At 45.6% G+C, this 288,358-nt stretch overlaps 1 protein-coding gene across 1 annotated transcript; it reads left to right on the forward strand.

The window, feature by feature from the left end:
- The first annotated feature begins 40,720 nt into the window (after positions 1-40,720).
- On the forward strand, positions 40,721-190,749 carry Lmx1a (LIM homeobox transcription factor 1 alpha). Its single transcript, XM_042258534.2, has 10 exons — positions 40,721-41,112; positions 41,249-41,403; positions 41,799-41,968; positions 44,176-44,362; positions 143,704-143,936; positions 179,941-180,113; positions 182,780-182,857; positions 184,509-184,578; positions 187,037-187,207; positions 188,704-190,749. The coding sequence occupies exons 3-10, from the start codon at positions 41,893-41,895 to the stop codon at positions 188,862-188,864; spliced, it is 1,149 nt and encodes a 382-aa protein (XP_042114468.1). The 5' UTR covers positions 40,721-41,112; positions 41,249-41,403; positions 41,799-41,892; the 3' UTR covers positions 188,865-190,749.
- Positions 190,750-288,358: the final 97,609 nt, after the last annotated feature.

The following is a 288,358-nucleotide window of genomic DNA, read 5'->3' on the forward strand; positions in this document are numbered from 1 at the left end:
CTGAGCTGTCGGCTAAGGTCCTAGAGACCCAGAGAACAGAGGTCTTCAAAGCTGCCAGCAGGTGAGAGGTGAGGACTCGGTGCTTTCTCAGCATGCCCTGATTTTCTGCTTCAGAGTGGAACTCTGAGCTGGTGTTTGGAAAGGAGCTGTACGGGTCGGCAGAGACGCATCCCTAAGGGCGCAAGCCAAAAAGGGAACACACCGCCTTATAAAACCACCAAGTTCAAAGCCAGGTCCACGCCAGAGTGAGCACCCTTAGTTTTACCACTTCTTGGGTCCGCTTTGTCTCTGTTGGAAACAGTCCTGCCAACTACCGCGAGCTCTGAGCTGACATCGTGGGGCCGGTCACCATCTCCGGAAAAAAGGAGAGGTGCCCGAGTTCTGGCAGGAACCCACTGGCCGCGATCACAGCTCAAGTTGCTTGGAATTAGATCCCAGCTACACCTGTGGGGAGGGAACACTTAATCCCAAGGCTGAGGTGGAGAGAGACTGGTTTCCTGAAAGTGAATCAGAAGTGTGGTCACCAGTACAGACAGGACCGATGTGGAAGACAAAGCGCCAAGATGGCTGGCACAGTGGACAATGCTGCTGTACCTCTCACCCACACCGAGACTAGTGTTCTGTATGCACCTCCCACTTTAACCCCAAAACCCTTCTGGGAGGTGGGGACTGTCACTATTCCCATTTCAATGATGCGGACATCTGAGTTCAAAATTATTATTTAACTCAGTTAGCTATTCAGGATCACGTAGCTAGTCATAGGCAAACCCCACAGTCAGACTTGGAAATGCCTCTTGTTACTCACTGACTTTTAACCACAGCACACTGTTACAGATCCGATGGCTAGTGCTGGAAGGGAACTTTATTCCAATGTGAGTCCCTCCGCCCCCTCTGACATCTCAGGACCGCCAATGCTACCATTGCCTCTGGCTTAGTCCTTGAACCCAGTTTCCACACTCAGCACTGATACCTTCTTCCCCGGATGAAGCTGACCACCCACATGTATGTGTGTGTGTGGAGGGGGGCAGATACAATAAGGGGGCATCTATTTTGGGGTGTCCACAGACAGAAATGCATCTTATTTGTTTTTCAGCCGAAGAAGGATATTCTCCCCCAAGCTGCTTGATTTCAAGCTGGCTCAACCACTTTTGTTCAAACTTTCCAAGCAATTTCATCCCTGGGGTGGAAACAGAGCATGGAATGATTTGGAGCAAAAGGACAATTTTTGGACAATTATAAGTGAGTGAAAACAGGAGGCTATAATGGAAGTTGTCTCTCAGCCCTTAACTTTTAGCATTTTGTAACCAAGAATTCCGTCTCTCAGGTTTTGGTGGTGGGAACACAACGCTAAGCAGCTGTCTGGAACGGCTTCTAGAAGTGCAATAATTAGAAACAGCTACGCTGACTCAGGAGCCCATCCGTTGCATTGTAGAGCATTGCTGTATATAAGGGAAAACAGGAGGAAAATGCTGGAAATGTGCAAAAATAAAAACCCAACAAAACATGTCAGGTGTGTTTTTAAAGCGACTGTATTTCTCTTTCCAAACTTTCATTGTCTAATGTCTAATATTAATAATTCTTGTGTGAGGAAGGAGCTGGAAGAAAAGTCAAACTCTTTATAATAAATGGTGAGCAGGCCCGATCTGTTCTTGGACAGTACACAGTCAATAGAAGGAGACAGTGTGGTTTAGGAGTCAGTCAGGTGACATAATTAGGAAGTTCATTTTGTCTGAAAAACAAAGCAAAACAAAAACCAAAAAAAAAAAAAAAAGAAAAGAAAAGAAAAAAAATGTTTTGAAACTTGGTGCAAAAGGAAACCTGTCATCTTCCAATTTCCTCAAACAGATTTAAGAGCTGGAAAATAGCCAGCTATTGCCCAGGCCCGAGACATGGGCTTCCTGGAGACAGATACCAAGCTTTTTGGGTGTCCCTGTCTACTCAGTGGTTTCTCGGGGCTTTTGTCTTTGGTCTTACAATGGGTGAGATAACATGGACCATATGGAGAGGCTGTGTTCGCACATATGGAGAGTGTGGGATTTTGGAGGCAAAGAGGCTGCTGGGATACGGCAGAAGCAAGAAGAGGGGGCAAAGGTGGAAACAGGATTTCTCACAGCATGGGAAGAGAGGAAATCTCCACCAAGGCATCCATCCACCAAGGCAGCCTAGGACATCACAGTGTGTCCAGGGCAGGTAAAGCCAGATGGTGGGTGGGAGCCAGACTCTTGGTTTTTATTCCACCCTTGGAAGTAGTCTGGTGGTGGACCTGGCTGGGACATGGCTTTCTGTCTGGCATGTGAGTCTACTCTTATGTCCCACGAGGGGCTAAAACTCCCTTTCAGATGAGGGATAAGGAACAGAGCTTGAGACTGTCTCAGATCTTGAACAAATCTTCAATACATACATGCTCTGGGCACTAAGGAGCTGTGTGCCTCTCTAAAGAGGAGGAGGTGATAAAATGCAAGAGCTGGGGATAAAGACTGTCACCTACACATTGGATACCCAGTACCCTGGGGAAGGCGACACTCACAATGGCACATTGCTGGCAAACAGGGCTTTTTTTTTTTAGACCTCTTTTCTGTACCTGGAGTGCACCAAAGCACCCCAGCATTAACTGAGAGAGCCAGAGAGTGTGCCCCCCCACCCCCTACTCCCCTCCCCTGCCCCTGTCCTGGGGCTCAGCATGAGGTGGGCTTTGTAGGAAAGCCTAGAAACTCAACAGTTACCAAGCATTTACTGCGCATGCAAAACAGATATTACGCTGAGAGTCTATGCGGAGTCACAGGTCAATGGACACATGAAGTATGACTTTATTTCTGCAAAAAAAAAAAAAAATGCTGCTGGGGTATTTACATATATACATAAACACCTAGGAAAGTATATGAGGACATACATTATTAGTGATGGTTATCTCTGTGAGGGCAGTGGAATTCAGGCTGGTGCTCTAATGTACTTTCACTTGTTACTTATCGGTCTTTTAAAATTTTAAACCAAGACTTATTTACTTATTTTATGTGTCTAAGGGTCTCGTTGGCATGTCTGTGCACTCTGTGTGTGCCTGGTGCCCTCAGAGGCCAGAAGTGAGCACTGGATTCCTTGGAACCGGAGTTGTGAGTGCTTGTGAACAGCCATGTGGGTGCTGGGAACTGAACCTAGGTCCTCTGCAAGAGCAGGTGCTCTTAATTGATGAACCAGTTCTCCAGCATCTTCTCTTTGTCTTCTTAAAGTGACTGTGTCCTAATCTGATCTCTGTTGTTGTGATAAAGCACTTGACCAGAAGCAATTTGGAGAGGATAGGGTGTGTTGCCTTAACATGTCCCAGGTCATAGTTCATCACTGATTGAGTCTGGGAAGGAACTCAAGCAGGATCGTGAAGCAGAAACCATGGAGGGCTACTGTTTGCTGGCTCATTCACAGACTCATACTTAGTTAGCTTTTTTGTTTGTTTGTTTTGTTTTGTTTTGTTTTGTGTTTTGTTTTTTGTTTTTGAGACAGGGTTTCTCTGTGTGTAGCCCTGGCTGTCCTGGAATTCACTCTGTAGACCAGGCTGGCCTTGAATTCACAGAGATCTCCTGCCTCTGCCTCTCTGTGTGCTGGCATTAAAGGTGTGGGCCACTACTGCCCGGCTTAGTTAGCATTCTTACACAGTGCAGAACCACCTGCTGAAGGAAAGTGTCACCTACAGCATGTTGGGCCCTCCTCCATCGCTTCAATCAAGACAACTTACAGTCATGTGCACAGACGAACCTGATAAAGACAGTTACTCAAATAAGACTCTTCCCCATCCCTCCAGGTGACTTTATGTCTAGTTGACAAAGATAAGCAGGACAGTACATATTTATATATTATTTCCGAGACTCTTTTAAAACACCTACCACTTCTGATCATCACACACAGGCACACACCGAAAGGGTATACACCAAGAAATGCACTCTTGGGCGACTGTGTTGTTCTGCGAACAATGACAGAGGACAGCTATACAGACCTGGTGTGCACACTGACTAGATGGTGAGCCTCCATTGCTGTTAGAACCATGATTTAGCCTGTTGCTAAATCATGCTAGGACCATGATGGACCAAATAACAGGAGGTTAAACCAAGCACCAGAGAAAGTGATCCCATCCAGACACAGAGTAAACACACAAGGCTGCCAGTGTAACATGTAAGCTGCTAGGCAGGAAGCTTTCCTGTAAGTACAAGTGGGCACAATAAAGCATTAGTAAATAACTGCAGTGTAGCAAATACACAAACAGTGGCATGATCACGGAGCTGCATATGCAGTGCCTTTATACAGCTGGCCACGCATGGGCTTGTTCACACCAGCACCTTCATAAATGTGTGAGAAATGCATTGTGCTTCAACATTACCTGACTATGATGTGGGCAGGGGGAATTATTTTTAATTAAGAATTTTTTTATTCATTTTACATACCAATCACAGATCCCCCTCTTCCCTTCTCCCGCCCCTCCAGCCTCCCCCCCCAACCCACCCCCATCCCCTCCTACAAGCAGGTAAGGGCCTCCCATGGGGAGTTAGCAGAGCCTGGTACATTAAGTAGAGGCAGGTCCAAGCCCCTCCCCCTACACCAAGGCTATGCAAGGTGTCCCACCATAGGTAGTGGGCTCCAAAAAGCCTGCTCATGCACCAGGGATGGATCCTGATCCTACTGTGAGGAAGCCCCTTAAGCAGATCAAGCCACACAACTGTCTCGCTTATGCAGAGGGCCTAGTCCAGTCCCATGGAGGCTCCACAGGTGTTGGTCTGAAGTTCATGAGTTTCCACTAATTTGGTTTGGTTGTCTCTGTAGGTTTTCCCAGCATGATCTTGATGCCCTTGCTCACAGAATCCCTCCTCTCTCTCTCTCTTCGACTGGACTCCTGGAACTTGGCCTGATGTTTGGCTGTGGATCTCTGCATCTGCTTTCCATCAGTTACTGGAGAAAGGATCTATGCTTTCACCGATCTGATTACTGGGGTAAGCCAGTTCAGGTACCCTCTCCACTATTGCTAGTAGTCTAAGCTGGGGTCGTCCTTGTGGATTCCTGGGAACTTCCCTACCACCCAGTTTCTCCCTATCCCTGTGATGTCTCCCTCTATCATGGTATCTCTTTCATTGCTCTCCCACTCCATCCCTGTTCCAGCTCAACCATCCCGTTCCCTTATGTTCTCATCCCCATCCCCTACCCTCCATTGCCCACCCCTCATCCCCAGTTTACTCATGGAGATCTCATCTATTTCCCCTTTATTTGAGAATTAGTTCTCAAATAAAAACTTGGAACACCTAAGCATCCCTCTTTGGGTCTTCCTTGTGAGCTAGCTTCTCTGGAGCTGTGGGTTGTAGTCTGGTTATCCTTTGCTTTACATCTAGTATCCACTTATGAGTGAGTACATACCATGTTTGTCCTTCTGGATGATATTTTCTAGTTCCATCCATTTACCTGCAAATTTCATGATGTCATTGTTTTTTACTGCTGAGTAGTACTCCATTGTGTATATGTATCACATTTTCTTAATCCACTCTTTGGTTGAGGGGCATCTAGATTGTTTCTAGGTTCTGGTTATTATGAATAATGCTGCTATGAACATAGTTGAGCATGTGTCCTTGTGGTATGATTGAGCATGCCTTGGTTATATGCCCAAAAGGGGTATAGCTGGGTCTTGAGGTAGATTGATTCCCAATTTTCTGAGAAACTGCCATACTGATTTCCAAAGTGGCTCTTTGCACTCCCACCAACAGTGAAGGAGTGTTGGCAGGGGGAAATTTTCTACTCTGTTATAGTCTTATGGGACCCTCATTGTTGACTGAAGGGCCCACAGGCCACTTGTTATTGTAGATAGCCTTTTTTATTTCCTGCATTGCCCATGAGGATGAGGACTATTCTTGAGATATCAAATTCTCAGGGCTTCTGCTTTATTTATCATTTTATGCTTTGTGTCTGGCACAGAGTAAATGTCCAATAGATACCTGTTGATTAATTGAGTGAATTAGTTCTCAAATAAAAACTTGGAAAATATCTGTGCTCCAATCAGAGTTCTTGAGTATCTGGAGCAGCGATACATACCTATTGTATGAATTTAAATTGAAACGTTAATGAGTGAGATCTGTCCTAATATAATCCAGACACTCACATTTTTTAAGCATATTATAAAACAAACTATGAGAAGACATAATAAAGAGACACACTGAAGGATGAAGGGAAAGGCTACAGTTCCTGCGAGAGGTGATCATGGAAGGCTGTGCGGATGTGGGGCTCCACAAGACTGAACATCCTTGCTATCTTAGTCACTTTTTGATTGCTGTGAGAACATCCTCTGACAAACACAACTTAAGGGAGAAAGGACTTATCCTGGCTTACAGTTCCCGAGGGATACAGTCCATCATGACACTTTCCCCAGGTGGCACCAATCCCTGTAGCTTCTGTGGCCTTCCCAAATGGTCCCCTTAGCACAGGACCAAGGGTTCAAACACATGAGCCTGTGGAGAACATCTCAGTTTGGACCATAACATCTGGTGTTGTGCATTAAAATACAGACTGGAGGCTTCGAGGAGTGGTCGCACCGTGAGAGGGGCAGTGGCAGCCAGAGAACACACCGAGTAGCCTCAGGCCTGCAGAGAACGGTCACCGCCTTACCACTCCCCTGGATGTCCCTGTGTGGCTCAGATTCTTATGATAACCAGGTGAGGCTTTGTCATTCCCAGTTAAGCCACCCTGTGCTCCTAGTAACAAGGTGGGCTTTCTGATGGCTTTAATTGGGTGGCTAATTTGCGACCTATTTTATTAGACTCCTAGGAACTGGAATGCACACACCAAATGAAACAGCCCCACACCCCCTCTGCTGTGGAGTCTGGCACGCGGGCTGGGCAAGGACCCAGCAGCCTGCCCACATCCCACCAGCCGAGAGGCTACCCTGAGTTCTGCCAGGAGGCTTCTGGGAAAGATGGAGGTCTTTCTCCCGGTTCCTTGTGTGGCTGCAGTTTCTCATCAAGACTGTGGATAATGCCTTTGATGGCAGGGGAATGGATCCAAAGGACTGGGAGGTTGTGGAGTGAAGGTCTATATGGAGAGAGCTAAGAAGAAGCCTTGACAATGGGCTGGACAGGTATGTGGGAGCCAGAAGAATGCTGTCTTGTGGGCATCATGGAGAGAAAGAACAGGGTCCAACACAGGAGTAGAGTATAAGGACTCCCTGGGTGATGACCCCCCCCACCCCCTGCACCCCCAGCCTGGAAGTGCAGCCTGCCTTGATGCCTAGGGAGGTCTTCTGCACAACGACTTTCCAGTTCCTCCAGCTCCTCATACTTAGGGAAGAAGATCTGGTTCTCATAGCATCGCTGGAGAGGAGGAAGAGGATGCCCCCCAGAATCTACTGTTTCAGAGCCACGCAGTCTTGGCAGAGGCTTCAGACGCATTTCTCCTGGACTCCAGGAAGGAGCAGACCACCATGACAGTGTGCATCAGACATGGAAGCAAGAGAAGGGTATCCTGTGATGTGGTAGCACATGGCACAGAACTCTGCCTTGGTATCAGTTCTTTTCAATGGCTGAGTGCCTACCCTTGGCCGGTTGAATCAGAACCTCTGTGGGTGGGCAGGTCACGGTCTCTTTAAAGCTCCCAAGGTGAAGGTAATGAGAAAGTAGCTTTCAACATTCCCAATACTGCCTTCATATCTGGGAGGTAGGCCTGGAAAGGTGACTCACCAAGGTTGGTCCAGCCAGACTGGAACTCAGGTTTGACAAGGTCTGGCCCGCTCTCATATTACCCTGGTGACACTAGGCTTAGCTGAGCAAGGCTGTGCTGTCAACCCTCCTGACCTCAACCAATCATCAAACACACGTTTGATTCTTCCATAGCTTCCCAGCTCTACAGCAGGCCTGTTCTTTAGCCTTCTTTTCAGGGGAAAAGTAAAGTGTTTTTATCTCTTTGTATCTTTCATGAAACCATCGTGCCTTAGATGCTGTGGACCACAACAGATCAAACTCCAAGCCATGGTTTCAGAATGATGGCTGGCTGTGGGCTTTGCAGGAGTAGGAAACAGAAGAGCTGAATATCTTCCAGAGTGGAAGATAACACAGTAGAGTGAGAAAGAGAATCTGATTTGGAACCAGGAATGTGAGCTTTGGAATCTGCTTTTGTGTCTGAGCTGTGAACCCAGGCTATGTGTCTTCACCTACAAGAGTAAGCTCCCGCGGCTGCAGTGGGGATCACAGAAGTGTGTGAATGGATGGGGAAAGTGCCTGTGTGGTACAGTCAGGGTAGGCTAGGTTTGCTGCTGTAACACACAAGCCAGGCAGTCTCAGTACATCATGGAAACCCCACAGTACATCATCAAGGACGGATTAGAAAGGAGGAGGGTAGGGTTGCTGATAGGACATTTTAAGGCTCAAGTTGCAGTCTCTACCACCATCTCAACACCAGGCTCCAGGTTTCCAGTGACAGGAAAGAAGAGACAATCACATCACATCTCAGCTCTAAAATGTGCCCCTCACCAAGACACCCCTTATCCCATGCACATATCACTAGACATTCATAACTCCAAGAGACATATGCTTAGGGGAAGAAGAGGTCCAGAAATCACAGTGTATGTGAAGACTCACCAAACAAGTGGCAGCAAGGGACATCCACACTGTAAAACCAGAGGACAGGTTTCACTTCCCGAGTTACACAACTACCAAGAGACACTTTTTGATTGTATGGCCTCTTTTCCCTTTGGAGTCATTTGCCTTTCTAGGTAAATACTGAAAAAGAAACATTTTTGATGGGTTAAAAATGTCTGAGCATTCACAGTGAAATTCCACATCAAAACCTTCCAGTCCGAGCATCGCTCCTTGGTCAGGGCTCATGACGCCTGTCATATTTCTAAGTGGCTTACACTTGTCAGCAACAGTACTTCCTCTGTAAACAGTGGAATCTGAGGCATGGCTTACAGAAGATATATGGCTCTTCAATACATGCCTGTGACTTGGGGGTGTACGTTTACCTCCTGGGTCTCCGTGGTGTCATTTGCAGAGAGTCTGTCTGTCAACCAACCTCCTTCTGAAGCATCTTCATTATTTTCACTGGGGGAGCCCTGGCTTTTGGGGGTATCCCAACTCTGCAGAAGCCATTAGACAGCAAGTCCATGGAAACTCTTACCCACTCTAATGAAGTCGAGGAGCTCAGTGGGAAGAGGGGAAGGCTTTGCCCGCAGACCTCTTCAGCTTACACCAAAGGCTGCCTTAGGAATCAAAATGCATCCACCCAGGGAGAGGGCTCGGCAGGTGGCAGGTGAAGGCACCTGCTTCTAAGCCTGGTGACCTGAGTTAATCTCCGAGACCCACAGGGTAGAAGGAGAGAAGTGAAACCCGTGAGCTGCCCTTTGACCTCCACTTGCACACTGTGGTGCACTCGTGTGAGTACACACACACACACACACACACACACACACACACACACAAACACCACTTTTATATGTAATTAGAAAAACATGCCCTGGAGCACTTCTGGTGATTAATTACACACACACATACTATGTTCACCTGCGGTGTACAGGCTTTGGGATCAGGCAATAAAAGCACTCCTGCTTTCATACACATTGTGGGGAAGGGAGAGAGTAATCAAAGGCACGCTATAGAAAGAGAATTCTGCTCTAGGTAGAGTGAATGGTGAGGAAAATAATGCAAGGTGGGGGAGGAGAGGATGTCTCGGGCTGCCGGAGGGGTGCTGTTTTAGATAGACGTTTCTGAAGAGGAGTCCACTCACGAGCGGCATGAACCAAATGAGGTCCGCAGTGATAGGGCATGTAGAATATAGCAGGGCCAGAGAGAGAGAGAGAGAGAGAGAGAGAGAGAGAGAGAGAGAGAGAGAGAGAGAGAGAGAGAGAAAGAGAGAGAGTCAATGGGTGTGAAGCATGCCTGCAGAGGGCCAAGCCATAAACCCACCAGGCCTTCTGTGGGTTGATTGGGACACACTGGGAGTGCTCAGTCCAGCGTGCCACATAAACAAGGTAACACACTTCATGCTGTTTTCTGAACCCCTGTTCCACCTCTCCTTCTTTGCTGAGGCAGAAAAGAGGCTAGGCACGCGCAGCCAGGAGCAGGCAAGAGGAATTAGTTCCTGGTGCGCAAGAAGAGGAGAAGGCTGAGACAGGAGCTGCACAGTAGGACGGACATTCTGATGTAACCAGTCTCAGTCATTGTCCTAGTGATGTTCGTCGCCCACACTCCCATTCTGCTGTACAAAGGGGCAAGTTGTAAGAGGAGATGCTGGGTACCCTAGTGCTCACAGGATCTGGGGGATGGGCAGGATGGAGCTGAGTCCTTCTCTAAGACCATCACTGGCTAACTGGCCTGGGAAGATGGCGGATTGCACGTCCTACCCCCACTCACTTCTGCCCACACCACCACCCAGTCCTTTATATGGTTTTGATTCACTGACTTGGGAAGAGCCTGGGGCTCCCACTGAACTCTTTTAGGAGCCTGAAGGAAGGGATGGAAGGGAAAGATCTCCTGCCTCTTAGGAATGAGTCATGGGACCCTGATTAATTCAGTAAGTGGGAGCGCTGAACAGCTTCTAGAAGCAGGGCCTGCTGGTCAGGACCTGTGGAGGAGCAGGAGTTCAGACTGCAAACCGAGCTCACCCGCGCCGGCATCTGCGCACTGTGCTCCATCACCCCGGTTATTGTTTTTCTTGGCATCCTGGGGTAGTAGGTCAGGTTAGATTCTTTCCTTGCAAATATTCTGCTGACATCAAAGTGGAAGGGATGGAAGGTAAAGAGAAATAAATCGGGGAGGATCCGCAGGTTTCACAATTGCTTTCATGTCCAGGATGTGGAGGAATGCTGGGGTGGACGCCGACTCCCCCAGTTCACGGAAGTGTGGGGTGGGAGTGTGGGGTCCGAACACAGGAGTGATCTGGACTGATAGGGCAGCAGCCGGCACAAAGGCAAGAGTCAAGGGTGAGATTTTTCAAGTTGAGATAGCGTGGTGGATAACACAGGGCTTAGATAGGACAATAAAGCATTCAGCGTTGGGGAGGAGACCTGATAAGACAGAAGGGATGTGGAGGGACGGGGTGCAGCAGGGGTGGGGGCGGGGAAGTGCGTGCTTGACGCAGGACCTTCTGGAAGGACAAGGCTTCTGAGGTCTGAACGCTCTTCCTGGGACTGGCATCTCTAAGTATGCTCGGTGTTTCACGTTTTAGATTCCCCTGGATTCTTGCAACTTGATTTAGTCTACTCCCAGCAAATCAACTAAAAATGAATCAAGGGCAATGAGGGAAGCGGCCCAGTGGTAATGTGTTTGCAGTGTAAGCATGTAGACCTGGGTCGGGGTCCACAACACCCATATAAGTCGGATGGACACTTGTCTGTAACCCCATCGCTGGCAGAGGCAGAGACAGGAGGACATAGGGGTTGGATGGCCGGCTCGTCTGTTCAAAAGGGACATCTTCGGGTTTCAGTGGGGGACCCTGTCTCAAAAAGTAAGATGGAGAGTAATGTCAGTAATAGGTGACATCCACCCTGTCCTTTACACATGCACTATGGGTGAGTGCAGCACATCCACCATGCACACATGTACCCACCCACACACATGCACCCACATCTATCACACACACATGCACCCACCCACCCACACACATGCACCCACATCTATCACACACACATGCACCCATATCCACCACACACACATGTACCCGCATCTACCACACACATGCACCCCCCAAATGTACCCACATCAACCACACACATGCACCCACATCTACCACACACATACACAACTATTATACACACACGCATCCACATCTACCACACACACATGCACCCACATCTATCACGCACACACATGCACCCACATCCACCATACACACATGCACACCTCCACCCCCCCACGCACCTCCATCTATCACACACATATGCACCCACATCTACCACACACACACACACACACACACATGCACCCACATCTATCACACACACACACACACACACACACACACACTTCATTTTTGTTACTCAGTCTTAGCCCTTGGAGTTCAGAGGGGTTGAGTCTGAAAGAGCATCTGTAAGTACCGGCCTGCTGTACTCAGGCACACAACTGTGTCTTAGGTGACACAATGTGGAGGTCCAACTTAAGTATTCAGAACCTCTTCAAGGGGCGTTCCCTGAAGGAGGTGCAGAGCACCCACCTGGGGGCCTCCATCCAAGAGAAAACTCTTAGGAAGCACTGGGGCTGGCACAGTTGGCAGAGGGATGAGGGTGGAAGTGAGTGAAGAGGTGGGTATTATAGTCAGAAGGCAGAGGCAAATGATAGCCTGGCCACATTGGTGGTATCTTCTCACCCTGTTTTCCTGAATAATCCTGGACCACATGGGACCCAGAATGAGCTTGGCTGTTAACCCCTGACTCGATGTCCCCCTTTGAATGGAACATACATATTTTTTTTTTGGCAGTATGACTTGGCAGTGTGCCTCACAACAGCAGCAGCAGCAGCACCTTTCAAAATGGTGAATTTCTTTACCCCGAAGACATGTATGCTAAGAAAGTAATCAAGGCTAATACCACGGATTGAAGGCTGTGAACCAGGCATGACAAAAACAATTTATGCTTCTTTATTTCATTCTCCTAATGACCCTATCAGGTTTATATCATTATCGCCCTGTCCACAAGGCCTAGAGAAATGTAGTGAATTTGCCTGAAGCTGTGTCTAACAAGTGGTAGTAGAGTCAGGATTTAAATCCAGGTGATCCCACAGTCTCTTCCTAACTCTTAAAATTGTCTTCCTCCTCAGGGACATGCATGACATTTTATATATAAACACTGATTAAACTGGTGGTGACTCATCCCTGTGAAATATCATAAAGGTGTGAAAAATAATGTTGTAGGACACTTCGGTGTCATGGAAAATTATTCACAACAATCCATAAAAATGTAAAGTGAAAGCCTAAAATATAGTGGTTGGATGCTAATAAAACAAAATGTTGGCATGTAGTAAAGTAATATTTGGCTCGTAGATATTTTCTTACTAATGCATTCTATAGTTTTGGAATTTTCTTAGAAGAAATGGCCTTGCTTTTTGTTAACCAGTAAAAAAAAAAGTATTCTAAGTATTTGTTTTTTGTCAGTAAAACTGATACCTTGTCAGACATTTTGGCAACTACTTTAAAATAGAAATGAAGAAGTAACCCTATTTCTGTTGCCCAGTTGCCCCAGGATAACTGTTCTGGCAACTTTCCGTTTAGTCTTTCATCTGGGCTATCTGTTCCTTGGTTGATGCTACAAGGGTGTGTTCAGGTTTAAATGTGAGCTCCGTTATTTAACTGTCTAAAATAAGAGCGAGGAAATTCCATTCCTATGTAACTGTCTTCCTCACTTGAGAGTGAAGTCAGTAAGGGCTTGCGATTGTATTTGCAGCCCACAGCTCCACGCCTGGCACGTTATAGCTGCTCAATAAACACTTGTGGAATGACTAAGGGGGTGGGGGCGCTGTAAAGTTTCACATCACCTTCGGCAGATCTTTTGTATTGGGAGAAGACCACTGATCCCGCAGGCAAGATGGGGGGCCATGGGAGGAACCTTAACGCTCCGTGGTTAGAAATTGAGATTTGACATACGAGGCCACTGGGACTCACTTTGGTCTTCCAAGGGGGGGATGTTACATGATCAAAACCATGGAACGGAAACGCGATTCTGGCAGCTGTGCCGGTAGATGGTTGGGTCAGGGGCGAGGCAGAGGGGAAGATGCTGAAGGCGGGAAGGCGGGGAGACTGCCCTCAGGAGTTCCAGCCAAAACGCTTTGCAGTAAGTAATCCCTGCCTGGAGAGACCGCGTTTGGCCGAGGTTGAGAATGCGTGCATCAGGGAAACAGTACCTCGGCCGAGCTCTGCTTCTGGGGGACCAGCGCAGCCAAAAGGAGGGAACTCGGAGCCAATGGGGTGGGGACGGGCTGAGAGCTGCGGAGCTGCCGCTGGTGCCAGCAGTCCAGCGCAGCTCAAGTTGAAGCGCCCCCCTCGCCCCCATCTCTTTTGGCTTCCTGGTTGCCTGGGTGTACGGAGGAACAAATTTGTGGTGTGGACGGATTCCAAGCCAGTCATCCATCATCCACAATGAATCCTCACCAGGCACTCATCACACACTCGGCAGTCTTACCCTTTCCAAGAGAGAGCGTTGGCGGCCGCCCTGGGGTCTGCCAAGGTGACTCGCCAGATTCTCCCCTGAACTTTACTTTGGTTCCCGCTTTATTCCCCGATTCCTTTGTAATTCAGAAAAAGCAACAACAAACAGTTCTCAGCGCCCTCGGTGCTTGGGCCCCCGTCGTCCCTCCCTGTGGTTTGGCACAGAAAGCGCCTGGGCAGTCCCGGGAATATTTATCGAACGTGCTTGGCTGCAGCCGCAGCGCCAGGAGCGCCTGGGTCCAGGCTGGGTCGCTCCAGGGCCTGGGGTGTGGTTGAGGGACCAGGCTCTGTCCCAGAAACTGGGCGGGGCTGAGGGGGCGACTCCGCCTACCGCGCGCAGGTGGGCGGGGCTGGCCTGCCCAAAGACTAATGGCCCCACCTAGCCATGTCTCACTTTCTTCATGTGTAAAAGGTGACTGATAGACCCCCACTCTACTCACTAGCTAGCTGGCTGTCAGTCGCAAATGCAGCAATGACCGCATTTAATATTCATAAACTAAGGGCTTATATGTAGTATAAATTATTAGTATTCAGAGTGCTTAAGATTTCAGGACCTCATGACTAGTGTGAAGGGCCCCATTCAGTAGGAGTGGAGCTCCCGTCATACCTGGCTTTACCTGACACCACAGTCACAATGCCCTGAAATCCCAGCTACTTAAGGGTGGGGCTCATCCCAAGCAACCGTACATCCCATTGGTCAACCTTTTAGGACCACAGGCTGTGCCGGAGAGAAACAGAATTACTAAATAGCTGAGTGAGCTGAGGTGGCCAGAGCAAGGGGGGGAAGGGTGATCACTTGGAGGCCAACATGGTTTTAGAGGAGTAGGGTGGGGGGATCTTTTACCTCACGTGAACGGGGTCCCTTCTTCAGTTAAGGGCTACAGAGAAGTGAGAAACTCTTGCCGTGGATTTGGAGGGGAAGGGCACTCCTTTTTGGAAGGTGATTAACACTGAGAACTGCGAAGTGTGTTTTCAATTCCTTTCCTGTGGGGCCTGTTGGAAGTCACCCATGAAAGCTCGAAAGGGAGTTTGGGAAATCTATCAGATGGTTAACAGCCCAAGGGATCAGTCTTAAAGGACAGACCATGAGACTGTCAGTTCTCATAACTGGGAAATCCACTGGGTTTTAACTCCCAGCAGCTGGGCTTTCACACCTGCGAAACCAGAACTACTGTGTCTGGCCTCTGTGCCCCTTGCAGGGTAAGGGAAGTTGGAATTTATGCAAAAAAAATTCTCGAAGGCACTTGGTGAGAAGAAGCTGGGTCTGTCTGTGTGTTTCCACTCTGCCTTTGATGGACAGCCAGTCAAGAAGGGGAAGGATGGCCTCACCCCACTTTCTCTCTGATAGACATATCTGAGTATAGACACATAGAAAAAGGCCTGGATGGGAGGTACCACTTTGTTAAGTATAGCTACTGCAATTTAAACTTGGAATAAATTATTAAAATATTTAAATTTTAAAAATGTATAAAGAATCTGTTCCTTTCAAGCCTGAAACCTATGCGTTACTTTTATTAAATAATTTCTCTCTGACAAGCATGCACATATGAGAAAATTTGGTGTTCCCTGAAAAGTAAATGGAAGAGAAAAAGAGTTCACCCTGGCATCCTAGTGAAAATTTGATCATTAACTTGATGTGACCCGTATCACATGCCAGTGTTGGATGCAGGTCACGTGGTACAAACTTCACCTGTATGTGAAATATAAGCATGAGACTTCATTTGGCTCTGTCATTTGGAGAGCAGAACGATTTGGGTTCATGGTGGCATTCACCTCTGGAAGCCAGACAGGCTCTTTTCCATCTCTGCTAGGCTCCCTTTGCCACAGAAAGGGCAATGGCATCTTGTTCCCTATAGTACATAGACATTTCACAGGAGGACAGAGGGCCCTGGAAAAGAGCAGTCCCTACATTTAGGCATGTATGGGCTTCTGGAGGCAATTGAGAGCACCCATCTGGGACTAGATTCAGCTCCACTCTGAACACAGTTTGCAGGCCTAGAATCTGGAAGTCCTGTGATGAGGGACTTCCTCTAGCACCCTGTGAAGCAGCCAGGCCTAGCTGGATTCAGGCAGGGTCTAAAGATATGCTTTCACCACAGAAATAGGGGTTCCATGATAAAACAGATGTGCTTTAGGCTGTCGAGGAGGCGAGGGTGTGGGTGGGGTGGGAGGGCTGGGGGGTGTGCGGTGCTGTTGAAGCCCTGTTGAGAATTGTGGCATGGGCGAGTGACAGGCTTAGCTTATGTGGGTGTTCCGGGGCCACACTGTCAATTAGAGGAACAATAGAGACCTGTTTGTGAATGGAAGTAATTATGGAGAGCTGCCTTACACGTCACTCTATGAAACCTATACGGAAGAAGTCAGTATCAGGCAAGAATGCTCAGCATACCACAGACCAGACCCAAGCATCAGGGCTGAGGGTTCTTTGAGGGGTGGTGTTGTTTAGAACATTTTTCAGCAATTACAGTCTGTGCGAGCCCGCCTGTGAATAACTTGGAAGAATCATGGCGACCTGGAAGGGTTCTCTTGTCCTACTCAATCCCAGGCTCAGAGGTGGAGGGCTGGTTTTATGGGCTGGTGGGAAAGGTCCATGTGTCCCCTAAAATCTCCAGATGGCCAACCTGGGCTTGCTCTCCGTCTGCCCAGGGGCAGGGAGAACCTCATTTGATGTGTGTTCCCGGCTACAGCAAAGACTGAAGGCTTTGCAGAACACACAGAGACGCACAGGTACATGCTCCAAGTAGTCTGCATTCAGAAGTAGTGATCAGACAGAAATGTCTTGAAGTCTGTTTGAAAAAAAAAAGAGGTGGGGGGTGCGGAAATGCAGGCAAACAGGGAGAAAAAAGCTGTGAAAAATTGCTTTAACTGCAGAGGGTGAAAAACATCCAAGACATTTAAAAGAAATGCTCTGCATAAAATAAGTGTGCCAGCGATAACTTGGAAATGTAGAGCAGCTGCTGTAATAACTGAGTTATCTGCACATCTGGGCCAGAAAGTGCTAGGAAAGTGTTATTCTGGGTGATTGGTTAAAGAAAATTTGAACAAACGAAATATCCTCTAGCTTTATCAATCAATGGAGGGTTTATGGGGTTGGACTGACTTAGATATGTTTCCGATTACAGACAGTGGCACCATCAGAGCTGCTGAAGGATCCCCAACCCGAAGGCCCGGCACTGAGCTTCTGTGGCCGGCACATCTGACTTCTCTTTCCTGCTGGTCACCACTGTTCTCCATCATCATTTCCTTTGGCTGACAGTGCATTTCTGTTCACGCTGTCACTTCTGTTGCCGGGGCCACAGTCCTCTGGCCCAACCCCTTTATTATTGTGTTTTCGGCGCCTCTATATCCTGGTATGGTTTGCTGCTCATATGTTATAAGCAATACATAGATTGAAGAAAGGCCCATCGTGTAGTAGGGCTTGGTAGATATTAGTTGTTGCTATTATTGTTTGTCTGGGATCATTATGTCTGCTGTCTGTGCCCCCACTCTGCCCCCAGGCACACTGACAGTCAGTAAGGGAAGCATAGTGTTTTGCTTAACAAAATAACTATTTTCAGCAAATATCCTGCTTTTGGCTAATTTTTTTTTTTTTTTTTTTTTTTTTTGCTCTTTCCATTCTTTGTTTTGAGTACTTCTAGGCTTGTGGCTTTTCTTGGCTGTTAAGCTGAATTAAATGGAACTGTGATTTTTGAGAGTCTTGGTGGTGAATACAGAGAGTTATCCCTGAATTTGAAAGTAATGAAAATAAAGCTCTACTAGAATACAGTTTGTTCAAAATTGCTCAAATTGTCCTAATTATCTCTAATGCCTTGCATGCTCATTTTAAAAATTAAAAATGGAAGAATTATAAACAAAAATAAATAAGTACACAATCAGAAGAAAGTAGTGAAAATATATCCCATTAAAAAAACTTAGAAGTCTGAAATTTCTAGTATTCATTGTAACCTTATTTTCAATCAGTCTGAGTTAGTGGTGCATTTTAGTTTTTGTTTTCCCATTGCTGTGATAAAAACAAAACAAAATGAAAAACTCTAAGAAAGAAAACTTAAAAGCAAAAGAATTTATTTCAGCTCACAGTTCAAGGGTGCAGTCCATCATGGACAGGGAGTCACGGCCAATAAGAGTCCTCAGTCATGAAGCAGAAATGAATGCACACATATTCGTTCTCAGCTTGCCTTTTCCACTCTTCTGCACCCCCAAAATCCTCTGCCTAGGGAATGGTACCACTCATAGTTGGTGGATTGTTCCACCTCAATGAATAGTATCAAGAAAATCTCACTCAGTCATGTTTAGAGGCCCATCTCTGATGTGAGTCTAGAGTCTGTCAAGTCGATGATTAATGCTAACTGTCACAGTGAGGGATTGTGCATTTGTTGTGGATATTGCCCATCTTTGTTTATGCCAGGGTGGAGGTTTGAATAAGAATCATCACCTCTCCCCCCCTCCCCCCGTTCATATATTTAATGCTTAGTCACTAGGCAGTGGCACTTTTTGGGAAGAATTAGAAGGTATGGCCTTGTTGGAGGAGGTGTGTTAGTGAGGTTTCAAAAGCCCATGCCAGCCCAGTTTCTGTTTCTGTCTATCTGTCTGTCTGTCTGCCTCTCTCCAGATCAGGATGTAGCAGTCAACTACTTCTCCAGCACTCTACCTTCCTGCATACTGCCATGCTCTCGATCATGATTAAAATGGAATAAACCTCTGAAACTGCAAGCAAGCTCTCAATGAAATGCTTTCTCTTATAAGAGTTGCCTTAGTCATGATGTCTCTTCACAGCAAGAAAATAGTGACTAAGAAAGTCAGTAAAAAGGGAAGAGCAACGTTAATAATTACAATTAAATTATTACTGTGAATTTTGCTCGGAGGAGAAGGTGATGCTGTGTGGGAAGGGCTCATTTGGGTGTTGTCCACTTTCTGCATCTTGTCTATGTGACAGGACACTCCACGGAGAGCACAGGGATTCCCTTGCAGTATGGTGAAGGGTTTCCCACTTACAAAATTCTTCATTTCTTTATTCTTTGATCTATTTATTCATTCACCAAGCCCGTGTGTACTGATAGGCTACTGTGGGCATCATAGAAACAGCAAGTGAAGTGATCCTTGCCCTCATAGACCTTGTCTTCTAACTTGTATAGAGTTGTGACTCTATACACAAGGTAGAGGCCATATGCAGAAAGAGTTGGGTAGGAAAGCCAAGAAACAGAGACAGGGGATGCTGCAATTCTTTTAATCCCATAGGAACAGGAGCAGAGTACAAAACCAGCTCTTGAACAGCCAAGCAATAAATTGGATAATGATTGGCTCTATGAAGAGGACACTGGGCAAGAGACAGAATGAAGAGGGTTGCAAGTGTGGGTTAGTCTGAGGGCAGGCAAGGACAGCTCATATGGGAAGACAATGGTTGACCAGATACGTGAAGACATGGAGATGTGAAGAAAAGGGAAGCCATGGGGAAGCCAATTCGGATGCCTCAGGGTGAGACCACATTCAAGAACAAACTGAAAGAAGGAAGATACCCACATTTTAGACTGAATGGGGGACCAAGCTATTTGCAAAATTATAGATGAAGGGATTTTGAACTCAGATTTGCGATAGTAAACATTCCGGATGCCAATAAATCATTTCTAAGTTTTGAAGACCATACCTTTAAAATAGTCCAGGACCAGGAAGAAAGTTTTGTCTTCTCTGTCAAATGTGACTGATTCAGTGTTGGATCTATTTAGAGTTGGAAGTAGAGCAGGAGTCTGAAAATAGAATGTCAGGGCGGAGAGGGAGGAGGAAGAGGAGCAGGAGGCAGTGGGGGAGGGGGAGGAGGAAGAGGGGCCTGGTATAGAGGCCACTCATTGTTAGCCTGGAACTGTATGATAAACGATTTGTCTTATATCTAGATTTCAAAGCTCTCTCGTGTTAGCAGACACTGTAATAAGAGTGGGTGTGTGATGGGGAGGGCAAAGCCAAGACTTTCTTTAGCTTTGGCTGTGCCTGTTTACCTTAATGTAGCCTTCTCACATACCTGCACAGTGAGCTTTGACAGCTGGAATACAGAGCTAGAATATCTCAGACTATTTGTATCTTCTCGAGATTTCTTTCTAAAAGCTAAAAATAAAGGATTTTAAAAATTATATTTGCATTTGCTCTCTCTCTCTCTCTCTGTGTGTGTGTGTGTGTATGTGTGTGTGTGTGTGTGTGTGTGTGTGTTCATGCTATGGAGGCCATGGGAGGTCAGAGGACAACTTGTGGAAGCTGGGTCTCTCCTTCCCCCATGTGGGTCCTAGAGATTGAACTTCCATTACCAAGTTTGGCAGCAAGTACCTTTACCAGGTGAGCCAACTTGCTGGCCCCTACAAACAAGGAATTGGAATTCTTGACATTGAATTTGAGTCTTGGGGTATCTGCATATCCCTTCAGAGCTTTGATAAAAAGTGCCCAGGGCCAGGGGGATGGCTGAGAGTAGTTGACCAGATGGCCATTCTGCTCCAGGGATCTTGTGACCTGATGTTGGATGACACAGTGGGTCTGGGATGATTTGCTCCATACAGTTCCTGTGCTTTCTTCCATAAAGCCTGAGAGTTTGGAGAGACTCCCTTTCCACCCTCAACCTCCAGTAAATACAGCCACTTCCACTAATGGGCCCTAGAGCTAACTGCCTGTTCCAGGAATCAAAGATTGGCTGGGTCCAGTAGGTAGTTTTAAAACAGAAACGAGACTGATAGAGAGTATAGGCAGTGTCCTTATACAGAAAAAAAAAAAAAACCGGTAGAAAATTCAGGCGGAGGAGGAAAGAGGAGGAGAAAAAAAAAGGACGAGGAAGACAAGAAGGAGGAAGAGCAGGAGAGGGAGGAGCCGGAAATGGAAGGAGGAGGAAAAAGAGGAGGAAGAAGAAGAAGAGAGGGAGGACAAGGAGGAGGTGAGAGCACAATCTGTTTAACCCTACAAAGAATATGGCCAGAAAACACAAACACTCGTGTAAAGCGATGTTCAAGTTAACGCTGGGTATGAACAGATAGAACAACTGAGGCAGGAACATAGTCCTCCTGCTTTTGTCTTCTCGGCCGCCAGGGTGCGCTCAAATTCAGCAACTTCCCAGTGTGGAAGGGACCTTAGTGAGCGGAATTCTGGGAGAGGAGGGGCAGGACTTCCCACAAGGAATTCCAGGAAAGTAACTGGGGATTGTGCTCCTGGACAAGACAGCTGAGGGAGGGGCTTCGGAGTTCCCAATGCCATGACCAATGTCATCTCAATGGCTCCTTGAGAGAGGGCTTTGAGAGAATGGAGCAGCTGGTCTCCAGTGTCCAGCATGGCCTGAGGCAGCAGCATGCCCTCCCTCTGAGCCCCTCCGCAGAACTCTCTCTCTCTCTCTCTCTCAGCCTTCTTTGCCCACTCTTCCAGAATCAGGTGCTGCTCCTGCGGGGTTAAGTTCTGTGCCTGCTTCTCCTCAGAGGGCACGATCTTTCTCCACAGCTGTGGTGTTGCCAGGAAAGAGGCAATGTCTAAAGCCAGGGCTGTTTGCCTGATCAGACACAGTTCCCCAAAGATCTGTGAAGCGGCCTCCTGCTCAACAGGCCCTTGAGGGGCACGGGTGACTTTTCTGCCTTCGTTTGTCTGGACACGAGCTTTGGGTGGGAAAGAAACAAGAAGACGCCAGCTAGCCCGAGTTCTCCACCGCCCCATGCCACCGCCATGCTCTCAGGCACAAAGCTCCCAGATGGACTGGGAGGTCTTCAGATGGGAGACCCGAGGTACTGGAGGCGCCTGCTTTTCAGTCCCAACCCCTAGCTTTTCTGGAGCCGATATTTCTCACAGGCCGCCAGAGGGTCTGTGAGCTAATAATTCTAATTAACTCTCTCATTCGTTTTAGACGGGAGGAAATGTCTTTGTCAGATTCCATTTGGGAAACATGCGCCCCCTGGTTAGTCAGACAGGGAGTTTAATGTAAGAGGAACTATTTTGATGGAACGTGTACAGTGGGGAACTAAAAACCTCTTTTTTTTTCCCCTCTGTAGTTCAGTTGGTAAATGCCTCGTGAAGATTGAAGTGTTAAGGACTGTCATGTCGTTCCCCGCCCCCCCCCCCCATACACACACTGACACACACATAGATCGATGCTTTGGCGGAAACTTCAAGAGGTGTGCCTTGGTGGGAGTCCCTAGGCTGTTGGAAGCATGCCTTTGAAAGGGGATCCCAGGACTCCTGGTCTTTCACTCCTGGGGAGGTGAGCATCTCCGCTCCACAGCAGGCTCCCATCACAGGGTGCCTCCATCAACCCTTTTCCTCCGGGGCCCAAAGCAACGAGGTGAATTGGCCATGGACTAAGACCTCCAAGATTCTAGGCCAAAATGAATCTTTTCTTTCTACAAGATAATTTTTCTTTCTATGAGATCATCTCAGGTATTCATCGCAGTCAGACACAGCAGACCAACACACCTAGGTAGCCATGAGAGCAGAGGCCATGCTGGGATTGTGAAGATTAGACTCATGGAGGGGGTGACTCGGGACTCACCATCAGTGGGTGTGGATCTGAGCTGGGCGGGCAGCTTGCTCTGTAAGTGATGGGGAGGCAACGGTCCAGCTGCAGGCAGCGGAGGGATCGCTGCGTCTGAAGAAGCATTGCTGGGTACTGCTCAGAGCAACCGTAGAAAGGAGGTCTAAATAAGCACACTTCCAAGAAGAGGTAAATCCTTCCCTTCTCCATCCATGGAGCCACCTGGCAAATCATCTGAGCTTCTCAGAATCCCAGGCCCAGCCTCCAAAGCAAATGGTAGACGACTAATAGGTTCAGCACGGAAAGCGTAAAGATTGGTACAATGTGACTGGATGGACTTGCTGGAGGGGGTCGGGGTGAGCAAAGAAAAGAGAGGGCTCAACCAATATTTGTGTGTGTGTGTGTGTGTGTGTGTGTGTGTGTGTGTGTGTGTGTGTTCCTATAGGCAGATACTTAAATAACAGATTTGAGGATAAACCACCACCATACTAGCCTGGCTGGCTGGGACTTATGTGGGCTTCTGTAGCGTAAGATGACCCTATTCTCCACCATCTATCTAGAGAAGGCTGCGCATAGGTTGCAAAACACTTGGGCTCACAGGAAGCTCTCCAGAGCTGGAAAGGCCACCAGAGAAGTGCGAGCAGAGCAGCGCTGCCCTCTTGTGGACACCTGTGGTTCTGCAGGAGGGTAGCTTAGTGCTGCAGGCAGGTGACAGCTGGTTGACATCACTTCCCATACTGACGCTGGGAATGACTACGGAGGAAGGCTAGTGTGAGCCTCTGATGGAGGGGAAGGAGACCTCAGCATTGGTCCATGACCCAGAACAGCTGAGAGAATGGAAGTCTCTCACCACGGAGACCCTCTGAAAAATTGCAGACACCTGAAACCGAACAGATAAACTCATTTCAGCGTTTTTTTGGAATCTACTTTAAAGCAGAGAATAATTTTTGCTTTTGCTTTTGTTTCTGTGTCTGTTAAAGACCAGAGAGTGGGTCTTGTGAGATAACTCGGTGGATGAAGCACCTGCTGTGTAAGGATAAAGGCCCCAGGTCAGATCCCTTTGTCAAAGTCAGGCATGACAATTTGTATACGTAATCAGAGCATGGGGGAGTTGGAGACAGGGAGATGCCTGGGGATGGCCAGCCAGCCTGGCTCTTAACAGTGAGCTCCAGATTCAGTGAGAGACTCTGCCTCAAAAAATACACTGGAGAGTGATAGAGGAAGACACCCAATGCCAGCCTCTGTCTCTTATGCACAGAATGTGTGACTGTACCCACATGCACACACACCCGACAGACAGACAGACAGACAGACAGACACACACACACACACACACACACACACACACACACACACACACTAAAATAAAATAAAGGAAAAAGAAGGGCCAGAGAGTAGATATTTTAGACTAGACAGTAACTAACTGAATGATTATGAACATGCTCAGGATGCTGTATTTTAAATGCTAGATAATGTTCACACATCAAGAAATACTATTATCTTCTTTTTGACTTTTGAAAGTCATTTTAAAATGTAAATTCCATTCTCAGTTTGCAGGGCATGAAGACAGGTAAGAGGCTGGGTCTGGGCGCAGGGCTGTAATCTTTGAGGCCTCTGAGGAAGTTCTTTCAGAGGTAAGCCTAGGTTATGCTATAGCAAGCTGCAACCATCCTCACCACATCGCAGGAAGCTGCCTGCGTGTGCTCACAGGAACTGACTCCATGGGTCCCCAAGGTGGGGGTTGACTGGGCTATCTCTTTCCTGCTGGCTGTTTTGGGGTGTCTGTGGGAGAAATGCTCTGAGGTTAGCCCTTTTCCTTGGTACTCAGAGAACCTTGTTCTCATGTGCTACCAGGCTCTAAAAGGTAAGACATTTGCAGCTCACTACACTGTGGTCCCCTCCCCAGTGACAAGGGCCACCAGTCCTACAAATGGCCAAGGCACGTGTCACCCCATGCACTGCACACAGGACAGGGGTAACAAAAATGTAAGCTTTTACATGATTTACCAGGAACCCAATAACACAGCTATATCTGTATTATAATTTCCATTAAGTGCATTGCCTATTTTGCTCCATGGACAATTAAACCCACAGTGGTAGATATAAACGGAGAGAATATGCAGATGGGGGGTTTGAAGGGTTTAATGGCCTTTTGCGACATTTTCTTTTTTTAATGTTTAGGATGCTGTTACCTTTTAGGTTACAGAGTTAGGAGTGAAGGCTGTATTTGTGTTTTCCTGGATGCACGCAGAACTCTCGAAGGTTTCTTAGGACCTTCAGGAGCTGATGTGATCAGCGCTGGTGAAGGCAAGGAGGCAGCTGGCGGGAAGCTGTGTTAGTCCCATTTTGAACACGACAGTTTGCCTCTCCTCTCTTCCGCTCCACGCTGCAGGCTTCAAAGGCACAGAAATCCCAAGACACAGACGTGCGCTTTCCAGTGGGAGATGGAAAATCAGTGGGCTATACACTATGATCGAGACTTGCTGCAGAGCCTGGGAGCGGGTAGGTGCTGAGGAGGTGTGGTGTGAATGACCATCTGAGGGTAGAAGAGGCAGTTCTTCCACTGCGTACAGGAAAAAGATGGACAAAGGCTCCACCTGTGCCCTAGCACTGGGTTGTGCTCAGGGAGTGACGGAGGCCCTTGCTGGTGGAGGCTGAACTCTGAGTGCCCGGCGTTGACTGGGATGGAGAAGAAGGGATTTGAGGCTGGAGATCCGGGAGTGGAATTTTGGATTTGCCTTGGAACATGCATGCACTATACAGTCCCCACGATGGTCCCATCATCTTACCCAGAAAACCCATGGAGCCCTGAGTCTGTGAAGGGGAAGGCTGGACTAGCTGTGTGCTAGGGCCTGTGACTAGAGCTTTCCTGGTATGGGATCCGATCCAGGGCAGACTCAACAAGGCAGGCCAACGGACTCAGCATGCTCTGTGGTGTAAAAGGAGGTGAGAAACAGCATCTGCCCTGTGGCTCAGGGGAGCAGACTCAGCCTGGGGTGAGGCCAGTGCCTATGCCTGGGAATGAGTCAGTGGGAAGATGAGATGCTAAAGTCCTCTGATGGCCACGGTCCCACCACCCTGCCCAGATGTGGGAGATTCCAGCTCAACTCCGGGCCACACCCATCTCCCATGCTTGGCCAGCACAGCAGACAGAGCGTCCACACAATCCAGCTTTTAGCTGGGCTGGTGCAGAGGCAGGATTAAGTGGCTGTAACCTGAGGAGGCCTGGGGCTTCCTGCAGCAAACATCAGCAGGAAGACACCTGCAGATGGGCACTCGATGCCCAGGGAACGGCTGGAACTTGGCAGCGGTGGACGGGAGCGCAGCTTTCTGCTGACATCCAGGGTGGGTCTCCCCCTGCTCACATGCGAAATCAATGAGATAATAGATGTGCAAACACTTGGGAAAGCCACCAAACTCCTCTCTGCACTCTCCCCTGCTGCTCCTGCAGCTCCTCCTTCCGCCCACCCCCTTCTTCTCACCTCACAGCTGCACAGAGGCTGAACTTCAAGTCGAATTGATTTCTGAGAGCTCCTGTATTCAGCTCACTTGGATGTCAGCTTTGGCTGTCTCTGCTCTGGTCCAGGAGTTGGATTTCTTATTTATTCTAGTGAAATAATTTATCTCTTCTCACTCCCATTTCGGTCTGCTTTTGAAGTCAGCCGCATAGACACAGAACGTGGTAACGATAGACTCTATTCCCGATTACGTCACCCTCCTGGTCCAAAGCTTCCAAGGGCTTCCTACTGTCAACAGAGGAATAAACTCCAGAGACTGGCCACCCTGCTCCTTACATTCCCAGCTGCCCAATAGCTCTCCTCAGCTTTCCTTCCTTGGGGTCCCTTGCTTAGCCATGCCACACACACCCCTGGAATGCCTCCACCTTCACCACCCTCCAGACAGTGTCTTCCCCTTTGAAATTCAAGGTTCAAAGGTTGTGAATAAATTATTGGTGGGATAAGAGAGGAGGAAATGGAATCATATTTCAGATGCAGCAAGGAACTTTAAAAAATTAAAGAGAGGGTCTCGTGTGTTCCGGGCTGGTCTGGAACGCACTGTGTAGTCAAGGGTGATCTTCAACTCTAATCTACCTACCCCCACCCCATGCCTTCTGTGATTACAGGCACGCCTCACCATGTTCAGTTTTATGTGGTGCTGAGGCTCAAACCTGGGCCTAGACAGGCAATCTACTCCTCCCCCAAACACATTCCTATCAGATTCTTTGGGTTTTTTTTTTTTAATAATATCATTAATATGTTCATGCATCAAATATATATTTTATACAAGGTCCACTGAGGACTGGGGTGGAATTTCAATGAGAGTCACTTTCTACTTTCTTGGGACTGAAAAAACAATCTAAAGCCACGAAAATGGTGAATACTCTTCCTCTCCTTTCTTCCTCAAGCACATACGGTCACAACTTCAAGACCGGCATGCATATATCTCCAAATTAGATATGTCCTCTTTTCTCCTGATTATGAGGAAGCTCAGGGACAACTTTGACCCTCAGTTACAGTATCCATTTGTTTCCACTAATGCTCATCCACAAAAGTTGCCAGGTGTGTACTCAGAGCTGTGTTAGATAAATTCATGTCACCTTGGTCCCTACGCCCCGAAAGCCAGCTCACATCCATGTCACCTGTTTGCCCTGTCCTTGATTCTGCGGCTCTAGCTTCTCAACCTACTGTTGCCCGGACTGCTAGTTTTGTTTGCTACATCTTTTCAGAAGAGGTGAGATCCAGTCAATAAAATGAACCTATTCAAAACGCACATGCAGTGTTCCAAGTTACACCTTTTCATGCTTTTATTAGAGATCATCTCTTAAATCCACCTAGACACAAAAAACGCAGGCCCCTCACTGATGCCACTGTGACAGTTCTGTGGGGCTTCCTTGACATTTTCCCATTCATTTCACCTTGTCGTATGGACTGGCATTTTTTAAAAAGAGATTTATTTATTTATTCTGTTTACAGTGTTTGCTTGCATGTGTCCTTTCAGGCCAGAAGAGGGCACCGGATCTCATTACAGATGGTTGTGAGCCACCATGTGGGTGCTGGGAATTGAACTCACGACCTCTGGAAGAACAGCCAGTGCTCTTAACCTCTGAGCCATCTCTCCAGCCCCTGGAATGGCATTTTGTAGTCTATTCTTTATTCAAACATCAGCTCCAGGTTATGGTTTTTGGGGTGATCACTTGCTTTTCCGTTTCTAGTATATAATTTTAATTAAAAAAATCCATTTCAATAGTGGCAATGTTTATATACCACTTCAGATCCCGTTTGGAAACTAAACAATATGAATTAAACAAACCAACTGACAGTTTATAATGGCACAGCCACCTCTCCATCTCTGCTTAACATCCTGGTGATATGAGCGAATGCGTCAGTTCCCTGCTTCCTGAAATCACCCAGAAGGAGCTAGAGTCTCCTGCCTCCATGTAGAGCTCATTTAGACCGGTTGCCTGTGTCCTGGGCATTGCCTGCCTTGGGGATGCCTGTTCATAGCTGCTGGGCCAGCTGGCTTCCCATCATTATACATCTACCATGATCATGTGAAGCAGAGTGCATATTTTGAGTCATTCTTTGAGTTCCTGCTCGTGATCGGTCACCCTGTGGCTTTCAGCCCTGTGACAGGGCAGTACATCATGGTGGTAGCATGAACAGAGCAAAACAAACAAACAAACAAACAAACAAACAAAAAAGGCCCCATGGCTGAGAAATGAGAGAAAATAAAAGGGAGGAAGAGGAACGGGCTGAGTTCTAATGCTCTCAAAGGACTCACCTACCTCTAACAACCTTAAGTTAACCACTAAGTGCTGTGTGTGTGTGTGTGTGTGTGTGTGTGTGTGTGTGTGTGTGTATGTGCGCGCGCGTATGCTCTTGAATACATATATGTGCATGTAAAGGCCAGAGGTCAACCTCAGGAATGCCTCAGGTATGACCCACCTTGTTTTTTTGAAAGAGTTTCTCATTGGCCTGGCACTCACTGACTAGGCTAGGTTACCCGGGATCTGCCTGTCTCTGTGTCCTTGCACTGGGATTACAAGTGAACCCCACTGTGTTCTGCTTTTATAAGGGGTCCCAATGCTGACCCTGCACAGTCACGCTGTGCGATCTACATTCTTGTGGCTATTTACAAGTCTCTCTGTGTAATGTGAAGTGTCACACAGAATGTCAAAGGTAGGATACCCTGGAGTGAGGGCCTCATGGTGGGGAGCCTGCATTATACGGACGTGATACTGCTACAGAGATTAAGGGAGGAGGTAACAGATTCCGAGTTGTGCCTGGAGCAGGAAGCCACCAGGCACGTGAACCTTAGTGCCAACAGCTGTCGTCGGCTCACTTATCTAAGGCGCACACATGCACATGTGCTCAGCACCAGAACTGCAGATTTCAACAAAACAGTCTTTCAGGACTTTATCATCCAGAACGATGAGATCATAACAATAGCAAGTGACATGCACTGAGTCCTTACCATGTTAGTCCTTTCCTAGTCTTAGTCCACTGAACACACACACACACACACACACACACACACACACACACACACACACACACACGCATGCGTGCACACACACTAAATCCTCATCTATCCCACGAGGAAGCAGAGGTTCCCTAAAATTAAGGAACTTTCCCAAAGCTATAGTAAACATCAAAGGTCAGCCCCCAGTCATTTCAGCTCCACAGTCCACCTTCTTCACCATCCTGCCGTGTCACCCTCCGAGTCACAGAGCACCATCTGATCACCAAAAATGGCTCAATCACCCAGTGTGGTGTTTTGAATGAGAGATGCTCCTCCCAGGCTTGGATGTCTGGCTTGCTTGGGAAGCTATGGAACCTTTAGGAGGTCGGGCCTCGCTGGGGGAAGTAGGTCACTGGGTCTGAGCTCTGGGAGCTCATAACGGCCCCACTTCAAATTGCTCTCCCTGATTCCTTTGTGTGACTGAGATGTGACCCGCCAGCTTCTCACTCCAGCTGCCCGTGTCTTCTCCCCGTTGTGGACTTGCCCTTTGAAACCGGAAGTCAAGATGAGTTCTTCCTCCTCCCGTAAGTTGCTCTGGTCACAGAGTTCTATCACAGCAACAGAAAAGCAACCCACGCACCCAGTGACGACGGACGTGCAGATTCCGAACACTGGTGGAGCTCCTGCGCATGCACAAGAGCCAAGGTGATTTTCCTCCACAAGTTCCATCTCCATGCATCCGGGCAGGTTAGAGGGAGTCACGTGGGGTGCGGGTTAAGCATGGAGCTGGCCAGACAGAGGATTAGCGTGTCTCTCGCTCACCATTCCATGCACTCCCCACCGCTCTCAAGCACTGTCTCATAGATCAGAACACGATCACGTTAAACAATGTAAGAGTCAACAGCTCGCAAGTGTCAGGGCTAGTTTAGAACTCAGGCCTCTCTGTTTCCACAGCTCATTCCGGAACACTCCGTGGTACCACAGAGTAGACCACAGCTTCAGGGCATTCTCTGTGCATGTGACAAATTCGCAGGTGGCATGCCACGGTCCCTTCACACAGGTGCGTCTGACCAGGGTGCTCATCAAAGGGGCTGACTCCTTTGCAGTGGGCGGATGTGGCATGAAGAAGATTCTGCCCCGAGCCTGGTGGAGCTTCGTCCTCCCCTGGGGCTGTTCTGGAGAGGGACCTCACTGATGTTCCAGGAGCAAGTCATATAGACATCGCCCGACTTCCCTCCTGCTGCAGAGGCTGGGGTGGAATGCCTCCTCTCACTCTAGAAAGGCTGTTGCATTTGGCTGTCCAGCTCAATAAAGAGACTTTTGAATGTTAGCTCCAAGCCAGGGGATTCACGGGGGTTGGGGGTGGTAATATGTGTGTGTGTGTGGGGGGGGGGATAGAGAAGTGAGGGGAGTGTGCAGTCCAAGTGTGTCCCTGCCTTGCAGTCTCTGGCTACCCTGTCACTGTGTGGCTGCCTTTATCGAAGCAGTAGTGTTTCTGCTTATTTTACTGTGGTTTAAAATGTATTTTGGCATTCCTTAACAAATAGCACAATTTTCCCTTTGTGTTTCCCTTAATAAAACCCAGGGAGGAGAGCAAGGAAAGGAAAGTAAAAAAACATGTCACTGTCATCTCCACTCTGTCACAGGATGTCCATTTTGCCCTCGCCCTCTCTTTTCCCTCCCACCAAAAACTGGTCTCTGACTCCTCCCTTCTCCCTCATCTCTCCTTCCTCTTCTTTCTAAAGCTTGGCTGCAATGTGTGATGCATGAGTCTGATTGTGTGTGTGTGTGTGTGTGTGTGTGTGTGTGTGTGTGTGTGTGTGTTCACAGGTGCCTAGGTGTACAGTGTTTCTCATGGGCCTGGGGCTCACTAATTAGGTTGGGCTGGCTTGGCACTGTGTTCCAGGGATCCTCTTGGCCCTGCCTTTCCAGTGCTGGTATTAAAAGTAGGAACACACCACCTGGCTTTTGAAATGTAAGTTCTTAGAATTGTGCATGACAAGCACCTTACCAGCCGAGCTACTTCTCAGGCCCCACTGAGGCTGATACTTTTGCTTCTGTTTTCCGTTGTAGAGGAGGTGATCCGATCCCACAGTTGGTTTGCATGCCTCATCTCATCTGCAAAACACTGCTTGAATGAACACAGATTGTGGGAAAGAACAGTATAAGAAGTCTCTCCTGTGTAAAGAAGTCCCCTTGGATTGTGAGGTCCCTGCACAGCTCTGTGGAGAGTCCCTATTCGGTGGCCTTTGCCTGTCTTCCTCCAGTGAGGGTGGCCTCCAGGATGACCTGGTTAGGGCCTTGGGATGTTTTGGATGTGTGGTACCCTTCAGAGCAGTGGCTCTCAGCCTGTGGGTCCCAACCCCTCTGGGAGTTGAATGACCCTTTCACAGGGGTCACATAAGACGATCGGAAAACACAGATATTTACATTATGATTCATAGCAGCAGCAAAATTACAGTTATGAAGTAGCAATAAAAATGATTTCATGGTTGAGGATCACCATCACACTCAACAAGGAGCTGTATTAAAAGGTGCCAGCCTTAGGAAGGTTGAGAAACACTGCCTCAGAGACTCATATGTGAAATGCTTAGTGCCCAAGACAGCAGTGTTTGTAGCAGGGGCCCCTGAGAGGTGATTGGATCATGAGGGCTCAAACCACACCAATAGATTAATGGTCTATTAAGCTATGGATCATAACAAAATGTGCTCATCAGAAGTGGGGGCTAGTTAGAGGAAGTAAGTCATGGGGATATGACTTTGAAGAGTCTACGTCATCTCTGTCTTTTCTTCTCTCTCTGCTTCCTGGCCACCATGAGATGAGTAATGTTGCTGCTCCCTGTCTTTTAACCATGATGCTTTGCTGTACTACTATGTCCACAAATAATAGAGCCAGAGACCACAGAATGACACCTTGGCAACCATGAGGCAAAGTAAGTCTTTCCTTTCTTAAGCTATTAAAAAAAAAAAAAAAAAAACAACTAGATGTTTTGTTCTAACAATGAAAACCAACTAACTTCCTTCGAAGAGCAATGTACTAAACTAAGACATAGACAGTCCTTGCAGCTCTTGGCACCTGCCTGAAATTTCAGGGTGCTCGATGTTTGAAACACTGCTTGTCTCTTTGCACAGATAAGTGCAGATTTCCACACTTTGGTCTGAATAGCAACTGCTTGGGAACAGCAGCTGTAGATGATGCCATGGTAGGAATATGCCATTGGCACATGCAGAAAAGGACGGAGGAGAGCTTGTTGATTAAAAAAAATTAAGCCAGGTTAGCAGAGGTTTTAATGCCCCTTGAAGGGACAGGAGGCCCCGGGCATGTTGTTTCCAGGTCTGGGTGCCCCAGTTTATTAGAGGCATGGAAAAAAGTGGACCAAGTTCAGATGAGAGTGGATAATGGTTAGGGTGGGTCTTCACTCACCTGGACATTCTGGAATTAGTGTTTCACTAGCCTGGCTAGTGAATGGCTAGCCTGGATTGATCAATGGCCCCAAAGATGGCATCTCCACAGAAATAAATTTGATGCATTACAAACCAAATGTTTGGTCTGGATGGGCTTGAAGATTACTTCCAACTCAAAAAAGCCATATATTGAAGTTCTATCAAAAGCCTATTTTACCTTGCTTTTAGAAATTCTCCAAAGAAAATAATTTCTCAAAAGAGGGAGAGTATGGCTCTTTCTCAGTGGGAGAGGCCAAATGAGTCAGAAAAGACTCTCTCTCTCTCTCTCTCTCTCTCTCTCTCTCTCTCTCTCTCTCTCTCTCTCTCTCTCTCTCTCTCTCAGATAGGGTTCTACTTTTAGCCCTGGCTAGCCTGGAACTTGCAATCCTCCTGCCTCAGCTTCCCAGATGCAGTGAGCACAGATTAACATTCCGCTTCACAGCACACTCTGAAGTCCTGCTCTACTCCTTGGGCCAAAGCTAGTCCAACCTCATAAGCCCGAGGCTGCCAGGTAACTCATGGCCCGGTCTAGGCAGCAAGGCCAGGCTTAGAACTGAGCCCCCATCACCTACTGACCTGTTCACTGCAATTGTTCCGTGCGGTCACTGCCCTATAAGTGACCCCACACCAGGCCACCCTACCTCCACCAAGAGCTGTGTGCCACAGTCGCTCTGTGGAGTTTCTTAGGATACTATCATCATTCCCAGGACACCCCTGCCCCCTGTAGCTACTTCACAGGATCACAACTCCTACCTTCTCAGCCCCCCCCCCACTCTCACTTCCATGTCTCAATTCACCATTAAAAAGACATAAACTAGCAAATTGGTTTAGAAGACAGGTGGCACATTTTCCCCCCTGTCTCCAAGAAACACACCTCACTATCAAAGATAAACACTATCTTTGGGGTGAAAGGATGGAAAAAGGTACTCCAAGCAAATGGAACTGGGAAACAAGCAGGCAAAGCCATTCTAATACTAGACGAAATAGATTTAAAACTAAACCTAGGGAGTTGGGGATTTAGCTCAGTGGTAGAGTGCTTGCTTAGCAAGTGCAAGGCCCTGGGTTCGGTCCTCAGCTCCAGGAAAAACAAAGAAACAACAAACAAACAAACAAACACACAAAAAACTAAACCTAATCAGAAGAGACAAAGAAGAAAAATTATCAAAGGGAACAATCCAAGAAAGTACCACATACACACCAAACACAGGTACTGCTAGATGTCAAGCCACACATTAACCCTAACACAGTAATAGTGGGAGACTTCAATATCCCACTGTCTCCAGTAGAGAAGTCATCCAGAAAAATAGTAAACAGAGAAACACCAAGTTGAGTGTTCAAATGGACCCAACAGCCAGCCATCTACAGAACATTCCACTCAAACATTAAAGAGTTCACATTCTTCCCAGTAATTCATTCAACTCTCTCCAAAGTAGATCTGTAACATGAATCTCAAATGGTCTTATTAATAGTAATAAAAAAAAAAACCAGAGCCAGATATTGGGGTGAAAGCTGAAAGATCAGAGAAACAGAATAAGCCACAACCAGCCTCACCTTACCTACCCCTCAGCCCCCAGAGTGAGACTTCCTGTTTACTCACGCCTTATATACCTTTCTGTGCCCCGACATCTTCCTTCCTTCCTAGTGCTAGGATTAAAGGTGTGTGTGCTTCCCAAATACTTGGTAAGCAAAGGCATGAGATCTCAAGTGCTGGGATTAAAGGTATGTGCCACCATGCCTGGCTCTGTTCCCAGTGTGGCCTTGAACTCACAGAGATCCAGATGGATCTCTGCCTCCCGAGTGATAGGATTAAGTGTGTGTGCCACCATTGTCTTATCTCTTTGTCTAATGTAGTGGCTGACTCTGTCCTCTGATCCCCAGATAAGTTTATTAGGGTACACAATATATCACCACATAATCGCATTTTGGGAAGACACAAAGCACGCCCCAGCAGATAAAGGAAATATGAAATAACACCTTATATTATATCTGACTATAGTATAAAATATCCTAGATATGAACAACAAGGGAAATTACAGGAAGCACATAAACTATGGAGATTAAAAAACACTACCCAATAATGAATGACTCAATGAGAAAATGGGGGAATTTAAAGATTCCTAGAATAGAATGAAAATGAGCACACAGCACACCAGAATCTGTGGGATACAATGGGGGGCAGTTCTACGAGGAAGGTTTATAGCCCCAAATGCTTAAATTAAACAAAACCGGAGAGTCCAGATAAATAGCTTACCTCTAGGCCTTGGGAAAACAAACCCACAAACAAGTAAGTGGGGATAAATAATTAAGAACAGGGCAGAAACAAATTAATTAAAAATGAACAAAACAATACAAGGAAACAAGGAAATGAGTTGGTTCTTTGAAAAGATGAACAAACTTGATAAATCTGGGGACTGGGGGGATGACTCAGCAGTTAAGAATACTTGCTGCTCTTCCAGAGGATCTGGGTTCAATTCCCAGTACCCACACAGCAGCTCACAGCTGTCGGCAACTCCAGTCCCAGGGGCATCTGACCCCCTCTTCTGGTGTCCACAGGCACCAGACACGCTCACACTGCACAAACATGTGTACAGGTCAAGCACTCACACACGTAAAACAGAATTTTAGGAAGTTAAAGGGGTGACGCATCCTCAGCTAAATTAACTAAAACAAATGGAGAGAATATCAAATTAACTAGAGGCAACATAGGAGACATTGTAACAAATATCCACACAAAATCTAGAAAATTATAAGGACATACTTGAAAATCTATGTTCTTATAAGTGAGACAATCTAAAAGAAATGGAAGTGTTCTAGTGCATATGACCTACCAGAATGTAAGAAAATTATATAAATAATTCGAACACATCTATAACCAGAAATTAGATTGAAACAATAATAAAAAGTTTCCAACTTAAAAAAAAAATCCCAGGACCAGATGAACTCACATACAGAATTCTGTCAGACCTTCTGAGGAGGGTTAAAATCAATACTACTCAATTTTTTCCATAAAATAGAAAAAAGAATGCTTTAAGACTCTTTTTATGAAAGAGTTCTTACCCTGATACCCAAATCAGATTAAGACACAAAAACAAAAATAAAACTATATAGCCCTATCTCCCTGATGAATGTAGATGCAAAATCCCCAGTAAAATACTGACAAGACAAATTCAAGATCACATCAGAAAGATCATTCATCATCACCAAGCTGGCTTCATTCCAGAGATTCAGGGATGCTTTAACATACATAAATCAATAAATGTAATACATCATATAAATGGACTCAAAGACAGAAATCACATGAATATCTCAATAGATGCAGAAAAGTCTTTCAACAAAATCCCACATCCTTTTGTGATTAAAGTCACGGAGAGGTTGGGGATACAAGGGGGATACCTCAAGAAAATAAAAGATGTGTATGACAAACCTATAGCCAACATCATAAGAAATGCAGAAAACCTCAAAGCGTTCCCACTGGGATCAGGAAGATGGAAAGGGGGTCCACTCTCTCCTATTCAATGGAGTGATTGAAGTCTTAGGCAGAGCTAAGGCAAAAGAATTCAAAGTATTCTTATTTACAGATGACATGATTCTATGCATAAGAGACGGTTCATCCTCCACCAAAAAAACTCTTAAAAATTAATACGTAAAATTGGTAGCCTTTCTATATACTGGTGACAAACATATTGAAAAGGAAATCAGGGAATCAATACAATTCATAATAGTCACACACACACACACACACACACACACACACACACACACTTAAAATATAGGACTGGTGTGGGTACTGGGAACTGAACTCAGAACTTCTAGAAGAGCAGTAATTGCACAGTTGCTCTTAACCACCAGGCTGCCTCTCTAGTTTCTGTAGCCCATTTTTTAAAAAAGATTTATTTATTTATTATGTATACAGTGTTCTGTCTGCATATACACCTGCAGGTCAGAAGAGGGCACCGGGTCTCATTACAGATGGTTGTGAGCCAACATGTGGCTGCTGGGAATTGAACTCATGACCTCTGGAAGAACAGCCAGTGCTCTTAACCTCGGAGCCATCTCTCCAGCCCTCTGTAGCCCATTTTTAAGATGAAATTCTTTCTTGATTTTTTTTTAGTTCTTTTTATGTTCTACACACTAATTATATAGTGTCTTAAGACTACACCTAAGCAAGGAAACAAAAGAGCTGTACAATGAAAACTTTAAGACATTGAGAAAGACACTGCAATCTAAATATTTAAGTCTATACCTATAGACCTGTCCTAACAAAAGCAATCTACAGATTTAGTGTAATCCTAATAAAAATTCCAAGGACAGTCTCCATAGATATAGAAAAAAAGTAAAGTTTAAATGGAACACAAAATACTGAGGCTAGCCAAAGCAATCCTTCTTAAAAAGATCACTGCAAAATGTATTAGTATATCTGAGATCAAGTTATGCTACCGAGCCATAGTAATAAAAACAGTGTGGTACTGGCATTAAACCAGACATAGATTAACAGAATCAGTAGAAGAGAGAACCCAGATGAAGTTCATACAACTACAGCTACTTGATTTTTTGACAAAGATGCCACAAACATATATTAGAGAATGGGCAGCATCTTCAACAAACAGTGCTGAGAAACCTGGATACCAACATGCAGAAGAATGAAACTAGATCTCCATCTCTTACCTTCAGGACTCAACTCAAAAAGAATCAAGGACCTCACCATGAGACCTGGTACTCCACTTCAAGATAAAAACATAGGTAGAGACTTTCTAAACAGGATTCCAACAGCACAGGAAGTAAATGGAACAACTGACATAGGATTTCATGAAATTGAAAAGCTTCCGGACAGCAAGAGAAATCATCAATTGAGTGAAAAGTCTATCCACGGGATGGGAGAAAAATATTTGCCACCTGTAAATCAGACAGAGGATTAGTATCTAGAGCACACAAAGAATCCCCCCTGCAAAAAAAAAAAAAAAAAAAATCAAGAAAGCAGTTAAAATTTTAAAATGGGCTACAGAAACCAGAAAGGCAGCTTGGTGGTTAAAAGCAATTGCCACTCTTCTAGAATATCTGAGTTCAGTTCCTGGCACCCACACCAGGCAGCTCACAACCGCCTGTGACTCCAGCATCAAGGGATTTGACTCCTCTTCTGCCCTCCAGGCACTGGTAGACACTCAGACAGACAGACATCACACACATAAACTTAAAAAAATCTTTAAGAAAATATGTTTATAAAACCAAACAGAATTTTCAAAAGAAGTACAAGCGTCCAGGAAACACTTAAAAGGTGTGCAACAACAGCAGCCAATGGAGAAATGCAGATCAAAACTCTTAAGTAGGTTCCATCTCACCCCACTCAGGGGGCAATCATAAAGACCCACAGTACCAACACACACTGCTGACATGATGTGAGGAAAAGAGACTGCTGTACATAGAATAGCAATCTGCTCTAATACTGTTCTGCCAGGCCAGATGTGCCCACTGCTGCAACATGGGTGTTACCAGGGTAATCATCCTCTCTCTGATAAGATTTGAAGTCTGCTCCACAGGGGGGAATTCATGCCTGATACTGTAAACCTCCCTGGTCAAAAGTCCATGGCTGTGGAGGTCATAGGCCCTTAAGGGAAACCTAATAATAATAATAATAATAATTTTGCTAAATGGTCATGTTGCCAAACTGCCATCTGAGTATTTATGTTTATACCCATAGGTCTATGCTGTTGTCAACCTTGGTGAGAGAAGGTTCACGGTGGGCAGCAATTAATGTAGAGACTCATAACCAGCTCAAAGATTAGGAATCAACCCCCAGTCCTCAAGGCTCAGGGAATAGGATGTATCCTGGAAGAAGAGGTAGAAGGAATTTAAGAGCTGGCATGTGTGGAGGAGCACTGTGAAACTCTGTCTTCTGGATATGACATGGCCGTTGCAGTAATGTATGCCCAGCTGCTCTGTCACGCACAAGACCTACACAAGATTGGTCCAGTCAAAATTCAAGTGTGAGAAGCTATGGCAGTGGATGATTACTTGGAAAGGGAGAATTATTTTTTTTCTGGGAGTGTGGCCACTGGTAGGTTTCCCATGCTCCTATGGGTGATCCTATGCTCTTCCACATCCTGACAACATTAATTAGACTCGGTAGGTTGCATTAAAAGCCAAAAAGAAATGGACGCAAGAAGATGTGCTGGGGAGGTCTGGGAGGAGCTGGACGAGGGCAGTGAAGCTGGATAAGACAAAAATATATTGTATATGTGTAAAAAAAGAAGCCATTAAGGACTGAGTCTTTTGCTTACTGACCCTTCCCCGTGGGCTTCAGATACAGCAACAAGTCCACTCATCCCTCGGCCAAGCAAACACATTTGTTAACCACATCTGTATGCCTGGCTCTGCATTAAGAGCAGTAAGGGGACTGTGAGACACAGTTCCTATCTAAGTGCCCAAAGCAACTGGAGGAAAGCAAACTTGTGTGCTCTACACTAACCAGGCTTTCTCCCTGACACCAGAGCCACTAGAAAGACTCAGATCAAAGGACAATCCATTCGCTTCTTGGACAGTTAATAAGAAGAGTATCCTTACCCCAGCCCTTACCCTACCAGCTCAATACGTTTCATAAACTCAAGACTTTTAGTTCAACAAAAACTCAGCTGTGCACTTAAACTTCTTGTGGGGGTATTTGCTCTACTCCTTTCTTCTTAACACATTTCTGTCTTAAATATTATCCAAAGAATACATGCAATTTATCTTTTTTAAAAAAATAAAAATTTATTTCATATCCTGTTCTATCTGGATGACAGACAGGACAAAGGTCAGGTGTTAGGAGACATGTCACTAGCCACCTGGGCAAAAGCAGAGAAATCTCCCGGCTGTACTAAGCCCTGAAGATTTGTCTAGAACAACAGATAAAATTATTTGTTCTGCCTACCCCACAGGTTTGCTGTAGAGATCAAGCAAAACCATGTATATAGAAGTACCCTAAAAAGTTTAAAGCAGCGTTCCAATATAAGGTATTAAACGCTTTGCCCTTTTCCTTTGTTCCTCTGAAGTCATAGTCTGTGTTTGGCTTGTGCTTGTGGATAGAAAACTCTGAGGGTGGTGGTGGTGGTGGTGGTAGTGGTGGTGGTGGTGGTGGTGGGTGCTCCTAAGCACAGCGAATCTTGTCTACTTCCTTTTTCTTGGAGAAGGTACTAGGGAATCCTTGCTTACGTGGCATGTCCTCTGCTTGGGCTGACCATGCTACAGAGCGGGATCCTCAGTGTAGAGGAGAGGGTGCCCTAGAAAATTCCATATATTGGACTTTCCAACGGTGTTCAGGAGCCTGGGCTGGAATTTCATACGCACAGGTGCCGGTTTCCTTAAGGCAACCAGAACATCGAGACCATAATTGTCCTCACCTTAAATTGTAACGATTTGATGAGTTGACTACGGAACCAAGATTGGCACAAAATTAGTGGTCGATAAACGTTAGCCAACGCAATGATGTGTTTATTGAGTCGCTTGGCCCCAGGCTCTTCTTGGAATAGAGGAGCAAGACCCTGTTCCTGCAACTAGAGAGGCTGAAGGGCTGTCCCTGCAACCGAACGTTATGAATCATAGGGAATTAAAAAGTGCCCCCAGGAACTTCTTTTCTAGGAAAAGTCTCGTTGGCTGACTTCTAGTGTCCAGCCGGCGGGATGGGATAGAGGGAGCCTGATTTAAGGTTTGGCCATGGTTCTTACTATTGCACTTCCCAGCAGTGAAGGGGTTTCAGTCGGAAACGGTGAATTGAGTTTTAAGCCCAAACAAAGTTGTAAGTCGCAGGAGCCAGTGGGTGAGTGAAGGTCTGAGGAGCTTGGAGCTTCTGGTGCTCGCGCTCACAAAGCGGAAAGCAGCTCTAGGCTCTTCCCGCAGTCTCCAGGTGAGGACCGCGGGAGGTTAGTCATCACTTACGGTGCAGATCCGAGAGCAACCAGATCCCCATCCCGCCCGCGCGCGCAGTCTGGGTGGCACGGATCTCGGCCGAGGCTCAGGCGCAGCTTCCCCAGGCAACAGTTCCACGTGGAGAGGAGGGAAAGTTTGCGTGCCCGAGACGTCCGGGAAGCAGACGGAAGCACCGGGCTGCAGCCTCGCGGTGGGCCGTGCAGCCAAGCCGGGAAAGCAAGCACCGCGGGCCCCGCCACGGGACGCGCTCCCAGGCCCCCGCCCTGCGCACCCCACCCCCTCCCCGGGCCGCGCACGCAGCCAGCGGCGGCTGTCAGAAGTCGCCGGAGCCGCTACGGAGAAGCAGGGCCGACTTTGCACCCAGGACCCAGGGCCTCGGATTTCTCCGCCGGCCTTGGAGAAGCAGCCCGGCCTCCCCTCCTCGGCTGCAGAGCGGCGCGGGCTTGGCGGGACGTCCCGAGAAGGTCGGCGGCTTGTGGCCACGGCCCGGCCCGGCTCCGGCGCGCCGAGGAGCAGAACCGGGGGCCGGCGTTCGCTCCCGCTCTGTCCCGGGCGCGCCGGAGTCGGGGCGGCTGCTCCAGCTGCAGCCTCGGGGACGCCGCCTTCCTCCGCCCAAGCTGCCCGCGCCTCTGGGCCACTTCGAGCCGCTCGCTCGGGACGCTGGGGGCGAGCTTGCCCATCAGGTAGGGAAGGTCTACGGGGTTCCTTAGGCTTCGGCGGCTCGGGCGGGCGTGTTGCTGAAAGTTGATTTGAAATGCATCCAAGAGTGAGCCGGGCCAGTCGCGGCTCCTCCCTGAGGCGACTCCTTTGCTCCTGCAGACGTTCCCGGCACTGGCCGACCGGCGGGAGCACCTCCCCGCGCGCCCCGCACGCCCACTCCCGAGCGCCCCCAAGCAGAGCGCAGCGCCAGGAGTACGGAAGCAGGCGGGACGGTTTCCGAGTCCCTTACTCTGCCTCTCTCCGATCCAAGACAGGTGAGGGTTGAAACTGAGTGGTCGGGTCACGGGGTGTCGGACCTGGACAGTCCCGTGCTTGGCCCAGGCTCCAAGAGGAGGCGCACCCCCACCCCAATCACACGCAGTAGCCTAGTTCCTGTAGAGGGGTCCCCAGGGGCCACATTAGTATAGGATGGGGCGGAGCCGGTCTTGGAATGGGAAACCTGGGGACAGGGGTGGGGGTGGGGGTTAGGAGAACGCAGTTAGGGGGCGGAGGCCTAAGTACACAACGCGTTGACTTCAAGTGAAATCAGATCCGTCAGAGCAGTTCACGGTGGCTCTTCTTTCTCCTCCCACCCCACGTTTCCCTTGGCTGGACTCTACCCTCCAGGCTCATTCTTGTTGCCCTGGACACTCCTTCTGTCCTTTCCCAGGAGTGTGGCAACTGAGGGAGCGGAGTCCCAGAAGGCACGGAAGCTAGACGCATCCCTTTCCCGGCTCTACAGGTCCTCCAGGCTCAGCCCGAACATGTTGGACGGCCTGAAGATGGAGGAGAACTTTCAAAGTGCGATTGAGACTTCAGCCTCCTTCTCCTCTTTGCTGGGTAAGTGTTCAGCTCCATTCGTAGCGATGCGTTCTCCTGCTGCCAGGCTAGGAGCTGAGGACGTCAGCTCTCCCGGTACCGGGTTAGGCGATCAGGCTAGCACCCTCTTCGTGCACGTAGCGGCGCCCACTCTCTGTCATTCCGTGTCCATCAGTCCTTTTGAGCCGTCCCTATCATAAAACCAGCAAGCCTCCTCAGGCCTCAGGAGCTCAACTTTGAATTCCCCAAAGCCTTGTGGGGCGGGCGAGCATGTTCACAGGCGTTTGAGTGGCAAGTGATTAATAATACCCAGGGCTGGATTTTTAATCATGGAGCTGATCGACGGCTCATAAATGCCACCGTTTTTTCAGAGGCCTATGGCCGATCATGGGCAGCAGAGGGCCGAGGCTCCGGAGCGCCCAAGTTCTTCTTTTTCCCCATCAACTATAGCCCCAATTTTAGTACTGGGCATGGCCCAGGGGCTTTTCCGGGCTGGTAGGCAGCGCTGCTCTGGGATTAGCTTGCACGGCAGGGCCCTCACCTGGTCTTTAATTAACTGAAGCCGGATCCCAGTTCTGCAAGCCCCGTACCCCCCTACCCCCAACCTAGCCACAGTGGAGGAGAAGATCAAGGGGTCCAGAAGAGTCTTCCAGAGCTCAGGCCAGCAATTCTTGTTTTATCAGTGTCTCCCCAAATTTTGTTTTTGGTGTTTTCAAGTTTTGGGGGAAAAGGAGTTTTTTTTCTCTCTTTCTTCCTTCCTCTTTCTGCAGGAGAGATTTTTCTTTTGTCATATAAACCTCTTGCCTCTTTCCCTAAGTCTAGAACCAACAGAGTGGGTTGAAATTTTTCGATTGTAGAAATCATATCCAGAGAGACACCTCCAGCCAACCTCACCCCAACAGTCCAGAGGAAACGAAATCACGAAGCCCATGTTCCCCTTCCTCCAGCCCCCTTTAGAAAATGCCAGGATCCTCTCTCTGGAGCAAGAAGATGCAGGCCAGAGTGTGTGCCGACTTAGGCGCATCGGGTTTAGTTCTGTGCGCCCTATGGACCCACGTTCACTCTAACACCGGGAGGGTGGCCCGGGATGCTGAGACCAAGGAAACAGAAATTTACAATTGAGAATGACCGCGCTGCTTTCTCTCCAGCCTTTCTTGGTGTCTTCCCACTCCATAAAACGACCTGTCCGCTTTACAAGCTGGCGGCTGTTCCCCAAAGCAGAAAGTGAGATTAGTGTAGTTATGGTATGGAGAAGGACAAGCCCTTTGGGACATCATGGACAAGAGTGTTCTTGTGGCCGGCACAAGGGCTTTTTTAAATGGTTGTGAAAAGTGTCAACAAAGGCGGCTGAGGATTCTTCCCTCGGTGTGTGTGTGTGTGTGTGTGTTGGCGGATGGAGGCAGGGGTGGAGGTGGGGGTGAAGCAGGCCCTCACTAGAATCATTAGAACAAGATCTGGAGGGAAAAAGTCGAAAAGGTCAAGGGGTAGGGCAGAGAAGATTCCCTGACCGGACTAAGGTTTGTCCCTCCATGCTTCACTTTTGAGCATAGGGTATCCAATACTCTGACCCGCACCCTTCTCAGGGTCTCTTCCCTCAGCTTTATTTTTCCCCATCTTGACATTTTCTAATTATAAAAAGCCACCTGCAATTTGCTCGCCAACCAAGACGTAGGAGGGATTCACTAGTTTGACCAGTACTGAGCTTGCTTGGGGAGAGATGGTATTTTTCTGTACCCACAGATTTTTTTTTTGAAGAAAACAGAAAATGTTAATTTTCCTTTTAAAAATAGAACGGAGTTGCAAGCAAATTATTATTGATCATTTAAAAGTAGTCAAAGGACACAAACATAGTGATTTAATGATTGATTAATGACGACGACTTGAGAGTCCCGGGAGCACAAATTTATTTGCAATCTAATTTTACAGGATGCATGGATGATAGTAATGGTACCTGGGTCTGTCTAACAATTAAGGCCACTTATTGATTTCAGTTCCCTCCCTCGGTAGAACTTATACCTTGCTACTTAGTCTTTGTTTATTAGCAACGCTATTGCCGCTTGATTTGATTTTTCTAAATATCTGATCATCACGGGACCTTCCTGGGGGGATGCACGGCCTGGGGTGTGTGTGTGTGTGTGTAAATCTGTGGGCCTGATTCGATCACGAGAGTGTTTCACGGGGTTGGCTTGCGTACGTGGCTCATGGGCGAACGTCTGTTGCTGCTGTAGGCAGAGCGGTGAGCCCCAAGTCTGTCTGCGAAGGCTGTCAGCGGGTCATCTCGGACAGGTTTCTGCTGCGGCTGAACGACAGCTTCTGGCATGAACAGTGTGTGCAGTGCGCCTCCTGCAAAGAGCCCCTGGAGACCACCTGCTTCTACCGGGACAAGAAGCTTTACTGCAAGTACCACTATGAGAAGTAAGTGCTTGCGTCGCCGCCGGAGCGCGCCCACTCATCCGCACTGTGTGCGCTGGGGACTGTGTCCTCCTGCATCCTCTTCACCTTCCCGCGAGGCGAAAGAGACGCCCGCAGGCAAGACCAGTAAATCTCCCAGGCATTAGCGATCGGTACATGCCCTGGGCTGCGGGGATTTCATCTGTGCGCGCAGCCCGGGCGGGAGAGAGCCGCACTGCGTCATTTCATTTTGGTCGCGAATATGCTTTTTAATTATTCCAAGTTCCTTAACCCTGGGCTCGGCCATTTCTAGAGATCACTTTCTGTGGCCCTGGGACACCTTCAAGCTTAGTCCTGGGTTCACCAGAGAGCCCGGCGGACCACCCGTGACCAGCGACCCTTTTCCATTTTAATCAAGTGTTTGCGCCGCTCTTGGGTTTGTGCTCAGCGGTAAGGCGGTATGGATGGAAGGTTTCTGTCCCTTGGGCACATTTCTCGCCCTGGTTTGGGCAAATAGGATTTGAAAGTGATTTTCCTGCTTCTCTTCGTTTCCAGTCATTCCCTCCTCAGGGTGTCACAGGCTCTGGGATGCCCACGACGTTGCTAGGTCGGAGGGGGCCTGATCTAAAGCCCCCTGAGGCATCTGCACCCAGTTCTAGACTAAGGAGGTTGTCTGACAGGCAGCAGGTTTGATTCTCTCCCCATCAGCATGGCAGAACCGAGAGGCAGGAAATGAAGAGAGTGGTTCATTTCCAATCTGGATTTCCGAAATGCCTCCGGGAGTGTGGTGTGGTAGGATGTACATATTCTCAGAGAAAAGGCCAGCAGGAGCTCTGCGGGAGTAAGGAGAGGAAACTACTTGTCCTTGGAAAACTGGCCAATTCATAGGGACTTTAGATCCATACAAGTGTGGAGAGCTAGAAGGAAAGAAACGTGGCTTAGCGCTTGTCTGTTTTTGTGCACTAGGGCTGGCGTTATGTTGATTGTGTCTGCATGGGTGTGCGCACCGAGGAAATGCAGCCCTTTTCACTAGTGAATAAAAGAAGACAGCCGCTATGTGGAGAGAGTCAGAGGATGGTCGGTGTGTGTGAAGCGTAGCTGCTGTAATTTCATTAAGAGGCACAGTGTAAAGGATGTGTTAGAGAGATCTGGCTACAACAACAAAAAGCACAGGGAAGACCAGAGGTTTCTTGTTTCCATATCATCTGGGCTGTCAGGTTTACTGAAAAAAAAAAAAAAATGGACCAAGTTAGACCTAGGAAACCTACCACCACCACCTACCCACCACCGCCACCACTAACACCAAACAGAATACCCTTCTCTGCTACTCAGTATTCCTTTACTAAACATAAAGTGTGTGACTTTTACCCCAATTCAGAGAGAACACTAGGCCTTTCTGTTGTGTCAGAAATGCTTTACATTTTTTTTTAGAAGTTAAAAAAAACGATACATGCTTGAGTTTATGTGAGTCGGACAATACAGAAGTCCAAAAAGAAGCGAAAACTTGCCCTGAGCGTTATGGTAAACAGTTTTGAAAGAAGAAATGCCGAAATGCCACTGTCTGTGCTGGTTTGTCTGCTTGTAGCCCCGGAGTCTGAGTAAAAAGTGTGATTTTTAGGTAATTAAGCGGATTTGGTCCATACAACTTCAAGTAGACAAAGGCGGGTGACTGCTTGCCTTTTTCTCTCCTGCTTTTCATGGAAAGGTTTTGGTATTGTGTGGACCCAATCTTTATCTTTCTGCTTACAGATTAGAGAAAGGTCCACATCCTTCAGGCACAACGCTAGCCAATTCAAAAGTATTGGAGCTTAAGGGAGGATTTGGGTTGTGATTTTTCTATTCTGTTTGTTAAAAAAAGAAAATCATGAATCAGAGCCGGCTTGAGGGTCAACACAGCTGTCTGGCCAGTCAAATCTCCTTTAAGGAAGTCAGCCTGTGTCAAGAGGAGAAGAAACAGTTGTTGTAAAGTACTTAGCACAACAATATCCCTTCCATTTCAGCCCTCCAGGTTTGGGGAGGTTTGGGCTTATTAGCTGAGAGGGTCAGTTCTCCCCTTCACAAAGCTGTTTTTGCGAAGAGAAAATGGCAGGGATCAACTCACCAGCTGTTGGTCAGAATCAAGATTTTATAGAGGGTGTGAGCTACATTATTCGAAGAGGTGTTGGTGTGACAGGGAAGATTTTTTTTTTGTTAATTTTAATTTAAAAATATTTACTGACACATGGATTTCCAAAATAAGTTTGCTGGGCACATTCTCAGAACAAGTCTGCCCAGCCTGTGTGAGATTCACGTATTCTTTTCTTGAATTCCTTCTTTCTTCTATTCCCCATCTCAATTCGGTCCTGCTCTCCACAAATCAGGCTTTTAATGTACTTGATACTCTTGACGGTATTAGGACCCTTGCTGTAGGAGAAAATGAGGCAGTGGTTCCCTGCCCCCAACTCTCTTTGCACTTGGCTCAGGAAAAATTCCTTTATTCAACAGACTTTATGGAGCTTCTCTATGTAAAACCCTGGTTTCGATGAAGAGAGATAATTAGAAAAATCTTGGAGCCTGGCTGCAGGAGGCTTCTAGCCTGGCAGGCTTGGCAGCTCTCTTACCCTGACTACCAGACTATCAAGGGGTTCCCGAAAGCTTCCTTCACTTAGACAGGACTAGGTATTAACCACAAGTTATCTGGAATGGCCACATGTTTATCCTGGAGGATACCACTCACTTTGGGGGCAATAGCCGTGAAACTTGCGCTTTCCCTCTTTATTGCAATAGGAAAATAGTTTCTCTCTCTCTCTCTCTCTCTCTCTCTCTCTCTCTCTCTCTCTCTCTCTCTCTCTCTCTCTCTCTCTTTCTCTGCATGTTGTGTATGTTTTTTCAATACTTGAGTGCCAGATAAAGTAAATGGAGAGGGAAAAGGAGATGTGTTTTAGGCTCTAAGATAGCAATGATGGCACATTATAGAGCATTTGACAGACAAGTGAGTAGTGGACAGTACTTCAGTCCCCCACACTTGTGAAGTTCAAGTGCTGTTCCCACAAATTGAAAGGGAAGAATATGTAGCTGATGTTCACTCTCTGATGACCGTCACGAACACAGTTTTAACAGGAGAGGTTACCTATCACATTTATTTCGGCCATTTGTATGCATTTCCAGATGTTGGGAAATTCTGGATTTGCATTGGAATTATTATCTATGTATCCCTGGTGTCAGGTCAGGCCTTCACTTAAATGGAAAGGGACTTGTTGGGGGTGGTGGTGGTGGTAATAGGAATAGGAGGGAGACTGGGGAAGGGGTGTGTGTATGGATGGCTGTGATAATAACTAGAATCGCTTGATACATGTATGAAAATGTAAAAGAACTGCTTCAACACAAGTTATTTAAACAGCCAAAATTCCATTCTGTCAACGGCTTGTTTTCGCATTCACCATGTGAAACATCAACTTTTTCCTCATTAAAGAAACAGATTGATGGTGGCATCTTGGACAAGATTGTTCATTTAAAACCTCGGACTGCTTTACTAAGTGTTGGCCTCATCTACTGTAACACCCTTAGGAATACTTCACTTTTCAGTTATCCAAAACAAATAAGCATCCAAGGCCAGAATGTAGAATGGCGATTTATGTGCACTCAGAAATCAAGAACTGGGAGTCACTTGCTGCTCATGATGTCGTCAAGGAAAAATAACCAGTTCTATGAAAAGACATCACTGGTGATATTGATGAAGCTCTGCTATGAGATACACCACTTGAGTTGGGATAGGTGTGGATATTTTGGGAATGGATTCAATTTGCTCCAGCATTCCTGAAAGTTAGCAGACAACCAAATATTTTCCAGCCTGGAAGACTTCTATTTGTGTAACTGTTGTTCCCTATTTAAGTGAGCCTTCTGTGATCCTGCTAGTTCAGAGTTTTCCCTGAACCGGTTCCAAACAAGCACTGTAGCCATGCTTCAGTCGGAGACAGAAGAGGCCGTGGGATCACAGAAACGTGGCAATGTGATAGATAATTGAGCCTTCTGGACGGCATCCCACTTTTAAATCAAATTTATATTGCTTCTTTCATGTGCCTGGTGGCTCGTGGGTCAGGCAGGGCCTTCTCTCCTCACATATAAAGTTTATCATTATCACTTGGATTGTTTTGGACATCCTGGGGGCAGTGTGGGGTAGTATTGCTGTCATCAGGGCATCAGAGCTGTTCCCACAGCACGGGAACTCCCCACATGTCAGCAGATCGCAGCTTGGGGAAGCCTTTCCTCTGAGGGCCTCCTCATGTTTTCTTCTTGGCCGTTTGGAATGTATCAGCTGTCTGTCCAGAGAAAGGGGCAGACGTGGGGGAAAGTAGATGTCCCCCAGTTACAATATTCTTTGTCTCTTTCTTTTGGCCTGGGGCTTGTCAGCTCCAGGTGAGGAAGACTTAGGCAATGTTATTTGTTAGGACTGGTAGTGAACCCATTCTGCATTCTATCAAGGTGGTGCAGGAGGTGTGCATGGAAGAATTAGCTTGTTTTGTCCTGTTGTTATTAATTATTATTACTGTGATATTACTTAGAGATCAAAGTTGGGCATGCAGTTCTTCATAAAAGGAACCCACAGATGAAATTATAGAGGCCATTGTTAGAGTGCTGGTCCACTTCACTTTTTGTTGGCCTGGTTTCTGGTACAATAAATAACATTTAAGGAATATAAAAATCAAACACAGCTAGGCAATTATTTTTGTCTGCATTCAGTTGTGGGGGTTTAGCTCACATTGAGAACAGTCCACAGTTGTGGCTTTGTGGCTGTGTCTATACAACAGACTCTCTCTCTCTGTGTCTCTCTCTGTGTCTCTCTCTGTGTCTCTCTCTGTGTCTCTCTCTGTCTCTGTCTCTGTCTCTGTCTCTCTCTCTCTCTCTGTTTTAATTTTAGTGGATGATTGAAAATATTTCTTGCTTAGAGGTGATTTTTTCCCTTTTATTTGTATTGGTTCATAGAATCTAAGACTTAAAAACTGAAATTTGGTAGAGTAGGCATTGATAATGTTCTATTGGGGATGAACATGGCTATGGGGCTTTTTTGATTTTTATTTGAATGGATCACACTGTGAAAGGTGACTTTTTCCAGACTGGTTTTATATACTGTAGAGTTCTGAGACCTTTGTCCTCCACATGGCTAGAAGTATCATTCAGTAATTGACAAGAGCTTTTCCCATAGTTAATTATTTGTCTTGCATTTTATTTATAATGTTTGCATCCACCAAGACTTATTCATATTACTGTTGCTTTTTTAATGTTATAAAAGTTTTTGGACATAATGACCTGATACTTTCTTTACTAAGAATATCTCCATTTATTTAATCATATCCCCCCCCCCCAATAAATTTCTTGGGCTATCGTCTTTAAAACTGAGAAAATAAAGACTTTAAAATATCCATTGTATGAACAAAAAACTTAATAACTTCTTAGAGCAGAAGTATATTACAAAATGTGACCATTGAACATTACCAAGGTCAAAGTAATCAATATCAAATCACGTGAACTGGATAGTTAAGCGCAGTTGTATAATCATGGAAAATAAATAATGGGAGATGTAAAAACAGTCACTTCTGTCTAGTTTTAAAAGAATTTTGGTGATATTGGTCTTAATGATGAAATTTTAATTTTGTTTTACTATTTTTTAAATTAAAAAATAAATCTTTTTGAGTCATGGGTTTTTTAAAAAAACTGGTCTTCGCATCTTCATCCTGGTTCTCTAGCAAAGTCCCTTCAGGATAGGATAAAGGGGGCCCTGGGCCATGTGGGGTGTGGAGCCCCAAAGTAGAGGTTTCCCAGTGGGGAGCCCTGCTCTCATCCCAACCTGGCTGAGAATGCTTTCGGGGAGCATACTGTATATTTTCCTGAGAGTCCCTTGGGGCCTTAGGACAATGTTGTTGCCGGTGGTTTTTCGAGGCTCAGTCAGGGGAAGGTGGTGACTTTCAGGACATCACAGGGCCACCCCACGTGCCCTTTTGAAAGGCCTGTTGTCCAGGATAGAGGGAGGGTCTCTTCCGGTGCTCTAGAGGACTTGCATGTTTTCACTTAGCCTCTTAGACTAGAATGACATGGAGCATTTAGTCCACAATTAGAGTTAGTCGTGTTATCCCCAGCCGGTGTCGACTGCCGCTTTGTGTCTCTTTGTCGTATCTTAAATGAAACCAACTCTGCCGTCTTGCAGACACCTCCCAGATGTCAAATTATTATTTTCATAAACCACAACGATCTGCCTCTATATTTTTAACCAAGATGAAATTAATAAGATTGCTATGGCCCTGGCATTAATTAGTAGGAGGATTAGCGCCGTGTCGCCTAAAATGGAGGCGTAAACACTGTAACCTTGCTACATGTTTGTTTTCACACTACTGAAAATAAATAAAATGAGACTTAGGGTAAGGATTAAGTTTCTCTTGGCTCTAGATAGCAGATGCAATTGGAATGCAGCAGAAACATTGAAGTATTAGGGAAGATATTATGTAAGGAATAAAATAAAACCTACATCCGTTCCCTACCCCATGGGTATGCTTGGCCTTGCCACAATAGTCCCATCTGTGTAGTTAAAAAGGGATTAAAAAAAATACACCTCTGTGCTATTTTTCCTGGTGGTGAACAGGACAACCGAGTCTTTTGTAGAGCATATCACTTGGCTGCCATGCGTGGATTAGACAGAACTTAATGAAACCTTGCAAGGGCGCCATCCTTGCACTATAATGATCTAAAAACTAAAAATACAACGTAGACCATGCTTTTCCTAGTCCTGTAACTGGAGTCACATGAAGAGTCTGGTCCCTTCCAACCTCTCTCCCAGAATTCCAGTTGGAGGATCCTATTTTTGGATAACAGCAACCAGGTCTGCTTTTTTCTGACTCTTTGGGCCTCCAGGGTCCCTCTACACCATCGTATTTGTGGTTTATTGTGATCATCATATAACAGATGAGCTCTGAGGGATCTCTGGCCACTGTGGATTGGACTGTGCTTTCCGACTGGTCTAATAAGTCCCGTCCATATAAAAAAATACTGTAATCTTCTGGCCTCACTAGGAATGGAGCACATGCTGTATCTAGACTCACACCTGCCTCATCCCATTCTGCTTTTCACTCCTCTATGGCCCAAGGAGCTTTATTAACATGACTCTTGTAAGCATTATAGCTTAAACCCATCACTAAGTACACCATCTCTTCCATCCTCTGCTGTCCCATGGACCCTCTGTTTCCTCATCCGGGAGAACCTAGTTAGTCTTTTCTTTCTCTCTCCCTTCCTTCCTTCTCTCCATCCCTCTCTCCCTCCTTTCTTCTCTCTCTCTCTCTCTCTCTCTCTCTCTCTCTCTCTCTCTCTCTCCCTCTCCATCTCTGAATCTCTCTGTGGGTATGTGCTATGCATGTATCTGTGTGTGCACATGTCTGTGCCGAGGCCAGAGATCCACAAGTGACTTGACTGCTCTTTGCTTTAATTTTTGAGACGGGTCTCACTGAACTTGGAGCTTGCTGATTTGCTGGTCTCCATGGCCAGTGAGTTCCATGGATGCCCTTGTCTCTTGCTTTCCAACACTGGGCTTACAAATCTGTGCAGCTGCCCCCTGGCTTTTTACCTGTTTCCTGGGGATCTGAACTTGGGTCCCCATGATTGCTTGGCAAGTTCTTCACCCACTGAACTATCTCCCCAAACTCCCAGTTAGCCTTTTATTATACACAATAGTCCTACCATGTAGCAACTCAGTTATTGAGTGGTACTCGGCTTAGTAGCTGATCAGTGGGCCTTTGTCTCAGGTTTACATAGTTCCATGATCATTACTCTTTGGGTGATCCTTTGGGAGGCCCCCCCCCAATTTTTCTGACTATGCTGGCATCTTAGTAGATGTTAGGCTGTGTCCTGCATTTTGATGAGTCAGAGATGTGCCTGGTTCCCAGTAAAATGGGAGAATTTGTCATTTGCCAGAAAGATTGGCCAGCATCGTGGTAGGACATCAGCATATCACTCATTTCCAAAGCTGTTGTTCCTCTGGATACCTCTGTCGTCTTGTTGTGGTGCTGGGGACTGAGCCTTGTCCTGTGCATGCTAGGAGGGCACTGGGCCGCTGGGCTTGAGGTCCAGCTTACTTTTGCATCTCCCCCTCAGGGACGGTCCTCTCCAGCAGCTCTGTTAACCCAGGTTTTGAAGCTGCTGCTTGAAAAGCTCTTTGGAGAAGTTTTCTGTCCTCACTCTCTCCCGCCCTTCCTTTCAGTCAGAGGCAGCCACTCCTGGGACTCACAACCCTTGCTATCAAGCCTCAGGAGCCTTTAAAAGGATTTCTCAAAACAAAACAAAACAAAACACCCCCTCCTGAACTCAAGATTAGCCACTTAAGCTCATTAAAGTTCCCTTAAATACTAAAATGTTGGGCTCCTGGGGGCTATCCCCCCAAACCATATTTTCGTTCTTAACATTGTTGTCATTCACTGTGCAGCGGATTAGGGCCAGCTCCCTCTGGGCCCAGAAACGTCCCCCCCCCTCTCAGCAGGAGAGTCCCAATATGTCTTTGTTTGAGCTCCAGGACAGCCTGAGCCGGAGGGGCCACTGACGTTGGCACAGCTCAGACTCTCCAACTTTAGGGCAGAGGAGTTTATGTCTCTCCTCAGAAAGGGGCCCAGAAAAAAGGAGTGACTGGGCAGCGAGGAAGGCAGCAAAGCTTGTCATTGTTCAAGAAGCCCAAGTCACCTGGTCCCATACCAGCCACTGGATGTAACCAGGAATAGGAAAGCTCTCTGGTAGCCTGGAGTGTGGAGCCATCTTTATTCCTAATTGGCAGGATTGTGCTAGGTGTTCTGTAGGTGTTCTGCCTGGGATCACACAACAGCACTAGACCCCCCCCCCCCCCCCCAGTGCATATCCCAGGCATTCCTGACTCATCTCAGCCCAGGGGTGGATGTTTATGGCTCCACTTGCCGCCTTGCCTGCTACCCAGAGCATCTCCTCAGCAGCATGCATCTCCAGAAGGTCCTCCCAGCCTTCCCGTCCTCAAGCTGGCTCTGGGGGAGCTAGTTTTCTGGTTGTGACGGTGGAACAAATCCCTTTTAGCATAACCATCTAGAGTTCCCTCCCCTGCCGCTCTCTGTCCTCTTCTTTCTCCCCTTGGCGGCCTTCACAGTACAAAACCCGCAGGGATTCCCTTCATGCTTGTGCCCCTGCTAGGGAGAGCTAATATCTTCACAGGGCATAGTTGTTAGTGCCAGAGGGTCGACTTTAAAAGCCCAGAAGGGAAGAACACCTCGGGAAACCCTTTCTTGGCCTGGGGTTTGCTGGGTTCCTACACCACACCTTCCCCCAGGACTCTGCTCATCCTATGTGCCTGGATTCAGCCACAGTACTGTCATTTAAAGCCACGTTTGGCTTGCCTTCTGCTCTCTCTAAAGCCATCTTGAGACTTCCTACATTTCAAATTACCCTATGTACGGGCTAGAGACTCCCTTACCACCGAACTCTGAAAGGTGTTATTTTATCATTCACATTGGGATGCAACTGGACTGTTCTTTTGGAGATGCTTTTTACTTGGAATGGTGTTGAGTCAAAAGAATGAGCATCCCGCGTTGGAGTTTTAGACTCTGGGATGATGGAGCAGTAACAGAGGAGATAATTTTGCACAGGAGAACATGGCACTCCACAGGAGCCTTTTCCTTGTCTGTACGCCATGCTGGCTGTACTTACGCACACACTCATTTTCCTCTGGGTTTTATTTTGTCTGTGCTTAATTATTGGTCGGGCCGTTCCATGTCAATAGTCTGCATCCACAGATGAGAGCAGGAGAAAGGTGGGTGTGAATGGTTTAGGCACTTCATATTTCCCTCCAAAACTGGGAAAGTCATTTTAATCATTTGTCTTATTGTTAAGAGATGTTCTGGGTACAACTGACTCACCTGTCCAAAGGCATAATATAACAGAGACCATGGAAGAGCACTGCTTACTGGCTTGCTCACCTGGCTTGAAAACTCTCTTTCTCTCCTGCCCTCCCTCCATCCCTCCCTCCCTTCCTAAAAATATTTATTTTTATGTGTATAATTTTTTTCATGTTACAACTATGTACCACTTGTGTGCAGTATCCACAGAAGCCAGGAGAGGGCACCAGATCCTCTGGAACTGGAGTTAGAGGTGGCTGTTAGTGGCCATGTGGGTGCTGGGAATCAAACCGAGGCCCTCTAGAAGAGCAGCCAGGGCAGTTAACTGTTGAGTTATCTCTCCAGCCCCTCAGCTAGCTTTCTTATACAGCCCAGGCCCACTTGCCTGGGGAAAGCACCACTTACAGTGGGCTGAGCCTTCTCATATTAGTTAACCATCAAGAAAATGCACCCTAGTCATGCCTCCAAACCAGTCTGATGAAGGCAATTCCTTAACTGAGGTTTCTACTTCCAGCTGACTATTGTTTGTGTTAGGTTGACAAAAACTAACCAGCATAGGGTTATTATAAGAATTAAGACATCAGTTTAAAAGGCCTTTTGGTAAACCATAGACTACCGTATAGGACTGTATATCATGGTTGCTGGTTTTTGTATGAATAAATATCTAAATATATTCTTTGGAGCTGTATACATCCCAAGATCATGTGGTTGTTAGGAGCAGAGTCTTAGGGGTCAGCGTGTCTGGGATCACATCTTTGCTGGGTTGCACATCAGCTGTTTTCTTGGCAGGAGTTCACTTGTTCTGTGCCTATTTCTTCTTTCTAAAATGGGGTGATAACACACCCTGCCTCTTTGGGACATTTTGGTTTAATATTTCTAAAGCATGTAGATCAATGCTTGGCTCATAGAAAATGCCTTAAAGGATTCTGTTGGTTAACAATTTATCTTCTTTCAAATTATTAGAGAATCGATCTTTTACAACAATGAAGAAGAAAGGCCAGGGAGAAGGTTTTGATTTATCACTGTATTTATACTGGGGAAACCAAGGCTCAAAGAATTTGTTCAAGTCATGCTGTGGGTAGAGAGAAAAGCTGGGATGCTGTCCCCAGCCAGTGACCCTGGTTCGATGGCCTTTCCACGAAATCACTCCATCTGCCGCTTGGATTCTGGTGTTCACACCCGGGTGAGATCACAATTCTCAGTTTGTCTTTTTGAACAAGCTCTTGGAAAACAAGTCCCCACCTGCTGGATTCCTGTGCTTCCAGGCAGCCTTCCTAAGGCAGCTGTTGCAGCACTCTGCGGTTCTCAAAACAGTTTGATTTTTAAACTTTGGCTATTGCCTAAATGTTTGTATGTGTGTGGAAGCTTCTGGAATATGCTCATCACTCCTGCTTATCAAACTGCTCCGCAAACACAAAACACCCCCCAGCCCATCCTTTTCCTGGATCATGCTGTCTGTACTCATCTTTAATGTCATCTGGCATAGCTGTTCCTCCCCCTGGAAGAAGGAGGAACAACAGAATGTAACCAGCATCCATCTCCTTTCTCCCCGGTCCTCAGGGCTTGCATTGGTGACTTTTGTTCTGTGAGCCTGTCTGCACATTTGGCAACAGAACTGTTAAATACCAGATCCAGCGGCTTCCACTGGGACCAAGCAGCAGCTGTCCATCCATCCCTCACATAACCCCTTTCCAAGTTTTCTTCTGGATGGTGTTGCATTTCTCAGACAAGTCTCAGCCACAGCTAGAAAAGATCCCATGGTGTCCCACTGAGGCCGATTTCTAGAATCAGTGACATCTGTCTTGTTTGGGGGAAGCCACTTGGCTGGGCTGATCTAAACACGATCCAGCAATCCTGTTGTTGTCTGAGAAACCACATATTCCTGTATTGTGTTATTTCTGTCACCATAGCCAAGGCTTTTGGTTCCTTTAAAACTAGTTCCAGTCAGTTTTAGAGAAACTAAGCGTCTACATGAATTCAGTCTTTGTAAATTGGCGTTTAAGACAATGAGATTGCAAGCGGCCCACGGACAGTTGGGATGCACCTTATTGAGTTGTAGGGAGATTTCTCAAACTTGAGATTAGATGTACTCCAACAGTTGGCTCATTAATGAAACCACTCATTCAATCAAATAGGTAGGGATGTAAAAATAAATGAAACAAAGCACAGATGCATTACCACAGACTATTGAGAAATGCAAATTAAGCAGCATTATGGTCAATGAGCAAGCCCAGCCTATCTAAGTCCCCATGTTCTGTGTTATTATTATGAGAGACTTACGATCATCAGTGTTTGTCACAATTTTAAATATCTATAAATATCTACATATAGTTTCATAGTCTCTGTCACTAGATCTCAAGACACATGAGGGGCAGGAACTTTGTTTTAACCCATTGTCCCTAGCATCTTGTACAGTACCAAAGACATGTCGGCATATTTATTGATAAGTGACTTGCTTAGAGTTTTTGACAAGGCTCTATGGAGAGGTGACAGCAACTGGCTCTTCAGGAGTGGATGGGCTGTAGGACAGGGGAGAGTGTGAAGGGTTCCAGGAAGAAGAAGCAGCATGCGCAAGAGGAAGGAATTCTGAGGAGGAAGAGTGTGGGTTCCAGTGCTTGACAATCGTGGGGATGGTGGTAGGCACATTGTCACATACAGTGGAGGTTGGGCTGGTTGTGGGCTGTAAAAAATAGTACCAAGCAGTGAGGAGCCTTATGTAACACGTGAAGGATTTTCAACTTTGTCCTATGGTTAGCAAGCAGCCAGCAAGGATTTCTCTCTGCAGTAAAAAGATGTGTCCCCCATTTTCCAGAAAAATAATTCTGGTGGCAATGTGGGACACTAGTAGGAGCTTTGGGAGAGACTGGTCAGAAGGACCAGTTAGGTAGTTGCTATAGGCTGGGAGAGATGTTGAGGATACAAACTAAGGAGGAGGCATTGGAGATGAAGAGCATACATACGATCCAGAATATTCCTCATGTCAGACTAGTTAAACTTAATGGCTTTGAGAAAAGGGGTGTCAGGAAAGGAAGGTTGAGTGATGATATGGAAGGGGTGAGATGATAAAGGAGTCAAGAAGTGGAGCAGGAGTCCATGGCATGCAGATATGGGTAAGTGAGGATGACTTTCAGCTGGACATGTCCAGAAGGCAGATGTAAAAGGGGTTCTGGGAGGCAGCGTGGACACACGTCCTTAGGATCCATTATCCTATCAGTACTAAGAGGAGAGTGTCCAAGGGATGCTGCATAGGCCAAGGAGAGGGCCAAAGACATGCTTTGTGGAGCACTTATTCAAAGAGTATTGATCCGGGAAGAATCTCTTACAAGATGACATTCATAGAAGAGAACATTAACGAACTGGGTTCTACAAACAGGGCACTTGTGGGGGGAATTGGCAGTTGGTGTTGAAAAAAGAGTAGTTTTGTCAGAGCATAGCATGAGGGTGGGGAGGAGGCAGGGCAGCATTTAGCAGGCTGCATGGTAAAAAAAAAAAAGCTGAAGAAACAGTAGGGGGATGTGGCCAAGTCTCCAGAAGATGGGTGATGAAAGATGGGAGGGCCTAAAGATAGCATTTGGAGTAAAGAAAGGATGGGAGCGAGATGCTTGCAAGTAGGGTAGTTTGAGTCCTCTTGGTGGCAAAGGTGAGTTTAGCCTGGACAGGGTGGACACTAAAGATCCAAGAGAAAGTAGAGTACCCATCTGCAGTGGAGATGCCTGAAGAAGGATCAAGGACCATCCAGGGTGCAGTCTCTGCGTGCTTTGCTCTTTAGTAACCATTTATTCCTTGTTTTCTTTGTTATATTTCCCTTTTGATTATCTAAGCTGATCAGCGCTGGGCTGAAGTCACCAGAGTGGATCTGCTGTCCTCTAATTCTCATTGAATCTTTCCATCGATTTCCCTGAGTCTCCCGTGGTCCATGGACCTGTGGATGGTAGCAGAGTGAGGACCCAGGCTGTTCCTTTCTTCATGTATCAGTTAAGCTTAATTTATGTAAACCCCACTCATCCATCTGTAGTCCCTCTGTTTCTGCTCCCAATCCATGCAGAATTCTTGTTGGTTAGGATGTGGTTCCAGGCACACTATCTCGTGTCTCATTTCCCAGGATAAATCTCAGAGCCTCCTCAGGCCAGAAACTAGTCAACTGTGCTTGAAAAAGACACCACCCAAGAGCCTATCAGTTGAAGATCTTTTGCTTTCTGTGGCATTTGGAGATATCACAAGAGAAGGGAGTGGCAGATATGGACACACTCCTCCTTTTAGATTATAGCCTGGTGGCTTGGTCTCTTCATCTATATATCATTATTTTATGGTCTTGTCTACTTACTTCATATGGTAGTCAGTCTGCTGTTGCTATACCAAAACACCCTGGACTAGGAGTTTTATAAAGAAAAGAGAAGAGGTTTACCTAGCTAGCTCTCAGTTTTGAAGGCAGAAAGTCTAAGATTGGGTGGTGTCATCTGTTTGGTCTCATGGTGAATGAAATTACAGTAGCAGAAGCGTGTGCAGAGGACATCACATGGTAAGGCAGGAAGCCAAAGAGAGTCGAGCGGGCCTGTCCCCCTTGTGACAACTCGCTCTCACAGAATGGACTAGGTCTTTGAGAACCACATTCACCCCCTCCTAGGGCATGCCCAGAGACTCAGTACGTTTTACTTGGTTACTTAGAGACTTTAATAAGTCTCACTTCTTAGAGGTTCTGCCAGCTCTCAGCATTACCATGTGGAGGATGCAGCTTTCAGCCAAAGCACCTTTGAGGAGCACACTCAAGTCACAGGCAAACCCTAGCGTTTGGCCACACACTTCCATCCCCAGACTGGAGGCGAGAGTGATGGCGTGGAGTACAGTAGGTTTTCAGAGACGGCGAGCTGTACGCCATTCTGTCTTTGCCTTTGCTTTGGCCGGGTGGGCAAATCATTTCAACTCATTAGATGATCCCATTACCCATTTATTTCACCCTGAGTTCTCAGAGGTGTGAAGTATGGCACTCAACATTCACTGGTTAGGCAGGGGTGAGGAAGGCTGTATGCAGTTGGATGGGGAGACTTATGATGGAGAGCTTCCCAAACCTTATGACTCAGAGAAGAAAAATAGACAAGGTCATAAGGGGCCAGACCTCTTAGCTTAGGAGGGAATGAAACTGAACCTGGTCTTACCAAGGTCGCTGAGTGTTCTCTAGTGGCTCTGCCTCTGTGACCAGTAAATTCAGCGGGAAATATACTGGTGATGGGTTAAATTTGATATCCCAGACATCTCGCTGATTCAGGGAATGAAGTTTTCTTCTTGCCAACTGGTTGTTAGGGCTTCGTTTTGGCTGAGCTCAAGTGCTAGAAGCGAGATGTGGAGATCTACCTATAACACAAATTACAATACTTAATGATGTATTATTTTTCAATTTCCCCGTTGACAGTTAAAGAGCAAGGGCCAAGTGGAATGTGCTCTTTTAAATGGCAACATGGACACAGTGGGGCTGTTGAGAAGTCATTAGTAGCTAACCCTAGTTAATATCAGCTCAGGTAATGCTGCCCATCACCGGCCTCTTTCCCCAGCTCAATTATTGAAGGATTAAAGGACTTCCCCTAACGCACTCCTTTAAAAATTTAATGATGTTCAGTATTGCAGAGGTTACGTAGTGTACTGTTTAAGGTGAAGTGATTTCAGCCTCGCCTCGACATTGCTGCCTATTCAGAGGGGAAAGAAGGCTTCAGAGCTCAGGTTCCCTGTGGTATGGTAAGACTCCCCATCCATAAAGTCACGTGCTGCAGAGTCCAGGGAGCTCAGGTTGCTGCCTCTGCCAGATTGTGTTAGCTTCTGCGGACAGTATGTTGGGAGAGGCTCTCCGGCAGTTGGCCTTCTAATCGGTGTGATAGCCGTCCGGGTAGTACCTGTTCTTCCTGGAGATGAAGCATGTTTTTAGAAGACACTGGTGGCGAGTGGTGTGTCAAGGCTTAGTTTGATGTTGTCACTGTACGAAGAGTCACTTGCAGGCACTTGTGGCTTCTTTCAAAGGGAAACGTGAACCCTGAGTTGCCCTGTCAGTGTTTATGAACTTGGGCACACACCTAGGCACACTTTGTCCCCTTGTATGCCCAAAGATTTCCATACTTGGAATTGATGGATAGAAAGTATGAGTGCAGCTTGTTTCTAGGAAACTGAGTCTTGGGGACCAAGCCACATCTATAGATTCACCAGCACCGAGGGATGAGTCAGTCATAAGGAAGCTTAAAATTCAAGGACATCGGCGTACAATGAGTGTTCGGAAAATCCAGGCCTGTACTGGGGTGGCCAGAAAAGCGCACTGGGGAAAGCTGTGACACCTGCCTGGAGCTTCCTAGATAGGTGACATCCATCTTACCAAGTGTCCATGATGCAAAGCAAGGCACTGACAGCCTTCTGACAAGTCGTTGGGCTTTCAGAAATCCTAGTGTCTAAGGATCATTCTTAGTTTCAAAATTCAATTTGCAGCAGGACCTACTATTTGCTTGTTGGTTCCTTGTTTGACTATTCTGAAGTTGGAGTTCAGACTAGGATATTTTATATCTATCTATCTCTCTATCTATCTCTCTATCTCTCTCTCTATCTCTCTCTCTATCTCTCTATCTATCTATCTATCTATCTATCTATCTATCTATCTATCTCTCTATCTCTCTATCTCTCTATCTATATATCTATATATCTATCTATATCTATCCCTCTCTAAAATGAGAAACTATCTTCAGTCTTGTTTTTCCTCTTCGTTCTGAAATCAGCACTTCATTAAAGATACTGTGATATTTAAAGTAAGATTTAGAATTATGGCCATACCCTTGGTTTTGACCAGCCTGGATGATAACCTCATTCATTTTTTATTTAGCTAAAATTCATTGACCGTTTGTTATGTTCTAGGCATTGCTATAGATACTTACTTGGACTATAGCAGTGAACAAAGAATCCCTGACCTTGTGGAGTTCATACTCAAGAGGGGAAGAAAGATAATAAAGAAAAGCTTTTCCCCAGGCATCCACACGCTGGACTCCTATTCATGTGTTTGCTCAAATGTCCTCTGCTGTGGGATGTTAATGTATGTCCTGTGGGAGCCCTTCTTGGGTTCCTTGTGGCGTTACCCAGCAGGTTTGCATAGAGGATGATTAGGACCATGGGCCTGAGTGCAGGTGTCTGAGATGGTCTGCACTTGGCTGTATTGGGGGATGGTCTGTATGTCAAGTTGCTCTAATTGGTCAATAAATAAAACCTGATTGGTCGTGGCTAGGCAGGAAGTATAGGCGGGACTAACAGAGAGGAGAAATAAAAGAACAGGAAGGCAGAAGGAGACGCTGCCAGCCGCTGCCAGCCGCTGCCAGCCGCTGCCAGCCGCTGCCAGCCACTGCCAGGACAAGCAGCATGTGAAGATGCTGGTAAGCCACGAGCAGCGTGGCAAGGTATAGATTTGTAGAAATGCGTTACTTTAAGATATAGGAACAGTTAACAGGAGGCCTGCCACGGCCATACAGTTTGTAAGCAATAGAAGTCTCTGTGTTTGCTTGGTTGGGTCTGAGCGGCTGTGGGACTGGCGGGTGACAGAGATTTGTCCTGACTGAGGGCAAGGCAGGAAAACTCTAGCTACAGTCCTCCTTTCTCTGCTTCTCCTTCTGTTCATTGTTACGCTCCCTCTTCCCCATGACTTCTCTGTATGTCCTCATTCCCAAGACCGCCATCCAGCATATGCTGTGCTTACTTCTTCTGTTTGACGCTGTATTGCCTGCTCCATAAGACCGCAAGCTCCACAAGCACAGGGTCATTGCCACCTTCTCTGTTGTGATGCCTGGACCATCACAGGCACTCGGTGATTGTTTTGTAAGGTCTGGAGGAACCGAGCAAGCTGGGGGGATGCAAGTGAGGCTGGAAGAATGAGTCTAGGATAGTCTGCCTGAGCTGGTGTGTGGCAGTGCCTTGTGCTGAGATGGTGAGGGTAATGGAGGAGTGATATAGTTTGAGGGGTAGAGGGCAGCAAGGTTTTTTGTTTAATTTTAATTTTTTTTTTGCTGAGTGGTGGTCTTGGGTAAGGTATTCTGCTCATAAGCTGCATTGTTCTTTTTGAAAGGAATCATGTAAGTGAAAACCCAGCAGTACTGATATTTGGAAACTCCTTGGAATGGTTTGGAAACTGAATTTTCCTTTAGGATCTCTCTTTTTATTTTATTTTATTTTATTTATTTATTTATTTATTTATTTATTTATTTTTTTTTTTTGGTTTTTCGAGACAGGGTTTCTCTGTGTAGCTTTGCACCTTTCCTGGAGCTTACTTGGTAGCCCAGGCTGGCCTCGAACTCACAGAGATCCTCCTGGCTCTGCCTCCCGAGTGCTGGGATTAAAGGCGTGCGCCACCACTGCCCGGCGCTTTAGGATCTCTTATAATCCCTCAAGTTACTTTCTAGAAATTGTGTGTGTGTGTGTGTGTGTGTGTGTGTGTGTGTGTGTGTGTGTGTGTGTTTCTGAGGGCCCATAGATTTCTGTCAGACCCGGAGGGAGTCATCTGTGATCCCTAAATGTTTAAAAGCAGTGATCTGGGGGATTGGAGAGAGGGCCGCATGGTTAAGAGAACTCTCTGTCCTTGCTGAGGACTTGAGTTTCTCCATTCCCATAGTGAAGCCAGGGCGCTCACTATTACCTATAACTCCAGCTCCATGGGATTTGATGCCGTTTTCTGGTTTCCTTAGGCACCTGCACATGCATATACACAAAAAAATAAATAAATGAACATTTAAAAAGAGCTAGTGATTTGCATCAGTATTTACTGTAGCAATGTTCCCAGCAGCTAAGATCCACATGAAGCTTCGCTGTCCACCCACAGGAGAATGGATAAAGAAAACATGTGAACTACACACAGGGGCTTTATTCACCTGTAAAGAAGAGTGAAACTAGCTGAGTGTGGTGTCTCCTCCTGCCTGTCATCCCACAGTCTGAGAGGCTGAAACATGAAGGCGATTGTGAACTCGAGGCTGGTTTGGGCTATGCAGTGGGTTCCAGGTCAGCCTGGGTTACAATGTGAGAGATCGTGTTTCAACAAAGAAAGAAAGAAATTACAGCATTTTTAGGAGCGTGGGTAGAAGTGTTTGTACGTCATCGTGTTAGATGAAATAAGCCTGATTTAGAGAGACAAATATTACACTTTCTCTTCTATGTGAAATTTAGATTGTGTGTGTGTGTGTGTGTGTGTGTGTGTGTGTGTGTGTGTGTGATGAAAAGAGAAAGTAGAAGAGGTATTGCTGGGGGAGAAGGAAGATTTCTAAAGGGAGGGGAGCTCTGTGGGAAGCAAAGGGACAAGTTGGAGTGGAGGAGGGATAAGAAAGGTTGTTTGTAATATGCAAAGTACAATGATATGTGCTTGAAAATGTCACCCATGTCATATTGGTTCATCAACTAAAAACTAATTTTAAAGAGAGTTAGTGATCTGGAAGGAGGAGGAGACATCAAGCACTAGGTCCCTTCTCCTTGGGAGTTATACTGTTGTACAAGCTGCTGGCTCGTCTGGCTTTTACATGGAGGATAGGCTTCCAAATTTATGCCCTAGTACCACCGGGCTAGCCAGTCTAGAGGAATCTGTGAGATCCAGGTTCATTGAGACATACTGCCTCAAAAAGTTAGACGTAGAGCAATTGAGAAAGATACCAGATACTGACCTGTGTCCTCTGCATGCACACAAGCTCATACACACCTGCACACACAGACACACAACACTACATACACAAATAAATAAAATGAAAATCGATTTACCTGAAACCTGAAGGGCTGTCACCACGAGAAAGGCAAGAATGTTCTTAAAGAGGAAAGACTAAATGTGGAACAGAAAGAGAGCAATCCAGGCAGGGCGGGTCTGCAGAAATAAACCTGGAACAAGAGAATCATCACCCACTTGAGATGAGAAATTGAGTCTAGCCGGGCAGTGGTGACTCACGCCTTTAATCCCAGCACTCGGGAGGCAGAGCCAGGTGGATCTCTGTGAGTTCGAGGCCAGCCTGGTCTACAGAGCGAGATCTAGGACAGGCACCAAAACTACACAGAGAAACCCTGTCTCAGAAAAAAAAAAAAAAGAAAGAAAGAGAAATTGAGTCTAGAAGAGGTGAGGTGACTTTGCCGATGTCCTGTGGATTTTAAGTGGTGGATATTGGAAGCAGGCTAGCTAGGCTTTCTCATGGTAAGCCTAGCTCTCTCTGCACTCAGCCACACCGCTTTGTGGACAGTGGAAGTCTGGGAACACTGTTCCACTCACCAGGCCACACAGAAAGAGCATTCCCATCTCTTCCATGAAGATTGAAATTCAAGCAGGTCTGATGCTTAAATCGCCATTCTTAGGTTTAAATCTCCATTCAAGAATAAGTGGAATAAAGTCCCATCTCTTGGACAGAACAAATGTTTACTGAGAAATGAAGGACATGCTTACTTGGAAAAGACCCCTTCTACTGACTGGGTTTAGGCACACGCAAGTTTGACTAATTGTTATCATTGTATTCTGTGTGTAAAAGCATTTACATCTTATGTTCATGTATATACATGTGGAATTACTGAATTACTGAACTTCAGACATGGAAAGTATTTCATAGATTATATACAAGATGTATATAGATAGATAGATGTACATACATGTGTACATAGATAGATGTACATACATGTGGAATTACTGAATTACTGAACTTCAGACGTGGAAAGTATTTCATAGATTATATACAAGACTGCCTGGTTTAACCTGTGTTTCTTAAAGTGCATCTCCTGTAGGCAATACATGGTTGAGTCTTGTTTTGTTTTTATTTTTAAATCAATTTAAAAAAAAATTCTGACAACCTATTTCTTTTAATTCAAATATCTAGTACATTAACATTTAATGTAATGATTGATAGAGTTTGACTTAGGCCTACAATTTTACTATTTGCTACTTAAATTTTTTTGGAAAATGATATAATGTTATAATTTCAGAAAATAAATTTATTGCTAAAAAGTCTTCTATTGCAGAAAACATGATAATCAAGGATAATCTAAAATTTAAAATAATTTTCTTTTTCTCCTCTGTGCTTTCTTTTAATTAATAAATTTAACTTAGAATTTAATTTACTTACTGTCTTTTCTCCTACATCTGTAGAAGGATTCTTAAAAGTTCTTATTAATAAAATCAAACCCGAGGCCAGTTATTGGGGTCAATGCTGGTAGATCAGAGAGACAGAACAAGCCACAGCTATCTCACCTCACCAGTTCCTCAGCTGGTCCTGTTTCCTCAGACTGGAAGCTTCTGTGTCCTCATCCCAATGGCTCTCAGCTGAACTGCTGCTCCATAGCCTGAATGCTTAACCAGCCAAAATCTTCTAGTTTCTGGTCCTCACGCCTTATATATCTTTTTGCTTTCTACCACCACTCCCTGGGATTAAAGGCTGGCTTTCTGGGATTAAAGGCGTGTCACCATGCTTGGCTATTTCCAATGTGGCCTTGAACTCACAGAGATCCAGAGGGATTTCTATCTCTGGAATGCTAGGATTAAAGGTGTGAGTGCCCCCATTTTCTAGCCTTTGTATCTAGTGGCTGTCTGTTCTCTGACCCCAGATAAATTTATTAAGGTACACAATATTTTGAGGAACACAATACCACCACATACATCCTTTTACATTAGTTTTAAATTGCTCTTATTAGTTGCTTCCAGGATTACAATATACATTCTTACCTATGTACAACATACTGAATGTTAATATTTTACCACTGCACATAGCATGTAAGACTTTGTAACTAAAAAGAAGTTGTTTTTTTCTTCTGTTCTTTTTGCTGTGGTTGTCAGTGTTTTTCCTCTCCCTCTTCTTTGAATGAATGAATTGTATTGATCTATGACTTACACATTCTTTGCCATCTCCAGTCTATTGTTAAGTGACTCTGGTGAATTTCTTTAACATAATTTTTTAATTGATCCTTTGGATTTCACACCATCAACCCCAGTCCTACTCAATTCCCAGTTCTTTCACATACACCCTCCAGCTTTGTAGCATCCCCCACAAAAGAAAAGAAAAAAAGGTAATGTTGAAAAACCACGTCACTCCTCTCTCTTGCCTGCCTCTTCATCATCACATGTTCATTTGTTGTAGTAGCATTGGCAGCTGCCATGTGTCACGCTGTATACTCTTTTGCCCAAAAAGCTTTACATGCAATTGTTATTGCAGTGAGCTGTCGGTCAGGTTCAAGGTTCCCGGCTTCTGCTACACCATCAATATTGGACCCTCACCAAGACTCCTCTTGGGTATCCTGCTGTTTCCCCTAGTCATGGAGATCCTGCAGCTATGGTTCGGCAGGAAAGGTCCCTTCACGTGCTCCAGCAGGTCGTAGATGGGGTAGATGTTGGGGTGGGCCAACTCAAAGCCCTGGGTGGGGGCCTGGACGGTAGCTGAGTTTGTTAGCCTGGGTTCTGACCAGGACCCCCTTTCAGGTGAGGGGAAGGGACAGCTTTCCAGTACCACCCCAGCTCTCCTGCACCCACACTGTGGCCAACACAGCTAGGCTACTCTCAGCATGGGGCAGAACCAGCTCTCCACTGCCGCAGCGCAGCCTTCGAGGGGCAGGGCCGGATCTCCTGTGCGGAGGTCACCGGATCCAGTTCTCCTGCAACTATGCCACTGGGGACAGCTCTCCTATGAGGGGTGGAGCCAGTTCTCCCTCTATAGTGGCCACTGAAGGGCAGGACCAGCTCTCCTGTGAGGGGCGGGACCTGCTTAGCATGGCCCTTGGACACCAGCATGGTTTTTGGTGGCAGTCCAAACCATGGACATCTGCATGGCCTTTAGTGGTAGCACAGGCCCTGGATGTCAACACAGACCCTGGCTGTGGTAGGGCCATGGACCCAGACGTGGCCCTTGGTGGCAGCACAGGCCACTCACATCATCTTGTTCCTCGCTGTCATGGTGTCTCCAGTCCTTCCTCTCTTTACAGCATAAGAACTGCTCGGCTTCTCTTTCTCTCCCATTTCTCCACCACATATTTGCTGCTCATCATAGTGCTGCCTGGTGGCCCATGCTGCAGGTAGACCTCCAATCTGGTGATTTTTTTTTATTGCTGATGTTGTACTTATGAGTTGCAAAGCTATACTGTTTAATATAAGAGCCCTACCAATGTATGGCTATTCAGATATATATTCATTAAAGTTGAAGGAAATGAACAATTCCTCAGTATTCAGTGTGCACATGATTAGTGGTTCCTGATTGAACAGCAATGATATAAGGCAATTCCTTCACTGTGGAACAATATATGGGTGTTGGGCATATATCTCAGTTGTAGAACGCATGATTAGGATAAGAAAGGTCATGGGTTAGCTCCCAGAAACAGAAGAAATAGTTTTCCTTTCCTTTCCTTTCCTTTCCTTTCCTTTCCTTTCCTTTCCTTTCCTTTCCTTTCCTTTCCTTTCCTTTCCTTTCCTTTCCTTTCCTTTCCTTCCCTTCCCTTCCCTTCCCTTCCCTTCCCTTCCCTTCCCTTCCCTTCCCTTCCCTTCCCTTCCCTTCCCTTCCCTTCCCTTCCCTTCCCTTCCCTTCCCCTTCCTTCCTTCCTTCCTTCCTTCCTTCCTTCCTTCCTTCCTTCCTTCCTTCCTTCCTTCCTTCCATGGAATTCTCATTTGATCATTTTTTACAGTTTGTATTTCTCATGTATGGCATTTCCTATTTTTCATGCTTTTTGAGTATGCTTCCATTTACATCCTTGGGCATGGTTATAACACACGTTTTTAAAACCACTGTCAGCCAATTCCAATATATAGATCATTGTGGCACTGGCCTCTATTGATCATCTTTGCTTTTGATGATAGACTATGTTAGCGATTGTAAATTGTATCCTAGATGGATGCGTTTGTATGTTAAAAAATTTTCAGGCTGGGCAGTGGTGGCGCACGCCTTTAATCCCAGCACTTGGGAGGCAGAGGCAGGTGGATCTCTGTGAGTTCGAGGCCAGCCTGGGCTACCGAGTGAGTTCCAGGAAAGGCGCAAAGCTACATAGAGAAACCCTGTCTTGAAGAAAAAAAAAAAAAAAAAAAAAAGAATGCTATAAAAAAAAATTTTCAGTACTCAGTCAATTAGGATGAACTCAGATTTCAAACTGTTACTCCTGGGATTTCAACTTAGTTTTTTGTTTGCTTGGAGTCTACCCAGCTTGTGTGTCGTTTAGCAGTCGGCTGGATATTGGACCAAGCTTCTACACACAGTTTAGCATTCCCTTTCTTTGTTTTTAGACCAGACTCCTCATGTCCTTGAGGCTGTTATTGCTCCAAATCTGCCCCGGGTTCTTGCAGCCAGTAAGACTATTTTTTTTTGGTTTGTTTTTTGTTTTGCTTTAAATCTTAGTTTCTTGCTCACCCTGTGTGACTAAGGTAGAAAAACAGTGATACCATCAAGTCTGAGTCCCTTCCCCGTGTCCTAACTCCCTTCTGCGTCTTCCTTCCTTTGGCCACTGTCCACTGTGTTCACACAGCGTTGTCTGTATTTTGTCCACAGACTACTGTTTCCTGGGAGTGGTGGTTGTTCCTGGGACGTTCCTGAAAAAGGAACCGTGTCCACACTTGCTGTAGTAGCTTGTTGTGTGACCTTGCTGCTAACCTCTTATGCTTCAGCGTCTTCATCGGAAAAACTGGACTGGTACTCACCTTGTGAGATGGCTGGGAAGGTGAAACAAGAATGGTTGGTCTAAGAGCTTGGACTTGCTCCTGGTGTAGACTAATCACCCATACCAGCTCCTGCTGATGTTTGCTGTGACTTCGGTCTCCTCATTTTGTGTAGATGGAACTCGCTTCCCAGGGTAACTACACAGATGGTCCACAGAAATACTAATACTAATATCAAAATACACATTAATAATATCAAATTTTTAATGTGATGTAATTAATAAGGTAGTTTATATTTCCATGCTTTTTGATTTCCTGAAAAATGTTTGAGAGAGCCGGGTGATGGTTTTATGAAAAACCAGCCATTAATTGTTGCTATTTGTGACTTTCTCTGCCTTTTATTCTCCTTGCTTTGTGTAAGTCTTTTTAAAAAAATTTGTATGTTTTGTGTTTTTTTTTCTTTTTTTTTTTTAAATGAGGCATTTCTACTTCAACCACATCCTTCCGTTTCCTTTCGCCCTGGAAGGAGAATGCTTAGTGCCCGTCTTTGATTCCACGCATGAAGTTACCTTCCCATGCTAGTACCTTATGGAATCCCACTTGGGGTTGCCGAAGTGTTCCGGGTACAGAGGCCTTGTTCTACTTACAGATGGTAGTACTCCATTTACTGTTCTCGTGACAGGCTTCATAAAAAAAGCCAATGATTCTGGAGAGTCAAGATCATGAATGCCATGGATCTGCTTCACTCTAATGAACACCTCACGGCAGACGGTATCATGATGTCAGGAGTGGGCACTGGAGGGGGAGATTAACACTGCCTGGCTTCTATGGTTAACTAGTGCCTAGCTCCGCCCTTTGATCTCCAGGCAGGCTTTATTTGTGAGAACACAAACAAAATGTCACACAGCACTGGGGTGCATGACGCTGGAGTGGGTGCCGCGTTAAGAAGTGTTTAATGCTGAATGTTATCCCTGGCATGACTGCTTTAGCAGTCCTTGATACTGCCAGGTGTCGCGCCCCCCCCCCCCCCCCAGTGGTAGGCACTATCCTTTCCATTTTCAGAACTAGTAGACATAGTAACATCCCTAGAACAGTAGCTACGTGGCCACTGAGCAGGCCTGGTGAGTTTGGTCTTACGGGTTTGAGACCAGAGGTGCTGACAGGGTGAGGAGGGTATGGGGAGAACCAGGGAAGAAAAGGATGTGGCCATCAGCATGAAGAAACTCTGGGAATTGAGAGCCAGGGCTCCAGGTCAGGGGCTCCTTTAACCTAGCTACTCTGGTGCCTTCACCTCAGTGGTCTTTAGTTTCTCCATGCATAAAGCAAGAATTTGGCTTTGATGAAACATAACAGCCTCTTGCCATCGGATTCTCCCTCCCACATTTCCTAACACTGACTAATTCTAAAAGGTCCCCATCTCCATGGATGGAGTGGGTCCTTCAAAGAGAAAGTAAATGCATGGGAGAGGAGCATGCTCACCAGGCATCTGGAAAACAGTTATGTTTTTTATTATCCCCGATTCACAGATATCCCAGCTGCCCCTGAGAGAGCCACACCTTGCCTAGAGGTACAGAGAAATACCGAGCCTCAGATGCTATCGCATGGAAATCAGACTCTCTGACAGCTCGGGCATGTCCAAACCCCAAATATCCTCCCTCCCATCTCATCCACCTGCTCCCCCTCCTCTTCCCCTTGGCTGCTTTAATCATCGTTTCCACCCAGCCTCCTCCAGCCTATTGGAAAGAGCTAGGAGGCCAGTGATGGATTTGACTGAACAGTATGTAATATAAAAGGGCAAAGCTGAGCCTGAAGGGACCAGGGGCTGCATGAGCTCCAATATTGCTTCCTACAACAGGGCAGTGCTGGGGAGTCCCTCTGGGATTACTCACATATTATTACCGCCACTGGTAAGGGTGGGAGAGGAGGGGGGGCAGGCAGCCATGGGGGAGGGTCTTGGGATCGCTGCAGATAAGGCCGAGAATAACAACAACACTGATAATGACAACCTTTTAATAATAGTAAAAATAGCAATAATTGTGTTTTCCGGGTTTATTAACTTTGGGAAGTCTGGTTTATTAACTCTCCTGGCTTATTAACTTTGAGAAGCCTTTGCTCGTCACGGCAGATGCCTGAGGCTTGCCGGTGTGTTTGAGCTCATCAGTCTCAGGCTCTCAAAGAGAAAGAGGGGCGTAGGAGAAAGGGGAGGAGGGAGGCACTGTGATATTTGAAGTAATTAGAGAGACTTTATTGAAATCAAATGCACAGGCAAGAAATGGTAATTAACTGAGGAAAGAGGATGCTCCATTCTCTCTCATCCAAGGACCACTGGGTTGTCACAGATAATCCTCATCTTGGGGGCACTGGGTAGCTTGTGGACAGGCTGTGTTGGAAGGAATGTATACACATTCTAAATAGAGATCTAACGTGAATTGTGTAGGGGAGACAGGCATGCATGCCTGTCCATGTCCAGTTATCAATTGCTATAAAATACAAAGAGGAAACGGATAAAAAGAGAATAAAGAGAATAGCTTTAGTTGTTAATTTTAGTTCCTTTCCCTAACTATCATGTAATCCAAGATTGGTTAAGGAAGGGAGAATCCCTGATTATACTGATCTCGAGGTCACGTAGTTTTTTGTTTTGTTTTGTTTTTTAAATCATTAGAGAATCATGGTCAAGAAGAGGACCTTGGGGTGAATACTATTTTTGAAACTGACATTGTATTGGGATTAAGAACCTAGTGAGTTGTGCTTCCTCTGGTCGAGTCTGAGCCATCCAGTGGCCTTAGAGGATTTTAGAGATGAAGATGTGATGGTTCTCTGCAGCTAGGCAGTGGGTAGGGGCTCGGCTCCTGGGATGACTCTGAGACCTCACCTTTCAGCTTGGGGTGAGTCTTTTGCTGTTAACACCAGAGCAGAAGGCATCAAAAATCCTTCTTCTAGCAAATATTTGCTTGCTGTCTGCTACAGTTAGTGCAAGAGAGAATGCTGGGGTAACCGATGTTGATGTCAGAAGATCCCTGGATCTGGCACCAGGAAAACAAGAGTTGAGACATCCTTTGAAATGCAGTTTCTTTGTGAAAAGGAGGCACATTATGTCTCTTGTAGGGTTGGCAAGAGATTGGTGAGGCATTCCTGGTGCAGTCTGGTTAATGGTTGGTAGACTCTGGAGAGCTATGTACCTTTAGGGTTAAAGGCAATTGTTTTGTATTCACCTTTATTTTATGATTCTGAGCTCTACTGTTCTGCAGCCACGGCACCCTTTTCTCCCCAACTTTTCTGGTGGTTTTGCTTTTCGCCTGCCCTCCCAGAGCCGGATGGTATAGAGCTGCTGTGTCAACATTGACACAAGGATTGCTCTGTGTCTGGATGTATTCAATCAGTAATTTCACTTGTGGCGTCTTTTGTCAGTGCTTTGAGACTCATGGCCAAAATGCACTGTGGATGCGCAAAGACTCTCTGGTCTTATAGGGATTTACTTCTAATTAGGAATCAAGTCGAGGGCTGGGCCTCTCTTCAGGGTAGAGGACTGGTCTTGGGCATGTGGAATGAGGCGTGACTGGAGCCTTGGGTTCAGGTGTGTGGTCTAGGCCTTCGTAAAGTTCTCATGTTCAGCCCCTGGTGGGCATTAGTCTTCTCATGCTGACCAGCCTCCACTCATCCACTTCTGCCGTGGTCTGTCTAAGCACTCAGGGCCTGCTAAGTAATCATTCCCCTTATTCAATATCCATTTGATAAAATCTACCAAATACATTCAGTGCACCAGCCACTGGCTTCACATTCTCATGCCATGAGCTATCTCTCCCCTTTACTGGTGATTGTTAAGCTAGTGTGGTCATAAAAATTTAGGAAATAATGTGGATAGATTTTTCTCCATCATTAGAAGTAAGAAAGAAAAAGATGACCATAAGCACCTGACATGCACTTTTCCTGCATCTGACTCTCTTGCCCATTCAGAAAATGTTTTTTGCACTGTAGTTGGACCTATATAGAGAATTAAAAAAGCAAGACAGTTTTCTGTGCTCTAACACAAGAGCTGGAGGTACAGATGCAAAAGCACCGAGGACAGTGTCCCCAACATGAACAGAAGTGACATGGTGGGAATTAAACCTACTAGGGACGATTGCACAGGCTATAAGGAGTCTACAGTGGACTGGGGAGCACTACAGAGCAGGGGAGGTTTCCAGAGAAGATGGCTGCAATTCAGGCCACGAGGAAGCAGTGGGCAGAGTCTATTGTCGTTCCCTCCCCCCCCCCCACCGTGTGCTTAGTGACAGCATGGTGGTCACTAACAGCACTCAGGTGCCCACAATTAATATTGTAATTGCACTGCCTTTTATTTTTCATGCATGATAAAAAAATTAGAAGGCAAACCAGTTGATATCATACTGTTTTTTTTATAGTTTCTCATTTAAAATAAGTCTGTTTAAGTGAAATAAGAGTTGGTAGCAAATAGTAGTTTATATTTATACAGATAAGAAGCACATGACACATAATAGGTCCTGCTGTATGAACATTCTGGAAGCTTGGGAACACTGTGTAGATGATACTGTGATTTTATGTATGTTTGATGCTTTGGGATTGAACCTGGATCCTTGTGTATACTAGGCAAGTGCTGTACCACTGAGCTACAGCCCCAGACATACCTATTTTATGCTTTAATATCAGAACTATTCTATAAGGTAGACTTGCCAATATTATCACTCTAGTAAGAACTAGAAATTTAATACATACATTTATTGATTAAATATGATTGCCCATTTCAAGTTTGGAGAAGACAAGACAATTAGTCAATAGTGGCCTGGCCTGGCAACAGAACCTGGCTTGGTTGGATCCCATTATATTCCAAGATAGAAGGTTAAGGGAGGTGCTCTAGGCATCAAGAAGGACATTTGGAACACGTGGACTTTGGGATTAACAGATTGGGTTTGGATACAATGGGAAGAAGAAGAGCACACTGGGTTTGAACATAATAAAAAATGAATTGAAAAATCAGAGATGAGGTGGGATCAAGACCATTAAAAGCCTAAATGAAGAACCATGGCGGGGTCTTTCTGTTTTGAGTATTGAGGTAAAAGGCACATGTTATGAACCTGGGCATAGTGGTGTACACCTATAATCTTAGCACTCGGGAGGCAGAGGCAGGAGGATTGCTGCAGTGTTAGAGCCAGCCTGGTCTGTATAGTGTGTTTCACACCAGCCAAGGATACATAGCAAGACCCCATGCTTTACCATTTTAGCTACTTTAGAATATAAAACCCAGTGGTGTTGAATACACTCATAATTTTGTGTAACCATCACGGTGATCTAATTCCAGAATACCCAATCATCCTTGAGGGCAAGCCTGTGCTCATCAATCAGCCCCTCTGCTTTCTCCTCCCATCTGAGCCTCTGACAAACCCTCTCTGCTTCTGTTTCCGCAGACTCGTCTATTCTAGGTCGTTTATGTCAATTGAATCTTACGGTGGTGGTTTTCAAGTGTGGCTTCTTTCACTTAGTACGGTGTCTTGAAGGCTGTTGTGGTGAGCATGGCTGTACATATCTATAATTGAATAATAGCTCCTCTCTCTGTGCCATATTGATCACCCATCCTGATGAACATTTAGATTACTTCCATCGTTTTAGCACTACGTGCAATGCTGCTGTGTTCAGCTTATGTACATATTATGTTTAAACACTTATTCCCTAGCCCCATGGGGTCCAGTGGAATTGGTGTGTGTCCTGTGGGGTAGAGTGGAGCTGTTTGTTGGTTTGACGCTTCACTGTTTCGCTTTCTGGGCTGATCACAGTGTTTTCTGTAGCATCTGCACTTCTTTTGTCCTTTTACCCACAGAACACACGGCTTTCTCCATGTCGTCACCAACACTTTCTCCTTTCCTGGGTTATTTCCATCCTAGCATGTATGAGGCGGTTCCCTTTGTGGTTTTGATTAGCATCTCTCTAGTGACTAATGATGTTGAGCATCCTTTCATACTCTCATCAGTATGTCATCCTTGAAGAGATGTCTATTTAACTTCTTTGCTTAACTTTTAATTGAGTAGGACTTATACTTTCTATTTTTTGTGTTTGAATTGCAAGAGTTATTTCTATTTCTGGGTACCAGGCCCTTATTAGTTCTATGACTTGTAAAAATTTTACCTCATTCTGTAGATTAATTTTCATTTTCTTGATTGTATATCTGAGGATGTCATCTCTCTCTTCCTTCCTTTTCTCTCCCTCTCTCTTTCTTTCTTTTTTCTTTCTTTCTTTTTTCTTTCTTTCTTTCTTTCTTTCTTTCTTTCTTTCTTTCTTTCTTTCTTTCTTTCTTTCTTTCTTTCTTTCTTTCTTTCTTTCTTCCTTCTTTCCTTCCTTCCTTCCTTCTTTCCTTCCTTCCTTCTTTCCTTCCTCCCTCCCTCCCTCCCTCCCTCCTTTCCCCCTCTTTCTCCCTATTCTTTTTCCTTTTCCTCTCTTCATCCCTCTATGTCCATCCTGTGCCTCCTGACTCTTTAATATCCAATAATTCATTATCAAAATCATGAAGACTTCCTCATATTTTCTGGTGAGAGTTTCCTTAGTTCCAGGTTTTGGTTCATTTGAGCCAGTCATGTATGATAGGAGGTAAGACACAGTGGGCACTTGATGACAGACCCGATAGCAGTATTAGAAAGCTGATTCTGGAAGTTAGCTTTGGCATGACAGAGAAAATCTGGGAGGAAAGACACTACTACACACAGAGAGGAATTGAATCATATGGCTTATTTTAAAAAGTTTTATTAAGATATAACTCACATGCCCCAAGAGTCACTCTTTTATTGAATTGTACAGACAGCTCAGTAGATTTTTAACATACTCAGAGCTGTGTGACTTTTACCTTGGTTTTCATTTTAGAATGTGACTGTCACCACCTGAAAGGTACCCCTTACTCGCTAGCAGTCTTGGAAGGCTTCATATACACACAGTCTGTCCTCATCCTGGCCCTTGATTTTCAGAGAAAACAAATGGGTTGCAGTGCCTATTACTGAACTTGTAATCAGTGTCTTAGCTAAAAATGACACTTGTCTGTGCTTAAGACCTTAGCATCTCAAAGAAGATCCATGTGGTTGAATGCTACATCGTTTACTGGAAGATAAAAACACAAAGAAAGTGAATAATGTCATCTCTGACCCTGTTATTCATGGATTACCTTCTTGTAGCTTGCTGTATTTCTGGGCTTTTCCTCCACTTATTCTTAGGGATGTCTATCTATCTATCTTTCTATCTATCTATTTATGTATTTATTTATTTATTTTTGAGATTTAGGGTTTCTCTGTGTAACAGCCCTGGCTGTCCTGTAGACCAGGCTGGCCTTGAACTCACAGAGATTCAGCTACCTCTGCCTCCCGAGTGCTGGGATTAAAGGCATGCACCACCACTGCCTGGCACATGTTTGCATCTTTTTACTTGTCTGCTTTTTGTGTGTTTAGTCGTGTTGCATATACAGTTTCACAAACATCTGTTTTCACTTAGCATTATGCTGTGAACATATCACCAGTCTTTGAAAGTTTGACTTGAATGGTTATGGAATTTGGTCATAGCATAATTTAACCACTTACACTACTAACACTTAGGTGGCCTTCAAACATCTTGTTTTGTGTGGACAAGTTTTCAGTTCTTTGGTTAAATACCAAAGAACATGATTGCTGGATTGTATGAAGAGAACATGTTTAGTTTTATAAGAAATTGTCAAACTCTCTTCTAAGTGACGGTGCCAATTTTCATGGTTGTTAATATTTTATATACTTATTTTTGTCATAGCTCGTATTCTATTCATTATTATACCATACACATTCATGTTTTAAGAAGTTCCATCTCTTTCTAAGTTACTTTCTCGGAAGCTTCTAGGAGCTTCCATCAGCAGCACAAGAAGGCAGGAGACTCTTTCCATCTTTCCCCCATTAACCATAACTGTTTAGAGCACTTTCAGGCTCACAATCACAGTGAACTGACCATGTGGAGGTTTCTCTTGTTTCTGCATATACTTTGCCTCTCCCATTACCATCATTTTCCTCCAGAGTGTCACATATGTTATAGCTGATGAACCTACCTCAACCTGTCATTGTCCTGGGGTCTGTAGTTTATATTAAGGTTTTTCTCTTGGTGTCCTATAGTCTATGCAGTGGTATGATGACATGTACCCACAGTCATGGTATCATACCAGGCTGTTCACTCTCCTAGAGTCCTCGGTGGTGTACCTCTGCATGTCTTCCTCCTCTAAACCCCTTGGAAATGAAGAACGCCATGCAGAGGGGGACAGAAGCATGGGGAGGGCAGAATGGAAGGCAGCCCTTCAACTATCCCCCCTTCTAGAACATTGGGCAGGTGGGATCATGGTGTGCGGCCTCTTCAGACTGACCTCTTCAGCTAGTAATATGAGGCCTCCTCCATGCCTTTCATGGCTTAACAGCTCACTTGTTTTCATTGCACAAACAAACAACAAAAACAAAAAACCCAAACCAACAAACCAACCCAAACCAACCCCCCAACTCCATCCTTTCCCAGAGGACACTTGGTTGCTTCCAAGTTTTGCCAGTTGTGAATAAATTGCTATAAACTTGTAGGGTTTTTTTTTTTGTGTGTGTGTGTGAACACAGAACTTTGTTCCTGTGGGTAGTACTAAGAGCCATGACTGGTCATGTGGAAAGACTTGTTTAGTTCTGTGAGAATCTATCTTCCTGAGAGGAGAGGCTGTATTGTTTTGCATTCCCTCCAGCAATGACTATGCTCAACAGCATCTGGCGTTATCAGGGTTGTTGATAGTGGCTGCTGTAATGGGTATGTGTGATATTTTCACTTTTCTATCTACCACTGTTTACTTATAAACCTTGCTGGTTCAATGGTGTTAAATTCCATTTTTATATTATATTATATTTTTGAATAATTTGAATCGTTTTTCAGATGCTTGTTGGCAATGTGTGCATGTCCGCTTTGTATTTCACTTCTTTTATAGAAGTGACTGGTGCTTATTCGCCTCCATCTGTGTATGTGAACAAACCCTTTATTGAATATATTGGATGTTTTCAAACCAGTTTTCCATTTACTTTGTGTTTTTTTTTATCATAGATATACATTTTATTTTATAATTAGAGTTAGAGGCCCCTTTCTTTTCTTCCATGAAATATGTGTCAGTTTTTAGTAAACAAACATATATTGTGCATGTGTTTATACGTGTGTGTAGGTCACATAACTGTCATAAAAGAGATCATAAGAGGGGGAAAGATCTTGAGAGAGGGTGGGAAAGACAGGGTGATAGAGAATGTGTGACAGGAAAGCAGAAGCAGGGACTGTCTGCGGGAAGCAAGATACCCAACCAAAGGGAGGTCTGGTGGAGGGCAGTGTAGGAGAGCAGTTAGTGAGAACACAGTGTAATGGCATACACATGTGAAGATGCCATAATGAAACTCTTTGCTTTGTATGCTACCCTAAAGCCAATAAAAAACATCAGAAATACAGTCTGAGTTTCTTGTTTGTGCCAAGCACTGGAAAAAATAGTGAGATAGAGATAGACATGGCAGATACAGTTCCCTATGTGATAGAGCCTTGGCTTCCTGCAATTATATGTGCATGCACGTGTGTGTGTGTGTGTGTGTGTGTGTGTGTGTGTGTGTGTGTGTGTCTGTGTGTGTGTGTGTCTGTGTGTCTGTGTATGCTGGTGTCCTCATCTGCAGATGTGTGTGTAAGCCAGAAGCTGACGTCAGGATTTCCTTCCTCAATTGTTTCTCCACCTTAGGTTTTTGAGATAGAGTCTTTGTCTGGTGTTGAAGCTTGCTGTTTGGGCTGGGTTGCCTGGCCAGTGAGATCCTGTGATCCCCCTGTCTCTGCTCCTCTAATGCTAAGGTTCCAGCCACATTCCACAGCCTTCACTCAGAACCCAAACTCACGTCTTCATGTTTATGTGGCCAGCACTTTAACCCCTGAGCCATCTCCAAAGCTCCAGATCTCCTGTAGCTTAGTCTTATTTCTGAGACTTTGCTTTTTATGTTTGATTGTCCCATATATTTAGAATTATGACTGCATATATTCAAGTGAGGAAGTTACCTTGTTGTCCCTCAAAATGTAATTTCTTGACATCTTTTGCCACTCAACCTATCTTACTGCTTTTCTTATCATATGTTGAACTCTCTTCTCCTCAGGGGAATTTCAGGGCTACTTAACTCATGCCGTTGATGGTCCGTGTTGACAGCACCACACTATTTTTAGTTCCGCCTCTGTATCATTTATATTTTACTACCTGGACCGAGTAAGGATTCATCATCATTTTTTTTTATCTTCCCAATTCATTCATATTGTGTTTCTTTTAATTCATTCTGTCAAGTTAGAGAAGTAATATGATTGGAATTTTGGCTGGAATTATCTTAAGCTTTGAGAGAGGAATGCCTTAGTAAGCTAATCTCTCTAGGAACATGTCTCTCCATTTATTTAAATCCATTTTTTATATCTCCTTGTGAGGTTTTGATAATGATGGTCCCACATGAAACTGTTTTTAGGGTATCCACACATATTTTTGCCCCTATAAGTAAAATCCCCTCTTTATAGTCATAAAATTTATTATTAATTTATATAATATTGTCTGTATCATTGTACTTTTCTCTATTAATTTTAAAAGCCTTTCATTTTTTTCAGTTTTATGCATTTTCAGATCTTCGCAGTCGTACCTGATTCTTTCCCATGATTGTGTGCGTTTTATAAACATCGCAAAGATGGGATTTCTTAAGAATTCAAATAGTAGAACTTGGAGACCCTTCTAGGTTTTAGGGAAAACTAGATGGCTTTTGAATCTTTAATGAGGTTCAAGGTTGACATTCTTTTTCATCATTTATTTATTTTTCTGTGTGGTACTAGCATGTGTATGTGCATGCAGAAGCCAGGGGCCAATGTCGACTTGTCTTACTCTATTGTTCTCTTTCTCTCTCTCTCTGTCTCTCTCTCTCCCTCACACCCAGGGTGTTTTACTGAACCCAGAGCTCACTGACTGGCTATCTCACTGCACTGGCTGGCTCTGGAATCTGCCCATGTCTGCCTCCCCAGGGTTACCATAGCTGGCTTTCCTGTAGGGATCTGAGCTCAGTTCCACATGCAAGTACCTTACCAGCTGAGCCGGCCCCCCAGCCAAGGTTGAGGACATCCTTTATCATGTTGGATTACCTCTACTTCCTGCTCTGGGTCTAGGGGGTGTGGGGATACATATACACATACATATACATATACACATATATATGATATTATATATATATTCTTCCATATATATGGATATATGGAAGAAAGGAGGGACAGGAACAGACAAGGAGGAGAGGAACAGTGGGTGGGAAGAAGGGGAGGACACAGAGATAAGAATCTCACGTGAAACACTTTCAGCTCCAAATAACGGAAAACCCAAGGAGCGGGTTTAACGAGAGAGGAGGTGTTTTCCCATGAAGTCTGGAGACATTTCGTATGGAAGTGCTCAGGGGGTCCCACCAATGCCACCAGCACCCCATGCTCTTTCTGTGTTTCTTCTCTCCGACCCTGGCTCCTAGGCTTTTCTCCTCATGGCTTCAGCATCAGTCCAGGCAGGAAGGTGAGCGTAGGGCCACAAGGTAGAGGGTGAAGAAGGCGCAAGAGACTTGGAAAACCGGGAGAATCAGGGTGGCACAGCTCCCTCAAACCCGGAGTCAGCTGATGGTTTGTATCCTGGCTTCTCTCTGACCTCTGTGACCTGTGCTGCCCTGTGCTAGCTCAGACAAGGCCACTTTCTGCCGTGGGTCAGGTCCCTTGCCTACCTGGTGGTGGGCTCATCAGTATAAAAAAAAAACGAAATCTTTTTTCTTTTTTCCTTCAGTTAGATAATTTGGTTTTGGTTAATGAATAAATTGCTCTTGATTTTTATGGTGTTATTTTTAAATTATTTTTTTTTGCCTGAACAGAACCCTAAGGTGAACAGGATGTCAAAAGGGTAGCACGGACCACTGTCAGTAACAGATGGCTCCTTTGCAAAGGAGTTTCCACTATGGTGCTAAGAGAAAAAGGCAGGAAGCTATTTCTGCTTCTCTCCAGCCAGCAGGAGGAAGACAGGGCATATAACACAGTGATTTAGTACTCTCCCAAGCATTTTGCTTCCTCCTCTGCCTTGGGGAAAGAGAAGTGCCTTGCTTCAAAGTTTTATTGAGAAAAACACTCCGAATCACGTTGCTTTTGTGGCAACTATTAATTGCTTCCTGAATTTATGTAGCATAAATAAAATAGGTTGCCAGAGAGTGAATTACCCAGTGGAAAAATGGTGGGTCATTAATGTAGCCTTGAACCTGAACCCAGAGGATGACGTGAGATCCGAGAGAGCTCTCAAGAAATTTACCAGAACCCATTTCAGCTGGAGGTGATGTGTTTTAAATCCCCCTGCAATGCAACGAGGGGAATCAAATTAGATAATAGCTTGCAGAAATCTTCTAGGCCCGCAGCCCTATTCAGAAGGATTTTATCCTCTTCTATGATCATGCTTCATGTTTGGAGCTGTGTTACAGTGGTGCCCAGTGGAACCCAGAGTGGTTTTAGTTTTCTCTCTCAAGGTCAAAGCTCGGGCTCATAGCTCCGAAATGCTCTGATGGGCAGACCTGCTCATCATTCTTAGTATTTGGTATTAATATGTAGTTTCTAATTTCCTCTTATTCTGAAGTTGAAGACCCTAACTTATGTAAGGAAAGGCACATTCAAAATGAAAGCTGTCCACACTGTTGCCTCCCGGGCCTCTTTATCTTCTAAAGATGTTCAGGGTGTTATTGCCTATCAGTGGCCACAGTAAAAGTAGCAGGGGTATTAATTGTTTTTGTGGTTCATTGATTGCTCTGGAATTAAAAAACAAAACAAAACACAGAATTGAGGACTGGGAAAATGTCAGTGGCCAAAGTGCCCCCAACTCCCACACAAGGGCTGGGATTCAGGTACTCTGAACCCACGCAGATGCTGGGTGGATGTGGCAGCCACCTGCATGTCCAGTGCTTGGAAGGTGGAGGCGGGATCCTCAGAGACCCCGCCTTAAAGAATGAGGTGGAGAGGAGCCATCGAGGAAAACTATCAGAATCAATCTCGGGTCTCCATAGGCACGTCCACTCTTCCCTGTACACGTGTTCCTCTCCCCACACGAACATGCGTACACACATGCATGCGTACCACACAAACATACAACGTGGAACACAACCTCAAACGGGGCCTGGGGAGATGATGGCTCAACTAATAAAGTACTTCCCTTGCAAACACGAGTGCTTGAGCTCAGTTCTCAGAACTCACCTGAAGAAACAAAACAACAACACAACACCAAACAACAACAACAGCAACAACAAGAAGCGGAAAAGGAAAAACGCTGAGCCTGGTGGCGAATGCCTGTGATTCAAGTGCTTTGGAGACGGAGGCAGATATGAGCTAGCCTAGCCTACTTGGTGAATTCTAGACCAATGAGAGATCCTGTTTCCATAAGCAACGTGGAAGGCTGCTGAGGAACAGTCCTCAAAGATGGCGCCTTGTTTCCATATGGACATACGTGCTTGTGCATGCACACCTGTACGCACATGTGCCTGCATAATGTGACTTACATATACATAGGCACACAAAATATAGAATTGGAAGTCTGTGAGCTTTCATTTTGCACTGTCACTCTGGCAGGGTCCCACAAGTTCAGAGCAGTCCTCAGGTGACCTGGACAACCCACACGGCCAAGGGCTCAGCATGCGTCATGCATACATCAGGTGCTATATGGAGGGTTACATTTACAAACATAAGAAGGAATGCTTACCGCCTTCTTAAGCGATTTACAACTATCAATGGAGCCATAAATAATCTTATTCAGGGCACTTGGTCCAGTTTTTTTTTTTTTTTTTTTTTTTTTTTTTTTTTTTTTTTTTTTTTTTTTTTGGTTTTTCGAGGCAGGGTTTCTCTGTGTAGCTTTGCGCTTGGTCCAGTTTTTTGTCTTCTTTTATTTTTACTAAATTCATCCCCACTCCCGAGCTGTACAGTACACATGCTGGATGGCAAACCACAGTTCCATAGGGAACAGAGACCCCACCTAGGCTGTGTGCCCACTGGGACCCAGGTGGGGAGCGGCTGATGAGGAGAACGACAGGATCTGGGCTTCCTTCAGACACTCCGTTGTCTGCCTTCCATGTTCTCCTATCCTGTGAGAATGTAGGCACGTCTGGCTCCACCGACACTCCCTGTGTGTGACGCGGAGGACACGCGGGACTCAACTGGCATGTTCATATGAACAAGTAGAGAGAAACTGTGAAGTCTCCACCTCTGGCTCAAAGCTTTGATATGAACCTCAGCCTGACAGCCCCAGTCAGCAAGTAAACTCCCTTGCTTCTCTCTCCTGCCCAGTACCTCCTTCCACTGATTTGTACTAATGAAGTAGCTGGAAGGACCCAAAGGTCCTCCAGCCACAGATGCATGCTGCGAGGCCCCTAGCATAGGGACCAAGGGGTTATTTGACGTCAGGACCCCAGGACTGCACATCTCTGAGGTGGAACGTTGATGGCCCCTCATGAAGTTGGGTGTTATGCTCTGTCCCTGTGCCCTGAGGTATCAATGCTGGGCTCCCAGGCTCTCTGTTCTTCCTTCATCTGCTTTCCCACCATCAGCTCACAGCTTGAGTTCTCAGGGCTGGGAAGGGGACACAGTGTGTAGACCCTCCATAGCTCAGGGTCCGCCTGTCTCAGTGCTATGGGCACCTCCTTCTACTTACATGCACATATACAAGACACCAACACTTATGCCTCACATTCTGAGAGGAAAGCCTTCTTCCTGCCAGGGATGGAGTATCCCCTGCACTCCCCACGTCACATAGAGTGTGGGCGAGGAGGATGACTTCACCAAGTTCTGACCCTGACTTTGGCACTCTACAAGAGGCCCATGGGAGGACAGGATCATGGTCTCTCTTGTCAGTCTCCTGAATCTTAGGCTAGCAGAGCTTATTAGAACCTTGATTTAGAACCCATGTGACCGAGAGGGTGTTCTCCATCGCTTTTGTGGGTGACACCCTGGTGAGGGGGCAACTCCCAGCTGCTGGCATTCCATTTCTAGAAGAGGGGAGTTATTGATCGTCTTTGTCAGGAGTGGATCAGCCTCTTCAAACCCTTCTGGTGTCACCATAATAGTTTTGAGGTGTCTCTTACTGGCTGCAGGGGGCAAGTGTTCAAGATTGTGAAATGTAGGATTGTGCGGAACCCTGTGCTGAGTTGCAGACCAACGAGGAGTCAGGGTGACAAGGATTTACTTTTCAAGTATTGGATTAAGGGCCAAATACAACACGACTTGGATAATTTTCACGTTGCTGGCTCTTTCCCTACGAGCAATTTTTTCTAACCTTCCGTAATGCCAATTACTGCTGTTAGCACGTACTTCAAAGCCCGCATTCAAAGTACAAAGCTGTGCTCAGGATTTCTGAAGTTCCTGCTCTGCTGTCCCCAGGGCTTTTCACCAAGGTTGGAGTGGGTGGAGATGAAAGGAAACACTTTGTCTACAGCACCCTTGGTTAGCAGAGATGCTGGGACAGGGGAATTTGGGGAAGGTGGGTGGGGTCAGCCCAGAGGAGGGTGAGGGGGATTGTTGTATGGCCTCATATCTCTCATGTGGGTCTCAGTCACTAGGGAGAGGTAGAGCTTAAGATAGAAAGGAAAGACAGAAGAAGCAGACCTGGGTAGGGGGAGCAGAACTGACTGATGAGACATGTCCATCAAGACGTGACCAAAGAGACAAAGGAAGGGGCTCCAGGCTGTCCTTTCTCGGACAGGGTATCTGAGTGTCACCTAAACTTGGAGATAGGTGACAGAGAAAGGATTAGCCAGGCTACCAGCAGCCAGGGTGTTGTTGGCCATGGCTTCTGGACAGGCTGAAGAGGGACTATCTGTGGTTGTTGTGTTTCTAAACAATAGTGGATGCCCATGTTTTTTCCCTGTTAGCTGTACCCTTAGTCTGTTGCTCTAATAACAACTGAGTAGCCTTTTCAAATTGTGAAGGTATGTTCGCTTACTGCAGAAATGAGACTGCTAATACTGCTTAAAGGGAGAAGATGCTGAACCATAGAAGATTCGAGGGTCTAGAAACTCAAGTCTCTCTGGGAAGAGAGTGAATCTGCTGAATGAGAGGCGAAGGAGAGGAAGTAAGGATATTGGCAAATACCTTCTTTAAGTAGGTGAAACTTGCAGAAATAAAACACGGAGAAAGAGAAGCTGGGGTGCCAGGGAGAAAGTAGGTCAGTAAGGCAGAGGGCAGGGTGGAAGGGCATCAGTCTGTTACAGGGTTCCCTGTGGATGCCAGGCCTTCAGGAAAGGGTGACTAAAGGAAATGCACTACAGACCTGGAAGTCACCTCCCATGATGACCGAAACAGAAAAGTTGAGTGCGTTGAGTTGTCGCAAAGCATTTTGGGAAGATGGGTTCATGGAAACAGGTTTCAGAAAGGGTCTCCTGGGCCCACTTTGCCAGGCCCACTGCTTTGCCCTGGAGAAACCTCAGCCACCTCCCCTCTGGAGACTGTGTTCCCGGCCCCCCTCAGCAAAAGCATCTCCCACTCCTGTGGCTAAGACGCTAGTTATTTCTCAAGGAGGTGTCGTTTTGGGGAGATGTTTGCTTGGCAGCTGGCTGGCCCTCCTCTTCATGTTTGCTGCTCACATTCCTTTACATTCTCTTCTCCACCTCCACAGCCGCTCAGCTCAGTCCTGACTCCGAGGGCAGCGTGGAGAATGGCAGCCAAGGGTGATGCTTAACTCCAGGGACTCATGGAAAGACGCTGATTTCAAAGGAGAGATTTTCAGCTCCCTTCCGAGAAAGCACATCCCTGGTAGATGTGCCTGATACTAGCTGATGGGCCCTGCCTCAGTACACCTCTGTTCTCTGGCTTCCCTTCATCAGGGGAGTGGAAGGAAAGGAGAATGGGAGTAGTATTTATTCACATGGCCCCTCCCTTCTGATTCTGTCTTTGTACCGGAAGACATAGCTGCTATTCTGGATCTGTATCCATAATCTACACTCTCTTTGGGTCCCAGTGACCACTGCTTGCCCTTATTCCTTCATTCCAAGAGTAGCAACAGTATCCTGAAGTTTTCAGTTCTGGGGCAGGAATCCCGGATCACCCTTTATTGCTTTTCTTAAACTCTTTGCATACCCTTCCCCAATAACCAGCACAAAGAAGAGAAAAACAAAAGGGAAGGAGAGAGGTTGCACATGAGTGATTGACTGTGAAGTTGGTTGTTCACTGCTAAGTGTGGCGCGTGAGACTGGTGTGTCATTAGAAGCTCATGAGCTTCTACATGAAGCTACCCGACAGGCTAAGGTGAGCTGTAGAGGAGATGAGCCTGTCTATAGTTGGGCTGTCTACACAGCCCAGCAGTGTAAATCAGGTGGGTCACAGAGTGAAGCTGTGTGGCCAGCTCTTTGGTTTCCTTCTCCAGTCCTCTCTTGAAGTTCTTACTAATGCTATACGAATGTAAAAACTTTACTTTTAAGGTTTGTTTGATCAGTGGGACTCTCTATTTTCACTTTGTTTGTGGGCTCCATGCTTATAGCTTTGTACAGGTTGAACTGGTGGGTGGGTTGTGTGGGCTGGGCATGACTGACCTTCTGCCACTGAACAGCAAGAAGATAGACTAGAATCCTGCTTGTTCTGGGAACCCACTTTTCCTGTTCCGTCCGTTTGTGTGAACTAGAGTTGTGGTTGAAAACGATAATTTCTCTGTATATAGTCAACTTGCTTCCCACAGCATTACAAACCTCAGTATGAATTCCTGTTAGTTATTGTCACATAGAAAACCAACCTAGCAATGTAAAACAACCACAGCTATTTATTTTGTTAATAAATCTGCAATTTGGGCAGGGCTCAACAAGGGTGGCCTGTCAACGGCTCCACGGGGAAGGGAAGATCTGTTTCCAAGATGGCACATGCATGTGGTTCCTGGCTCTTGCCTAGGAACTAAGGCAGGGCTGTTGACTTCTGAGAGCTGAGGGGTGGACATGCTTTCTTTCCACATGTGCATGGCGTGTGAAGGGTTCTTTGATTTCTGGAGTTGAGGGGTAGGCAGGCTTCCTTTTCATGTGTGACTTTGTGTGTGAAGGGTTGCTTGGGCATGCTGTTCATATGGAGGCTGGGTTCCAAACAGGAATGATCTAAGAGATAGGAGATAGATGCTGGTCATTTCAAACCTGGTGTGGGAAACTGTAGAATGTCACTTCCACTGTCCAGAGTATCAGAAGACTTGAATGACTTATAATCAGATGATCTTTTATGGGTAAGCATACCAGATTTATATGTGAAAAATTGAGATGATAATGCAATGAAATCTCTCTCTGAGCAATATCAAACATGAGACAGTGATCAGAATGTGTAAGCCAAATAAACCCTTTTTTTCCCCAAATTGCTTTTGGTCATGGTGTTTATCCCAGCAATAGAAAGCAAGACAGGGAGGGTTAGGATGAATTTTGGTGGGGTGTCACACACCTCTGACTTCAAGGCTACTATAGCAAGACAAAAATCCAGGGAGTTCAAGACTCTGTGGAATGAAGAAAGCAGCATCAGCCTCCAGTCACAAGACTTACATTCAAGTAGTACCCACTGTTTCTTGCACTAAAACGCTGGCAATGTGTTGTGTTCATAAGGTCCTGGGTCATCTGCCAATGGGAAGAATATTTGTGCTATGAGATTGTTGTGAATGTTTAATGAAGGAGCTTTCAGGAACTGACTGTTTAGGGTGGGTGGACAATTACCTTTCCAATTTCTGGGTTTATTTTGTACAGAGTGGGGTGGGGGCATGCCTTCTTCCTGGTACCTTCCAAAGCAGTGATTTTATTTTTGGACAGAGGTTGCACTACTATGATTTGACTTGTCAGGCTGTGCTCACTAACTCTAGACCTGGGGGTGGTGGTATTGTGTTCCCCAAAATATTGTGTACCCTAATAAACTTATCTGGGGTCAGAGGACAGAAAAGCCACTGGATACCTAGGATAGAAAATGGTGGCACTCACGCCTTTAATCCTAGCATTCCAGAGGCAGAAATCCCTCTGGATCTCTGAGTTCAAGGCCACATTGGAAACAGCCGGGCATGGTGACACATGCCTTTAATCCCAAGAAGTGAGCCTTTAATCCCAGGGAGTGATGGCAGATAGCAGAAAGGTATATAAAGTGTGAAGACCAGGAACTAGAAGCATTTTGGTTGGTTAAGCTTTTAGGCTTTGATTTTATTAATAAGACTCTCTAAGATTCATGCTGCACATGGGAGCTGATGGTTTTCTTGGGTTGCTGGCCTTCCTTGCTCATCCAGAACTCCCAGGGTCCTGGTGGCTTTTGCATTCCTGTTTGTAGAAGTTGTGCAGAGCTATGTGGGGAGTGGAGGTTTCCCTAAGCACCCAAAGCACAACACACAGTTTAATCCGTAGAGCGGTTTGGTGGAATGCATCTAGGGGTAGGGGGCGTCTGTAAGGAAGAGGGGAAACAGTTGCCACACACACACACACAGCAGCTGCTGTCACTGGACATGAGGCAGAAGACCTGGGGAAGGTCACAGGGTACCCTTCCATCTTGCATCACCAGTGGGAGGTAACAAAGGAGCTGGCAGTCTGCCCTGTAGCCCCCCACCCCAAGCCTTGCTCGGTTTTGCCACTGGGAGTCCTAGCTAGGCAGAGGTGCCTTCCTTGCCAGGTTTTTGTTATTAAAGTTGATCCCATGTATCAGAAAGTGGAAAGCAAGCCTTGGAACTCGGCATCCAAGTGGGATTCCAGGCTAGCTCTCTAGCAGTTCGTGCCAAGGGCTGGGGGGCGGGGAGTGTGCTGCAGGCTCTTCTCTCAGCATTCAGGAGCAAGCCCTCGGCATCACTCACTCTGTCAGGGCATCTCAGTGGTAATCACTTCCAAATGGTGGCGGGTGGGGAGGGGGGATCCCCTGCAATCACCCAAGGAATGTTGACTCCAGGCAGAAAGGGAGGGTTTCCATAAGCATCTCCCCTTTCCAAGGGGATGGACAATAGAATATGAGACGTCTCGTGAGCCTCTCTTAGCCACATCTATAATAATATTCATGTCAACAAAATGGAGAGGGAGGGAATCGTGACCCAGAGTGACGTTGAGTCTTATCACTGACCCTGGAGGTGCTTTCAGGATTAACTGCTCACCTCTCAAAATGACATGCTCCCTCCCCAGCATCTCCTGAAATGGAAACCATGAGGGTGTTTACCCAGGATTACATTCTGTCTCTAAACGGAGAAAGGTTGGCATAGTAAAAAGTGCTGTTGGAGGCCAGCCTGGGCTATATCACAGACCCTGTCTGCAAAACAAAAATTAAACAAAAACGTTAACTTTTAGACATTGTGCATGGGAATAAAAACTCACGTGTCCACTCTCCTATTGTCTCCTACTAGATGTATGATAATTATTAAGTCATTTAATCTTTCTGAGCCTCAACTCTATTACCTGTAAAATAGGTGTGGATGTCTGTTCTACAGAACAGTTATAAGGTCTCAATGATACAACTTTGCCCGAAGCTGAATCACCATGTAGGTGCTGAATACCATTTAGAAGACTATATTAAAGGGATTGTGTCTCTTACTATTTTGTATTAGTGCCTGTGATTTCTTGGACTCTTCCTCACGTGCTGCAGACTCACACATCAACACTGAATTTAAAACTCATGCAGAGCTCTGCTACATTCGGAACGGTTTTGCTCTGTTTATGTGGTAACTCTTACTGCGTCGTCCACTTGTGGCTAGCAAACCCGATACAATAGGCACACTTGGCCACGGGGCTTGTATGTCGGGTATTCAACTCCTGCCAGGGTATCTTGCTTTCCTTCCAACATCTTGTTTTCTAAAGATTGACTCAGGATCCCTTGGAGCCCAGTAGGGTTCATATGTGGCCCAAAGACCAGCCTTTCATGCTGTAAGTACCGTGAATATGACTGTATCTATCTATCAATATCAGACTTGGACTAATAATTTCTTACAGAAACTGTCTCTTCCATGTATTATTCCCTTTCTTTCTTTCTTTCTTTCTTTCTTTCTTTCTTTCTTTCTTTCTTTCTTTCTTTCTTTCTTTCTTTCTTTCTTTCTTTTTTCCCCTCCTACTTTGATGAGCAAACTCTAGAATCTCTTCTCTGAATGTTTGACCTCCCCAAGTGCCTCTGCAACCCAGCCTTTGTGGAAACGAGGGAGGAGAGGGTCCCTTCTGTAAGCAGGGTCAGTGGTCTTCACAGTTAGAAGTTAACCGTCAAAACGTGTTGCTGTTCAGAGACTGTGTTCATTGACACCCAGAGTCTAAGGGCCAGTTCAAACACAGATTTTTGAATGAGGGTTCTGCTACTCACAGTACTCCTCAGTCCTTCCACCTGTGAGCCAGGCTTCTATGAATGGGAATTCCCTGGAGCTGTGTGTGAAATACCTGAGCCATCTGACCTGGGGCAGTGTGGCTGCCGAGCGGGAGCTCAGATCGTTACAAAGGGATTGAGGTCTGAAGGTTATAGGTGAATCAGTCGGCATCTCAAGACTGTGGATGTACAGTATATGCATGCGCGTAACCTGGAATTTCTTTGGCGTATAGCATGACCTTGGGAAGTAGGTCCTGTTGCCTTTGCTCATTGTCCCTGTTCTACAGGCCCATTAGAAGCTAATAATTCAAGTTCTTTTGTCGCCTTGGGCTTGTTCAAATCAGCCATCCTCTCCTACTTCCCCAGTTTGGTACCTTGGCTATCCAGAATTCTTGTTGGATGTCATCCAGCACCTCTAGATAGCAGATATTTATAAAACTCAAGCCTTTTTTTTTTTTTTTGGAACCTGGATTTGATGATGTTTTGATGGATTGTTATGAAGGTCAATGATGTCACCTAGATTCATTTTCACCTGGAAGTTGGAATTCTGTCCTCACACCCTTGGCCTCTCTTCATTGTCTTTCCTCTAATTTTCTCGCCACATCTAGAGTGGTGTCCTGGTAATCTCTCTTGTGCTGGTCAACAGAACGATTTTTCCCCCATTTGTTCCACTGTCAGTTATGGGACGAGAAGAGGAGCTTGGCCTGTGTTGCTGGTGCTGTCTGTTGGCTTGCATGGAGCCACGGGCCTCTCTCATTACCACCATCCATATGCGCAGACACAGCATCTGTCTTCTGCCCAAGAGGACATGGGATGTGGCTGCCAGCAACTCTGGGCTGGGGCTGAGCCTTCTCTCCTGCTGGCAACCTCAGGCTGCATGCTGCTTGGGTACAGCGAGGAGAAGAAGGTGACTCTTCCAGCTTCCAATGAACACTAGTGCTGTTGCTGCTGGGAAGTCAGACAAAGGCAGCCAATTCGCCACCAGGCCCGGTACACCAGATGCATGTTGGTGTGAGAGCCACAGATGGACCCTTGGGGAGATTCAGAGACCCAGCTGCACTACTGTGCTGGGGAAAGATTCGTCATTATCTGATTCAGATAAAGGAAAAGAGGAGATGTTAAGACAACAGGCTCAGCATTTTGACAAGAGTGTATTGGTCAGCTTTTGCTAAGGCAAATTAAGGGCTTAGAAAGAGCATGCATTTGTTTTCCCTCTCATGCGTCTCTGGGTCGACTGGGGTGATCCTGTTTCAGCATCACCTGGACTCATCTCCAGGCTTTGGATGGATTTATGTGTAGTCTATACCTGCTGGATCGGTCACCTCTTTGCCACATTGGTGACAGAAACTGAACCACACACTCATACTGACTTACATTCAGCTGTCCAAACCAGTTGTACAGTGAAGCCCAATATCAGTGGAGGAGGGGTGTCTCTATCACAGGGACCTGTGGGAGGGGAGGGGATGTTTAGAAGATCAAGCACCACATCAAGTTAATGCCTGCAGATTCCGCTAACTCCAGTCTGAAGATGGAGTGATCCAGTGAAAGGGTTTGAAGGACTGATGGATGTCTGATGAGTGGATGTGAATTTAGTTGAGTCTAGGCTAGTAGTATTTAGGTGCCAGCAAGGGCTGGCCAGGGAGAAGGTGGACTTTGTCCTTTGTACAGTTCTGGGTTAGAAGGCCTTGTTGGTTTTGGTTTCCTTTTGCCATGGCTCTTGGCCAACTGGTATCCTTTCCTCAGGACCTATCTTTGTCATCTTTTAAAAATGTGTGTGTGTGTGTGTGTGTGTGTGTGTGTGTGTGTGTGTGAGAGAGAGAGAGAGAGAGAGAGAGAGAGAGACAGAGAGAGAGACAGAGAAAGAGGAGTGTACTCATGTGGGATGCATGTGGACATTTGTGCACAGGGGTGTGGAGGTCAGAAGGACAACTTTGGATGTTGTCCTCAGGAGCACTATCTGTCGTCTTCAAGACAGGGTCTCTCACTGGCCTTGGGTTGTGTCAAGTTGCTTTTCCTCTAGAGTAGTCCAGACACACTTCTTATTCTCAGAGTGCCCACACTCTGAAGGTCTCAAGAGACAAGGCATGGCACTTGGTGTAATGGGAAGTGGCCTGTGTAGAGATAAAGCAATGTGCAGGTGATCAATGCAACATGAAGTCAATTGTGGCAGGTAGGGTGAAGAGAGCATTGGTGACATCTAGAAGATGTAGTGCCAGTGCAGAACTGGCAGTCAGGGAGGAAAGAAGCTTCCAGGATTCTAGAACAACACGAGGAAAGGCAGCAAGGAGGAAAGGATCAGTTTGGCATTGTTGGATGGCAGCGGTAGAGACAGGTGATGAGGCACCAAGGTCAGGTGTGCCAGGCCATGTAGATCCTTGGGTCTCATGTGAGGATCATGGAGTGGGGAACCTTTGAAAGATTTGGAGCAGGGTCATAACATGCTAAGATTTGTAGTGTACTTGTAAGAGCATAAGCCACGTTGAGTTAATTCTTAATTGTCTGGGTCAAAAGAATTGAAATAAGGCACAGACCCATGAATAATTTCTAAGCCAATACTAATAATCAAGATTAGAGGGACATATGTTAAGTGAGATGGTCTCCAAATAGAAGTTGTATTTTTTCTTAATTAATTAAGAGGTAGCTGAACTAATTTTTATGGTTATTGTGTTCTTTCTGAAGTTGAACAATAATCTTGGAGGATAGACAGTTTTGGAAGGGAGAGGATAAGGATTGCATGATACTTTCCCCGAGCCCAACACCTACCAAAAACATCTTAATTGTTCCCACTTTATAGGCAAGGACACTAAGGCATGAAGAGGTTAAATTAAAAGGGTTTTCAGGGTGGCCCCGAGAACATGGATTCTTCAACTCTGTTCTCATAACCCCTAGAACTCAGCATCTAATTGGTGTGTGAAGTTTGTGATGTTTTCCTCCCTCTAGGCCCAGGATCTGCACTTTGGATGGAGAGTGTGATGTTTTTGCTTTTGAGAAACTAACCTGCAAGCTGGGACAAGCTTACACATATATCAGTCATAACATCCCATGTAGAAGATTATGAAAGCTTTATGCTCTGCTGCTACTGCCTTGAAATCCATCCTAGGTCCCACAGCTAGGAGCAAGATTATTTCCAAAGATAATTCTTTGGTCAGTGAGGGTCTGAGAATCCCACAAAGGACTGAGCATGTGTGAAGTGGCTTCTTTCTTGGTGCTACTTCGACCTCTTATGTTTCTCTCCAGTATCCACCCACTTCCCATCATGCTCTACCTCCTGGAAACCCAGAGGGCCCGTGGTCTGAGTGAAGGATAGCTGCCTACAGGCTCCGGCAATGTCTAGAGGAAGAAGTCATTGGGCTGCTGAAGCCAAGTCCGTGACCAGCATGATCCCAGGAGGGCCAGCAGTTTGTGGTTTCTTGGCCACTCTTCCAGCTGAGGAATGCATTCCCACTTCTCATCCGTCTTACACTTTTGTAAATTTTGACAAGGATCCATGAACAACCCAAAGCACCACAGTGGGTACAAGGTCAGCCAGCTACAGAGCAGTCCCAGCTCCAGCTCCAGCATGTTGGAAATAAGTCAGATGCCACTGTGAGCCACAAAGGGGAGGATCCTGGCTTAGGAAGTGTAAGAACTGGGAGTCTGTCCCACATTCACCTTCACATTTGGGAGCATCTTGGAATTCTGTTTTGTGTCGTAATTTTGGCTCAAAAAGGATTTTCTCACTAGCTCAACATTCCTGGGTTGGGATCAAGATGTGTGGAAATTATGCATTGTCTTTTTGTTCAAGGCTTGAGAAGTCTTGCGGGGTTCATGATGATTATTTATATTATAGCATCTCAAAGAAGATTGGAGGCTATTTATAAGAACAAAGGTACAGTAAAATGATGGAAAGAGAATAAAATCACAATAGCCAAGTGACCAGGGGGGAGATGTGGTGCAAGAAGCATCCACCCCCCCAAAAAAAAAGAAAAAAAATGTATCATCATTTTAGTGGAGCAGGTAAAACCTACTTCAGAGATTCCTAGAAGCCAAGGGGGAAGCAAAACCATGAGGATTTATAGGGAGTTCCAAACCCTGGTACCTACTCCTTACACAGAGAAAGAGAAACTATCTCCTCTTGCTTCTTACTAGGATGGGGGTCGGGAATGATTCTCCCAATGTCAATGGGCAATTCAGTACACAGTGAGCATGTAAAAATGACTTTGTAGCTGTCCTGTCATCAACCATCACAAAGCACAGGTGAGGTGGAAAGGGACTGATTAGATACAGGTGCTTGGGAAGACAGAAACCGAAGCTGAGGACAAGGGTGTGGAGCCTCACTGTCCCCAGAGCAGAGAGTTGGTGAGGAAGACAGGGCTGAAGAATGAATGGGAGTGTCAGCATTACTAATGGTACCTCAGGACATCTACTTTCACAGTACACAGGGTGGGGGCAGAAAGTGAGAAGCAGGAGCCCCCGATTTGTGTTGTCCATACTGTTCAAGTGTTAGTTTGCATGGCCCTAGGAAGGTCACTGAACTGTGTAGTTTCCTCCTGTCGTGAGTGAGATGGAAGAGTGCCCTGCAGTATCTTTGTTCTACAGTGGTCTACGAGAGGCAGTTCATCCCGAGAAAGTCAGCGCTTTCCAGGGAGGAAGCACTGGGTGGTAGCTGAAAACAAAGAAAAACAGCCAAAGTGTTCATTTTCTGGATGTCCCTTCTGTATCCACCCCCTCTTGCTCTGTGCTGACTTTGTTTTCTTCTCTGAGTTCGTCTTGGAACCTGGCTGTCATTTTTAACACTGCAGGAACATATTTCACGAGGTGTTCTCACTTTTTTTTTTTTTCTTAAAGGCCGTATTCTCTCAGGTTGGAAGCTGCTTGTCTATGTAAACAGGGTGGTGACAAAGCAGCGTTTTCTTGCCCCTCTTTGTTCCCTGTATGCATGTCTTTTATGCAAGCTTGCAGGAGAGTCTAACCTGCAGCCCATCAGATGTACATGGCCCCGTTTGCTATGAATGCAGCCAAGAATGGTGTCACAAACGTAAGACTTATGAGAATTGCTTTGTAATTAAAAAACAAAACAAAACCTCGGTTGCATGGTCCTCAGGCATGAACTTTGCAGATGACAATATTGTGTATCACACTCTTGTAAGGTAGGGATGCCTGCTACCTTCTGGTCGGTTTTGGAGAAATCACTGTGTGTTATGGCATCGTGCTGGTGGAAGGGGGTGTGTGTTGGGGGTTGTTGACTTGCACCAGCACTAGATTTGGGATGAACCAAATGCTGTGTGGGGTGGAGAGTTGGGTGTTCAGCCATGCATGTGCCAGGTGGGAGGGCAGGCAGGTGGGAGTGATGCCCAATAAAACCAAAGCTGAGAAACTTCATTGCGTAGAGGGGAAGGGATATTAAAAAGACACACCAGGGGGTTCCACAGATGGCACAATGTGGCTGCTCCTGTGGCTTCTCAACAGGTTTGGAATTGTGTTAAGCCGGTCCTGAGAGCTGGTGGTTTTGAGTCTGCACCATGTGTATGTGCACAGTGGGCAGTGAGGACAATTTTTCTCTGATGGAAAGGAAAGCAGGTATCTGGGCTCCTTCTCGTTAGACACTGAGCACACTGCCTTAGGCTGCCCCTCAGACTCTCTGGTCCTCCAGGACCACCAAGCATCTCTCCATTTGAGCTCTGCTGGGTACTAACTCCCTCTGTAATGTACCTGGGTCCCCAGGCATGCTGGGAATCGTAGCTGAAAAGAAGCAGGTGGGATGAGGAGGGGGAGGTAGAGTTCTGGGCATTTCTACAATATTATATGCAAGTGCTCTGCAAATAAAATGCAAATTAAAACTGATCGCTCCAGCACTGAGCAAAGGTGATGCAAATTTGCTTTTAATTTCTCTTCTGTGCACTTGCAAGCACTGCCAAGGAATCCGGGGAGCTGTCACGGGGGCACAGAAGAGTGAGGAGCCTCAGGGAGAGGCTGAGGCTGCTTTGTGGTTAGTTATGAACTTGACCCTTGGGCCTTCCTACTTGCTTCACCCATCAGATGCTGTTCCTCAGGGGAGAGCTGATAAGGTCCACTTTCACACTGGATTTTCCATGCACTTAGGAGACAAGGATGGCCCTGGAGAAAGGAGGCGAGAGTGCCTAACCTGGGTCAGCTCATAGCTTGGCTAGGGAGAAAGGATGAGTTAGAAACTGTCTCGTGGGTTGGTTGAGGAGGACGTGGAAGCTGTCTAAGGTGAATGTTAGTGGCAAGAATGACCTTTGCAGAAGGTCAAGGGGAAATTAAGATGACAGGCCATGCATCAGACTGGAGGTTATGCTCACATGTTAGTTGGTGGCAGGATCTAGCAGCTCTCAGCCCAAAATGATTTGGTGGGAACTCAGCATGTCATCCTGAGGGTTGTATGGATGGCAGGCACTGTATAGCGAAGGCGCTGGCCTGGGATAAACTAACAGTGCTGTGTGTCTCTTTCCACAGGGTATGAGGGAGGAGTCCCCTGACCCCATGGCCCTGTGCCCACTGAAGAGTCTTCAGTAGGCTGACCTATGTGTGAACTGGTGACCTTACAGTAATGCTGAGTCAAAGCTTAGAATTTTCCTGCTCAGGAGAAAGGTCAGAGGGAAGGAGAAGGGATGGGGTAGATGAGTCAGAGGTCAGGAAGAGTCAATTGCCACTTCTTACACATCGCACCTAGTAGAGTGGGTAAAATGATCCCCTTTTCTGAGTGTTTCTTGGTTGGCGTGCTATCAGCTCTATGTGTAAGTGCTCCAGGAAAGAAATATGTTTTACCATCCTGAAACTGAATTATTAAATGGGGATTAACGTGGTGTTGACTTTTCTTCATGGCTGATTTGCAGTATAAACTGGGTTTAAGGCATCTTTTGCTTAACCTTCTGGATTTGAGTAGGCGGCCCTGGATGAGCCACTCATTAAAGATTTCATGCTGATGTTATTTGTTTAGGCTTCGATGCCCTTTTTCTGCTCTCCCTCCCCTTCTATTCAATAATGATATCTTCCAGGCAGAGAGTACCTTCCGACCTGCGGCATTAAGGGCTTTCTGTGATAGAGAGCATGGCCTGGTGTCCAGCTTCTTGGCTGTAAATCAGAAAACGGTGTCCCCCTCCCTCCCTAGCCCCAGATGGCTGGGACTGGCAGCTAGAGCAGAGTGCAGTGGGCTCTGAACTCTCTGTTTGGCACATGCTTCCCGGAGCTGCCTGTTGAAACTTCAGATCCATTACCCAGTGAATTCTGTTTCGGTTTGAGCTTATACACCCAGGAAGAAGCCGTAGCTTAAATTCATACAGATGGGTGAACGCCTGTTACCACACTGTTCATCAGCAGACGGATACTGAAGCAAGAGGAGGGATGGGGTGCTTGGGGTTGACATATGCCAGAAGGACAGTGGCTTTGCTTTCATGGGCCTCAGCATCCTCCCCTTGGACAAGTTATTTCACCTCTTTACAGCTAAGGTTTTTTTTTCTTTCCATACTAAAAGGAAAAAGTAAACACACTTGTTGGCATCATTACAGTAATTACTTTCATAAGGAGCTCAGTATCTAGAAGACGTCCAACATATTTTCCCTTTCCACACATAGGCTCAGGTCCTATAGCTGGAATCCTATTGTTGGTACCAAGCATTTTAATGCATTGGCCTTTCTCAATTCTTCATTCTCCCCTTTAATTGTTGTTACTGGTCACCTGATTATATGGTGATATCTTACTAAGTTTATAATGGTTGATTATTTTGGTTGTTCCCCCAAAGTAGCCCTTTCTGTGGGCCTGGGGAGGTCTCTATTCCAGGGCAATTTATACCTCCTGTGGATTCATAGCAGAAAGTGCTGCTTTGATATCTTCTAGAAGGATCTCTGATGTTGTGGCAGTATTTCCTGTGGGCCAGTCACCAAACTCCAAGACGGTGCATACAATGTTACTCCCAGTCATTGGGTCCTATGTCAGTCATACATCCATGCACCCCTTCTTCTTGGATGAGTGTCTGAGTCCCGGCCTGCTGCTCTGTGGATATCCTGCTGTCCATGGAGGACAGTCTGGCTCACAAAATTCAGCTTCCCCCTTTAATTCCGCTGTGGCTGCCTTAGTTTAAGGGTGTGTCTCATCTCTGACTGGTCCACAAACCTCTCATCTGAAATTTGCATTTGAACCCTTGGAGTTTATTCAGTCTGGTGACAGAAGTCCCCATTGGCAGAGACTCAGCTCACATCTTTCCCAACCAATCTTGCTAGACAAAAGTACACCTGCTTGGAGGCACAGATGTGTGGGCACATTAGGTACACCATTCTCACAAGACTGAGAAGATGCTGGCGTGGGTACCAGCATCCAGGGAAAGCCTTTTAGGAACATTTCAGGTTCAACTCTTGTCTGGTACCAAGCTCTGCTTCAGGGAGCACACTGCATTTGCTCTGTTCCATGCATCTGCCTTCCTGGCTTAGGAAACCAGAGCCAGTTTGAAATGGGGCAGATCTGGGGTGTACATTGTCTTCCTTGGTTCAGTGGGCTGGGTTTGGGTATGCCTTTTTGCAGACAAGGAAGCCTGATTACCCTCAGCTGTGTGGCTTTTATTCTGATGGCATGACTTGGAAGTAGCCGACTCGATTGAGGCTTCCTCATGGCTTCATGGACTTCCCTGGAGATTGGCAAGAATGGATCTCAAAAAGGCTCATTTGAGGTATATCCCTGGAGGTCAGATTAAAAGCCTTATGGGCCATGGAGCTTTTGGGGTACTTTTTTTTTTTTTTGCTGTCATCCACACTCTATCCAGCCCATTCCAATCACCACTGTTACCATCCAGAGTAGAATGCCTGTGAACCTGTAAGAACTCTTCTGCTCTTGTGTAAATGGATGTTTCTCTCCCATCCACCTGGTCCCAAATACCCAGCAGCTGCTTCCCAAATAATCACTCAGAGGCTTAATATAAAATATAAATGCTCTGTCAATAGCTCAGGGTTATTACTAACTAGCTTTTACATATTAACTTAGCCAATATTCCTTATTTATGCTCCATCCCATGATGGTATCTTTATTAGCATGACACATTCCCTCTGCTTCTGACTGGTGACTCCTGACTCTGCCCTTCCTCCTTCCCATCATCCTTAGTTTGGTCACCCTGCCTATACTTCCTATCTGGCTACTGGCCAATCAGCATTTTATTAAGCCAATTTAAGTGACAAATCTTTACAGTGTACAAGAGGATTATTCCACAGCAATCTTGCATTGAGCATTCAGTATTGTGTCCTGTAAGTTCAAAGTGGGGACATTCAGATATTCTAAGTTCTTCCTGCCTCATTGGGAGTCTAGACTTCTAGAGCTGCTTGCAGCCTCGTGTTTTCCTGCCAAGATGAAGGATGCATTTCCTCTTTGGGAAGCTTTATTGATACCCAGGTTTGACCCAGACCAATTACATCAGAATCTCTAGGAACATCTCCAGGGCATCTCCAGGGCATCTGAGTTTATCAAGGTTCTGGATCCAGCTCCTAGAAGAGTATTGAAGTGGAGATTCCTAGCACCTGTGGAGAGGGTCAGAGTCAGCAGAGGTGGAAACAGTTTTACTCATTCTCGCTCTTGGGTCCTAGTATGTTCCAATACTATGCTGGGTTCCTGAGATGTCTAAGCTACCCTTTCTATCATCTGATGTGGAGACTGACAGGGATGAATTGGCTGAGCTCTGACCAAGGTACCTGCCTATGCCTTGTAGATCTCTGTTCATCAAATTCACTCAGGAGCTTGTTACAGATCTGAACTCTGTTCACCCTCCTGCTAAATTAAGCAAAGCCAATTCCCACAGACTTCTTTTCTCAATTCACGCAACAACTAGGGCGGTGGCGGGGGGGTGGGGGGGGGAGAGGGGAAGACGTTCTTTAAAACCAAAACAAAGATACATTGTTTGCAACACTAACTACTCCAGGAAGCCCTGTTCTTTGAACTAGTCACAAAGTTTTACACAAATGAACCTTGGGGAGAAGGAAATGCCAGTGTTGTAGGGTCCATGGTAGGAGACGCAACTCACCAGTTTTGTGGCGAGCTAGACTCAGTTGCTTATGTTAGAATGAAGGTTCAGAGAGAGTGTTCAGGGAATGTAAGGAAGAAGCAAGAAACAGCAGAGAGCCTAAGGCCTTGGAACCATTTAAGGAGACATTCACAGTTTCACTGTACCAGCCGTGTGTACTTCGACATGCATGGTAGTGTTTGGAGATGACTTTCTAATAGGCCGGTTCTCAACCTCTGTGGAACACACTGGGGCCCTCGGCAATAGCACTGGTACTTCTTTGGGGTGACAGACTCAAGCATGCCCTGAGATCTCTCGGTCTCCTCTCCTTCCATCTCTGCCACTTCTTCAGGCCAGGCTTGTGTCTGTATCCCCCATCCGTTCTTCCTGCATTCCCTTAGTGGATTAACTCTTTCTTTCCCCTGGAAACCCAGACCAGACCCATTCTCTTGCTCTGGTTGAGCCTTGCACCTTGAGAAGCACCTCACATACATTTCGTATCCACTGTTTCATTTTATCTTTCAAAGAGAACAGTGTGTAAGGGTAGACATTTGTAAGGGGAGGAGGTTGGGGAATTTGCCTAAGTTCTGGTTATCACGGTTCTGATAAAGTTGATAGTCTACAATTTCCCAAGGTGGCAACTGTTTCCCCCAGCCCTTTTCAGGGTGAAGAAGTATTTAGAATAAAGGAAGAATATACATGCACATGTTCCCACTGTTCAGCATGGTGCCCCAGACCTGTTGCACAGATTCCAGACCCTTCTGGTCAATTTGCTCCTAACAGTGACATGAACTTCCTGTCGATCCCTGCTCTCCTGGCTGCCACAGGGGGGGTGGTTTTCTTCTGGGCCCTGGAAGAGATCTGACACTTTGGGGGAAATTCTCAGCAGGAACAGCTTTTCCTGTGCGCTCTGGCAAACACTAGTTTGCCTTATCTGTTGCTGTGTGAGTGACTCTATTTTTACATACGTGTATGGAGAGCTCACCAGCTTTTGCTGAGTGTGTGCCTTTTGGTTTGGTGGCTTTCATGCTGATAGGCTTCTCAGAAAGGCTTGGGAACTGGGAAGAAAATGGGAAGAAAAATGAACGTTAAGCTTGTCAAGGCTCTGTAATTAGGTTACTTCTCTTTAAAAACACTTGTATCTGATTATAAAAGGACTACTCATTTATCATAACAAGTTTGCAATATATGAACAGACATAAACAGTCATCTGACATATTTCTATCCATAAATAATTAGTGTGATTCTCTGGTACCTACCCTCCCATGTTTTCTTTCCTGTTCTTTTATGTCCTGGTCATATATTTTTGTGGGGGATTGTATTATATTTTGTCATATTTTGTAATCCTCTTCTGTATTTAATAATCAATCAAGAACACTTTCCCATGTCACTGAAGGTCCTTTCATGGTCTCCAACATCAATTTAAATGGCTTCATAACATTAATTTGAATTGATGTATTACTTTGGCTGGTGATTAGACATCAATATTCTTTCGTTCTTTGGGGATTCATAGCTGAAGCTCAGATATGAGCTTCAGATCGACGTCCATACATCCTCTCTAATTGCACATTAATGTTCATGTGCCTTAGACTTCTATGAAGAGGCAGACCATAGCTTTTATCAGATACACAAAGGCTTAATGGTTGAAGGGTCAAAATGGATGGGACATTTGCTTAGTTTAAATTCTTAGAAAAGAAATTTTGGGGTTGAAATGATCTGTACATATTTGGGGGATTTTGATGCTGTTTCCAGGTAGCCTTCCCAGGGCCCTGGAGTGTTTTATATTACAACCAGCAGTAGCTAAGGTGACTCGATTCCCTGGCCTCTGGCCAACTTTGTTCAACTATGACCAACATTGGGAATTTCCTCTTTTGAAATTTATCATAAAGATATTCCTAGCTGCAATGTCTCTTTGCTTATAGCCCCTCCCACCCCAGCAGGGCAGGCCAAGCACTACTCAGCGTGAGTCAGTCTCATGAAGATACTGCGAAGGATTCTGAGGTTCAGCTGCAGAGCCTGGGTTTGCAGCTAGAAGCATGCATTGGCATCTGAGGCTACTGCCCTTGCTCAGTTAGGCTTCCACTGCAGTCTCCACTTCCTGGCTGTGTTGCTTTCCATAAACCGTGCAAACTCTCTGTGCCTGTTTCTTGATTAGGCAGACTAGGGATCTCACAATGACAATGCCCATGTGTTCACTGAGAACCAGTGAGAAAAATCTATGCTCCTCTAGAGTGTGGAATGCTGTGGCTGGAATGTTACTTGCTGAAATTCTGACCCCAGGGTGATGGCGCTGAGGGCGGGGGGTGTGAGAGCTCATGAGGATTCTGCTCTTTGACGAGGAACGGAAGTCTTCTAATGGAGGCCCAAGGGCCTCCATCATTCCTTTTACTCTGTGCAGACACGAAAGGAAGGTGCTATCCATGCACTAACAAAAGGACCTGTTACCAGACTCCACATCCAACCTTAATTATGGACTTTCCAGCCTCTGGAAACATGAGGGATACATATCTCTCCATCATAAGTCACCAGCATCCAGTATTATTAGAGCAGCTCAAACGGATGAAGACAGGGCACAAACCTGACAGCAGTACCGGGGTCTTCTTAGTGTTTGAGCTGTAGGTGCAACTCTGGGAACCGTGGCCTTTGCCACTGGGAAAGGCTTTAATAACCTCTCACCTTGGCTCTCTTCTTTAAAGGTGCAGAAGAGGGTAGGAGGGACAACATGACTCCCCTACAGGGTTGACGATAGTGCTTGGTTAGAAGGCTATTCTGAGGACCGAATGCTGTATGGGAATGTTCTGTTTTGAACATTAACACAGCAATTAAATGTTAATTATTTCTGTACCATCTGTATGGCTCATCTGTCATGAAACATAAGACCCAAATGTAAATGGACAAAATCAGAATCCTTAATTAGTTGGGCACTTTCATATTTCGTTTCCTTTGATGTCACCAGATCTAGTACCTTCTATATTATTTTAGCCCAGAAAGGTATTTTTTGTTGTTTATATTTTGGTGTGTGTGTGTGTGTGTGTGTGTGTGTGTGTGTGTGTGTGTGTGTATAATCTGTGTGAGTTCATGCTTGTATGTAAGCGCATGTGTAAATGTTGGTGAGTGTGCATGTGGCAGCCAGAGGTCAGCATTGGGTACCTATCTGGATTACCTTACTTTTTGAGACAGGGTCTGTCCATGAGGCTAGAACTCACCAATAGGCAGACTGTCTGGCCAGCAAGCTCCTGGGATCCTCCTGTCTCCACCGTCCTCAAGCTAGGGTTACAGATGCGCGTCCTCACGCCCGGTTTTGACGTAGGTGCCGGGGATCAGAATCCGGATGCTCATCTCTACCCTCTATTGACTGAGTCGTCTCCCTGGCCCCTTTGCTTCTCTCTTTGTCGAATTTGTTCATTGATAATTTCGTGCATGTAATAATGCATTCTGATTATACACACCCCCACTCTCTTTTAACTTCCTCTCTTTGCTACAAAGTCTCCAATTCTTCTTTGTTTTGTTCTGTGGCCCATTGAGTTTAACTGGAGCCATGAATTGGAGCTATGGTTGGAGCTTGGTGGAATCAACAATGGGCACTCAGCTGACAACAGTGACTAGCCCTTTCCCAGAGTCTATTGGTAGTCAGTAGTTCAACAGTAAGGGGAAGGATCCATGACCACTTTCCCCAATCTGTGAATGGTTATCGACAGCACCAGCTTCTGTAGGCCCAGTGCCTGTAACTCCAGTGGCTGTGAGTTCATGATTGTGTTGGTTGTGTGTCTAGAGGATGGCGTTTCCCAGTCCTCTCTGTCTTCAAGCTCTTACATTCTTCCCCTCTTGGTTTCTGCAGTGTTCCCCGAGCCTTAGAGAGGGTGGTATCATTGCTTTTCTTAGGGCTAGGCCCCCAACTGTCAATTACACTCAGCAGGACCTAGGACAGGCATTCACTACCATACACTGCAGAGAGAAGCTTCTCTGATTAGCTAAAAGCAGCATTTGTTGGGTCCAGATCGGGAGCTACAGCAATGGCACAGAGCAGCTTGAGTACCTGATTGCTTTTCTTTTTTAGTGTGTGTATGTGTGGTCTATATAGTTTCTCCTCTATAAAATGGGGACAAGAACAAAGTCTCATGGGGTGGAAGTGAGAAGTACACAAATTATGGGTTTTAAAATGCTACCTGCCACAATTATTCAGCCTTAGGCATCACCACTGTCTTGAATTCTGGTGGCACTTCTCAGAGCAATCACCAATGGGCCTTGTGTTAGAAAAATCCACTTGGTCATAGGTGGCTTTCCAGTTCACGTTCCTCATTTTCTCCATGAAGAAATGGAGCTGCAGAGAGGGGAAGGTCTAATTGAGTGAGCAGAAAAGAACCAGGTGGGAAGAAGCAGCCCTGAGCTTTGGATGATGCTTTTCATGTCCAAGTCCATATGCTGCTACTTTGAGGCAGTGAGTAGTGTTCATAGCATCAGTTAGAATACAAATGATAAAACCAAGTGGGAAAACTATGCAATAATGCTTCAAGGCTTCAAAGATGCTTCCTGTGTCTTTGAGGGCTTCTTCATTCTGACTGTCAAGTTCTTGTGGTCATTACCTGAATGTGTCGTACCTGTTTACATCCCTTCTAGGATGGCCTACAGCAGCACAGACCCAAAGCAGGCCCTTCGTCATCAGCTTCTCAGTCCCTGATCCTCAGCTATCGGATGGGTACCATTGCTGAAGAGGATGGCTGGTTTGTAGGATAACTGGTTATAGCGTTTCTTAGGTCTTATGTCAGTAGCAGTAAGCCTTTGCTTACTGTTTTATGAGCAGAGTGATAGGAGAGTTTATAATGTGGTTTTAAAGTTGAACCTGGACACTGGCTTAGCAGAGATACTAGGAGCAGAACGCTAGAACAATGGAACCCTGTGGTCTCTAGTCCAGTAGTCCTCAAGCATTAGCATTGTCTGGAAGGCTTGCTAAAACATAGATGGCTGGGGTGTGAGATGGGGTGGGCAAGAATGTCCTCTCTGACATGTTTCTAGGTCATGTGAATGGTCCAGGGACCACACATGATTCTCTAATGTATTTCCAAGGCCTTTGGAGCTGTAATTCTTTTTTTCCTCTTCTTTTTTGGCACAGTCTCCCTATGTATCTCAGGCTGTACTTGAACTTACCATTTTCTACTATCAGATGTATATTACCAGGTATTCACAGGTGTATATTACCATGCCTGGGTATGACTTCTTAATGTTTGTTAAGAATACAGTAAGATCTTGTTGCAATGTATGGTCTTAGGGAACCAGCAATGGGAGGCTGAAAATGTCCCCTGTTGCCTTAATTGGGAAAAGTGTCCATGCAAATGTGATCTGAAGGATGGGTCTAGACATGAGACATAATCTTGGATAATGTGGGTGGGCCTTAATGTCCTCACAAGTGTCTTTCTAAGAAAGGGGTATGAAGACAATGTAAAGGCAGAGGCAGAGATTGGAGTGATATGGCCACAAGCCAAGGAATTTTGGCATTGGCAGCTAGGGCAGCCTGGCCCGGCTGGTTCTTTTCATTTCAGCCTTGGAAAATTGATCTGGCCTCCAGAATGCAAGAGCAGATTTCTGTAGTTGTTGCTGTGTTCTTCGTCAGGGAACACAGAAGCAGGTGCCAGGATGCCCATTCACCGGATGCATAAACAAAGCTGCATATATGTAGTCCGAGTATTCCCTGTGAGCTCATTCATAGGTAGAGGCTCAGTCTGTCTCCTAGTTTAGTGTTCTCCCCAATAACACCGTGGTTTTTCACCCACTGTACTTGAGGACAATTAAACCGGAGTTCCCAATGCTGGGGTCTGTGCTTTGTTGAATCATAGTAAGTCAGGGTGAACCACCTTTGAGAGACTGCCGATGGTCACAGTGAGATCAGTGTGGTCACAGTGCATGGGAGAGGATGCAGAGCTTGTCAAGCTCTGCTGGTGATCTTGGCTTCCTGTGGCCCTTGGAGGCAGGTGGGGGTGGAGGTGGAAAATCCTCCTCTCCTAGATGAATAAGAAGTCCTAGGAAATGTGGGTGACTGCTGCGTCCGAGACCCAGCCCTCTGACTGTGTACCCAGGGTTTCCCATACAACAGGCGCAGTCTCACCCTTGGGAGCCATTGCGGCTGTGTGCTCAGTGGGTAGCCCATGGCTTAACTGTGGGTTTCTGAGATGTTGGAACTGGAAACAGGGACATTTTATGAGTCAAATTCCTTAAGACTTGTGGTGGGAGAAGAGGTCATAAGAATTAAGTCGGAGAGCCCCGTCTACAGGTCTTCAGAGTCCCACGTGCCCGAATCTCAGATCTGCCTTTGGGCCAGGCTTGGTTGACAAATGGTCCTAAGTCTGCTAGAGCGCTGATGTCAGTCCTCAAAGCATCCTCCTTAGGGAAGGACTAACTTAGCTGGGCCATTTAGCCTGTGTAGCTATTAAGACAACTGGCTCTCATTGTGCGCGTGCATGCTTGTGTGTGTGTGTGTGTGTGTGTGTGTGTGTGTGTGTGTGTGTGTGGTGTTCCTCAAGAGACACCCATGATTCTTGTGAGACAGGGTCTCTCACTGGCCTGAAACTTGACAGCTGGCCACTGAGCCTCCAAGATCCACCTGTCTAGGTGTCGTACCATTGCTAGGGTTATAAGTTGTCACCAGGCCTTGACTTTTAAAATATGGCTTCTGGAAGTTGAACTCAGGTCCCAGGGCAGGTGCTTGACGAAATGAGCTATCCCCCTTCCTAACCCAGAGCCCTCCTCCCTCGGCAGCAATGAGTGTAAAGCAGTTAAGGACACAGTTGAGTTGCATGGGCCACTGATTCCTAAGGCCCATCAATGGCACATCTCCTCTCCCAACTCTGTATGGACACCGAATCATAACTTCATAAATGAGACTACAAAAGATTAAATGAAACCACAGGACAAAGAGCCCCGAGTCTCTGCTGTGGGTGTTTTATAAGACACCCCATAACTGCCCTAGGGCCAAGGTCTGTTTGCTCTGTCTGTAATACGCAGCTGCCAGCCACAGTGACTCCTTCTGCCAATTGGATATAACTGAGTGATTTTTATGGAGCTGATTGGAAAGGAAATTTGAGTAGGCGATCACTTCCTCTGTTTTAATTAGTGTCCCGAGACTGTTTACCTCAATTCAACTGCACCTCTGCCCATCTCCAGCAGGCTGGCTTCCAGGACAGCAATAAGATGTTGTGAATTTTAGATATCTGGAGAAGGCTTTATGGGGAGAGCTTGCTGCTTACCTGAGTGGCGTGTGCTCAAGCACACACCACACATACACACACACACACACACAGCGCACCTCACACAGATGTTTGAACAGTCCCCAGGGAATACACATTTTCTGCTGTAATAAAGGAAAACACAGTCTTCACTTGTAACCTAGGAGACACGGGATCCCAGCAGAATTGGAGTCTTTAACCACATCTTGGCTGCTCACAGGATGGACCCAGGAGGGGTTTCCTAGCTCTGGCTTGGCGGGCTTCACGTTGTCTTGTAGTTCCCGGTGGCAGCCTCCTCAGAGGAGACAGCTGCCTGCTGTTAGCTCACACATCAATCCCGGGGGAGAAATAAGAGCTAAGTGGTTGTTACTAAGGGGTGATGGGTTTGACTCCCACGGCCAGTCTCAGCAGCATGTCTGGCTCTCAGAGACCACACTTTCTCAACCTCAGATGCCCCTTTGCTGCCCGCCCCCCCCTGCCCCCTCCGCCCCTGTCTCTATAGGTTTTGGAATCACAGGGCTGTAAGTAGACTCAGAGGGCTACCTACCCATGTCTCCCACCGCATGTCAGTTTTTCATGCCCACACCCCCCGGGGTGGACATAAATACTGTTATCTCCATTTTGTAAGGCAGTGCTATACAGCAAGGGAGAGCTTGTTTGTTCCCGGGGAAATGACAACGGGTTTTAAGTCTGGTGACTCGGGAGGTGATTTAAACCCCTTCATCTGGATCTGTTTAACACACTTCAGTTTTATTATTCGGTTTTCATACAGGAAGTTAATGAATAACTCAACCTGGCTCTTCAGCTCTCCAACGGAACAAGGGACCCTGGCTGGAAGGCACAGCGTCTGGACGGGAGTACCCCACTTACACAATAGTGACATTCCTGGGAAATTGTCTATAAATCAGATTTTGAAAATAAAAGTCTTCAGAGGAACATAGTAGCCAGTTTAGTTGTTGTTATTGTTGCTATCACCAGTTTCTTTTAAAATGAAGCCAAGGTACTCGGGAATGTGGGTGATTTCCCCCTAATTGACTATTTAGAGGTTGTTGAGTATTTCTCATGAGGTGACTGTTTTAACCCAGAAAGGGCTCTGGTGGTGTGCCCTTGCAGGAAGTGTTGCTGGGAGTTGAATGGAGAAACAAGCTAGACCCTGGAATGGCTGGGATGGAGGTTCCGCCCAGAGGGACCACACCTTTGCCTTTCCTAGACGATCTCCTGAACCACGCCAGTGCACGCAGCCCAGAAGGACAGACCCGTTCACAGTCGTGAGGCCTCTTGGAGGCACAGTTTCCACCAAGTCTTGTCACTGCTTTCTTTTTTGGCACATTGCCTTCTGAATCTGCGCAGAGGTGCATTCCAAATCTCACCCATAGAGTGATAGAGTTAAATTCTCCAAGTCCCTTGGAGAGAAGAACCATGTATCAGTCATGAAGAGGATTTCTCTAGCCGCTGACAATATTCTGCCCCTAGAACCACCTTTAGGGTTTGAAGAATGGAAGGAAGTTCACTCTGCTGGAGGCAGCTTGGCTGGCGAGCGGGGTGGGGTGGGGGGGGGTGGAGGGGTTGGGGGGGTGGGAGGGGGCGTTGAGAGAGGTGGTGTTCTGGGCTCCTCGCTTCCTATTATCAAGACAAATGTGTGGGGACTGCCTGGAGAATTCTTTCTCAACATATTTTTTAGTATTACTTTCCATTGCCGTTACCTCCTGGATTTGGATTTAGCTGAGTGATGGGAGAGAACAAAGGGATTTGAGTTAGGCTCACCTCGAACCCTGTGGTACTTAAGATTCATTGACTCTCTTCAAGCACCAAACGTCCTCGATAGTGTGATCCTCTCATTTACTTTCCTCTACTTATTCCCAGGCAAAGTCCTGCCCAGAATACCTCTGTGAGGTGTTAAAGGATTAAAAGAGGTCTTCTCTTCAAAGCTGAACAGTCTTGGTTTGGAACTGGGTGCTTGAGTAATTTGTTTTAATGATCCCCAGTTTCCTCTTTCATGAAATATTCAGTAGTAATCACCCCAAATGACATACGTGGGTCAGGTGAGAGAATATGGAAAACACCACGTTTTAGTGTGTGGCCGTGATGTGGATACGCCCTTCCATGTTGGATAGTTTTTGCCCCATCTTGATGGGATCCAGGGAAACAGAAGTACAGAGAACTGAAGTAACCTGCCATGAGCGCCACTGTGAATTCTCCTTCTTTTCATTGGCCAGGCATGCAGAGTTGGGGCATCTTACACCCGTGGGGGCACCATATGAAGCCAGGGAAAGGAACGGGCATGTTAAACTCATCCTGGCTTGCCCTTGGTTCCTATCTTCTAGGTGGTTCTGCAGTCTATTGTGCATGTCCTACATAGAACCAGGGCTAGTAGAAACATAGGAAACTGACATTTGTCACTGTCCACAGGACAGGTGATTTTAATGTACAGGAGCTCATCTGAGGTGAGAAGCCTCCAAAGTTGGTGCTCTTGAGTCTATTTTAGAATAAGGAAATGAAGGTTTGGGGGTTCAGCTAGTTTGTCCACGCAGAGTCTGTGGAAGCAGTAGAGTAGAATCCAGCCTGTTTCCTGGACCCTAGGCATAGGCTTTGTGTCCTTTTCCCTTCTGTCTATATAGTGGCTTCTGAGGAGTCCTGTTCTCCCTTGGCTCTCAGTGCCTGAGCCTGGGCATCTTGGCGCTTTGTTTCTTTTGTCAAGGAAATGGGATGTGGGCTTTCTCAGAAGCTGTCAGTACTCTGTAGTCTGATGAACTCCATGGGACATTATCATGTAGTTAGCAAAGATAGTGTATTTTGTGGCCTCTGACCTTCCTCTCCATTTTGTATGTCTGACAACCAGAGCTACTTCCAATAGGCAGGTAAAGGAATTTGGGAAAGCAGTTCATGTATTTCTCTTAGTCAGCTGTTGCTGTGTATAACCAGCAGTCCTGGCTGGGAGTGATTCCCTGTCCCTCCACCTTAAGCCCCAGGATATCAGCAGAGTCCATTCTTTTCTTTTGATCCTTGTAGAGAAGGCACACAGCTGATCCTCACGGGCTCTATAATAATCCTTCCTGAGGAAGCCATATGTGTGGGTGAACCTTGGAGATGGAAGCCTTCTCTTGGGATCTATCTCAGGGTGCCCTGAGTCACAGACAAGGTCAGCAGCATCCCTAAGCTGCTCCTATTTTATTTGTAGAACGGTCCCTGATTTGGTGGGTGTTATTGGCCAGGGCAAGAAGGATGATGGAATCATAGTGCTTAAACCTGGAAGAGCTGGGGTCCACAGTGCGATCCAAGGCCAGACTCACGGTGCATAGGTGAATAATTCAGGTCTGGACTTCTCAGGGATTTCCTTTTAGGTATATATAACTGATTCAATGGTGAGAATTTCTTTTTTCCTTACTGGATCTTCAAATCTGGTTTGGGAGTTCCTTATTATCGCTACAAATTAATATTTAAATCATGTTTAACTTTTCAGTCTCTTCTTAAGAGCAGCGTGGTGGATGTATGACTGAGCTACAAATGCTAGTCCTGGAAACACTACACCAGACCCTGATGAGGTTTAGGTGCAGGACAGAGACACTCTGGCTCTTCTAAAAGCAATAGTCACGCAGTCTCCCACTGGCTGTGGCTCTTGGCTCTGGTCCTTTAACAAACTGGACAACGATCTGAAAACCTCCTGCCATCTCTCCACAGGGGAAGAACACCCATATGGAGGCTGTCTTTCTTCTGAGAGGGGGCTCAGGAGGGTGCTAGGTAGCTAAGGTTAGCGACGTCCACGTTGGAAACTCTGCTGGAGTGTAGCAGACATGCCCATAAATCTTGCTGAAAACAAATGCTTTAACGAGAGGAGGACAGTTTAAAAGGCCCTATGGGCATATTCTAATCACTCCTCACTAATATCAGCCAGCTCAGAGTTAGAATACCGGCTGTTCCCAGTGGAGCAGCTCTGGGTAGGCGCTATGTAAATGGCTGTTGGCTGTAATTAACTCTGACCTCTGTAGCCGGTCTGCTCACTTGCTCTCAATATTAGCTTTGACTCCCCAAATGAGCCTTTACTGGTTTTTGTTAGAATGCATTCTTCAAAATTCATCTTGAGCAGCCCTCTTCATCTCCTAGTCCCATCACACACACACACACACACACACACACACACACACACACACACACACACACACACACAGCCAAGGTAATCAGATGCTGTCAAATGAAGTCGGCAATCAGGTGGGTATTTTGCAGTCATTGAAAAAGTCCAGTTATTGCAATAATGCAAGAGCTACATTCATAGCTCACTCTTTCCTGTGCAAAATGCAAGTGTGCAAAGTGCAAGTGTGCAAAGTGCTTTACACTTGTCTGCTCCTCCTTCCAACCCTGTCCACTTGGCAGGACTGGTTCTCTCTTCGTCTAACAGATGAGAATAAGAACAAAACTCAGACACCTGCTTGGCATCTTGTGATGCTGTCTGGCTGAACCCCAAGTTGTCTGAGTGGACCCTCCAGAACGATTGTAACTGTGAAGGTGGAGGTGAGGAGGGGATTTGTATATTTTCTTCTTGCAAATTTTGAGATAATAATTATTCATCAGTTTCTTTTTTTTTCCTGCCTCCTGGTGACAAAGATGAATTAGATATAAAAGTGATCATCAACTTGTGGTACACAGTGTATCGCAGACACTGAGGATGCTGGGGCTAATCCCACCAGTGTGTTAAGAAAGCATCCTCTCTGTGACTATTAGCATCTGCACTTGAGTGATTAGATGAGTCACACATTTGAAAAGCATTTTACAAGCCTGTCAGGTGCCAGCTCTGTTCCCATTACCTGGGAAGGCTCTGTGTTTATGGAATTACATGGAAACGAACCCGGGATAAACAAGCAAATAGGAAGAACAGGGCTGGGCAGGGTGTGAGGAAAAGGCAGGGGTTGGACTGCTGCTTTACTGTTGAGGAACCAGAGGTACCTGTGTGAGCTAAGAACCAGAGGCCTTCCAGCATGAGGGGGAAGAGGAGGCCGAGGGAGCGAAAAGGAAAAAAAGATGTTTGAGGCTGGACAGAAAAAGCCCTGGATTGGAAACAAGCTTGCCAGACTTGAAGCACTTAAATCAATCAGTGAGCTGGAGTTGAGGGCAGAGAGAGGCGCATGACTCTGAGTCGGAGGCAAGAACAATGAAATGGAACTTCTTTGTTTTCTTGTTTTCTAAGTCAGAGCAGTGGTGTAGGGCTTTGATTTTTCTTCTGCTTGTTTCTCTCTCCACCCACTCCCCACAAGGTTCTCAATATGCCGTACAGGCTGGCCTGGAACTCATAATCCTCTTGCCTCAGCCACCAAGGGATCAGATGACAGGCATGAGCTGCTGTGACTAGAAAATCCTGGCTTTTATTTTAAAGCCATGGAGAAACCACCAGAAGGATTTTCTCAGGAGAGAGATATGTAATTTGTCTTTAAGGAAAAAAAAAGCATTGTGGGGTTGGAGGGGAAGCAGCGAGGTGGCTGACAATTCTAAGGACCTGAGTTTGATTCCCAGAACCCCCATGACAGAAGGAGAGAACTGACTCTGATTCCTGTAAGTTGTTCTCTCTCTCTCTCTCTCTCTCTCTCTCTCTCTCTCTCTCTCTCTCTCTCTCTCTCTCTCTCTCTCTCACACACACACACACACACACACACACATACACACACACACACAAATTTAAGTGTGTTTAAGTGTGAAAAAGATCACTGGGGCTTGAGGAGTAGACTTAATGAGTAAGGTGCTTGCTGCCCACGGCACATCGGGGACCCCAGCACTGAGGGTGGGGTGACAGGAGACAGGTAGGTTCCCAGAGCTCAATGGCCAGTCAGTCTAGCCAAACGATGAGCTCCAGCCTCACTGGGAAACTCCGTCTCAGAAAACTAAGACAGAGAGCAATAGAGGAGGACGCTTGACATTGACCTCTGCTTGGCCAACAGAGACACATGTGCCCAAAGACACAAATGCACACACACACCTGCATACGTGTGTGCACACGCAGGCATCCCCCAGCAACACGTGCACATGAGGCCGAGTGGGTGGTTCTCAGCAAACAGTCAGTGTTTACCCACAAAGGCCCACATTGATTTCCCTCGTGTGGTTGCAGCCATCATGAATACAGCCTGCACTGTATCCTCTGGAAGCCTGTGGTCAGCCCAAAATCCCTTCTTTAATGCCAGGCCCCTCGTATTCACCTCCCATGATCCTGGAATCTCTTCTGTCTCCTGGGAACAGAACTGGAAAGCATGGTCAAGCTGTGTTTGACATGTTTCCTAGTCTCTGTGTTTGCGATGGCCACCACTTAAGTCTTCCAGCCTTGGGTGAAGGAAGTCCAGGCAGACTTCTGCTGCTGATTTTACTGGCAACGCTGGGCTGTGCTTTGCAGTTGGCTGGGCGGTTCAGTTGGTATTTTCACTGTGGACGGCGATCCAGCATGGCCGCATGCAGGAGTCTTTGGGAGCTAGAGGGTCTTCGGGATTTTCTAGGAGGCTGATTTGGATGCAGTTCCCTGTCTTTCTTCTCAGAGGCACTAGTGGTATTCCTCTTCTGTTCCTTTCCCACACACTGAAGAACGAGAGTTCAGTCAGGGCTAGGGGTTGTTTTGTGTTTGTTTGTGTTTTGTGGAGATTTTCCTCGAGGTTTTAGAGTTAGCAAAGGGTGGGAAGTTAGTCCCCTGGGCCAGTGTTCCTGTTTTCCTATGGGGTGACGCCGCCTTCTGAGGGAACAGTGACCATCTCACTAAGCTCGCAGACGATGTTAAGTCCCTGCCCCCATAACTGACACATAGAGTCTAACCATCTCCCAGATGCTGCAGATATGGGCTAAGAGATCAACCGCAGGCAGTGAAAAAAGAGTGGGCAGATGCAGTTAGCAATAATAACGTTCAGCCATGTTTGTGTTGGTCCCAGATGATAAGACCGGTCACATTCCTCCTGTCATCTTTACCTAGCCCTAAACATTCTGCAATGGGAAATCAGACTGAGTCACAGAAGCGTGCTTCCAGGTTATGGAGCTGGTATATGAATATTAATTATGCTGACGATAGCACAGCTTTAAAAATGGCAGAGATAGCAGTGAGGACCAATAGGCAGCAACAAATTGAACTTTCAGGGTCATGTTACGAAACAGCCCAATACAGCATCACCTAAATACAAGACACAAGGGCGAGTTCCTATACTACATGCCCTTCATCTCTGAGAAGTCAGCCATCAATCTACTGGAAAGGGCTGGATTCAGAGTGTGGCTCACAGGCTAAGTGATTTGGAATGGGGTGTGTGTATGGGGGGCAGTTGTTTTAAGGGTAAGGATCAAATTTAAAAGCACCACCATTTACCTTGGTTGCTAAGCCTCCCTGAGCCCGAGGTGAGGAATTCTGATTGGCAGAATCTGTAGGAATTCAGACAAGGGGAGCAGCATGGAAAAAACGGGAAGCTTAGGCTGGGGACCCTGGCTGCAGAGCGAACGGCACTTCAATACGCTCGAATCTGCTGAGAGTACATTTTCCGAACATGCAGCTAAGTTGGCTGCCTTTGTTCGGGGGTTTGTTCAGCATTATCTGAAGAATGCCATGGTTCAGCCTGCTCGGTGTGAAGCCTAATTCTTCCCCTTTCTGGAGCCACAGCCTGGTGTGTTCAATTTTTCTCTCTCTGTAGGGCTGCAGGCTCTCTGGTACTCCAGCCAAAAAAACACTCATATTTTAGCAAGCTTAGTCCCAGTCTGGTTGCCAGGCAGTAAAGCGAGCATTGCCTGCCCCGGGGAGAGGGGGACCGAGAGATGGAAAGGGTCATGTAAATGACTTACTTGAGCCCTCCCTTCAAATCTCCACTTAGGATCTTTGGGGCAGTTGATATGTTTATTGATGTGGGGGAGACACTGCTGTTATGGCCCAAACCGTGGACCTGAGTCAGAGCTAATCATGTAAACTACCTTTATTCTTGTAGGGATTTTATAGTAAGCTAAGCTTGTCCCAGCCATTCCATACTCATTTGAACAATATAGTTTTGTGCAGACAGCGCCGACCACTTTTATTGAAGGGGAAACTGAGGCACAAGTGGTTCTTGCCGTGGGCAAGCCGATGAGCCAAGTAGAGGTACTAATTTCTCTCTCAAGGGAAGCCATGAATTGGTACAGTTTTCACCCATTTTTGGCCCCATTCTTCACTCGCTGGATGAGTCCCCTCACGGTGGAAGAAAGCCTGTAGGAGAAAGAATGTGCAGATCTGTTCTGGAAATGGTTAACCGTGACTGTTATTATGAACTGAACTGGGCACTGGGGGCTTCCTCCAAGGTGCAGCTAGAGCAGGAAGCTAGCTTAGGCTGCTGGCAGTGGTTTCGGGGGACTCGGCCTCTTCTGGCTGACTGGACTCTCCACCCACTTATGGCTCACAAACCGCAGAGTCCCTGTCAGAGAATAACAGATTTCAGCCTTTATCCATTGGACAGGACCAGAGAGAGCTTGTAACCGAAAGCTGGAAGATTCCTCGTTTTTTTGTTCTGGAACTCGTTGACAAATGAAAACATACCGAATGCCCACGGGATGTACAGCTGGGGGCTGGACATTCAGCCAAAATTCCAGAAAAGATCTGCACAGAGAGGAACCAGGTGCTCTGTGATGGTGAGTGGCCCTTACCTGAAGCCCCTTGCCTGGCTGAGGAGTCCTCGAGGGAGTGAGGAGTAGTCAAAGCCCCCCTCCCCCGTCCCCCATTGCTCAGAGACCTCTAGGTACAGGGTGAACACCTTCATGCCCTGCTCATGGACTCCGAGCAGCTGCCTCCCAGGTGGCTGTCTTGGGATGAGAACTAGGTTTTGCCATACTGTGCTCCATGGCTGCCCTCAGCCCGAGCAGAGGACACAGTGAGATTTTTGTCCAGGTTACTGCTGCTCAGAGTGGCTGTTCCAACACAGGGGATGTGCACTGCTGCTTGGTCTCTGGAGCAAGTGTGACTTGGAGGCACTGTAAGTGAAGACAAGATAATAAGGAAGTGTGACACAGAGAGGAGAACACACAGTAGGCAGGAAGAGGGGACAGCTGGGACAGAGAAAGCCCACTGTCTGATTGAAAAATGGGTGTCACGCAGGTGCCAGGAACTGAGAGACTATAAGACCTATCCAAGAAGACACACACACACACACACACACACACACACACACACACACACACACACACACACACACACCCCACACCCCGGACTGCCCTAATGATACGTTCTTGGGTACAGCATCTGCTGGAGCACACCTCCTGTCTGCCAGGCTCTTCTTGCTCTCAGTGTATATGATGCACAAGGCAGGGCCATGTTCACTGTCAATCACAAGATGTTTTTCAAGCAGTCTAAGCCAATAAGGTTGAAGAGGTCTCCAAGAACACAAAGTGAATTAATTATGAGACCAAGGTATATTTTGTACCTGGGACTCTGGAGTCCAGTGGCCTGGGATGAACCCCGATTCCTCTGCTTGCTAGTTCTGTGGCCTGAGACAAGTTCTTTAAGCTGTGCATGTCCATGTGTTTATATTTATGTGTAGGTTAAAAACAGTTTCTATCTCTGTGGTAAGTATTAAATTAGCTGATATGAATTAAGCTCTTAGGATAGTGACAGTCACATGGGACTAGATATTATTTCCTTTTGTGGTTATTCCCACATTCCCTTTCTCTGCTGTTCCAGTAGGAGAGTCATAGATGTTATGGTGTGCTGCGGGGTTTGGATGAGGTGCATTCAACAGAAATATTGGACCAGCTTGTAGGCACAGTGATGGGGTAGATACAGGTGTGTTCAGCCTGTGGTCCAAGTGCCCCAGGAGAGCCAAGGATACTATCCAACTCAGAATCACAAGTTTACTTAAAATATGATGGTATTATTTGTGTATGATTTATTTTTCTATGACTCTGTTGTGTGATTCTCCAGTGTGAACTTTGTAGGTGATAATGTCATGTCACAATGTCAAAAGGTTGTGTAGCCTTGGTGGATTCTAGGACCCTGGAACATGGAAAAATCTGCATAGGAAGATGGGTTTTCTGGTCGTCAGGTGTTTTGTGGGTTTCACACAGAGCAGTGGCAACCTGGATAGAGCTGTCTGATGCAAATTCACATTTGCCCAGGTATGTGAGAAGGCATGAGAGAAGAGGGGAAGACCCCAGCTCAGACATGGTTACAGTTCATGACCTGCAACTGTCTTCCGGATGCCGGTCCAGCCTCAGAATGTCCCTTCTCTCAGGAGGACTCGTCAGATTTGCTGTCTCAAAGCTGGCTTTCCTCATAGTGAGCACTGGTGGATGGGGGAGGTAGGCAGATGCCGGGACAACTTCATTGAGTGGACATGCCACCCACAGAGCCTTTTGACTCATACCTCCCGTCACCATTTCCCTACTTTGATTTTTTCTGCAGTTTCAATTTCTTCAACCCCAGCAACTTTGCCAGACCCTGCCCCACCTTATACACTTACACCACTCACCCCACGTGGACCCCTCTGCTTTGGCATACACAGCACTACACCAAATAGTCTGGTGTAAGTCTTCAGAACTATTGCCCTGCTGTACCCAATACTTGCATGGATCATTTGTGCCCACGTGCAATTGCTAGTCACCAGAGCGCAGAGGTGGCATGTCTTCTGTCTGTCAGATTATAGATCTTAGTGACCAAGTCTTGGGCTCAGTTGGGTCTCTCACTTTCTCTTATTTCTTTAAAGCCAAGTTTCTGTTCTAAATTGGAGTTTTTTAAATTTTATTTTAAACACAATTCTTTATTGACTCTTTGGAAATTTCATATCAGGCACCCCCAACCCCGATCACCTCCCACTCCCTCCATATCCATCCCAAATTAATTCAAAACAAAACAAAACAAAAGAACCCACCTCATCCCTCCATCTCTCCAACACCTCTTCATTAATCCTGGTGGCATCAGAAGCTACGGGGTGTCATGCAGTACCTCTTTTGTCCAATCAGCTCCACCTGCAAAATGTTCATTGCAATGTGTAGCAGGAATCTTAGAGAGTCTTATTAATAAAATCAAACCTGTGAGCCAGGTATTGGGGTGAAGCTGGAAGATCAGAGATACAGAACAAGCCACAGCTAACCTCACCTGGCCAACTTCTCAGCTGGTCTTGTTTCCTCAGACTGGGTGCTTCTGTGTCCTCATCCCAATGGCTCTCAGCTGAACTGCTGCTCGAAAGCCTGAAGCTTAACCAGCTAAAAGCTTAATCAGCCAAATGCTTCTAGTTTCTGGTCCTCACACCTTATATACCTTTCTGCTTTCTACCACCACTCCCTGGGATTAAAGGCTTGCTTTCTGGGATTAAAGGCGTGATGAGTCACCATGCCTGTCTGTATCTTTGAACACATGGATTTCTGCCTCTGGAATGCTAGGATTAAAGGCGTGTGCTACCACTGCCTATCCTTTATGTTTAATATTGTGGCTGCTCTGTCTCTGACCCCAGATAAGTTTATTAGCATGCACAATATTTGGGGGGATACAATACCACAGCAATGAGTCATTGGTCTGGTTTAAGGACTCTAGTTTTGGGTACACCATTATCACTGGGCCCTCACTGAAATTCCTCTTGGATATCCTGTTGTTGCCCCGAGTCATGAAGATCCTGTGGTTATTGTTCCACAGAACCAGTTCCTTCGTGCATTCCAGAAGGCCATAGGTGGGGCAGCTGTTAGGGTGGGCCAACCCAAGGCCCAGGATGTGAGTCTGAGTGGTAGCTGAGCTGGTTGACCCAGGCCATGGGATAAATTTGAGTTTTTAATAATACCAATAACCATATCAGGTTGCATTGACAGTTCCCGTGTACTTTATAAAGCGTGTTCATGTTCATTCTTCTCTAGAAGAATGTAAGAGACTGGATCCTTACAAGATCTTCACTTTCCCTTCCCTGCCAGTCTAGCCAGAAGCATCTTAGGTGTGGTGGGGGTGTCCCTTCTGTTCAATTATTTGAGACACGGTCCAATCCTCCCCTCCTTCAGCCTCCTGAATGCTGAGACTGCAAGTGTGAGCCATCACACCTGACTTTATTCTCTGTATCGTCATGGATGCTCACTGTTTTCCCACCATTTTTTTTTTTTTAAGAGCTGAGGAATTTATTTGAACCCAAGACCATTCCCATCAGTCATCAGTCAGGGCAGCAGAGTTAGTGGTTAATCTTTATTATGGAGAAAAGGGAACGGCTATCAACCGTGGGGTTACACAGGCTGATCCTTCCTAAGACCATCGTTGCACACTTCTCAGTGGGCTTTGCCCGGGACAGAAAGGTCAAGGGTGGCAGGATGGCCACCTCTTGGACAGGGCCATCTGGCGGTAACTTTTTGTGTTTAAATGCCCCTCACTTTAAGAGTCTGTTTAAAAAGTCCAAGCAAACCATTGGCCTCAGAGAAGGAGGAGCTTCTTCCAGCATTTCAGACTTGTGTGTTACTGGTTGACACAGGTCCATTCGGCAGAAAAAGGCAAAGAGGACTTTCTCGAGATGCTGTGAGCTAGGAGGTTAGGGTTGGCCAGGGGAATCAGGAGGCGTGTTGTCAGGGATACCTACTCTGAAGATGTGATCTTTTGATTTGGTCTCTTTGGAATGGAGACTCTCAGGTCCCTCCACTCTTCCGTCCTCTTTTTCCTAGCCGCAATGTTGTGTGGATGCCGTCACTCAAGCTCTGATTTTCCCTTTGTGAAAAGTCGTCAGTGGTCCTCAAATGCCTGTCTGCTCCTATTCTGAGGACTGTCTGGAGTTCAGCCCCCCACTTCTGTGTGCCTTTCTCTTCTCTCTCTCTCTCTCTCTCTCTCTCTCTCTCTCTCTCTCTCTCTCTCTCTCTCTGTCTCTGTCACAGTCTCTTTCTCTCTCTCTCTCTCTCTCTCTCTCTCTCTCACACACACACACACACACACACACACACACACACACACACAGGCATGTAAACACCATTACCATAAATGTTCCAAGACCAGGGTCATGACAGCAGTGATGCTTTCCCCACATCTTGCACTTTTCATGCCTGTACTTTCCTCTCCCTCCCCACTTTCCATTACCTCTACAAATTGTCGTCATCCCCCACCCTCATCTTCCCCTGCCCCCCCCCAATCCCAAGAGCATCCATTTCCATTTTGCTGCCCATATGCACCTGAAGGATGAATTGATGTTTTACGTCTAGATTTGTTATATCAAGGAGAGAAAGGAGATGTACTGAGGAGCAGGACATGATGGAGTTGGAGGCGACACGGAGTGTAGTGGAGTGGATTCAGTGAGACACTGGGTGGGAGGGGGGAAGGTCTTGTGAGGTAAGTAGACATTACCTAGAAGTGAATACATTTGCCACTCTCTAGTCAGATTCAGGGTAACATACTTTGGCATTTTTATTAGGGTGTTACTCACACATGCCAGCAAGCTCTGGGCTCTCTTGCAAAGCCCAGACAGAGGGCTGCTTATTGGGGGTGTTATTCACACTTGCTAATAAGTAACTACCATTAGTGTAGTAACCAACAAAGTCAAACCAGTGCACAGAGGGACCCAGAAGCAAATTCTTTGCCTGGAAGAGGCTTTAGTCACTGGGAAACTTGGAAAAGTTGAGTTTTGTGACCCTTTAACAGCAATTTTTCATAGAACTCTGATCATGTTTGAGCAGCGTGGAACCTCATATTTTAGACACATAGGGCTCCTTCTGTTACCCCAGAGTGCCTACTAATCCAATATTTGTGTTAAAAACCAAAACAAGACTCCCCAAATCCTCACCCTAGCAAAAATGAAATCATGCTAGAGCCTGTATTTCTCCCACACAGGTAAGAAAATAGGATTTTTTTTTTGGATTATTAAATACCTACTGTGTGGTATCCACTGTGCTCACTTTATCATCCAACCATCCATCCATCCATCCATCCATCCATCCATCCATCCATCCATCCATCCATCCATCCATCCATCCATGTACGTACGTATGTATGTATGTATGTATCTATCTATCTATCTATCTATCTATCTATCTATCTATCTATCTATCTATCTATCATCTGTCTATCATCTACCTATCTATCATCTATCTATTTATCTATCCATCTATAAATATATTTGATCTTTCCAACTGCCATTTAATGAGGATCATTATCTCCATTTTACAGAAGGGGAAACTGAGGCTCAGAGAGGTCAAATAACCCATTCTTACTTGTGAATGGGGTCCTGCCAGCGTTTCACCTCTAGGGGAATTTCATTTTTTTGCCTCCATGGTGCATTACATCCGTGACCACCATGGCAACGATGCCATAAAGTTCCAAGAGACCAGCAGCCCCAAGGCTGTGATCAGAGATGCATCCCACAGCTCTTTATGAGGGTGGTGGCCATCCATCAGCCCCACTGCCAGTTCTGATTTCTGCAGTGAATGCTCACCGCTGGAGGCCAGCGTGGAGAAGGTGGGTTATCTAAGGGCAATTTGGTCATTCCTCAGTTCCTGGAGAATCTGCAAGGAACTCTGGCTCCTCTGCTCACAGTCCTTTACTACAAATTAGTTCAGCTTAATCTACTTGACTGCTGTTCATTGAGTACCTGCTTACACTAGGCACTGTGCTCTGCTCTAAGGATAGCAAATGGGTGGTGGTTCTTTTAGAGACAATGACCTCATCAGGATGACAGATACAGACTAGGATTTGTAAATCTGTAGTATGAACTGGTGTCGAGGTAGCAAATACCCCTAGAACACAAAGATGAAAGTGTGCCTACACATGTGTGGAGTGGGTGCTGAGAGTGGAAGTGGAGGACAAACCCAATGGAGGACAAAATTGGACCCAAAAGATAGAAAGTCCTTCCAGGACCCCAGGCCAGGCTGCACTGCCTACAGCCTAGGGCAGATGTTTATACTAAACTACAAGGCAATTATATGGTTGCTTTCCTTTGCGTACCCAGCTTTCCTGTCTGTAACATGGGGATCATTATGTCTGACTCATAGAGTGGCTATGAGGCGTGTATGCCTTAGTTTAGTACTTGAAGAAGCATCTTGGGCTCAAAATGGTTCAGCAAGCATGACAGCGATAATGGGTATTCTCTCTCTTTCATGTTCCTTTTTTCGAATGCTTTTCTATTGACCCCAAGTTTGTGGTTGACATTCCACTGAGTGTTCTCTTGTATCCCCAACTTGAATTAGTATTTATTCCTTCTTTTTTTGTGTGTGTATGTGTACGTGTATGTGTATGTATGGTGGCATCCATGTGTTTATATTGTTCATATACCTATGAGTGGTTTCTGAACTCCTGTCTTCCTTCTGGCTCTACAAGATCTTTAACCGCTGAACCATCTCCCTGGCCCCTGTTATTAACTCTTATGTGATCCCGTGTGTTTTTTTATCTGTATGTTCTGAGTTTCCAGGTAGAAGTTAGATTTCTCTTTGTTGGGGACAGTCTGTATTTATGACACCGTAGCATGAGGTGACAGTACAGTGAATGCTTCATCACTAATTGCTTATTGTCAGTAAAGTAGTGTAGACACTGGAAGGTGATGAGTGACAACACTCATAGCAAAAGAGACAGAACAAGAGCGCTCTCACGAGGGTCAGAATGGAAGGTACAGCAGCTCAAAGAAGAAGGTGAGGTCAGATTCACTGCTGATTTGACCTAATAGACAAATATTTTTCTCTATTTGAGTTGGCTGCATATTCTTCATTGGCTGGATAAATGGGCCAGTGTAGATTGAATGTCACTGGACCTGCTGTTTGGAGGTGCCGTTGGGTGGGATTGGTTTCCTTTGATGCTGGCCAAGCAAGCTCCCGTCTAAAGACTTCACACATAGGATGGACACACCAGGTCAACCAGTGACCATGCTGGCTTCACACACCCTTTCCCCCGGAGCTTGCCTTATTCAGAGAGTCCTGTCCACCACATACATAGCACATGTTTGGACTCAGCTAAATGATAAATACAAATTATATGGAGACGACCTTAGTGTTCAGCCTTTTTCTGAACGAGGCCCTTCAGTTCAAGGCTCCTCCCAGTGCACATCTCCAGCTGGTTGGTGCAAAATCAGATGCTGCCTCTGTGTAGGTGGGCATGGGGATGCAGAAACAGACGTTTCCTTCACACTGCTTGTTGGCGATCCACAAAAGAAGGCTCGCAGGAGATCTCAGTCTGACCTTCCTCCCAGCTGGCCAGGTTCTTTGGAGATTTCCCCCAGCTGTATTCTAAACTGAGGGCCTTGACAGCCCCAGGCTTACCCTCTCTGCCTCTTGCTAAACCACAGCATCAATAATGTGGCTCTAGACCCAGAGCAGACTGTCGGCAAAGCGTCCTGTCTTCTCTTAGTGACCCTGGCTGTTGAGTTTTCCTGTACCTCTTCTTCTGCCCTTTGCTGGACAGTGGAAACCAGCCAGCTGACTCCTGTGGGCATACTTGTTTGTACCCAATAGAAGCAGAGGCAGACAGGAAGAGAGGGGAGCAGAAGGAGCAATGAGTGAGGGTCCCTTCCACAGCTCTGTTGCACCCTTGCCTTGGCTGTTCCTTTCAATGAGTGAATGAGGGTGGTTGATGGGTCTGCCACCAGTATAACTAGATCTCTGTGGCTCTTGAAAAATGGAGCTCTCTTCAGCAACAACTGTTTGCAATTAACTTTAACATATGGTGGAATTTGTTTTTGTGTCTATAAAGCGTGATAGGCAGTGAGGATCTGGCAAGGAATGCATCCTGCCTGTCAGGCCCCAGACCTAGCTGGTGGGAGGGATCTTTCCATTCATTTGGGAGCACAGAGACTCTTGGTGAACTGAATAGTCATAGAGGAATCAGCCAGCCCAGAGTCTTCCCTTTGGGTTGACCACATAGTTCTACCTGATCAGTAGCATGAATAAAGTATGGCTGTCTGCTTTTTCGAATGGAGGCCAGTGACCTCTGGCCTTAGTGACTCTTGCTTCTAAATCTTGGCTGCTGCCTGGCTCCTAGCTCTTTATGACACTGTGATTTTGCTTGAGGGTTGCCCTGCAGGACTCACTGGCATGGTTTGATAGACCATTCCACCAGGAGTCACAGGCTACCTCTGCGACCAAATCACAGGTGACTGGGGTGTGAGCTAGGAGGTACTGGACTGGGTGGGAGAACAGAGTTCACCAGGGGGAGGAACACAGTCAGGGTTCTGGGGGAGGGCTGGGAAGGGACTGTTGAGAACCCTGCTGGTTGTTGTGAGGATGCTGCACATCAGGCAGGCAGGCTCAAGCTGCAGGGAGGAGAGAGATCACACCTGGGAAGCTTGGTGGGTGGGCATGGGGCTACAGTGGTCCAGGCTTCTTGAAGCTCTTCTTGGCATCCTTTTTTAACAGTGTTACTTTCTCATTTTATCCCTTGGCTCAAAAACATGTGTCAGGACTCCCCATTTCCTGTGAAATAGAGGTTGGAGACAGCTTAGCAGTTCAAGGCCTCCCTCTGTCTTACTCAGCACAGCCTCACATCTGGCAGGAAGCACAGGTTTCCTGTTTTATCTCCTGCTGCTCCCCTGGACCGAACAGGTATCCGTGAAGCCGCTTTGTCTCTTGCCTGCTTAAAACTCCTTGGAGGGTTGAACCTCAATCATTGCTCACTCAAGAGTCTCCATTTGGCTTGTTCAACTGTCATTCAGCCTTGTAAGTGAGGCACCCGTACTTTTAAGGCATCATCATTTCCCTGGAGAACCCTCATTTTGTGGGAAATCCTCCACTGGCTACGAGTTTCAAAAGCCCTGGTTGTCACTCTATGTATTAGACACTTGTCACCGTGACCAAATGGCTGACAAGAAATAGCTTAAGGGAGGAAGGGATTATTTGGGCTTGCAGTTCAAGGGGATGTAGTCCTTCTTTGCAGAGAATGTACCACAGCAGGAGTAGGAGCTGGCAGTTGGTCACATTGCACCAAAGTCAGGAAGCACACACACACACACACACACACACACACACACACACACACACACACACAGAGAGAGAGAGAGAACAGGAAGTACCCATCCCCCCCAGTGACTCACTTCCTCCAGCAAGGCTCCACCTTCTAAACTTTTCACATCCTTCCCAAGTGGTTGAGACCAAGTATTCAGACGCCTATCAGGGGCACTCATATTCAAACCACAACAGCGTACCTGTGAGTCCTAGATAGCTCAATAGGTTTGAGTGATCATCTAGAAGGCGTAGTCTGGAGCTGACCTTTGAAGGCAAGAGATTAAGATTGGTGGAGAGGACAAACCTAGCTGGGGTAGGTTGAGAATCGCAGGAGTGCCCGAGTCTTCACGTCCTGACTTCTGCTTCTCTTCAAACAGCTGGGCTCCCAGCTACCATATTGGACCACACAGACACTTCCATCATTCTAGAAAGATCTAGCAGGTCACTAGGGATCTAGTGAGGCTGGAATCCAGACATCCTTTCATGCAGAGGCAATTGCCACAGCTGTGAGTTTGCCTAATTCTGACGCGGTGACAGCTATCATGGGGATGGAAATACAGACCCTGTGGCATCAGGCCATAGGGAAGTGGCTCCTAAGTAGGCTGCTATAGGCAGCCTTGCCCTCAGCACCGGGATGCATAGCCCTCTCTTGAGGCAGTCTCTAACTCGTCTAGGTTACTTATCTCAAGTCCTCCTGTGTCAGCCCCCAGGGTACTGTGAGAGGTGATTGGAGCGAGTGTGTGATGAAGCAGGGCATCATCCACCTCTGGGCAGCCCTTGGCTGTCTTTTGGCAACACAGCCAGGGATGACATGACCAGTCTAGATTCTCAAAGATGCCACCTGTCTGAGCTGTTGTGGCTTCCATTGGTCTTGCTCTTCGGCGTTTGTCCCAGTACATAGGAAGTATAAGCATACCCCTGGGGATTCTCACGTTTCCTGTCATACAGTGTTTGCCACAGCCATTAGAAATTTTCCTACAGATGTGAAGTACATGGCGACAACTAAAACCTGGTTATCTAGCTAACTATGAACTGCCTAATCAGCTGTCTTTAGGGGACTGCCTCATTTGCTGACGATGGCTAGTGGTGTGGGTTATCATTGACGCCATCTTAGAGATGAAGAGATTTGGGCTCATGGAGATTAATAAGCTTGAGTGAGACCATAGAGCTAGTAAGTGAGAGAAAGGACTTGAACCTATGAGTTTCAGTATGCTCCACTATACCAGTGGCCTGTTAGGTGATTTACAAAAAAAAAAAAAAAAAAAAAAAAAAAAAAAAAAAATGCCAACATATCCTCCATCTTACTTCCTGTATGTACATCTTGGATAATAATATGGGAATGCTTATTTACAATCCTACCAAGATGGTAACAGTATCCCTGAACACAACTCACAAGGTTTGATACTGTGACTGTTGCTTAAGATGTGGGGTTCAGTTTGTCTAATCAATCAGCTCACTCCTGAACCACCCACTTCACCCTCCTGACTGTTCATGATGCTTGAACATCCATTCACAAATACCATGGAACATCCATTCACAAATACCATGGAACATCCATTCACAAATACCATGGAAGGAGAACCCGAGGCAAAGCAAAATTATTTGGTATACTACATGGCAAATAGTAGTGTTTTAGTTAATATGTTATTTTGACTTAAGCTTGGCTCCCACTGCTAACTAGATTAAACAATCCTAAGAGTGCAGACTTTGCTCTATCCAGAGTGACTCTCCAAGGTTTTACCTACAGCACCCATTAGGCATTCCTTGCTCCAAAAAATGACAAGGCTGGATAGTTCCCGTCTGATCCCCTCTCATTTGCTGTTGGACCATTCCAGTGATTCTCTCTTGCCTTTCTTCTCCATCCAAAAGATTTCTTCCACACCAAATCATTCATACCAGCAAATGTTCTAATAGTAATGTAGTCTTTTAGTCCTCGGTGTCTTAGTTAGTGTTCTGTTGCCACGAAGAGACACGATGACCATAGCAACTCTTAAAAAAGAAAGCATTTAATTGGGATGACTTACAGTTCAGAGGTTTAGTCCATTATGATCGTGTTGGGAAGCATGGCAGCATGCAGGCAGATATGGTGCAGGAGAGGTAGCTGAGAGTTCTACATCTGGATCTGCATACAGCAGGAGAAGAGTGAGACACTGGGCCTGGCTTGAGCATCTGAAACCTCAAAGCCCACCCCCAGTGACACACTTTCTCCAACAAGGCCACACCTACTCCAACAAGGCCATACCTCCAATAATGCCACTCCCTATGAGACTATGGGGCCCATTTTTATTCAAACTACCCCCTTAGGCTTCCACCCATCTCAATTTCTCTGAGTCCTTGAACTTTTGAAGAGATGCTGATTATTACATCTGTATATCTTTCTGCCCCTACTGTGGCCCCTCTCCTGGCCACGTTATTTTCTCTGACCTGTGCATGGCTGAGCACAGGTTTAGTGCTTTGTCTTACTCAATCCATCAGGAGCATGCAGTGCATTTCATCACTATGAAAATTTCATCTTAGGTATATACCTCAAAGACCTAAAACAAACAAACGAAAACCAACCAAACAGTGGAAACAGCCCATGTCCATCAGTGGACGAATGGATACGCAAGATGTCTTGTATCATACAGTGGGCTAACATTCATCCACAGAAATGTGTGGTACACACTATTGGATGCTGTATCTAAATGCATGCTACTGAATGCAATAAGCCTAGAAAATATTATCCTGAAAGAAGCTAGATCCAGTCAGTATGATCAGTGATTATGTTTAAGATCTATCTACAACAGGTATGCCAATAGAGGCTGAATAGAGTGGTGGATGATAGGCTAGGGAAAGAGAAGGGGGAAAAGTGATTAAGGACAATGGGTTTTATTTGGAATGATGGAGATGCTTTGGAGTTAGATACAAATGTTGCTATTGGTGAAGATGAGCTCCTTGTTAGTTCCCCAAGGTCTTTGCTCAGACATGAACTCTTTGATGAAAATTCCGAGTCCCTATCCTGGGGCGTCCCATTTCCTTTACTCCTTTACACGCCCATTTCATGTATCTGACATTTTTGTTGCTACCTGTTTGTTTTCCATCAAATGTAAACTCAAAGGGCAGGATTTTTTTTTTTTAAATTGGATTGTTCACTTACATTCTAAGACCCTAAAAAGTGCCTCAATATGACCAGCTAGAATAGCGAGCATTCAGTAAACAATTGTTATTAATAGGAATAGCACCTTTTTCTCAGATGGTCTCTAATTTAGATTTCCCAAGATCTCATTGATTTTCGCTGTGCTGGGGATTGAGTCCATGATATCGCACACCCAGGCAAGTGTTGTAGCAACTTTCTTTTCAGTATTTACTGGTTAGAAGGATTCCATGTCTCTGTGTGAAGGCTGCCACAGAATTCATGATTTCCTCCAGTGTGTCCATTGTCAGTTTTCTGTCATGTGAAAACAGTTCTCTGGCTGGCACAGGTGGGTGGTGTCTTCTGTTGCTTTGTTCGCTATCTCTCTCGTGGCTGCAGTTTGTGGAGGGAAGGCTTTTCCTTAAGGTGGAAAAGAGCAGACCTGTTAGAGGGCCTCCGTGGTGACTACAGTCTACAGAGCAGCCATTTCCGTGACAATAACAATTCCTACCATGGCCCTTACTGATAGACTTGAGGTGGGGGCCACTGCAGTAGATTCAACCTCTCCACAGAGGAGAGGAGAGGAGAGACATTTGTGTTGGGTGTGAGAGAAGGCCTTCTTCCTGGCCCGTGGGGACAATGTTTACAGGCCTTCTGGAGGTGGCTCTGTGAGAGCTACTTGTCCTCTGCTTTACCTGGAGAGGACCAGCCCTTGCCTTTGTTCCTGGGTGCAGATGATCTGCCAGACACCAAGCAGTGGCAGCAGCCAGCAGTTCCGCTAGAACCAGCCAAGGAGGCTCTGGCCTTTGTTTTGATTTGGAAGAACAGGCCTCTAACTTCCTAGTTGTGTTGTGACTCTAGCTCAGAACCCAAAGATCTTCAAGACAGGGGGTCAGAGGCAGCTGTGGACTTCCTGTACTTTATCACTGCTCTTTCTTGGGTCTTGATCCTACAAGTTCGCAGGACACACCCCTGAAAGCTCCTGTCTTCTCTAGGACTTTCTCTGGTTATGACACCCCAGCTTGTCATTACTTATTGCCATAGCAGGGAAAGGTTATTATAATCTCCCCCACTAAGTCTGTGTCATAGAACACCATGAAACCACAATGGTCCCAAATCCATTGTGTCCATGTGCATGTGCGTGTGCGTGTGCGTGTTTGTGTGTGTGTGTGTGTGTGTGTGTGTGTGTGCGTGTGTGTGTGTGTGCATGTGCACACAGACACGTGCACTCATGCCTGTACTCAAGTCCGAACACATACTCTGTCGCTGTGGTTTCAAAGCCAGGAGTCTTGTTTCATAGGCATTCCTGTGGTTCTTTGTTGTTCTCATGCTGTTCCCCTTCCCTAATCCTCTGCATGGAGCTGGTGTGGGGAGCAGAGCCATAAGCAAGGCCTTCAGGATGGAAATTATACCGAGGACTGGTGCACAGGGTTATGACTGGGGCTCTGCGAGTGTACTGGATGGTGCTGCCCACTTGCCGTCATGGGTGCTGGTGTTTCCATTTCTGTCCAGCCCTTCCTTACTTGTTTCATCTTATGTTCCAAGGCTGATGCTCCTAGGACTGGGCGGGACCCAACCTGAGCGATTGCTTTGAGTCTGGGCCTTCTTCTAGTGGATGGCAATGTCTGCCTTTCCCTCCTGGGTCATGTATTTCCCTAGGGTTGATCACCTCATTTGTTCAGCTCTATTTGGTGGGAGTTTGGGTTGATGATGAGGAGGAGAGTTACATAGAGCTTTCAGTTTACAAAGTATCACCCCACCCTTTGTCTCAGTTCTCAGAGCGGCACTGGACAACGATACGATAACAGACTTCATTCAAATCCTGTCACTCTCGTAGGTCTCCCGCTCCTCTCGTGTAAAATGAGAGTGGGTTCTAGGCGGATCAGTGACATGATCTGATTTAGTTCTTGGTAGGGTCATCTGGGTTGGCGTGTGGAAAAACCAACTTGGCCGTTGGCAAGCGGAGGCAGGTGGCACACTGAGGAGGCGGTGGAGGTCACCCAGTGACGATGTGGTGGCAGCCTCAGCCTGCAGTGGCAGCAGTGACATGAAGAGAAGGGGCGGATTGCAGCACACTTAGAAAGAGGGGCGGACATAGCTCATTGTCCCACTGAATGTGAGAGTGTGGGTGAGAAGAGTCGGGAATGGTGGTGAGGTGCTGGGCCCTGAGGTAGGTGATATCTACTAAAAGGAAGAAGGAAGAAAAGGCTGTAATTGGAGCAGAACTGAGCCAGGGTGAGGTAGGTGCGGCTAGAAATAAAAAAAAAAAAATGGGAGGCTGAGTAGATGGCTCAGTGGATAATAGTGCTTGCTGCTCTTCAGAGGATTGGAGTTCAGCTCTCAGCACCCTTATGGGGAATCTGCAACTCCAGCTCTGTGCTCTTTCAGAGGACTGGAGTTCAGATCTCAGCACCCTTATGGGGAATCTGCAACTCCAGCTCCGAGGGATCTGACACCCTCTTCTAACCTCTGCCTACACTCTTTCTCTCCTATCTCTTGCTTTCTATTAAATAAAAATTATTTTAAAAATCAGGAGTTGTGCATTTGATTTAGTTTAGTTTGCTATTATAAAATATCACACAGTACATTATTAACCTGTTAATATTTTGTATATTTTTAAGTTTTAAGGAGTTGGAAACACAGACTACTATAATTGGATAGTTGCATATTACATACCCAATTATCATACTTCACTCTATTAATAACTACAGTTAAAATAGAAATAATTTAAACAAGACATACAAGTTGTTTAGTTGTTTAGTAGGTAGTTGGGTGTACAAGTTAGTCTTAGGAGAATGAGCTGGGATCGAACCTGAAATGTTGGAGTCCTTCAGTATTTATGTGCTATTTACAGTAATAACCCTGGATAAGATCACTAGGGGAGTGAATGTAGACTGAAAATGAGGCCAAACATTTCACGGTTGTGGAGATATGGAGGAATTAGCAGAAGAGACCAAGCATGAGGGGCCATCAAGATAGGGTGGAAACAGAGAGAGAGGGATCCTGGAAGCCCAGTCACGGATGAAGTTAGGTTCTGCTCCTAAGAACAGCATGAAGGGGACTGAGCAATATTTTGGTCATTAATGACCTTTTCAAGGTAACTTTGCCAGAAGGATGGGACAAGGGTCTAATGGATGAGTCTGAAAGGAGATGAATAGTGAATGACAAACAGAAGTCATTTCTAACTTTTTATTGTGGATGAATTACATCAAACTAATGAGGCACTGGGTTGTGGAAGAAGTGGATCAAAGCAAGCACATTTTGCCCAAAATGGGGGAGATAAGGAAACTATATATATATATATATATATATATATATATATATATATATATATATATATATATATAACATTTTCAGAAATAGGGAGACTATATGATATATTCAAGTAAGTTTGATTTGATAAAAATATATTGCCAAAGTGGAGGAGTTGGTTCTGAAGAGGAATGTGGGACATACCAGACAACAACCGAAGGAAAGTCCCCATAGTGAACCAGCATCTAAGAGCTTGGAGCAGGAGTCATATGGCTTCCTCTAATTATTTCTGTCCTTACTACTCCAGCCTGGTTCAAGGGGACTGCTATTTTTCCTCACTAAAAGGAAATCATGAGATAGGAGGTCCCAGGTTGATTCAATTGCTCAAAAAAGTCCTATTTTCTTCCTTTAGAGTCTAGAGTCTAGACCTTCAGCAGATAGTGTCCATTCTTGGTGCCAAGATTGCTGTACCATCCCTGGGCATTGCATTTTAGTTCCCGGAAGGAGAAAGAGAAACAGTGAAGGGTGAAATGTGGGTACCAATGGAGTCTGTCTCATAACACAATAGCTTTTCTAGATTACCCTTCTTCCTCAGCTCCACCCAACAAACCTCAGGTACTACCTTACACCACACTCTTAAGTTGCAAGAGAGGCTGGGCAGTGAGTTTTTCAACTGGCCAGATTTCAAAAGGCCTAGATTTTGGTGCAATGAACAGAATATGAATAGATAGTGTATATTTAGGGATGTGTGTGTGTGTGTGTGAGTGTGTGTGTGTGTGTGTGTGTGTGTGTGTATACATTTAAAACAATCCTAGTAAAATTTAGAAATTTACCGTATTTAAAAATGATTTTTATTATTTATTATTTTATATCCCGACTGCAGCTTCCCCTCCCTTCTCTCCTCCCAGTCCCCCCAACCTCTACCTGTCCCCTACACTCCTTCATTTCTACTCAGAAGAGGTTAGGCCTTTCATGGATACCAACCAAACATGGAATATCATGTTGCAGTAAGACTAAACACTTCCCTCGTTTTAAGGCTGAACAAGGCAACCAACCCAGTATGAGAAGCAGGGTCCCAAAAGCCAGCAAAATAGTCAGAGACAGCCCCTACTCCCACTGTTGGGAGTCCCACAAGAAGACCAAGTTACACAACTGTACCATGTATGCAGGGGGACTAGGGAAGCCCCATGCAGGGTCCCTGCTTGTTGGTTCCGTCTCTGTGAGTCACTGACAAATTTAGCATCTCTGTCCTTAGTATGTACATTTCAATGCCATTAAGTTAATTCACATTGCTCTATCACTGTCTGACTTACTGAATTAGCACAAAATCCTCATCAAATTGTAGCGTGAGTCAGCATTCCCTTCCCTTTTTAAGGTTGGGCAATACTCGTATATTGAGACCACTTTTTGTTTATCTATTCACCTGTTATGGACACTTGATTTGCTTTCACGTTTTTGTTATTGGTAGCAATCCCGATGTGAACATGAGTGCACAAACATCCCTTCCGTGTCTCTGTTTCCAGTTCTTCTGGGTACTATATCCAAAAAGAGACTTTTGGATCATACAATACTTCTCCTTTGATTTTTTTTTCCTTCAGGAATTTCCAGAATTCATCTGGCAGTGGCTATTCACATACCTGCCAACAGTGCACAAGGGTTCCGATCTCCTCATATCTTTGTGAACACTTTGTCTGTTCTATCTTTTTATTGGTAGCTACCCTAATGGGCACAGCATCTTTTAGCTTTGATGGAAGAATTGAATGAATGGGTGGGAGATAATTCAGGAATAAGAAGGTTTAAAACTAGAAGAGTGAAAATAAAAACACCAAGAAACAAGACCGTGCCACATGTACTGGGTCAGATTTGCCCTTATGGAGCCTTCAAGACACCTCAAGTGTACCTAGAAAGGACTGCCTTCCAGGAGGGAGGCTGGTGGGAAGAACAGGGTCCCTCTGTCCATCATCCTTCCTGATGAGAACAACAGAATCAGATATCCAAATCTGACTCCTTTCCCATTCTCTCCAGCTCAGACAGGTTTTGCTTCATCTCATTTTTGAGGTGCTAAAGATGGAACTCAGGACCTTGCATATGGTACACAGTTGCTCTACCATTAACCTACATCCTCAGTCGTACATAGAGCTGAGATGCTATGAAAGATTACACCTGCTTTGAGGTCCATGACCTAAAGGCTTCCTGGAAATGCAAAGAATACAGAGCTGTTTTTTACTTCCTACATGGAAAACACAAGACCCTCAGCAACAGCCTTTGGTTTTCATGCCTTGGTGGGGATTGTTACTCAGACTGTCAGTGGGCAGGTTTCGTTTTTTGTTTCTCCTAGAAGTTTGGGTCGACGCCTGAGGATAGGCACAAGTGGCTTAGGAACACACTTGTTTGTCTCCAACATGTATCTAGTTCCCTTTATAGTGCGGTTGATATCGGCTACTTCTATGAGGAATCCTTGAGTTATGACAATATTATTTTATTCTTTATTCTTTTTGATGTACAGCACAATAGAAATCATGAATGAAAAGTTATAGTGGGCAAAGCAAACTGAACCCATTGAGTGCTCAGTGTTGCCCCCTGCTGGGATTCCAGAGTCTTTCCCATCAAAGCGTCATTAATAATGCTCTGTCCTTCCTATTTTACACACACACACACACACACACACACACACACACACAGAGAGAGAGAGAGAGAGAGAGAGAGAGAGAGAGAGAGAGAGAGAGAGAGAGAGAGCGCTCCCAGAAAACGTATATTCTTTATAAGAATATACATTTCACTGGCCTCATGCCATATTGCTAAGCCAAAATTTGTGGAAGAATGGGAATCTGTGCCCAGAATATCAGCTAAAAATACCTCTTCCTCCACCCTTCGCTGTTTGGTGGGTGTGCTTAAGAGCAGCCCAAGAGGCTAATGAGGATAAAGAGAAAGGAAAACTGGCGTTTTCAAAGGAAACCAAACCTTCACTCCCTAAAAAGAAAACATACGCTTTCCGTGTGTCTGTTTTATGTTTCTTGCTGTTTCTGCATGCCTGTGTGACAATATGGAAAGTCGATAATGGAAGTCCTGCCACCTTGGCTTGGGTTAGTGGATCCCACACTTTGACCACAGTCTTTTGCTCTAAAGCCTGATTCATAGACAACTTTGGCAAGGGAGAAGTGGAGGGGGGGGGGAAGAGAGGTCCACTGTCCTGCCCTCTGTCTGCTCATCTAGCTTCCCAGACACCATCCGTTCATTTTAGGAGCCCGAGGGAAACATTTCTACCCCAGCCGGCCTGGGTTGTAGGCAGCTTTCATTCCTGACCGCTGAGCCACAAGCTCTGGTTGGTCCTTTCAATCATCTTAGCTTTCCCTGTGGTCAAGCTCACTGTTCCTTCTGGACCTTGGTTTCTTTCCCTTAATGAGGAAAGAGGATGACTGGTGTCTCAGGGGAGAGGGTTAGTTAGGAGAACATGGTGGGACTGTGTCTTAATGCATAGGAGAACAGGGTAGGGGGATTGGGTGTCTTAATGCAGGTCCAGACAAAGGCCAGTGGTCTCAAAAAGAAGCAGTCAACTGCGAACTAAAGGGACGTGGAACAAAGGTCTGTTCCAAATGTTTGCCAGATAATCTCAGTATTAACCAAATAGCAACCGTTGGCTCTGGTGGGTTAGCCACGAAAATGATGACTTCCTAAACATATGCTAGGTCTTAGGCAATGAGTGTGGGTGCCGCTCAGCAATGGCTGGCTACTATCAGTGTTTGCTATGGGCTATCATAGCCATAGTAGCCTGAATGAATTTCACCCCCTGTTTCCTCTCAAGGTCTGGGCTTTTCATATTTGTTTGTTGGTCTCCTCTCCAATGACATGAAAGGCTTATTGAAGTTTAATTTAATTTGTTACCATGATGATGAACAAGTCTTTGAAATGACATATGAGGCTCTATTTCTGGCTCAATGACCACCTCGAAATATATTATCTTAGACCAATATTTACATGGGGAGATATGGTAAATTGATTTCAATAAAAGGAAGCTAATAGCTACTGCTTATGGAGAGCAGCTAATATGTGTCAGCTCCTTCAGATGAATTATCTCATTAAATCTCCAAAAGATCTCTTCTGATAAAATGATCTCATTTTTTAAAAATAGAAACTGGGGATCCAACAGAGTCTGAAACTTACTCATATTTGTACAAACAGAACCAAGTTTGCATACATGTTTATTAGTCTTAGAGCTGTGGTGCCCCCCACGTCCTCCCCCTCCCCCACTGCCCTAACCATGATTTCTGACTGACTGGAACACAATCTTTGCAAGATTAAGAAAGACATACATAGTCTACATTTTCAAGGTAAATCCAGGCATTGCCAACAGCCTTTTTGAGAGGCAAAGAGCCACACACCTGTTTCTTAGCCAGGCCAGCCTCATGGAGCTTCTGGGTTGCAGACATCACCACTAACAGTCCTTTCTCCCATTCACTCATCCCATTGTATGGTCCTCTGTACAGTTCCCCGGGAGCCACCAGGAGACAGAAGCTCTGATTGGCTCTGCCAGCCACTTATTGTTTTCCATTTTTTCACCACTGCCGAGTCTTAAGACGGTCTCCTGTAGATGATCTTGCCACCCCTATTGTCTCTGCAGACTTTCCCACCGTCTCAGGACCACGTGCTCGGTCGCTCATTGTGGTGCTGTTGGCTCGGCCTCAAGGACAGAGACCTTGAGCCAGCTGACAAGGTGGCTCGTGTCACTTCTTCTAAGGCCACAAGCCATGCTTTTGGTTCCCAAAACTTTGAATGCTCTTCTTTCACCGTCTCTCCTCCAGTGTAGCCACATGGTCTCCCAGGCTCCCAGCAGCAGATTTTCCAGCAGACAGTTTTTGGCTTATGGCCAATCCCTGTCTCTGACTGGATGACCTCAGTTACCAAGTCAACATGGTACTTAATGAATGTTGCTATGCTGCCCCCTGGTGGAGAGGGTGGAAACAGAGCTGATGCCTTTCTTACTGAAGAACCACCCTAGACCCTCTTGCCTATTCTGAGGTGTCTTCTTCCTTAACCAGAGGATTCATACACCAGATCAACTCAGTGCCAGTAGCATCATGGAAAGGCAGTTTGACCTGTCAGTCTAGTTTCCAAGGCTAAACTTGATTTGTTATTTGTACACTACAGGAGGCTGAACTGGAGTTAATGTGTTTTGTAGTTATCTGGTCCTCCATCCTTCTCTTTGTTCGTCTGTGGTCCAGATCCCTTGTGACTCTCCCTTTAAGGCCTTCAGGACCCTAGATGAAGGTTAATGAAGATCTTGTTCCCAAACATACTTCTGGTCAGGGGCTGTCTGACGTGCTGTCTAGGGAGCCCACTTTATAGTCTTCTCAGTTCCCGCAGGTCTGGAGTAGCTTGTGGGCTTCCACCAAGTTGCCATGCTCTGCTGTTCCTGGATGTGAGAAGCTGCGCCATCAGCATGGAGAGTGAAAATGGGGATGCGAGGCATCTGCTATGCCTAGTGTAAGAAAGGTCAGGGATGGGGGACACTGGAGGGCATCATAAGGACTCGTGGACAAAAGTGCCGGATGTACTAATAGAAAACGGACTGGCAATTCCCTCCTGGGTTCACTTTAAAGTGTACAACAAGAAGGTGGTTCATCAGCTATGCTGGAACTGTTAGGGGAATGTGCTACTCAAGCTCCTCCAGAGGGAAAGAACAAACGATACAGATATACAAGAGGAGATCTATTAGGAGAATTGGATTATGTGATTATAGAGTCCGAGGGGCCACCCTGGTATGCCATCTATAGCTAGAGAACCAGAGAACCTACATATTGTAACAGTCCAAAGCTGAAGTCCTGAGAACTGGCTGCAGTGAGGGTTATGCATTTCCCCAAGTCTGAAATCTGAGAGTCATGGGTGGTACCTAGGCACTGAGATGAGTGTGACTGTTTCTCATTCAACCCACTGGTTAAATTCCACTCTCTCCAGATCCATCCCCACAGAGACCCCCAGAAGTAATGTTTCACTAGCTACTTGCACATCTCTTAACTAAGTCAGGTTCACATCTAAAATGAACTATCTCAGGTGAGCCCAGGTAAATCCTGAGTGATTGGCTGCATGGACATTCTCTTTGAGCCTATCACAGCAGGCAAGATCTCAGACCCGGCAGGTTTTTTTCACTCTCTCACACTGCCATGCCTGGTGTGTAAGCCCACAGTCACCCCCAATGTGCACGCACGCGCTCGCACACACACACACACACACACACACACACACACACACACACACAGGCAGGTTTTTAAAAAGTCCTTACATTGTTCAAGTGCCAGTCCTGAACTCCTTGCTCCAACAGTTCCTTCCCCAGGCTGCGTCATCATGACGTCTTCTTTCACAAAAACAATTCTTGTTTCATATTTCATTTTCAGTCCTTTTATCCACCACTGACATCATTATCACCATCATAAACATCATTATCACCATTGTAATACCATTTTATTGAGGAGCTATCATGTGCTAAGAACCGTGTGGTTTTGATTTTGTTACTTTATTCGTGTGTGTGTGTGTGTGGGGGGGGGGGGTCCTTTTATCATTCCCATTTTGTAGGTGGATAAAGCAAGGCTCCTTATTTTGATCAAGGTCACAGTCTAGTAATAGGTATAGCAGGAACTTGGTCTTGGGTTTATCTGATGAATCCTGTTACCTCTCTGAGAGCATGTGGACTGGGGAGTGGAGAATGGACCTATGTGTTGTACATTCCCATGACCCTCTTGTGTGGAGCTGAGACAGCATGAGTCGTGTGGCTGAAGTATGATGCTCTCTATGAATTCATAAAGTAATTCATACATCTATTCAAATGCAGGGAGTAGGGTATCTGATAAAGATTCATTCTCTTTCTCAGTCTTCCATCAGCTCCTTTTGGTTTTAGTCTTATCGTTCTGGGGGGACTGATGTATGTTCTAACTACGAAGCATCCTGTTTGGAGTGTGGAGGGATTTTTCCCGAAGACCATACATACAGCAGGCACTTTTATCCAAGCCCACCTAATGTCTCAGCAGGCTACCACCTGGCTGCTCTAATTCTTGTAGTGCTAGGGCACGCTGTTGCCTCTGAAGTTCTCTTATTCTTTGTTGGTTGCCTCAGACTTGTTTCATAGAAGGGCTTCAGTGTCAAGCCCTTATATCTGTGTTTGAGATGCTCTTGTCTCCATAGTTACAAGACCTCCCATCACAAGACAGAAGTGGGAATGAATTAAGAGACTATCTAGCTTAGTGGATTTTAAACATGGCTCAGGAGTAAAATATTATCCTCCAGAAGACATTTTCTTTAGGCTATATAATATATACAGTCTTAGTATTTTTAAATACATAGGTCACAAAATATATGTAGAATAGAATGTACTTATCTAGGGTATATGCTTTGCCTTAGCGTGTGTGTGTGTGTGTGTGTGTGTGTGTGTGTGTGTGTGTGTGTGTGTGTGCTCCCATGGTGTGCATGTGTGTAAATGATACTGTATAAAAAGATACTCTTTGAAGGATTACCATGGCCAAGCACTGTCTGGAGATTAGGATTTCGACACAGGCTTCTCTGGCTGAGAGCTGTACAGTGAGAAGAGGAGGATCGGGACTTACTCGCCTACTCCCCCTAACCTCTAAGTGTTGGGCGTTATGTGGTGTTTAGGGTAAAACTTACCATTAAGAAAGGAGACAAGAAACTCAAGGCCCAGGGACCGGAGTGGCTTCTTGGAGCCTGTTGGTAGTGTTAAAACCCCGAGCTTAGGTCTACCTGCCTCTTTCCCTGGGTTAAGATGCTCTTTTCCCCTTTGGTTTCTGCTGTAGCTCCAAGCACAGGATACAGAGATGAAGTCAGCAACAAGAAATTGAGCTCTATGTGGATGAACTTGGTCAATGATAGGGCCATAGGAGGGTATGAGGAAGATGCTCCCCCTGGCACACCACGGGCAGAAATGAAGTCAAAGCTAGGAGCCAGGGGAAGAAAGAGCTCGCACTAGAAGAAGGATTGTCTTAGGATGAGGCTCTGGAAGCCCATCAACATGAAAACTCACCTTTGGGGCAAGAAGGAAATATCTACATGCATAAAAGGCAGACACATGGCCAATAAAAATGGCTCGGAGTCACCTGTGCATCAAAGGTAATAAAGTACTCCATGCGTGCATTCTTATTTAATTTTCTTAATTTAATTTTCTGAGGGATGTGGGTATCATGCTTGCTTTCATCCTCTGTGCAAACCGAGGCTGCAGGAGTCAGTGATAAGTAAGCCACTCCATAGGTAGAGCCTGTGGAATCGACTTTCAGCCAGACTCACAGTTGTGCCTCGTGTAGCTTTTGGCTGTACAAGAAGATGTACGCAGGGCATGGGCATGGAATGAAGTTACAGACAGTCTGTACTTCCCTGCCTGGAAAAGCACAGGGATGGGGGGAGACAGCCAGCGGGGGAATGGGGAAGGAAAAAGATAAAAGATCCCGTGATTAGTAGACTCACTCAATTGTTCGTGCCCTTCTCTGTTATTTCTCTGTACATGTCCCAACCACATCCAGTTGTGGCCATTCATGGAGAGCAGTGGTTCTCAACCTCTGGATCGCAGCCCCTTTGGGGGGTCGAATGTCCCTTTCACAGGGGTCACATCTCAGACAGCCTGCCTATAAGATATTTACTTTACAGTTACAACAGTAGCAACATTACAGTTATGAAGTAACAATGAAGATAATTTTATGGTTGGGGGGTCACCACAACATGAGGAAGTATTACAGGGTTGCAGTGTTAGGAATGCTGAGCACCACTGACTCAGAGCTTCGCCTTAGTTAGGGTTTCCATTGCTGTGATGAAACACCATAACAAAAAAGCAAGTTGGGGAGGGAAGGGTTTATTGGGCTTACACTTCCATACTGCTATTTATCATTGAAGGAAGTCAGGACAGGAACTCAAACAGGGCAGGAAGCTGGAAGCAGGAACTGATGCAGAGGCCGTGAGGGATGCTTCTTACTGGCTTGCTCCCCATGGCTTGCTTCCTTATAGAACTCAGGACAAGCAGCCCAAGGGAGACACCATCTGCCGTGGGCTGGGCCCTCCCCTATCAATCACTAATTGAGAAAATGTTCTACATGCTGGCCCACAGACCGACCTTATGGAGGCATTTTCTCAATCAAGATTTCCCTTCTCTGAGATAGTTTGTCGTGTTGACACAAACCTAGCCAGCACAAGCCTCCTGCCCACTGTATCTTCCTAAGGACAAAGGTAGATTCATTAGTTACGGCATTCCTCCTTACCTTTCCTCACAGAGAGCCAGCTGTAGATGAAGGGGAACACCAAGGACTTACTACCTGGGACCATATTGCTTTTTAACAAGGAAGGTGCTCCATTTCCACTATACAAGTGAGAATGGGATACAGGGACGAGATAAGGGATGAGCCCAAAAGCATTGGAGAGGGGGTGTGACTTAGGATGGTGAGAAAAGTTGGATATTGTCGTGTCTACACAGGTAAGCGGGCAGTTCTGGAAACATTGCCCAGCTTTCCCAGGCACAGCAGCCTGCCAGACTCTGAAGCCAGAGTGCGGTCTCATTAGCATTCAGAGGGGGAAGTAACCATGGGGGACACATCTCAAGCACTCGGAAGAGACAGGCTGTGTTTTAATTATGACCTGGACTTCTGAACAAATCCTTTTCTCTGCTTCTCTGAGCCTTAGAGAAAACAACTTATGGGAGGCTGTGCCGTCAGCAGCTGGGCCCACAGTGGTACTCGTACAGCTGTGTACACATCTGGCACCCAGGTGGTAGATGGCATGCTCCTCTTCTTGAATTGCTCCCAAAGGTTACAAGAGATGAGGAAGTGAGGTGCCGTTGACCTGGTTCGGATCCAGGGAGGGAGAATGGAAGGAATCAGGCCAGCCTGCCTCTTCTGGCCTGTAATCGCCAGGGGAACATGACCACTTCAGGATTTGAGCCCACCCAGCTTCTTCCACTTCCACCTCCAAGCTCATGAGTCAACATGGCCGACTGTCTTTGTTCAGCTCATTCCGGCCCTCCCTTCTCTAGCACGGGGGGGGGGGGGTGGTGTGTGTCGGGGAGGGGTAGATGGGATAGGGGGGGGAAGTAAGGGGAAAGAAAAAGAGGAAGAGATGAACAGATTAGGAATCCAAAAAGCACAAATGCGACCACCCGCCGCTGCGGCCTCTGAAGTGTTTGTTGACTCCCTGGGAACATTTGCCTTGAGTCTGTTCAACAGTCCATCCATTTCAGGGCATGGGGAAGAGAAGCAAGGCTTGGGGACAAAAGGCCTTTGACGGGCTCCTGGACAAGCATTGATTGGTTTGCTCAGGTTGGCAAACAGAGACCAGGGTCTTGGGAGGCCAAGGGATGAACTAGGTAGATTTTCTGCCCACCACGTGGCATCTAGCAAGGGGAGAGGGTGTGAAAGAAAATATTGGAGGGACTCCAGGAAGAGTCAGGAAAACCACAGCGAGCAGCTGGAAGAAGGGAGGGGGGAGGGAAAGGGCTTCTGGTTCCTGGAGTTCTGGGTGTGGAGTTTATTAGCGGTGAAAGCGCAGCGCCAGCCATTTGGATTGGTCCTCAACTTTTCTCCAGTGCTGAGGTCAAGCTGCTCCCCAGGGACTCCTGATGGCTAAGAGATGGGCATGGTAATTCACAGCTTGTGTTGCAGGCTATAGAGCACACTCCTTCCAATCCTGCAGATTGGGTTCTGTCCTAAGGCTGTCTGTGGGTGGTTCCGGGATTCATGGCAGGTGACCTCATTCTCTTTTTCGAGTGTTGGCTTCCTCCACTCAAAGCTTAAATGTCTCTCCTCTCTCCTGGGCCAATCTCTGTGTTGTGCTTCATTGGGAACTCTTCCAAAGCTTCCTCTTCACTCCACCTTCCGGCCCTTCCCTTCTTCAGGAAGCTTCCAAGAGAAACATGCTATGTGAGGGTATTGCCTTATAACCAAATGAGTACAATTTTATGACTGGGAAGTGATTTGAATATTGTAATTCCTCGTATGACCTATAGCTTTGTGTTGGAATATTTCATAGTCATGGGGGCACCACTGCATTGTCCTTTTTAAATTTTTAGTGCCACTGTGGCACACCTGTGGTTGGTAGAGGTCAACTTCAGGAAGTCAGTTTTCTCCTTATATCTTTTAAGTGGGGTTCGGGGGGGTTTGAATTCAGGTTGTCAGGTTTGCAGAACAAGACAAGGACCTTTATCCAGTGAGCCATCTTCCTAGGCTTATGTATGTTCTTCCACAAGCATATGAGCTCCACACAATGAAGGATTTGTCTTGTGTACTGTGGTGTCTGCAGCAATACCCCCCCACACACACACTTTACACTTGACTCCAGATGTAGATACAGTTGGGGTGTGGTTTCTCTTTCTCCCCTCTCTGTTGAGACGCAGAGTGGATACCGTATCCCAAGGCATGCCATAGATGCTCCTGATTTAACGAACATGAGTGAATGGAAAGGGGAATAAATGATTGACATATGAACAAGCCAAGCGATAGGATTGGCACACTTAGGCCAATGTGGTAGTTAGTTGGCTTGTCTATAGGAAAACACTCTTCAGTTGTTTATGTTTCCATCATTCCTGCCAAAGTGGGACTTATTAGCAGAACAAATTGGCATCCGCTTCCTAAATAGACTTTGTGTGGGCTCGTGTCTGTCTTGGTGGAGAGAGGAGCAGCCCTGCTTGATGCTGACCCCTCCTTTGCTGTTCTCTGTCTCATGTCATCTGATCTTCCTGTAGCTATCAGATCCTCTAGAATTCAGGAACGAACAGGGAATGTTTCGGAAAGACTTCTTCTGCCCTGCAATTGTGCTACTACTTTTAAAAAAGGATACAACTCAAAAAAAAAAAAGGATACAACTCTTTCTTTTGAAAATAGTAAATGAATGCTATAATGAATGAATCCCACAATCATCATTAGCTGATTATCTTAGTGCCTGCGCCAAAGCATTTACAAATGCAATTATGATCCCATCAGATCATACAGAAGTGGAAAAAAATAATAGATCTTTACATTTTGGGACTTCTATTAGTCAGCCTGAGTTGTCATGGATCTAGGGGGACCAGAAAGATGCGGATTACCCCGAATCTGAAGTCTGCTTTAGTACAAACATTCCTGTCCCAGAGCTTGCAGGTCCTCTGGCTTTTAATGGGAGGGGAAACCTAGGTCTGGACCCAGCCTTCCGCTCACTGCTTTTCTTTCTCTCCCGCTTGCAGATTGTTCGCCGTCAAATGTGGGGGCTGCTTCGAAGCCATTGCACCCAATGAGTTTGTCATGCGCGCCCAGAAGAGCGTGTACCACCTGAGCTGCTTCTGCTGCTGCGTCTGTGAGCGGCAGCTGCAGAAGGGTGATGAGTTTGTCCTGAAGGAGGGCCAGCTGCTCTGCAAAGGGGATTATGAGAAGGAGCGGGAGCTGCTGAGCCTGGTGAGCCCAGCAGCCTCAGACTCAGGTGAGTGCTACTGTGGTGAGCAGGGGGTGGGTGGGAGGCAGCCTAGCTCCTTGGCAGGGCGGGCAGTCCTCTGCATTTCAACAACTTTCTTTTTTAAGCTCAGATAGGGCTCTTAGTAGTGAGCTATTGTAATGATAATGGTGCCTAACAAACCGTACCTAACTTCCAGGGCGTACAACCAAGGCGTCTCTGGGTTAACTGGAGGGTTTTGCTTCAGGTTGGAGTCTTTTGACTTCCATTGAGTTTAGCTCCAGGGTTAGGTCAGGTTCAGGTCTTCTGTGATTTACTCTGGGGTTCAGGTTAGAGGAGCAGTGGCTGCCAGTCACCTGCCAATCACAAAAGAGCACGGGGGCGTGCCCCACTGCACAAGCACACTTCAATCATCTGCTGGCACCACATCTGCTAATATCCCATTGGCTCAGGCAGTTTATAAGCTCAAGCCCACAGAGTGAAGAGTTGCACTTTATGCAGCTCAAAGCCTTGCTAACTAGGTTCCCAAAATTTGTAGAAATACAATATTATCCATGGAGATGGCCAATTGCACCAGCTGTCAGTCATCTGCCCGACAGAAGTGTTGGGGTTTGCCTGAGGTTCGATGATTTGTGTCATAAAGGAACTAGCATATTATTATTATTATTATTATTTTATTTTACAATACTATTCATTTCTACATAACAGCCACAGATTCCCTTGTTCTCCCCCTTCCTGCCCCCCTCCCCTTCCCCCCAGCCCACCACTAGCATATTTTTGTTCTTTCTCTTCCTCACGCTCCAGCCTTCACCCCATCATGGCTTCCGGGGAAGTAAAAGGTAGGGTACATAGAGGAGGTGCAAAGATTTTACAGAGCACGTTTCAGTGGGTCAGCTTTCCAGGGCAGAGTTTGTCTTCAGACTCTCAAGAGTCTGTTAGAAGCCATGGGTGGTGGTCATGTGACTTTGCTCGTTTTGACCATGTTTTTATTTTATTCCCAGCCTGGACTGTACTTAGCAGATGGCTCATGGGTTGAAGTGTTTGCCACACAAGTGTAAGGACAGAGTTTGGATCTCAACACCCATGTAAATGCTGGGTGGGTACAGTGACCCACCTGTAATTATAGCCTCAGAAGATAGAGACAGCTTCTCCAGAGCAAGCAGGCTAGCATTACTAAGCATATTTTGAGCTCTAGGTTTGATTAAAAACCTTGGTCAGTGAAGAAGATAGAGGAGTGATAAAGGATAATTCTTAGAATCAACCCTGGGCACCCACGTGCACTTGGACCCATGTGCACATGTATCTATACACTCTCAAACATTACAGGCTGGTAATAAAGTGAAACCATGGTGCCAATGAGCAAAGTTACATGGATACCACCCACACACAGACACAGCGAGCGTGCGTGTGTGCGTGCACCACACACACAGAGGTACGCATGCCTGCACACACACACATTCCAAAAATAAAACAAGAAAAACAGGAGGAAGAGAGAAAGAGTGAAGTGGACAGCAGCTGATAATGCCTGACTTTGATCAATCAGTGTCAGCAATCTGTAGATTTGCCCAGTCGTCCTCAATGCAGGGACAAGCCATCGGCTCATTCCTCATCGAGGCAGGCCAGTCTGCAGCCTTGCTGGACACAGCTGTGCCCTACGTTAAGCCACGGCCCTGTCATTTCACCCTCAACACTAAATCTACAACCTTGATATGACTGGCATATCTTCCTTAGTCTTCTTTTCTCAGTGCGGTGTTTCCTCGGGTGTCCTTTTAAAGTTAATTATTCTCCTCAGTGTGCTTGCTGTTCTCTCTCTCTCTCTCTCCTGTCAGGGATCTCCTAAAGTACATCATTTGAAATTAGCCTGAAAACTTTGCCCTCTGATAAATGGGAAAAGCTCATAACTGCATGTTATATGCCTTATTAATATAGAGTGTATCTTTTTTGGACCCCACTGACTTTATCGTCACCTATAGCCTTACATGTAATTCCATCAAAAAGGCCCCATCTCATACAACTAAAATCAAATTGGGAGCTTAGATGTTTGTTTGTTTTTTTTTTTTCCGCCAATGTTGTAATGCCAAAACTTTTCACCGTAGAGAACTCTAGCTGCCACATGGGCATGCCCTGCCTGATGTGTGCCACTTACCTTTTGTGTCTTCATCAAAGTCGTTGATAAAACATTAAAGTGATTTACAGAGACAGCTCAGTCAGTAAACCACTTGTGCAAGCCTGAGGGTCTGAGATTGATTCCCAAACTCATGCAAACAAGCGGTGTGACGGCCCAAGCTTGTAATCACAACCCTGGGGAGGCAGAGGTAGCTGGATCCCTGGGGCTGAAGGGCAAGCAGTCTAGACACATAAGTGAGCTCGAGGCCATGGGGAGGCCATGCTTCAGAAAACAAGATGGGTGGCTTTGAGGAATGACACTTGAGACACTTGAGATTGACCTCTGACCTTCACCTGTGCTCACATACCCACCCACATATACACATATATACACACAGAAAATTATTAAGATGACAGGACACAAGATCCTTCACTCAACAAGTACTTAGGAAACAGATCTGCTACTGTTGCCAGTATCTGAGGAGGAGGGTAGTTCAGGGAGACTTCCTGCTGCCCCTTCCAGCACTAAGAATCCATGATGATTTTTGCAGTCTTTTCTCCTGCGTGTGCGTGTGTGTGTGTGTGTGTGTGTGTGTGTGTGTGTGTGTGTGTGTGTGTGTGTGTGTGTGATTAGAGCCCAGAGGTTGATTGGTTGATTGTTGGGCATCTTTCATAATTTCTCTCTATCTTATTTTTTGAGACAGGTCTCTCACTGAACCTGGAGCTTGCCAGTCCAGCTAGACTGGTTTGCTAGCAATCCTTATCACAAGGATTACAGTTGTTCAGGGTCACTCCTGGTCTTTACATGGGTTCTGGGGATTGAACTCGTGCTTCCATGACGATTACTTTACTGACTGAACCTTCTCCCATGACTTTCTGATCTTTCGAGACAGGGTCTCACTGGTAGCCCAGGCTAACTTTGAGCTAGCAACTGTTGTTCCTCAGCTTCTCAAGTGCTAGGATTACTGGTGTGATCTACCACACACAGCTGAATGCTCTTTTCTGATGTGGCCCAGTCTTTTTTGTCCTGGTCCCTGCTTGGCCAATAGCCCTAAAGCAGCCTGTCTAGCAGGTGGATGTGATTCAAAGCCAGAGGCAGACCATTTTCTTTAGGCTTACTGGGTGGTGCAGAAGCTCTGGTGTCTCTAGGGGAGGGATCCTGTGAGGTCTTCAGGCCTGAGCTCGTTTCCTTCACTAGGGAGCAAGAGGATCTTGCAATTGGCAGGCATCTTAGAGTTTATGTGGCTCACATTCCCACCAGAAGTTCCGAAGCTTCTGCTTAAGCACCTGGACAACAGGGAGCTGAAGATGTAAGGAAACTCATCAGTGTGCATTTCCTGCTCACCCCTTATTAAATATAACACTGACTCCAGATGTGTGGAAGCTTTTCCCCCAGATCTCACTCAGTTCAATCCTGACACTGTCTGTCTAGAGATAATATTATATTTCCAAGATTGAAGGCTAGATCTCATACAGCTGCCTCCCAGCTTCAGATGCCAGTCACAAGCTGTGGATTGTCATCTGTGTTTCTGACTAACTGGCTGTAAATTGGAGTTCCCAGGACAGCCTCCTGCAGCTCAATTAATTTGTTAAATTTTGTGATAGAATTCAGGAAAAAGTTTCATTTATAATCTTCTCTCTCTCTCTCTCTCTCTCTCTCTCTCTCTCTCTCTCTCTCTCTCTGTCTGTCTCTCTCTCTCTCTGTCTCTCTCTCTCTCTCTGTCTCTCTCTCTCTCCTCTCTTTCCTTCCTTCCTTCCTTCCTTCCCTCCCTCCCTCCCTCCCTCCCTCCCTCCCTCCCTCCCTCCTTCCTTCCTTCCTTCCTTCTTTCCTCCCCCTCCCTCTCTCTTTTTAAGACAGGATTTATCTGTTTAGTCCTGCTGTCCTGGAACTCACTTTGTAGATCAGGCTGGCCTTGAACTCAGAGATCCACCTGCCTCTGCCTCCCCAGTGCTGGGATTGAAGCCTTGTGCCACCACCACCTGGCGATCTGCCATTTTTCACAAAAGAATTTTAAAGGATTCCAATGGCAGATAGAGAGATCTGCAGGGCAAGGTGTATGCAAAGGGACTCAGGTCCCCTATAACCCCCTTAAATGCACCAGCTTCCATGTACCTCCAGATATTCACTCTCAGAAAGTTACCTTGACCCCGTCTTTTGGGTTTTTAATACAGATGTATTACACAGGCGCACTTTTATCATTAGACACTCATGAGCAACTAACTCAACCTTCAGTTCCTCTGCCCTGCTTGAGTGTGAGGGTGTAACTGAGGAGATCAGCCATCTTTTTAATGTTGGTATCTACAGTGATCAGACTCAGTCCTATAGCTAGCTAGGATCCTCTAGCTACCACTTATCTCATTAGCATGCACAAGCTATCCTTACCACTGGTGACTAAAAGGAGCTGTCTGCTGGGAAACTGGATGTAGAGCCTTTGTGGTATATTCCACAACGTCACCAGAACTCTTGACCTTGCCTTCAAATGTAGACTGTCACATTGTTCAAGTTGTGCCTCAACATCTGTCTCAGTCCACGTACAACCTCAAACCTTGGTCTTGGCTTTACTTTTTGGAACCACACAGAGACCATCCCCCTACACTTGGTAACCTTTTGAGTTGATAGAAACCCTCTCACAGGTCTAGGAAACAGCACAGCCTATCTCAGTTTCACCCAGTGTTTCCAGTAGTCCATAGAAAGATGTTTTGATCTATCTGTGGAAATACTATGCTGTCTTTAAAAGGTACCACCATGAAAGGTACATGGTACACCTAAAACATCGTTATTGTTATTGTTTGACTGGGGTATCATATTCTGTTGACATACTCACAATTTTAGTAGTCATTTGACCTGAGAATGGAGGCAGGGGCTCCTGCCTCCTGGCTCCTGACACCTGACTGTGGACAACAATGGCCCTTAGCTGGTTCAGGCTGCATTTCTCAATTTTCTCTTTTAGTCTCCTGTTTTCTTTTCAAATGAAAGATTACCCAAGTATCTTGTGCAGCAATTTTAAAAGCTTAAGTTTGAATTTAAAAAATTTCAATTTACAGTATAGTTGAAAGTGAGACAGATGTTCCTATATACTTCCAGCTCCAAAATCCAGGGTAGGGTACCATGCTGCATCGCACTTAGTTATAGGTTATTTCAAAGCAAAACAGCTTTCTTGCTTGTTTCTTGATTACTGAAGCATGTCTAGTTTGAACTGGATATGTATTTTGTTCCTTTCAGCAGTATTTTCTTTTTGCATTTTATTTCCTTTTGTGTTTCTTGCCATGGAATCTAACTATATTTTTGCTTGCCTTATTTTGGGGTTCATCCGTGTTTCTGAAGACAGAGAAACTATTTGGATTATGCCTGGGATTCACCCCCTGGCTGTGGTGGGGGCTATTGCACCCGATCTTCTAGTGTAGAGGGATTTCCCCAGAGGAAGCCTGGGCCCTGAGGCCCATCCCAGGACCGCTTTCCCCGTGTTTTATAGGATGCTGTAGCAGCTTCCCAGCCTGCACTGGGGAGCTCCTGTCCCTGTATTCTGCATCCACCTGCACAGCACAGCCAGGTAGACCATGTGATGATGTGAACTGCTTGTCTGAACACATTACACTTTCTTGTTCATATTAATCTCTGAGGCTAATAACCACATATCACTGGAGTTGTACAGTAGTTTCCTCACACCCAGAGTTGGCAAGTCCTTTTTCCTTCTGGTTTGTGTTAGCATGCGGGATACTGCTGTGCCTAAGGTGACAGATAACTCTCCCTACTCCCCTTGTCTAAAACCCCCTCTCTCCATTTCTCAGTCATACTTATCAACTCTCATAGGCTCTCTTTTATTGTTTGTTTAATTAAAAAAGTTACGTATTCATTATTGGTGTGTGTGTGTGTGTGTGTGTGTGTGTGTGTATGTGTGTGTGTGTATGTATGTGTGTGTGCATGCCACAGCACATGTGTAAAGATCAAAGGACAATCTGATGGAGGCCATTCTCTTCTATCTTTATGTGGGTTCTGGGGATCAAATTCAGATCGACAGGCTTGTACAGCAACTACCTTTACCCAGAGAGCCACAGCTCAGGCCCATAGGCTCTTTCTACATTTTCATCTCCAACACTGGGGATGATATTATTGTCCCACAGTACAGCAGCACTTCTTTCAACCCATGCTGGGCTAATCTCGTTCTCTGATAACGCAGATTTATGAGCAGTAGTTAGCTTACAAGTTCTGGAAAATACCGGAATGTTCTTTGGAATTGTCCTTGTCCGTTCATTTTTACCATGTAAGATAGGGAAGAACAGCAGGAGTAGGAGGAAGTCTTGTCTGTTTTGGGATCTACAGTGAGGCAGGTCCAAGAGTGAAGCTAGCCCCACACTCAAAAGCAGTGGAATCTTGGACCAGTCACCCTCCCTTGTCAAGACTTAGTAAAGAGGGGGTTACCATGCCCCCTGTGGAGGCCGCTTTTAGAATGAAAATAGATAATGCAGATCAAGGCATGAAACTTGGTTGGTGTCTACTAAATGACATCTCTTGGCAAGGTGCTCATGGACTTCTGGGTGTCTTATGGCTTCTGGACTCATTTTGCTAAAGATCCATCATTTCACAGATACCTTCTTATCTCGTTTTGCCCTTCTATTTCAGATGCCTCTGGAGAGCTAGCAGAAGGCATCTCAGGGTGATATGGGGGGCTTATCATTTGGGGTGGCTGGGGTGCATGAGTTGGAGATGGGTAATTTTCTACTACAGATGTTTATATCTCAGAGGTAGTCTTTAGTTTTAGAATATTCTGGTTAGTGTCACATCCCGGGTAGTCAATACAGAAGCATCAAGTGAAAGTAGTCCTTCAGTGACCTCTGGGGCTAATTAAAATCCAAGTAAGAATGGCAGACATTTACCAGTTTTGGTTCTTTTTCTATAATAGGCCAAGAGATTCATGGTCATTGTGATTTGAGCTCATTTGCATGCCCAAACGTCACCTTATTACTAAGCACCCCCTTTCCTGCATAAAGCTATCATGGGGTGTATCTCTCTGAGGTTCTGGGTCTGATGGAGTGATGCATCTCCACACATTAGGAGGTAGATTAGACTCCTCTCTGGGAGGCCATGTGACCTGGCAGTTGCCTGTTAGCGTATGCTACTAAGCTGAGGCCCAGGTTGTTTCTTCCACCCCTCAGCAGGTCTGGTGCTGCTGCTCTCACACCTGCTGTCCTTTTAGGTGTTGTTCCTGCCAGTGGTTCCTAACCTTCCACTCAGCACTTACTTTCTACAGACTTCGACACTTTGTCAGTCTCCCGACTAAATAAATGCAGCTTCTGAGCTGCAGAAAACCAAAAGCCAAGGGGAAACTGATTTGCAAGCAGTACAGCCAAGGAGACATCTCCAAGTCAGCATCATCACATCAGAACAGTGGGCACAGTTTGTGCTATAAAGGGGCTGAGAGATGCACGAAGGGACATTGCTACGAAATTAGTCTTGTCATTCTCTTTAATAAGCAAAGGGGTTACTCATTAAAAACAAAGGTAGTTACTGCAAGTATTCCAATACACATTATATTGGTGAAAAACATATTTAAATCATGTGTTCTATATTCTTTACAGCAGCATATTTAAAAAATAATTAAGTGTGCTTCAGTACAGTAATAATTACCTTTTATTAGGAACACACACACACACACACACACACACACACACACTTCTCTTCCAACACTTAGATGATTCACTGCTTACCTTACATGTTGATGTAAATGTTTTAATGCTAATCTTAGCATACGGTGTTAATTTTATAAATTTCAGATAGATTGTTGCCTGATGTTTGAGACATACTTCTTCAAAGTGCGGTTGCCTACAGATCTAGCTCCAGGTTTTGGAATTAATATAAATTCTTGAAATTTCAGGCTAATAAATGTATTCTAAGTCATATGCCATGTGCTAAAAATAGAGCAAGAGACAAGCTGTCTTTCTTGAAGATTTCTGTACAGTGTTTATCTTGCACTGTTTTTGTGGGTGCTAGTATCATTAAGAAACTCCACAAGGTCTTCCCAGACGCTGCCTGGTTTATTAACCTGGCATTTCTGACTGGTAGGCAAGAAGCAGTTGTAATTGCTGGGCCCTTTAGGTTATTTTCAAAACCAACAGTTTCTTGCTAGAATCAGCCATATAGTTACTAGAAGGATTATTTGTTGTTCTCTATCTAAGGCTTCTTTTCTGTGCGGAATCTTTTCTCTTTTAGTGTATTTGTTTTGTCTCCATAACATAGAAGGAGAAGTAAAAACACTGGATACTTGAGTCGGGGATAAGCCAGAATAAGAACTTAATTCTACCAATTACCAAGTCCAGACACTTGATACTGAAACAGAGGACTTCAGCCCTCTCTGTAATTAGAAGTTGGGTAGAGTTTATCTTCAGTGCTTAAAAAGTTACAGGCAACCTTCAGATTTAGACAACGCTTATCTCTTTTCCACTGGCTGAAACTTGGTTTTGGAATTGTGTTCACATTTAATAATGCAAAATTAGTGTAGTTGCTTCAGAACTTATATAATCTATATTAGTGTTTATAATTAGTCATTTCCCATGCTCAACCCCTATAAGTAAAAATGGCCACATGTAAAACATACCATTGTGTTTTCACATAATGATGATGGATTGGGGTTGTTGGTAATTACCAAACCTTCCCTCTACAGAAATGACTACTGTAAGTACTTCATTGAAGTTAGAGAACCTAGTCTTCCTATAGAGCTGGTGGTAAAGTCAGTTTTGGGGTTCTTCCCATTCTGCATTGAGGAGGATGAGCACGGAGAAGTTAATAAAGCACCACAGCTACTCACTGCAAGGGCCACAGTTCAAACCCAGGTGGTCTGGTTGCCGAGTCTGCCTTGTTAAGCAACGCTGTGCTGTCTGCTCATCAGAAACACACCTGTGGATGAAAGCAGCCCTCACATTGTCTTCTCACATGTTACGGACAGCTGGCTGGCTGTGGTGGTGATTCAGGACTCACTAAGACTTCTTACCTGCGAGATCCCCAGCAAAGTATCTTGCATACGTCACTAGAGCGATGGTAAGGAGTTGATATTAGCTGTGTTTACACTCCCATTCAAAACCAGTCTCAAGTTCACATCCTGCTTTAACCTGTATGTTCTTCCTTAGCACTAATCACCATCCTTGGACATTTTATGGGCATCTCCTAGTGCAGTAGGAAGCTGGGAAAGGTGCCAGATCAACCTGATGTGCGGAAATGTAAGCAATTAAAAAGTGCATGTGAAGAGCCGTTAGAGATTTTTGTTTTGTTTTGCTTTTACAGGGATTCATCCCACTTCTGGTGCTGTCCTTGTGTTTTATTTGATGGCAGCAGGAAAACTTCTTCCCACCCCCACCTCAAGCCTTTCAGCGAAGTATCAGCAGTGTCAGCCACAGCTCTCATGAAATGAATCAGGCCCGACAGTGGGTTAAATCAGTACATCTAACAGGCTTCTACCAGATGACCTGTAATACTCCCACTCTCAGTACTTGTTTCTCCCTTGGCGGAAACTCCGTTGTGCCTTTATCTCTCTGCCTCTCAACCCGGTCCTCCCTACAGAACTTTGTAGCTGGCCTGTGAATCCAGAATGACAGTCCCTGTACAGGAGAGCAGCTCATCCTCCGTGCGGCATGTCCCAGGGACTCACATCCTCCCCACTATAATAAGTGAAAGTCATGGAGGAAGTTCAAGAAAGTGTGGGTTTTCTCATCCTGGCAACCCAGCTGCACCCACCCCCTTTTGAATTGCCAGCCATGGGGTCTCAAGGCGATCTGAAGGTGCTCTAGAAACCGGAACACTTCACCAGCAGTGGAAGAGTCCTAGCATCTCCCTGTGCCTTTGTGTCTGTGGCTAGAGAAAACCCCCAATGTTTTCTAAGGATTGGTAGCTAACTAGTTTATGGCTTCTTCTGAGTACTGTGGTATTTTATGTGGCAAAAGCAAATGGAAAAGAAAGTAATTTAAGACCCATTTGGAGTCTCAGTGGTCCAAACCGAATCTGCACACTGGAGAGGCCAGAGGCTTGTTTAGGTGTTTTGGTGACTAGGACCAGAAATCTGAATATTTTAGCATGTGTGCACTAGGTGGGGACCCAGGTGGTATTCAAGGTAAGATGCCCAAGTATTTCTTCTTGGAGATCTGTGAGGGTAGAAAAGCTGGCCAGAGCAACCCAGCTTCTAGTTCATCCGGGAGTTTGCTGAGTATTATGTTGAGCAGGGCCTGGTTTGGGTGTATGAAACATATAGAAGCATATGTTTGGCTTATGAGCAAATAATTGGCCTGTTGTATGTGCTGTTTTAACAACCAAGGCACTCAGATTATGTGTTGTACCTCAAAGTAGTCCCCTGTTTAAGACTTCTTATGAGTTTTTAAAGGTGTGTGTGTGTGTGTGTGTGTGTGTGTGTGTGTGTGTGTGTGTGTGCCTGCAGAACCCAGAGGAGTGTCAGATCCCAGAACTGGAGTTAGAGGTGGTTGTGAGCTGCCTTACCTGGGTGCTAGGAACCAAACTCGGGTCCTCTGCAAAAAGAGCATGCGTTCTTAACCGCAGAGCCATCCTGCAGCCCCTTCACATATTTCTTTGTTCCTTGATTCCTGTGGCATGGGCCTTAAGGATTTAATTAGTCTGGCATGCAACCTGAGATCTGGGGTTCTGTAATCCCTGGGCGAGCAGAATGTTTAGGAAAGGAAGGCTGTGAAGCCCAGCTCCAGAAGGTGGTGGGGCTGAGGGAGCTAGAGTTGGGGGTGTCTCCGTCAGCTGTTCTCCCCAGTTGAGGTTTGGTCCTATGCCAGGGAGTCTACAGCTAAGACAGAAGGAAGTAAGTAGTATTGCCCCCTAGAGTGAACAGGTGTAGTTGGGGTTGTAAGATAAAGCAAACAAAATTCTAAGGAGCCAGGTGACATTTGCATTTTGGGAAATGTAACATGTCTTAAAGGCATGTCCTAGGCAAGAGAATATCAAAAAATATACATATAACTGTTTCTCGTGTTTAATCCGACAGCTTTGGGTATAGTAAGAGTTAGCAGAAGTGAGGGAGGAGAGCTAATAGCGTAGTGATTGATACTAGAGCTAGCCACCAACTGGATATTTGATTGATTGGTTGGTTGGTTAATGACAAAGAGAAAGCAATGTAATTCTGTCCTGAGACACGCGTGTTCGGTCCCATTTCCCGTGTGCATTCAGATTGGCCCCAACCAAGTACATGGAGGCTCCCCCTCCCGGGCCTGGAGTGGGAATCTCGTTGCCATGGCAACCCTCTCCCGCTGTTGCTCAAAACCGTTTGAATTACACCCCTGCCAGGCAGTCACCAGTGGCTTTCTTTTCTTCCCAGCTCATTTTCCCTGGCAGAACCCTGGCTGGAGGCGGCTTCAGTGCGGGCCTAGCTTGGGGAAGCTTCCAGGCCTGCGGGCTGCGGGCTAGTGCAGCCCTGCGCACGCATTGCATTCTCCTCTTTTCAAAGGCGCTTTAGAAATGGAAGAGGCCAGGCTGCAGAAACACACCCGGACGGCAGTTTTTATGAGAAAATGCAGATAAAGAGCCCGGCGGTAGGGCCATATGTTCCCCATAATCTCCAAAGCCATCACTTCAATTAGAGCCTCCCCCGAGTTCTAATGCCCGATCCTGAGTAAACAAGCCGCTCTGAAAGAAGAACTCGCTTTCCAATTAAAAGTGTACTAACATTTCTCCCTCCCTTAATTCCCGCCAGCAAAGCCCCGCGCGGGCGGAGGCGCGGGCCGGGTCGCGGTGAGGTCGTCGGGTCCGCGCCGCCCCGCGCCGCCGCGTCTTCCCAGGTGACGTCAGGCGGGCCCGGGATTAGGGCGCACCCCGCGCTCCCGCGCCGCGCCGCAGACTTAATTAAAAGTAATGCCACGGTAAATCCGCCGGCTCTGGCTGGCGGGGCCCGAGCCTTCAGGCCGGCCTGCTATAGGGGGCTTTTCGGAAGCAGGTGGTGTGTGTGTGTGTGTGTGTGTGTGTGTGTGTGTGTGTGTGTGTGTGTGTGTGTGTGTGTGTGTGTGTGTGTGTGTGTGTGTGTGTGTGTGTGTGTGTGTGTGTGTGTGTGTGTGTGTGTGTGTGTGTGTGTGTGTTTCGTTTGGAGATGGACGGACGGACGGGGCTACCCATTCCTAAGTTGTCATCTCCACCCCTACTCTTAAAAATACAGACACAGACACACATGCTGTCTGAACCCGGATTTCCTCTTTACTCCCAGTCTCCTGCGTCCTGTGCCGCAGATACCACTTTCTGTATAGTCTCCCCCAAGCCCCTTCCTGACCTTGTGCCCCAGCCTTGAGAATGCCAAAGGCAGGAATAGATGGGGGCCAGGTGTGAGGCTATTGAAACATCAGTCAAGCAGTGGCCCCCTCCTGGCATTCCTAGAGAGCGCTGAGTGTGAGCATCGCAGACCCTGCAGACCCTTCGGCCTCTCTGCCTCATGACATTCACGCTGAAACTTGGTTTCTATGGATGCTTTCTGTTGGGCAGAGCTGGTTGGAAGCTGCTTGGTTTCAGATGGGAGAGTGATGGATAGATTAACTTTCTGGCCTACTCTCTACACCGTGAAAGAATCAAAGAATTGAAGCCATTATCTGAAAAATCCCAGAAACATCAATAAGCAGAAAATCCTCACCAGATCATTCAAATGCAAATAGCTCTCCGTCTTTCACGAATTATCTACCCAAGTAATTACTTTAGTTTTGAGTTTGGCCTTGGCTATGGTAAAGACTTCTGAGAATTAGTCTCACTAAGTCCACGACTGTTTGTTTATTCCTTACTCTGTGATTGATGCTAACTAAATTAAATGAGGCCGGTTCAGCAAACATCTCAGGGCCTAGCTATCTGTTAGACTCTGAGTTAGCTACCATCAATTGTAAGTGGCAGGAAACCACCCCTGCATTCCAGACACTGAGCTCCTTAGCAGACAAGAAAATAACTACAATAAAAACTCTGTACCAGTTACTGTAGAAATGCATTGTGTAATCAATGACACTAGTGTGGGCAGTCATTCCCCTTGGTGAGTGTGTGTGTGTGTGTGTGTGTGTGTGTGTGTGTGTGTGTGTGTGTGGTGCAAATGACTCCTGGAACTACTCTGGGTATGGCGGGCACACTCCTGTAATCAGAACCTTGGCAGCAGTAGGGTTGGGGTGGGGGTGGAGTGGAGGCCAGATAATCATGAGTTCAAGATCATTCTTGGCACATTCACATATGACAAGTTCAAGGCCAGCCTGGGCTACAGGAGACCCTGTTCCAAACAAACAAACACTAACAAAACAGGGAAGTGTTCGGAAAGTGCCTCGCAATGATAAAGCATTGTGGCTTGGGCTCAACAGAGCAGGTGATTTCTGTGTGGTGAAGGGCAAGTGAGTTTGATGCCGGAGAGGTTAGTGTTGCCTTGCCTGTTCCAAGCTGCAGAAGCTGGGTTGGACCTAGGCACTGAAGGAAGGCTAGACCATGGGATTTCTTTGGGGGACTGAGCTGCTAGTATTGGTAAGTGGGGAGATGCATACTTAAACAGGAGTGTTGATGTATCGTATTTGAATATATTCTACTCTCGACCTTAGCCACAGTGCAGAAGGGATTGAATACATCCCGGCGGTTGTGAAAAGACTGAGGCAAGTCTGTGACAGAGTGAAGTTACTTGCTCAGTTCTTTTAAGAGAGAAGCAGGGAGGAGAGAGTGGGGTGATGCTCCATGCGGGGGGGGGGGGGGTCAGCTACTGCCATGAGAGGAGACAATGGGAACCAAACTGCAGATTTGAGGTTTCCAGTGACTTGTTAGTTTTCATACTGGGTCATGTTCGTTCCAGTTCACACAGGGAATCTCCAGTCTGTGCTGGGCATCATTCTGAGTGCGGCAGGTCAAACAAGTGCCATCTAAATTCTTGAATTTAAATTACCATTAAATAAAGGGAGGGATGCTCACATCGAGGTTGACATTAATGTTTCTAAAGTGCACAGATGAAGTCACATCAGAGAAAAAAATGTCCAGAAAGTAAAGAGCCATCTAGGTAATTGATTCAGGACGGGTGTGTTGAGGGACTTGGTGAACGGCGAACATCTGGTTTGGTGGGCAATTGAGCACATGTATCTATGGGCTTGAAGCCTGTATGACTTTGTGTGTGTGTGTGTGTGTGTGTGTGTGTGTGTGTGTGTGTGTGTACACATGTGTTTATGACACAAACTTAGGAATCATAGAAAAGCTGAGATTTTAAAACCTGATAGTTTTTCTACAAGTGTTCCACTGATCTTATTGTCTGAGTTTGCAGGGCTGCAAGACACACACAGGCTCACACACACACACACACACACACACACACACACACTGACAAATACCAATAGGATGGCGATTCTCAAAATATATTTTAGGACTAAAAAGTCAGATTCTCCTGGGAGCTTGCTTGATGTCAGACTCATAGGTCTCACCTTGACCTACTATCTTTGGCATTCTGGGGGTGGGGCTGTAATCTGCTGCCCTGGGAAGTCTAAGTTTTATACTGGAGAGCCCACCAGATGCCAGTCACAGAAAGTAGCCCAGTTATGAGAGTGGTCACCTGTTCTTCTTAGTGACATTGTTTACAAAGACTCATCTGTCTGAATTCCCTGGGGCAGCTATAGATTATTCTACTCAGCTGGGGAAGATGTGGATTCAAACACTCATCATACCTGCAAGTATTGGGACAGTGGTTCTCAACTCCTTTTAGTTATTCTGTAACAATCTCGAGACATTTGGGGGCTCCCTTCACCACCAAACACCGTGGTGTACAGCTCAGAATACGACTGACTCATTGTTTGTCCATGTTTTTGTGGTATCCCAAACATACAGTGAATAAACAGACATGAAACAACATAGGCATCAGATATGACTTACACAAAACAGCTTCTGAAATAATCTTTTGTCTCTGAGCCTGTAACACACACACACACACACACACACACACACACACTACACAAGTATATTACCATTACCTGCATGCCATTCAGGCAACATTTGAGTCCTTCTTCTATGTCCTGCCCCTAAGCCATCTAGGGTACATAAAATAATTTTTAAAAAATTACACGTGTAAGTTTTTAAATGATATAGAGAATCAAGAAACTGGTGAGGGTAGGAGTAGCCAGTGAATGAGTTAACAACACATTGTTTTAAATAAAGGCTTTTGCAAGTATGGGTACCTTGTTTGATTTCCAGTTCTTCTGCCTGAAGTTTGGTGACCTTGATTAAGCATCTGATCTTTCCCTTCCCTACCTGTGAAGTGCAGTGTTCTGAGGTTTGCATGCAATGGTACATACTGTGGTGCCTGGCACCAAGTAAAGACTCAATTAAAGGGATGCATTACTATACATATGTATTAGGGACTTATTATGGTCTTTAAATATCCTGTCCAGGCACTAGCAAAGAGAGGGGTGAAACCCACGGGTGCTAGCACTCCAAGGACGTCTTCCTGACTCATCAAAGTGCCCTCTTCTTGTGGTTGATTGGGAAGCGGCACATTAGACTGTGTGACAAAGACACAAGGAACCACACCTGGTGCTGCCTAATTTAACAGCTGGGGTGTGACCAGAGGGATTTAGGGGTATTTGAAGGAAAGACAAAGGTGGCCTGACACACCGTCTTTGCAAAGTGGAACACACCAAAGGCAATGTTACGTGGTCTATAGCACTTTGCACAAGCATTGGCTTAGATCTATGTACTCAGGACATCAGTTGATTTTGAATTATCTTTATGTTCTTTTGAAACAACCAGCTACACCTTGGAGACACCCCCCCCCTTGCTTTTTTTTGCAGAAGTGTGTGCCTCCCTAAAAGCAGAGCAGGCAATGATTGCAGAAAGCTTCTGTTAGGGAAAGGGCATAGGAAGTATTCACTACTCTCCTGTGATAGAGTCCTGTGGCTCTCCAGGAGGCTAGGGGCCTGCTCTACATTGAATTTGTAAGGGCAAGCCACCAAGAGTTGGCTTGCCCCTGAAGAAGCAGGCTAGAACTATGCCCTGGTATTTTCTTCCTGCTTTTGTAAGGATGAAAGAAAAAAAATGACTCTCTTTGCTGAGCCCTGGATTTGTGAGCCAGAGTTTAGGAACTTCCAGTGATTTTTTGCAGAACTGCAGATGTACAAAGTGGCAAAATGTCCTGAGCTTTTCCACAACCTTGCCTGGCACTGTCTGCTGCTGCAGCCCAGGGTGCATTCCAGCCTTCCCATGCATGGCTCCTTTGGACTGTTTTCACAGAGCCTACTTCCTCACACCTACGTTATTTTTCTTGACTCTGAATGTATCCAAAGGTGAAATATGAGAAGGTCATGGGAGAATACTTAGACTTAGATTGCAAGAAGCAAATTGAGGGGTCTGTGGAAACATACATCGCCCAAGTGACAGCTCCTATAGTTACTCACATTGTGTCATAGGAAATTAGAAGGTGAATCATTTTTGGAGACTGAACATATGCATTGTGGATTTCGACCACTGTCATAAATACCTTGTAGAAGATTCTCATTTTAGTCTGCTAAGGTTGCTGTAACAAGATATAAGAGGCCACATGGTTTATAAACAACAGAAATTTATACCTAATAGCTGTAGAAGCTCCAAGTCCAAAGTTGGGGTGCCAGAAAAATTGAATTCTGGTCAAAGCCTTTAGGGTTGCAAATTGTCAACCTCTAATTGTATTCTCATGACCTGGAAAAAAGACTGAATTCCTTAGGGTCTCTTTTATAGGGGCACTAATCCTACTTACGTGGCCTCCATCCTCAAGACTCTCTTACTCTTAATCTTAATCAAAACTCTCTTATATCCAATACTGTGATGGTTGATTATGGTTGTCAACATGACACACTTAGGAAGAAAGAACCTCAGTTGAGGAATTGTTCATCATGTTGGCCTGGAGGCATGTCTGTGGGGGCATTTTCTTGGTTGCCAACTGATGTAGGAGGGCCCAGCCTACTGTGGTCAGTGCCTTCCCTGGGCATAATGGGTAAGAAAGGTAGCTGAACATGAGCTTGAGACTGAACCAATGGGCGGTATTCCGCCGTGATTTCTGCTGTAGTTCCTGCCTCCGGGTGCCTGTTTGAACTCCCTCCTTGGCTATCTTTCATGATATACTGTCACTCATAAGATGTAATAGGCCCTCCCTACCTTAAGCTGCTTTGTGGCATGGTATTTACCAAGGCAACAGAAAGCAAACTAGAATACCATCACTTTGGGGCTTAAGATTTTAATGTATGAATTTTAGGACTCAACATTTGGTCGATGATGGTGTCAATATTTCTGAACACCAGAAGCAATTTGGAATTTGTGGTATGACAGTTGTGTGTGTGTGTGTGTGGTTACCATTCACTCACAACAAGAGAAAGAGCCCTCATAGATTTGATTTGCAAGTGTTTGTAGCTAGAGTTTTTCTGCTTTGCCCACAGTCAGGACAAATCTTTGTCACCTGCCAGTTCCACAGCCGCTCAGACTCAACCAAATAAACACAGAGACTTATTTTGCTTACAAACTGTATGGTCATGGCAGGCTTCTTGCTAACTGTTCTTATATCTTAAATTAATCCATTTCTACAAATCTATACCTTGCCATGTGGCTCGTTGCTGTGGGATGTTAATGTATGTCCTGTGGGAGCCCTTCTTGGGTTCCTTGTGGCGTTACCCAGCAGGTTTGCATAGAGGATGATTAGGACCATGGGCCTGAGTGCAGGTGTCTGAGATGGTCTGCACTTGGCTGAACTGGGGGATGGTCTGTATGTCAAGTTGCTCTGATTGGTCAATAAATAAAACCTGGTTGGTCGTGGCTAGGCAGGAAGTATAGGCGGGACTAACAGGGAGGAGAAATAAAAGAACAGGAAGGCAGAAGGAGATGCTGCCAGCCGCTGCCAGCCACTGCCAGGACAAGCAGCATGTGAAGATGCTGGTAAGCCACGAGCCGCGTGGCAAGGTATAGATTTGTAGAAATGCGTTACTTTAAGATATAGGAACAGTTAACAGGAGGCCTGCCACGGCCATACAGTTTGTAAGTAATATAAGTTTCTGTGTTTGCTTGGTTGGGTCTGAGCGGCTGTGGGACTGGCGGGTGACAGAGATTTGTCCTGACTGTGGGCAAGGCAGGAAAACTCTAGCTACAGCTTGTGGCTTACCAGTACTTTACATCTTCCTTGTCCTGGCGGCGGCTCCAGGCAGTCTCCTTCTGCCTTCCTGTTCTTTTATTTCTCTTCTCTGTTAGTTCCACCTATACTTCCTGCCTAGCCACTGGCCAATCAGTATTTTATTTATTGACCAATCAGAGCAATTTGACATACAGACCATCCCACAGCACAGCCAAGTGCAGACCATCTCAGATACCTGTACTCAGGCCTGTGGTCCTAATCATCCTCTATGTGGACCTGCTGGGTAAAGCCACAAGGAACCCAAGAATGGACACCCACAGCACATACAGAACATCCCACAGCAAGTGTTCAATGGGATAGAAGATATTCCTTGTTGAGAAACCATGGTCAACTTCATGATCATAAAGAGCAAATTCGTTAGTATTTCCCACTTTCATTTACAAACATGGAAATGTGATCACAGAAGATCAAACTGAATGAGATCAAACTGAATGAAGAAATGTTTAAGTCATGCATTTCATAGTTGAGGAGACTGGAGATCAGTTCCTTGCCCAAGAGCACATTGTAGTGATGGGTGGAGACACAGGGAAAACCAACTGTCTCTCCCCACTTCAGGGCTCTGTGCTCCTCCCTTTGATGTCTTACAAATGTGGTTCAAGTTGTGTTTGGGATCAGTGAAGGAGTTATGACTGCTGACCCCACCACTCTAGTTAGTGGGTGTCCCTCTAAGACCCTGAGCTTTGGGGTTTCCTAGAATGGCTAGACAGTCCTTTAAATAAGATATTTGGTTTAAGAGGCCGTGAACGCCTAAATCACCAACAGTTCTTAACCTGTGCGCCACAATCCCTTTGGGGGCACATATCCTGTATATCAGATATTTACATTATGATTCATAACAGTAGCAAAATTTTATGAAATAGCAACAAAACAATTTTATGGTTGGGGGTCCCCCCCAACATGAGGAACTGTATTAAAGGGTCAAAGCATTAGGAAGGTTGAGAACCACTGGACTAAACCAGGACTGATATCTTTCTTCACATTAAAGGCACCATCTTTGGTTCCTATGTGCGTATGTTTGTGCGGTTATGTATCCACATGCACGTGCTTGTGTCTATATGTGGGCCAGAGGACAACACTGGGTGTTGTCTTCAATATCTTATCTACTTTATCTTTGTTTGTCTTTAAACTCTGTCCAAAGTTTCACCTCCCTCCTCTCCTCCCAGTCCTTCCCCCCACCTTCCCTTATTCCCCTTCCCCCATCCACTGTCACATATATGCAGAGGGCCTAGGTCAGTCCCATGCAGGCTCCCTGGTTGGTGGTTCAGTCTCTGTGAGCCCCTATGAGCCCAGGTGAGTTGGTTCTGTGGGTTTTCTTGTGGTGCCCACTGGCTCCTACAACCCTCTCTCCCTCTTCCATAGGATCTACTGAGCTCTGCCTGATGTTTAGCCGTGAGTCCACATCTGTTTCCATCAGATGCTGGATGAAGTCTCTCTGATGACACCTGGGCTAGGCACCAGTCTATGAGTTTAGCATAGCATCAGTAGGAATCACTTCATTGACTTTTTTTTTTGCCAGTCATGTTTGGTTCTATCTCTAGGTCTCTGGGATATCCTGCCTCTGGGTCCTGATCCTCAGGAGTGAGCTATCTCATGGTGTGGTGTGTCAGTCATTGGCTGGTCACTCCCACAGTTTCTGCACCACCCCTACCCCAGCACATCTTGTAGGCAGGACAAATTGTAGGTAGAAGGTTTTGTGGCTGGGTTGGTGTCCCAATCCTTCTACTGTAAGTCTTGCCTCATTACAGGAGATGACTGGTCAGGCTCCATATCCCCCATTGCTAGGAGTCTTAGCTAGGGTCACCCTCATTGATTGCTGGGAGTTTCCATTACATTAGGTTTCTAGCTTGTCCCAGAGATGCTCCCAGATTCCAGTTGTCTTTCCCAGTGCTCTCTCCCCACATCCTCTCCCACCTGTTCCCTCCTGTTCCCACCCATATCTAGTCCCTCCCCTCTGCCCTGCCCAGTGATGATGCCTATTCTATTTCCCCTTTACAGTGAGATTCATGTGCCCTCCCCCACCCCCGCCTTAGGCCTCCTTGTTACTTAGTTTCTCTGGGTATATGGATTATAGCATGGTTATCTTTTATTTTACAACTAATATCCACTTACAAGTGAGTATATATACCATGTTTGTCTTTCTGGGTCGGGGTTGCCTCACTCAGGATGGTCTTTTGTAGTTGCCTCCATTTGCCAGCAAATTTTATGATGTCTTTTTTTTTTTTTTTTTTTTTTTGAGACAGGGTCTCTCTCTGAACATGGAACTCCATGATTCAGCTATATACCATCAAGTCCCAGGGATCTATCTGTCTCTTCATTCCTAGCACTGGATTACAGGCACACATTGCCACAACTATCTTTTTCCATGGATGCTCAGTTCCTCCTGTTCCTGTAGCAAGCATTTTATGAAATGAATCATCTTCCTAGCCTACTGGTTCCATTTTAAGACACATCAAGTCAGGATAGCACACAGTTGGTGTGGTCAGAAAATATTTTACCTGGGATTTAAAAATATTTTAAAATTTATTATTCGGCAACTTCATAGATGTATATAAAGTGTTTTCATCATATTCTTGTCCCCTTACCACTTTTCTTCCGCACCCTCTGTATCCCTCCTTCCTAACAAGTCCCCTCCTACTTTAATGCCTTTTAAAGATGACCTGCTGGGTTTAGAGTCGCTTGCATGAGCAGAGATGTGTGGTTGTTTACTAGAGTGTAGACAATGTATCAGTGGCTACAAGGCTAAAGAAAAATGACCCTCTCCCAAGTGTATCTAAGTTTCACTGGCCACACTTTCCCTTCTTGGTGGTCCATACAATAACAATGTATCTTACAATCAAATGTATCTCATATTTGATGCAATGTGACAGTTCATTTCCAGGACAGATGTTAGAGATTATATCCATGTTAACTGTTCCTAATGGTGATGCAGGATGTGACAGAGCTTGTGTTCTTGCCTGCTTGGTGTGTACATCACAGCCCAATTCACAATGGGCAAATTGAAGAGAGGTTTTATAAGCAAAAGTGTTATGTGGTCCACTTTTTTCCCAGTGTCTGGAATAGGATTTCTTCTAGATTCTTAGGGGCCTCCAGTTTTCTGCCTTTGGCCTCTTGGATCTGGCCATGGTGCTGACCGTAGACTTCCAGTACTAATTTCCAAGAAATTCTGGATCTAAACGTCTGAGTCCTGGAGCAAATGTCTTTTATGTTCCAGTGCATACTTGCTCCTCTCATATAAGCCTTATAAATAGAGCTTCAAGGAAGCTAACACAGGAAGATGTCTTGAGTGTGGGTGGATTTGAGTGTGGCCAATGAGATGGAGTATCTCTGGGCACTTACCCATCAGATGAGACAGTCACTACTTGCTGACCTCCCTCATCACTCTCAAGGACTGAATCAGTCAGGGCTCAACCTAGAAAGGACACACAGCTGTCAACATTTGGAACACCAGAAGAGTTTAATTCAGAGCACCAATAACACAGCCAGTGTGATGATGGACATGAAGGCAGATCAGGATGGCGGGGCGGTCTCCAAATTAGCAACAGAGCGTGCTGCTGGGTCCCCTAAGTCACCACACTGAGGAGGTGATATAAGTGCTGGGGCATCTGGTGGAAGGCGAAGCTGTCAGGTGTGAGCTGGCACTGTGGGAAAGTGCCAACAGCTGCCAGAGACAGCACCTGAGGAATAGAGAGGTCAAGGAAAGACCTTGGTTTCCCCCTGTCTTCTGACTTCCTTGTAAATGTTTCCCATTGGCACATGCAGCAGCCTGTAAAGGTTGTCCTTCGGGTGACAGAGCAAAGAGTGGGCAAGGAATATATCTGAGTGACAGAAAACCTGTAAAAAAAAAAAAAAAAAAGAGGAAAAGATTTAGAGGCATCTGGGGTGGTAGAAAGAAAAAATTTGAAGCCAGCATATTAGTTATACAAAGTTGGAGCCTTCTTTTGCATTGAGTAGAGAGCAGGTGTCCGGGCTTCCAAGATGAAGAAAGAGGGGACAAGGTATAGAGGAAAGCTCTGAATTTGGGATGATGAGGAAAAAGTGGTACCATCTACTTTGTCTCTTTCAGTGTGTATTAGTTGTGATTCTCTTGAGGAACTTGACTTGCAGAATGAATCTATGTCCATATCTGTATCTATATCTATCATCTATCTATCTATCCTATCTATTTATTCTATCTATCTATCTATCTATCTATCTATCTATCTATCTATCTAATCTATCTACCATTTATCTCTCTATCCATATATCTATCAATCATCTATATATCTATCATCTTTCTATCTGTATGTCTATCTATATCTGTATCTATCTATCTATCTATCTATCTATCTATAGGTGATTTATTAGAATTGCGTATAGCTGTGGTCCAGCCAGTCCAACAGTGGCTATATATTAACAGAAGATCCAAGAATCCAGTAATGTTCAGTACATAAGGCTTGATGTCTCAGCTGATTTTCTGTATATGCCAGAATCCCAAGAAGTGGGCTCTAATTCCAGGGAAGGAATGGACTTGCCACTGAGAGCAAGCAGACAAAGGTTGAGAGTGCCCTTCTTCCATGTCTTTTATCTAGGCTTTCAGCAGAAGGTGTGGCCCAGATTAAAGGTGGATCGTCCCACCTCAAAAGATCCAGATTAAAAGTGGGTCTTTGCACTTCAAATGATTATTTAAGAAAAAAAAATCCCTCACAAGTGTACCCAGGTGCTTGGATTTTTATTAATTTCTGGTGTAGTCAAGTTGACAACCGAGAATAGCCATCACATGGTTTTTAGATACAGCTTCTCATCCTACTTGGATTCAATCCAAGCTCTTTTCCATGTCCTGTGTTCAGCCTGAATCATCTACTACCTGTGAGCACATGCTCCGTCTCCTCCCCTTTCTGGTTTTGAGACAGGGCTTCTCTGTGTAACAGAGTCCTGGCTGCTCTGGAATTCACTTTATAGACCAGGCTGGTCCCAAAATTATAGAGACCCACCTGCCTCTGCCTCGAGAGTGTGGAGATTAAAGGCATGTGCCACCACACCAGACTCTTCCTCTTTTTTTTTTTTTAAATCTTTGTCTTCTCTTCCTCTTTGTCTACAGAGATTCGCTATGATAGCTGATCACTTTGAGTCAGCAACATTCTGCCATGTACTTACTGCTTGGCTTGCTTTGTCACCATCAAGTGTCATTTTATCTGGAGGGTCTTAACTCCTGAGCATTCTGGCCATGCTCAAAAATACCACCCAACACCACTGATGTCTCCATCACATTCATCCTGCTTTCAATATCTATTTATCACTGTTTAAATTTGACTTTGATTCTAAAATGACTGAGTTTGTGATTTGTTTATTGGTTATGCCTTCCTCAAAGAAGGGTAGGTTCTACTTGAATAAGGGGGTCCATCTGTTCTATTCACAACTGTACTTTCAGAACCTGCAATAGTGGCTATAACATAATTTGTGGTCAGTGTTTGGTGTAGATATGGGCCAAAGAATCTCTTCAAAGGGCATTTTGATTATTTGTTTGTGTGACTGCCTTCCTACATGCGACTAAAGTGTTTTTTTTTTTCATTTCTTTCCTACTTTAAAATTAAAATCTCTCGCTTTCTCTTACGCACATGTATCCACAATCATTTTTGAGACAAGGTTTCATTTCAGACTGTCCTGAAACTCACAAGCCTCCTGCTTCAGCCTCCTGAGTGCTGGGAATGCAGAATGTACCACCATTCCTGACTTAGTTTAGCTTTTTAGCAAGGTCCCCTTGTAGAGGGTATAAATGAATGATAGCACTTCGTGAATATGTAGTTGTGGCTGGCAATATTATTGATGGTTTGAATTTCTTGGATGTCTACTATTCAAGAAACTACAATTTGGAGAAATTAAATAAGTCCCCCCCCCCCAAAAAAAAACCCAGCACCATACTCAGATCTCTGACTCCAAGGCTTTTTTACTTGCTCCTAGCGGCTCCTTCTTTTGACTCTGCATTCTGGAACACAGAAACACGTGGTCCTTCCTGATCATCCTTGATCCCCGCCTACACTGCCCATCACTCATTTGCAATAACAGAGTTTTGTTCTCTTCTCCTTTATTCTGTGTCTATTTTTTGTTAAACCTATCCTACGCTTTTTATAGGCAGTCTTGCAGAATATTGCTTCCCTGATTGCTATGACCACAGTGGACTCCCCTCTAGGATATTCTCTAGACTCTTACATTTTGTTAAAAACTCTTCATGTCCTGTTTTGGAAATGTTTACTCTTTCATCTCTTCCACTACCCAGTAAGTCCTTGGAGGCAGGGACTCTGTCTTGTTTATGAGTGTATACTAATCACTCTGAAAAATAGATATTTTAGGGGAATACATGAATGATGGTTTAATATGATGAGCCTTTGAACATTGGAACCTATTTATTTATCCATGAATATAATGTTTACATAAATCTAAGAACCCCTTCAGTGGAAAAATTAAATTCAGCTAGAGGGAAGCTAGTGCACTTCTCAGGTATAGGGCAGAGAAGTGATAGTAACTTAGAATCCAGCAGCAGAGCTAGACTGCACCTGCTACGAGACAGTCACAGCTACCAACATCTCCCCGAAGCTCAGCTGTACTCACAATGCCAGGCTGTTTCTCATGTGCCAGCTCTCACCAGCATCAGAAGAGCTGAAACAGCTGACCCCAAGGGAAGGCTCCTTTCAGGATGTGATCTAGGACACTAAAGGAAGCAGACACATTTGGTGACATCCGTGGAGTGTGAGAGACGCACACTCAGGAGTCACCCGGGCCCCGCAAACAGAAGGGCTGATCAGCACTTTGCCTCAGTCCTAGAAGAAGGTGATAATGAAGAGAGGTGGGAGAGAGTTGCTGGAGCTTGAGGGTCAAGGAGAGATGACTGTCACGCAGAAGCCTCTCACAGCCCCACGGTCTCCTACTTGCTCGGGTACATCCGTGGCTCTGGTGCCTAGTAGCCATCCCACTGACGAACAGGAGAGGGATTCATCCTGTGTGTGGTACTGTCATTCAAGGCGATGGATGCCAAGGCCAGTCCTGTCCATGACAATCTTATATTGCAATCCCATGTTACTCTCACCCTTTCCTCTTGTCCTATTATTATGATTTAAAGGGGGGAAAAAAGGATTTTAAAACACTGTTTCATTTCCCCCATTTATCAAAACTGACAAGCATCACTGAAGATTTGGCCGAAACAGTTAAAAAATGGACACAGGTCTCAGCGGCATGAGAGCGAGAAGGCTTCATGATTGCTCATGCCTCCTCAGAAACCCCAACCAGACCTCTGTGTGCATGCAACAGTGCATCAGGAGAAGGGAACGAGATGACATTCTAGACCCAGGCTTTTAAACTTTTTTTACCCTCAGGATGTCTTTTTCCTGAGAAATTTTACATGACCTTCAAGTATATAAATTTACAGAACAGATACTCAAACATTTACTAATAATAAATTACAAAGAAGTTGATTTTAAGCAACCTTTGGCATAGATATAATCTTACCACTTATTAAAGACAAAAGCAAATTTGCATAGTAATGAGATGGCACACTTATTTATGTATGTAAAGAATTAGAGTAAGGATGAGTGTTTGATACTTCAGGACACAGAGCTTCTTCAGTGTGTTTCAGAGTTAGCATATATTTTGATTTTATAATTGTCAATGCTGAGAATGCTGTTTTGTATAAATACATACTACAAAATGTCAGGATGCTTCAAGGGCGATATCAGAAATTGTTAGAAATTTTGTCCTAACTCTATGTCAAAATTCAATTAATGTTTTTTTTCCCCTGAAACTCAAGTCATCAGCCAAGCAGAGGTTTTTTCTTTTTTTTTTTTTAAAGCAAGCTTTCTAATAACACAATTCAAAGATGGACTAATTTGATTCATACTGAGAAATGACGGTTGGGAAATACTACAGGTCCTTGTTTTCCACAATCAAACCATCATTTTGAAAAAGAGCCGAAAATGTTTTACATACAGGAAAGATGCTGCAGGTCACAGAGTTTGACAGTCTTGAGTCTGGACGATGTGTTCCAGGTAGCATTCGTTGGCATGTGCAGTGCAAAGTGTTCGCATTGTGTGTTCAGAACCAAAGCTGTCATGGGGGAAAACAAAGGGACACACTGTCAGAAATGTGCCTGATTCGTTCATTGTAAGGTTGATCTTTAGTTTTTTGGTTGTTGTCCATTCAGAAACACCTTATTGTTGTCAAGCTTCTCATGACCCCTCCATCTGTGACCCACAGTTTACAAAGTTTTGTTCTAGGTCAGTGACTCTCTAAGTGTGGTTCCTGAGCTAGCATGGCGGCACCCCAGTTCAGTTAGAACTAGAAAGCCACAGGCTAGTCCCAGACCCACTGAATCAAAGTCCCAGGGACCAGCCCAACAGTCTGTTTTGCCCAGCCCTCCAGGTGCTTTTGAAGCATGCTCAACTTGGATGACACTATTCTAGACTTTATTTAGACTGTTGTTGTAGGGATTTCAGGATTGGAGAAACAGTTTTTTTTCCTCTAGCCTGGGTTTCAACAGCAAACTCTGTGCTATACAGATAATAATGAAACCAGGAAGAAATGTGTTAACAGTAGAAATTCAAGGTTAATTAATGACGTAAAGTGTTGTGATGATGATGTTAGCAATAGTTGCCCTCAAATCAAATACCCAATTTCACTCAGGGGTACAACCATAGATCCTCTCCAGAGGCTGGCAATGGAGTTTGTTTGCAAACAATTATGCTCAGTATATTCTTAATGGAGGGAAAGCTGTCCTGCAAAAAAAAAAAAAAAAAAAAAAAAAAAAAAAAAAGTGTCTGTTATTTTCACCCCACCTTGCCTTTTAATCTGTAAAGAATATTGTCTGTTGAAAGCCCTCAGTTGCTAAGGATAGCCCAGCCAGCCAGGACCAAGGTCTCTTCTTCTTCTTGTAAGCTGACCCTGGAGAATGTGTGATATATTTCACACCAGATGGACCAGAAATCACATCATCACACCTGTTCTCCAGGGTTGCCATCTCTCTCTATTTATTCCCGTTCACCTTTGTCCATGTCCTTCCTTCTCTGTATCCCTGCAAAAGTAATTCTCTAGGTTTCAGTGACTTTCTCCTATCCTCCTTGTGGCAACATAGCCAGGTGGGTATTGATATGATGGTAGAGCATCAATGGCATAGATATCAATGTGAAGAAAAGGTTGACCTTGAAGGTGATGTGGCCTAAGTGTCATCCTCGAGGAACCTCAGTGATGGAAGTAGCTAGGAAATCCGTGCTCTTTGAAGATGGCCTGCCAGTGGTTTATGGAATGACCTGGAGTCTGAGGGCCTCTGCTCACCTTTCCAAAGCAGGAGAGGGTCTGCCCAGAGCCAGGGTGTGTTGGCCAAGGGCTCAAGTGGTGTGATCACCTGTGATCACATAAGCAGATCCTGTGTTAAAAGTCCACAGGGCATTTAACTAAAGAGGTCTGTCTGTCTGTCTAACATGCTTCCCAGGGGGTCTCTTGGCCCCAGGATAACTGTGAATGTGGCCCAGCACAAAATATGAAACTTACTTTCATTATGAGCATGATGAGGTGTGTGTGTGGAGAGAGAGAGAGAGAGAGAGAGAGAGAGAGAGAGAGAGAGAGAGAGAGAGAGAGAGAGATATTTTCTTTGTAATTTTCTATTACAGTTATTGAAAATGAACTCCATAGATAACAATGCAGTATTACTATGTCAAAAGGTTCCATATTCCCAACTCTCTAAATTGTAGCTTATTAGCCAACTCCCCTGAACTCCCTAACCAGCTAGAAAAGTGTAGTTCTTTTTTCTTTTTCCTTCTTTCTTTCTTTTTCTTTCTTTCTCTTTCTTTCTTTCTTTCTTTCTTTCTTTCTTTCTTTCTTTCTTTCTTTCTTTCTTTCTTTCTTTCTTTCTTTCTTTCTCTTTCTTTCTTTCTTTCTTTCTTTCTTTCTTTCTTTCTTTCTTTTCTTATTAACTTTCATTTCTTTTTTCCTTTTATTAACTTGACGGGATCATTAACCCTTTGTTTTCTAGCCTTGCCTGCAAACAATTTAATTTTACTCAGGCAGCTTATCCTCCTGAAGACCACTAATTAGCGCTCTAAAATTGGACTGCTCCAAAGAGAGATGGTCTTCGGTCCACTGAAGTCACTTTCTAAATTAGAGCAAGTGCACTCATCTTATTAATATAAGCTAATAGGATGTCATGCACATCACACCCTGCGCCTGGTGACCACTGGGCAACTGGACTAATGAGCTTTTATCTAGACTGAGCTGTGAGCCTCGAACAACTGAATTAACTTGTTATGAGCTTCACAGCCTCCCCCTTGGAGGCTGGCCAGAGGAAGACAGAACAAGTTACAGGCTTTGTTTCATCCACGTATCTGTGTTTGATCTGAGTGCTTTGCCGTTGAAGCTCGGGAAACTCCGGACACCGCGTTTCTGGGGTGTGGGACCCCAGTGCTGCTGGCACAATTAGCATTTACACCCCTGTTCAGCAGCAGTCTAGGTGACGCATAATTCATGTGGCTGTGCTTTGGCATAGATGAGAAGGAAGAGAGAAGTTTAGAGAGGGAAAAGTGTGTGTGTGTGTGTGTGTGTGTGTGTGTGTGTGTGTGTGTGTGTGTGTGCAGGAAAGAAGCAGGATAAGTGTTAGCCTAACAACTCTTCAAATGTGCAATTCAGCAGTAATTTCACCGTTCAAGGCCAATACCATCCTGTTTCTCTTCGTGCCTCCCAAGCACAAGGTCCCTCTTCATGAGCACCAGCCTGCCACAGGAAGGCAGGAGAGGCATCCAGCTGTGCCTAGCAGCCAGAACTTAGAAACACAGACGCAGCTCCCCTTTGGGGCCAGCCTGGAAGTCTGAGCAGGATGCCCTGGCTCTGACCCACCTGGCCCCTCCCACTAGCCTGGCACAGATCCTCCATCTGCGGGGGACATCTCCGAACAAAGGTGTCTTTCTTGGAATACCCTACCTGCAGCCTCACTCGGGAGCCTAGCTTGGCTTTTGTCTGCTCTGTTCCGAGGGCTCCTGGAGCTGATTGGAAGACTTCCTTGGGCTTGGCTGAAAGGTGGTGTGGGGAGAAAGGGGAGGGTGCAACTGCATGTGGAGCCGAGTGTGATGGGGATTTAACTGAGCTCTGTCCCTTTGGGACTGAGAAGAATGGCTTCTAGGAGGAGCCTGGGTAGACGTCCACTCTCCAGGGGGAGCCTTCCCTTCAGGTCTTTTCTTTCCTCACTCAGTAATAACAGCCACACAGAGTTTTCCAGCACCTGACATTTTGCAAGCAGGAGGTATCCTTGGGTCCTCACAGTAGCCCAGGGAGGCCTGACAGGAAGGCTGAGCGGGGTGGGTGTAGACAGAAGAAAGAGAGTCCAGCTGTGTGCCTCGAGCAAGAGATCACCCCCTGACCCCTCCTGAGTTTCAGTTTAGTAACCCGGAGAAAGGGTACTGACACATGTCCTGCCTCATAGGGCTGTAGCAGAAACAGTGAAGCCATTCTGTTGAAAAAAGGATGCATCCCAGGTACTAGGTACTTTAAAACTACCGTGTGGGGGAAGAAATTGACTCTTGGGATCAGAGGGGTTTTCATCCAAGGGTTTCCAGCTGAGTGGCAAACTTAGGAGTGAAACTTCCATCTCCTTTGTGGTCTGGGCCCCTTTGCACCCCTTCTTGCGGGTTTCTGAACCAAAGCGCCAAGCTGCAGGTGTGTGGAGACAAAGCACTAGGACTTCCGCGGCACTCGGGCCTGAGCATGCACCGGTGACTGTCCTTTCTTGTGCTTGATCTGCAGGCTGAGAACTTCATTTCTTCCCTCTTTCCACGTGTGTGTCTGGGCACGGGTCTGCCGCCGAGGCCCTGTGCATGTATGGTGGCAGGTTCCCAGAGGCTGTTTCTCTAGCAGCTGGGAAGAAAGTATCATGCTGTTTGAGCGACAAGAAAGCATATGTTCTGGACAGGAGGCTGGGCATGGAACTAGTGCTTGAAGAGTGGACATGTTCTTATTACGAAATACATGTGTGGCTTGATGCTGCCCTTTACACAGCAGTTCAGAGGCTAATGTCTGTGCCTTCCCTGGCCCACGGCACCCTGGACCCTAACATTTCCCCATTTGCTGTGGCTGTGGAACCCCCACCTGCAACACCCATTCCTCATCAATGCTGATCACACCATCTCTTTGCGAGTAAACCCCAGACAACCTCTCCACTCTATATCGCCCTGCCTGGGGTGAGATGTGCAGCCTCTGTCTAAGGCTAACAGGCCTCCTACACACCGCTGCTCTGGTTCTCCAATTTTCCCTCTAGTTCCAAGCACGCTGAACTCTTCGGGAACACCTGCTTCCTCTCTTCTGCATTCCAAATCCTCCCCCTTCCTTCCCTGCAGAGTTTCTTCATCCATTCACTTCTCCTTTTTCCTAAATGCATTTTTTTATTTCCAGCTTTGGCCGTGGATGAGGATCTTAACCACTTACATTTTTATATGCTTATCCCTCCTGTTTGTTAATTTTCATAACTCAGTGTCCCATTCCTGAAGATCGAGGGATCATTCGGGCTCTCTTGTCTGCCCTCCTGGTGCACTTGATGATGCTGGAGGTGCACAGAGGGAGTCTGTGTGAGGAGCCGCTCTTCCTGGTGAAAGTCTAGTCTCCCTACTATTAACTATTTGCTCCCTTGATTTCCTACCTTCTCTCCCACCTGGAAACCTCTGCTGACCTTTTGTCTCATTCATTCTCTGCACCCATGCAGCCTTCTAGAGAACCTTTGCCCTCTGAGCCTCCCTGGGTGGGTGCTCAGCCTTTTTCTCCTCTGAGCACAAGCTGAATCCTCCTCACCTGCCTTTGTGTCTCAGTTTGACCTCGTGTCACACACAAGGCCAACTGACTGACTTTTGAGAACATCATTTAATGAATGAGTTCTCAGTTAAGTTGGTATCTCTCTCTCTCTCTCCTCCCTGCTCACTGTGTGTGCGTGTGTGTGTGTGTGTGTGTGTGTGTGTGTGTGTGTGTGTGTGCGCGCGCGTGAGTACTGGTACATGTGAAAGATAGAGAACAACCTTGAATAGTTTCTCAGCTGCTATCCATATTGTTGTCAAGACAGGCTCTCTCCCTGGCCTTGAGTTCGCCAAGCAGGGTAGGCTGGCTGGCCAGTGGGCCTGAGGACAGCACCCATCTCTGCCTCCTCAGCACTGGGATTACTAGTGTGAGTCACAGTGCCTTAAACGTGGATTCTGAGGGCTTGAACTCAGCTCCTAGTACTTCCAAGGTAAGCAATTTGCCCACCGAGCCATCATCACCCCAGTTTCCAGTCAGAGCTTTCGTCAGACCTTTTCCCTGGTGTGAGTTGGGCTCTCCACGAAGAACTGTGCGTCAGGCAATTTGAGAACCGTAACCGCATGGACTCTGTGTGTCTGAAGACCTGCAACTCTCGCCTCTTGGACTTTGCTATTTTTGAATTCGTTATATCCCGAGACGACCACTGCTGTTCTCGGAAAGAATGAAATTCCAATCCCAAACAGTGCAAGGCAGTGGCTGAAATAGCTCCCTATATATCCCGTCATCATAAATCCCTCCCTGACTTCTTCCCCCACTCCCTCTACCCACAACAAATCCCAGAGCCTACCTCTACTCCCCCAGCCTGGGAGACATTTATGAGGCTCATCACTGGGGAAGCACCGGGGCCTTCTCTCGTCTCCCCCTCTCTTCTAGCACGAAGATCTTTTGCGCCCCCCCTCACTCTCACCTCCTGGACCAAGGTCAGTTATCTTCTACCGTGTTTATGGGCTGTTGGGATTTTTCCAACAACCTGAAATGAATCTGCAAGGCCGCACAGGTAGTGCTGCTTCGTCTCCTGGCCATAAAGCATGGCTGGTTCTTTCATCTGCGCTTGCTTATGTCATAAATGAGTGGGCAGAAAGACGGGGTGGGGGGGGGAACAGCCCCCCCAAACCAGTCCAAACTTTAAAAAAGGGGTGGGGGTGGGGGGAAAGGGCTCTGAGAAACATGTTCAAACTTTGTGCCAAGCCAATTCATTTTTCTCTGGTAGGCTGTACCGAGAGACTTAATCTCCGGGCTTCCCCCACTAAGAGTCAGATTTATGCTGTGCTTGTGTCTAAATGGCCTCTGGGGATGCTGACATTTGTTGTTGGGGAGCTGAGAGCGCTGTTCTTTCATCTCTGTGGAGGGGTGTCACCTTAAATGATGAGGGAGAGCTCCAGCCTCCATCTGGGGGTGGGAGGCTCCCGCAGTGGAAGAAGCCTGCTCTCTTCGCTGTTGGAAGATGGTTTTCCACCATCTTCTGCTTCAGCTGGCTGTACTCCGGGAGGAATACTCCACACTGCATAGTCTCATGGAGAAGTTTGTGGGCTCTGGCAAGACTGCCCTGCAGAAAGAGAGGAGGGAGGAGCCTCAGAGAAGGTTCCAGAGTAGCTCAGGGCGTCTCCAAGGGAGTCACAGAACATCCGGGGCTCCTTGTATTCACATACTTTACCAAGAAGTGGTTGAAGGACAGGGATGGGCAGCTCCCGAGATTCCACATTCTCTGCCACTCTCCCTCTTCAGGATCTAACGCACCTAGACCCACCAGGACAACTGGAAGTCCACACTGGTGACTGTTCAGGTAGCAACATCCCAGTTAAAAAGTATGCATATTATTGACCACAGCAGAGAATAGATCAGATCCTGCTAGCTATCCACTTCACAGTGCACCAGATAAACAGTTCTTCTTGCATCAGAGTCAGGGCCCAGAAGAATGGAGCATGGACACAGGATTCATATGTTTAAATGGAGATGCGGAAAGGTCACTAAGCTGAACCACACAGACTATATTTGGCCTGGTGTCTGTCATGGGAATGTAGGTCTACTGGAAACATCTATGCCCATCCTTGTGGCCTATGGCTGCCCTTTGGCTACGGTGTGGTGCTGGGGCCTGGGGGCTGGGGATAGAGAGTGGAGTGTGAACTGAGACAAGAGAGCTGGCAGACTGAAGGATTTACTCTCAGAAATTTCACAGAGGAAGTTTGGAGACTCCTGTGGAGGGAGAATGGGATCATGTAGACAACATGCCACACTGGTTTCGTGGAGAGGGCCAAGCATATATGGGCCATTATTATTATTTTAGATTTCACCTTTTCATTAGTTATATGGCCTAAAGTTCCAGCATCCATTTGCATTAAACTTCATAAGAAATGACTATAAAAGAATCAGACTTACTTCTGCAAGACAATTACAAACACCATTTTATTGACAACACTGGCAGAAGACGGGCTTCTGAAGACCTCCTGACTTCATTTTAAAGCATGTTCTCTACTGAGGCTGCCTTGGTTCTCATTTACAGTGCCAGTCGACACGCTCCTTCCTAGCTGTCTGCCTTCCGGAGGAGCTGCATGTCACTTGGCCTGGGATGCCAGTCATTTCTATTTCCTTCAAAGTGTCTCTTAAGGATTAGTCATACCAGAAATTCCTCTTTACCCTCATCAGGGGTTGAGGGAGTCTCCGACCTGCATTAAGGCCTTGTGAGGGTGAATATATATGGATATGACTTTCTTTTTCTACCTTTAGCCTCTCTCGGGGATCATCTTATTTTACCAGGGCGTTTGCTTTCAATGTTTATTTTCTTCTTGCTATTCTGTGAACCTCCTAGGATTGCCTTGAAAACCCTTTGCACAGCTATGACTAAGATTAAGTGCAGCAGACCTCCTGAGAGAGGGCAGCTTCACAGCTGAAGGAGAGACGGGGGCATCACTCTCCTCGTGAGGACTCTGGTGCTAATGCTCCTTAATCTCTCAGGGTCTTTTATTTGTACTTTTGGTGGAGAGCAAGGCATAAAGAGAATATAACCTTTCTACAGCATGTGTTAAGCATTACCTGTGTGATGGGGTCATGTGAGCTTCTTTGTACATAGCATCCGTGCTTCTGGGACACCCCCAGGGTGGATGTTACTGTCATCAGTATGTAGTGGAGGAAACCATCTGGGGAACCGGGGACATGATATGACTAGCAAAGGGCTAATAAGGAGCCGGAGCGCCTGCCTACCTCAGCTTCCTTTCAGTTCAGGGGATTCACAATGGACTGGCCCTTCCCATTCAAGTTACATGTTTTGAATGTCTATAGAAAGAGAAAAACATTACTCTTTCATATAAAATAAGTCTTTGGCTCTGGTAGAGTCCCAATTTAGAACTCAGCTCATATCCTAACTAAACAATCATGTACAAATGTGCATCCTTTATGGAAGGGGCAGGAATAAAGAAACAGTATGTGTGGCATGCAACTACTGGGGCTGTTTTGTGGGCTTTTTTTTTTGTAGTAGTAGCCAGAGGGCCTGCAGCAGGACAAGCCCATGAGGTAGGGTTTCGATGCAAGGAGGGTGGGAAGCTTCCTAAGACCCAGAGATAATGGAGAGTCTCTTTAGGATAGCTTGGATCTACAATTCCCAGTGGCTCCTAATGCACAAAGTGAAAAAGAAACGACTCACCCTGGCATTTCTTCGACCCTAGACACACCTTCTGAACCTCTGAGAACTATCTGTATGAAAGACTTCTTTCTACTTTGGGCAACACGAGTCATTGTCAATTGTATATTCTGCGAGTGCCCAGGTCTCATCTTAATGTACTACCCTCCTACAGGCCAGCCAAGGCTCAGGGAACAGATGGAAGAGGAGGCAGAAAGAACGTGAGAGCCAATGGATAGGACAGTGAAATGCTGTCTTCTGAACACGACATAGCTATGGCACTCATGAATGCATAGCATCTGTGCAGGAGTTGGGACCTGTACTGGCCCAAGCTCGAGCCAGCCGAGATTCTAGCATGTATGAGGAGGGAACTTACAAGGCTCCATCACTAAATGAGGACCTATGGGTAGCTGAAGGCTACTGGGGAAGGGTGCCTCCTTCTTTGGAGGTATGGCCATGCTCCAGTAGATGATCCCACATCCACGCACACATGGAAAGCACTATACGGACTTAGTGAGTTAAAAGTATAAGAAAACATGAAGTTGGGAGGTAGGCTTGTGTGAAAAGAACTGGGGGCAGTTAGAGAGGAGGAAATGGAAGTGGATATGATTATATTTCATTTTTACATTTTCTGAAATTCTCAAAGAATAAAAATAAAGAGAAAATATCCCTGTATTTCTTATTCTGCTGGTTGAGTTGAAGTGATTCACATACCATTCTTAGGGAGCTGCCTGTTTTATAGACCAGAAGTTTTGATGAATTGTTAGTGTTACCTGGTCATTTCCAGTCATCTGTGCCTACAGATAGCATGATGCTGATTTTTGATGACCCTTTAAACAGTAATATTTTCTACTTCCTTACAGTAGCTAAAATTTTTGACATAGTTCTGGGAAGTTTTGCCTGAGTCCTTGAGGTCTAGTTTTCAAAACTAGACGACATCAAGGAAATCACAGTAGTAACCAACAGTTACTGGGTATTGGTTATATTCTGGACAGCATTTTGAATGCCTTACTAATATAGAGGCCCATTTCATCTCCACATGAATTCCTCAGAAGCAGACTCTTTTACGTCATGATTCTTCACATGAAAAATGGAGTCAGAGTTGATTAGCTTCCTTAAGGCCGCACAGCTGATAAATGTCCAGCCAGGACATCATGCTATGCTAAAGCCTCAAGAATATTTTTGACTGCAGACTTTCTGCTCTTGCCTCTGAGTCTTAGAAATGTTTTCTTAGCCTCCTTCTGGAAGCTCTTAGGTCAACACCACACAGGTTATTGCACTCATACCTAACGCCATCATGGGGTTCTGGCATCCCAGCGCTTATTATGGAGCAACACACAGCTCCATGAGGTACATCTGGGGCCTGGGGACACTGTTCTCTGCTTCTTTTCAGGCAAAAGTGATGATGAAGAGAGTCTCTGCAAGTCAGCCCATGGAGCAGGGAAAGGCGCTTCAGAGGACGGCAAGGACCATAAGAGACCCAAACGTCCCAGAACCATCTTGACAACCCAGCAGAGGAGAGCATTCAAGGCCTCATTTGAAGTATCCTCCAAGCCCTGCAGAAAGGTATAAGAGGGGGAGAAGGGAGCAAGGCCCCTTCATCTGTGTGCAGCTGGACTCCCCTAGGATATCAGGGGGGGCAGTCTGAGTAGTGGTGAATGTGGCGCAGAGTCTATAATGGTGGTCATGAGTCCTGCAGGAGGCTCCAAGGAGAGCTAAACTATGGCCTAGGAAGTACTGGATTTTCCCCCAACTTCCTGTGTGCATGCCAACGCCCAAGGACTCTACTACCTCTTACTTCATGAAGAGCCACAAGGAACAATAAGTAGTAATTAAATGATTGTGATAATAAGTGCTAGTTGTGATATCAACAAGATGCCTTAACAAAGAATATAAAATACAGTATCTTTCAAGATATTCATTTTATGGGTGAGTCTTGACTTAGTCTCCTTGGCGTAGTGACTTGGGGATTCCCTGAATAGTAATTCCTTCCTTCCAATGATATCTTCAACTGAATAAATATGCTTTGGCTTTTTACTTTCCTATTGATGAAGATCTGGGTTGTATTTTTCTCTGGGGCTGTTACAAATAGGATTCCTGTGAACATTTACATAAAATTGCTCATTGACTTGATGAAATCGTATTTTCCTTTTCTGTCATATTCAGAGGAGAGCAAGATAAGCCTGGGAGGGCAGTTCTGTTTCCCATCACTGGGTCCCAACAGCTGCTCCAGCTCTCTGCATTTTCCCAGCCACCATGGCGGAGACAGTAGATGTAGAGGGCAAGCACTCGCCATTTTGAGGACATACCCGGGTTTGTGCCCACTACTTCTAGTTATATATGCTGCTCAGAATTTAGTGTCACAGTCACGCTTCCTCTACAGGAAGTTGGGGAATGAGTCTACCAAATGACCCATGCCTTGCTAACATTTAACTCAACTGCTTATGGGAAAGAGTGAAAGGTGGATATTGGGGCTAGCTACGTGTCTCTGCCAAAAATATCTGTGCCCGTTTATCAAGCATTCACTACTTATTAACCACAGCTACTATATTTTTACATCATAAAAAGAAAATGTTTTTTAAGTAATGTGGCAAATACTATTTAGTATTACTGTTTTAGGCACAATTCCCTGTATTAGTGAAACTTTACTATGAAGAAACAAAGTGAAGACTTAGTGATCCCATAGTGGCAAACATTCGTTTCCTACTCCTGAGCCAGGCATTGGCTGTGGCCTGGCTGGACTTGGGTTTAGGTCTGCTCTGCCTGTCTGTCATTTGTGGGTTCATCCTGAAGGAGCAATATTCTTGGGATCCATTGTTCTCCTGAGGATGGGAGTGAACAAGAGGCTATCATGGAACAGGAAGATACAGACGTCTCCTTTCTAGATCGTTTGTATTACATCCACTTGGACTCCATAGACTCAAACAAGGCAGAGGGCTTAGCTCAGTGTGAGAACAGTGCGGGAACATGCCTAGCCTATCTACAGAGAGGGCGTATTAGGATTTGTTGAGCAGTAATATGCTGTCACGAATTGGAACTTGGAAAAGATTTACCCGTAGACTCTTTCCATCCATCTTTGCAACTCCCTACACTCGGAGGGAGGTACATGTGGGAAGTAAGAGACCCCCAAATAGGCTTACATAAGGACCATTTACAGTGAGGGGGATATGACATACACACTTGTCACACCAGGGAGAAAGCTGGGACATCATAACAGGGAGGCCGCCAGGAGCTATGGGAAGGGGGAAAGCCATTGCATCTGGGCACTTGCCAGGTTTCATAGGTCGAGTGGCCTCTTATCGGGACCCCTGAGGCATGGCTAGGGTTTCAGCAGGTGCAAGGACCTCTGTGTCCACTCCTTATAGTGACTTGGTAGGTGCACATACCTCAGCAACCGACTCTCATCCCACTCCCGAGCTTCGTCCCAAGCGCACGGTCGAGGCGAAGTGTTTCCTCCAGCCTCTATTCTGTCTACTCCTGGACCTATTCACACCTCTTCACCGCATCTTCTCTGGACTGTGTCAGGAAGGGGCAGCATCTCTGAGTCTCTCTCACCATCACAGCAGCCCCTCACCGTGGTGCCTGGATGGCCTAGATAACCAAACACATGTCTGTTATCTGGATCCCAACTGTCCTGATCTCCAACACGAGCCCAGTGTATTTACCAGCATCAGAGCAGTCCACCTGGCTCTGCTACATTTCTGATGGCCCTCTTACGTTTTATATTCCCTCTGGGAGGGGCTCACTAAGGAAAATAGTGAACATGAATATTCACAAAACACACGAAGTTACTTGGAAATAAGGAGACAGAGTTAAAATTTTGAGTCAATGATAAGAGGATGAGAAAGAAACATTTGCCTCTGCAAAGAGATTTTCACTTCAGTTCTCCTTAAGTAGTTTAAAGCATGTGAAAGCCTACAGCTGAAGAGCAGTCAGCTCCTCCAGTAGACCACATAGAGCCCTAACTTCAGGGTATAAAAATCCCAAAGTGCCTCCTGGGAATGTGCATCTAAATACACTGGTATTTCCTTTCTTTCCTTACCTTGTGAATGATGCCTTCTCTACCAGAAAGGAAGTATAAGCTTGTGTTTGGTTATATTTGAACATCAATCATGAACTAGTCTCTACTTGAGAATGTGACGTATGTCTCACCCTGTACTACCCGGGAAATGTTCTGCCTCCTACTCTGGGAGGTCAGTGCGCGTTTTACACAGGTGTTCAATTTCTTCCAGGTGAGGGAGACTCTGGCTGCGGAGACAGGGCTGAGCGTCCGTGTGGTTCAGGTGTGGTTCCAGAACCAGAGAGCCAAGGTAATCTGCTTCTCACCTTCACCTGTCCTTGTCTTGCTGGTTCCTTCTAACAGCACCAGCAGGTGGGCCCTGGACCTGCAGTCTGCCTCTCTAAGCTAACTTCCTGGGCAGAGTCACTCTCTTGACTAAAAAACTTCTGCCAATTATGGCCATTATTTCAGCCATAGCAGCCTTGCAGAAAGGAGAAAGGAAGCATTTGTGTTAGTGAAATGGCTTTTGTCACAGCAGGTGGCATGAATTCCTGTCTTGCTAACTCCAACCAAAGGACCTTACTGTCTTAGGTAACGATCGAGTCCTGGGTTACTTATTTTCTTCCTGACTCTAAAAATACACATGTCCTGGCCTGTTTCTCATAATCTTGACTTCTTTCTTTCTTTCTTTCTTTCTTTCTTTCTTTCTTTCTTTCTTTCTTTCTTTCTTTCTTTCTTTCTTTCTTTCTTTCTTTCTTTCTTTCCCTTCCTTCCTTCCCTTCTTCCTTCCTTGTGTGTGCATGTGCATATGCATGTATGTACACTCATGTGGGTGTGTACATATGCATGGAGGCCAGAGGTTCTTGGGACCTTGGTTTTATGCTTCCGAACAGAGTCTCTCACTGGGACCTGGACTTCCTCAATTAGTCTAGTCTCGAGGGCCAGATACCTGCAGTCACTCTTTTTGTCTCCATTGCTCAGCACCGGGGTTATAAAGTGCACACCAATACCCCTGACTTTCTGGTCAAGTTCTTGAAAATGGACCTCAGGTCATTGTGCTCACACAGCAGCACTTTGTAGACTGAGCTCTCTTCCTAGTCTTTAGAGGGTGAGAATTTACTCGCCTTATTTAGTCACAATTCTGCAACAGTATTCCTCAGAACAGGGCTGTTGGTGTGCTGCGATTCCACTAAGAGAAGACTTCATGGTGCAGTAAGTGTGAGTGAGGGCTGATGGGCTGTGGATTCACAAAGCAGGAGCACACTGAAAGCTCTGGAGAATTTTACAGCAATAGAATTCATTTTATAATCTAGTATTACACACACACACACACACACACACACACACACACACACACACACACTGCAAATATTAAGATCTCACCGAATGCTAATGTTTCCCAGAGCACAAGTTGAGAAACCGTGGATGAAAAACAATTGGGTGAAACTGTTGCTTTGGTGGAGAAGCTTCTACCCTAGAGAACGGCTCTCCCATGGTGCCTCAAACACAGAGCCAGCAGATGGGAAGGAGGCAAATGAGTGTCTGGGTTTATCCCAAGTCCCACCCATTGGGCAGCCCAGGCTCCACAACTATTTGAGACTGTGAAACACACATCCACATATTTACTGCCTCACATGAAGTAGTTCCAGAGAAAACAGCATGTGGTCCTTCCTGGGAGGAAGTCCCTATTTCTGGGAAGACAAGTTGCACTTGGCTTGTCTGCCAGCTGTGTTCCTGCTGCTTCTAAGTAGGCAAGCCCTCCCTTGACACTATGCATCTGCGTCACGGTGCTGTGCCTGACGTGTGCCTCCTGGACAGAGTAAAAGCTGGGGTGTCACTCCTCCTTTAGGAACAGTCCTCTCACAAAAGGGTAAAGGTCACACCCTTCCTGTTCTCCCTTACCATGTGGAACCCCTACCCCAGGCCTCTGACTTCTAATCCTGTGGTCCTCTCTTCATCAGATGAAGAAGCTGGCCCGGCGGCAGCAGCAACAGCAGCAGGATCAGCAGAACACCCAGAGGCTGAGTTCTGGTAAGCTGGTGGCTCTTCCCAGCCAGTCCTCACTGTAGTCCAGGTCTCTCCTATATGGGGCTTTCAACTGAAGCTCTCTGAGTGACATATCCCCAATCAGTGACATGCATCTACACACCGGTTTGAGAGATGATGGATTTAGGTGAAAACTGGGCTGTAGGTAACTTGTAAGAATGTTGAGGACGCCTGTGCTGCACATCCAGAGCAGGTGATTGACAGTGTGGCAATGCCCCTTACCTGGTCTGGACTCTACAAAGTATCAGGACCATGTGCAAAGTCAAAGGTATGTCCAGTTTCTCTTCTCATCCAGTCCTCCTCATTCGAAGCAAATCCATCACTAAAAGATACTGCTGACTTAGCCCTTCTGGTAGCTTTCCACCACCATGAGAAATTCTTGAGATAATCAACTTAAAAGGAATGAATGTTTATTTGGGCTCATGATTCCCAGGGGTCTCGGTGGTGGTATAGATGTTCTTTTTAGGGTCCAGCACTAAAATGGTCACTTGTTCTCAACATCTTGAGCAGCCATGGGTCTCTTTCCTTCACTGCCGTTCACTACAGAGACAAGCTTTTCTGGTTATGGCTGAGGGGATCATTTGCCTGTGAGTACAAAGACTTAGCATGCAGCTTGATGCCATATCAACTTAGCTAAAGAACAGTAGTAAGTTTCCCAGTAGGGCCTGTGACCTCCTCAGACTGTTTATGTTGTAATAGGTTCACAATATCAGGTATGTGTTTTCTTCATTGGCATGCCCCGAATCCAGTCTGAGAGACTATTGGCTGCCCCACAATAGTCACGCCTCTGTTGCACCAGTGGGCACATCTTGCTTGGCAGGTTGGCATCATAGTTTGTAGGGTTTACAAGTGGGTAAGACCAGTGGTGAATGTTCCTCCCCAGCAGACTGCATAGCACCTCCTAGCACTATGAAAGCCATACAGCAGGGAGGAAGCTTCCAACTTATTTCCAGCTTCATTTCTTTATTTCTTGGGTATATGATGTCTTCTGCAATAGGATCTGTCATCTACTTCTGAGGACAACCAAGAGGAATAGCAAGAGCCTCTACCGTTTGGGGAGCCTCCCTCACCCACGGCTCCTAAGAACATTTCCCACACCTGCCAGTGGGATTCTTGTTTGTTAAACAATGGTTTCTAGGAACAACAACCGTAAAGGATATCTCAGTAGATTTCCACATGGTTTTATCACAAAGACTTCACTTTGATTAACCCTTTGTGCCCTCTCATCCTCCGTATCCCTGACCCCCATCCAGCTTAACCTTTTCCATCTCAGTATCTGCTCTTTCTGCTTTCCTATCACCTGTCTTCTAACTTGCCCTCCTCCCTTAAGTATTCTTCCCTCCCCTCTTGGTAGTATTCTAGTTTCTTGACTTCTCCAGGTGCTCTGAGTTAAACACACAGATCTAAATATTCAAAGTCTACATCACATATGAGAGAAAACATTTGATATTTGTCTTTCTGGGCCTGGGTTGCCTCAATCAGTGTAATCTTTTCTGTTTCCATCCATTTGCGGGCAGATTTCATCATTCCTTTCCCCAGTGTTTGTACAAGATAAATATACTACACAGAAAAGCTGATGCAACAGTGGCTGGGGATGGGTGAGCATCAACTTGAGTAGGAGTCTTGAATTCTGTTCTCAGCCCTACCCCACTACAAAGTTATTGGATCTGGGACCACCCCATTTTTCCACGGGCTGTGCCATAGCATTTATCCATCCACAGAGAAGGGTAATCGTGCCTGCTATCTTTGTCACAGAGGGTCTCCAAAGCCTGCAGAGGGTCACAGATATGAAGGTGGCTTGGCAAGAGGCAAGCCAATTGATTCCATGTAGACCGACACACTTGGGAGAACACTGCACCAGTGCATCATGAAAACACACAGACAGCACTTAGGACTCTGCTAAAAAGATGTCCCAAGGCAGCTGCTAGGGCAGATTTAAGGAAAGCAGTACTGGTGGGAAATATTGCTGGGAGTTCATAGAGCCTCCAAGATCGTCTTCCATGATTCTTACAAACTGCTGTCTATGACCTTGGGTAGTCACCTCTAGCATGGAGCAGGAGTGAATGACAGTGTGACTTCCAAAACTGGGTCATAAAGGATGCATCCCCACCCTCTCAGAACATATTATATAAGTGACTGAAATTGTCAAAGAATAAATAAATAAGTGAATAAAAAAATAAGACAGGTTCTTCTTAGCCTCCACCCTCTCAGAATACATTGTATTTGTGAATGAAACTGTCAAACAACAGATAAATAAATAAATAAATAAATAAATAAAAAGAATAACATGTTATTTTCTGATGGGTTCTCTTGGGTCACTGCTCTGGGGGCAGCAGGCTGCTGTGGCATGAGAACCATACACACTGGACATCTGGTAGGGCAGGATTTTGTGGGTTGCTGGGATGCGAGTCGAACGCGATCTGTCTTCTTTTTTGTTCTACAGCTCAGACAAATGGTGGTGGGAGCGCTGGAATGGAAGGGATCATGAACCCCTACACAGCTCTACCCACCCCACAGCAGCTCCTGGCCATCGAACAGAGTGTCTACAATGCTGACCCATTCCGACAGGGTCTCACTCCCCCCCAGATGCCTGGAGATCACATGCACCCCTACGGTAAGAGGGACTCGGTCCCCATGAGTCCCCCCTCTCCGTTTGCTTGGGTGGGCTTCTCATTTTCCCTAAACACATCCACACAGTTCCCAGATACTTGCTGAACCACCAAATATGAATAAGTGCCCCACAAAATATTGCTGGCACCATCTGATCACTATAGAAGATTCCCACGCATGTTCTTTGGCTGTATTTCCATGTGTCATCATTTTTGAGGCTCCTTTGTTGAACCTCTCCTTGTCCAACTTGTCACTCAAGCCAGTGCTGAAGGGATATGGCCTGGGGGACTCTAGTGGGATGGAGTGAATGAGTGGAGGGATCCAAGATATCTGACATTAACTTCTGGCTTCTACATGCACACACTCAAACATGCGCCCAACACACATTAGCATATACATCACATACATACACACACAACACAGTTTTGCTGTTAAATCTCCTTTACTTTGCTATGTCACAGATTCAGCAAACACTTACTTAGGTGTGGCCTTTGGAGACCCTTACTGGCCAACCTCAGGAACATGTACATTCTAGGTCTGTATGTGTGTGTCCCAGGGGCGTCTATCTTTTTTCCTCTTTAGAAGACATATGTTGCATCTGAACCGTCCTTGCTCTGTCACATGGGAGAGCAGGGCAGATGAGGTTTTTGTTTGTTTGCTCACTTTGCAAATCCTTATGCCTTATAACTTTTAGTAAAATGAATAATCAAAGCTCAATGGTAGTTTAGCAACCGTCCTTGCTCTGTCACATGGGAGAGCAGGGCAGATGAGGTTTTGTTTGTTTGCTCACTTTGCAAATCCTTATGCCTTATAACTTTTAGTAAAATGAATAATCAAAGCTCAATGGTAGTTCTGCTCCTCCCATTGACTCGAAGTGCAGATGCGCCCTGCCAGGCCTCCCAGGTTGTGGATTTCAGATTGCAGCGTTACCTCTGCTGTGACACAGTGAGACATCCTGGCCCCTCTCCCAAGGGTACAAATCACTTGAGACCAGGAGCCTAATCTTCCTCGGCTGTGAGGCACAAAGCTTCAGAGACACTGGGGCCTTGGTACACTTCTGCTGCTGCAAAGGACCAATGTTACCAGAAAGTTCAGAGCTTCACTTGAAGAATCCGTGTTTGTTTCTTACTATCCATCCTTGAAGAGCCCGTTGTGAGGCTGAGAACATGCAGGATCCCTGTCTGTGTCCCTCCAGTCTTTGGTGATGAGTCCTGCATATCCCATGTTCACTGTGTAGACACCCTCAATGTGCATCGCTTAGCTCAAGTGGCTTTATACTTATCCAGCTTTGGACATAAGCTATCTATGAATCTCCAGATCCTATCATTATGCCCCTAATACTTTTGTGTGTCATTGTCCCCACCCCATACCTCAACACTTAGTAGGTTCTCATCCCCAGAATGTGTTCTGGCAACACTTGTTGAATTAAACTGAATTTCCTAACACATAAGGGTGTTACTTCTTCCAGACCCTCATGCCCATGTTCCATCTTCATTTCAGGTGCTGAACCTCTTTTCCATGACCTGGATAGTGATGACACTTCTCTCAGTAACCTGGGTGACTGCTTCCTAGCAACATCAGAAGCAGGACCTCTGCAGTCCAGAGTGGGAAACCCCATTGACCATCTGTACTCCATGCAGAATTCCTATTTCACCTCTTGAGTCTTCTAAAATGTTGTGGCTGGGCTCCCATATGGAACAACCATACTGTGTGAGGGGTTGCTGACTTTAGGATGGGGAGGCCAGAGAAGAGGTGGGCTGGGGAGGGAAGTTTGTTGGGGATGCTGTTGTATAATGATATGGTGTAGCTCAGCATTTCCAAAGACTGGATACATTATGGATCGCATAGTTTAATGTTTCTAATAAGAATCTTAGTGTTAGATATGAAGATGTGTTTATCATTAAGGACAGGGACTTTTAATATAGACATTCTCAAGCAAGCTAGATACCTAGGGACTCCTAACAGCTTCCCACCATTGTGGAGAAGTGCTTGTCAAGAGGTGCCGTATGTCTATTCATCCATACACCAATAGACAGACAGATAGATGTGTGTGTGTATGAGTGTGTAACCTTTCATACTTTATCATCAAAGTTTATCCCTAATTATAACAGACACCAACTGTACAGCAAAAAGTAACTTTATTTTCAGTGTGAACTGTATTTAAGGAAATACTTGATGCACTTAAGTTATAAAATGAGATAATTTACTTTTATAAACTTTATTTTTAGTTTGGAGAGACTCATCGGCAGGGCAGAGAGGCCTGCTCCACCTGGCCCCATAGCTTTGAGTGCTTGAGTTTGTTCTGTTTTCAGAGCATCATTGAGGTCTAGAGAACAACTCCATATGGCTGGCAGCATTCTGTCGTGGGCTCTTGCTCACTCTGGTGTTGAGTCACTGGGCCTGGGTGGAACAGAGCAATCTCTGAACGTGATTTTAGGCTTCTTAGCACGTGGTTGTTGGGCAGCATCAGTGAGGTTGTTTCTACCCCTAACGACTCATCCTCAATGAGTGTGGATGAGGTTGATTGCCATACCTACCTCCCTCTCTATGAGTGTGAATGAGGTTGATTGCCACACCTACCTCCCCGGGGGCACTGAGGCTCCACCCAGGACATGAGACTTAAATATGATATGGCTTAAAATATAGCCAGATCATGCACCTGATGATAGAGGACACCTGGGACCACAGAGCAGGAAGTCCTTGTACCCCAAATCCTAACCCTCTGCATAGCCCACATGGCAGAGTCACAGCTCAAAAGGGTGGAGACAGAGCTCCATCGGAGAAGGTGGAAGAAATTTGGTAGATGGAATTCTAGAGCAAGTGTTGACTTGCACATCTGTTTTTTGTTTGTTTTGTTTTGTTTGTTCTTACTTTTTAAAAGATCATTTAAAAAAATAACTGTATGCACCCGGAAAGTCTGAATTCCCTGTGATCTCTGTTTGTTTCTTTCTTGAGGGCTCCTAGTCTACAGAGAGTGTTTATAAACAGCCCCACGGAGCTCACAGAAGCGGAGAGGACCAGGCACGTCCCCAGGGCTCTTCCTTTCAACTCACTTTGCTGCCCTTGAGCACAGGAAGACCCAGTAGCCATTGTACACAGGGACAGTGCCAGACCCGGATCTCCAGTTATGGTGCTAGGATGGGATCTTCTGTGTTAGGATCCTCCTGGGGAAACACGGAGTCATGGGGAAGACAGAAGGGCTCCACTGGGAGGGGCTGTGACAGGCATGGCCTCATGCCTGGGGACATCATCAGAGCCTTGAACACACCCATGTATCCACTCTCCGCAAGGCCAGAGGAAGCATGTCCCTTAGTGGTAGAATCTGTGTTGTGTGATGTCTGTGCTCTTCTTTATAATTGATACAAACCACCAGGAGCCCCGAACCAGTCTGCTGAGCGAGAATGAGGCCGGTGCAGGCGGCACCAAAGGTGTCTGTGTTGCTGATTGGTTGGAGAATGTAGCAGATGTTATGTGAATGAAAACAGAGATCCTTAATTCTACTCTTTAATGACATACCGAGATGAAATTAAAAACCTCTTACAAATGAGCTGTTGTTTATTCTGGCGAGAAGGGTGGGCAGGGGACCAGGGAGACGTGGGAGTTTCTTCAGCGAAGCCGCGGGGATGTGCTGTGGTGAAACCTGGGAGAAATGAGAAGAGTGACTTCAGTCAAACCTAAAGGGGAGGGTTCTGCAGCCTCTTGCTAAGACGGACAAGGTCCAAGTCATACCAACCTCCCCCCACCACATAAAGAGGTTCTGGAAATGGTCCATCATCACCCTCCAGCTCCCCCACGGTAGAGATTGCATTGTGCACTGTTGGACATCCGCTTGGGTTAGCATGGAGGTGTGCTGAAGAAGCAGCGCTTCTGGATGTAGGTGGATTTCTCTATGCCATCAGCTGCTCCCCAAATAACCACACAGAGACTTAATATTAATTACAAATGCTCAGTCGATAGCTTAGACTTGTCTTTAACTAGCTCTTATAACTTAAATTAACCCATTTCAATTCATCTATGTACTGCCCCAAGGCTTGTTTACCTCATCTATGCACTTCCCATCCTGCTCGGCTCTGCATCTCATGGTGTCTCCTCGTGATTCCTTAGGTTCCGCTATTATTCTCCCCGGTGTTCTCTCTGCCCCCAAAATTCTGCCTAGCCACCAGCCAGTCAGCTTTTTATTAACCAATGAAAGTAATACATATTCCCAGTGTACAGAAGGATTATTTCACAGCAGCTGGAGACAAATGCCTACCAGAATGGGAGAGCAGAGTAGCAGCCAGTGTATTTCCCTGATTGATTCTCCTAGAGTTCTCAGCAATTTTACATTTAAGTTTTCACTAACACAGAAGAGAGTTTGGGTGAAAAGATACCTCTCTTTAGTGCACCAAGAAGGCTTTGCTCACGACTCCCAAGCTTTCCCTGGAGACTGGCTTTCTCAGTCCTTTGTTCTTCTCCTCTTCCAACTCTGAGGGAACCTGTTCAGATCTAAATCCCAACTCATTAGGTGATGTGTGGCCCTTGAACAAGGTACTTCCCTCTGCTGAGCTGATAGAGTGACAGAGATAGTACTTGTCACTATCTTCAGAGTGAAGAGGGTGCTGAGTAGAGCATACAAAGCCCTTTGGCTGACATGGAAACGAGTGGGTTGACTGATCTCAGGACTTGATCATTGCTGAATGGCTTATAGAAATCTCAGGCCATGTTCAGAGAAAATGGAGAAGAGACTGACTCACCTGAGCTGAAGAGAATCTTCTTTGCCTCACCCTATATGCTTCTTTGCTAAATCTCAGTGGAGTTAACATTTAATCTGAGGCAGATGTGTAGGGAGTGGTTCATGGTGTGTGTAAGGCATGTAGAAAAAATTCCAATGTAAAAAAACAACAACGTGTTAACATCCCACCTACAAAAACAAAACAAAACACAAACCAACAAACAACAACAACAACAACAAAAAACACATAGAAGGAGTTATCAGAGCTTAGGAGATTTCTCCTGCCATCTCCAGGGACCTGCATGGGGGTAGCGTGTGGGAGAAGTGAGGCTGGCGTCAGAGTGGAGAACCAACAGCCTGCCCCGGAGAAATGAGTTCACTTAATGCCAGTCAAGATGGGACAGAAGTGGAAGTAGCCTGTCAGCTCCAAACTCAAAGACAAAACAATGCCCAACTGAACTGCATGTAAAATCTCTCTCTCCTCTCTCTCTCTCTCTCTCTCTCTCTCTCTCTCTCTCTCTCTCTCTCTCTCTCTCCCTCCCTCCCTCCCTCCCTCCCTCCCTCCCTCCCTCCCTCCCTCCCTCTCTCTCTCTCTCTCTCCCTCTCAATACAAAGATGAAAAACTGATATGGTTTACCTTCAATAAAATAGTCCTACCAAGAGTCACAATTGAGTCAAAGCCAAATGCACACATTGTTTCCCTGATTCTTGCTTACAATAGTACAGCATTATTCCAATGACAGGAAGGGGAGAATCATCGTTAGGGCTCAAGAGAAGGCCTTTAGGTTTTTATTCTTAAAAATACAGTCTTTTTGCACATATGGACAAATTTGTGTTGCATGGGAAGCACCCTGGACTTGACTCCAAGCTGGGCTCTCAGCCTTCATCTCTTCACCAGTAAAATGTGGCCATTGACCCTTGTCTGTCTGTGAAAAACAAAAGCAACAAATAAATATGAGGTCTGTGGACTCTGTCACGCTGTACACATTGGGGAGCTCCAGTATTTAGTCTCCACGGGGCACATGTGAGCCAATCACTTGGGAAGCATCCAAGCTGTATGAACAGCTCTTTTCTTCCGTGCTCTGCGAAAGGTTTTGCTTTCTGTTCTTCATTTTTCACTAAGGAGTGGCTGTCCCAGAGAAGGACAAATATACTCGGTCAGGGTGAAAATGACCTCTGTTCCCTGCCAGCAGCTACAGTCACTAAAGCCACTGCCTGATGGACGTTCCCCACACACACTCCCAATCCCTCCAGGGTAGGATCCTGAAAGATTGTGGGGTGACACAACCCTCGTGGGTGATACAGCAACTGGTCTCTAGGTGCCACCCAAGTGCTTAGGAAGAGAAAGGTGCCTCCTGCCCTTTATTTGTGGTGGAAAGGACCTATCCAGATAGTTACACAGATTGCCACTTTATCTACACCTTTTAACACCCCTTACCAACACACTCATTCATTCATTCCTTTTATTCAGTCAGGAAGTGTTTGTAAGGACAGGGAATGTGCTGTGTTCTGAGATGGGTTAAAAAAAACAAACAAACAAATAAACAAACAAAACAAAGGAGTGAGTCAAAAGAGGCAAAGTGCCTGCCTGATTAGAAATGGCAGCTTCTGCAGGAAATAGCTGTTGGTCAAAGCCTAATCAATTGAGCTTGCACAGTATGAAGAGAGCAGAAAAGATTTGCCTCCTGCATGGTTAAGTCCTGGAGGTAGAAAGAATCCCAGGGGTTCTCGGGTCAGGTCCAAAAAAGTAGCTTGTATTATGTGCAAAATGTCCTTGGAATCAAAGGAAAGGGGCCACTGTCAATCAGCACATGTTTATTAAGTCTGGACGTGGACATTGTTGCCCTGTGCAGCCCACTTCTGATAACATCACTCTGATGTCCTTTGGGGACTTGACCTTCCTCACTTGTGTGTAGTCTTGAAGGATCGCAAGTCAAGGTGACCTGGTGTGCAGTCCTCAAAGGAAAGGTGTCACATGACCAGTGCCCAGCCTGCCACTCTCTCCAGACCTCCTCCAGCGGTGCTAAGATGGACCCTCAGTGGGAGCTGGTTCTTTTCTGGAGATGACCAGAGCAGGATGGTCAGATAGTCCCTGCTACCCAGACACCCAAAGCTGCTCTGCTTCTAAGACTAGCCAGCAGACACAGACCCTGGGAGAGATTGGTCTGCTAACCCCACAGACCTCTTCTTGCTCAAGTTAACTAAAATTGTTCATTTATTTTTCTTCTGCTTAAAAATTCCTGACACAAACCACACACCTACATTATGTGTGCCTGTATGTGTGCACGCATGTGTGTATGTATGTGGTGTGTGTGTGTGTGTGTGTGTGTGTGTGTGTGTGTGGTGTTACTACAGCTCTGAACTAGGTTAGACAAACATTTCTTCCTTTTATAGATAAGAAACTCAAAGCTCTGAAGTTAGTTGCCTTGACCGAGGTTCCAAAGCTAGTCGTGGTCAGAACTGAGTTCCTGGTTTGTTTCTTCTGGCTTTGGGTAGTATATTTACACCGCCAACCCTGACGTCCAAGGGGAGTGGGCACAGAAGAATTCTTAGGACCACAGCTGGGCCTACATGCAAAGTCAGGATACATTTCCCACATCCAGGGTGCTTACATTCTACCTGAAACACATGCACACGCAGTTAGTGAGAGTTAGTGGGAGCTTAGGAGACAGAATGGCTATTGGCACAAAAGAAGAGACGGGGGGGGGGGGGGGGGCATTTCCAAATAGGTGGAGCCTGAACTCAAATGTGGATAGAATATGAATACAGAGAGGGGAAGGGGGGAATCTAAAGCAAATGTCCTTGTATGGGTAAGACAATATAAAGGTCTGTACATCCCACGCATGCTCATGTATGGGGGCACTATGCTTGGAGTGGTAGGTGGGCTATGGGGAAACTGAGGCGCTGAGTCAGGTTGGGTAGAAATGCTGGGGTAACAGACACACTGCTAGCCATTCTCTAATACAGACTAAAGATCCCATCCTGGAGGTGTGCCAAAGAGCACTAGTCATCCCACATAATCCATTGTCCTCGGAAGCAGCACTCTACATGTCTAGCTGTCCCAAGGTGACTTGACCCAAAGCTCACATTTCTCAGGCTCCATTTCCAACTAATGAGATGATGTGTCGCCTGACATCTCGAAACCACCTTCCTTAAAAGATGACTGGCATGGGCCTGTCTCCTCCTCGCTGTCACCTCCTTCTTCTCAGGTGGGATGCAGGTAGCCAGAGCTGCAGGGGCCAAGGAGACTATGAAGTTAGCTTTGAGTGGAGGCCATGTATGATGAGGGAGGAAGGGACCTGGGTCCCAAGGAAGTCTAGAAGCCACATGGTCACTGCAGCCCTGATTTATAAGCAAACCTAATTGTGTGTGTGTGTGTGTGTGTGTGTGTGTGTGTGTGTGTGTTATTTGTGTGCGTGTTATTTGTGTGTGTGTGTGTGTGTGTGTGTGTGTGTGGTGTGTGTACATGCATGGGTACACAAGCATGTGTGTGTAGAGATCAAATGACAATAACAGGTGGTTTTCAGTTGCTCTCCACCTCATTTTAAAAAGATTTTTATGTATATGTGTGAGTGCCTCCATGTATAAATGCATGCCCTGTGCCTTATGTGCCCCTGTAGACCAGAAAAGAGTGTCAGGGCCCTTGGAAAGGGAGGTAATGACAGTTGTAGGCCACCTGATATGGGTGCTAGGAACCAAACCCAGGTCCTTAAGAAGAGCATCAGGTGTTCTTCACAGAGTTGTCTGTACAGTCTCTCCAACCTAGGTTTTGAGACAGAACCTGGGACTCAGTCCTCCAGCTAGGCTAAGTGACCAGTCAAGGAGCTTCAGGATTCTGCCTATCTCTGCCTACCAAGCACTTGGATTACTGGTGAACATGCTTGGCTTTTTATGTGGGTGTTGGGGATCCAGGAGCATATGTGGCAAGTACTTGTCATCGGAGCCACCTCCCCAGCCCTTTTTGTCCCCTACCTCCCCCCTTTTTTTTGGAGACAGGGTTTCTCTGTGTAGCTTTGCTCCTTTCCTGGAACTCACTTGGTAGCCCAGGCTGGCCTTGAACTCACAGAGATCCACCTGGCTCTGCCTCCCGAGTGCTGGGATTAAAGGCGTGCGCCACCACCGCCCGGGCCCCCCATTTTGTTCCCTTTCTGCCGCTGACACGAAGAATGAGTGTTCCCAATACTGTGTTCCTAGAGAATGGGAGACATGTGTGCCACACAGCCACTAAAAGGGAGTGCATGTGATAATCTTCTCCTAGTATGTACAAATGACCGTAACAGAGTTTAGAAATGACCCGTGTCCCTTAATGAATGAATCGGAGGATCTGGTGGTTTGTCTCCTTGCCTCCCTCATCTTAACAAACTTTCCTGAGCATCCATACATATCTCTTGGTACCAGCACCACCAATGAGCTTCATCCAGCCTCCCGGAGGAGAACAAAGAAGCAGTTCTGTACAGTTTTCCTGCAGGGCCCAGCTTGTTCTAGCTACCAGTGGAAGTTCACAAACTAAGGGAGCACGCGCACACACGCACACACACACACACACACACACACTCACACACACACACACACTCACACACACACACACACACACACACACACACGCACACACACACACACATGCACACACACTCAGGGTTGGACAGAACCCTCATTCTCATGACTTCCTTGTTATTTACCCTTAACCCCAGTTCTGAGTTATAATTTGGACAGAGCCTCAGAATGGTTGGGGACCTGGTAGGAGCAGAAGTAACAGAATAACGATGTTCTTTTAAAATCCTATTATGTGAAGAATGCTTTGTCCAACCATTTACTATAATTTGAGGAGGAGAAGAAGGAGGGAAGGATGCGGAGAGAGACAGGAGATTTAGAGAGACTAAAAGCATCTGCTTTGTTCCAGTCTGCCTTAGACAAGCCCTAGCTGAGGGCCTCTATGATAGTTAAAGGGAACTAAGGTATTTTTGGAGTGCAGGTAGAGTTGAATTCCTCACAAATTATTCTCTTTGCTCAAACTGGCTATTTATCAACTTAATTTTTTTTAGTGTGTGTGTGTGTGTGTGTGTGTGTGTGTGTGTGTTGTATGTATGTTATTGAGTGTGCATACATGCCATAGCGCATGTGCAGCCATCAGAGGACGATTTTGTGGAGTGGGTTATACCTTCCATTTCTTTCCTTCCACTTTTTATATGGAGTCTAGGGATTGAACTCAGGTCATTGGGTTTCCATGTGATGCACTTTACCTGCCATCTTATCAGCCACCAATTTATTGAGAGGAGAGAGACAGACAGAGAGAGAGAGAGAGAGAGAGAGAGAGAGAGAGAGAGAGAGAGAGAGAGAGAGAGAACATAAAGATGGGTGGGTAGGGAGGTGGGGGTGATCTGGGAGAAAGGGAACGCATGATCAAAATATATTACAGGAGAAAAAAATTTCAATTAAAAAGAAAGGAAAAAAACTGTCTGGGAACAACGACTGGAGAAAAAAATGTGGAGAGTAACTGAGGAAGACATCTAACTTTGACCTCCAGCCTCCACAGGTACCACACACACATGCTTGTACCTGCATGTCTATGTCGTGGACATATACATACACATTTAAAAACACTCAAAGGCTAGGAGGGAGTGCTGCTAGATATTCATGGAATCAAATATGGACAATTATCTATCTGGATAAGCCAAATAAATATAAAACGAAGTAGAGCTCCCAGTTTAACAGAGACCCAATGAGAACAAAGCCTGGTGGGTCATGCCTCTCACCCATCAGCCAACTGTCACATGAGCCCCGACTGTCAGATGTGAAACAGTGTTGCGGGCCAGATTTCTACATTTTATTCATGCAGTGACCAATGAATAAACTGACAAAGGCAGAAATGGCCCCAGCCCTTCCCCCTCCTGTTTCACCAAGCTAGAAAAACCAAGAAGCAGGAGCAAAAGCCTTGAATTAGGACGTCTTGGAGTGGTCAACAGTCCTGCTGCTTAATCATAGTATCCCACCCTGAACCTCTCAGCTTCCATAAGGATGCTTCCCACCATGTTGGTCTAAGAACAGAAGCACAAAATGGATAGCTTTCTGAAATGTAGCGGTGATCACAGCTCTCTATGCAAAGCATTGCCCTATGAACTAGGGCAATGGGGGTGAGGAGAAATAGTTCTACGTTCACGAGTCATTTGGTGGCTAGCAATAGCAAGGGGCCGAGACAGGACAGGGTTAAAGGCATTTTTAAATGGGAAACAGTGGTACCTTAGGAACCACTAGACACCTCTTGGCATTTCCTGTTCTTTTCTTGCCTGGGAAGATCACTTTTGATAAGTACAAACACACGCTTGGGAGTGGGGTGTTTGTACCAGGCATGTGGGGTGTCAGCCTTGTGCTGCCGTTAGTTGCTGGTGTGATCTTCTCTGGGAGCTGGGTGGATTCTGAGAGGAGGGCTTTGTGGGGAAGGACTTCGCAGGGAGAAGGGAGGTTTGCTCTGGTTCAGAAGAATGAGGAGGGAGAGGGAAGGGGGTGGATCGGTATTGACCTTCCTGTGAGTATGGAAACATTCCGTCAACAACCTCCTTTTGTCCTCAACCCTTGCCAGATGGCCAGCCCGAGATTTGCTGCTGGCAACTGCTTTCAGGTGGGGTGTTCCTCGTGATGTTATCAGAAGAGGGGAAAGGCTGACTTGGAGTGACCTTATTTCAATACCAGGCTTTGCAGAGATGTGTAGCTTGTGGTCTGTGGAGGGGCTTTTAGCTAAATGAACAGACAGGGTATGACAGAGAAATGACTTGAAGTAGGCTCTCTGTTAACCAGATAGTTAGATGATAAACTGATAGGTTATGGTCTAGAATTTTGTTGAGCAGGAAGAATGAGATGGCATCCCAGTGTCATTTATAATTTTCCAGTAATCATTCTGGAGATACTGCTTGACCTGCAGAGTGCTTGCCTAGCATGCACAAAGCCCTGGGTTCACCCCCAAGCACTGCCTAAGCCAGGTGTGGTTGTCCATGCCTGTTGCCTCTGCACCTGGGAGATGGAGGCAGGAGAATCAGAGGTTCCGGTTCAACCTTGGCTACCCAGCAAACCGGAGGCCAGCCTGGATCACACGAGACTCTGTCTCGAAAAACAAAACAAGACAACACCCACTTGACCAATACTCCTCAAAACTGAAAATATTGCCAGAATAGGAAAATCATTAAAGTCTGAGAAAGTGCTGGACTGAGAGGAGCCTGAGTCAAAGGAAATGTGACAACTTCATGTGGGGCAGCTTCCTAGAGGATCATCCTAGAAAGGAAATTGGATGAAAACCATGTAACCCCGAATAACATGTGAAATTCCTTTAGGAATATATCAATACCATTTCATTTTCTCTAACAAATGCTCCATATTAGTATTTCAATAATGTGGTAAATAGGATGCAGGTTACATGGGTCTCCCTTACTTACCTTTCGGCTTTCCCTAAATCTAAAACTGTTGAGACCTGAGGATGACATAAAGCATCATCCTCTGGAATGACTTCTCTCTTCTTTGAGACAGGGTCTCACATTGGCGGGAGCTCACCCATCAGGCATGTGGACCATAAATCCCAGGGATCCTGCTGTGCCCATCTCACTAGGACTGGGATGCCACAACATACCTAGGATTTTTGTGTAGTCTCTGGAGACTGAACTGAGGTTCTGATGCCAACAAAGCAAACATTTTACCAACTGAGCCCTGTATTTGATTTGATAACATCATTCATTGGTCTTGTGAAAAATCTTGTGCTTGAGTTGGACAGATCATACCAAAGCTGCCATGTCTCATTACACTTTATTTGAAAGAATCCTACGTGTTAATATTACTGCTCATGCCATCAGAAAGTTCTGAATAGAAGAAAACTGTCAAGTCCACAATTTCCCAAAATTATAACTTTCTCTTGAACACCCAAATGTTATTGCTGGTAACAAAAAGTGACATCCCCACCCCTCAAAGAATTGGATTCATCTTACTCAAGCTTGAGAAAATGTTTGCCAGAAATGTAAGTCTGTATAAGCACAGTTTGTTGGTCTCTTTTTTCAATTAATAAAAGTATAATAGGTGCCTCGAAGGAATGGTTAAGTGGGTGGAGAATCCATCATTCCAAGTGTGGAGATCTGAACTCAGATCCCTAGGACACACATAAAGCGGTTGAAACAGTTGTGATCTGTAATCCCAGTGGTTGATGGGGAAATGGCCTCCGACAGTCTGGAGTATGCAGCTGAGAGCAAGAGACCTGATCTCAAACAAGGTGGAAGGCAAGGACTAACACCCAAGGTTGTCCTCTAACTTCCAGGTGTGCTCCATGGCATGTGCAGATTCTCTCTCTCTCTCTCTCTCTCTCTCTCTCTCTCTCTTCTCTCTCTCTCTCTCTTTCTCTCTCTCTCTCTCTCTCCCCCCCCCCCCCCCCCCCCGCCTCTCTCTCTCTCTCTCTCACACACACAGATTTTCTAAAAGGTGTTCCACAAAAAAGAAAAATAGTGAGTTCAACTCCCAACATTTCCACTTCTAAAGCATTTGAAGATATCCATCATTCTTTGTTATCTGCCTGGATGTCACTGTGAATACATCTGAGGGACTCACAGATTAGCACAAGGCCTAAAGTGGGTCCCTGCATCATGAATCTCTAGTCAAATGCTTGGTCCATCTTTTCTCTGTTTCTTCACTATGTAGGCCATGTGAACATCTGCATCACGGTGTAGCATGAATCTTAAAAGTTCTTATTAATAAAATCAAACCTGAGCCAGGTGTTGGGGTGAACACTGAAAGGTCAGAGAGATGGAACAAGCCAAAGCTAACTCACCTGGCCAACTTCTCAGCTGATCTTGTTTCCTCAGACTGGAAGCCTCTGTGTCCTCATATCTGAATGGTTCTCAGCTGAACTGTGCTGCTCAAAACCTAAAAACTAAATGCTTCTAGTTTCTGGTCCTCACGCCTTATATATCTTTCTGCTTTCTACCACCACTCCCTGGGATTAAAGGCTCGCTTCTTGGGATTAAAGGTGTGTGTCACCATGCCTGGCTGTTTCCAATGTGGCCTTGAACTCACAGAGATCAAGGGATTTCTGTCTCTGGAATGCTAGGATTAAAGGCGAGTGCTACCACCGCCTAACTTCTATGCTTAATATTGTGGCTATTCTGTCTCTGAGCCCAGATAAGTTTATTAGGGCGCACAATATTTTGAGGAACACAATACCACCACATCATGGTCTTTTCCATCATGCCTTTCCCAGTCATGATGAATTGCATCCTTCCTTACATGGTGAGACGAATTAAACTCTTCTTCCCTTGAGTTGAGAAAAGTGAGCAATATAGATGGTGTGCTTCTAGGCACTGGTGAGGTCATGGTACACCAGCAGGAGGCTCCACCAGCCTTCCAGGACCCTTCTCTGAAGCTCTACCCCGTATCCATAGTAACAGTGCTGTGTCTTCCACTGTGTACCTCAAGGTTGGTTTGAATGAGAATGGCCATCGGCTCATATGTTTGAATACTTACTTGGTCCTCATCGGTGGAACTATTTGGGAAGGATTAGAAAGTGTGGCCTTGTTGGAGGAGATGTGTCACAGGGATGGGCTGTGAGATTTCAAAGCCTCCCACCATTTGTCTCTGTCTCTGCCTCCTCCTTGCAGATGAGCTCTCAGGCCTTTCTGTCGCCATGATTCTGTTCCACCATCATGGACTCCGACATGCTGAAACTAAGCCCAGCTGAATGTTTTTTTATAAGCTGTGTTGGTCATGGTGTTCGGTCACAGCAATGGAAATGTTAACTAAGACATGTACCTTGAAGCCAGAAATGCCTTTTGTGAGAAAACTTGGTAATATCACTACCAGCTTTCTATGGCTAGGCCTGGACTGGAGAGACAGCTTAGCAGGTGCATGCTCTTGCCACACAAGCCTGGCTACCCAAGTTTTGTGAGGGAGAAAACTGACTCCCTAACCGTTGTCCTCTGACCTCCTCATACGCACCTACTGTGGCTATGGCTCTCTCCCTCTCTCTCTCAATAAAATTCAATACAATTATTTAGACCTTGTATTTTACCATTTCCTTCCTTTTCTTTGCAGTGCGAGTGAATTACAGAGCCAGGTCTCTGTCGTCTGCAGCCTGTTTGTCCTTCTTCCTCTCCCACCTGACCTCTGATTAGACTGGTCCATGCTCACATTCTTCTGTCCCTGCACGATCAACAGGTTCTTCTGGCCCTAGACTAGGTCCTCTTCCTGCAAGTGTCCTGGCCCTTCCCTGCGTCCAAGCGGCTGTCTTTCTGGGAAGCTTTCAGGGCTTCCTCTGGAGTACATCATAGGCTGCAGGAGGGTGGAGTCACATCATTCCTGCTCATCTTTGCATGCTCAACTCCCAGCTAGTCCTGAGCACTTCCTGTATCTATCAGTATTAGATTCTGGCTCTGCTTAAGACCTGACATTCTGAGGTCCCAGGTAAGAAAGCCAGCCATAACTGGAGCCTGTTGTTTTCAATGGACTGAAGAGACAAAAAGTTGGGAGAGACCTTGCCTGTGTGGCCCTGTGAATTTCTGGAATTTCTCTGTCTCTTTGCCTCTGTCTCTGTCTCTCTGTCTCTGTCTCTCTCTCTCTCCCAGCAGAATGGAGACAACATGAGTACCTACACCTAGATCGTAAGAATGGAAAGACACCATCTCAGAAAGCACCCATGCAGGGCATCTACCCAAGAAGACACAGTTCTTCCCAGGAAGAACTGCCACTGGTATCTCCGTCTCTTCCTCTCTTTGTCCTTTCACTGTGGGCAGTGGTGACCCTGTCCTTCCAGTGTCCCCACTTCCTGTGCTATTGGAGATCTTCCTTACAACCGTTGTCATCAGTGTTGTGACCCTGAGTCCTGTCCACCCTGGGAGCTTCGTAGTGGTGTCCTAATCCTCACCCCTTGAGTAGAAGCTGATATGGAGGGGGTGGTGACAGTGGACAGATGGGACAGGGCTGCAGCAGTAGCCGTTTCTGTCCAGGACCTGGTGTTAGGCTGATCCCTTGGGAACATGTGAGGGTTTCCCATGCGAGTACCACAGGGAAGGCTGCCTTGGTTCTTCTGCCTGATGGATGGAAACACTTGCGCTATGAGGTGGTTCTTCTGTCCCTGCATCCTAAACCCAACTTACCTGAGACTGCAGCTGGGCTCCGGATACATGACATTCCTAAACCTCCAGCCCTTTAGCCTGAGGATGGTGGTGAAGGGGGGATGGGAGTCAGTGAGTGACACAGGCGAGGCCTTTCTCCAGAGGTGAAGAATGAATTTGAATTCCAGGTGACCCCCTAGCCCCCAGAGCCCTCTCAATTTCTGACCCTAGCTGGTCCTGACCCGGCTGTGCCCCCAGAGGTGAGCAGGCAATCTTCACCCCTTCAGAGTCTTCATTCACACCCATTCAGCAGCTCGGGACCCAAGCTGATCTCATAAGGCAGGTGAAGCTTATTGTCAACACTCTTTCTGGATCCTTATCTCTGAATGCAGAAGGAAGACTGCCATTCAAGGGGGTTTGGGCTGTCGCTGCAGAAGGAGGGGGTTGCAGACCCAGGGCCCTCTAGAGACCAGTGATCCTGAACCCTGTTTACAGGGAGGTCTCAGACCTCAGGTTCCAACATTAGAGCAACAATGAGCATTTACATAAAGCCTCAGAGGTACCCAGCCCCAGCATGGCTGCTCTTGATCTCTACCGGGACACCATAGGGTCTGCTCCCTGTTTAAACCAGAAGAAAGACTCTCGGCACAGTTACTTGCTAGAAGTTTTAAAGCTCCAAGCCTTGGTCCAGTCTCAGGACTACCTGCCCCATTATAGTGTGGGGTTGGGAGGGCTCTAAACATGCACAGTCTGACCCTCCTGCTGTTCTCCTTCACACTCCCTTCCCTAATTCAGCCCTTCCATCCTCTCCCCTCCCTTCATTCCTCTAGTCTTGCCCATCTTTGTTTAAATGAAAAGACCTCAACTTTAACTGGTTTGATTTATTTGTTATTTCAAATGATAGAAAAATAATTCACGTTCAGGAGAGACCCTACATTGGATTTTGAACTTTTCTCTGGTATCTCTACTTTATCTCACCTGGCGATGCCGCACGGGGATGTAAAGTATCTCTCTCTCAGCTGCAGGATCACAACAGCCCACCCTACAGTCTACTCTGTTGCTCAGGTATGAGGTTCAATAGGTTAGGTAGAGTCGATGAGTTGTTGACTTATAATGGGATGGATTTCTCAGGACAGAACCTCAACCTAAACTGAAGATCCTCTGTAGATACCAAGAGCCAGTACTGTGGATGCAGAGGACATAAGAGAGGAAAAGAGATTTCCTCTCATGACATTTGCTATACAGAAGCCTCCAGTGTTGGAGAGCACTATTAGAGAGTTTCTTTGGGGAACCTTAATACCTTAGGAATCTGCAAATTGGTTCACAACATTTTCTCCATTTACGTACCCCCCATAACCCAAATTAGTCAAAGCCAATAGGCAAAAATTCAACAGGGCTGTTTTATAACATTTGCAATTTACTTTACAATAATTCTGCATAGGCAGTGTGGTACTATACTGCAAGTCTACACCTGTGTTTTCTCCTAAGGCTTTTCACTAATAGATTTTCCACAAAACTCATTCCCAGTCAGATATAGCTGCACTTTATTCATTCTGTGGTTGAAAAGCATGACACTGTGAAACTCGTGCATGATATCTTTGTCCATTCTGCTGATGGACATTTGATTTGTTTCTAATTTGGAGCTATTTAGAAACAACACTGCCATGAATAGCCATACCTGTTTCCTTGTGCACGTGTGCTTGAGTGATTTGCAAACTGTGCGTGGGGGCTCACTTCCTGACGAACATCTTGAAATGATCGTTATGAACTTTTCCCTTACACACTGTTATCGAGTTTAACTCGCGTGAGAGTTGTTTTCATTGCTTCTTAGTTGGCTTTTTGATCGAGTCTGCCCTTTCAAGAGCTCAAGCCCTCATGTGTCTGGGTTCTCATAGTCACTCAACTTGCAGTGTTCTCTCCACCCCAGCTCTTCTTGCAGGGCATTGCTGATGGCAGATGCTTCTGTGTTAGTGTGACAATTTCAAATTGAAAGTCCTTTCTGTTCCATCCTTGAATGCTAGGGGCCCGAGACAGAGGGTTTCTTTGGTGTGGTCTTGCATTTGCTTCTATAAGTCACTGGCAGTTTTCAGTTCTGGGGTTGAAGATGTGAAGACCATAGCAATCAATTCATATCTGTATTCCATCCAAGACAAAGCGTTGTTTACAAGGTCAAAAGGACGGCTAGGAATGTTGGTAAATGAACTTACCAGTTAGCACTTTTTCTGACCAAATTTACAGTCTCGACAATTCCGTCAGTAGGAAACCAATCTACATCGAAGTTATTCCTATGAGCTCAGCAGAAGAAAGACTGTACTGTACGTAGGCAGCGGTTATGCAGAAAATGATGTGGATTTTCTTGATCAGTTTCAGTCATTTGTTAAGTGTCGTGTCAATCTATTTATGCTCGTTGGTCCTTCACCAGACTCCAGGCTCAGCCTTTTGCTTTTTACCTGAACATGTTGGAACATCAGTGAGGCAATGTGTGCGTAGGTTACACAGGCAGGCATTGGCGTCCACCCACCTGGATCTAACTCTTAATTTTCTATAATGGTACTTGGCTGTGCAGCTTTCAGGAATTTGCTTTATGCCTTGAATTATTTTATATATGTAAAATAGGTAAAAAAATAGAACTAGATTAATCTCAGCATTGTGGATATTAAAACTGATAATGCATATAACATCAGAATAAGGCAGGGAACATGAAAACACACTTCAAGGAAATTTGATATTAAGGGTTTTTTCTAATAACTTTTTAGTATTTTGAATTAAAATATAATTACAGCATTCCTCCCCCTTCCCTTTCTTCTCTCTAACACCTGCTGTGTACCCCGCTCCCTCCTTTCCCTCTCAAAATCATGGTCTCATTTTCTTTCATTGTTATCATTACATATTTATATAAATATCAAAATACATGAATACGATCTGCACGTTATGTTTAGCATTGCTTGTATGTATACAATTTCAGGGCTGACAACTTGATATTAGAGAACCAGAGAGGAGGAAAATTAGATGCTAACTTTTAAACGTGCATACTTTTGAAGCCATGAGGAGAATGGGTTACCCACAGCAACCCGAGATAAACTGGAAATGTCAGCCCAGATGAGAGATTTCCTGTCATCATCACTAACAGGATAACTGTTCTGCCCTTTCCAATCATTGATGCTTCAGCTTTATACAACGTCATTTTCTATACACCCAAACAAACTTCGGATGCTGCTAAAACACTAGCTAAATCCACCCTAATCTAGTGCATAAAGCTTTGAAAGTTGACTTCTTCAAGTGATGGTAAGTGTGTCCTGTGTTATCCAAATATCTTTTAGCACGTCTGGCCTGGGGGAACTGGAAGCTCAGAGGCTTGAGCCACCTGCACACTGAACTGCTTATTTGGGAAGTTTTGGAAGATTCTCTTATTTTTGGTCATCTCTATTTCTGATGGGGTGGTTCCCCATTAAGGTCTTTGTTTTTCTTTATATCCATAAGATTATTGTGTCCATTTAGGAAATGTCTCACTGTGGGTTATCCCCAAAGTAGAAATTATACCCAGAATTAGGGTAACAGGGAGCAAGAATGAGGCAGAGGCAGAAAAAAGTGTGTGATGAGTGAGATGGCCATCAATAAGTGGATGATTATTCCTCCTCTTGTTTTCCTTCTTTGTGTGTATGTGCATGTACACACCCACGCATAAGTGTGTGTATGCATGTGTGTATGCATGCATATGTGTGCGTGCTCAGATGCATGTGTCTGCACATGAATGTGGAGACAAGAGGGAGATGCTGTATTTTTTTCTTCATCTGTTGCTCCTCACCTCATTTCCTTGTGACGGAGTGCCTCATTGAACATGAAGCTTGCCATTTAAATTAGGGGTTATAAACATGTATGGCCGTGCCCAGCCTTTACATGGGTGCTGGAGATTTGAACTTAGGTTCACATGCTTGGCAGCAAGTGCTCTTTCTACTGAACCATCACCTCAGTCCTCTTCTTGAGAAGGTTTCACTTTGTAGCCCAGGCTGACCTCAAACTCCTAATTCTTCTGCTTCAGTCTCCCAAGTGCTAGGATTATTGTAACGCACAATTTCTAGATCCCTTTGAAAAGTCCCAGACACCCTATGAGATACATGTCAAGACCATTGGTGGAAGAAGCAAAGGCGAAGGCATTTACTAACAAACTCTGTGAGTCACTAGCCAGAGGCTGCCCCTGTGGAACATCAAACCCTTTGCTCTCTAGGATGTGTAGGTAGTGAGTATCCATAAAGAAGGCAATGGTGGTAGATTAAGGGTGATAATCTGGGACAAATAACAGTCACTCATTCTTCTGGGAAGTTCAAAACAGCAGATAGACCAAGAGGACTCTAAGAAACATAAAAGGGCATGTCCAACAGACAGTGTTGGGAAAGCATACGAGTGAATACTTTTATTGTTCCAAGAATAAAAGGCTGAAATACGTGTTTTTCATCTTCAGCTGTTTAGACACTGCAGAGTAGGGCTGGCTCTGGGAAAGCAAATGCTAATAGCTGCGTGGCTTTTCCCCACTAATGGCCATAGAAACAATGCTAAATCAAACTCCTTAAGACAGCTCTTGCCTCCATTGTCCATTCAATGCATCTGTTACGTGAAGAAGCTACTACACTCATTCCTGTACCAGCTGATAGGAGCTTGGTTTCCAGCTGAGTTCATATTAGCACTCTGCTCCTTTGATGAAACCCCAGTTCCCACCTCCCCATTCCAGTATCCTGTGCTCTGGGCCTCTGGGTCTCACTTGATGGACAGTTGTGAGCGTCCTAGCCTCTTACCCCATCTGGTATGTTGCTGGGATTCATCCAGACACCTCCCACACGGAGCACACTTGCCACAGTGCAGTGCCAGTATCTCCTGATGAAGAATGATGCTCCCAGCATGACCCTCTTGCTCAGGTGCTCACATGCATGACATTCCTTCCCAGCCCTGGGCCACTACACAAATGGGCTGTTCCCATTCTAAACTCCCTTCCATGTGTTCTCTTATACCTCACGAATCAGCTGCAGGCTTTCAGTTTCAGGATGCTGCTCCACACTAGCCCATCATACAGCCATCCTTCCTTTCCTCAGATTTCTAGCAACATTTGTTCTTTACTGTCTCCACTTATTCTGTATCTAAGGTGTGTGTGTGTGTGTGTGTGTGTGTGTGTGTGTGTGTGTGTGTGTATGTGTGTGTGTGTGTGTGTGTGTGTGTGAGAGAGAGAGAGAGAGAGAGAGAGAGAGAGATGTGCACTTTAGTGTGTGTGTGTGAGAGTGTGCATGTATATATGCCAGAGGTTGATGCTATATGTCTTCCTGTATTGCTTTGCTCTCTATGTAGTTTCTTCTTCTTCTTCTTCTTCTTCTTCTTCTTCTTCTTCTTCTTCTTCTTCTTCTTCTTCTTCTTCTTCTTCTTCTTCTTCTTCTTCTTCTCCTCCTCCTCCTCCTCCTCCTCCTCCTCCTCCTCCTCCTCCTTCTCCTCCTCCTCCTTCTCTCTCTCCTTTCTTTCCTTCTTTCTATCTTCTTTCTTGCATTCCTTCCACCCCCTCTCTCCTTCCTTCCTTTCTTTATTTCTTCTTTTTTGAGACAGAGTTTTCACTGAACTTGGAGCTCACCAATTGGCCATGATGTTGGCCTATGAGCTGGCCTGTTTCTGTTCTCTTCTGCCCTAGGGTTGAAGACAGGCACCACCACGCCTGGCTTTTATGAGTGCTGGGAATCTAAACTCAGTTCTTCATGCTTCCTCCAGGCATAGCACCCTCTAAGTTATCTTCCCAGGTCCTATCTGAAGAATCCTTAATCCCAATGATGTGTCAACCAACATACTTTCCAATCTAAAACACAAAAGCCTGATCTCTGTTCAACATCTGCTAATTCCCAGGAGATAATTATTCCCACCATGTCAAAATTGAAGCTTCCAGACAGACTTTAAAATTTCTGAACGTTTAACAATGGACTCTCTTCCTGAGATACCACTGATTTCTGCCTCTATATGGTCATTTGCTATTATATTTTAAACTAGTAAGTCTAGTTTTTTACTCAGCAAACTACTGTGGGTGTTTGGTTACTGGCTTACTTCCTCTCTGTAGACAAGAGCATGGTGTGGGAGTCCAGCCTCAGGAACAGGATGCCATGGATCCTATCCCTGGCTAATCACTCACATGCCTGTTTTTGTGTTTTAATCTATAAAGAGAGTGTATTAATTTTCACTTGTCATTTGCTTGGTTAGAGTGTGACTTGCCTCCTACAAACTCCATGTTGAAATCAGTTGCTCACTGTGGCAGTGGTGTATGAAGCCTTTAAGAAATGCTTAGACTCTCAAGAAGGATTAATGCTTTTCTTAGGGGACTCTTGTAGTCAGAAGTTTTTTCTGTGTCCCGGCCAGTTCTGCAGCTGCTCAGACCCATGTAAACACACAAAGGCTTATATTATTTTATAACTGCTTGGCCTTTAGCTCAGGCTTATTACTGACTAGCTCTTACACTTAAATTAACCCATAATTCTTATCTATGTTTAGCCATGTGGCTTGATACCTTTTCTCAGTTTTGCCTTCACATCTTGCTCTGCCTGTGTCTGGCTAGCAACTCCTGACTCTGCCTTCCTTCCTCTTCCCAGAATTCTCCTCATCTGCTTATCCCACCTATACTTCCTGCCTGGCTATTGGTCAATCAGCATTTTATTTATCAACCAATCAGAACAACACATAATCACAGCATACAGAAAGACATCCCACGGCAGACTCTGTTACTCATCTTGAGACTAAGTTAGTCTAGGATAAGATGCTTTGTTTTATTTCTTCTGCATTCCTGCATCTGCATCTGTCCCTGCACTTTCCATCATACTATGATGTAATATGACTATCCATCTTTGGACTTTCAGACTCTAGAACCAAGAGCTAAATAAATTTATTTCCTTTATAAATTTTCCAACCTTGGGTATTCTGTTATTGCAGCAGGCAGCACACTAAGACACCATGCAGCAATCACCCCAAACTGCAGCACCCGTTTATTGACTCACATTTGCAGGTCAGAGGTCTGAACACAGTGTGAATAGATTCTCTCCTCAGGTCTCATCTGTGTGCCCTTCAGGAGGCTCGGTTATGGGGTTATGGAATACCCTGCTCCCAACCTCACTCATAGTAGTGGTAGAGCCCAGCTCCTTGAGGCTGTAGAGCTAGTCTGTGCCTTCTTGCTGACTGCCCAAGAGTTGCTCTCAGCTCTCAGATGCTGCTTGACATCCTTACTGGGTGGACCCCTGCTGTTGTCTAGGCCAGCAGTGCAAATCTCCCTCCCAGGAAGAGTCCAAATCCCAACAAGGTGTCATCTGATTATGTCAGCTTCATCCAGGACAACTCCCACCTGTGTGTGTGTGTGTGTGTGTGTGTGTGTGTGTGTGTGTGTGTGTGTATGTGTTTTATATGAACGTATGTGTGTGTTGTATGAATGCATGTGTTGTATGAGTGTGTGTGTTGTATGAATGTGTGTGTTTATATATGCTCATTTGTGTGTTTGTGTATCAAGCAGCCAGTTGTCAGCCTTGGGTGTCTTCCTCTATTACTCTGCACCTTATTTTTTGAGACAAGGTCTCTCGTTGAACCTGGAGTTTGACCCTTTGGCTAAACTGGCCGATCAATGTGTGATGTATGTGTGTATTATATTGCACATGTGTGTGCAGGTGCTTACAGAGGGCAGAGGAGATTACCAGATATCCTGTTCTATCACTCTTTTACTTGAGACAGGGTCTGTCACTGAACCTGGGCTTTGGCTAGACTGACTGGCCAGCAAGCCTTAGTGGTCCTCCTGTCCATGACTCCCCCACACTGCTGTGGTTCCAACAAAAGTGTGGCCATGCCTACCTTCTTATGTGGGTGCTAGTGTTTCAAATTCAGGTCTACGTGCTTATGCAGTTAGCACTTTTACCCACTAACACGTTTCTGTAGCCCTCCTCACTTTCTTAAGATCAACCAATTAGAAACCTTGATTACATCTGCAAAATCGTCTTTGCCATATGACAGGAAATAATCACAGAAGTGACGGTTTACCAAATTTAAAGATTCCACCATCTTCCTACAAAAGAGAATTAAGTGCAAGTGAGATTAATGTGTGTTTAGCTTAGAATTCTGCCCCCAACAACATGGCTAATAATAGCATTTCTCTCCAAGGGCTGTGTAACATATATGAAACGCATTCACTATTGCTTTTGGTGCATAATAAATGCTCAGTAAATGTTAGCCCAAGTATTACAGAGAAGGGTTCTTGGGTTATTTATCTTAGCTCCAGAACCAGGTACCACTGGGAGCTTGAGATATTTGTTAGAGGAATGAATAAATCTCTCACACAATTTATAACACGTCCCTGGAATAGAATCAACTGTGAATGGTTATCTAGTCCAACGTCTGCATTTTAAGTGTAATGAAGTCAAGGTCCAGCTAGGGAGAAACAGCACAAGGTCGTCAGCTAAAGGCAGTGCAGGAACTAGATGACAGGTCCCATTCAGTCCACTGTCTTTCCTGTACCCACTGCGTTGCACTCACTGACCTGTAATTATTTTCTTTGTCGGGTTATTGTTCAAGACTCTTAATTGCTCAGGAAAGGGGGTGATTTCTACTTTATTGTATATCCTTATTGCACCGTGTATAAAACTGGGAAAACATAGGGTGGGCAGACTAAATTATACTAGATTCTAACAGTGCAGGCATACTCTGACTATATAAGCAGCTAGAGTGCCAAAGACAAATTCTACTTCCCTTCATTACCAGGAAGCTGTCTGACATGGATCATTCATAAGGAACCAAGTGATTTTAGGGACAGACTGGCCTTTGGGCACACTTCAGTGTTTTGCAATCAGGTCTAAAGGTAGTCCTAGAGACTACAGGTCATGCCTGGCTCGCTTGGAGCCCAATGCTCTTCCACGATCCATCAGGCAGTGACTGTCGTATGTATTCTCCCCAGTGAATCTCCAGTTGATGAAATGCTGCCTGGCATAATGAGAATTCTCAAGCAGCATTCCTTGAATGGAAAAAAATAAACTGGATTTGGCAAAAACTACTGAGAGAAGTTAAGCTGTTCTCCTATCCAGAATTTTGCTGAGCCGTTATGAGGTGAGTTATGTATAAAACACTCTGTGGAGCCATGAGGTGCCACGACTTCCTTCAAAAATGGGCACTAGCATGCCTCACAGTACCACTTGGCAGTCTAAAGAGGCCTTTCTCCAATGGGGAAATGGAGGACCATGGAGGACAAGCAGCTCCCCAGGTTCCAGGGTTCATTCTTTGGGCTGGAACCTCAAATCTGTTGACATTCAGACCACCGCTCTTTCAACTATTCTCTTCTTGGGGCATTATTAACTTCATTTCTGTCAGATAATGGCTAATGTTTTAAATGCTTGCCTCGGTCCAAGAATCTTTTATCAGGTGGAAACCTGAAACTCACCAGAGCAGCTCCCAACTGTGAGGAGGCACACAAGATACCTCGGAGGACGTATAGATGAAATCTTAGCATTAACAAAATAATGCTATTAGCCATCCACATTCCGTCCCTGTAATGGAATTTAATTATGATTACATTCACCTGAAGTTACATATTCAGGAATTTAAAGAGAACATATCGGGCATCTGACCTCAAGGGTGGATTTGAAAATAAGAGTGTGCAATGAATCCAGGAAGGCAGGAAGGAAGCGTGCCTCTGCTTCTGCCCTCCCCCTACTATTTCTCCCATACACACTTTATCTTGCTTATGGATCATTTGTCAGGTGGAGAGAATTCTTTGGAGGGGAGGGTGGAAGGCATCTGGAGAGGGAGTTGAAGTTGGAAGCATCTATGTCAGGCTTCTCTACCATTGGCTTCTTAGGGGTATTTAGACAAGTCATTGGGTCTTAACAGCCAAAGGGAAAAGGCTGTTTTCCTATTATTGATGGTCAGTGGAGCTGATAGCTGGGCTGTGTTTGTTTGTTTTTAACCTTGTGTTGCGACGGTAAGTTTAGGTCTCTTGAGACACCTCAAGACCAGAGAACTCAGACTTCAGAGTACAACAGATAAGTCAGAGAGTTCCAAGAGACCCACACTCAGGATCCTGGGGCGAGGGCTGAGAATTTTCACTTTTGTACATACAACTGGAGATTCTTCTGTATCCAAACAAACATCAGGACTTTGGAGAAGTCCTACTCCAAAGCTGCGGATTTCCGTTTAACATTAGCAATGGTTCAGCAAGGTATCTTTTGTTTTAAGATCAGACCAAGTTGTAGACATATTGTAACTTCACCGAAAAGACCATTGTCTGTGTTGGCTTAAAACCAGGGAAATGTGGAAAGACTGGCCCATGAGAAACATGGATACCCTGCAGGTTGCAGACCTGAGCGGGGCTCATAACTCTCATAGGGTGTTCTTGCCACACACATGTCTGGAGGGACGGGAAAAGAGAAAGGGGAAAGGTTTGGTGATCTCCAAGCACATCGGTGGAACAATATTTAGTTTTCACAGCTCCTTGCTGAGTTCGTATGACTTATTTCCCATTTTCCACAGGGATAGAAGGAGACCAGAGACTCACTGCAGGTCACACAGCTATTGAAAATAGGAGAGAGATTTGAAGGTGGAGATTCAAAGTCTTAGTCTTGTTTATCTTATACCCAAATGGCTTTACATTAAACAATGCCATGAACCTATATACGGACACTCCAGCAGACTTGGGGTTGATAGAATAGAAAAAGAAGTAGAAGAGATCAAATGAGAGAGAAATAATGAAGAGGAAAGTAGAAAGGTCAGAAAAAGGGGTGGGTGGAGTAAAGAAGTGTCTGCCTGGAGCTGGAGAGAGCTGAATTAAGAGCACTTGCTGCTCTTCCAGAGGACCCTAATTCCGTTCCAAGCACCCATATTGGGTGACTCACAACTGCCTATAACACCAGCTCCAAGGGATCCAATACCCTCTTCTGGCCTCCACAGGCACCCACTTGACACATTCAGATATGGACACGCATATACATAAATAAAAAAAATCAAAGTAAAACCTTAGAAAGAGGATAGCAGGACAGCTAACATTTACCATCCACACATACCAATACACCCTAAGAAAGGTGGTGGCACTTACCCAGATTGAGAAGGTGAGGATATTGCTTTGGGAACCTGAAACCCTCTATAGGGTTCTCCCATTGCCCTGACTCAGCTACAGATTCTGAAGTTAGTGAACGACCTCATGAACTGAGAGGTGTATGACCACTCAAAGCTCAGGCTTTTGGAATGTTCTCTTCTAAAAGGGACGAGTATACTGAACTGAGAAATGCATGCGCAGTTGAGGGGCTTTGTACCACAATGAAGAATTAGGAATGGGTAAAGCGGCTTCCCCCATGGGAAGAAAGCAGTCCGGAGATGTAAGAGGAGTCCCACTCTGCAGAGCCTGGTGGGACATCACCCAACAGGTTAGACACCCTTAAGGGCCGGGCTGATCCGTTGGCTACATCCTGTATTTTAGAGACACTAGAGCAGGCTGACCTCTGGCCATTGTCTTTTGATTAATGACCCATTTCTTCCCCCCCAACTCCTGTTCCTGTGCTCCCACAGTGGGCACAGTTCTTCTTCCTGCTCAGAGTAGCCGCAGGGCTGGCTACAGAGTGAACACTACACCTCTTACAGACACCTGCAGATTTTTCTATGGCCTGTCACCCAGCAAGCAAGAGACCTGTGTTATCGGGGGAAGCAAGCTGACCTGCACAAGTTTCATTCACTCAGGGCTACAACCTCTACGAGCCCTTTGAGGTCTAGGGTCAATGCCCTCAACAAATGGTGTCCACATTCTTTGAAGAACGCCTGCAGGGAGTAAGCGGTTCACCCTTTCTCATCAGATAGGAGAAAGTGTGCGTTGTTCTCGATCCAGACCACAGCCCCAGAGATGAGTCCCACAGGGTTTGAATGCTTCTGGCAACCTCTTCTGCATTCTACAATGGATGGGAGTGTCTGCTCCTTCTCCCAATCTCATGCATGCACTCTTTGAGAAATAGTTACTGAACTCTAGTGTCTTCCAGTCCCTGTGCTCAATGCTGTGGCTTTTAATAGTGCACAGGGATTGGGGGAGACAGACAACTGAGAGGGCAGTTATAACCCTGAGTGTGGAGCGCAGAGAAAGGGCAGGGTCCTGCGGAGACACCTGACTGTGTGCTGGGGCCCACTTTACATAGAGGAGGCTATGAGAGACAGCCTTGTAGAGGAAGTGCCAGGTAAGCTGTGCCCCATAGAAGCTAGCTAAGCAAGACAAGGAGTACGGAATTCAAACCTTCTAGTCAGAAGCCAGAAGGTAAAATGATTTGGAATATATGAAGCCAAGATTTTCTTTGGAGAGTGTTGCAAATATCAAATTATAAGTAGAAGACTTGACTCTTGTCTGTGACTAATCAAAGTACAGTTTCTTTAATATTAGAAATGTACTCAATAAGGGAATTGTGACTAGATACCCACAGAATAGTCATGCAGAATATGGATGTGGAGGGAGTCCTGGGTGGAATGGGAACTACATGAGAGAGAATTTATCAGTTTCTGATTCCTGGGGTTTCGGGTGCAAAATTGTATTGACGGTTTGAGACTGAAGCAAATCTGGGTTTTACCTGTTTGTGCGTCCTTCTTATCAAGAGTAGCAAACAAATTTGAAGCTGCTCAGCTATGAGAAAGCTTGGGTTATCTTTCCATTCTATGCTCCTCTTAGAAAATATTGCTTCAGTACTTGCATACGTAAAACAGTATATAGATAAATATCTAGGGAAAATGTAAGAGCCCATTAGCTGTTATTCCATGAACATATTTTTCTGGATTTTGTGTTATTTATTATACTAGCAATATTTTTATATTTTTCACTCTAAATAATTTTTAACTTTATTTATAACTATATACACCTATATATACATAACAATAAAGAAGAGGTCATGAATTTGAGAGGGAGGAGGGGCAGGAGAGGAGTTGCAGTGGGTAGAGGGGGAAGTAGAAATGATATATACAGTATCCACGTATAAAATTTTCAAAAATTTTTGTGCTAAAAATTAATCATAACTTTTTCCTTTTAGCTCTTCACCTTTCCTGAATTTAATTAGATGACCCCAGACAACCTGGGTCTGCCCTGTCCAGGAGTACTGTGCCAAAGCAGGGTTGCAATTGTGTTTTTGTCAGTGTTCTAGTGCTGTGAAGAGACACCATGGCCGTGGCAACTTCTACACAAGAAAGCATTTCATTGGGTCTGGCTTATAGTTTCAGAAGTTTAATCTGTTTTCATCATGATGGAGAACATGGTGGCATGTAAGCAGTCACAGTGCTGGAGAAGTAGCTGAGAGTTCTACATCTGGATCCACGGGCAGCAGGAGAAGAGAGCAATTGCAATTTGACTTAGGCTTCTGAACTCTCACAGCCCACCTCCAGTGAACACACTTGCTCCAACAAGGCCACACCTCCTAATCCTCTTCACCATTCCCATCCTTTTTGACTAACCATTCCAATATATGAGCATATGGAGGCCATTCTTATTCAAACCACCACAACTTGGATGCCAGTGCCGGGGAAGGTTTGGCTGGGGCACTCCAAGTATGGCTGTGCTTTAAGCAAGGATGAAATTTTCTCTCTTAAACATCCCAGGCAGCTGTGCACTGGTGCCAGCGATGTGCTATCTAGCATGACCATGGGAAAAAGTATAGAGAATTAGAAGTGGACCCTGTAGAAGAGGGATCCAGACACTTAAAAGGTGCTACATCTTTGTGGAGAAAGTGAGCTTGTCCTCTGTCCATGAGTGTTGGGGACCCAGAAGCTTCACACACAAAAAGCAGGGAGCAGAGTAGTTGCCTGTTCGTCAGTGGGGGAGACTCTGCTGTAACTTGTAGGACAGATGACCTAATGGTTCCTTAGACCGATATAGTGGCTTGCATCCATAACTCCAACATAGGGGAGCCTGAAGTTGGAGGACAATTTTGAGTTTAAGGCCACCCTGGGCTACATAACGAGTTCAAAGTCTGCCTGGCCCACAGAGTGAAATCCTGTCTCAAAAGAAAGTTTCTTTTGAAATGAACCAAACCAAAAACACATTTAGGCTTGCCTTCTCTGAGCACAGGCTACCCAGCTGCCAGCTCCATGACTTCTTTCTTTGTACACTGTCACTTACAAGTAAGAGTGGAGGGTGATCACCGGTCTTGCCCAACCATCTTTGATTCAGGAAACATCTTTTGTACATTCCCCATGCTGTACAGCTCCACACTTCTAAAGTGTACCTGTTTTCTTCGGCTGTTTTTCTAGACAACAGACTTCTTTAAAGATGCTTTTGCTTGCTTGCTTGCTTGCTTGCTTGCTTACTTTGATTTATTTCCTTTTGTGGGGCACATGACAGGGATGAGGGGAGGATATTGGGGGACTGGGAGGTGAACAGAATTGGGGTGCATGATGTGAAAGTCCCGAAGAGTCAATAAAGAAGTTTATAAAAAAAATAGGTCTTTTTCATATATTTGTTACTGTCTAGAATAGAGCCCATTGATAGATATCAAATACGTGCTGGTAGCAGAAAGGAGAGACTGGGGAGGGGTGAATGGGGGAAAGGAATAGAAATTGTCTGGGTAGCCAGCTGTTCCCATCAGTACTACTCATGGAAAAGTTAGAAATACACTAGTAGTCTACAAGGGAAAGAAGAGTTAAAGTCATTATGGCTTTAATACTTAGAAAAATATTTTACTACAAATGAAAACAATTATAGAGCATATGTAAAATATGAAAAAATAAAAATAGGTGATAAAGTAGAATAAAATAATCTTGTTATAGGATTTTGATGGCCAGGTGGCAGTGGTGCATGCCTTTAATCCCAGCACTTGGGAGGTAGAGGCAAGCAGATCTCTGTGAGTTTGAGGCCAGCCTGGTCTACAGAGCGAGATCCAGGCACCAAAACTACACGGAGAAACCCTGACTCAAAAAAAACAAAAAAAAACCAAACAAAAAAAAAGGATTTTGATGATACAACAATGTTTATAGCATACAGTGAGATGCAAAAGATTATACAAAACTAATTATGAATGACATCCCTACTCAGTATTTCTTCTTATGCAATTTATTCAACAAATGGAGTAGTTAAGACCAAAGGGTCAGCAGGCTGGATAGGATGCCCAGATGATCTTCCCAGAGGTCAGTTAATTCTGGCTCTCATCAGGTGAACACTAACCTTGACCAAGACAGTCTGGTCCTGCCACGAGAGTGGGAACTGCTGTCCTTATACTATATGTGTCCTTAGCTTGAAAATGCCACATGAGAGAAATGATCCTCCACCTTTGCCATGTGTATAGTGCCTTACCTTTCAAAACACACCAGCTTGAGCCCAGACCCCAAGACTTTGACTTGGTAGGATGTGGAGAGGGTCTGGGATTCCAAGTCCCCAGAATACTCTAGCACAAAAGTCTGATGCATGCCAGATATTGAGAATGTGTGCGTTAGTGAGTGCCATCGTGTGAGATAGGAGGCCTCTCATCAGATGGGCTAACAGAGAAGTCTGGCTTTCAGTCTTGGTCTTTCCCATCAGATGGGCAATCCAGGGAAGGTTATTTATTTATTTATCACCCTATACTGTGTTTCTAAAATGGGGATCAAATATAACCAGTTTCTTGGGCTATTAGGCTCTTTAAAGGGATGCAGGCTTTTGAATGCATCAATAGAGCACATGGTGTGTGCTGACTGATAACTTAATACCCCTGCAGCTCAGTGTTCTTGTCTCCAACAGGGATTTGAGAGCTGATAGGGCTGCTGTGAGAATTAAGTGGTGCAGTCTGGGGGAAGCATCACACACTGACCTGAATTCAGCAGCCTAATGGCAATGCTCCCTCCAATCCAGAATAGCGACACTTTTGCTACTCACTTGAGCTTTTAGCAGCCAAATGCATTGAAGTTTGGTTAGTGAGAACACTTCACCTCCTGCCCACTTAGCATGATCAGGAGATGTCACAAAATGTCCCTTGCCCTCAATTATCTCCTTACTGGCCTAAAACGCTGATGTAGAAGTCGTGAACTCAACAAATATTTATTGAATCTATGGACTGGGCCCTTTGCCTACTCAACTAATCATGGGATAGGTATTTTTGTCCTTATTATTTTACAGATGAGGACTCAGAAGTTTAGAGAGGAGACGTGACATGCTCAAATTACAGCTGGCAAGAATGACACCGGCTGCCTCTGTGTCCAAGATGACCTTTGTATTGCCTGGCTGTCTTGCCCAGTTTTTCTCCCAAGCAAAGTAGTCCTTCTCATGACTGCTTCTTCAGGAGGGGCCCACTAGGTTTGACCTAAGATGTGTATAGCCAAGGACAGCTGAGCATAGGCGACTGGAAACCACCCAGACCCAATTCTTTTCTTCTTGCACAGTGGCGTTGCTCCTGGGAATAACTGAGCTCTAAACATGGCTCTGGAGAACTAAAAGCTATTTGGCATTAATTGTGGCTTTCAGCTCTAAGATGCCACAGAACTCTAATCAGTACTTAGGAGGATCAGTATTTCAGTCACCCTTGGCTATGTAGCAAGTTTGAAGTCAGCCTGAGCTACATGAGACTTTGTTTCAAACACACACAGACACACACACACACACACACACACACAGACACACCTTTAATACCGTTGTTAACTAGTTTGCTTATTTTCTCTTGACTTGAGCTAAGGTCAGCAATCTATTTAAATCCTTAAATGTCTTCTTCCATGTGTTAGGACTGCTGAGACCTATTTGAAAGCTCCAGGTGTTAATGGAGTCAATTTAATACAAAAGCTACTTTAAAAAATATGTGTATGGGTGTTTTTCCTACATATGTGTCTGTGTACCACATGTTCATAGTACTTGCATAGGGCAGGAAAGGGTGTCGGATCCCCTGGAATTGGACTTATGGACTGTTGTGAGCCATTGTGTGGATACTGGAGATTGAACTGGGTCCTCTGGAGATCAGCTAGTGTTTTGAAATGCTTGGCCATCTCTCCAGCCCCAAGCTGCTGCAGTGTGAGCATATCATGTACTCATGAGTTTCTCATCTACAACCATCACAGAAACTCCTCCAGAGAGGTTCTGTCATCTGTACAGGTGTGGACACTGAGCCTCAGGAAGGCCAGAAACTTGCCCCAAACACACAACTGGTTTGTGGTCGAGTTCAAACAAATAGGCTAATGTTATCTGTTTCCAAATTTTACAATGCCTCCTGTAAAAGGACACATCAGTTCCTTTTAGGACACAGGAAACAATCTTCCCATCAAGTTTTGTGGTTTGGCCATGATGATTACTACTCTTGGTGGATCATGGCACACCCAGTGTTCTGATGGGCCCCTAAGACTGGATAAGCCCCTAAGGCTTGGATAAGCCCCCATCATCCTCTACATCCAATGTCAACTCCAGTCCGGAGTCCCATCCTCCAGAGGCCTGCACAGAGCTTTGGAGCTGGAAGTCGGGAAAGCAAATGCCCCGTTGACTGCAATGTTAATAAGGAACTAGCCTAAATAGGATGTGTCCCTCACAAAGGCCACTCTGTCCCCAGTCAGCAGCCTGGGGGTCCTGTTTCAGTGCTGGGTCTGGCCACCCTGGCTCAGCCGATGTCTTACCTTGTGGAGCAGGCCAGGCCTGCCTGATAATATCACACAGGCATAGTGGTGCTTTGTGTACATTCAGGGTTCCAGTTACCTGGGGCAGGCAGGATTTAGGCTCCTGTGCTTGAGGCCAGGAGGGAGGCAGTGACTAAGTAAAAACAAGCATGAAAGGGGAGTGTTTTGGAAACCCCAAAGGAAGCTTTCTTCTTCCCTGTATCCTCAAGGTGCTTCCCAGAGAGGCTGCTTGATCGCTTGCCTTCCCACTGGGCAAAGAAAGGGAATCCAGGCAGGACTTTTCAATTGCTTAGATTGTGTGTGTTCCTATTCCCTAGCTGAATGTGTGCCAGCCTGCCAGTTCAGACACTTCTTTCTTGTCCCTTGGGGCTTTCTCCGTGTGACAAATCACAGGCAAACTGTCTTCCAAACCGGGATTGGGTTGCTCATGACTTCTTCATCTGAAGCCAACAGCTGTGAACATGCCTGAGAGCAAAGTCAGATGTGTCTTCAAACTTGCACTTCAGAGGAATTCAGCCAGTGAAAACGTCTAATCAATCTTTCTGTTTAGCCCAGAGACAATCCTAGAGTCTCGGCTGGATCTGCAACTCCTTTGGACAAAGCTGAGGTCCTTTCCATGGGAGTCTACTCTTGGAGCCTTGAGCTAGCAGCTGCTGTGGAACGAAACTGTGAAAAGAGAAGGTCAGACCACTGGGGCTGGAGAGATGGATCAGCAGTGGACAGCACTTGCTGCTCTTGCAGAAGAACCAGGTTCAGTTCCTAGCGCCCCAAACGGCAGGTTACAATCATCTGTAACTTCAGCTCCAGGGCATCAGATTTGATGCCCTCTTCTGGTCACTGTGGGCATTATACACACACACGTAGGCAAAGTACTCATATATATAAATAAAAAAAAAAATAAGCAAATCCTTAAACAATCTTAAAAAAAAAAAAAGAACAGAAGGCTAGGGTACAGACTTTGGGATCGACTGTCACTACCTTCCACACACACATGCCCATGTGGAAACGCCTGTCCCTTCTAGCTGCACACACTCCTGTTGTACGCAGCGTTCTAGTGTAGTCTATACAGTGCCTTACACACTCCTCTTTCCCAGAATTCCTTACTACACCTTCCTATTCTCTATAAAGCATGCAGATGCTCAGGCTCAGAGCTTTGGGGGGTCAGGAAAGCAGCAGCAACCTCTGATTCCATCCTTATACATTCGTGTGTGTGTGTGTGTGTGTGTGTGTGTGTACGTGTGTGTGTGTGTGTATGTGTGTACGTGTGTGTGTGTGTGTGTGTGTGTGTGTGTGTTGATTTCTCACTTGGAAGAGTATTTACAAACATTCACAGGTTTAGAGGTTGGGATAGCAATATCTTATGGAAAGCTATGCATCAACCCACTGTACATGTTCAAAGCATGTAACGTTTTAATGCAGCATCAACACGGTACCATATTTGCTTTTGTGCAGTGTGGGTTTGTCCATGTCTGTATGTGTGCATATGTATGTGAGTGCGTGGAGACAAGAGGGAAATCTCAGCAGCCATTGTTCAGGAACCATTCCCATTGCTTTTGTTGTTGTTTTGTTTTTGTTTTTTCTAGACAAGGGTTTCTCTGTGTAGTTTTGGTGCCTGTCCTGGATCTTGCTCTGTAGACCAGGCTGGCATCGAACTCACAGAGATCTGTCTGGCTCTGGGACTGAAGGTATGCACCACTGCCACCCAGCTCCCATTGTTTTTTGACACAGGGTCTCTTACTATGGCTCAGCTTTCACCTATTTGGTAGGCTGGTTGGCCAGCAAGCCTCAACCATATGATCATCTTTGACCCCTCAGTACTGGGATTACAAATGCAGGCCACTATGCCATGCAATTTTGGGATATAACTCAGGTACTTACATTTATAAATTAAATATTTTACTAACTGAGCTATCTCTCCACCCCAAATCTGCATTTAAAAAATTTAACTCCCTGTTTTAATTTAAAACAATGACACATAGTGGAAATGTCAGACAGCCTTTTGGGCATGCCTATGAGGCACTTTAGAACAAGATATTTTACTTTTATATTGCTTATTTCTTTCCAGTCACATTAAGTGCCCTGCCTTATAAGTGTCAGTCGGGAGACAAGGGTCATGCATCCAGGCAGTATGGGAATATGGCTCCCAAACCAAGATGGGAGAGCCTGAGGGGTGCTTTCTAAGCTGCCTTGGAAGAAGCACTCTTATCCTCTATAAAGCTGAAAGGGGCCAACAGTACGACTGTTTATGGGGTTCTAAGTCACAGGAGCTCAGAGGCTCATCTGAAGATGGGATGTGGGAAAACCCCTGTCCAGTGACAGATGGCTGCATTGAAGCTAGTCTTGGAGGGGAGAGAAAGAAGGAAACATTTCCTCCTAATTATCAATGCTTTGTCATTCGTGGCAGAGGCCTCAGACTGCACCCCACCTCACCCTCTCATCCCATCCCACCCTCTACCCCTCATACTATTTCTAGGACTCCACAGGAAGACAAGAACAGACTTTGGGGACACTCCATGCCTAGAAATGTGCACGTAGTGGGTCCCATCAGCTCGGAAGATGGATTGGTCTCATTCCTTGCTTCTCCCCGCACCCATATGGCTCATCCTCGAGTGACCTTGCTAAAGAGTGGCCTTCTCTGGCCACCTGTTGACAACATCTTCTTCTTCCTGCCCTTTCCAGACTCAGGATTTCCTTGGAGCACTCACCAACTGCCTTGAAGACGGGATTTGCTTGTATTGCTCACCAACACTTTCCCACATCTCTGGCACCTAGTGGAGCTTGGCAAATGTTTTCACCTAAATAAATGAGTCATGGGTAGCAGTCCATTGAGTGTGAATGAGAGTCAGAGAAAACACTGCGGGTTTTTCACTTTCAGCACTCACTAGACTTGTGTTCACTGGTGTTCTAGCTCTGCGCGTTCCTTGATTTAGCAGGGTTCTATACCTCCTCTGGATATTCCCTCCTAATTTTTAGGAACACAGCACCATCCTGTAATTCCTTCCATCACATTAGCTCATTCTCTCAGTCTTCACTACTGGTTCTTCCTTTCTTTACATTCCTCATTCGGGCCCAGGGTTCATCATTCAGTCCTTATCCCCCCCCCACACACACACAGGGTTTCTCTGTGTAGCTTTGTGCCTTTCCTGGAACTCACTCTGTAGCCCAGGTTGACCTTGAACTCACAGAGATCTGCCTGCCTCTGCCTCCCGAGTGCTGGGATTAAAGGCGTGCGCCACCCCCACCTAGCCTTATCCCTTTTTCTACCCACATGCTTTCCTTGGTTGAATTTATGTGGGCTCACAGACTTAAATAAATTGATATGATGCTACATCTTAAATTTATGTCAACCACCCAAGGCTTTTACCTATTTCACAGATTCATCAAGAAAGAATAGAAGAGCTAGGGAGATAACCCTGTGGGGAAAATAGCTGTGCAATCAGGAGGACCTGGGTTCAGATCTTCAGAGCTCATTTAAAAGCCAGACATGTCATCCATAACCCAAGCTGGGGGTGATGGGCAGGGGCAAATGGTCTCTGGGGCTCACTGGTCAGCCAGTCTAGTCAAAACGACAAGCTCTACATTCAGTGAGAGTACTAAGATGAGAGATAAAATAAGAGAGATAGAAGAAGATATTCCTAACTGACCACAATACATGAGAACAATTCATACATACATGCACACATACTCATACATCACTGTTCGCTTGCTGCACACACAAAGATAAGAGGAAGATATGGATCAGATCCCATTTTTAGTTAATGTGGTCCAGGCAGCCCTTATAGAGTAGATGGCTTTTTGAAAAAGGAGGCAGTGGGGTGAGTTGATGAAAGAGGCACCTTGGAGGAGGTGGCCATTTAACATCTTCAATCAGCCATCCCGTAGACATCTCATATCCAGTTTGTCTAGAACTGACCATTCAGTGTTTCTAAAGTCTTACTAAACTCTTTCTCATGTTATATAATGCCTTTCTTTATCCTCCAGGGCAATACTACAGTCTTCCATGACTTCTTTTTCTCTCTCAACTCTCCATCCAATTTGCCAGAAGATTCTGTTAACTTTGTCTTCAAATACACCCAGAAACCATTGACTTTGAGCCTTCCCTCAGCTTCCACCTACTGTTTCCTTTGCCTGGACCACTTGAATGACAACAGGTCTACATCTCTCACCTCCACCTGGGCCCTTGGACGCTGCCTTCTCAAGAAGGTGCAGCTGATCCGGGCAGCGGTGGCTCATGCCTTTAATCCCAGCACTCAGGAGGTAGAGTCAGGCAGATCTCTGTGAGTTCGAGGCCAGCCTGGTCTACAAAGTGAGTTCCAGGACAGGCAACAAAACTACATGGAGAAACCCTGTCTTGAAGAAAAAAGAAGAAGAAGAAGAAGAAGAAGAAGAAGAAGAAGAAGAAGAAGAAGAAGAAGAAGAAGAAGAAGAAGAAGAAGCTGGAAGACTCTGGTAAGATGAAACCCAGTACTCATCTTGTTCTACTCTTTGTGGATGACACATGCCTTTCTTACAGTACATACCAATTTTTTATCTTTTATTGTCTGGCACAATAGAGTGGACTCTATAGAGTCTGAATCTCAGTTCCATCACATATGGCAAATGATACTTAACACAAACATTCAATAGTTTGTTGAACAAAACTTGAATTGAAATGTATCCATGATCTATTGCTTTATTAGTCCAGGCTCTTTTCAGAAGCAGAGCCCATGGTGTATATGTGGTGTATATGGTGTATATATCCCTTAAAGAGGCCAGGAGTTAGGACCCGGAAAGCTAGTGATGCAGCCCATAGGGCCATGTGTGTCATGGATCCAAAAGTCTCATGTCTAAGGCAGCAAAGAAGAAACATCCGCTGTGGAAGGAAAGGCTTGAGAGGAAGCTTCCTTTTTCTGCTTTCCTGGTCCTTTTGAGCCCCCAGCAGACTAGACGCTGATGCCCCCATTGAGAGCAGGTCTTTTCCATTCATTTTCTGAGCCATATGTCAATCTCCTCCAGAAACATCTTTCAAGACATTGTTCAGGAATGTTCCATATTCACTGGGCATCTCTCAACCCTGTAGAGTGAATATACAGAACTATCAGAATTCTTATGGGGGAAATCCATAAAAACAAAATGTGGATTTAAAATGAACATAATGTATATATAACAGGACATATAGACTATTAAAGAACACACAGCAAAATGTTTGAGTGGATCCCTCTGGGTCACAGGCTCCTAGATAGTTTCTACTTTCCTCTGCACTTTTTAGAATTTTTTTAAAGCCAATATAGTATTGTATAGTGCATATAGCACTTTTTTTAGTCAGAAAAGAAATGCCTTTCCTGTTCTTTTATAAAACACATTAGTCGGGAGCCCACAAAGATTAACAAAGGAATCTGATGCCTACGTATGACAAATTCTAACAGACAGAGGTTAGTGGGACACTGAGACATTGTGGTTACGAACTGAGGGGCTGGGTACATAGTGCAGGTTCTACCCAGTTATTCTGACCATAAGTGGTTCCCTCTTCTACAAAGTCTATAATCTACAAGCTCAAATGAGAGGCTCGCAGACAGCATTCTGCCCAGTCCTGGAACTCGTCCAGTGAATACCATCATTGCTATCTCACTTTATCTTCCCAAAGAGCTTATTAGGAAGACAACATTGTGCTCATTTTTCAGATGAGAAAGGCAAAGGTATGGGGTGCTGGGTTTCTTGTCCATGATCGGGGTAACTGCACCACTCTCCTGAGCTCCTGGTTTGAGAGCCAGTGGTTCGGCTCACTTCTGCCCCCTTCTGTATGAACACTGTGTATGTTGTGTCAATGGACACTGAAAGACTGGACAAAGAACATTATTTCCTGCTTTCGTTCTTTTTTTTTTAAAGAGAAATGAAGATGACTAGAGTCACAGGGAGACAAAGCAGTGGATGTTTAGTGACCTCAATAAAGCAAGGGAGGGAGGGAGGGAGGGAGGGAGGACCTGGGAAGTTTGTCGAGTTTTCTACAGCCTCATGGCTGGAGTTAGACTTGATAACCACCATTACTTCTACATCCCTGGACCCAGTCACAGCCTCTTCACCCACATGCCTGTGTGCTGGGCAGGCCTGTAGGACACTTCCTCTCAGCTTCCCCCGCCCTGGAACAGAAAGCCCCATCTTTCCATCCTTTTGGTTTTCGTGTAAAGCAGGGCACTTGTCCAAACCTTTAATCATTCCCACAGCTCTCCCTTGATCAGAAGCCCAACTAAGTGGTTTCCTATAGAGAACAATTCTCAAATTAGGAAAGAAAAAAAACCACATCTGTTCACGGGTAGCTGAGATGAGGTAAGAAGGGCTGATAGGCGGATCATCTTACCTGGTTGGGAATGGTGGGCACAAGGAGACTGGGAGAAAATAGTGAAATCCTAATTCTGAGAAGTTCAAGGAGTAAAGTTACTGAGGTAGGGTGGGGTGGGTGGGGTGGCCCCATGGACAGAGAGTTCACTAGAACCTCTATGAAAACATTTGATCACTATTTTTTGTGCTTTCCTACATATGCTAGCATACTTGTTCTCTCTCTCTCTCTCTCTCTCTCTCTCTCTCTCTCTCTCTCTCTCTCTCTCTCTCTCTCTCTCTCTCTCTCCCCTCTCCTCTCCTTTCACATGTCTTTTCTCTCCTCATGCATATACACAATCCTCTGTCGCTATCATCATTCCAACATACTCAAGATATTCTCCAGGGCTAGGAGGGACAGCTCAGTCAGTAAAATGCTTGCCCTGCAAGTGTGAGAACCTGAGTCAATCTCCAGAACCCTGGGGGGAAAGCCAGGTATGGTAGCATGTGTTCGTGGTCCCAGATCTGGGGAGGCAGAGACAGTGTGTCCCTGGGGCTCAGGTTGTCCAGCCTTGCCTAATCCTTGAGTCCCAGGCCAAGGACAGACCCTATTTAAAAAACAAACAACAAAACAAAACAGGATGGTCAGCACCTGAGTAACAACACCTTAGGTTGACTTCTGGGGCACAAACACATATATACCCACACCCATACCCACACATACTCTCATCGAGAGAGAGAGAGAGAGAGAGAGAGAGAGAGAGAGAGAGAGAGAGAGAGAGAGAGAGAGAGATTTGAATATTGCCATCAGTCCTGAGTTTACCTGGACCACCACTGAGTCTGAAGAACACCTCCAAACCAATTTCCCACCACCCCTCCAACTTTTTCAATTGGACACACAATTGGAAAGAAATTAACGGCACCATTTAATGGCTAGAAGCAAGGCTCTGAACTGAAAAATCACCAGACTCAAGCTTTCCTTCTTCACCTGCTAAAATGTTATGATTCCAAGCCATCGCTTCCCCTTCCTCCAGTCAACTCTCATCTCCATCTGTAAAATAAGGACCATAATAAATCTGTGCCTACCTGAAGGCAGATGGTTAGCCCTTCTTGTGTTAGAGCATTTATTTTTGTTCTAATGTACCTTTCAAGCTATCCCAGCAAGTACTCCATTGGAAAGACAGCTTTGGATATTATGACCCTTTTGTAAACTTGTTTTTTTCAGAATATGCACGATTTTCTTCCCTGCATTTTTGTGTACATGTATTCATATATGTGTGCACATGTGTGTGGCTGCATATGGAGGGCGAAAGTTGCTGTGTGTCTTCCATAAACACTCTCCACTTTATTATGGAGAGTACACAAAATCTCTCACTGAGCCTGAAGTTTACCAATTTGGCTAGACGGGCTGGCCCAGGGTCACAGGGATCTTCCTTCCTGTTTCCTCCTCTTCACCAGTGGGGTTGTAAACCTGCACCACTGAGTCTGGCTTTTGCATGGGTGCTGGAGACCAAAGCCAGGTTCTCACACTTGCACAGTAGACACTTCACTCACTAAGTCATTTACCCAGCATCCCCCACCACACATGCTTTCATTATTATTTCTACCTTATTATTTGATAATGAGGATCTCTACTTTTCCCTTGAAGCAAAAGTTACCATTTTTTATTTGTTTCTGATTATTGTACTCACTGAAAATTCATCAGACGGTATGGAAAATTGTTAAAGTTCTAAAGGAACGGAATAGTTCACCAATTATTTTTGATGGACTACTCTTCTAGATGCTGAATTTTTCTTTGTGTAGTATGTAATTATGGGGTGTGTTTATGTGTACATCCATAACTTTGCCTAAATGAGATCATAACCATACCAAACAGATGGTCTATAATCTATTTCTCCTACTCAACAACACACATTTAGCACATTTAAACAGAATATAGCTAAGTTTCCCAGCAAAATGACAATGATAGTGGATTTCCAGCCTATCTGGCATGTCGCTCATTTTGCTCATCCAGTACACATTTATTGAGTGTCCTCTTTGTGTTGAGTTCTATGCTGCCTCCCTCAGATTTTATATTGGGTGTGTTTGGATCCTGGCATTTCTATTCATTATCTCTCATACATGCTAATAAGAAGCTATCAGATTGGCCTACCAAGGGACTGTACAGGAACTGAGGTCTCTGTCTAGTCCACTGGGTGAGAAGTCCATGAAACTACCAGGATCTTGCACTTGAATATTACTACAGCACACCCTCTCTTATCCTAATCAATAGTGTTTATCTATTCAATGTATTTTTTATTTTTCTTTCATTTTAAAATTTTTATTGTTGTTTTGAAACTGAGTCTTACTCTGTAGCCCAGGGTTACCTGGAACTCGTTATGTAGGCTGGGCTAGCCCCTAACTTGCAGTAATCTTCATGCCTCAGCCTATTGAGTACTAAAATTACAGGCATGCACAACCATGTCCTGCTATTAATGTGTTTAATTGTGTCTTCCTCAATAAGAGACTTTTGTATTTGCCATGCTCTGTTCATGATTTATTATTAAGGTCCAAAATAACAGATTTATTATGTGCAAAGCATGGTAGGGGAAAAGGCCTATAGCCTGGTCAGTGTTTGACAATGTGTGACATGAAGATATTCATATATTAGCTACATTTTACAAAATTGTTTCCACCTTAAAACAGCTTAATCTGTTCTAGACCATGGGTACAAACAAGATTAGAGAAAAATATTGTTGACCAACCCCTAAATAGGAACCTGAACCAAAAAACTCATCTTTATTTGTCAACATGCTTCTGAGGGTTGGTCTATGGCCTTGGTTCTCTGGCCTCATGTTTCCTCATCTGGGATGATGGTATCACTAACCTTGGTTGTCAACTTGATTATATCTTGAATCAACTAAAACTCAACCTGCTGAGCATTCTTGTGAGGGATTTTTCGATCAGATTATTTGGAACTGGAAGACTCACCCTTAATTTAGACTCCATCTTCCCACATGAAAGGACACAGAAGAAAACTTTGTATTTTGCCTGCATTCTCTCACTCTTGATGGCAGTAGCATTGGCCCTGTTGCTGTGACATTCTTTCACTGACATTAGAACCAAATTCTTTGGTCTTTCAATGCAGAGTGAAGGAAGACTAGCAGCTCTTTAAGAATCCTTCAGGACTCCCATACCAGATTAGAACTTCTGAAACACCCAAGCTTGTGGACTAAATAGCCACTGTATTCATGACCTTTCTGTCATGAGGTAGCCATGTTGAGATGCTTGGACGACACCTTGTAATCCTGTATAATAAACCCCACATACACTCATCCTACTTGTTTTGTTCCTTTAGAGAACCCTTACCAGCACAGACTCTGAGGACACTCTCCCTCGAAGTTGATCCTACTGAAGTGCTGTGACTGGCCCTGAGCAAAGGTACCCACATTTTTCATGTGTTTGCCCACCCAAGACTGAGCAGGTGCCTAGGTAAAGGGTGGAACTAAAGGTGATTCCTTTGTTTCCCTAAGATAAAACCACCCAGAATGGGAAAGTTCAGGTTCTGGGGTCACATGAGCTGAGTAATCATGGCAAGGAGTGCCTGCATGGGAGAGGACTATGAGAAGTCAGTAGACTGACAATTATTGGAAGTTTGGTCAATGAGACAATGAACGGACTTGACATAAAAAGGCTAAGCAGGTATTGTACTAAATTCTGGAAATTTTATAAATCCCAGTTTCTATTTGCTCCTTTGCTTGAGAGCAAAATAAGGACCAGTATGTGGAAAATTTAAGAAAAAAGACAGAGGCCCAAGGATGGTTTTCAGTGAGTGTACTTCTTTAAAAACAGGATGACCTGGTTTAGGAACATGCACTTGTCCGCATCAATGATCATTACTGGCACATCAAGGTGGCAGATATTGTATTAGGAGTCGTGGATGCAAAGATGAATAGCACACATTTCCTTGAAATGTTCTGAGGCTGGTAGGAGAGACAGATGTGGATGTAGAAAGACAGCTCCCAGGGCACCATGCTATGATGGGGTGAGAGTAAAGTGCTGAGAGATTGCAAAGCATGTAGTAACTGATCTGCCTGGGTGAATTGGGAGAAGCTTTCCAGGGCAGATGACATCCGATCATGGTCTTGAAGGATGAGTAGAAGTCTCCATTTAGCAGCACGGAGCTCCTTGTCATTGGAAGTGTTCAGACAGAAGCTGAATGACCACCTGTCAAAGGTGTTGCAGAGGCATTGCTGGGGTAGTGGACGACTGGTCACTCTGGTGACCTCTACAACCCTTCTGAACCCAAGATTTTCTAACAGAGCCACAGCAATGGGATATTGTTGTACTCACATATATATTACCATCCATCAACATCTCTTTTCCTCGTTTCTTTGCCTTGTGAGGCAAATGGGACACCTGTCAACCCAAAGAGGGTTTCAACTGGGATCAGGGAGATAGATAATTTATCATTTCTTTGCCTAAGGGTGGATATCTCTTTACACTTCTCAACTGAGTGTAGTGAAGGGGGGAAGGAGAGACTTCAGGGGAAAACATTGAGTGTTAGAGATGGAGAGAAGGCTCTTCTCCCCTGTGCATCTGGGAGAGCTGTGGGGGAGGGCTTCTTCAGGTCAATGTGAGCTCAGACTGCCCCTGGCTGCAGGGACCAGCTGAAGCTGCCTCCTTCGCTGTGGTCCTGCTCGCCTGAGCCAAGGCAGCCATCTGAGGCTCTGGATCTGTCGCCCCGTACTGACTATGCCTTCTGCCAAGAAAGCAGTGGAGACAAAGGAGAAATCCCCCAGAGCAAAGTGCACCGAGCTTCTTTAGGCCACGGCACCTGAGCATCTCAGCGGACTGGCTAGAGAATGCTTGAATTGTTCACATTCTTGACTCTGTACAGGTGAGCGCAGGTGCGCTCAGGTGGAGCCTCCATTCTTTTTCTTCACCTGTGGGGACGAGAGGCCCCAGTGACAGGCAGGCAGACAGACACGCTATTGTCATCCTGCAAGAGGTGCCATATCAAATGCTTCTTAAGAAGGGCTTGGGGCTCGAGGCCTAGGGTTCTCTTCAGTACAGGCTTATGGGGGGGGGGGGGAGGAATGAATCAGTGAAGAGAGCCACAGCAACAACAAATGCAAGCTCTTCCCACAACTGGATGGGGCCACTGAGGCTAGCCACTTTCTCGGTGACTTCCCACCGTCAGCGAGAGGTAGAAATAGATCACTTTCTTCCCAGCCTCCCAAGTGCAAACCTTGGCTTTCTCACCCGTTAAACTCTGGAACTAGTTAACACATCAAGTTTCTTCTGGGATGTCTGTCAAGAAGGATTAGCAGCCAGTTGATGGATGTGGGTTCAGGCTGCAGTGAACTTGTAATATCCTCTCTGCTCAAGAGAGCTGGCCCAGCATCCCCTGCTGACCCCTACAGGCTCCTTGGAGTCAGTGGGAAACAGAATCTGAGCCCATTGACTGTGTGGTGTGAGCCTTTTCTGTGAGCTGCTCAAAAATCCCAATATTAACTACTGGGAAGAAAATCCGTGGAGCTGCTTGTTTTTATCAAAAGAAACAGGAAAAATAAACACCAAAAGATGCATTCGATTATTTGTCGGGTGTGTTGGGGATGGAGTACAAGGAGTGGGGAGAGAGGTAAGGCTTCAAATACACCTTTTGGGTACAATCTTAACTTTTTGAATCCCGTTAACACTTTACAATTCAAAAAAGTCAAATCAATAAGACTAGGGGAAAACAGGAAATGAAATACAAACAGAAACAACGATGAGGTCTATTTGCATTGCATATGAAAAATATAATGACAGCTGAAGGAGGAAGTGAAATTAGTCCAAGACATTTTGGAGCACAATGTTTTCATTATATATTTTCAGTTCAAAAAGAGTACAAACAAATATTAAATTCATTAGGTCATTTGTTTTTCATCCTGGCATGGTGAGCAAGTTAGAAAGAACAGTATGAATGTTCTGGGGTTGGGAAAATTAGGAGGTGCATTGTGTGTGGGGGGGGGGCGGGTAGCAGGTGTTTCCTTGCTGGAGAAGGGAGCACAGAAAATGGAAGGGCCAGAATAAACTGGTGGTATTAACTTGAATATAATTGCTACTTTTAAACCATTCTTTCCATATATATCTATATATAGATATAGATATATACTGCTTAATATTTATATAATAACAAATGTATTTTATGTATAAATATATATGAATTGTCACAGGACAATGAGCTCACCTAGGATCATTATTGGAAAGTTCTTTAAATAATTATTTTTTAATTATTGAAATTAAAATACAATTATGTTATTTGACCCCTTCCCTTCCTTCCTCTAACCCTTCCTATGCACTTCTCAAATTCACATTTTCCTTTTCTTTAATTGTATATATATATATATATATATATATATATATATACACAAATACATATACATATGTAATCTTAACTATATATAAATACAACCTGCTCAGCTGGTATAATGTTACTTGAATGTGTGTTTTCAGGAATAATCATGTCAGATTGGATAACTAATTGGGGGTGCTCTTCCCTGGAGAAGACCATCGGTCCCACACTCAATACTTAATCTCCTATAGCTCAATGTCTGGGGTTGAGGTCCCCTGAGATTTCCCCCTTCCATTATGGCCTGTCTATTGGTGCCATCCACATTCTAGTCACTTTTAAGTGGAATGTTCTTAAAGGTGATGCCTGTTCACTGAGCAAGCCCTGTAGTGGTGACACCCCAGCAGCAGTGAACTCAGCTAGAGCCCAGATCTTGACCTCCACATTCTGTGCACAGAAGTCGGACCAAGAGCTTTAAAGAAATGGACAGTCAAGGGGCAGAAAAGGTACATGATCAACCTGGACGGACACGTTTTGTCAGAAAGGAAGGGAGTACTAAAAACAGAAACCAGAAGCACAGGGGATGGAAGCATGCTTGAAAGGCAGGCATCAGAAGTGGTACCCAGGTCAACTGGGATGTCTGGGATCAAAGCAACCCGTGTGAGTCATAGGTTGTAGAACATGTTGAACAGAATAAGAATACATAGCCCCAAAATAGGAGAGATGGATGGGTGTTAGGCAGACAGACAGATATATGGTAGACAGATATACGGTGTGGTGATTTGAAAGAAAAATGGCCCCCAAAGGGAGTGGTACTACTAGGAGGTGTGGCCTTGTTGAAGTAGGTGTAGTCTTGATGGAGAAAGTGTGTCACTGTGGAGGTGGGCTTTGAGATTCCGTATATGCTCAAGCCATGCCCGGTGAGACAGTTCACTTCCTGTTGCTTGCCAATCAAGATATAGGAGTCTCAGCTCCAGCACCATGTCTTCATACACACTGCCATGTCCCACCATGATGATAATGGGCTAAACCTCTGAAACTGTAAGCTACCCCATTAAAAGTTTTCCCTTATAAGAGTTGCCATGGTCATGGTGTCTCTTCACAGCAAAAGAAACCTTAACTGAGACAGGAGTGGAATAAGGAACGGCACTGTTTACACTAGGGTCCAACTAAAAACAATGGAAGACTGAACTAATAAATTATCCTAAGTAAACATTAGAACTATAATTTATTGAAGAATTACCGATCTATATTAAAAGTGATTTTTATGAGAAACCAGATATTTATATAATCCTGAAACATGTCCCTTCAAATATTTTATGAATTACAAAAGGTGAAAAAGCAACTTCAAATCTTCTTTGGTAAAACTGTCGAGGGTTCTATTTTATGCAAGCCATCAGAGTGTCGAGATGGCATGGCCTGCTGCTGTGCCTCCTGGCATGGAGCACTGGGAAATCCAGAGCACTTCTGAAATACTTTCTTCAAGGTTCCACAAATGCAATCTAATTATGAAAGTGCATCAAATGCCAAAACATGCTACAGAACAACCGGCCTGAATGTCTCAGAAACACCCAAGTCATGACTAGCAGAGGAAAACTGAAGCCTGTTTCAGGCTCAAGGACACAAAGAGTCACAATAGTAAATGCAATTAAGCATCCTGGGTTGGATCCTCGAGTGGGAAAATAGCTATAAAGGGCACTTTGAAACCACTGATAAAGTCTGCATTTTGATTGTGGGTTACATTATAATAAATTCTGTAATTTAATGCAATATTAAGTTTATTAGTTTTGATCAAAGTTCTGGTGATGTAAGAATATTCTTGAAAAATTTATACTATAGTGCTTAGGGATTAAAGAGCATGAGGGAGGGGAGAGGGAGAAAGATGATAGATAAATAGATAAATAGATAGACAGATAGACAGACAGTCAATCAGAGAGAGAGAGAGAGAGAGAGAGAGAGAGAGAGAGAGAGAGAGAGAGAGAGAGAGAGAGAGAGAGAGAATGAGTAAGTAAATGGATGCAAATTGTTACCAATTGGTATATGGGAATGAAGGACCTATGGCCTTTCTCGGTTCTTTCTTACAACTCCTCTGTCAAAATTAAGCTTAACTTTAAAATTCACACAGTAACAGAGAAGAAAACGGAATTATTACTATGATGGTGATTCTTGCCTCACCCTGTGGCTTGAGTTTTGGTGATAACCACATATCAATTACATTAGAACTTCCATTTATGTATTATTTTAGATCCTGTAACATATTTGAGCACTCTTATAAGTTGTCATGATAACCTTTTGAAGTGAAGAGGAAGGTATTTCATTTGATCTAATTTTATAGAAATCCCAAAATTAGATACTCAAAGTCCCTTTCTCAAAGCCACAGGACTCAATCATGGCAAGGTCCACTTGGACCCAGGCTATGCACACTGCACTCAGGTCATGCCCTTGACCTCTGTAGTTTGTGCTGTTCCCTTGAAGTGTTGAGGATATGACTGGATTGTGGTATGCTGTGGATATCCTGGAATGACCCCCAAGTCCCTGAGACTGTCTTAAGATGTTGATATTCCCTCCTGCAGGCTACGCTTGCTGTTTAGTGACTGTCTTCTGGAAGTCATCACACCAGTGCCAGAGCCCAGGCATCAGCATGCACATAGATTTGGGTCCTTGCATGGGTCCCAGTTTTACTTCCATTCCCATCTTGAAGTCCAAACCCCAAATTGACAGCATTAGGAGGCAGAGTCTTTGGGGGTTGACTGGTTAATGAAAACTCTACTGTCATGAATGGAATTAATGCTCTTTGGAAAGAAGTCCTAGAGAGCAGTCTTGTATATTTCCACCTCATGAGGATACGGTGAGAAAGGGACACTCACAGTGTCAGGAATGAGACTTCACCAGACACTCCATCCATAGGAACCTTGACCTTGAACTATGCTGCTTCCAGACAGTGAGAAATAAATGTCTGTGGTATTTTAACTCAGCAGCCTTGAGGTGATATTGTGTCTCCCAAAATAGTGCACTCTAATAAACTTATCTGGGGTCAGAGAACAGAACAGCCACTAGATACAGAGGCCAGAAAATGGTGGCACACACACCTTTAATCCTAGCATTCTGAAGGCAGAGATCCGTCTGGATCTCTGTGACTTCAAAGCCATACTGGAAGTACCCAGGCATAGTGACACACACCTTTAATCCCAGGAACTGATGGCAGAAAGCAGAAAGGTATATAGGGCATGAGGACCAGGAACTAGAGAGTCTTGTTAAGCTTTTAGGCTTCTAGTAGCAGTTCAACTGAGATCCATTTGGATGAGGACTCAGAGACTTCCAGTCTGAGGAAACAGGATCAGGGGAGGAATTGGCGAGGTGAGGAAGCTGTGGCTTGTTCTGCTTCTCTGATCTTCCAGCATTCATCCCAATACCTGGCTTCAGGTTTATTTTTATTAATAAGACCTTCTAACAATTTGTATTACACAGCCTGGCTAAACCAGTGATGAAGGGATTATCAAGGAAGGATCATAGTTTTTTTAAAAAAAAGTGTTATGGGATAGACAGGTATTGTGTCAGAGGGTCAGGTGATGAGAAGGTCGACAATGCACCATGGAGGTTGTCTTGAGATGCAGATGCTGGGGGTCTGTACACAGTTGCTCACGCTCCTCCACTTTAACAAGCCAGAGCTAGCTGTTCAGAGAAAACAGGCTGTGAACTCCCCGAGCTGAACCCAGAGCTCTTCAGTCTCCCTTCAGTCATGGCGAGCCTTGATTTGTCTTTAGAGACTTCGGTGGCCTTCCCCTTTGTACAGGGTTTTTCTTGTTTTGGGTTCTTGGATCCCTCTGGCTATTTGCTGCTGTTTGATGAGCATCACAGTTGGCGCCAGCTGGAGTTGTTCAGGGTTTACACACACCTACCACACACACACCTGTACCTGGAAATAAGGCTTCTGCTTTGCCGAACCTACTTTCCATTGGCCAACAGCTCCAGACATGAGTCCTTGAATAAATCTTAGACTCTCAGCAGGCCCTCCTAACCTTCAGGGATAGGACCATAATGCAGACAAGCACACACATGCCAATTCATCTCAAATTTCAGTCACTCCCCATTCTTAGTCCTTTCTATCAGGACTATTATGAATAAGGGGTTTGCTTCTTTGTTTATCCATCTTTCTTGGTGAAGCGGAGTTTCAAACGCTTGGCTTTAGGCAGGAGTAAGCGACACTGCGTGTACTTTGTCCATCCAAATTGTAGCCATCGGGCCCCTCTGCCTCTCTGTTGACTAACCTGGCTCAGCTCTAATCCCACCACATTTAGACGTCTCAGAAGGACGCTCTATGAAGTGCATTCATCTGAGAAAGACAGGTAGGCAAGAGGCAGCTAGAAGGCATTTCTGCTGCCACAATTTCCACCTCCAGATTTTTTCCTACCACTAGTCAGTCCAGCCCCCAAACACCTGGATGATTGCCCCCTGTGATGTACAGTACCAGAACTGACTGATTAGTTACAGAAACGGATTAAATATTTCAATATTGGGTAGACATACCTTGAAAAAACACACAGTGAACTGCAAAAATCCTCTCTGCTTTATAGGGATGTTTGGAGATGGATTGTGCTACGTCTGGGAATGAACTTTGAGCTCCTTGGAGAAACTACTTCCTAACACTATTCTGAAAACCTTTCCCGGAATTGCCAGGTGGCCGGCCTTGTGTTTGCTCCCTCAAACTGACTTTAGTCTTACCTGTGTTTACCAAGGACGTAGTTTAATCACTAGGTGTCCCCTCCAGTCTCTCCTCACTTCATGGGGATCAGTCAAGGAGAACCCAGGGCCCCGATCCCACATCCAGGGCATTTTCTGTTACAGCTCCTTGAGCTGATGTTCAGGATGCAATGCAATGCTCAGCAGTAATGAGACCAATTCAAAGACATGCACCTAAGCACCTTGAGGGGCATACGCAGACTTGAGAGTGAGAGGACATGTACTGAATCGAATTCTACATGCCACATTTCCCAAAGGAAGTTCCTTGTGTTCAGTCTCCCAGAAAATGGACTGGAGCTACATGAGAAAGGAAACTTACCTATTTCTTCCTATTGGGCAAACACCCGCCATCTAAGGTCAAGTGGTTTTGGGATGTAGGAACCTGGTGCAATCTGGTGAGTACATAAATGAGTAAAATGGAGTATACAGATGCATGGACCCTCGAGCCACACAAAGCAAAGTGGGATTCTTTGTAGGAAGCTCATGAGAAACAGATCCTTGGCAGGGACTTCATAAATTTATGAAAGAGAAGCTCCCCACAGAAGCCAAAAGGGAAGAATAAGGACAAGGAAGGCAGAAAGCAAGGTGGAGCAATTTCAGGTGAAGATGTAGTGGCTACCCATGGCAAGGGACTCTAGACCTTAAAGGACTTCATAACTTAGTCCAACCTCAAGGCAAGGGTCTTAGTTTACAAACTCCTGCCCATTCTTGACATGAGCTTCCAGGAGATGTGAGTCTCTTGGGCTTTCTTGTCATTCAGCAGTTCTGTGAGGAAGGTTGTGAGGGGCGTGGAGGCTTGAGGCAGGTAGGAGTCTGTGGGGTCTCCAGGAACCTGGATATTCACTAGCAACTCCTGTTCCTCCAAGCATTTACTACATAGACCTGTAATGGGCCCCAAATCAAATGCTCAGTGTTTGTAAAGCTGTTAGGCCACTTTACACATTGGTTTTTCTCTCATGGTTTCCCAAACTGGTGTGTGTGCGTGTGTGTGTGTGTGTGTGTGTGTGTGTGTGTGTGTGTGTGTGTATCTGTGTGTATGGGTGTGTCTGTAATGTCTGTATATGTGTGTATGTATGTTTATATCTGTATGTGTGTGTGTCTTTTGTCTGTGTGCAATGCTCTTTGTGAAATTCTGCTTCCTGTTGGCTATTTTATAAATATCTTTAAGAGATGTGATACTGTGTAAAAGGGTATAAGTTTGCCCCAGTTCTCTGAGTTCCAGCACATTCTAGCTGCTTGTCTTGTGCAGCAGTGATTTTAGGTAAAACTTGTGTGTGTGTGTGTGTGTGTGTGTGTGTGTGTGTGTGTGTGTGTGTGAACCTGGGTTCTTACTCATGCTAGACAAAAGCTCTACCAGACAGCTATGGCTCTAGTCACATATGCTTTTGGGAAAGGGAAGCATCTTATGTCATTTGGATCAAATGAGAGGGTCTCAACCTTTGAGAATTTAGTGTCATTTGGTCTTGTGTTTCAGGGATCTAAAATATGTCCCAGCTGAATTAGTAACACGGAATGTACATGTCTACAAAAATTGTAAAAAATTATACGGAAGCAAAAGAATTATATTTAAAACACGTGCTTTTGAAATTCAACTGAATAAATAAATACATTTTACCCCCTCTGCCCATTGTTAGCAGTTATTAACCTAAGGCCAGGGCTGTGTTATAGCTGATTTTTCCAAAGAGCTGAAAATTGGGTAAGAATCTCCAAACTTATAATAAATCAGTCTCAGGGCTGGAAAGGAGAGTAAGAAGGGAGAGGTTGAAAAAAAAGTAGGAGATATTATTATCTATATCTATATCTATATATATCTATCTATTATCCATATCCCTAGAACTAACCAACCGGTCATTCCTGAGGACCTGTGGGGATAGTTCTTCAAGAATTAAGGCAATTAATTAATTAATTAATTAATTCACTTGTAGGCCTTAGCCCTCTTTGGTTTATTTATTTATTTCTTAATTGTCAATAGGATTTCACTAAGTTGCCCAAGCTAACCTTGAACTTGCCCTGTAGCCTAGGCAGACCTTGAACTTGGGATTCTCCTGTCTCAGTCTCCTGAGTAGCTGGGATTCCTGAGTTTATATTTTAACCCACAACATCTCCAAATGCAGAAGAAAAGAAAGTCATCTTAGTTTCCCAAATACCAAATGGTAGAGGCAGCCACTGAGTCCTGTAGGGTGGGATTCTGCAGATATAAACCTGGCAGACTGGGTTTTCTCATTTGCATTCGCAAAAACAGCAGCAGAGCCGGAACCAGGCTGCATCCCTGCTCATCTATCTGGTTGCAATAACTGTTCGAAATGATTCTGAAAATTCCAACAGCATACCGGCTTATGCTGGCCAAAGTCCCAGAAAAGAAGATGGTTTTCAAATGTTTCTATTGTGTTTTGGTTAGTTCCTGTCCCATAGGCAGTTTGCTTGGTGAGCCGTTCTGCCTTCATTAGAGTGTGACCGCTTGGAAGCGCAGAGTTTGAAGTTATCCTGAATATGCAGTGGTGACAGAGGCCATCAGCTATGAAGCCATCAGCAACAGTGTTGAGGAAAAGGTGCTAACAAAGCTGGAGGGCAGAGAGAGGAGCCCCCCCAAGCCCCCAGCCCTGCCCAGGCCACAGCACTTCGACTTTCATTTGGTTCAATTCCATGTGTCTGTTCATATGCACAGTGTATGTGTGTGTGTGTGTGTGTGTGTGTGTGTGTGTGTGTGTGCGCGCGCGCGCATACATTGTTCACATTCTTTCCTCTGTGAAAGCAGCATGTGTCTCTCTTTCTTGGTTTCCTAGAACAGACCGAACTACTTCAGTTTAAATTTTCTACATACTCAACAATTCATATTGGGTTAGGAACCTACATAGTCAAGGAAGAAAATTTCCCCAAACTAGAAGCGATCCCAGAGATGAGGGTACTAGGTTCACTTTGAGTCTATCATATCAGTGTTTGCTTTCTACACACTGATTTTAGCACTAACTCAGCTCTGGATGCTAAAAATAATCTTAGAAGCTCTTAGCCTCTGGCTGGGATCAGTTTTCTGTATTCAGGTGGGTAGACTGCCCTCTGGTGGGCATCTATTGCAAATGAAGAGCCAAGCATGCTTGCTCCTGAAGGAAGATCAGGATTTACAAATTTGGACACAGAGTCTTTGTGAAGTGCCAGGCCCACGTAAACCAAGATCTATCTCGTGCTATTTACATCCCATTCTGATAAATTGGTGCTCTCCAGTAGACGTTCCACAATAATGCAAGCACTCAGGTTCTGTGCCGCCCAATATGTTGGCCACTAGGTACTGAGCCCTCAGTGTGGCTAGTGAGACAGAAGAAGTGACTATGTTTCAGTGAGGTGACATGCACATTAGAGAGCATTAAGCACTTGAGGTCATACAGTGGTATGGTGGTAGAGCAGTGGGTAGTCTATTCGCATGGCTTAGGCACTGGTATCTTGTACAAGTTCCAAAAGGTTTTAATCACTTCCAAAGAATCCTGTGCCTCTTAAGCCATCATGCCTTGCTTCCACCCTCCTGTCAGTTCCTGGAAACCACCAATCTGTATTTGGACTCTCTGAGATATCTGTTTGGGAAAATCTATATAAACGGAATCATCTGTGACATGACCTCACGCATCTGGTTCATTTAGCATCACGTTTCAAGTTTCCCCCACCCTGTAGCACGTATCAACACCCTTCCTCTTTATGGCTGCATCCTTTTGTTCATGGGTGTAGTACATTTTGTCAGTTCATTCATTTGCTGATGGAGACTTGAATCGTTCCAGCTTTTGGCTGCTGTGACCAGTGCATCATGGGATTCATGCATGGGAATCTATTCCAGCACCTGTCATCTGTGCTTTTGAATATATACTCTGGAGTGGACTTGCTGGTCATACGCAAATGTGTTTAACTTCAGGAGGAACCACGAAGCTTTTTTCTAAGAAACTGATTTTTTTTATTTCCTACCATATTAAATTCTTTTAAATTCATGTATATGTGTGTGTATGTGGGTGGGTGGGAGGTGGGATGTTATATGTACCCTGTGAGCAGAAGCTGACAGAGGCAAGAAGAGGGAACCAGATTCTTTAGAGCTAGAGCTCCAGGTGGCTGTGAGTCACTATGTGGGTTCTGGGAACAGAGCCAAGGTCCTCTGTACGAGCACTAAGGGCTTGATCACAGCGCCCCCTTTCTAGCTCCCTTTGACCATTTTTAACTAATGTCAGCATTGCAACCAGACCTAATGATTCAAAAGTATCCTATTCTCCCGAGCACTAGTTCAAGGGACACCCCAATAGAATCCAGGAAACACGTAGCAAGGTTGGATTTTTTTTTGTCAGAGAGCCACTCAGAGACCATTGCCTGAAACAGTGTGGAGCCTAAGTTGTGATAGAGACCTGGGGATGTTGGAGATGCTGAAATGGGGAATATCTTTTGAGGAAAGCTGCAAGCACTGAGTGTAACCTGCCCAAGAGAAGGGCTCTGTGTGCTGCAGGAGGCAAGGCTTTAACCACAAGTTTGATAAAGCCCATGGGAGCCCACATCGGGCCAGCACAAGCTCAGGATACTGTCATTGAACGAAGAGCCTGTGGTTTCCCCTACTAGATTGTCCTGGTCTTGCTCTGGTCTAATCTTGCCTTACTGTATCCACATCGTTCCCTTTAGGACAGAAGTGTATTCTGTGCCATCATATTTCAAAGTATGTAATGTAAAAGAAAATTACAGGATCCCTAAGAGTTTTCCTTGAATCTCAAGAGACAGTGGACACTTGAAGTGGAGCCCTGATCCATTATATATGAACTACATTGTGATTACAAGTGCTTAAAATAAAACATTAACTTCCAAGGGAGCATCTTATTTGTGGAGGATTAGTTCACTCTTTTCCCCAGGCACCCTACATTCTTCTTCACCCCTAAAGCAACACATGTCCATGCTTTCTGTTCTTTGAATGCCTTATTACATTTTAATTTATTTATTTGAGTCAGTGTATATGTGTATGCATGTGTGTACACACCATGGCCCATTTGTGTAAAACAGAGGACAATTTTGGGAGTATGTATCCTGGGGGATCAAACTCAGTTGCATGCTTTTCACAGTTGGATGGAATCAGCCGATTGCCAAGAGTTTGTCTGATTTTGCAAACTGTGGCTTATAGAAAATAGGGATGACTTTTTCTGAAATCCATACTCATTCTTACACTTCCGTCAAGTGAATCGTGCTGAAGCCGATGCAGTCCTTATGGGAGGCAGGAGAAGTTTAAAGTATTTTTCAGTAGTCAATACTCAGAAAAGATGAAGCTGCATTAAACATGTCTTCATTTGTTTTAAGGTTCTCATGACGGCTGACTTGCCTTCTTCAGGATCCATCATTTCTTGTCATTTAGATCCACCTTGGCCCAATAATTACCCAAGTATTTGTAACCTTTCAATTGACAAGATGGTTGTGTGTAAAAACAGTGCCACTTTACTTGATGTTACCTCTACAGTAGCAGGCTCAGGTCCTCTAGGGGCCTTATAGCCTGTGGCTGAGGCTGATAATTATGCTTAATAATAAGGTTGGTTCGGGGATTATATAGCTAAATATGCAGTCTAGAGAGTTCAAAAATTCATCTTATGGCTGCCTCTCTGTTCTTCATTCCTGGACCAGCTTTCTCGGGTTACCCTCCCTTTGACCAAATAAAGTCATAATCACAAGGAAAGGACTTCAACCAAACATCTGCTGGGGAACAAGTAAGGCTATTCTATTCACCTGTATAATCAAAGAGGCTCCTAAATTACACAGGGCACCTCAATGACCTGGAATCCACCCGCAGGAACAGTCATGCTGGAGGTCCATAACTCTTGGAATAAGGGGGAAAAAAACCACAGATTGACAGGAAAGATGCCGTGTGTGTGTGTGTGTGTGTGTGTGTGTGTGTGTGTGTGTGTGTGTGTGTGTCTGTACTTAATCCTCATCACCACCAAGTGACTTTAGTTCTGATACCCAGGTCAGAGCATATCTTTGCTCAGGTGGCCACACATACACTCAAGGCAGAAGGAGGGACTGTTAAGAGATGGGAGGGTGGTGCTCGTTGGAACACACCATAACCTAAGTTAACATCTACTTCTGAACTGGAACTCCCTGGTGAAATTGATCAGATGATGGTTGACATGTTACCTTTTACAGAAAAAGAGCAACACAGATGATTGTTTACTTATCATTGAGACCTTTGCTGCTTCCTTTCCCCGCTAACAGAGTAACCAGGGTTGGCTTTTACGTAGGATATGTATTCCAACTCACTTTTAGGGCTCCTTCTCTTTCCCCTTGTAGAATCTGATTCATGTGTTCTGGAAAAAGGGCAATTGACAGCTTTTGAGTTGATGTATGCACCTCTCTCCTTGGCCCTCTGCCCAGTGAGCCCTGCGTATTCCCCTACTCACGGGTGATGCTGCATATGAGACTGTGCGGACATGCCTCAGGGGAGCATCCTAACACTGGGGGGCATTTGTGGCTGAACACCTGAGCAGCGGGAACCAGGTAGATGTTATAGCTGGAGAGTTTGAAGAATGATGGGAAGATGATGAGAAACTGGCCCCTTCTTCCTGGGTTACCTGGTAGCTGCCGTGTGGGAGCTCCGCACACGGGCTCATGCCGACCTTGGACCACCTCTTTGCTGTCTCTTCTCAGTGTCCTTCCATCATTCTGTCTCCATTCTGTCCTCCTCCCAGATCTCTGCTTTCTTCTTCCTCTGAACTGATGCCCCCCCCCCCCCCTCTCTCTCTCTCTCTCTCTCTCTCTCTCTCTCTCTCTCTCCTCTCTATTTTCTTTTCTTCTTTGTTCCTTCCTTCACTTAGCTATTCTTTTATCCAGTTTCGATGCACGATCCATGGGAGAGAAGAGGAGGATTGGGATGCAGCCTTGCATGTCCACAGAGAGCAGCATCTAGCCTTCTGTCAAGCTGTCTGCCCACTTCATTTCTGTCCCCTTCCTTTGACTTTCTTTCCCTCTTTCATTTATATTGGTGGTACTAGAGATTGAAGCTAAGGCCATGGGGATGCTAGATAAGTATCCCTGAATTATAGCCTTTCTTTTTTTTTGAGATGGAGTCTAGGAATATAGCCCAGACTGTCCTGAAGTTCAGGAAGGCTCTGAACCCTCAACCCTCCCTCCTTCAAATTCCTGAGTGCTAAGATTGCAGGTATGTCCAGCTCTCTACCCATTTCTTTTTCTTCTTATGTTTTAGAGTGAATGAATGTGTGTGTGTGTGTGTGTGTGTGTGTGTGTGTGTGTGTGTGTGTGTGTGTAGGCCGGAGGTTGATGACAGTGTTTTCTTCTATTGCACTTTGTCTGGCTTTTTCTGGGGATGCTGGGGATCTGAACTCAACTCAGGTCCTTGTGCACTTTACCCACTGAAGGATCATTTCAAGCTTCTGGCATTTCTAGTCTCAGCTTAAACAGTTCAGCTCTATGAAGCTTTTTTTCTAAGAAGTGTGTCCAAGGGGATCTAACTGCAACTTCTTCTGGGCTGCACTTTTCTTATTCAGAATTCTATTCCAACATTTTCTGTTTGTGTGTTGTTACCTAGTTTCATGGGATCTTTCTACGGCCAATGAAAGCCTGATGAGCAATGACTGACCCTCTGACACCTGAGGCTGTAAGTCACCCTGTTCTTGGTCCACACCATTGGCTCTATAAGTGTGGATTGCACAAATGGACAAGTACAGCTCCAAGTCAGTTTCTGGTCATCTGGAAAATAATGTCGGAACTCCTTAGGATGGCCTTCACCACTTACTCAAAGTGGATCAAACTCTCTCATCCGGCCTAGCAAAACCACACATTGCTCCTTTGATATGCCATGTCCCTTCCCATTCCCTATCTCTTGTCTCTCTTCTTTCCTTCCTTTGCAATGGCTCCTTTCCCCTGGCACCACAGTGCTGACCCAGTTTCCTCCGCACTCCATCTCACTCCTCCACCTCACTCTCTACAGTCTTGTTTTCCTGCACTGATGTGAAGGGATCTTGATCATTTGTATCTTGTTTTTGAAACTGCTAGTCAGTGATAAATAACTTCTGAAGAATGCCTGAGATAGATAGATAGATGATAGATAGACAGATTGGACAGACGATAGATGGATACCTGATAGAAACAAAATATAAAGTTGGTTGGGTAGGAAGTGGCGAGGATCTGGGAGGAGTTGGGGGAGGGGAAACATGATCAAAATGTATTGTATTAAAAGTATTTTAAACAAAAAATGGAGAAAAGAGAGAGCTCCCTGTGCAAGCAGAGGACCTGGATTCAGTTCCCAGAACCTACACGGTGATTCATTTCTAGATGATCCAATGACTCCTCTGACCCCCAAACCTCTTTCATATAAATGGTTCAGACATGCACATAAAGTGATATGTAAAATCTATGACAAGGTATGTGGAGATATGGGATGGGAGGGAGGAATGCTCTCCCCCAGACAGTGCACCTGCACACCTCTGGCTCAGGCTGACTTCCTGGGCAACTCCTGTCCTGGGTGGTCAGCAGTGCCACAGTTTTCCTCAGCTTTTTTACTATTTAGTTAATGTTATTCAGCTTGGGATATATCACTAACCCTTGCACTCCAGGAAAGAGACATTCCTAATGAAATGCTTGTTAGCTTTTTACAGCCTTGCTATTTTGAGAGCTATCATAGTATTTCTAAGTCAGTGTATGCTTTTTGGTTTGTTTGTTTCTCAGGATGGTTTCCCTGTGTAGTCTTGGCTGTCCTGGAACTCACTCTGTAGACCATTTTTAATCCAAAGGAATTTTCAGATTATAGGAACACACAGAGAGAAATATGGTAAACACTGTTGTATGGAAAGACAAATCTAGACATACTTTTCAGGTGTTTGTCTAAAAGAACCTGAGGTCACTGGAGATAAAGTTAAATCTGTATTTCATTTTCTCACTCTGCTCCCCTGTATCAATACCCAGAACAAGCCACTATTCTGAGTTTGGTATGTTTTCTCTGCTGACAAATATTGTTCAGTGTGGCTTAAAAGTTATGCAGGGTTACTTCAATCAAAAGTTAACTTTGAAATCTGAAAATGAAGGGTAGATGGTGCCACAAGCTACCTACTTTGAAGATGGTGTCACATTACCCCCTTTGTAGATGGTGTTAGAGGTTACCACCTTTGTAGATGGTGTTAGAGGCTACTCCCTTTGCAGAGGGTATCATAACCTATCCCCTTTGTAGACCTACATCTTACTGGGAGCACGGGAGATGCTCAATGATGTTGGATGAATGAATGAATGAATGAATAAATGAATGGAGATGAACTCATAAAAGGAAGATATGAGCAATCAAGTCATTGGCAGTTTGAATGCATTTTCCTCTTCTATTCAACTGCCTATAAACTGAAAGAAGCCCCAAGACTGCATAGATTAGTCAAGGCAAAGTGGGGGAGCTGAAATATTACCACAGAGGAGACTTAAGGCTCCCCAGAGACCCACTTTGCACAGGTATCTAAGTCAGACTCCAGAGGAAACCGGGGTCAGGGTTCCTTTGTCTCCCTCGCCCAATCACACAGAAGCTGACTTTGCCATTCCTTTGCATGTCACTCTCCACCCATGTTTTCTCACCATCCGTCTTATGGATTTCCATGCAGCATGTGCCTTTTCATCTTCTGCAAGTGTGAAGTTGCTGTGCCTCTGTCCTAAACACCAAGAATTGTTTCTCTGCCGTTTACGTTCAGAATTGCTCCTCATCTTGCCAGTTCTTGATGGCACCCGGAGGGAGCTTTACCTCTTTTTGCTAAAATGGCAATTGCACTCTGCTCCTTTTCCAAATGCTCTGTGGGGTTTAACAGCAGTGAACTTTACCGGGACTCTTTTTGCCCTTGGTAGAGCTGCAATCTGTTCCACATCTGTAACCCCTCAGCTCTGAGTGTGCAGCCCTGACTCCCATAGATCTCCAGTGTGACTCATTTACTGTAGTGAGGGTTGGTAGAAGACCGATCTCTACCCTATAGAGTACCCTGAAGTGTGGGCCCTGAACCAGGAGCAGCCACCACAACTGAGAGGTAGATAGATAAAAGCAGTCTCTGGGTGAAATACTCAGGGTGGGGCAAAGAATGTTTTAACAAGGGTCCCAGGTGTTTCTGGTGCCCGTTTGGGGCTGAGGGTTGCTGATGGGCATCCTCAGCAGATGAATTCTTTGAGCAACCAGTTCTTATACATTCAAGGACACAAGAATTCAACCTAGGTTTGCCCAAGTCTTCCTTGCTTTGACAGGGCGATCATACATTGTGTGCAAATATTCAGGGGCAAGGTGGCAGCTGAAGGTTGCTTTCTGTCTCTGGTGTTCTTTCAGCAGGAGAGAGAGCTGCCTGTCTGTCGACACACACACCCCACTCCTCTTCACTGCCCTCGGTTTGCACTTAGCTGCTCTGTCCCCAGCATCCAAGGGACAAGAGGAATAATAAAGACAGCACTTCATGCAAGCCAGCCTTCCTCGGGGCCCCGGTGCTATGCATGGCATTCACGTAACCTGGCCAAGCCACCCAAGCCCCTGTTCTGGTAAGATTCACCTGCGCCAGGCAGACAGTGAGGGATTGTTCGGAGCAAAACACTGTGCAATCAGTTGGAGATAACAGAGGTACAGAGGTCAGGCAGGCTGCCCGGAGCATCTTTCATCTTTGACTTATATTGGTAGGTCCTAAAGTGTGGCATCAGCCTGGCCTGCCTGGCAGTCAATGGCTGCCTTGTTCTGTCCCCTCATTTATCTGCCATCTCTCTGATGTCACAGGTTTCATCTGGATAGCCGACTTCAAAGGTGCTTTTCAAATTTTTTTAATTTTTCTATTTCAAGGATAATAGCCCCGCTTTTCAAAAGCATTTTGCTCTGCAATCAAATAAAATATTCTTAAATGGACTGGGCCAAGTTAGCCCAGCCCAGGCGCAGAGGTTCCCAAAGGGTGGCCAAAACTTGGTGCCAGGTCCGACAGGTGGACAAAGGGAAGCTGTGTTTTCTGTCCACTCTATTTGTGTTCTTTTCTCAAACCCACCCTTGTGCTGAGATTTACAAAACAGAACGTGTTTCTTACTATTGTCTGTTCTCCAAGCACAATGACTCAACTGAAGACCATTCCCCTAGAATATCTACAGTGTTCTTCTCAGGAATATATGCATAATAGAGTTAAACAATTAGGCTCACTATGTTTTTCTAATGGGCTAACTTTGAGCCCATGCCGTCAAGACTCTGGCCTTCATACCACAGACTTTGGTTTTATTAATTGTATATCTGTGTGTAGGTGGTAGAATCTATCGATTGTGTGTGTGTGTGTGTGTGTGTGTGTGTGTGTGTGTGTGTGTGTGTGCATTTGTTCCTTTAAATTCTGTTATTACCTCAATGGCTGGATGCTCCATTGTGGTTTCCCTGGATCCTATTTTGGATGACCTGATCAGTCTTTTAGGCAGGCTGAATCACCAGGCACAATCTGGGTCTTTTCACTGGAGGGTCGTATTCCCAGTGAATAATAACGGCTGATCTCAGTTGGAATGTGCTAATTTCCATATACTGAACTAAGCAGTTTATGTGCATTTTCTTACTGAGCTATCATTTAGTTCCCACAATATTATATCAAATTTTAAAAGTTAATTTATTTGTGTGTGCTTGTGTACATGTGTATGGAGACATGTCCCTTGGTATTGTTGTCCCTTGGTATTGTTGTCCATGAGTCATCCACATCATCATCCACATCATCATCCATGTCATCATCATCATCATCATCATCATCATCATTTTAAAACATAACCTGGAGCTTCCCAATTTATCCAGATTTGCTGGACCATAAACTCCAGGGTTCCCCCGTATCTGCTTCCCCAGTGCTGGGATTGCGAGTGCACGACTCCATGCCCAGCTTTTTTTTTTTTTTTTTTTTTTTTGGTTTTACGAGACAGGGTTTCTCTGTGTAGCTTTGCGCCTTTCCTGGAGCTCACTTGGTAGCCCAGGCTGGCCTCGAACTCACAGAGATCCGCCTGCCTCTGCCTCCCGAGTGCTGGGATTAAAGGCGTGCGCCACCAACGCCCGGCTATGCCCAGCTTTTTAATGTGGGTTCTGGGAACTGAATACACGTCTCACACTTGTACAGCAAGCACTTTGCCGACTGACCTATCAATCCAACTTCTCATGATTGTATTTTTAGATGAGAAAATCAGGGCTCAGAGAGAGCTGAGATCCCAACTCATGTCTGTCAGTCTCCAGGGCCAAGCTTCTGAGCTTGTGAATGTGCCTCTATGGTCAGAATCCAAGCAAAGGGTATTGCAGAGAAGGAAAAAAAGAAGCAACCATGACTTCTGATTGGGGAATATTTTTCTCGGGGCCTCAGAGAATACAATTATTCAATTACTTGTAAGTTTTCTCTTACCTTCTTCTCTATACCAAGGTCTTTTTCCTCTTTGAGACTAAGAGGACTCCTGCATCTTCCCCATGAGAAGAAAGGAAATTCCATTGCTACTTTAGGAGATGAGGAGTTGGGGTAATGGTCCAAGGTCATGTCTGAAGGAAACAAAGTCAGCTGCACATGCTTTGTCCTTCAGCATTTAGATTTTTGTGGCACCCAAGAGTATTGTGTAAGCTTGGATATAAAGTGTAGGCTTTAGGAATCTTAATTTCAAAATTAGGGGCGCTAGAGTCAGTAAGATGTTTCAGTGGTTGAAGTAACTGTCACAAAGTCTGAAATCTTAGTTTGATTTTTGGAACCCAAATGATGGAAGAAGAGAGTTGTCCTCTGACCTCCATAAGCATGTCATGCATGGCATATGAGTGCACACACACAAATAAATAAATAAATAAGTATTTTAAATTAGGAATAAAGTTAAGAGACAAGATAAAAAAATTCACATATCAAGATCAAGGGAAGGAGATTTGTGTATGTAGAAGTTCTTTTAAAAATATCCCTGCATAGAAGAAAAATGCACAGAAAAGTGGAGGTAGTTGTTCTATAGGGAGGGAGTTCCCAAGTTCAGGCATACAACACTGGAGAACGGTGTGGATACAAACGATGATGGACAGCACCCACGGGAGTGGGCTTTCAAGTGCAGCTTGCGAAGAAACCAAAAAGGTTTCAGATGATGGAACAATGGGTTTTTACCATGGAGGTTTTGAGCAAGAAGAGAACCATAGTTGTTAAGTCTCCTGTTCAGGCTCCATGTTGACATGGTAGTAGGACACAGACACTCCCTAGTATGTACTTCACACCTATCATGTGTGTGAATGTATGTGTGTACATGTGTTCGTGCGGATGTCTGTATGTCTTTCTGTGTGTACTGTAGTGCAGGGTTATTCAGGTCAGGGGACAGCTTTTAGGTGTTGGTCCTCATCTTTCCACGTGTTTGAGACAGGGTCTCCGTGAGGCTGCCTGCTAAGTCTTAGCTCCGCTTCCATTTCCCAAAGGTGAGGTAGGATTGCAGAAGCTTGTATTGTTGCATCCAGCTTTTTACATAGGTCCCAGGGATCCAAGCTCAGGTTGTCTGGCCTACTCAGCAAGCACCTTTATCCAATCAATCATTCCCTCCATCTAGCATCTGTAATTTTTGAAGGAGAACTATACCAGGAAGTTATGTAAGCCTGGAGAGGGCATGGGAAGTGAAGGATAGCTGTTTTCTTCTCTATTCCTGCAACTCTCCCAAGAGGCACCATCTGCTTCTGGAATAGGAGGGAACTGGCTTCTGAACGGGCCAGAAAGGCTCTCAGTAGCTTCCCAGGACTCCTGGAGGCAGTGGTCATCAGAAAGCTGCTTTGTAAGGTCTGGGATGTAGAAGCAATGACCTCAGGATTACACCATGACCCTAATATGAGCAGATGATGCCGAGCCTGGCACCGTCAATATTTAATGAAATATTCAAGAGACACACATGGCTAGAAGTTGGGTGGACTAACTAAGATGCTGGCTGAGAGGATCAGAATCCCAAAGGTACTAGAAGATCAAATTAGCATAAAACCAACAACTGTCCCAGTACAGACTAAAGGAAAGGTAGCTTGACAAGCATAATGGTAAAAGACCCTAAGGCTTTTAGGTAAACTTCATGAAAGCCTGGGATTTAATATCATTGCCTAAAGAGTTAGCTCCAATTCTGTCTGCATAAATGGAAATACAAAGTTAAGAACTGGGAAAAGGAGGAAACCAACAAATTCTAATACCTTATGTTTTCACAGATATTATCTTGTTTCCTTATAACTTATAAACTTCATTCTTGTTTTTGCAGATGAATCAGGTGTTCAGATACAGAATACTAATTAATTTCCTCAAGATCAGGTAGCCAGGAAGTGGAAATGTCAGAGTTCATACTCAGGTCATTTTGCTTGCAAAGCTCAGGTATTGCCAGTGCCTGACAATGAGGCTTCTGGAAAACACATGGGGTTCAGTTTACATGGGGTCAGGATGGGAAGCGAGAGAGACACTCTCTACGAGGCCGTGGTTGCCTGGATTGTTTCCCGAAGCTGATTCCCTGTATTCCACTCAGAAGCTGGTTCAGGACATCAAGTTTTCTGGGTCAGGATGAGGACCAAAATACAATGACCTCTAGTTAGGAGAGACCTGAAAACTGTCCTGTGAAAACTGGTGGCAATACTTATGAATAATTAACACATTAAGGATTTAGGGGGCTTGAGATGCAGGCCCAGCAGCTGAATGTCTGCCAGGGGAATGAGGAAGAAGAGGTGGCTTGTTTACTCCAAGAACGGACCTAGAACACTGGGGAAAGTTACTGGGACACTATTTTCTAATGGGTATTAAATTTCATATTGCTACTATTTATTTATTCTTTAATTATGTAGATCAGAAGTTTGACATGGATCTTACTGGACCAGAGTCAAGATGTCCTTGTGGCTCTAGCATGTTTTTTTTTCTTATTTCTCTAGCATCTAGAAATGATATACTTTGGTTTGTGGTTTTCTCTGTCCATAACAGTAACACTGCATCTCTCCACATAGTCACAGCTTTCTTGTACAACATGACTCTCTTAGCTTTTAAGGATACAAGATTGGGTCCACACACAAAAAAAAAAAAAAACAAGTAGGGTCTCCCTACAATCAAGGTTCACAAGCTTTTCATCACATCTGCAAACTCTCTTTGCCATACAAAGTACCACACTCAAGATATTAGTTCATGGCCTCATTAAAAGACTGCTATTCTACCCACCATACATTCATCATAAAAGTGGATCAACTATACAGCTGTACAGCAAAGGGTGTCTTTGACACCCCCATCTTGAAAACAATTCAATAAGAAATGGACCAGTTTCTGTTGCTGATGCTGTAGATTGGATTCCAATACCTCATGACATGTTGACCAGACATCTTTACAAGGCTGCTTCAACCCTGGTATAAGGATTCTGTCCAGACAAATAGTATAGTATGTTGAATAACATCCCTCCAAAACAGTAGTGACTCACAGCCTTAGCATGTGACCTTATTTGAAAATAGGATCGTTGCAGATGCAGTGAATCAGATGAAATTGGACTGGATCAGGGTGTTCCCTAAGGCTAGTAACAAGTGCGCTTATAATAAGAAGCAAGGCCTTGGAGACAGGGTGAAGAAGTTTATGTGAAGATGCAGCAGCATTTGGAATGATAAGCCACAGAGTGCCAAGCACAGTTTGAAGCCACCAGAAATGAGGAAGAAGTTGGGAGGTTTCGATTCAAAGGCTGAAAGAAAATTTCTGATGCCTTGATTTCAGACTTCAGGGCTCCAGGTCTGCTTGTGTGTTTTAAACCACCAAATGTGTGGTCATTTGCTATTGTAGTAGCCCTAGGAACTAGCGAATTAACACAATGGAAGACTTACTTTGCCACCCATGGTCTCCTAGCTTTCCAAGCCTGTCCTTCTTAGCCTATTGTTCCAAGGGTCTCCTCCCTCATGTCCATCTATGATGGTGGCTAAGGGAACAGGCCTGAGGGCCTAGTAGCCTAGAGCTCAAACCCAATGTATCTACAACTTAGTTCTCTTATTCATAAATCAGTGATCATAGCCTTCTCTTCCCTGTAGAACTCTGGTGAGATTTAAATAAACTGTTGTTGGTAAAGGAAGCTCTCAAAGAAGTCCATTCACTCTTTCTGTGGTTGTTTATGAGTCCTGTATTATGTCCTGGTACTGTCTTAAGTTCCTGGGGTATCTCAATAAACAACACTGTTGCCATTGGCTTGATGCTGTTTATATTCCACTAAGGAGTGGAAAATAATGGACAACAAACACAAGTGTGTAAATTACATGATAGTCTCGAACGTACGCACTATAGAAAACCTAAAGTGTAGAATGAGGTGTGAGGCGTATTTGTGAGGATTTTAGGTTGAAGTGCATGTGCAGGGTCTGTGTGTGTAGGCACATGTGCATAAATTGTGTGTGGTCAACATCAAGGATTGCCTTTGTGGAATGTCCATCTTATGATATGAGACATTCTCTCACTATGACTTGGGGCTGGCCCATTAGGTTAGCCTGGCTGGTCAGAAAACCCCAGGCTCCTCTTGTCTCTGCCTCTCCAGTACTGGGATTGTGGAGGCACACCACCATGCCCCGTTTGTTTGTTTGTTTGTTTGTTTGTTTGTTTGTTTGTTTTTTCCCCTTGGGGTCAAGTCCCCAAGCTTGCTTGGAACGCACCTTAAAGACTGAGCTGTCTCCGCTGTGGGTTAAAATATTTAAGTAGAGAAGTCAGGGTAGACCTTGGGACAATACGATTTAAACGGAAAGTGAAGGGTTAATTCCTGCAGACATCAGCCAGAGATCAAGCAGGCACAGAGAACAGGCAGCTTGGCGGTGCTGAGGCAGGAATAGTGTTAATAAATTCAGAGGAAGGTTTCACGGTATAGGTGGAACAGGGCTGTGGCCACGGAGATGGAGGGAGGACACAAAGGAAGCATGAAGATAACGAAAGGACTTTGTAGTATCGAACGAATTTTTGTTATTGATACCATGGAGTATAAATTAGGGACGTTGAGGATCATGTTAATTCCCATGTGAATCTAGTTCATACAATAGAAAGATTTGAAAAACCCTTATCTGGTAAATGTTGATTGGATATTTCAATACTTGTGGTCCATGAATCTATACCCAAAATAGAGGAGCCGCATGCCCAGGACTGTTCCTGTGTCTCTGCTGCTAATTGCTGCTTGGCGGCAGTGAAGGAGGGCAGGCTGGCTTACTTACAGGAGTCATTTGTCACCAGCCCCGAGCGTCATCTTGAGCAACATTTATGAAGTTTTTTTTTGTTTGTTTGTTTGTTTTGTTTTTCCCGAGACAGGGTTTCTCCATGCAGTTTTGGTTCCTGTCCTGGATATTGCTCTGTAGACCAGGCTGGCCTCGAACTCACAAAGATCTGCCTGGCTCTGCCTCCTAAGTGCTGGGGCTAAAGGTATTTACCACCACTGCCTGGCCTGTGCAATATTTGAATAACAGCATTTCTTCTGTGCACACAATGGGGAGAGCCTAGAATGTATGGTATTTAAATGCTGGATAAATCTTCTACTGGCTCCTTGGAAATGACTATAAGAAAATTCTGCTACTCACCATTCTGAAGCTTCTTTGAGCCTTTTATTTTTTTACTATTATTATTTTTACCTTAAATTCTAATCCCAACCTCTTTTCTTCTATCCCAGCACTTGCTCTGGGCCCTACAGAGGCCTTTTTCATCTAAGAGCCTCAAAGAAAGAATGAACTCATGTTCCCTTTGGAGGCTTAAACCCACTTTATAATCTCAAGTATTTAAAACCAGAGGAATCAAGCCAAGTGCTCAGTATCTCATTCATCTTGAGCTTAGACAGGCAGGCTTTTCTGACCTGAATCCAGGAAGAGAAGGACTTATTTGCAAAGCAGACCCACCTGACGATGCCTAAGCTCCCTTTATCATCTAGGTCCTCTACCTAGAGATATACCAGTCACCCAAATCTGTCAAGACAGAAACTTCTAGCCATGGGGATGAGGAAGCTGCATTTGATGTCTCTTCATTGATTCTGACACAGATGTCTCATGGACTTTGCTCACACAGCCTTTCTAACAAGACTGAGCATGCATCTGCAGTATCCTTGCTGTTTTATTAAATTTTGGGCATGTAGCGGGGGTTGTATACGTTTATGCGCGTACATGAAGAGGCCAGAGGTGGTGAAAGTCTTCTTCAACTGTTCTCTGCCTTTTGTGGTGTCGAGGCCATCTCTCATTGAGCATGGGGCTTACCAGTTTGGTTAGACTGGCTGGCCAGCAAACTCTGGGAGTTCACCTGCCTCTGCCTCCCCAGCACTGGCCTTAGAGGTACAGTCTGCCACATCTGGATTTTTACATGGGTGTTGGGGATTGGACACAGGTCCTCACGCTTGTGAGTGAGCAATAACCAACTGAATTACCCCCTAGCCCCTTCTTCCCTGTTTTTAAAGGCACCTCTGAAGGAAGTCGTGCCAACCATCTCCACAAGAAATATTCAGTTTTCTTATAAAAAACAAACAGCTCAGTTCTCAATGATTCAGCAAATTCTGTTTTACTAGAGAAGAGGTTGTTTCGGGTCGTTATTTATTCATTTTACTAATATTTATTAATCTGAGCAGTCTGCCAGCCCTTAGGAATATGTTGATATGGAAGACATGGTCCTGACTTCCGGGTCATTTGTCTGCAGTAGGAAAGACAGTCATCAATGCATCACGAAGAAACCGAGAGAGTAGACACCTTTTAGATTCCCAGCCAGGTGCATGTTATTGAGTTGTTTCCTCACAATTGAAACATTCTGACCCAGAGAGAGGGAGGAGGCTCAGAAGACTCAGGAGCCTAAGGAAATGTCAAAGGCTCAGTGTTGTACAGCAGTTTCCGCCACGCCTGAGAGCTCTGCCCTGGAGGGAGGCATCTTTAGACTCAGGCAGTAAACAGTAAACTTCCCAAGTCTAGGGAAGTTCCCCAAACTTACAAGGTCCACAAGGCTCCACCTTCAGGAATCTGCTAAGGAGGAACAACTGCTAAGGAGTAGAGATTCCCTTACTTGTGGAGTATTGTCAAGGACTCACCTAGAGCTCCAGGGAAGCGCCCCTGAAGGGCTGGGATTTTTAGTGATGAAGCCATCTTTCACAAGCTGGGGATGTAAGTAGCCTCTCATCCATTCTCTTCTAAGTGAACCTAATGGATGCATTGGATCACTATGTTAGATTTGCGTTGTACCATGTTCCTTTAGTCTGTGGTTGGTGCCCTATCTGGGGTGAATAGACATTTGGTCACATCTTTTGAGGAAAGCCTGGGGACATTCAAGAAACTCAGAAGTTACAAGATTCACAAGGCCCATCTCCAAGGTTACAAATGGAGGAAACAATTGCTGGGAAGAAAAGACGCTTGGTGGAGCTGCTTACATGTTATGCAGGGAGGCCCAGAGGTTCAGACTTTGTAATCTGTCCTTTGTGCTAGATCAGCCACTTTGGTAGCACAGCTACCCTCATCTACCCATGTTTCTGTAAGCAGCCCCAGTAACTCCATGGCTTGGCCAAGCTACATTTTTATAGAACTGTTTCCTTGGTCTGCTCCCAGCACCTTATCTGGGGTGAGCAGACATGTATTCACACTTCTCAGGAGAAGTCACAAAATGAAGTGTGTCATAGGAGAGAGAGATGCATTTGTGCTTTGTACATACTTGGGCAGGCATGTGCACAGATCCATGCTGTTTGCACACAAACCATTTGACTTACATCATGTTCAACATTATGGTTGTAACAAGCGAACACAATTGACTTACCATGTTTAAAAAGTATTCCTGAGATGCCTATCATGCACATGCCCTGTGTAAGCATTATAGCTGCCAGGAAGCTCCCCTAATGAGCGGATACTGAAGTCCGCAAGGAAGACATCGGACCCCACAGCCTGTGGCATCCAGGCTGGCAGAATTGGCACCTTGAGCAAGAACAGCATATTTTTCACTGATGTTTGTCAAATGGGAAGCCAGGTCTCTGCTATACTCTGGGAATTCACAGCCCTCATTCCTTGGGTCATGGAAAACCTTCAGTGTATTCTTTTTTTTTTTTTTTTTCTCCCGGCAAACGTGCCCACAACCTACCTACCCACCTCACACAGAATAAATCTATTGCCTGAATGTCCTTTGTTTCAGATCTGTTGAGCAGCTGCAAAGGGCCTCGGCATTTTCTTTTAAGTTGCACTTCTTTCATAGAACTGTGGCAAATATTCCAAAGGCAGATGGGCAAAGATTCCCTAAGCACTGCAGAGAGTTCTTAATGATGACATTATTAATGATGCTCTCTCTCTCTCTCTCTCTCTCTCTCTCTCTCTCTCTCTCTCTCTCTCTCTCTCTCGTGTGTGTGTGTGTGTGTGTGTGTGTGTGTGTGTGTGTGTGTGTATGATACTTATACCCATGCACGAACACATTGGCCAGTATCTGTATATACAATCTGCCCATAGAGATTACTCATTATACTTAAGACGCTTTGGTTTTGTTTCACCTGGCAATCATAAAAGGAAGGAATCAGAGGCAGGTAATATTATATCATTCTACTGGCTGGGAAAAAAAAAAGAAACACCTCAGTTTGTGTCTTCATTAAATGTCACAGCTAAGGAGAAGAAGACTGAATTTGGACTAGTTTCCAGCTTCAAATCGAAATCTCTCTTGTGTGTATCATGGATGCTGGCTTTACATTCTTCGAGCATTCACAGTCCCACAAGCACTCATCCAAGAAAGACAGTCACTTCTATGAACTTGGTCCCTTCTTAGTATGGAGGAAAGCTGAGGATGGTCCTGATATCATTTGCCTGAGTATTCTATATGGTTTTATGCAGATGGGCACCTGGCTTTTCACGTGCACTTAGTCTCTTCCTACAGGTACCCCTGAGGATGGTGTTTGTCTGTGGCTATTACTGCTGTCTATCATTCTGTCTTCACTAGTGGTCATGGCTCCTTGTGGCTGATACAGTTTTTTTTTCTTGCCTATACAAAATGAGTCTATCATGAACTAACAGGATTTGTATGTAATATAAAAGAAACATTTTTGCTTAGGACAAACCAAAGGCAATGAGAATGCCTCACAGTCCCCCTAAAACACATGCCCACGACATGGTGTCATTTACAGGAATGATTTACATGGATTAAGCCTGATAGCTTCAAAGGTACTGGTTGGGATAATTTTGCCTTTATGAGATGTCACCCTGAGGTCAGGAAATAAATGTCACAGGCACCTAGAAAAGCAAGTTGAAAAGGTGAGGGGCATGAAGTCATGCCTCGAGGGTGGCTGAGGGTGTCCCCAGCACACTCTGACAACAGCCTGCACCTTTTGTCTTCATCTGTGTTGTGTGTGTGTGTGTGGGGGGGGGGTGCAAATCCCCTGCAGCCTGTGGTTATTAATGGGGCACCAGCTGCTCTGTTTTTATTGCTGTCAGTCACAGTGTCTGCCTCTGCCAGTGTGCAGGGATGTGGCCTCAGCGATCAGAGTGCAGGGTTGCCCGTCAGTGTCAGCGTTTGCCTTGGCCTGCCCTTTCCCATCTCCCAACCAGAGCTCAGACCACTGCCCGTTCATCTGCTTCCACTGGCTGCTTCTGAAACAACAGACGTCAGACAGCGCCACCTGCTGACCTGAGGAGGGATATTTGCCATCGCAGAGCTGTGAGCATCCAACCCCAGCTAGTCAATCACTAGCTGTCCCCTGCCCTGTCTACATCAGTCTATTGGGTGGCCCACGTGTAAAAGCATCTCTCAAAAAGAAAAACGACTTTAGGTGGAAACAGACAGCGGACTGGTGGCTCCCAGACAGTGGGAGTTGGCAATACTGAGAAATTACTATTTGGCGATACAGTTTCAGTTTTACAAAATGAAGGGTTTGGAACCCTGGGAGACGGCTTTATTGTAAAGGTGCTTGCCACCAACCCCGGTGACCTGAATCCAATCCCTGGAACCCACCTGGTGCGAAGAGAGAACTGATTCCTATGAGTTGTCCTTCAGCTTCCACACATGGGCCCTGGCACACATCACACACACACACACACACACACACACACACACACACACACACACACAACACTCACATGATTTTTTTTTAAGATAAAGGGTTCTGGGGCTAGCTGGTGGTAATGGCTGCACAATACAAAAATATTTAGTGTGATGAACTGTATACTGGTGGTAAATTTTATGTGTTATCATTAAAAAAACAAAACAAAACCCCAGCTCAGCAGTTAAAGGCACTGGCTGCTTTTCCAGAGGTTCTGAGTTCAATTCCCAGCAACCACACGGTGGCTCACAACCATCCATAATGAGATCTGGTGTCCTCTTCTGGCGTGTAGGCATACATGCTGTATACATAATAAATAAATAAATCTTTAAAAAATCCATGTACAGGAATAAATAAAAGTATTACATGAAATATTTCATTCAATCACTAAAAATAAATGGATAAGTGAGTACACAAACAAATAAATATAATTTAAGGACCTTCCAGGCAAGCAAAATTCTTCATCTATAAAAATCTTTCACCATATCTCATTAACCTTGACAGTTTGAAAGGGCATAGCCTACTCACTTAGAGAAACCACAAAATGATAATAAGCAATGTCCCCACGTCGTAAGAACTGAGTTCTGGCCCCTAACTCTCCAGACAGCTATGCCAGAAACTTAAATTTTCTGAGCTGACTTATTCACTAATCTATTAAAACAGAGAGATCGGAAAAGTATTTTAGTTTTAAGAATAAAAATTCAAATATTCCTTTTAAGAAAACAATTTGACTGTATTAAAAATGTTTACTTGCTCTGTGTGTGTGTGTGTGTGTGTGTGTGTGTGTGTGTGTGTGTGTGTGTGTGTTTGCATGTACCATGTGCTTGCAGGAGCCCTCGAAGGCCAGAAGAGGTCATCAGGTCCCCTGGAACTGGAGTTATAGGCTGTTGGGAACCACCATGTTGGTGCTGGGAACTGAACCTGGGTCCTCTCCAAGAGCAATAAGCACTCTTAACTATGGAGTTACTCCTCCGCCCTGTTGTGGAATATTAGTTGACGATGCGTTACATTCATTTATGCTGTGAAATTTTTGTTTAATGATGCAAAGACGTGTTGCATTTTTTATGTTGTACTTGTTTAACTTTGTGTGGCTGTGTTACTTTGCCTGTCTAAAACACCTGATTGGTCTAATAAAGGGGTGAGTGGCCAATAGTGAGGCAGGAGAAAGGATAGGCAGGGTTGGCAGGCAGAGAGAATAAAGAGGAGAAATCTGGGAAGAAGAGATCGAGGAGTGAGAAAAGGAGGACACCAGGGACCAGCCACCCAGCCACATAGCCAGCCATGGAGTAAGAAGCAAAGAAAGAGATATAGAATAGAGAAAGATAAAAGCCCAGAGGCAAAAGGTAGATGGGATAATTTAAGAAACGCTGGCTAGAAACAAGCTAAGCTAAGGCTGAGCATTCATGTGATTGTTTGGGAGCTGGGTGGCAGGCCCCCAAAGAGAAAAGCGTAAAACAAAACATAATAAAAAACTACATAGCCCCAGAAATGTCTTCTTGGGAGCAGGCTTGTGTGAGTGTGTGTGTGTGTGTGTGTGTGTGTGTGTGTGTGTGTGTGTGTGTGAAATCTAGTATACCAGAAATGATTTTACTGGGCTGACTGGCCATGAGCTTCAGGGACTCCCCCGTCTCCATCACCAATAATAACGCTGTGGTTTCAGACACATGCCACCGCAGCTGGCTTTGGTGTGTGCTAAGGATCTAAACTCTGGTTCGCAATCGGTGTGACAAGCACTTTGCTGACTCAACCATTCCCTCTAGGCTCTACTATAGGCTTTATTTAAGGAGAGGACACAGAGGGAAAGCGGATGTGACAGTTTTCACATCAAATTCTAATGCGGTAGTGGGTTATTAAAACGGTTTGTCAGCTTTCAATCGGCTTTTTATAAAATGATAGAGAGTGGAAACTGTTGCCTGCTTCACGTTCTCATGGGAAGTATTGTTTTGTTTCCTTCAGGCTAGCTGCATTAGCTCTTCTTCCCCTCTAGTGTGGGAGTCCAGGTCGGATAAAGCAGGTGATGAGTTCCACAGGGAGGAGAGCAGGGAAAGACCACGCCCTTTGAGCTGGTAGATGCTAGTGGTTTCATGTTCTGTGCATCTTGTCACATCTTGCCCGGTGGCATCCCTTTTCATAAGTCAGATATAACTTAGGGCTGGAGGCAGCAGCTCAAGAAACTAAACGGTCTGCCAAATAATCATTACTGAATTTTCTAGACCTTAAAGAGTATTCCTTGCCTTTGATCTCAGAACTCGGGAGGCAGAGGCAGGTAAATCTCTGAGTTTGAGGCCAGCCTGGTCTACATACAGCGTGAGTTCCAAGATAGCCAGGGCCACATGGGGAAACCCTGTCTCCAAAACAAAACAAAACAAAAAACAAAAAAGGGAAATGTGGAATATTAGTTAAGGAGGTGTTACATTCATTTATGCTGTGGAATATGTGTTTAATAATGCAAAGACATTGCTTTTTTTTTTTTTTGGTTTTTTTGAGACAGGATTTCTCCGTGTAGCTTTGGTGCCTGTCCTGGATCTCAGCTCTGTAGGTCAGGCTGGCCTCGAACTCACAGAGATCCATCTGGCTCTGCCTCCTGAGTGCTGGGATTAAAGGCATGTGCCACCACTGCCAACTGACATATTGCATTCTTTTATGTTGCATTTCTTTAACTCTGTGAAGCTGTGTTACTTTGCCTGTCTAAAATCCCTGATTAGTCTAATGAAGAGCTGAACAGCCAGTAGCTAGGCAGGAGAAAGGGTAGGTGGGGCTGGCAGAGAGAGAATAAATAGAAGGAGAAAAAATAGAAAAGGAAGGAGCAAGAAAAGGAGGAGAGGTGGACACCAGGGATCAGCCACACAGCCAGCCATGGAGTAAGAAGAAAAGAAAGGCATATAGAATAGAGAAAGATAAAAGCCCAGAGACGAAAGGTAGATGTGATCATTTAAGTTAAGAAAAGTTGGCTAGAAACAAGCCAAGCTAAGGCTGGGCACTCATAAGTAAGGTCAAGTCTCTATGTATTTATTTGAGAGCTGGATGGCAGCCCCCCTCCCCCCCCAAAGAGCAAAGAGGAAAAAAACTACAAAGGAAAGAAAGGAAGATTATTCCTATGGAACATTTCCAGCCTCGGGCTTCATTCGCCGTCTAGCCCAACATTTCACAATGTGAACTGTTCTGCTGGCAAGGCAACACTTGAACTCAACAATGTCCGCCTGAAGTGCTCTCCGCAACGCGATGGACTCAGTGTTCTCATTCTTTTCTGAGAGTTTGCTTCATGGACGATTTTAAGATCCAGCGAGGGCTTTACAAACTCCAAATATTTCCTAACAGAGGTATATAACAATGGACTAAAGTCACAACAATAATGTGGCCCTTTGCCCCAGTTAGTGAGAAATTCAGAATTCCCAAGACTTGGATATTAGTATTAGTCCAGACAGGTTAAATGATGGAATGAAACAACCCCACACTAAAACAACAAAATAAATCTTTTTTTTTCTTGTTCATTTTTTGTCTTCTCTGGAAGTTCTACCAAAATATATTCTACACCATGTCTCAGGGTAGAATTTTCTTCAGAAAGGGATGCATACATAGCTTTTAGCAAATTTTGGATTCCTTCAGACTTGGACCTTAGTAACTACACAACTCCATACTGGTATCATTCATAATCAAGTATATTTAGTGGCACATTACCATGAAATAGTTTTAGTTCAGCCACTTGGGGCTTGGATAATGAAGCCAAAGTAATTATTATGTAGCACACAGGAAAATTATTTGAGGTTTAATAAGTCCATTAAGGCCCAAACTATTAATTAAAATAATAATTTACTTTATATTATTTGCTAAGGTGGCGGTGAGTTTTAAAATCAGGACTGGAGGGATGGGGGTGTCAGTCAGTTGGTGACATGTGTCACAGGCACACATAAAAGCCAAGGCTTTTATTTTAACATAACAGGGCATGATGGCATACGTCTGCCGTCCCAGGACTAGGGAGGTGGAGACTGAGAGTTTCAGGCCCACCTGAGCTCCATGAGATGTTGAGTCAACAAACAAACAAAAATAAAACCCAAACAAAGCAAAAATACAGAAATGGAAAGTTAAAAACTACCAGCAGTGTTCAGGACCTCCAAACAGAAGCTGAAATTGTATTCAGCAGTTACAGGGATTCTGTCACTTTGTTGTAGACAGAAATGGTCATTGCCCCTCTCGGCAGCTTGAAAGAGGCACCTTTCAAAGTGATCTTGGTGTCTTTGTCGGGATCTTCTGCAGACACTGTTCACTGCTCACCCCTTCATCAGTGAGAGCTGAACAACACTCTCCTGTTTCTTTGTAGATCTCAACGCCTGATGCACACAGTATCTTTGAGGGAACAGAGCAGGGACTCAGGCACTCCAGGTTCACATAACAGCTTCATGAGGTTGCCAAGGGACCAAGCCCCTAAATATTTCTGCTCCATTCTCCTGGAAAGTGACTGCCATCCTCAAGGGCCAATGTAGCTAGCTTCCACAGCTGCAACCAGTTGTCAACAGGATGAAGCTCACTGCTTTCCTTTTAAGAGACTGCTGGGAAGTAGCTCCTGTGAGCTCCTGTGAAATGTTTTGATGGAGGCTTATATCATTGTTAGTGATCCTCTAACCAACTCCTCCAGATTGACATTCAACTATCATTCTATAAGGTCCAGTCAAAGAATTTCTAACTCTTTCCCATAGCTCTGGGTGCAGGACCTGAATAGATTGCTGTGTACAAAGTAGAGGGTTTCCCAGGGGTTCAGGGAGGAGTGTAGACTGTGGAGATGGCAGATTGTCGTGTAGTTTACTCCTTAGCCTTGTGCTCCTGTCTGTCTAATTGTATAAACTGCTCTAAGAAAGACATCTCAGAGTGCACTGGCTCGAATGGAAGAATGTCTTCCTCGTGTGATGATGTGATGGTGTTTGTGAAAGGCACCCTAGGGGTGAGTGCTGCTCAAGCTGGAGTCACTGAGGGGTGTCCATTCCCCTATTCGTGAGGGTCGGTGGGGACTTGGGTGTTGTGTGACCTAATGTTTATTCCACTTAACATTTGGTTTTCCTCTTCTTCTGCCGTCATATCAACGTGCTTTCTAAGAGAAAGGTTCCCATTCCATTGTGCTCACCATCACCACCAGCTCAGTTTGTATCAATGAGTGTTTTGTGGAGAAGAGTGGATTAGTACTGTCCTAAGAAACAGGCAGATGAAGTCCGTCACCCCTCCACCTTCCTGCCTTCTCTTCTTTAAAAAAACAACAGCTTTGCTGTTTATTTACAGTATATTTACTGTGGCATGAGGTTCACCTATTTAAAAAGTAAAGGACTTCAATGTCTTCAATTCTTGACTTGAAAGTCTTTAATATATTCAGTTGTGGAACCATCTTTATGATCAATTTTAGCATAGTTTAATAACCATTCCTTAAAACTCATCTCACTAAAATTAACCCCACTTTCTCCTCCTTTTGTCTTTGGAAAATACTGCTTTCTGTCTCTATAGTTTTGCCGATTCTGAACATCCCATGGCCTAGAATCATCCAATATATGAACTTTGGGAAAGATTTCTTTAACTTAGCCAACTTTTTTCAAGTCTCATCTCTGTCATCCCATATATTAGTCTGACATTCCTTTTACAACCAAATAATATTCATTCTGTAGCTATGGCATGCTTATCAATTCATGGGCTGGTGGGCATTTGAGATGTTTCCACTCGGGAGTCTATGAATGATGCTGCTGTGAACATTGATGTGCAGGTTATTTGTGTGAACGAGTTTCACTTCTCTTGAGTATATATACCTTGGAGTAGAATTGCTGGATCATACTGGAACTTTCATCCTTGTGAAGATCTCTCAGGTTGTTAATCAAAGAGGTCATACCATGTATAATCCCACCTGTCATATATGAGGCTTCTAATTTTGCCACAAGCTGGTGGGCATTTATTTTTCTTATTCTTTATTCCAGCCATTCTGACAGATGTGAGGCAGGATTTCATAGGCTTTGATTTTCATTTTCCTGGTGGATAGTGATGGAGACCACCTCTTAGTGTTGTTGTTGACCATTTAAACACCTTCTTTTTAGGAGTGCCTATTTATGATGTTTTATCATTATAAAATTACATTGTCTTTTGAAAATTCTGTTTCAGGCATTCTTCACATATTCTAGATTCAAATCTTTTTTTTCAGATATATGATTTAAAATATTTTCCTTGGATCCCTGTGGTACTTCAGCTTTGCTCCTGATTCTGGGACTCATCTTTTTTTCTTTCTTGATATTGTCAAAGACAAGCGGACTTCAGACAAAGGTAGCACATGAATACAATACTAGGATGGAATTTGATGATAATAAGCAATGCAAATCATCCCAGGTGAAGAACAGGTGTCCACGGCTCCTCGGGAGGTTCCTGTGAATCCACTTAGGTAGGAACAAGAGTTGAGCTCATTAAATCAATCAAAATAGCAGTCAGGTCAGTCGAGTTTAAAAAGCTTATTTTGCTGGGTTTTCTTCTGAAGTGTGTTAACAAAATGTTTGAGTCAGTAGGGTGGGCCAAACAAAAAGACAGCCCTTTTAGTTTGCTGCCCACGGCTCCTGCGCTACTTAGACTAGATGAGGAAGTCAAGGATGTATTGCTGGGGACCAGAAGCACCGTCATCCTCATTTCTAGCCACGTTTCTTTCTTTTACTCTGCTCTATAATTGACCTATTACCAGGCCTTCCTGGCTGCCCGTGGGGGTCTCCATCTTGTCTTTGTGAAAAAAACACGAGTTGGAAGGACGAGGGTTCCTAAGCCCGGTTTAGAGTCTTAGCTGAGGCAAATGGTGGGTAGTTGTTAGTGCCCAGGGTGGGAATCGCTGGGCACATGGCTGTGCTGTGGTTTCCCTCTTAGACTGTGGGCAGAGCCTCCCCAGTTCCAAAGGGCTTCAGTGCGCAGGCTCTGTCAGTGGGGCATTCTGGTGAGGGGTTGCCGTAGCACACGAACAGATGACAGGACCACAGGCAGTCTGTCCCCTTCTAGGGAATAAGGCAAGGATTCCTTTAACACAATGTGACAACTAATCTCTCTATAGCCTCTGACTGAGAGGTTTTAATTACTACTGTGAGATGCGCACCTGATTTCTCCATACATGAACAGCCGGGGCTTCCATGTGGCTCTTGAGCATTACAGAGCATCGGTAAACCCCGAGTAAGTTGATCCCAACTCCTGTTCTCCTCTCACTTTGCTGCTTTTCTGTGTTTCTCTCTCCCTTTGTTACCTTGGAATTCACGAGAAAAGGTTTATCGATGTTATTCTGCGAACATAAGGCTGAGTCCTTCTGCTCTCCTTCCCCTCAGCGGCCTCAGCGAACCCAGCGGCGGTTGTAGGGAAGGAGTCCTCACAGCCTTGCTGGCATTCGAATGAAGACGCCTTTGGGGAGAGAGAGCATGCACTTGCATGGACCGGCATTGTGCAGGAATGGCAGGAGGCAGAAGCACAGGCGTGGAGGAGGGGGCCACACCGGTCACAGTGGCCGGCTTTGAGCCCTCACCACGACAAAGCCATCTGTGTCGTTCATCAGGTGTAACTATGTCAACGTTGCAGCCTAAATGAATGAATATTTGGAAGCGTTGGGATATTTGATTGCAATAATTGTGTAGTCTGCAAGTGTGTGTGCATAGCTTGTGTGTGCACGAGTACCCACGGAGGTCAGATGTCAGCCTTAGGTGTGTTTCTCAGGAACCAATCCCCTTGACATTTTTTTCCCTTCCGGTTTGCTTTTTGTTTGGTTTGGTTTTTGGTTTGGGAAACAGGGTCTCCTGCTGGGACTCTAGGCTCACAGAAGAAGCTAGGCTGTTTCCCTGAGCCCCCACCCCCTTCCTGGCACATGGATAATGTGTGTGCTCCCACCCCTCACTTTTTTTTTCAGATAAACTCAGTCAAGATCAAGTCCTCATGGTTGTGCAATAAGCCTTTATTCACTGCACTATCTCTGCAGATCCTGAAAATATTTATTTGTATTTAAATATGGGATTATGGCAAAGATCACCATTTATAAATGCTACTGCCTCTTGGCAATACCCTGTTGCAAATGATGCCAAGAAAAGTCTTTGAAAATACAAAAGGCAACCATACATGACTTGATTGTCCATAACAAAGCCAAGATCTTCCATTATGAATCATTATCCAGCGTTTTAAAAATAGATAGGACACCTGTTGCTGTAGAGAAACAAAGTGTAAATTAAAGAGAAAGACTATGAAATAATTATGCTGATGGAGCCACATCCAGAGGCACGGGGCATTCCCTTTTGTACTCTGGCAAATCCAGGCTTTGGGGGGATAATTTCTGCCCAAAGTTCCCATCAGCTCATGGCCTAGGAGAGCCCTGGAGGTTTATGACCCTTCCCTTTCAACAACACTTCTCAGCAGCCACACACCACGGCCACTTTACAGGGCAGAACTGACCATGGACGCTTAAGCTGCCACTAACAGTTTTGACCCAAAGGAGACTTCACTGCCCTTGCTCACTGCTCTGGAAATGCTTGTGCAGGGTCTAGGCGGCCTTTCCTTTGAGCAACTCTAGCAAGATTTTTCTCTGAGAAATCTCCCACATTCCTTTCGTCTCACCCTGATGGGCACCTGCCTTTCTTCTTCTGCATGTCCAGCTTCAGCTAAACAATCAGTGACCTCTACAGCTGTTGCACATGGCTCAGACCATGTTGCCCTAACCTGGTTTAGTCTTCAGTGGCTCTGGGCTGTCCAGTGTCTTGCCTCTACCTTTCCATTACAAAAAGCATTCTCTTTACTGGGCATCTTAGAATTGGACTGTTTCCCTTTACTCCAAATCCATCCTACACTTCTTCATTTAAAAATCTTTGTGTTCTACACCACTCTTCTCGGTGTTCCATCCTCAGAGTCACCTCAACCCATCCAAAGCCTGCCCATTTTTAAAGATGCAGCCAGATTACCTCATTTTTCCAGGGCCCATCTCTTTTAAGCTCCCATCCCATCTTCCTTGCCAACCTTTGGGGTTCTGTTCTCAGCGTGTAGAGGAGGAGACTTGATGGACGTGGGGAGGAAGAGGGTTTAGCTTCATCTCTGTTACCAACAAAGGTGTGGCTTTAACCATGCCCTCGTCACCCCAAGACGCAGTTCCTTCATGCACCAGTGGGATGGTTGTGTATTACATGGCTTTCAAGAGTCCTTCCCCTGATTTTACTCTCCCATAAACTTTCTAACTCTTTTATGGTAAGACTAATAATGCCACATTCACCTAATGTTTCTTGCTTCTCTGTATACAGGTATCTTACACACCCCAGGCACCAAATACTCACTGAATGAAACCGAATCCCTTGCTGCAGTTGGGTCTTCCATACTTTTGTTTTCATGTGTGATATGGAAGAGAGAGGATTATGACATTTATTTGATTACTATTTACAATTTCCTTGTGTTCACACATGGTGCTTGTTTTGGTAAATTTACATTTTAAAAAGTCATTTTCCCACTCTTCTCTTTTTCCTTTTCTTAAAGTGTATCAGATCAGCAATGGTTTGTGAGTGGATATGCTCCAACTGTCCATCACAAAGAAGCATGCTTTGGGCATTTGTCCATCTCCTAAGTCCACAGCCACCAGAGCTTGGGACCAGTCTGCTGCATGAGGTAGGTGATCATCCATGTGATGTGATTTCAGAAGCGCCAATGAGGCTGCCATCTGCCTACCATGCGTTTGTGATAAAATAATTTTTCTTTTGGTTTCAGACATCTATGTCTCTCAAGGGAATCCTGGGAAAGTGCTCTGCCTCAGACTATCCTTGAGAATCCATTGGCCAGCAACAGTTGCTTCCCATGCTTTGTGCAGAGTCCACGTTCTGTGAGACACTGATGGGTGGTTCATGAAAAAGAGCTTCAGTACTGAGAGCTTTGGAAGATAGACAAAATAAAGCTAAACATCTTCCTAGGTGCGGGACCTCTTGGAACCTGGAGATGGCAAACTGGCACAGCCTAACCATGGAGTCACACTTCCAAAACTTTCATAGCTTCAGAACTAGAACCTTCCTAACAGGGTGTGTGTGTGTGTGTGTGTGTGTGTGTGTGTGTGTGTGTGTGTGTGTGTGTGTGTGTGTTGGGAAGGGGCATGTATATATGTGTTCATGAGTGTATATGAGTGCCTGTGGACTCTAGAAGTCAATGTTGAGTGTCATTATTACCATACACACACACACCCTTTTGGGGTAGTGTCTCTGATTGAACCTGGCAAGACTAGTTGGCCAACAATTCCCAGCATTCCTCCTGTGTCTATGCCTCTACATCACTGGAGTTTCAGACACGCTGCCATGCCTGGCTTTTTGTGTGACTACTTGGAATCCAAACTCAGGTACTCAAGCATAGTAAGCATTAAAAAACAAACAAACAAACAAACAAAACATCAACTGAGTCATCTCCCGAGCCCCAATCCTTTCAGCCTTTGTGATTAATTATTAAATCAGGTGTCTCAAGGGTCTAGACTGTCACTAACAGTATTTTAGGAAAAACTGTCACAGGGAAGTATAAAACACTAGCCAAATACCAGGACTCAGAGAGGCAATCAAGACCCCAGTGGAGGAAAGAGCTGTGTGTAACACAGACCACTGCAGCCAGCAGCCCAGCAGAGCTCTGCTTGGCAGGTGAAAGTGCTCAGCAGGTGGCAGAGGTCTCATTCTGCCCGGGCATCAGCCATCATCTTCTCTCTCACGAAGTTGCAGCTCACTCACCTCCGCTTGTCTGTCCTCACACTTCCCCTGGGTGACCTTGAGGGACTCGAGAAAGCAGGTGTCATTTCAGCAGCACAGTTGTTGAATGCCACACTGCCCTGTGAGGATTCTATGCAAGGACTTAAGAAGGCTGTGCCCATCAGCTGCCCAGACTATTGCTTAGCTCATTACATGGAACATTGAGATTTTTATTCCAGGAGATGGTGTCAATGGCAGGGATGGGTTAGAAATCAGTTTCCTATTAATGCAGGGTTAAAAAGAGATAATTGGGCATTTCCCCCTTGACTTTCCAAAAATCTGTGTGGCTCTTTCTTTACACAAACTCCTTGAGTTTAACGGGTGAACCACACACTTTAAAAGAAAGAGTACCCTTTCTGTAGCTAGCTGAAGGGTCCTCACGTGATTGGCTGGACTGAGAAGTAGAAAATAAAGATGGGAGCAGGTGGAAGCAATGGAGAGTTGCAGAGAGCCTGCTGGAACTCTTGGAAGGCCCAGGGCAAACCCTCTTGCTCATCACAGTGGGGGAACCCGGGCTAAAATGTCAGCCAGATCAAGTAGACACGGTGAATAGTCCGCTCTGGCTCCTTGGACAGGCCAGGGTAAGCTCCCTCCACAGTCCTGTCCACCCTGCCCTCCTTGCATGTGCTGCTCCTGCTATTCCAGCACAGACCAGCTTGTCTCTCGCCTCTCAGTGTGCCTAGAATGTCTCAATCATTACCTCTCTGCTGGATCACCATCTCCCGAAAGTCAGGGGTAGTTTCTGTGGCTCTGGTCCATCACACACCAGAGGCTGGGTGTTTGGCTAACAATCGCTCCCTGCTTCCTTTGAATTCCTCCCACTGGTCCCACTGGTCCCACTGGTCCCACGAGCTACTCGGTCAGCATCAGGACGCCTCTTGTATTGTCGTGCTGACACCTTCGTTTGTACATTGAGGTATCACTCCAGTGCACCCCGCACTATGCAAACATATGCTAATGAAACCATATGACCAAGGTGCACGCTTAGCCAAGAGGAAAGGTGCGTCTGCCGCTTGAATGGACATCAGTACAAAGAGTGGGTTACTTTATAGCTAGTGGGGGATGCCAGACTGTTTGGACCCAAGAGAGCTATGGGGGCGATGGAGTCTCCCTCCCCCCCGACCTTTAGCTCCCTGCTTCAAGGACTGGAGGACGGAGGACTGTCTTGGCCATTCTGAGCAGGGCCAGTGCCACCTGCTGGTGGAGCCGGGCTGAGCTCCCAGCAGCACACCCTCATCTGCCAGGGTGGCAGCCCGGCAGGGGGCTAATGAGAAGGGAGGTGTAAGGCAGGAGCTTCCACTGCCCAAGCAATTACAGCCATTCAAGCTGCTGACAGGGCAGTCAGCTGTAGGGCTGCTGGCAATGGTGTCTGCTGTTACCTGTGCCGCAGAGTGTCTCCCTCCTAATGAGGTTATTACTAACCCACTGGCTGATGGGACCCTCAGGCCTCTCCTCTCTCTGCCTTCCTGCTTGTAGGTCAAGGCTAGCCTTCAGGGCTTCAGTCTTAAGGTCTAGCCCGTATTAAAAGGGGACGATTACACATGTCACTCAGCTGATGGTTCTGTGCTTGGCCTCTGACTGGGTTCTGGACTGAGAAGGTGTGGAAGATGCCTGTAGTGCTCCGGATCCTTGATGATCTGTGCTGCCCTTTACTGGTGCTCTGCTAGTGATTCCTGACTGATGCCTGGTCCACATGCTCTTGATTCTCTTGGTGTCTGCATCCATGACTTCTTACCTGGGTTACAATGCTTCCTCCCGATTAGTTTTCAGCTTCAGTCTCTTGTGTGAATTCCGGTACCTAGTCCATAATACACTGCCTTCAATGGTGTTGTTTTCAACCTGGTCCTATAAAGGCTAATGAGGGAGGGAGCTGGGGAGATACTTCAGTCACTAAATACTTGTCATGCAAGTATGCAGACTTGAGTTCAATGCCCAGCATCCAAGCAAAAGAACCTGCTGGCCAGCTCTGCATCATAATCGCTAAAAGCCCAAGTCCCAGGATGAGTGACCCGGTCTCAAAAAGCAAAGAGGAGTAACGTCAGCAGTTGACTTCTGGCCTACACACGCACCACACCTGCAGGCATACAGACAAGCTGGGTGAATGAAGCCAGAGTTAGCTACCTAGTTAAGAGTGGGAAGTCTTCTAGAACAGCCTCACAGGATGGCTCACAGAAGCCATGATTCTGTGGGAGTTGGAATCACACACACACACACACACACACACACACACACACTGTTGCATTTCACCTGCCCCAGATCTCTCTGCTAAGACTATTAAACTCTTTCACCAGGTCAAACCCATTCCTAGATGCAGACACCCCTAGCCTGGCATCTTTCTCCATCCCCAGCAAATTACTCCTGCCTTTCTTTTTCAGGCCCTACCTTCAGCCTACATTTTCCGGAGCTAGAATAAACCAGGTAGCTATTATTCCCAACAGTGTTGGTACCTTAGTGGATGCCCCAGAGAGGATTTATGGTTATCTGACCATGATAGTGCTCCCTTATGCCCTTTGCAGACCCCAGAACTCCCCCACAGTGATCTCTTGGCCATGTCTGGACGACACCAGGACATAAGAACAGGATGCCAATGGCCAAAACCTTGGAACAAAGGCTGGACCCCGGCAGACTCAACCTGCGGCTGCCTGGGTCCAGTGAAACACCCTGCCGCGCTCCACCTCTCACAACAGCTGGCCCACGTGTCACAGCCAATTAGGCTTTGGAGGGAGTGAGAGAGAAAAAAGTGACACTGCGTATTGACCCCCGCTGTCACGGGGCAGATGTGGAGGCCAGCACGCGGCCCCCGCACGGCCACGCCGCTAATTAATCACCTTGGCCACCGAGTCGTGACAGCGCTTTGCTTTGCGCGATGCCAGGAGCCTGGCACCTGCCGAGCTACGCGCCCGCAGGCGGAGAGCTCTCCGCCACCAGCCACCCCCTTCCTCAGCTGTCCCGCCAAGCCAGTTTCTGGCAGAGTTCTCATTACACCTGTGGTGTTAAAAGGCAAGGCGGAACAAACTTTTCAAAGTCAGTGGTAATTACACACAGCGCAGGCTGGAGGAGCTCGTGAGCAGCCGGGCGCAGAGGAAGCGACAAGGGGGACCTAACCAGAGGATGCTCTTTCTGCGCAAGCCTGTGCAAACAGGCAATGGGACTGTGCACCCTTTGACCACAGCTCCCAAGACACAGAACTGGGGTTGCCTGAGCACAACGACCTCGTGAGAATTTCTTATCCTTGTCACTCCAGCTCCGGGCACAGTTCGGTGCGCTTAAATGTGCACTTTGAAGTATTCAGTGACAGGATGAATTGCAGCTGGCTGTTACCTTTAAGGAGCTCCTGGCCAGCTGGGGACAAAGGACATGCCAGGTCGTTCATTGCAGTACAGCCTACCAGTGTCTGGCGTGTTGTGGGCGGGGCATGGGTGTAGAGTGGGCAGAGAAGAGCGACAGCAGCCCTCGTTTCAACCACAGAGCACTGCAGCGATCCTGTTTTGGTGGGCAACTGCCTGGGGGAAGTCTTGAGTGAATCATACCATGTTTCTATTAGAACTCCAAATAATAGCTTTTCTCCTCTAGGTAAAGCCTGCCCCTATTCACTCCCAAACTAAATGCAGACAAGGATGCCTGGGGCAAGGGAAAGGGAGGTCTTGGAGCAGACTGTGCAATTATGTGGGTGTATATTGTTAAAGCTTTATTATAATGTTGGGACTCATCACCCACTCAGGCCTACTGAATGGAGCCTAAATTCAGCTGAAGTCAGGTGTACTGGTCAATGTGCAAAGGACAAGAGACTATGGGGTGTTCAGTCCTGCATGAGACGGCTGTATTACATCTCCTTTTCCCCCTAAGGCTTAGGAAACATAGTGGGAAAAGTAACAAAAAATATAAGAGCCGCAGGCCTGGGAAGGTTGCTGCAAAATAATAACTTTCCACTCATGAACTCGCAGCAGCTGTGGTTTGTGGCACAAATCCTGTGCAAGATCAAGGCAGTCAATATCCCAGCATGAAGAGGGAAGGACTCATGAGGCCCTATCCCTAGCCAAGGAGCCACTGGCAGTTGGTGAAGGCTAGTGGAGGGAAGCAGATTTTCTTCAGCGGTGTGACTTGTAGGTTGTAGGTTGTTCGTGTCCCAATAGATTGGGCCCTACATCCATGCAGCATTAACTAGACCCAGTGAGTTGAGAGAGATAGAGACAGAGACACAGATAGACGGATGGACATAAGTTGGGCGGGGAATGTGGGGAGCCTGAGAGAAGTTGAGGGGTGTCACTCAGGTGTGCCCTCTGTGGTATATGGCATTTGAAGGTATGTGGCATTTGTGTACTGCAAGAGAATAAATATTATTTCAAGGTAAAAGTGAACTCAGTCAACTTGTCCCTCGGTATATCTTCAGAGGCCCTTTTTGAGCGTAATTTTATCTTACTAATTAACCTTTCAAAGCAGAATCAAACTAAATATTAAAAAACAGAGCTTGAGGACTTGGTCTAAAAATAGAGGAGGGGGTGGAATTGGAAATAGGAAAAATGATCCCACAAAACCAGAACACAGCAGATATATATATATATATATATATATATATATATATATATATATATATATATATATATAAAGTGTGCAGAGTAGACTTTCACAGATGCTGCTGCAACCAAGTGAAAAGCAGCTGACCTCAGCTGCTTCAGGGGGGCAGCCCTTCAGCTGTGCTCAGCGGCCTGCAGCCCCTCCAGAACCCTCCAGGTGCCTTTCCCTCCACCGAGGATGTCTCCCAGACCACTGGGAAAAGGTTTCCGGTTTAAAAGCCAAAGACTCCATCTTGTGGTTAAATGAAAAATCGCAGCTCCTCTGGCGCAGTTTCAAATCACAATTGTCAAGCAGCTCAAGAGTCCCAGATTCCCTCAGCAAACCATGGACTCTGGACACGGTGTCTGCATCAGCCAGGCCCCTTCCCTGTGCCCTGTGCCTTCCTCCTTGTAAACAGCTTGTACGTTCTGCAAAGGCCTTCCCACCTGCCCAACCCTGTAAACCAATGGTTCTCAACCTAGGGGTCAAGACCCCTCTGGAGGTTAAACAACCCTTTCACAGGAGTCCTGTATCACATATCCTGAACATCACATATTTACATTAGGATTCATATAAGTAGCAAAATTACAGTTATGAAGTAGCAATGAAAATAATTTTATGGTTGGGGGTCACCAACTGTTTGAAAGGGTTGCAGCATTAGGAAGGTTGAGAACCACTTCAGTAAACTGAATACTGATCACTCATTCACCCCACACCCCCATAGTCTGCCCCTGCCCTTATTAGGCTACAATCCTACTTCACAGAGGGGAAAAGGAAGTCACGATCGTATCCTGTCACATATCTGAATTTGCATGGTCATTTCCAAAGGAGACTTGAACTTCTCCTAAGGGTGTGGCAGAAAGTGCAAGGGGTCGGTCCTAAGTTCACAGTTCACGATAGTAGCCAGGGCTGTTATTGCAGATTTGATCGCGGACTGGAGTTGGGGACAAGCCCGTCTATCAACCTCAGTAAGGAAATGTGACCGGCAGCCTTCCGAGCACCTCAAGGACTGAGGAATAGGTAAACCCAACCATACAAGGTAAACCTAAACCTTGCATTTACCAGAGACAAAGGTTATGGGGGTATCAACTGACTGCAGAATGTTCTCCATACCTGAAGACTGTCACCGTTTCAGATGACTTGTCAGCTACTTCATAGTATTAGCCACCATGATCACTCAGAAGGTAGTTTTTATGTCAGAAAAATCTACCTAACAACTCTAGGAAGAGAAATGAGAAATACTGTTGTTCTAAATAAAGCTTCAAAGGATATCAAGGAAGAACTTTGGCTAGGTACCCTTGAGAAGTCTGTGGGTCAACTGTTAAAGCTGTTCCTTATACTAGAAGGGACCTGGCTGTCTACAGAGAAATGTCCCCATACTCCATTCCCAGTACACCTGCTAGTGTGTTTGTGAGGCCAGAGGTATTCACTCGAATGCTGGGGTGTCTCTGCTGACCTGGCTTGTTCTGATAAATCTGTACCCCTGTCTGGAGGCAGCCTGGGAGGCTGTATTTGGCTGGTTGCAAGCAGCAGTCAGTAAGCCCTCCTAGCACTGGAAACTTGAGCCCGGCTCACCTACTGGATTAGAAGGTTGGGACACAGTGGCCTATGGCTAGTCACTATCTTCCCCTTGATGGACATGGTAGAATCTGAGGTTGAGAGCTTCCTGGGCAATATGCTCCTGAGATCTTCCGAGTTTTGAGGGCACTCTGTGAAATCTTGTTGTACGTTCCTGTGATCCAAGAGACAAAACCAGATTAAGCCAGAGGAGTGTTGAGATGTTGGTGACTGGATAGGAGAGAAAAGCTAAAGATCACTGATAGTAACAGAAGGAAAGGGGGTTCAGAAGCAGTTGCTGTGGCAATTCAAGCTGCTCCTTTTAATCTGGGTCTTTGGAGACAACAAAATGTTTTTAAAGAATACTATGTAAAAGTAGTGACTATAAGCCCCATTCGGCCCTCATTCATAGCTTATCTTATTTCATCTTATACCTGAACTGCTTACTTAACTGCCCTTGAAACTAACTATAATACCACCATCACACCAAAAATTAACAAGAATTCTCTAATACCATCAAATATTTAGCATTCCTATTTTTCTTGCTGTGTAAAACTCATGACCATTTGTTGGTTTTGAATCAGATCACAAATAAAACTTGTGCCTCGTGTGTTGGTCAGTGTTTTTGTCGACTTGACACAAGGTAAAGCCATTTGGCAAGAGGTAATTTATTGAGGGATTGCCTCCATCAGATTGTCTGTGGTCAAATCTGTGAGGCATTTTCTTGATTAATGATTGACGTGGGAATCCCAGCCAACGGTGGATGGTACCACCCATGGGCAGGTGATCTGAGTGGCATAAGAATGCAGACTGAGCAATCCAGCTAGAGCAAACAGCAAGAAGTTCTTCTCTGTGGTCTCTGCTTCAGTTCCTGTTTCCAGGTTCCTGCTTCTGTCTCTGCCCTGTCTTTCCTCAATGGTGGACTGTGGTGGACAAGTGTAAACCAAATAAACATTTCCTCCCCAAACTGCTTTGGGTATGCAATTTATCACAGCAGTGCAAATTAAAAGTCTTTCAAAGCAATTTAGCACCATAGGTAAAGCCAGATGGACTTCGACTGGTATCCTGGTCCCAGCACTGAGCTGCTACATGGCTTGGCTAGAAGATTCTTGAAATCTCTGTGTTTTAACTCCTTACAGTATGAAATGAAAATCAGAGGAGACTGTAGAAATGTGGGGATTGAGGAGAATGGTTATGCAACCCTCAGTATATAAGTATTTTCTCTTGCAGCCTTCTTTCTCTTTGTTTCCAGGCTGGCTCCTTGAGATGGACTCTGTTGCTTGCCTGCCAAGCAGCCGTTTTCTTCTTATTTCTTATTAATAGAACCCTACCTTGACTCTGGTCCAATCTGGAGTGTCCATGGACTCGGTGTTGTTGGACTCTTCTCCTGCGGCCCCATAGGAAAAATCATACTCTTAGCTGTTCACAGTAATCCCGCGCTCCTTTGCAAATATTTGATCGAGGGTTGTGTAGGTGGTCTAACTGAGGCTAATGAGGATGGTAAGAAGGACTTCTGGAAAGATCTGGAACCAATCTTCAACCTGATGGAGAGCTGTTCCCCGTCCTTTCAGAATTGGGAACCATTTGTGTAAGGACGTGTGTTATGAGGCACTTCAGCAACCCTCTTGCACCCTGAGAGCAGATATTCTTGACAGCCCATTATCACGATGTAGAATGACGAGAACTTGACTCCTTTAGAGACAGAAGTGCCCACTGTGAGTGGACACACAGCAGTTTTTCCACTAGCTAGTGACTCAGAACCCAGCATTCAAAATGATATCTTATTATACTGTGACATAGCAACAACACAGATTTTATTCCAGATCTGTGACTCTGGGGCCACTGTTCAGGTGCACACAAAGCAATCTCATTACTGTGGCTTCATCATATTTCTGCTTAACCCCCTTCAACATGGGTCCCTGAGGTAGGAGCTTGCGGCTTATGTCTGCCCCAGATGCTTTCCGTCCTGTCACTTTGTCACCCTTAGCTTGTGGGTTTTGTTTGTTTGTTTGTTTCTGATTGGGACTTCAAGCTTGTTCTCTTGTAGCCTCGTATCCACATCCTAGGGAGTGTGAAGGAGGAAAAGAGAAGCACAGAGAACCACACAAGCCCTGAGGTTTCCACACACTTCTAGGGAAGGCTGGAAAATGGTTTTGGGGAGTCCATCTTGCCACACCGTGTCGAATGAGGAGTCACCCAGGAAAGCTGAGAAGAGGTAGTGGGGAGACAGAAGCACGGTCCAAGCACCTGTGGAAACAGATGTCTCTCTCTGGTGCTCTAGGTGAGTGGAAGGACCTACAAGCGCACATCTAACTTGGCACCAACCAGTCTTGAGCGGGGGCTTAAAGTGGCATCAGATTCCTAGATCCCCATGTCATGAAGCCCATCAGACCTGCAGTGCCAGCAAGAAGCCGCAGCCCTTGCCTAACTGTTCTGCCACCCCCTCTGCATTCCTGCTCATGGATTCCGGCATCCCTCCATTAGTTGGTTTGCATCTTTGGCTCTGTTCACCCTCCTAGGAGACCCCATGGTCTCAATCTTAGTTGAGTGCTATCACTCCCTCAAGAGCTTTAGAAGTTTCTCACCCCTAGATCACCAAAAGACCCATTAAATCAGTCTCTTCAGAGGTGGGGCTCTGGGCTCTGCGCTTCTCTCTCAGGCCACTCCCCCCGCTGCCCCGTGCAGCCAAGACTGTGCACCTGTGCCCTAGAGCGATGGTTTGAGGTCCTGGCCACACTTCAGAATCATCCAGGGACTCTGGAAAATTCTGATACCAAGTTTCTCTTCTAGAGGGTCTGGCTGAGTTGTGGTGGGAAGGGTCCGGGAAGGGATGGTTCTTCAGGCTCTCCAGGTATTTCTAATATGCAGCAAGACTGAAAAGTCTTGTGTGGTACTGCAGACCTTGGCAGGGATGGATGAAGGCTTCTCTCCCTCCCCTCGTTTCTTCTGAACCATAAAATTGCTGGGGTGCTGTGAGCCAGCGTATCCATATGCACAAGCGGAAGGTTGGGTCTCCAGCCATGGTCTCCAGCCACAGGGCACTTTAGGACCTCCTGAGGGAGTTTTTGAAGATTTTTACTTGCTGAGGCAGGCTCCTGAGATTGGATTGTTATTGTCCGAGCCTGGCATCGCTGCATTTGCTCTGAAAGCAACTCCTGGGTCAAGGCAAGGACCTCCATGTAATAGTAATCACAATGGTGACAATGGTCCATAAAAGTCATACCTGTTCCCCTTCCAGACTGTGTCCCTTCCAGGGATAAGGGGAAGAGCTGTTTATTTAGTATTTGAAATCAGCTTTTGCGCTATTTCATTGTAGTTGTTAGCCCTGGCATCTTCTGCATCCAGAGAGGATGATCTCGTTTAAGAAGTGAGCTGGCCCTTCCTCTCCTGCTTTTCACTGTCACCAGGCATGGCAAAGTCCCTGGAAGTTTTATAACTCAGCAACTGAGGTCACCTGCTTCAGGTTGTATCCAATGCTCTATATAAATGAGGTCAGCCTTTTGGGCTACTCTGCCTGTGTTTTTTGTGTATATCTTCACCAAATTGCTTGCTTGGGGTTATGTACACAAAACATATGTTATGGTAGTGACAGATATTCCTGGAGATATAGGTGTGTTCTGCACCCCAAGAACCAGGATGCCACTCAGCTTGGTTCTCCTCACCCTCTTCCAAGGCATCGGGTATCTCTCTCTTCCTCTGCACTACACAACCAGCATGGGAGGTATCCCAGTGGCAGGCAAAATGGGAGCATGTCACCCAGTGTATTCTTGACCCAGGCTGCAGAGACTTGAACGGTCCAGTAGCTGCCTCTTTGGTGACCTATCCCAGGTCAGTCTTTAGTTTTTCATCACATCCAGGCACTCCGGAGCAACATAGAACTGTCCCCAAGTGGCTGTGAGGGGAATTCCATCCAGTCCGTCTGCTCTGTGCTGGGTGACTATGGATGAGGATCATCACCACCTCTGTGGTCCTTTGAGACAACAACCTCACAGCCACTCCTCATCAGGCATCTGCCTTCCATCTTTCCCTGTAATTTCAGAAGTATTTCTTTCTTAAACTTTTATTTGTCTGTTTGTTTTGTGTGTGTGTGTGTGTGTGTGTGTGTGTGTGTGTGTGTGTGTCTGTCTGTCTGTCTGTCTGCCTGCTTGTCTGTCTTAGGGAGTATGTATGCCATGTTATATTGCATGTGTGGAACTTGTAGGAGTCAGTTTTCTCCTCTCACTAGGTGGGACGTGGGGATTGATCTCAGATTAGCTGACTTGGTGACAAGGACTTTCCAGCTGTGACATTTCAGAGTTCTCCAGTCTCTTCTCCACAGATGTTCAGGGCAGGCACATGTTTTTCTGGAATTCCTTTGCCCCACAGAGCGTCTAGTCGGAGTCCCAGCTGCTACCCATTCTATAGTAGTAGTGCCCCTTACAAGTTCTGGCATTAAAAAAAAAAAGTGACAAATACTGTCTCTGGTTCCCTAGGAGGTAAAGATTTTGGAACCACTGCTGCCATCTGCTGGCTTAGATCTGTCTGCCAGGCCACACTGAGGAAATGAACAAAACAAAACCCCAAACATTCCAGGGCTGTGAGAGAGCACTGTTTCTTGCACAGTCTGGGGAAAAGGGTCCATTTTGGAGCTCTTCTAAGGGTTCTCCTACCCATCATCCCTTGAAGCTGAGACCCTCAGCAGGAAATGCCCTGGAGGAGGAACTAATATTGTACAATGTTCATGTCAGGGTCTCTAAGAGACCTTGGTCCTTCTGCACGGTATGGGATGGATGGTCAGCAGCCTAGAAGATCCTCAATGCTCTTACACTTCCTCATGGTGCAGAAAGTGTGGTCTGGGAGTGTCTGCTTCAGAGAATGATGTGGGCAAGCAGCCAAGAAAGGACTGGGAAACTCAGTGGGCAGGAGATGAGGCGAACAGGATCCCACGGCTTGATGGCAGAAGGATGAATGAAGCTAAAGAACAGACAACGTACACTCTAGCAGCAGTGAATACTGCTGCGGGCAGAGCCTGGCGCCATCATGTTAACACCAGAGCCTGAGGACAAAGGCTTCAGAGCCAGAAGAGGTGGGGGGGGGGGGTGGGGAAGGGCGTGGGTGGTCGTGGAGGGGAATCAGGAATGGGTGTGCAGTGGCAACTAGAGGAGTCAGAGTGGTCAGGAATCATGAATGGGTGTGCACTGGCAGCTGGAGGAGGCAGGGTGAATGGGGGAGTCGTGAATGGGTGTGCACTGGCCAGAATCTCCCCATCACTCCTATTTATATTTTTCCAGGACAGCAACTAGGAGGAGGCCGGCGCTCCAAGACTCAGTTTGGGAAAAGAGTTCACATTTGTGGCACTTTCGTGGCTGCTACACTCCGTTCAGCTCGGTATTTCTGACTTTGTTTAACAAAAAAATACTTTTTTTTTTTGTGGGTGACTATCTATGGCTGGCCACTCACATGAGCGCCCTTGTTAAACAATGTTCAGAAAGTTGACTTCCCATGCAGGAGCTATCTGTCGCACCGTGAGCACGGTACCAGCCAAGAGCTAGTCTCCAATCGCTGCGCTCATTTTAACAGCATGGTGTCTCAGTTGAATGTGGTTTTGTTTTATGAGACACAGTGTTCGGAACTAAGAATCAGGGAGGTGAGCCTCAAAGGCTTGCAGGACCAATCTCTAAGACTTCTCGCTACTTTCGTTTCCCCAATGCTTCTTGCAGCAGAAGGTGATGCAGCGTGGGGAAGCTGAAGACATCAGCTCTGTAGTCATCAGGTCTGGATTCAAGGCATCTTGCTTCTCCTCTCGTGCTGCTTGGTCGAAAATTCAAAGCAGCTCTCCAGAGCGTCTCCGGCTCTGAGCACCCCTTTTTTGTCTCCTTGTGTCCTCTGAAATGTCCTACCCATCATTTCCAGATGGATGACTGTCCTTTGGAGACGAGACAACCATTACTGTCTTAAAACCAAAGCAGCTGCGATTATCCACATCAGACTTCACACTGGGCCTGCTAGCACTGCCCTATGAAGCAGGGAGGGGCCTCATGAGCCTCGTGAAGTGCTCAATAGACAGCGTATGAGACTTATGGGTCCTCGAGCTGCCTGAAACCAGCAAGTGGTGAACAGTTTCTGAGGGCTAGGGACCTTCCTTGGTGGAGTAGCTGCCCATAAGTTTCCATGCTCCCGTAGGTAAATCTAATAAAAAACTATTACCACCAGGCTCCGTTTGGAAGAAATAATTTCTTTGGTCTGGCATTGATGTCCTATGTGAAGTGAACAGGTGTTTGCTCTCATACATACCTAGGAAAAGCAACACACTGTCCAGGCAGGAGGACACAAAGATGGCACAACTCCAAGTCACAGAGGCCCGCTGGCTGGAAGACTCTTTATGCTCCCAGGAGGGGCGAGAGCACTGGGCTCTACAGCCAGCCAGGTTCTGTCCCCTGGATTCTTCAGGAACCTGCGGAAGCATTTTGTTCCTGTCAGCTTCTGTGGGTGGGCATCCAGGCTGGCAGACATCCCAAGATGCAGTGGACGGTCCATTGGGGTGGTGGCTCTTGCAGATGCCCTGCAGGAGAACCAGTTCGTCCAGGCTATTTGTCATTAAGAGTATACCTTAACTTTGTTAGCGTGGCTTTGCAAACGGCTTTGCAAATGGCTTTTTGTGGAGCTTCTGTGTTCAAAGAACCTAGAAACGAGTCCCTGTTTGACCACATAATTTTCACTTGTTTTATCTTTTAAACATCATTACTATCATTATCATCATTATCATTATTGTATGTGTTGCTCGTGTGGAGGGCAGAGGACTATTTTGTGGCATCCGTTTGGTGTTCTCCTTCCATCTTTATTTATATGGACTCTAGGGCACAAATTCAGGTTGGTAAGCCTACATAGCAAGTGCCTTTACCCACTGAACAGTGTTGTTAATGTTCACTTACAGTAACAACAACAATCACAACAAGAAAAATGCCCGACAGGCGTGCCAGTTTAGACAGTCCTTGACTTAACAATGCCTCAGTGTATGAGGACCGGACTTTACAACGTTGTGAAAGTGATGTGCATTCAGTGAAAACCATGCTCACATTTAGAATTTTTGATCATTTCCTGGCCTAGTGACAGGCGTCGTGACCCTGTCTCCAGGTTGGGCAGTGGCTGCCAGCCGCGGCTCCCAGTCAACCATAGCATCGGGAGGAGAAGCAACTGTCAATGCCCAGGCTGTTGCTAAGCGGTGACATTTGGCAGTTAGGATGAAATGCGCTTTGACTTCCGGCATTTGCATCATGATGGATCTATCGGCACGGCCCCCGTCATCAGTCAGCCGCTTTGAACGGTACCATTCCACCCAGTACATCAATGGCTGTCACAGTCCGAGAGTATCTGTGACTAGAGTCAAGGAATGGCGTCTTCTGGAATATTCCGATCTGGATATTTATACACTTAAAAATACAGGTTGCTTTGCTTCATTTAATTTATTAATGTATTTTGTTTTAAAATGACCTTTTTGTATTTCATTGTCATAAGTGTTTTTATTGCTTCTTTTGAAATTATGTGAATCGATGCAATATGTTTAATACTAACAGCAAAAAGAGCAGCACGTAAATGATTTGTGAAGAGACATTTAAAGCCCCAGCAATTGATGCAATTCCAGAGGAAATCCACTGGATGGCACAAGAATATCATCCAAATGGGTCAGGGATGGCTACAGGGGAATTCTGTTTCTTCTTCCACATTAAATCAGAAGTGATGCAAATTGCTGTAAAAGGCGTGCATCTTCCATTCTTCCCCACAAGGGATTGTATTTTTCTCCTCTTTCACCTGTGTGCTGACACAGCACTGGTCTCCTGAATTCACGCTCAGGGCCGAGCCTCTGTGGCTGTCTTCCCTAAGGTTCAATTCCGATCCTGCAGACATGTCCAGTTGCAGGGGCAAAACGACTGCTTTACTCTTGGTTAAAAAAAAAATCTGAGGAACAGCATTCTGAAGACTCAGATTAGACCATGGATTCCACACTGTGTTGAAGTTGGCCATACCAGCGTTACCACCTCAGGGGCAAACAATGCTGTCTTCTGCCTACCATAAACGGTGGCACTAATACTAACACAGAGAAGGGCCAAGCAAGAGAAACTGCTTCAATATGTCCAGGAAATCCATTTATCTTTCAGAGAAAAACTGTGGTGTGTGTGTGTGTGTGTGTGTGTGTGTGTGTGTGTGTGTGTGTGTGTGTTCATGTGTATATGTGTTCCTATGTGCATGTTTGTATGTGCGCACATTTACACATGAGCATCCATGTGGAGGCCAGGGATTAATGTCTAGTATCTTCCTTAGTCATTTCTTACCTAATCTTTTTTTTTTCTAATGGTAAAAAGTATGTACTTAGAATTAACAGCTGTTCAGAGTGTAGCTCCATGCAGGAAGCCTGGGGTCCAATTCCCAGCACCTCTAACTAGAAGTCTATGTTTGGTGCTGGAAAGGTAGCTCAGTGGTTAAGATTGTATACTGCTCCTTCAGAGGACCCAGGTTCAGTTCCCAGCACCTTCTTCAGTGGCTAACAACCACCCGTGAATCTAGTGCCCTCTTCTGGCCTCTGTGTGCACCTTCGCTCACGTGCACAGACTGACACATACACATAATTCAAATAAACTGTGCAAAAAAAATTATCAGCTTGATTCAGTTTACACGGGACCAATTTTGTTGGCAATATCCAAAGGATGATAATCAGGAGTCAGATGAACATACGCCTTCTCTCCAGCAGACTGCTTGACTGTGGTCATAACAACATAGAATTTCTTCCCAGCCTGTGTGCCCTGGGGTTTATTGGCCTTAACATCCACAATGAACAAAAGTGTGTCATTGTTTTTGTCCTCTTCATGGCTGACTTGGTGGGCACAGGGAACCTGATGCTAACATAGTGGTCAAGCTTGCTTTTCCTGGGTGCCACTCTTGCAAGGGCATTTGGGCCACATCCAGAGTGGCAGTGCCTTGGGCTGCCAGAAAGTAGGTGACATATGATTCATATCTCTCTCTCTCTCTCTCTCTCTCTCTCTCTCTCTCTCTCTCTCTCTCTGTGTGTGTGTGTGTGTGTGTGTGTGTGTATGTCTAGTTGTCTTTCTGCATCACCTCCTTGATCATCAAGGGCTTTGGGTTTAGATTGCATCTTCACTTTAATTGTTATATTGACCTCCACTTTATTTTTTGAGGCAGGATCTCCCCCCTCCCCCAGCTTGCCGACCCCAGGGACTTCTCTTGCCTGCACACTCTGCTCTGTCATGCCCACCTTTACGTCAGTCCTGAGGATGCACTCAAGTCTTTAGGATGTCATGGCAAGTGCTTTAGCAGCCGAGCTATCTCCCAGGCTGGAAAAGTTGTTGTTGCTTTTGTTTCTGGGACATCCTCCAGACCTAAGTATGTCAAGGCCTCAGCCTCCAGATTCCTTTCAGGGAGCCCTCTTTAACAGCAATGGAAATCTGTTTTCTTTGTATCTGACACAAAAAGTTAACATGCCTCGGTTTCCACCCACACTTCCAGGTATGAAATGAATGCCCAGCACAGTTTCTGAGATTTGCTGGAAGAAATGAAGGCTTCATGAGCAGCATAGAGTCAGAGTGTAAGCAAAGCTGGAAGAAGAAGCTTTGGTTCTGGATTCCTCCGGGAAAGGGAGACAGAGAGGCACAGGGCAAGGTCAAAGTATCTGGGAACTTTCTGGCTATGTTCAGGACCATGTGGACCACTCATTTTGGTGGAGGCAGAAATGTTTGCAATAGAAACAAATTTGCTTGTTTTTTTGTTTTTTGTTTTTTTTTTGTTTGTTTGTTTTTTGGTTTTTCGAGACAAGGTTTCTCTGTGTAGCTTTGCGCCTTTCCTGGGACTCACTTGGTAGTCCAGGCTGACCTCGAACTCACAGAGATCCGCCTGCCTCTGCCTCCCGAGTGCTGGGATTAAAGGCGTGCACCACCACTGCCTGGCTACTTGTACTTTTTATTATTATCATTATTATTTTATTTTTTTGGTTTTTCGAGACAGGATTTCTCTGTGTAGTTTTGCGCCTTTCCTGGAACTCACTCTGTAGCCCAGGTTGGCCTTGAACTCACAGAGATCTGCCTGCCTCTGCCTCCTGAGTGCTGGGATTAAAGGCATGCACCACCACTGCCCGGCATATTTTATTTTTAAATTTTGTCTGTTGCATTGCTTCATCATGCACACTTTGCTTAAAGCCAGTTAATTGCATGGTTACAGGTGCATGTAGGAGCCATGTGGTAATGTGTGGCTCCCTCCTCCTTGGCTCAAGCAAGTTCATTTCACAGTCTAACACCAGTAGGCCCTGCTGTTCCCCCAAGAATGGCACCAGTTATGTTCCAAAGGTTTACCTGCTTTGGAGAAAGGAAGTAGTCGAAGACCCTTCACCCATGGAAGTTGGACACCAGACGGTATCGACAGCTTCCACAGACATAAACACCACTGAGAATCTTCCTCATCTTTTCCTTTCTACCAGACTAGGATCCACCCAAATAGCCCATGGCTGACGATGGCTTGACATTGGCTGGCTTTGGTAAATTTTCCGCACTGGATGTAGCTGCGGTGGGTTTTATCTCTGAGGAGCTTTTGGCAATGTCTGCAGGCACTCTCTGACACACATTTGTCAATAACGAAGTGGGTGGGACATGATTGGCATCGAGTGGATCAAGCCCAGGGGTACCGCCACAGAGGCCATATGCAAAACATCCCTGAACCAAGAGATGATTCGGTCCAAATGTCAGCAGTCAGGAAGGTTAGAAGCCCTGGTTTGATTGGAACACGGCCATGTTTGTTTCTGTACTGTCTCTGGCTTCTACAATATGTGATGCCAATGACATTGTACAGCTAAACCAAAATACCCTGCTTTGCAAATCCTGAAACATTTTCTGCCTGCCCCCAGCTGACTGAAGAGCTGTGGTCCCTGAGTCCTAACACATTTCTGTCTGTCCCAGGAAAACATTTCTGACTGCATCTAAAGCATCATTCAAGAACTGCCCACAGACAAGGAAAACGGATCATTCTGAAAACCAGTTGCATCATATCTACCGTTCTTTATTTTGACCGTTTCTGGTGATACTTTGATTCTGTGTCTTTCTCATTACCCCTCCATCATATCTTTTTATTACAAATCCTCTTCCAGGCGCTGAGCTGAGCCTGATGCCATTAAAAGGCTGTGTGCTTCCTGCTCCTTGGGGGGCCTGAAGCCCAGAGGGGGAGGCGGATATTAATTAAACCATCACCCTAATGAATGTATGATGACAAACTGTGATCAGAGCTCAGAGGCGGGAGACAGCTCCGATGACAGTTGACTGGAGCTTAGGGCATATGGAAGTTAACTAGACGGAGACTGTGTGAGTGTGTGTGTGTGTGTGTGTGTGTGTGTGTGTGTGTGTGTGTGTGTGTATAGAGGGTGAGCTTAGGGAAGGGTGGTACTGGGAGTCCGACAACCTGAAGGAGAGAGTAGAACACTGATGGAAATGGAGAGGCCAGCAATGTGCTAGTGGGAAGTTGGTGAGGACCCAACAAAACCGTGTCGGCCCGATGGTGTGCTGAGTCTTATCCTAAGAGTTGTCAGAGCAGAGAGAAGCCACTGAAGGGTCTGGGAGGAGACTTGATCAGATTTGCATATGAAGCTCCTAGATTGTCCGACAATATCAGGCAGGGGTCGCGGGCGTGGGGGTGGGGAGTTGAGCTCGTTAAAAACACA

This window comes from Peromyscus maniculatus, chromosome 11 (genome assembly GCF_049852395.1).
Source record: "Peromyscus maniculatus bairdii isolate BWxNUB_F1_BW_parent chromosome 11, HU_Pman_BW_mat_3.1, whole genome shotgun sequence".
Classification (NCBI taxonomy): Eukaryota; Metazoa; Chordata; class Mammalia; order Rodentia; family Cricetidae; genus Peromyscus; species Peromyscus maniculatus.

Excerpts from the sequence above, each read along its gene's own strand:
- Lmx1a (XM_042258534.2), top strand. The coding sequence starts at position 41,893 with ATGTTGGACGGCCTGAAGATGGAGGAGAACTTTCAAAGTGCGATTGAG. Across the intron at positions 41,969-44,175 it reads CTCCTTCTCCTCTTTGCTGG|GCAGAGCGGTGAGCCCCAAG; the intron begins GTAAGTGTTCAG and ends TTGCTGCTGTAG. Across the intron at positions 180,114-182,779 it reads CCTCCAAGCCCTGCAGAAAG|GTGAGGGAGACTCTGGCTGC; the intron begins GTATAAGAGGGG and ends AATTTCTTCCAG.